The 284469-nt window shown below is 49.4% G+C and overlaps 4 protein-coding genes across 4 annotated transcripts in view; 3 read left to right on the top strand and 1 right to left on the bottom strand.

Annotated features, from left to right (window-relative positions):
* Window positions 1-92236: 92236 nt before the first annotated feature.
* Window positions 92237-160013, top strand: TOP1 (DNA topoisomerase I; the record flags this gene model as incomplete). The annotated part of the gene is made up of 21 exons (XM_082007384.1): window positions 92237-92269; window positions 92900-92924; window positions 121805-121907; window positions 133701-133827; window positions 134406-134464; window positions 137227-137322; window positions 138753-138828; window positions 139859-139956; window positions 144362-144477; window positions 147733-147854; window positions 149173-149295; window positions 150520-150707; window positions 151354-151498; window positions 152544-152687; window positions 153865-154050; window positions 155629-155697; window positions 156328-156442; window positions 157165-157292; window positions 158428-158522; window positions 159315-159464; window positions 159870-160013. The coding sequence occupies 21 exons, from the start codon at window positions 92237-92239 to the stop codon at window positions 159970-159972; spliced, it is 2301 nt and encodes a 766-aa protein (XP_081863510.1). The 3' UTR covers window positions 159973-160013.
* A 7878-nt stretch (window positions 160014-167891) lies between these two features.
* On the top strand, window positions 167892-216864 carry PLCG1 (phospholipase C gamma 1; the record flags this gene model as incomplete). Its single annotated transcript, XM_082007345.1, has 32 exons — window positions 167892-168093; window positions 190890-191042; window positions 191902-191995; window positions 192541-192588; window positions 197544-197628; window positions 198473-198556; window positions 198889-198911; window positions 200087-200159; window positions 201206-201307; window positions 202075-202193; window positions 203013-203098; window positions 203388-203508; window positions 203951-204119; window positions 204559-204681; window positions 205597-205698; window positions 205931-206118; window positions 206419-206619; window positions 207081-207200; window positions 207497-207677; window positions 208042-208119; window positions 208582-208685; window positions 208926-209022; window positions 209162-209231; window positions 209934-210091; window positions 210600-210696; window positions 211157-211381; window positions 212244-212392; window positions 214205-214319; window positions 214438-214599; window positions 214916-215004; window positions 215680-215867; window positions 216233-216864. 32 exons carry the CDS (start codon window positions 167892-167894, stop codon window positions 216273-216275), a joined length of 3849 nt encoding a protein of 1282 aa, XP_081863471.1. The 3' UTR covers window positions 216276-216864.
* Window positions 216865-224579: 7715 nt separating this feature from the next.
* ZHX3 (zinc fingers and homeoboxes 3) lies at window positions 224580-227444 on the bottom strand (the record flags this gene model as incomplete). Its single annotated transcript, XM_082007173.1, has 1 exon — window positions 224580-227444. One exon carries the CDS (start codon window positions 227442-227444, stop codon window positions 224580-224582), a length of 2865 nt encoding a protein of 954 aa, XP_081863299.1.
* A 50043-nt stretch (window positions 227445-277487) lies between these two features.
* LPIN3 (lipin 3) overlaps window positions 277488-284469 on the top strand; it is a gene marked incomplete at both ends in the record, with an annotated part of 8731 nt that continues 1749 nt past the window's right edge. Inside the window, 15 exons of the mRNA XM_082007172.1 lie at window positions 277488-277679; window positions 278018-278113; window positions 278902-279134; window positions 279358-279465; window positions 279775-279895; window positions 280066-280495; window positions 281349-281448; window positions 281560-281729; window positions 281812-281905; window positions 282125-282194; window positions 282760-282852; window positions 283315-283373; window positions 283645-283771; window positions 283999-284147; window positions 284310-284396. Coding sequence (XP_081863298.1) covers window positions 277488-277679; window positions 278018-278113; window positions 278902-279134; window positions 279358-279465; window positions 279775-279895; window positions 280066-280495; window positions 281349-281448; window positions 281560-281729; window positions 281812-281905; window positions 282125-282194; window positions 282760-282852; window positions 283315-283373; window positions 283645-283771; window positions 283999-284147; window positions 284310-284396 — 2129 coding nt within the window. The remainder of the gene's footprint in view (window positions 277680-278017; window positions 278114-278901; window positions 279135-279357; window positions 279466-279774; window positions 279896-280065; window positions 280496-281348; window positions 281449-281559; window positions 281730-281811; window positions 281906-282124; window positions 282195-282759; window positions 282853-283314; window positions 283374-283644; window positions 283772-283998; window positions 284148-284309; window positions 284397-284469) is intronic.

The raw sequence follows: 284469 nt of genomic DNA, 5'->3' as shown, positions 1-284469 counted from the left end.
TTGCAGCCACTTGACCGGAGATGCTGGTTGAAGCAGGACCGAGACGGGGAGGGGGAAGAGCTGAGGATCCTTTTGAGACCACCACCTGGGACTGGCAGCACTTCTACTAATGCACAGTGAACAGCTAAATCATACATTATTGATTTGTCAGACGTATTTGCATATAAATAAGCATGATCATTCATACAAACCTTAATGTTGTTGTTCTCCCTTTAGTGTTGTGATCACAGATGAATGACTCTAGTTAGACACAATTCAGGAAAGCTTGTACCACTGCAGCAAAGTAAGCTGCTGATTTAAAACTACATTTATTGGAGCATGTAAGTGTGACAGTCTACTGGTGAATTTGGGGATAATTAGTCTAAAAGACAAGATAAATGAATCCTGAAAGTGGTATTGTGATGAAGAAATGATCCCTCCATGCTAGTAAAGCTTTGATGCCAGAAATATTGTAAATGATAATTAACTGGGAAACACAGAGGAATTATATTTCAATTGTGTTTTCAAAAGGACTTAGAATTGTACAGACAAATTGATTGGGTTGTCCCCCTCCCCCAGCCCTGTGATTGTGAAAGATTGTCTAATTTACAACATGAACTATGAAGCATATGACAAATCGCTGGCTTGCTTTTATGCATCTTGTTTGTACGTTTCTCCCTGGTAGATATCTGCTTATTGTTTTTAAGCAAACCAAGACATGTATTTTTCAATTAGTCTCTCCCTAGGCCTAATCTAGACAGATCTGCAGGCCAGCACAACACACTGACCCATGAAAATTATATCTGCTGTATTAATTCATTAAGCATTGCAGGATCAAGCTGTAAGATCTCACTCCCTGATAACATCAGCAGCGTGAGCCGGGTTAGTCTGCATCCCTCCCCTGAAAAGAAAATATTATAGATTGTGCAATGCAGGGGAAACATTGCTTGCTAACACTTCATTTTAATTGTCCTAAATTAGAGCTGAAGACTTACAGAACTGTGCGTGACAGCCAATGAATACCAAATGAATTCATTAGGATCAACGCTGTTACAATGAATAACTAACGAATCTATAACAACGTCTATATCCTTTATGCCCCGGCCGCCGGCTGCAGCAGGGAACCCTGGAGGGAACTATCCTGACCCTTGGGTCGCTGCGGCCAGCACGCTTTGCCCCGAGCCTGCTTCTAATTGCAGCTCAGAGTGAAGCTGGGTGTCACCTGGACCGCTGCGGGTTAGGGGAATGGTGCAGGCAGAAGGAAAAGAGTATCAAAGCGGGCACTGCAGGTGAACCGCAGACGCAGGGCACGGCCGCCAACGCTGAGCTTTGGAAGACACTGCCTGGGCTCCATGGGGCCAGAGATGCAGCTTGAGCCACCTCCTGCCACTCGTTCCCGTCTCCAGAGGTGGGGGTCATCCCAGCGTTGCTGCTTCCTCTTGGTACCATCAGGCCTGAGATGGGCTAAAAAGCATCCAACACCACCCATAACTGGTGCATCAAGCTCAGCACGGGCACTGTGAGCCATCCCAGAGGCTGCAAGTGTCCCACAGTGGGACTGCCAAGGTCTTCTGTCTGTGCTCTGGGGCAGGGACTCCCTGGTGAACACAGAAAGGTGGTGTTAAAGAAGGGAAAAAGAGGAGAAACAGCTTCATCTGCACAGAGTTTGCACCTTGTATTCCGCTGGTGGGAGTCACCATAACTCATACAAGCTTCAATGAGTTGGGACTGCAAAAGAAGGGGAAAAAGGGGGCTTTTATGACTATGGAGAGGTTTTATATGGTATTGTCTTCCTTAATGGAAGATCTCAATTTTTTTGGGTGGATATTCAATGAAAGAAAATGCAAAAGACAATTAAGTTGCCTCAAACCACTGCAGATGTGTCAACTAAGGGAGCCTCAGAGCAGGAAGGCGTGAAGATCACCCTGCCAGAGAGCATCTCAGGACGCTGTGGCTGATACCAAACCATGACCAGGTTTCTACCAACAGGGAGGAGGAAAACCCTGTAGCAAAGAATTTCTGCTGATTGGATGTTCAAAGAAACAGACGGAGAACCAGGAGAACACTTCGTTCGCCATCACTATATCAATGCTGTTCATTCCCAAGTGATGCCAAATCCTTCCTCCTCTAGACTAGGTTCCTGTGGTTTTTTGTCCGGACCCAGTGCTTCGGGGCAGCAGCCTTAGGGGTGTAAGCTGGCAGGTGAGCTCTTGTTCAGGAAACCACTGCCTCCAGCCTTCTGCCCCATTCCCTAAATAATGGTGACTGTCCTCAAAAGGGAACGCATTTCTGACGCTTCTTTCCAACATACTGTCACCATCACTTTCCATGGAGGTACCAGAATTTCCACTGAAGCTGCATGGACTGCGAGGCAAATGTCCTCCTGCTTTGGAATGGAGCAAGATTGGGGCAAGGGGCGATTGCTTCTTAACTTCACCGCAAAGCTTTCTGAGCCAGCACATCTTGCTCAATGTATCCAAGCCATTTTCAGGTCTTGCAACAAAAAATCTGGGTTTAGTATGAAAAATTGTCCGGCTTTATAAGGAAGAGGCTATGGGAACCCCGAGGAAGGAGTGCCAGGCAGGAGACGAGGAAAGCTGGGAAAATCGAGGGACAAGGGGCAATTTTCTCCGAAATCTGGAATGCAGGAGCAGGGCCTCTGCCCTTGCTGATGTGCTTTTGGGAAATGTAGCTCATCCTGGAAAAAGAAAGCAAAAGCCTGGCATGTGCAGAAAGCCTCTCTGGTGTGCAGCCTCTGCCTTCGTTCAGGCTGTTTGCAAACTCTCTCTATGCTTATCATCATGTAATTGAAATAATGCATATTGACAGAGACTTGAAAACAACTGCTCAATTTTCCTCAAAATTCAATTAAACTTCGTTTATTCTGGGGATCGATCCAATTAAAAGGGGGGAAATTTCAGATGGTCCGAGCCTTACAATCCATCTTAACACACTGTGTCTATCACCGTGATGTAATAATTCCCCCAATCAATGCTTTAAAAGCATTTAGCAGTCTTGATAATGAACTTTTGTCAAAATAGCCTTACAAAGCAATAAATGAGAGCAGATTAATATGTAGTCATAAAGCTATGAATGGTTTAACGCTTTGAAAGGGTTCCTTCATAAATTAGACTTCTTTATTTATTTCTTTATCATAATCTCTCTCCGTGATACTATTGCCCAAGGTTTTGGTAGATAAGAACCTGGGTTTCCTGGGTGAGTTCCCTGTTAGGAGAGAACTGGATGGGTATGAACTGAAGGATATCATATCCCGGCCCAGTTTACTGACATTACAGACAATTCCCATGGCCACCATGGTCAAAACCAGAGTAGCTGTAACTAAACTTCTTGTCATAGCACTGACTTGCAGATCTTGAACAAAGGGATCTCTGTCTGAAGCTGCAGAAAGGCTGACTCCCACCCACTGCACTGGCCCCGTTAGACCGCCTTAGGACTGCCATCAGTGTGTGAAAGTCCTTTCACAACCGCTGCGGATTGAGAAACATGACACTGCAAGGGGGTTATGCAAGGGCTCTTAATTGTGGCACTTCTTTAGGAAATGCCCAGTTCAAATGTTTGTCTTTCCTGTTACTGATTTAAGATACTAAATCTTCTTCCTAATATCATGGTGGCTTTAGGCTGACCCCAGCAACTCCCATCCTACTTTATAACATCTGTGGATACCATGCGTTTCCCCTCACAGATAGAATTGGTTCTTGAATAGTTTTCTGCTTCTCGCATATCACTGTGCTCAGAAGAGTTACCCATCCCCCCTAAAGCACTCTCAATTTGCTTTTCACAACAAGGGGATTTTCTAAAACGTCTGCTACTTACTAGAAGAATCAAAATTAACAGAGACCCAGCTTAAAAATGGGAACCAGAGAGGGTACATTACTGCCCAAGATGGGAGCAGGGAAAATGCTTCTGCTCTAAAAGAGGTCATGATCTGCTTGTTCAGAAATGCAGATTTCCATTTCAATATTAAATTTAATTTTAAATGCTCTGGCTAAAGCTCCCTCCTGGTTAAGTCTAGTAGAGAGCAACCTGTGTGCAAGCCCCCGCTGCTGGAGACGGGCAGGTGGTTTCAAATAATCTTTTTTTATTCTTTCAAAGCGCCATGAGAAGTTGCCTGCAGTGTGTGGGTGGCGGTGGCGGGTGACAGCTCGCAGGAGACAGGCAGAGAGCGGCTTTGCCCATTCCTCCCTGGGCCCGTTCAGCACGTCGTTAACGCACGAGGCAAGCGGACGGCTCCTGGGAAGGCACCCGTGTCTTGCAGCCCTCCCGCTGCGCTGAGGGCTTCCCCATCCTGGGCTTCAGCATCCCCCTGGAGCTGCAAGCGCTCTGAGCCGCGGGCCCGCGGCAGGGACTCCAGGTGCCCGGGGTCTTCTCCAAATGTTTTCCCATCCACAGATAGGAAGCCTTAAATTTGCGTGCCCAAGAGCACCTCGCCTGGTTTCCGGGGGTGAAACCCTTCCACGTGCTGCGCGAGGGCGGTTCTCCACCTCCCACCCACGGGCGCCCGTCCCCGTGGCGGAGCACAGCCGTCCTTAAACAGCTCAGAGCAGCAGCCCGCTGTTTCTGACGACGCCAAACGGAGCGAGAAACACCGCTGCACTGAGTGGGAGCCCGCACCCACCTCTCTGACGCTGTCAGTCGAAGCGGTTTCGTACTATTAAACCTTGTGACTTGCTGGTTCCCGCAGGCTGGGTAGACGCCGAACCCGCACAACGCTGACTGGCAGACGTCTTGCCAGGGCTCAATAAATGTAAAGCACACCAGCACCGCATGAAAAACGTTACCTGTGAAAAACCTTTTAGCTCAGCAGAGATGGGAGTAAGTGGCAGCATTCCCTTTTTTGCAAACTTTCGGTGGAAACGTTACATTTGCAACGATATTAATTGCAGGAGAAACAGGCGTGCTCCTCGCCGTCTAATCCTTTAGGCGATGTTTTCCTGCGAGGGTAAGGAGCTGGGATGAGCAGCATGTTCCCCTCCCTCAGCAGTCTGCAAAGGAGGTGACCTGCGCAAATTGTTGCTTTCTGAAATGATACGAAGCTAATTGCATCCAGTGCCCTGCTTTTTGACTCGCCTTAGACAGCAGCTTTTCCTACTGCACCAGAAAAATACATGCCTTTTCCTCAGCGTGACCTGGAGTCACACAGATTCTTTCCAGAGCAGCTCCCGAGTACATGCCCAAAATTAATGTGGGGAAATTATAAAGCCAGGCAAGATCATGGAGCAGATACATGGCCCGTTGACCTGGATGGATCTGAAAAAAAAATCCTGCTATGCCCTTGCTATGTGCAGGGTTGACAATAATGAGTTATCTTATATTATTTCTGACCGCTCAAACCTACTGCTAAGCCATCAACGGAGAAAAACTACAAGCTAAACGTCTCCCAGGTTTATCCAGCCGGCTAAGGCAGCCGCTTTGCCCCCCAGTCTTCTTTTCTCTGCAGCCTGGATGTGCCGCATGTCATTCCCTTAAGACCTATTTCTCCTTAGGGTTTTCACCGGTTCATCTCCCACTTCCACTGGCCATGGCTGGGGGATCCAGCCGCCGGTGGACAGCGCTGCAGCAGCAAGTGGAGGGCTGGGGCCGCACTGATTTTTCCCCAGGGAAAGACTGGGCCCTTCCTTCCTTCACCTCTAAGAGTTTCCATTTCATGTTTTCATTTCCAGTGGCTTGGTGTTTTGGGGGTGGATAAGGGAGGACTAAAGTGTGTTTCAGGAGTAATCTATTCCTCAGCATTTGGTCCCTTGTGTCTCTTCTGCTGTTCCTTTGAAATAAAGGAATATTCAAACAAACAATAAGGAAAAAAAAGTGATTAAGTAATCCTACTACATCCCAGATAAACATATGTTAAAAAAAAAAAAATTCCAGGTGGAATCATTACAGTTTAAAATTAAACTTATTTTTTCTGAGTGTCACCAAAAAAAAACCCTAAAATACCTCTCTTCCCTGCCTGCCCCCTCCAAAAAAAAAGAGATCATTTTGATACTAAAGGTATTGCAGCAGCTTTAAGGGACTCACAGATCAAACATCATTTGGGAAATTTCAAAGGGTTGTTTCAACAGTATCACTTTCTACCATTCCCCACTCCGCATCCCGTCTTTCTATATTTTGGTTCCTGATGAAGTTTCAGCTGCTCCTGAAGTCAGTCCTTATGTTCTTGGCTATCAAAGAGCATTGCAACATCAACGTCAGAGTTAAACTAAAAAAAAAAAAAAAGAAAAACCTCTAAAAAAAAATCATCCCTTTCCCTTTGGAGATCAGAAAGTCAAATAAAAAGGATGCTGATTTGTGGAATAAAGGGTGGGATTCCCTGCTGAGACGATAGGAATCTTCTGACTTAACTGAGTTAAGATTTGAATACATTTGGCCCAGACAAGGGGAGAAAAAAAATCCATTAGTTTTGAGAAAAGCCTCACACAGTTTCAAAAGGAAATATGTTAATATTAAAATATTAAAAAAAAAAAAAAGGAAAGAAAAGATTTGTGTGTGTGTTTCAGAGGGCAGGAGTTTAATACTATCAGCTAGAAGCAAGGAGAGAAATTAAATTACATGACTAACACGAAGTCTTGTCTCCTGCTGTCATGACATGAAGGGGGAAACAAGAGTGTCCTCTAGCAGCGCTGCTGGGTCTGGGGACCCGTGGCCACCGGAGGACTTACCCCGGCCACTGCAACCTGCCCTGTCAGCCCTGTGGCACCGTTGGCCCCTCCACAGGTTAGAACTTATCCTTGCTTTGGCTCGGGGTTTGCTCCCGACCAGCCCCGGGGTCGTGAGCCTCCCCCCGAAGCCTGCCTCAGTTTCCCGCTCGCTGCAGCGAGCGCGGAGCGGCGTTCTCCCCTGTGCGTTAGCGGGACCCTCCGACCCCCGTGGGGAGTTCAGTCCCTCCCAACACAGCAACCGGATTTACACCAGCCTGACGCCAGACCGCCCGTCCTTCAGGATCCCAGTGGAGGTCAAGCGAGGAACCCAAACTACACTGATGCGATGTTTCATGAAGTAAAATTTGCCGATGGTCCGGACGCTCGTCCCTCCGGCATATGCCTGGTGAGGGCAACGCACTCGCTAAGTCCGAGGGGAGCTCCAGGACTGCTCTGCACCACAGGGCACTGCTGCCATTGCTGCCCAGGCAGCGGGGCAGGAGACCCCCACGGCCACCAGCCTCTCCTGGCTCCAAAAAAAGGCATTTTCCCACTCTGCAGCTGCCTGGAAGGGCGGACGGTAACTCGTGCTAGTTGTGGCTTCCTACCACTCAAAATGTCCCCTGCCCATCGCCAGCCCGGGAAAGACGTGGCGTATGCGCTGCGTCCCTCCTTCTCTTGCAGAGCGCGTTCCTGTTCCTCCATGCCTGAGCGATGCTGAGGCATGTGTGAGGGCTCACGAAAAAATAATCATAACGGCACGAGATTGCCCTCCGTAATGAGGCCCCGGGAAAAGCTGGTAGCTGGGGAGAGGTTCAGTCCGGCCACGGAGTGGCTGCAGGCTGTAATGCAGGGTTGTCATAAGAGCAGCTCAGTATTAAATCCTTTTGATGGTTCTCCTGCTGAGAGAAGAGATGATATCTCATCATTAATGGGGTTGAATTAATATAAATTAGCCGAACAGCTCCTCGCCGCTTCCGTTGAGGCAGAGAGAAGGGGTTTATTGGGGAGGCAAAAGCAACGATCCCTTTCACCTCACATTCACGCCACCATCCATAAAGATGCTGCTGACCTCGCAGTCCTGTCTCTCCGCCTCCCCTCCCCTGGCAGGACCGAGGCGATGTGAAATACAACGATTATGTGACATCCTGGGAACATGGGGACCCTCCACAGCACAGACCTCTGCTGACCTTTACACGAGTGACAGGTGACCTCTAAATCAGCCCGGGGGGGACCCGAGATTGCCAGGAGGGCTGGAGCGCCCACGGGCCCTGCGGCAGCAGCATCGCCAGCTCGAGGGTTGGGGCGAATCAGGCTGGGGAACAGGAGACACCTCTCTGGAGTCCCAGGCTGGGCTCTGAGGGCTATTTCATCCCTTCTCCACCGTGTATCCTCCTTCTCCTTCCATCTGACCTGTGCGTGTCATCCTTCCGCCCCGCTCACGCACAGACGGGGACAGCACTGAGTAATTTCTGCCCAGATTTCCAGATTTTTGCAAGGAGCACCGGAGAAACTGCCGTGAGCCGATTGCAAGAGAACTGCCAAACCCCTGACAAACAAAGGCTAAGAAAATATCAGCACAGAGTTTTGAAGGCAAGAAGGGTTATTTCTTTACTGAGCTGGCGACAATTATTTAAGAGCAAACCTAAACCTTAAAGCATGTTTCAGCAAGTGCTTGATGGTGGCAGAGTGTCTGTGCGTTGGGGTGAAATGGTTCCCTGTGTCAGAGCATATACCTGATTCATTTTTTTAAAGCTATAAAAGGCAGACAGGACAGACAATGTATATTATATTATGCATTTTTAAAAGCTACATTAAAAGAACATCACGAAGGTTGCAGAGCCAAGGACTCAGACAGAAGCTATGTCATGCCCAAGGCTGCCTGCCCAGGTTCATTTGGATCCCTCCTGCCTATGAATCACGACACAGCCTAACAGTACGTGTTCGGGTATTTTCTCCTTCTCCCCACGCTGGACATGGGATGGATGGCTCGTGCCACCTTACGGAGTGTTTGCTAGCCTCTTACTGTCTTATCGCTGTAGCCATGGGCTTGTTCAACCGGAGCCTGGCAGCAACACCTCAAGCCCGGCTGGCGCGCACGGCAGGTTTGTGCTAACTGCACGCCTTCACAGCCAGGAGCTCTCCACCGTGGAGGACGTGGCTGTTGGGCAAACACCACCGACGGCCCTGCGAGCAAAGGCCTGGGGCCGCGGTGCCCCCGGAGGGGAGCCCCGCCACGCGCCCTGCGCCGGTCTCTGGAGGCAGCGATACCAGCGGGTGCAAAACCGCCGGCACGGTAGGGGAGGAGGGAGTGTGCTGTTGCTGTCTGGCTTGAAGAAGGAGAAGAGAGAGAGAAAATTCAAATGAACTAATTTCTTGTTCTAAGACCTTTTCGCCCCTTTGCAGCTGCTTCTGGTACAAAGGCAGAACCTTATCTCCCTGCTGCACGGATCCAGCGCTACAAACAACTGCCTTGTTGTAATGCGCAGAATGCGTGGCATCTGACGGCAGCCTACACAGAGCTGGGACGTGAGCGGGAGGCACATTCCCTTCCATTTTCTGCCCAGCTTTTTTTTTTTCCCCCTTCTCTCTTCCTCCTCGAGCCTGCAGCTAGCTGGTTTGCTTTCGGCATCCTCCCCCTGCACCCTGCTGAACCGCATCCCCACGGTCCATTCAGGCAGCAGCGGTGGAAGGAGCCTCATCTTTCCCTCTGCTGAACCTCCTCTCATCACGTCCCGCGCACAGCCAGCAGCCTCTTCCACCTCTGACCACAGCGGGCACGAGCAGGGGCGTGTGGGCAGCAGGACGGACATCTCTTCCCCATCACGGGCCTCACACTCCAGGCAGCGTTAGGGAAGGGAGAAGACGACAAGGTTATAATCCATCCCAAAAAGCAGATGGTAATCGAAGATGCTGGCATTTGAGCTTAGACTCTGGAGTCCGATGCTAGCAGCTCAAATGTCCAGGCTTCTAGTACTATAAGGTGTCTCTAAGGCCCCTGTCATAATACCATTATCTTTACATTTTTTAATATGCTTATATTCAAGTTTTATTTCGAGATAGGAAACTGCTAGCTTGAAACAGAGGGGAACAGTATTGTCAACCGCAGATGTTCAAAGCAGAGAGTCTGACCCTAGAAGTATGCATTTCACCCGAAGACAAGACAGCTATTTTTCCTCTTCATTTTTTCAATCCACATTTTTGACCACTACCTATAATGTCCTATAAAAACTAGAGAAAACTGTATTCTCTAAGCAACTGTAGTACTTGTGTGTAGAAGAGGAGGAAAAAAGAGACTAGGCAAACACAGGAATATTGCCAAAGTCTTGCAGTCATGTGCAAGGCCTTAGAAGAAAGTTTGGAGGAAATAATAAGTTAATACTGGAGGTAAATGAGAAGTTCAGAGAAATTCAGCATGATTTTATGCTGCAGTAAGAAGGAGAATAAATGGGTTAAAACGTGAAAAATCATGGTCATGGATTCCAGGACTACTAATAGTGAGAGTTTCATGTTTAACCCCGCAGTTGTCCACAGAGGAGAGAGACCTGTACGCTCAAGCTGGCCATACTTGAGACATAAAACCCACAGAGTGACTAAGAGGAATTGCCGTTAGTGATAAGCAGGAATGAATGCCATTTTACTAAGCATTTCAAACCTCATCAGTCACTGCTATTCAAGAAGAGCAGCTGAAGCTGGGACACAAGAACAGAACTTTACTGGGATGCTGAGGGCCATCCAGAACTTTTCTAGCCAAACCTGAAGAGGCTGGTTTTCTTAACCAGGCAAGAAAAGAGCGTGAGAAGTGATACGATCATCCCCGGGTCTCTCTGCCCAGGCAGGAAAATAATTAGTTAAGTTGAACGGGAAAGCTGGCAAAGATCAACAGCATAGAAATTGGACATTAATACATTTAAGTGTGAAATGTAGAGCTGGCTTCTAGCCATTGGAGTAGGAATACTTTTGAGGGCCCTTCAAATGTAAATAGCGGAAGAGAGAAAACAAGCTGCTTGCGCTGAGTTTGGAGCCAAAAATCCTGTAATACTGGTGCTCAGGCAGAACATCAGCCCCCGTGGGACCAACAGTGCTGCAGGACACAGCACTGGCTAGAAAATACTGTGATCCGCCAGCACATACTCCAGAAATGCAATGGGATTCAAGGTCTCCACAGCTGCTGAAGGGGGAAGCACTCACCAGGAGACATCTGAGTAGATCCTTCTGAGGATCCTATTATTCTCCAGGGAATTAAGCTAGAGGTGATCTCCACCACGTCCACACAAACGTTTTTCAAGCTCCCACAATTTACAAGCTGGTGACACTAAAGCAGGTGGTGGGAGGTACTCATCTCCTCTAAGGGATGGGAGCATTTTCTGGAGTTCATGTATTGAGTGTGTTCATATATATTCCGTGAGTTTATGTATTCTTCAGTTTAGGTAGTTTGATAAAATTGTCTTTTTCCTTGCCAAAATCACACAGCTCCCACAAATACCTTTCATGCCACACAGGATTCTTTCTAAGTGCCCCAGATCTGGAGAGCGGGGGGAGACAGAGAGAGGGAGAAGGAGACAATCATAGCTCCAACCCACTCCTCCGCGTTGCAGAAGCAGGAATTTGCTCTCCAGCTGGAATGTGGCTGCTTAATAGGGCCACAGAAGCAAAGAGGCTGCATCTGTAATGTTTCTGTCAAAGCAAATGAGGTCATTAACGGACGAGTTCAGTGATGGAATTGTCTCTCGTAGTATTTATTATATGGTCCTTTTCCTGACACCTCCCACTGAGAGAATATTAAATATTTAATGCACACCAAGGCCCTGCTCATTTTTCATTCCCACTTCAGCATTTCAAGTCGGCTCCAATCTGCTGCTAGCTACAAAGTCGACTGGACAATGGACCATAATGAATTAACTCTTTGGAAGCCACCGTAGCATTTACAGAACTGCCGAAAGACTGGGTGCTTTATCATCTCTGACTCACGCGTGTGCTCTAGAATTCAATCCTCAATTCATTAAAACAAAGTAGGGGGAGGAGGGCGAGGGTGGAGAATTTGGGAAATAGGTTTCAGGAACCATAAATAAATAAATAAATAAAGGGGAGATGGAAATGTCAGCCTGCCAAGGTGACAGGGGTTTATTTATTCATTATTTCTAGAGCTGCCGTCTCCAAAAATTAGGGTATCCTGTGTAGCATAACAGTCTTCAAAATCCTGAGCATCACATCCAGAATGAACCACTGATCCTGGGGTAAAATTGAAGAAAACCTTTGAGAAGTAACTTAGAGTCCTGGTCATTTTCAAATCTAAAACAGACCACCAAGAAAAGCAGAGCGGGATGTGTCCCATGGTTTGGTACTTGCTTGTCATCTGGTCAAGCAAAGACAAAGTTGGTCCTGTCTGGTAGCTGAGATTTCCCAGGATGTCTACATAGTTTAAATGTCAACCTGAATGTCTAAACTTCCAACTGTGTCTTTGAAAATCCCTGCCAAAATGTTTAGTTAGATGGTGCTTCAAGAGGAGGCCTCTCTACCTAGGACATGCTCTTCTCCAGGTTTTCTCTAGATATTTCTGGTGGTTACAACACCTAGAACTCCTTCTTACTACCCCTTTGCCCAAAAAGGGAGAGTCTATGGACAAAACTGTGTAGATGTGATGGCTACAGGCTGCTGGAGGTACGGTTAGTGTATGGAAGGGACCACGAAGGTGGCATCTGTCATGGCTTCGGCTGTCCCATCTCCATTCCCTGTCAGTAGAAGGCATTTACAAGCAATGTTTTCCCAGGGCAATTACTACCTTTATTTACTGCTCCTTTTCCATCTTCCTACAGCATCAGCAGATCTGCAGAAACTATCATGCACGTGGTCCCAGGACTGTACCGGTCAGAGAAAGGCACAAAAATACAGTCAGGCTGTTTTCACCTACAAGGCAGAAATTTCAAGGAAATCTAACCATCATACACATTTACTTGAAAAAAGATCCACTGGCAAATTACTCCTGCTTTTAGACTTACAAGCTCCCATTTGCTTATCTGGTTAACACTATCTGTCACTTTTACTGAGATACCAGGAAATCTGATTCCCACTCATGGTGTGAAAGCAACCTGTATGCGCTTGACCTTTTTAATGTTTTGTAATTTGATTGGGTCGCTATTCCCATATTTCCTTGTCACCAGCCCTAGTAATCTGAGAGGCAGAAGTGGAAAAGACAGCCAGTAAAAATACAAGCAAACACAAGTGGGAATTAGTTGAGGCCTTGGGATGCCAAAATTACTCAAAGCTACATCCTCCCTGAGAGCGTGGCCAAAGCGCAGCTCAGCTCAATTGTATGGCCAGGGCTTGCCACAGTGATCTTACAGTGTTGCCCCACAGTCTTAATTCAAGGCTCAGATCCTGGATTCAGGTTGGAGCTCTTTGCTGGTGAGCTTTCAGAACTGTCATTTTTAATTTTTTTTTCCTGTTGCGCTGCCCAGAAAGCCACAGTATGAACACGGTTATATCAGTATAACCCCATATATCCTTTACGCTAGGGATTAAGCTCATAGGAAAGGTTATATTGCATATTGGTACCAGAATGTTAATACAGCAAACTGCAAATTACTGAGGTGCCTTAGGTCTGTTTTCTGACCATTCTGCCTCAAAACTTGGACTGCTTAAATTAATAAAACAAACTCGGACAGGAACAGGTACGTCAGTAAAACCACTTCCAGGCCGCTCTTGTTCTGCATCTACGAGGTCAGTTGTGCAGATGAAAGCTTGCACAAGTGCAAGGTCCTTCTGCAGAGACACTGCACTTTTCCATGTCGTTTCCCCATCTAATGAACGGAAATAGTGATGAGGGGAAAGTGTACCTTGGTACTTGAAGTCACAAATGTCAGGTTCCTAGGAGAGCAAAGTAAGTGCAGCAAGTTTATTCCTAAACTTTCTTCAAATTGTTTTCTACTGCCAGCCCCCCAAAAGTCAAATTCCCTGTGCGGCTTTATGCTGAATAAATCACAGCTCTCCACAATTAAAATTCTTTTAATTCCCGCACCAGGAATCCAGTGAAATGCCACACATTTTCTCATAAGCCCTTGTGGCACACAGGCATTTCTCTGCTTACGAACACCGGCGCTCGGGTCTGGGTCTGAGTTTAACAGCATCTCCTGCTGCTCCTCGCCGAGGAAAGACCATAACCAGTTGTTCGGTTTGGGCAGAGTGATCCCAGAAGCAGAAGCCCCTTTTTTTTTTGTGCTTCCTTTCAAAACATTTACCCCTACAGATCGATTGCAGCCCAGCGCAGAGTGCTGGTAAATACGCCCGCAGTAGCTGCAGCAGTTGGCGTTTTCAAATATTCATCTTTTCAAAGGATGGCTTTTTCTCCCCCAGCCCCTTAGCAGAGAGCTTTGCTCTTTCCTGCACTCAAATTGCCTGACATAGATATTCAGTTTTTGACTTAAAAGATCTCTTTTTCACTCCAGTGACTGTATACAGAGAGACAACAACGCAGAACCACCCCAAATTAGTGTACATTGTGGCAGCCATTCAGTTTATTTATTTATGTGGATCTGGCCATTTCTTTCTCCAGTCATTAATAAAGTGCAGTGGATTTGAAAGCGTACAGCTGAAAATGGCTCCTAACAGCAGCCTTCTGCTCGTGGAGCAGCTGCTTGGCTTCCAGTGGCTTGCACTCACCACTTGGAGTGAAAATAACCATTCTTCTTTTCTTCATTTCACCCCAAAATATCCTATTGATAAGAGATCAAACACAGGCACCAAATTTACGAGGAGCAGAAGGAAATATCCTCCGCCGTTAAGATAAAACCATTCCTTTGCCACTGGGCATTGCCATTCAAAACGAGGGCCAAAATTCAGCGAGAAGGCCAGCATCAATCCTCGTTGGGGTAACAAGAAGATTTGAGCCTTTTCCGATACAACGGAGCGAAACTTCAGTTGTTTGGGACACAGGATCGTCCTAGAGAAACAGGCAGCAGGATGAGTACGGCGAACAGCTTAGGCTGTAAGGGTTTAGTTCTGTTTTCATAAAGGACCTAGCAATATGGGGCCTCCAACCAAGGACTTAATGATCCTGAAACACGTTATTTTAATAATTGCTGTGTAATTGAGTCAGTATTCCACAAGGCGCATATCCAGAGCCACTTCTGCCCCGCACAGAGTATTGCATACAAACATGTCGGTTGATCCCTCTCTTATAACCCTCACATTCCATTTTTGGAGACCTTGATTACTCTTCAGTCCCGTTTTGGGTTCCTAACATCCAAACAACTTTTCCAGGGCTTACAGATACCTTGGGGTTTGCAGTATTGGATCTTTTCTCCGTTCTCTGCCAGTAATTAACTGTTTCAGTGACTGAACTTCCCAATCCATTTTGAAGCAATCTTTGCTGTCCCTGGAAACGTTGCTTGTATCCCAAGGAATTTCAGCTTAAAGGATTCTTGGAAATAGTAGGAAATATGGTGACTTTGGTCCCAAAACTTTACACGCTTGCAGTGCCTCTACGCTGATATTTTATTTTCCTGAAGTCAAAGGTGATGATCACTGTTGCCTTGTACAAGAGTACTTTTTTTAAAAAAAAACACCGCTGTATATGTCCGCATTTTGCGTTCAAGTCCTCTTTTGGAATAGTTTACAATTTAGGGGATATTTGACAGCGTCAGAGATCTGGCAGGGCAGATAAGCCGGGAGAAGGAGTAAAGACATGACAGCACTAACAGTGAACTAACGCAAAGATCAGAGTAATATCTGAGCTTTAAGTAAAGCACACTTCCCAGGACTAGGCAGAGAAATGGTTAGGGAATATTCACAGAATCACAGAATCACTAGGTTGGAAAGGACCTTCAAGATCATCAAGTCCAACCATTAATCCAGCGCCACCATGTGCCCTAAACCATGTCCTGAAGCGCCACATCCACACGTTTTTTATACACTTCCAGAGATGGCGACTCCACTACCTCCCTGGGCAGCCTGTTCCAATGCCTGACCACCCTCTCAGTGAAGAAATTTTTCCTAATATCCAATCTAAACCTCCCCTGGCACAACTTGAGGCCATTTCCTGCCATCCTATTGCTGGTTACTTGGGAGAAGAGACCAACACCCTCGTCGCCACAACCCCCTTTCAGGTAGTTGTAGAGAGCGATAAGGTCTCCCCTCAGCCTCCTCTTCTCCAGACTGAACAACCCCAGTTCCCTCAGCCGCTCCTCATAAGACTTGTGCTTCGTTGTCCTTCTCTGGACACGCTCCAGCACCTCAACGTCTTTCTTGTAGTGAGGGGCCCAAAACTGAACACAGGATTCGAGGTGCGGCCTCACCAGTGCCGAGTACAGGAGTACAATCACTTCCCTACTCCTGCTGGCCACACTATTTCTGATACAGGCCAGGATGCTGTTGGCCTTCTTGGCCACCTGGGCACACTGCCGAATTCATCAGATGTGTCTTTATAGGGATATTTCCCTTTATGTGGTAGAGTGCTCAAGGACTGGGATGCAAGGACTAATGTCTGGAGATGGGCATAGCCTATGCTACAAAAACCAGCACACTAATACTAGTCTGCACCTGCTGTGATTAAGCTTGGATGCAGACATGGTCCACGTTTGTTGATGACAGGTGGTCATCATAATTATTATATGGAGATATATATTATTATAATTATTATACGGAGAAGCTCCTCATGGACTGAGACCTCTGCCAGTTCAGCAGGACAGGACAGTGACCAGCCATCTAAAGGAGATCACATTAGACTGTGAGAGTGAAAAGCAGCTGGACACCCAAGTCCCACTGATAGTCAAAGGGTGCTGGGCATGGCCCCTGACTCTAAATCAGTCCTGCCACTGAAGGGCAGGGAAGCCACCAGTTCTCTTTCAAATCAGCAGAACATCTTTTCTCCTCTTTTCCCCCAACTCCTTTTTTGCCTTTTCTTTCCTCTCTGGCTCTTGAGCACTGATGCAAGAATTTCAAGCAACATCAACCCTGATGTAAGTCCATTTGATTTAGTGGCAGCTGGAGGCTATTCTTTGCCTGCCGTCATGCTGAATGGCAGATGCTATGAAGGTCCCGTTCCTGCCTCGACAAACCTGAAGTTAAAATAAAGGTGGTAGAGACCTTTAGACACAAGAGCAAGTCACTAGGGAGGAAGAACCTGGAAAGTTCCCCTTGAAATTAAACAGCAGGGGTACCAGCCACTTTCACCATGATCTGGATTACACTAAATAACAGCACTTTGGAGCTGAGAAAACTCAGTTCCATTTGAAGCATTTTAATTAAAGAGAAAGGATGTTTTGAAATGACAAATTAATTTGAGCTGAAAAGTCTAAATATTCATTTTGCGAAGATTGAAAAGAAACACTGAATGGTTAACATTATTTTTTTGATCCAAGCAGTTTACCCAAAATGGCAGCGTGGTGATCAAAAGTTCCTGAAAGGGCATAAACTTTGACCCAAATACAAAAGTTTGCACTTAAAGGTGAAAAGGAACATCCTTAAGTAAAGACAAGAAGGTTCCCAGTCAAAATACTACAGCTTATCTGCTAACAGGCTTGCTCCTTGAAACTTACTTTCACAGGTAACCTTATTCGTGACCAGCCCGTCTCTGCTCAGTGCTCATATAGCCATCTCCCAGTGTGTTTTGGCAGGATCAGTGCTGGAGTGATATGGATTTGTTACTAAGTATTGTTCCGGCTTTTTTCTACGTAAACCCGCGAAAAAGTGTGCAGGACTTTCATTTTCCTGGGTGTCTGCCACAGAGATATTTAACAAACAGGGACTGGGATGCTGCGATTTTCAGTCCTCTTTGAGGAACCGCAGTATTATCTCCGCTGAAGCAGTTGCTGCTGGAAGTTGGCTGCTCTTTCTATTTAATTTGGACAACACCAGGACAGCTGGTGTAAATGGTCATAACTCCACTCCAAACGTCAGATGGTGTTACGCTGGCTGAGGATCTGCTCCTACATCTGTTCTCTGGTTTCTCAGCATCTTACAGCGTTGCATGGAAAGGTGGAAAAGTACAGGACTTACCACGTGCGATAGAACATTGTAAAGTGGTTTGTGGCTGCTGAGGAGCTCTTCCATTGACTTCAGGGCTGTTGCCTCAACCTTTGATCAGCTATATCTCTTCTCAGCAAAGAGGGACTGGTGCATAGGTGGGGAAGGTGGCAGCTCATGTGCTGTCAGCCCCATGGGTCCACTTTGACCTCGCCTGAGTCAGGCCTAAGTTGCCATGGCTGTAAAAGAGTGATAAGACTATTTACTGCAAGGTGCATGAACACAGAAAGTGTCAAGGATCATCCTGATTAATGACCAGGTGATGTCAGAGGGGAAGGAGTTGTATATAATAAACCAGATCTCTTTCATGTAGGTTCACATGCTGCAACAAGCTGTAGGGTTACAAGCTGCGACCTTGCAACTTATCGAGAGCCTTTTTGTGATTTTTATGTGAATGAAAGGGAATGTTGAACTGTTGTGTTTGACAGAGCAGGTGCTGGGCCATTTGGTGACAGGGACATCACACATGTGGCAGGAGGCTGCTCAGGGGGATTTGGACACCCAACTCTGGTTCCCTCTGGAGTCAGGTGGAAAGAGAGCATCTTCCAGTGACCTAGAGAAGAAGCTTTGGGAGACTGAGCAACCAGCTCATCCTGGCTCAGTAAATGGAGGGTGGCTATAAGATGTGAGTAGGGTCAAACAGCATTTACAAAAATCCACTGTGGCCCAAATGCAAAGAAAGTGGGTTGTTACTGCTGGGACCCCAAGCTGGCACCCCAAGCTGGCACTGGCTCTGATGCAGCTCAGTTGGGCGCTTGCACTGTAAGGAGATTTGCGGTCTCGCTCTCTCCAGTCCTGGCAAGATGTCATCATAGAATGATAGAACCATAGATGTTTGTGTTGACTTTGGCTTGGTTTCCCCGCTGCTCGTGCTGCCATTTGCACCTGCACCAAGTGGAGGGAGAACCAGTGTTGTGATGCAGCAGCTTTTTCCATCCTCTCCAGTGAGGATGCGCAAAGCGTTTTGCAATTTCACCCACGCAAACCCAAAGCAGGACTGAAGACTAGGGAGAAATGAGGCTCCTGTTATTTGCACTGGCATGTAAAACTGGGTGTTACAGCATCAGAAAATAAAATCCTAGTCCTTACAGAGAACTGTGATATTAAATTCACGTACGAACTAAAACTGCTGCTTTCTGATCTTGGTTTTCCTGGTATAATGTCAATGATGTATAATTAATTTCAGGCAGAGCAGAGCGGGGTTCAACTGACCCTTTTCCTACCATCCACTCAGGGCATCCTGGTAACCTGTCACCCTCCGTGAAGTTACACTTCCTAAGAAGGCAGGCGATGGCAAGGTGGAGGATGGGACTGCACAGTGCCGGCTGTGCTGGGGACCTGACCCAGGGCTTCTCCAGGTTTGAAAACATCCTGTCAAAAGCTCAGTAGTAAGAGCACAGGCATCGTGGCTGCTCTTAGCAGAACAACACAGGGAAGCATTATGAGCTGGTAGGACTGTGGCACTTCGTTCTGGGCAAGCAAATCATTCTTATTTTATTTATTAGTGTAGTCCATTATTTTGTCCTAATGTTCTCCAGTTCATGTATTTTATGGTTCATTTTTATTTGCCTTTGTTTCTAATTGTGCTGTATGGCTTTTGGGGGTTGGGTTTCAGTTTGGGGGTGGAGTTTTATTTCTTTTTTCACAACAGTTTTAGCTGCCATTTCTACAGACACAATATCTGGGGTACTCTGTGGAAACCAGTCTTCAGACTTCAGACCAGCATCTGCTTCTGTCCAGGAAGTGTATTCAAGGGGATCAGCCTCCCACGGGACCTGTCCCAAAAAGAGCCTGGTGTAGTAGAAAAGGACCTGATGGTCAGCTAACTGTTGGAGATGCCACAAACCCATCTCCCCTGGAGAAGTCTTCTCACCTGCTGCTGTTGATAAGGGCTTTGCTTCTCCTCTGTGCAGATACAGCACCTAACGTGCAGCCTTTGTCCAGGACTGGGCTCTTGATCCTTCCAGCAATGCACAGTAAAGGTGCACCATAGATTACATGTGTCAATACTGTTAACCTGGCCAACTGCAGTCTGCAGTAATTACATTCTGCTAAAAGAGAGGCCTCTGAAAGCAGACTTGGAGTCCTCTTTGCATCCTACCTTGAACAATTATGTGCATTCCCATGTGCATAAACCAATGAGTGGCGGTGGACCTGCGCTGCAGTGCAGGGTAGGAATGAGAAGAGAGATTCTTCAGTGTTTACAGATCCTGTGGAAAAATAATATTTTTGAGTGTATCCTCTTCAGCTCAGTCCTTTCCTTAGTGCTTGCATGGTGTCTGGTACTTGTAGAATTGTAGCAAAGAACACCAAAGCTCTTGGGGTTTGTGCCAGCTGATGTCCATGTGGGCGATTAGACTAGATATAAGGAAAAAAAATTTCACAATGAGGGCAGCAAAACCCTGGCCCAGGTTGCCCAGAGAGGTGGTAGATGCCTCATCCCCAGAAACATTCCAGGTCAGGTTGGACGGGGCTCTGAGCAACTGATCTCGTTGAAGATGTCCCTGCTCACTGCAGGGGGTTGGACTAGATGGCCTTTAAAGGTCCCTTCCAACCCAAATTATTCTGTGATTCTACGATAGTTGTGCACCTGCATCCCAGTGTGCCAGGGGGCAGGGGAAGCTCTGATAGGAATAAGTTTTGCCCTTGAAAGACTTTGTTTCCTCTGGATTTTGCTGACTGGGATCTCCAGCTAAGGCTTTCCTCAAGTCAGAAGCATTTCTAAGAGCTCATATAAACACCTCAGATGCAAAAGTCGGTGTGAGCAGAGATTTCCCCCGCTGCAGTATTGCTCTCTCTCCCCAGCAGAACTGCTTGTCTTTACAAAATTTGCCAGGGGGGATGTGAGAGCAGCACTTTGTCAAAGCTTGCTCGAAACCAGCTAAACCCTCCAAATACATTGGAAGGGAGGAACAGACCCGCCCAGAGCATGAGCCCATGAGGATAAGGCTTACAGGAAGAAGCAGTATCTTTTATAAGTCCAACTGATATTATTGGAGAAAACTTTCAGGAGCACAACTGCTTCTTTTGTGCCTGAAAAGCCTGAAAATGTGAGGCTTTGGGCTATGAAACCAAACCTTATCTTTAGGGCAGGATCGGGCCCCTGAGCACCCTGCCATTCTCAAAGCTGGATGCACGATGTTGTTTCCTCATTTCCCTCCGGGGACTACTGTAACTAAGGGAACCATTTTGTTTTGCAGATTGAGAAGGGAATCAAATAGCTGAACCCTTAGTAAATGTGCAAACACAACTGGTTGTCTTTGATGATTTGTTAGTTTGGACCGGAGCCACGAGACCTGGGGACTGCAGTCCAAGTTCCTAGAGCTCCGACATCTGACAGGCAGAGCAGCAGATCAAAGTCAGGAGGAGTGAAGCTCGTTATCAGCTGGAGAGGCAGCCAGAGGGGTTTCCAGGTGGAATCTTCTTAAAATATCTCCTGCCCATTTCAAATCTGGCAATCTTGGCTGAACCTGAGTCACCTGCTTAATAAAAATTCCATGTTCCGTCCATAGAAATGCTTCCAGCACAATTAGATCAATTTCCTCTAAGTAGCAATAAATGTGTTTTCCTTTAAAAGGCCAACACAAGCACATTATCACAGCCCATAATCCCCATTCTCTCTATTAGCTCAAAGTACATCCTAAAGGCCAAGGGTCGCAGCTAAAGACTAATCAGTCTCATTAGCCTGTCTAATTTATCTTAACTAGAGGGACACAAACACACTAAAACTGTTAGGGAGACTTTTTGATCAGGATATGGGAGTCATTCATCAGGGTCCTGCAGCTTCCAGAGACAGGAACAAAGCCGTTCTCCGAGGATGCTCCGCACCAAGACGCACCCACGCAGGCAGGACGGGGCAGAAACCCTCCCGGAGACTCCTGCTGTCCAGGCAACATCCCAGCAGGACAGGGGAGGGATACGGAAAAGCATCTCCTCCTTGTTCTCCCCCACATGCCACCCAGCAGCTCAGCGCCGTCTTTGCTCAAGCTCCGCTTCGGCACTGCAGGCACTGGCTGGCTGGGGAAGGGTTTGAGTCCGTCTGGTTAAAGTTTAACCCTTCCCCAGCTGCGAGGGCCCTGTCAGCCACCACGGTGACTTGGGGACATCGGCTGCCCCTCCTTCTCCCACGTGCATCGCTCTCCTGCCAGCTCCCGGCACTCAGCACCTTCCCGGCCGCGTCGCCGAGCCGCTCTTGCGCCTTGGCGGGGGACGGCTTGCCCGCTCCCTGCTCCCCGGCTGGCAGATGGAGAAGGGGGACAGGGGACACGGTGCTCAAATCCATCTGGAAGCAGCATGAAAAAGGAAAAACGAAGCAAAATATGAACTTCTGTGGAAGTAGTTTTGTCTGTGGTTATCCGCATAGATGTTTTAGATGCTACCAGCCCAACAACAGAGCCCTGCTCCTGATCCTCACTCTTCACCGTTAGTGGGCAATGCAAATTCCCTCAAACACATTGCCCATAGTTATTGTCCAGGTGCCAGGCTTTAGTAGCCTAGGGCAACTAAGCAAGCCCTGAGGCTAGTTCCCAGCCCCAAGGCTCCAACGCACATTTTCATCCTCAGTGCTCCTGGCTGGGAGGAATTTCAGAATTTGCACTGCCAGCGCATCTTTGTTGGATATTAAAAGACAAGGAGGTTTTCTGCTAAGAAAAGATGGAAACATAGATTATTTAAGGAGTTTCAATAGGAGGAGGCTGGCCAGGCTCTAAATCAAAGTCACCTCTCGAGACTCTCCTGGGAGAAAGGAAAAGGTTATCCCTCAGGTTCCTATTTCTGTCTTAGAAATATGTGGCTCCAGAATAGTTGCATTTCCCATGACAATCAGCCCTAGAAAGGAAAACACTGCTATTACAGACCCTTTTCCTCATGCTCCTGTATCACACGTGTGTCCTTACCCTGCCCTCCCTGACGCTGCGACGTCAGAGCGCCTCGGGACGCAGCCGTGAGCTGTTTAAACTCGACCGAAGTCCAGCTGCCGTGCAAACCTCTCGTCACCCAGCCAAGGGGCTGGTGCCAAGGACGACGGTCACAGCAGAAACGCTCTTTGGGCACCCGTCTTCCTCCCTCTCCATTGGTTACCTGCCGTGCAAAGGCTACAGGCGCCGGTGGGCTTCCAGAGGCTGCCGAAGGGCTTGTGGGCTGGGATTTCAGCTGGAGGAGGGAAGTCCGAGGTGTATAACATCATATAAACAGCTTAAACTGGGAAGCTGCAATGACTCTGACAAGAGGATTTATAAAGTGTCACAGCAGTTTGTGTCACTCTGTCCCATTTTTTGTCATCCACTTTCTCACTTCCAAGATACTTGAATGGGAAATATTTAGGGGAAAATGAGCTTCGCTGTGCCTTTCACTGCCAGAAGCATGTGTGCCTTCATGCCGTGTTGCCCGTGCAGGCTAATTCGGGCAGAAGAGAGGGGAAGGGAGGGGAAGATGTGCTGAAGATCCTCAGTGTAGCTCCAATGCTGGAGCTATCTCTAGTTTGCTATTTCTTTAGTTCTGTTGGTGAATTGTCACAGATAGGACAAAACTGCAGTCAGGGCCACGTGCCTCAGCCCCCATGGGTAATTGCCCGCACTGCAAGCACAGGTACAAGAGTTCCTCATTCAAATAACCAGCTGAACAACCTTCTCCAGATTTATTTTCGGAGAAACTGTGGCCATCATAATTCCTGTGCACAGAAATTAAGTAGATAGATACTTTTTGTACAGGAAATATTGAGAATGTCAGTCTGTCCGGATTTTGAAACGTTCTAAATCACAGTTGCATTAAAGCTCCTGACATTGACTTTTTCAAGTGGGCTTAAACAGCGCATAGGACTTGGCACTTTTCCCACGGAGGGAAAGCCAACTCACTGATCTCAGGTACTCATGTAGCTACGTGCAACTTTGAAGGTGGTAAGAAACCCTCCTGTCTATCCCAGTTCATCAAAGCAATCGAGCACATGCTTAGTTTTAATCACAAACTTACAGCTGGTTAAAGCTAAGCACTAATGAATAGTGAGATTTGAGTGGCCACTTAAATCCATGTTTCAAACATTTATGGACATAGTGTCTGCTTTTTCTTTTCTTTCCCTTTTTGTTTTACTTAAGACTGTTGTGTGACACTACCCACATGTTTTTGACAAGAAAGACACAGGTCAGTCTTACTTAGGTGGTCAAGCTCTGTTGGGCAGGATACGACTCACCTAACATAGCTTGTCCAGGCTAGGCACCTTGTCTAAGTTGGTAGCCCCAGTTTCTTCTGTAATCAGGAGAGGAGATGGGCACCTCCAAAGGAGGATTCATCTTTTTTTGTTTGGGGCAAGCATCTTAAGGCAGATGAATCAGTTTTTGGAGATCCCTGCTTTTTTCCCAGGATAGCTGAGGAAGTCTAGACTGTAAGCTTGGATGAGTCACTTAACTTCTTGGCAGCAAAAACATTGCACCCTAGACATGTTTCAGGCCATAAGGTTAGGTGAGATGAATCCAGGTCTCGCTCTCAGAGCCACACAAGCCTCGCTGGGCAGTGAGTTATTACTGAGTTATTTCCTGAGAGCAAGGGTGGGAAATGCCCACTCTTGTTCCCAAGCTCTGTTCACAGCCATCTCCCACATCATTAAAGAAGATACAGGTATGGAGTTAGAAGAGAAGTGTACAGTCAGGTCCTTGTTTTCTCCACATGCAGAAACTTGCAGGGCCAGGTTCTCAGCTGAAGATCCTGCCCCCCAACTCTCAGGCATATTTGTTCTAGTGTTAATCAGAAGATGGGGTGGAAACACTTGTAATGTCCTGGCAATAGGGAGGAAGGCGACAAGTGGAGGAGATGGAGGGGAGGGAGGGATATTCATTTGTTGAGATGATGTAGTGACTCCTTCAAACAAAAAATTAATAATGATTAAAACAGTGCTTGAGACTGTCCATTTATACTTTAAAGGTGTATTATCTGAACCAAAGGGGTCCAGCACTCAGCACCTCTTCCTACTGATTACCAGCTAGCTTTCCATTTTCATATAACCTTGAAATACAATAAAGTCAATGTATGCACAAGGATTCTCTTTTTCTGATGGATTGAGTGATGTAAATTGAACTTTTTTTTTTCTTTTTGTCTTTCATCCTTTACCTAGAATCTATTTCTAAGTCCCATCCTACACCAATGAGAGGAGGCTCTCTGTCCACCCAGTATGCTTTGTGTTTCTGGTAGTCAGAGGTAAATCACAGAATCCTAGAATCAAATAGTTCGGGTTGGAAGGGACCTTTCAAGGCCATCTAGTCCAACCCCCCTGCCATGAGCAGGGACATCAACTAGACCAGGTTGCTCAGAGCCCCATCCAACCTGACCTGGAATGTTCCCAAGGGATGAGGCATCTACCACCTCTCTGGGCAACCAGGGCCAGGGTTTCACCACTCTCATGAAAATATTCTTCCTTATATCTAGTCTATCTATCTAGATATCTTCCACCCCACCTTCTGATTATCCTTATATCTAGTCTATCCTATATCTAGTCTATCTAGTCTATATCTAGTCTAAATCTATTGAATACAGGGAAAAAAAAAAAAGAAATCCCTCTTTCTTTCATTTTATCTGACTTGGTAGTTGGGAACATGCAAAACTCTCAACTCCTCCTATGAATGAAGATATTTTATAGCACCTAATTCCCACAGCAGCAGCTGATGGCTTTATTCTGCCTCCTCCTCCTCCTCATGGCACCCATGCTGTTCTTCCTCCAGCAGCACTGCAGCATTTCCTTTGCTGGAGATCACACTGGCTAGTTATTTTGCAATGCAGATAAACCCTCTTTGCATCATTTCCAGGGGAGAGAAACAGAATAGAAGATCCCCTTTTGGAAATCAGCTGCTGCTTTTTTACACACTGCCTTCCACTGTCACAAAAACATTGCACACCGTATCCTTCCATTCCAGATCTTATATCCAACAAGATTTTGCTGACTACATAACCTTCACTAACCTGAAATTCCTGAGTAGTCCCAGGAGCTCAATGCATCTTGGAATAAAATTTTTGTAATGTCATTTAAGGGTATTCCTAATCCAGAATTATTGAGGAGGCCTGGATCATGGGAATTGAGTTTGACACTTGACAAATACTTGGCTTTGTGTAAATGGACAGGCCACTGAAATAACTGCCTTTGGATGTCACATGAAGAGAAATTAATTCTTTATTAACTTCCGCAATGATAATCTAATAAACTCATTTGGTCTACTAGTTTCAGCACTTAAAGCGCTCAGTCGATTGGATGCAAATAGATTTTTTCTTCCCCTCTGGAACGGTGCCTCTGTGGTGCGCAGCGGGACATCGGTGTGAAAAGCCAGGCCTGGGGTGTTAGAGTATGGTGTGCATGTTCAGATCCTGCTGCTGCTTAGTGTGAGAGAGCCAGGCACAGCAGAAAGACAAATAGGGGCTAGAAAAACACTCTATTAGGAATGAAAGGGTTTTTTTATTAAAAATTGAAATTTTAGACAAATTTGCTTTGACTTGTATTCACATCCCTTTTCTTCTTACTCAGGTATTTTAAAATAATATACAAAGAACCAATATATTAGCTGTTTCCTTTTAGCATTATAGCACAAGACATTAGTCCCAGCCATATTAGGACTCTTTGCTGGATGCTGTACAAATACAAAGAAAGCTAGAGCTCTTGTCCTAAAATTTTAGTGGCAAATGCTAAAAATAGAAATGGAACTATGTGGACCAAGCAAGCCTCTAATTCTAGAAGCCAAGTGCGTCCAACAAGAAAATAAGACTGTAATATGTGACCTAAGTGTCAAATCAACCCAGCCATTGCCACTTAGAGGTTGAATTTCAAATGTCAAGCCACAAGCTGCTGTAGACTGACCAGGAACCATGCACAAAATAAACAAACAAAAAGGCTATACAACACCGAGCGAAACACGACCTCGCTCTGCCCATTTCAGAGCATGGACTTTCCCATCCGGAGAAGAGGGACGCTGGCTGATCAGTCCCACGCACTTTCTGTGTTGTATTTCTATACGCCTGATTCTGTTGACATAGACTTCAGTGTTCAAGGCTACTGCTTTGCCCATCAATGAGCTCATGCAACTGTGATCTCTTTCATACTGGTGTGAGCTGTGATCCGAATATCTATACAGCTTCACCGCTGCTTGTCCTACACCCACACAGCACACCCCCACCGGCAGTACAGCCCAACGGGAGCCGGCTTAAAAAGCCAAGGCAAGGCATGCTCCTTGCCAGTAGGCGTTTGTTACCCTGCCCGTTGGCACAGCACACAAAAAATGTTTCGTTTGCAAAAGCCAAATATTTATTAATATTTCCTAACCGAGTTCTTCCATAACAACATGAAAAACAGTGAAGTCCGAGTCCGTCAGGTCCATGTAAATATATGATTTGCCTAGGAATATATAAATATACGTATGCGTATTTACTTCCAGTCAGTGGCAATTATCCTAGGAAAGAGGTGCTGGAAACAGAGCGTGGGTTTTCTAGATTGCCTTAAGTGTCAGTATCCTCTCTGCTGCTCTCTTTTCAGATGCAGTGTGGGGTGGAGGACTTCTCCAGCACACTGTGACCTCCTCTCTGGCTTTGTTGCGGAGCTCCCAGGGAGGTCAGGGTCCATCACCAAATGGGCTGATCTCTCCCGGTTCTTACACAATTGAAGAAAAAACAGATTCAGGCTGATCCAGATTGCCCAGACAAGCTTACAGCTCTGAATCAGTCTCAGCAACGCTAATATCAGCTTTGCTCTCTGAATACTTCTGAGACCAAAGTAACCAGCTGCCTTTATTTTGGAATATCGTTCTCACTGGCAGTCTGATGCCCTGGAGGACCTGAGCCTTGCTGCCTACATAGCTTCATAAATGGGTTTTTGGCTTCTTTGTGAAAAAAAGTCTTCTTTTTAGATCTGCATTAGTGAGTGGTATGTTGGAGACGCTCCCCGGCCAGCCTCCCGGCTCTCTGCCCTCACTCCAATGTGCAGCTTTGCGTCCCAGTCTCTAGGTTCGTCCCCAACCTAATTAATAGGCGAATAATCCAGAAGAGATCACCAAAGGTCCTGCAGTCCTTTCCTCCGTGCCACACCATCAACCCTGCCTATGTTATTCTCAGCAGACATTTGTCTAGTCCAACACCTATGCTGCACGTGTGAACGCTCAGGAGGAATGCGCTGCAGCCCACAGGCTGGGCTTCAGTTTTGCTGATACCATGGGCGCTCTCAACACCCAAAAGCCAGACTCTGCTGCTGTCAGGGTGGGAAACGAGTGTCTGTGACACGCTCCGCCGCTTGCTGAGGTCCATCTTGCTGTAGCCTTAGCCAAGGTCTGTCTGTGAAAAGCAACTGTTATTTATAGGCCACTCTCCGCTTCCTCCTGATGCTGGATATGGAAGCAATAAAGAGGTAGGGACCATCCCCTTGATTACAGTGCGCTTTGGTATGTCTCTCCAGCAGCAGCGGATGGGGAGGGACACCTCAGATGCGAGATGAAAATCTGCTTCGCTCACTCGCAGACCTCCTCTTATCGCTCTCTGCCACAAAGATATTCTTAATACCACAAGAGCGTGGATGTTGGATCCTGAGGTCCTCAAAGACCAAGAATATCAAGCTGGCAGGTTGGGGGGTTTTGTCTGGGGTTTTATTTTGGGTTAGGGGAGGCTTTCCCTCCTACAGAAGGAACAGAAGGGTGATGTCTCCCACAGCTGTAGAGTTTGCTACTCGTTTCTCCTGGATGGACACCTGGTTTCAGGGACCATCTGCTGCTTTTTCCAAAGCTGCTGCCAGAAACATCTCTCCAGCTGAGAAGTAGGTGGGCGTCTCGGGTCAGCCTGCGGTGGTAAAGAGCCAGGCCGTGGCCCAAGCGCGGCCGTTAGCTGCAGTGGCATGTCTGGCTGCTGTGCAACAACACTGTCGTGTCCTTTCCTGGAGAACTGGGGGCTTGCCACCATTCTGGAGGAGGGGGGCATGGCCATGGGCTCCGGAGCACCCTCCGAACCAGGCTGGCACTGTGCTGCAGTGCAGATCTCCTGCTTTTGTCCACCAGGAGAGGAGGGTCTCAGAGAAAAAGAATTCCAGGCAGTGCGATACTTTCCAGAGCTCAGTTAATTTTTGTAACCCCCTAGAAAGCAGTTTAAGAGTATGAACCCCATGTTACCAAGTAAATCAGGGCGTAGGTGTAGCAACAGCTTAGCTTAACCTATCTAACGTGCCAGCGAGGGCGCGGGCTCACGACGCTGCCCGGAAAGCAGCATCGGCTTGCAGCCGGGACGACTGGGAACTGAAACCCTCTGGGTGGGAAGCGGTCTGAGGATTCCAGCTCGAGAGGCATCGGTCTGTCCCGCTGCCTCCCTGACCCCTGGGCATCCCGAGGAACCTGCTTTATTACTGGAACACTCTTGTTTTCACAAAGAGGAATGAGAATCAGAACGACGTTAAAATCAAGAGCAAAATTCTCTCACATTAGAAAAATAAACGGCTTCCGCCAGGCTCAGAGAACGCTCATTCATTACTGAGCCTTGTTTGCAAAGAAGTTTTAAGCAAGTGTTGGTAATAACAGGGCGCAACGGAAAATGGTAGTCCTGTATGGTTTTTATTGCATTAGTTCAGTTCTACTGGCACCACCTGCTTAATTTCACCTGTCTCCCACTGGTATCTCCTGGAGATTTCAGGACTACATCCCTACATCTATATTTGGGTATAATTTGAGTGTAATTTGATACGTAATTAGGGTAGAATAGAAGGCTGAGTATTTAACTACCCATACGTCTCTCTCCAATTTAAATAATTCCTAATATATCTAACTAGTTTGCCTCATACTGCACTGATGTGTATTGAACTGGGGATAATGAAATAAGAAATGTGAGGGGGAAAAATGTTATTTCAGAGTCGGAAGATCACCAATTAATGACATGAAAAGCCTAGTGGGAATATCGGTACACTTAATGCCCCTTCTGCTTCGAATATAATGCAGTCATAGTCTCTGGCGTGAGGGCCCTCAGAATAGTCTTTAGAATAACTTGTGTTTCTGTGAAGCCGTCTCAACAGGATCAAATGTCCTGCTGTTTTTGGACAGGACTTAAACATACAGAGGGTAAGAAATAAGATGAATTTCACCCTCAACTAGCTTCAGCCATGTCTTAGACACCGCATTTAAGAGAGGAAGAAATTGTCTTTTGCTGTTGGATCTCCTTCTTTCTCTCTCTTGTGTTTTTAACATTACTGGCTTAAAAAAGAAGCCTAAATTTGAAATGGTTAAAGTTAGGTGAGTTCAGCTCTTTGGTGCGTGACTATACATCCCTGACAACGGGGTGTACCATGTCACGGTCGGGGAATTGTTTAGCTGTCGAACGGGTGGTGGCTGGGGTTTATTCTGGTGAAACAGCACTGCTGGATTTCGTCCTGCAACGTGGGAAATACTTTAGCACATTCCTCTCTCTAACAATATAAATTGTCCCGCTCATGCTTAAACAGGGGCAGGTGCTGATGGATGCACAGGCAGGCAAGAAGTCAGATGTGGCTACTCATCTGAGATTTCAAAGTGTCATTCTATCTTCATGGCAGGGAGTGGGGGGAGTAAAATGGAAAACTCTGAAGTTTCTGGAAGGCAAGAAAAGTTTAATTTTTATAAGGATGGAAAGTTTTATTATGATATGGGTTGGCTTCTTTCACACAATGTAAAATATAGCCATTTAAGTGGCATAATTTTAGTATGTAAAATATTGAAAGCACAGTGCAATATATCCTAACACCAGCTGGTTATTGGAAAAAAAGTGGCTGTGGAAGTTGTTAACCATTCCACTGAAAATTTCAACAAAAACCACTCTTTGCAGTGGAATCCTTTAGTTTAGATGGATCATTACTCTCAGTGGAAAACTATATTTGGGGGAAAATTTCAGTCCACACAAGAGTATAGCAAAAAGCAGCCCATGCACAGGATCCGGCCAGCCTGGGCTCCCACCTGCCATGGACTGGTGGAGAACCAACGCTTTTCCCCACGACAAACCCTCGGGCAAAAGAATATCTCAGCTGAACACCCTTGGGGTACGTTTTTATGGGGTTTTTTGACTCAGCATAATCTCTCCTGTTCCTTCCAAATAATTTCTAGGGATGCCAATGGGACCTCTTGTCTATGGGAGCGCGCTGCCTCCTGCACCCCACCGCCGTGCTCGCTGCACCCTCCACTCCACCGCTGCCGGCCCCCCACACCACCAGTGGTGCACACCCCAAAATGTCGGGTCACCTCGCTGTCCCGCCGGGGAGCACTGCTCCACGACCTCCGGTACTTCTGGGGGGGTGGAATCCTCCGAGCTTGCTCCCATCGCATCACCGCGTTCCCGACGCGGCGCGGGCGCCCGCTGGCTCACACGCTCCCTCCCCCTCCCTTGTCAGGGTTTCCTTCTGTGCAGAACAGATGGGCACAAGCTGTTTGGGACCCGCCGCCCTTCCCTCCCCCAGACCCCGCGGAAAGATGCATCACCGGAGCAGGGAGCGATCCCCTCCCGGCCGCGGCACAACATCCTTTTCAGAGGGGCAGGTAAAAGTTTAACCAGGCTGTCTTTCAGCGGTGGAGGCAGAGCCGCCTTTCATAGCCGTGATAAATTGCTCCTGTCAAAACTACATGAATGCTCATATTGAAAAGCTCTTCTTTCTTTCTTTTTAACTTTCCTCCTCTCTCCAGTCACACGGCATCTCTCGGTTGTTAGCCAACATTTAATGCCCACTTAGTCAAAGGGCACTTCCACTCCTTCTCCTTGTCCTGTCCCCTGGGGCCGCTGGGGCTGAGCTGTCACAGAAATACTGACGGGGAAGAAAATAAAAAAAGACGGGGTGAGGAAGAAGCCCTTTAATGTTTTTAGGGGTTTTGATTTCATTTGGGTCCTTCTACCAGTAGCCCCTAACCAAAGCGATTGTAGGATGGAGAGGTGGACAGAGAGGTATCTTCCAAGGTAGTTTACAATTGTTGGTATGTTCTAAGTTAATAGATCAGTTAAATTTTGTGATATTTTCCAAAGGTGATAATGAATGCATAACACAAAACAATCCAACACACCTCCTCTCCAGCAGTTCAGAAGCAAGGCCAAGGCATGCCGGAGGTGTCCCGGGGAGGCAGAGCCTGCCCAGCTCTTAATACAGTCCTAAGACCCTTCCCCACATGTCAGCGGGTGCCTTCGCTCCACGGGTTCCCCAGAGCAGGAGCCACGGCTGGTGTCATCTGGGGAGAGAGCCTTGGCCATGGAATTCCTCCGATTCATCCAAAATTGCTTGTTTTTGTCAGCTTCCGGGCCCTGCTGCAGCGCTGCTCTGCTGGGGCTGGTCCGTGATAGCGATGGTCATGGAGCCCCTAAAACGGTCACCCTGCTCACAGAGGAACGGCGAGGGGAGGGTGGCCTGGTTGTCACCATGAAGAACCTGTGAACCAATTGTCTACGCTTGGCTTTGAGCCTGGTGGGAAGGATGGGTCTCGGGCGCTCGGCAAGCACCAAGTTGGCCCAGCCGAGGCTGGCCAGTCACTCAGCTACCCCAGGGTCGCACCCCCGGGGGAGGCGTTCGAGTCCGGAAAGTCGACCTGGACATCCACCCACAGCACCGTGCGCTTTTGCTGGTGCCATGTTTGCACGTGTTACAGCCACAAGCTCCTCTTCTCCTCCCCTACAAGCTTGCTGTAAGGAATGGGGGTGACCGGACACAGCACAGCTGTCCCCAGCTGTGCTGCTCTGATGCCCGTCCCCAGGCAAAGCCCACGGTCCGACGGGACCGTGACAGTCACAGCGCACCCGGCTCCCCGAGCGCTGTGTTTCACCCGACGCGGCTGCGGGAAATACCCAAACCCTGGCGTGCTGCAGCTCCCATTCTTTAACGTCTCCCCCTCCTCCGCGACGCCTAAGTGGTAAAAGCTACCCGCAACCTCAGCGCCAGACGTTCCACACGCATCTTCTAAGAAGAGATTTCAGACATATTCCCACACTCTGCTCTAATTCCTCCCCCTCACGTTTTTCTGTCCGTGCTGACATCTAGCCCAGCCCAGCACTCCCAACATACCCTCCGGACTGTGAATGTATATGCTGCTGCCCTGCTACGGCAATCAGCGACAGCAATACCCGGCGCGCGCGCGCACAGCTTTCCTGGGCGCATCTTCTCCGTGACAAGTATTTCTGCTACCGTCCTCGTAGCGACTTACAGTGTCACCACCCTTATCACTATCGGCCTGCCGTAGGGTTCAGCACTATCCACATCTCTATATGTATTTTGGGATATGAATACCATCAAGACGCTCTTGTTACCCCAGCTTACTTGCTCATTAACCCTCGCTATACCCCGATACACACAGCGTACATGCAATGAAAACTGCACAGCTCCAACTCTGTTCCCACTTACCTATATAATCCCAGATATTTTAATAAAGCTACGTGGGTGAAGAAGACCGGGATTTGCCCATACGTGCACTTTCATTCTAAAGGGCTGCGTTTCTTCTGACTGCAACAGTCACTGGAAAAGGTTTGCCCTCCGATGAGCAACAGAAAAGGGATGTTTAAAGAACAAACGGAGTAATCTCTGGAGGCTCCCGTTCAAGAATCACATCAGCACTGGCTGAAAGTCAGGCCTGATCCTTGCTCCAGTCGCTGCCATCGCTTTCCCCGGCTCTGGCAGTGGCCTGCTGACATTTCACAAATCGTTTTCTCTCTCCGTGCCTCAGTTTCCCCTGTCCGTCTACCGGGAAGGTTGCTGACGATCCTCCTTTGGAAAGAGCTTCTCAATCCACCATCAGGAGTGTTGTAGGGACTAAATACTCGTGATACCGGTTTAGCTGATGATGCGTGTGCTGGTCCCTGCTCGTGCAGAGCCTGGAGAGAGCCTGGAGGGCCTTTGCACTGCTTCAGCTTGCAAGGTTCAAGCCCAGCAGCTTTGCTGCCGTAGTCTCCTCTCCCCTCCATGTACCACTTCAAATCAGCCAAGTTGCACCACAGTTATCAGCTGGTTTTGACTGACTTCTTAAGTTAATTGTAATTTCACAGTGTAATATCAAGCATGATTAAAACAATTAGGTTTTCCACCCCCTTGCAATGCCTCCCTCCCTTCGCTTTCCCCTCTTCTCCTCCCTCCTTCCCCTGCCTCCCTTCACCCTGGAAGTTTTTAGATACGCTTCTGCACCACTGCAACAAATTGTATGGTAGGATCTGAAATTATTACCCTCTTAAATGCATTAAACTGTTCATAAAGCAATTTGCAATGCCAGTTACCAAACTACAGCGAGCCTCCCAGCCTGACACCTCCCAAATGCAGAAGGTTTCTTGGCAGCCGTATCCTGCTGCAATGCTCTCTCGCTCACTAGAGTCAACGCCTGAAACTTAGGAGAAATCAATGCAATTATAGATATGAAGGTCCAATTACTAAGAAATGTGATCAGTCTTTATCTCTGAGTCCCTTCAAGAAAATCAGGGAGGCCTTTTCTTTTTTCCCTTGTGAAGGGATCTGCAATACAATGCAAAAGGCTCTTTTAACAGAGGACCAAAAGAGAGGGACGTCTGTCACTCAGCCGGCCAATTCTGATGTTGCCTGATACTGATTTCCCTTTAATATTGGTGAGATTATTCCTGATTTACACCTCAGTGCGTCCACTGTGTCTGATAAAGTCAGTCTCCGTTGACACTGCTGTTGGGTTCCCAGCCCAGCACCCTGCATGTGGCCGCCTTCTCCCTTCCAGATTCCCTGGGATAATTTTTCCCGTTTGGGATTTTTTCACCCACTGCCGATCCCATCTGCTCCCCCTCTCACGGCCAGCTCGGTCACGGGGCTGAAGGCGATAGAGCAGGACACGGAGCTGCCTGGCTGCCCCCCATGAGCGTCCAGTGCTCATCCCCACAGGTGGGCTCGTGCCCCAACACGGAGAAGTGACTGGGCTCCTAAAGGGATTGAAACAGCCTTCCTAGGAAAATAATTTGCAACCCTTTCTGGGGCAGACTTCATCCTTGTTCCTGCCTAGCCGGAGTGGCCAGCCCCAGCGAACCCTCATTTTCCTGGTAAATACAGGCTGGTTTCGACACCCCCAGAGAAGGGTCTGCAGCCACCAGGTACGCGACGTGGGCAGAGCTGCTCGGTGGCAGTCACACGGCAATAGGGTGGTTATAACAGAGCTATCCCTCCACAGCACTGACTTCTGTACACGGGGGGATCAGTGCGAGGGACTTGCGTCCCTCTCTGCTTCGCCTTTATCCACCAGAGCAGGGTCCTGGTCAGGGCCAGGACATGACTCCAGTTATACAAGTAGAAATAAGTAACCGTCTGCATTCATCAAGAATACAATCCTTTATCTGTGTTAATCAGAAATAAATTAGGGAGAGAAAAAAACATATAAATTATCTAATAGTTAATTACTGAACTATATTGAGAAGTATATGTATACATAAAGTATAAAATCTCTTCCAGATTAACAAAATATCGGGGTTTATTCTAGAACTGCAGAACAGGAATTTGTTTGCCACCACAGCCAAGTGTGAAGAAGGCCATTTATCATACGCCTCATAGCACCTTGTTCGAGGATCCCAAAGCACTCGGCAAACATTGATAAATAGACCTCGATGCATTCCCAAAGGGAACCATTATCATCCTCATTTAGCAGTGCCAGGCAGGAGCCCAGGAGTCCCGATCTCCATTCCTGCCTACACAGCTCCAGTGTGATCCTCCCTCCTCTTCTGGAGAGCACCCATCCACTTGCCCAAACCGCTAGTTCGCAGCCAAAGGCTGTGGGAGGCAGCTAAGATTTGGGGACAGCAGGGCTATCATCTGGGCTGGCTTCAAGCTGTTCAGCAGCGTTGACCCTTCGCACCTTGATCCACGGGCTTGCCGCGCCGATGTCACCCAGCGCCGAGCACCGCAGGCGTGGCCAGGCTCCCCAGGAGGGCACCCAACGGAGGAGAAAATGATGGGAACATGGTCCTTGGATGCCCGTTGCCCTCTCTCTGCTCCTTCATCATAAATCCTTCATCTGCTTCCTTTAACAAGCAAGGAAGATCTCTTGTCCCTGTGCAACAAGATGAAGGCTGCACCGCAGCGTCGAGCCGCTTCCCCGCATCGCACGCGGGCGTTCGACGCCCTCCAGCTGCCGCGTTCAAGCGGGGGCCGTTACGTGTTCTTTGAACAAAATCCCTGCTGCGTTTTGCCCTGGGAAGAGGAGGGGGAGAGGACCGCGTGAAGCTGAACAGCGGGATGAAACGCGCCTCTGCGAGCGGGAGGCACCTCCGTGCCCGTGTGTTCGTGGGTGCCGACTGCGTCGTGGCGGGGACGGAGGCGGCCGGACGCGAGCTGCCTGTCAGCGCTGGCTGAGCACGTGTCCTCGCAGCCCAGAGCATGTGAAGAAATCCTGAGAATGCTCTCCACACACCAGGGCGCGGACTTAAAAGCCCTGAGAAGATAAATAATCACAATATATCTGAGGGGGATTTTATTTTTCTTCCAGATTCTGGACCCAGCTTTACATTTTCAAGGGTTTCCAACCACAGCAGCATCTATTTCCTTCTCCTACCTTTGATTTTCCCCTCGAATTTCATATGTATTTTCTTTTCTCGTCACACCACAAGAATTACAATAAGTAATTTGCTTATCGGGGGGTACAAAAATTGTGTTACTGTACAGACTGGTTTTGCAACGCTGAATGAGTGTTGCCTGTTAGGTGTGTAAATGTAGAGTTAATTCTGCTTTTCATGGCCTGCACTTTCTCTGTACTTGTTTATTCCACATTTTGTGTCTGCCCCAGGATGGATCAAACTGTTTAACCTTTGACTGCAAAGTCAAAAGAATGACTCACTTGGAAACTAAAATGTAAATAAATATAGGCATTGCTAAATAAATCAAACACTAATACGTTAAACCAAGGCTGATAAATATTCTGATTAAAATCATACTTAAATAAATAGGGTAAATCATCAGACAGTGGGTTTAAAATGCACATAAACCACACAGCGGTTATGAAATGCACATATCAGTGGGTTTAAAAGCACATATCATAATAAGTAAATGGTTTTAATCTTTGATTTTTCTTTACTATATAGAGTGAAACCTTTTCTGCTACAGTTGCTAAGTGAACCCCAGTACTACCCCAAATGCTGCAAAAGGAGACGAAAGATGGTTGATTTATTGGTAAATTAGAAAATCTTGTCTTGATTACATTGACTGAAAAATGCTCCAAACCTCTTAAACCTTAAACCTTTTCTGTACAGCACAGAAAAGTGGGGAGCTGGTAAATGATCTCCCTCTTTGCCAGTATTCCTGCCATAACTGTGGATGCCCGCAGAAAAAAGTCTCCTGTACAGGTACCTTCCCTTCTGGCACTAAATTACAAAGCGCTACCCCCAATTACGGTCTCTAAAACCATTAGCAGTTAAGAGAAAATAATCCCTGCAATTTGTGCAGCAATAAGTATTATGTACGACAGAGGAATATGCAAAAAGGAGCGTGGCAGCTCTGCCGGGAGGACGAGTCTCTCGGCTCAGGACTGCCACCTCCCTGCTCCTCGCAAAGTGGAGAACTGCTTCAAGCAATTATTTTTTTTTTTACTTATTTTCTATTTTCTTGCGCCTTGTCCTTACTAAACGATCTCGGCATAGCAAGCCTGTCTGCAAGGACTTGCATGCTAGCACATGTCATTTTTTTGGCTCCCCTGAAGGAAAAGGTGTTGTTTGCCTCCCACGTTGGATCAAGCCCTCTGGACCCGGTGTTTCCACATTCTTGATTGCCCTGCTGTGTGTGAATCGCATACCAACAAAGTAGTCCTTTAGATCACCTTCCTAGTTCAATTTTTTTTCCCCCACATGCTGATTGAAAAGCAAATTAAATACTTTTTCTACCACCAATTTCCTTTCTTCATGTACCTGCCTGCACTTATTATTTCTGGAGAATCTTATCAAACAAGCAACAGGTTCCTAAAGTGGTGGTTTGGCCCCTAGGTGATACGCTGGGCTGATAATTTATTAAGGGCTGGGCTGTTGGAGGAAGATTGCTCTGAAGTGCTTTGAGCTGAGCTCGCTGGGGGGGAAGCAATGGGGAGCATCCTCCCCTGCCAGCCCAGCCCCATGGTGCACCCAAACCAGGCATGGCTCGGAGGAGACACCTAAAGCTGCAGGGTCTTCTGTAATTCACCAGGAAGACTTTGACCTTCTTAGATTAGTTATTTAGCTCTCGTGCTTGTGACCCTGGGATTCTCCAAACAGCAGTTCCTGTTTAGTGTGTGTTCTCCCGGCAATGCAGCTCCCGTACAAAGCCGGTTCTGCGGTTCAGGCGTGCTTTCCTCACTCATCTCACACCGACCCTTTAGACGTCAAGAGATGAGGACTGAAACTGAAAAAACAGGGTCCTAAAATTCAACCTGGATCAGTCACGGAGTCATGCCAGTGATGTAAAGAGCTGGAGTAAAAAAAGGAGGACCTGTAGCTCCCTAAAAATTGCAAGGGGAAGCTCAGGTTTTAGGCGTATACTTGAATTTTATTGGAGTGGGATTTGACGTGTGTGTTCTGGTGCGATCCTGGATCAAAATGCACTCTTAAAAGGAGGCTTAAATAACTTACATTTACAGATCAACTCTTCCCTCACTGCCCTTCTACATGCAAAACGTGATGCAGCTTCCAAAATTGCAAAAGGTCTTTTGGGACTAAATCCCGAATCACACTGGTGTTCTTCCCAGGGAGGACATTGGGGTTTTGGCGTAAGAGCTTTGTTGAGTTTCCACGTCCCAAATCTTGCCTTTTCAAATACACACGAGCTGATACCAACTGGTATCTGCTCATATCAAGACAGAACTTCCTATAGGAGATCTTTTGTTTCATCTGCTACTACCAACCCATGAACAAAACATGATTCTTGAGCAGATCAATTCAGATAGTATAAAAATGGATTTCTTTTCACCAGCGCAGTTAGCTGGAAAGCTTTACATTCCCTATTGATGTTATCCAGATAAAATAGATTGCATTGCCTGTGCAATGTTATTGCCTCCCATCTGAAGCCAGTCACCCACGCCCTCCCTGAAGTTGAAAATAAAGTTTCCCCACCCTCCTCTTAGCCTCCAAACTTTGATCACAATCCCAGCAGATGCAAAATATTTGCAGTAAGAGGTGCCAGTGCTGTCAACTCACCACAGTAGCTCCCAGTCAAAATGTTTGCACGCACACTTCAGAGTATCATTTATCTTGAGGGATGTCAACTCCAAAAATGTTAGCGCGTGTCACTGTCAAAGCAAATGCCAGAAATTAGCTTTCTTTCATCTGAAAGAAGAATAATTAACTTTGCAACTGTTTCCAAAAGTGCTAATTAATGGGTTTCACCAACTTGACTTGTCAGGATACATCTTGATTGGAACAACAGCTTGCTCTTCCCCTTGAGGATTATAGCTCTTCTTTTGGACTCTTTTCCTCAACCGCCAATTTAGTGAGTTGCAGAAAGTGGATGTCATTTATAACACAAAAGTAAACATGCAAGAAAGGGAAAACCCCAGGGACAAGTTAACATTTATTAATTATTTGTGTACTTTTCTCTATTAGCAATAATATAAAAACAGTGTTCCATTTTGACAGAATAATCTTTAAACAAGATGGGATTTTGTTGGCTGTTTAGCTTCCTGAAAAGCCAGGACAAGTCTTCACTTGAGATGTCTCTGTCCGCGCGCATGGCTTGGGCTGGACTGGAGAATGGGAGCGGATCTCCCTCTCTCGCCTTGGAAGTCTCTCCCTCTGGACCTAAGTCCAGCACTGCCTGGGGATCCACTCCCCAATGCTCTGAGCAAACTCCGACTCCAGAGAGCACATTTTGAGCATTTAAATTCCTCCAGCAGTTTACACAATGTATTTTCTTCTCCCAGCTTTCTGCGAGGCGGTAGGTTGCCTGACTTTCAATACTGAGCTCCTTCCCTGTTAAGCCACGTCACTATTTGGATGCGTTCCCTCCTTCCGCCGGGATGGGCTCTGCACTTTGTCTTCCCGTGTTGAGATGAAAAGTAAAATGCCTGAGTGTGCCAACGGGATTCAGGTATCCCCATCCCACAGCAAGTCAGTGGGAGTCATATCACACTGCCTAAATCCCTGAGACCCTTTGAAAACCCACAAGCTTGGACGCATCTGACAGTTTAAGAGGCTGTGGCCTGGAGAACCAGTGAAGGTCATGGTCAGACTTTATATAAGCTGCCTGATGAAGTCTCAGACCCTTGTACGTGTTCCTGGAAATACAAAGTAAATCAGGAAATCAAGTGGAAAATCCAGGAGGTTATATACTAAAAATCCACAGTTCAATTATCATTATAATAAACCTTACACCAGAGGTCATTTACATTCATGGTAATTAGGGAGGAAGGTTATGGTTTGAGAATAACTGTATATCAGCTAAAGAAGAGTTTTATTGCGGGAAACTTGTCTCTACCACTGCTACCTAAATTGGTCGTGCCAGGCTGGCAAGCAAACCCAAATTGTGCTCACCTGGGAGGCAGAGAGCTCCTGCAGACACCCACCGCTCAGCAGCTGCGTCCAGTTCTCCAGCATGGCAGGAGGTCTGGGGACACCTGAGCTGGTCCCTGCCCCTTCCAGGTGGAGGAAGGACCGGGGTGACACATAAAGGAGTTAATGGAGTGGGGGGGGACTGGTTTGCTTTGGAGAGGTACTGCAGGAAGGATAGGTCTTCAGGAGAGGTACTGTGTTTGGGCTGTGCTCTGAAAGGCTGAATTTGTGCAAAAGCTGTGGTATCCTGTCTGGTTTCTCTCTGCGGTGAGCTGGGTTCTCCTTGTTGCCTGGAAGAAGAAAAAGGGTGGTCATGTTAGCTGCTCTCTTTCCCAGAGACTTGTGTGAGGCTTTTGTGGTCAAAGAAGGAAGTCTCCAGGCTTGTGTGTCCTCTGAGCTGGGACTTTGGGGGAGAGCTGGGAGGTCTGACTCAAGAAATGATCCCTGCCTTGTGTTTATGCAGGACTTGATGGTGGTGGCTCTTCTAAAACTTCATTGTGGGAGTGGTGGGGGGAATATAATCTGGGAGCCACAACTGAATTCAGTAAAGAATAACGGACCTCTTGCATGGGCTGGTGACCTTTCTATCTTGGTTTTTGCTGAGCTGTGCCTTATATTTGAACTCTGCTAGTAAAGGGTTAATAAATTGCTAACTATGGTTACAAGTGTGTTGGGACATAAGGGGCAGATGGTTATATGTGTTTAAAAGGACATCTAGGAGTAGATGTGGTGGCTACAAGCCATGTGTTAATGTTTTAAATTCTTGACAATTGATGGATTGATTTAAGTTTTAAGCAGTTTCATGTTTTTGAGCTGTTCATAAAGTCTCTGTTGATGTGTCTGTAGCCTGAGCAGAATTTTGCACTGGCTTCTCATAGTAATGAACCCCAGAAAAATTTCAGTCTGGCATTTTCACTGGGGGGTTGGAGGGGGAAAGAGAAGCTAACTTTGAGAGAGGAGGACAAACAGTGTCACAAGATAGGACTAACGCCCTGAAGGAAACCATTATAACAGTTAAACTAAGTCTTCCTGAAGCAACTTCACCTTCAGGGATGTCAACATTATTTACTAGATGTTTCTACTTAATTTGTTGCTATATTTACACTTACAGTAGAGGCTAAAATCCTGTGTCACTACATTTTTAAGTGGAGTCTATTTTTATCTATGGAGGATGGGAAGAATTTTGACATTTACTGGAAGGTATAGGGCTGTCATAGCTCTGGAAGAATAAATCTCTTGCTTACTTAATTTCATTTCTTGAACCTCACCTGTAGAGTCCAGTCAATCCACTAGACTAAATCTAGGACAACAAAACAATATTTAGGGTATAAATTTCTATTGGTTTCCTATTCCAAATGGCCTGTTAATCTAAGCAGATATGAGCATATTTGTGCTGGTTTCCCATTCACCTGGTGCTGAACATACAAGAATCTCTACAGAAGTTGGCCAAAACACTAGTAGGAAGAATACTTGCGTCATTGAAATGAGAAAGAAAAAAAAAAATACCTTTGTGCAGAACTTGGTACTGTCTTCAGATGCATGTTAGGGCTATTCCGGGTGTCATGGGAAGCCCTGCAAATGGCAGGGAGCTGGGCTTGGGTCTGGACTGGACCCTTCCTGAAGCCAAAGGAGTCCTTGAAGAAAGTCTGTGGTATTTTATTATGCATTTGTAAATATGAGGGGTGTTTTGTCGAGTCCCTGAGGTCTGATGGGAAGAGTAGCACAGAACATGTAAAACCTGGGTTGTACATGGACAAGTAGTACCTAAAATCGCCAGCATTGGCTCTGGCAAAGGATGCTGTCAGATGCTTTTTGTATTCCACTTAAAGAATTCAATGGGAGGGAGAAATCCTGAAGGTTTAAAAGGATGAGGGTGTTTAAAAGAAAGGGCGTCATGTTGCATTGCATCATTTCTGGATGCGTTTTATTGGGGGAAATGATAACTTTTCATGCAAATGTGGATTTAAGCCCTTGGCTGTAAGGCATGTGCTGGGGCTCCTTGCTGCTGGTGCCTCTAGGCAGGGTGGCTGAGCACAAGGGAGGTTGGGGCCCAGAATGATGAGTGGCTGGGGAAGGAAGGGACTTTTGCACAGTGGGCACTGAGACAGCAGCTTAAAGACTGGGGATTTGAGTGCGAAACTCCCTCTTTGCAGTCTAAGTCCCCACCTCGTCTGTGTACATGTTGGTATAATGTGACATGAAAAATCCTGTGTATGCTGGAAGCCCTTAAGCTCCACTTTATTCCACTTCAGGGCCCTCCCCCAAAATGGTTATGGCAGCACTTGGGAAAAAAATTAATGCTGTTTTCAGGCAGAGGCTTGGCCTCTCCAGCCAGCGTTAGCTGGTGAAGCTCCCCGGCAATGCTGTCCCTGCCAGGGTCCCCAGGAGCAGAGGGACACCAGTCCCGCTGGGTGCGGACTCGCTCCTGTGCGGCTGCCAACAGCTGAGGTGTTGAGCGTGGGCTTTGAGGGACTGGTATGCAGATGATGGCTTTTGTGTCTGTTTACTGGAGTGCATCTTGTAACCGGATTCCTCCCCAGTGCATATCCCCCTTCCCACCCCCCTACTGACAAGCCCTCTGCATTGGGCTCCTTTACTAAAAATTGGTTGGGAATGAAGGAGGGGGAGAAACTTTATTAGTGTTATACATTATTTTCCTTCTCTCCCTTCTCCCCCCTTCCCATCCTGCATGATGAATTGCCTGGTAGTGAGATGGTAGCTCCAGCCCAGGCACTTAGCAATCTCCTCCTGGTCCCTTGCACAGACAGATGGGACGGCCCATGTCTTGACCGTGATTGATTAGCTGGAGAAAGCCTGTTGAGTGGAGTTCCATGAAGATTGATGCTTTCTCCTTCTAACAGCATTTCCAAAAAGTTTCTATTACATTTTGATTATGTTTATAGAATCTCACTGGTCTCCAGGAAGATTCAATCTCTTTCCCCCTCTCCCCTCTGTGCAATGTGTGTAACTTCCCTCCTGTGCATATGCTGTTCATCCAGCTCTTACCTTTATTTTTTTAGGGGTGCCCTCAGAGGTCTCTTAGGACAGTTCCCTTCCCATGTCCCTTCTGTCCCCCCAGCAAAGGTACCTCCTTGCTAGTTGTTGCCCTCTGGCTTGTAGAGGCCACAGAGCAGGAGCTCCCCAGCACCAGATGTTGCCTGCCCATGTGTGGCCTCTAAAAGCTGCAGAGCAGGAGGAAGGAGAGTTATCTGTGATAACTTGGTGGAGAACTGAAACATGGGCCCACAGAGGGTGGTATGTGGATGAAGAAGCACTGTTTCCCCGTGCAAGAGGCTGTGGCTCCTACCTGCATCACTGTAGGAAGAGGATTTTGTTTTACAAGGGAGGCACAAGTCCTGTGCAGTGTGGGCTGGGGTTGCCCATCTAGGAAGGCTAATATAATTTCCAGTAGCTCCATAAAATGTGTAGATGTGTGATGATTCATAAGTAATAACTTCAGTATAGGGCTGAAAAATGTGCTCACTGCTGCAGAGAAGCAAAGATAAAGTTGGTCCCTGACATCAGATAAATCAACTTTAAAATGCTGGGCTCTCCAAAGTGTTAGAAAGGAACTTTTTCAGTTGGTTCCTAATTGTAGCAAATAATTGTGTTACCAAATCTCATTAAGAAACTGGCTCTCCTTGGTTTTCCCTTCTTATTTAATTAAACAGAGCACTGGGCTCTTGTGGAACAGAAGTCACAGGCGGCCACCTTGCTTCCACTGTGGTATCCTCTCAGAAGCGGAGCCGCTTCCCTTGTGCCACCTCAGCGGATGAGCAGGGGCTGCACGTCCTGAACAGTGGGAACAGTCCTACGAAACAGCCCCGGGGCTGCGTGGACTGAGCACAGCGCCTGCGGCGCTGGAATGGGAAACTGCCTGTGGCTGCTCGTCCGCTGCTGCCCACGGATGGAGGGGGACATAGCCTGGCATCTGCTTTCCTCCCTTAGCTGGGAGGTTGTGGGGCTGTGTCCCAAAACTTGGGATTTATGGGTGTGGTAAAGGGGAGCATCTACCAAGAGGCATCCAGGTGATGCTGTCGCCATCTTCACCCGACGGGGACCACCTTCCCCAACCGGCAGCGCGCGCGGCCCCAGGGCAGGTAAAGGTGTGCTGGCTGCGCCCTGCGTTAAGTGGTAGATGCAGGGAGGGAACGCCAAGCCAGCGCGCGCGGGCTGCGCCGCCGGCGCGCGGTCCGACCCGGGAGGTGGCAGTTGCTCACCACAGACCCGCGGAGGAGGGAGGGGTGCAGGGAGCTGGTGCTGTCTAGGGCTTTGCCAGCCTGTGTGGCTGCTGCGATGGCAGTAATTGCTAGCATGGGTATTTATTCATGTCTCAGTGTGCTTCTCGGTGCTGGCTGAGAACCATGAACTGTTTTACGCTTGAGGAAATGGAGGTCAAAGGAGTGATGAACATAGTTACTGAGGAGGCAGGTGAGAGGCGAAGGCAGGACCAGTGCTGTCACAGAAGAGCCTCCCTTCTCCAAATGCCTTTCCGCAGCCCCACAAGCTATGTGGCACCTTGATGGGTCAGCAGGACACTCTGGAGATTCTCTCCTTGTTCCAGTACTGTCCCTTTGCCAGGACACTGGTACAGCACTCTTGTTTCCACTCATCACCATTTGTCCATAGCGTTTTAGCTATATGCTCAACTTGTTGGCCTCAGGTTTAGTGTCACCGTACTTGTGCGTCCCTGGGTGTGTGGTGAGGTGGCAGCAATGCTGGGACAGTCTTGTCAAGGCAATACAGTGCTTGACTTGCAGCTTGGGTATTTTGCTTCTCAGTGGGGTCAGCTTGCCCCAGCTGAGCTTCATGCCGCTGAAGTGACCCTCTTCCCACAGGCTGGAGCTTGGCAACGCTGGCTCAGGTATTCCTCAGCTACTCGGCAGCATTGACGCAACCTGCATGGGTCTTTGTAGAGGTGATGTGGTACCCCCATCACTAGCAGGAGGCCGTAGGGCATGTGAAACTTCAGCTAGGCTACCTGCTGTGTGTCCCTGCATCACTGGGTATGTGCCCACAGCCTGTCTTCCTGATGGTGCAAATTGCTGCTATTGTAATTGTTAGTGCAAGCCATGTGAGGACTTCTGCTCTGATTTTTTTTTTTGTGCCCTGTCTCCTTGTGTAAAACCAGGCTGGGCAGGAAGCCCATGATTTGTGTGGGAGAGGCATGTGTATGGATTCCCCCTCCCTGTGCAGGAGATTGTGTGGTGCCCCGTGATGCAACCCTCACAAACCCCTGAGGTCTCTCCCTCCCCATTAGCTTGCCTGCCTGCCCTGCCACACCAGGCTATATTTTAAAATGCAGACCCCATTTTTTATTCATTTATTACAAATGCAAATTACAGATGAAAGCATCAACTACACAAACCATTACTCAGAGGAGCATCTTTCCAACTGCTGGACTTGGACTGAACAGCTTGTGGTTAATTTGCTATATAATCACTGCCTGCAACAGGAAAGCAAGTGCTTCAACTGTGCTAATATTATGAAAGGGGAAGTTAACCATAGAGATAAATTCTGAGGAGCCGCAGCTGGGATGAAAGAGGGAAATAAATGTAGCTGGAGTCCAGGCTTCAGGCTTGCAAAAGTGGCCGCTTGGATATTTAAAGGGATAAAAGATAAGAGTTCAGGTTAAACATGTGTGTTTTGAAGTTCCTTTTAGCCTGAATATATTTCCCCCAGAAGCAGAGAATCCCCGTGGCTCCCGTTGACCTGCGATTTGAGCAGCGCCCTGGGCTGCACGCAGGCATGCGAAGTGATAAACTGCCGGCACTGCCCCGACTTCTGGGTGGCTTCCCAGGGCAGCTGCCGTTTGCAGGGGCCGGCGCAGGCACCGTGGTACGAAGGAGATGAGCACGTGACAATTTTGCCGACAAAGACTTTCCTGGGGGAGGTCTTTCCCGTCGCTGGGGTTTGTAGTTTTGGCCTCTTGCACAAGAGCCAGGGAGACCATGTCCCTGGGCTGTTACGGTGTGTTTGCCCTTGCTGCACGGTGCTGTGGAAAGGGATCAGTGGTATCTCCAGAACCAACCTGTAGTATACAACAGGTCCACCTACCCCTGGCAGAAGAGATGCTGAACTCGCTAGGCCAGAGTGTCCTGCTGAAGAAGCCATATTGCCCTGGGACTGAGCGCGTTACCGTGTTGTGGCAGTGCTCTCTGCCCCATCAATGTGCCAACTTCACCAGAGCTGTTTGAAGACCCCATGCATGAGACTGAAATAATATTTAGAACTTCTCAAGTGCCCAAATCTCCTTACCCTTTCATTCCCATGCTTACAAATGTAATAGCAGTATCATGCTCGTGCTGTTTTGCAAAGTGCTCTAGGGATTAAAAAACGTTCCTGTAGGTTATCTTGGGACAAATCTAAAGTCTCGTCTAACTCTTTTCTCTGGAGGCTTATGAGAGGCAATAGCTGCTAGATTAGCGGAGATAAGGGACGTGTATAGGAGTGGGAGAGTGAATCAGCTCAAGAGGAGTGAGTTGGTTCTTATGAAGCAAGAGAGCTCCAGCTCCAGGAGCTCTGTAGATTCACATCCACCTCAGACACCTTTTCTGACTCTGGAATGTTTGAGTTGGGTTGTTTTTCACTCTTTCCCAGGCCTGGAACAAAATCCTGGGGTTGGAGGGAGGGCATGAAATGTCAGGGAACAATTTGTACCCAGGAGAGGCTAGCGGAGCCCTCTGAGCAGAGGGCTGAGGTTACTGCTACGGGGGGCAGCCGGAGCAGCAGCACCCCATGGCACAGGGGTGGTGGAGATGTTCTCAAGCCCTGGTTCAGCCCCACCACTATGAATAAATTGTGCTGACAGTGCAATATACTTGTCACTGGCAAGACCCTATCCTTGCCAGAAATTTGGCTAAGCAGCACCAGTAGACAGTGCCATTTAACTTCCCTGTGCTGGGAATTGGTTTTCATGGGACTTTCAGGCCATGAGGGCCTGTAGCAAAGGTATGCTGCTCAGTGCCGGTGGTGTTAGCCCCTGATAAACCGGGGTTGTGAATGACTGACCATAACAGGGATTTTTGGCTTTTCCAGAGCTGAATTTGATTCCTGAACCTTCTCTAATCTTAGGGATGTGTCCCTTGGTCTTCTGTCTTTAAAATGACAACAGTTTGTCTGGTCTTGAGATGTGCATTTCTCTTAAGCTGATGGGTAAAAGCATTTTGCTTGCCTCCTGGTTGTTTGCTATGGGACAGCAGTAACTCCCTGCTCTGACCACTGCGGCTCCAGAAGCTAATCATTAAACAGGCAGAAGGGAGATGCCCGGGGCGCATATGTAAAGAACAACAGGGCCAGAGGCCCTGCGTGGGCAGGGGAGTGGGAAGGAGGTGCTATTTAGGGAGAGGGGGAAGAGAAAGCGAGGGTGTCTGGACAATGGCGGGACTGTTGCATCAGTGCTGGCCTTGCAGTTTGACTCCCCAGTCAAAACAGATGAGCCATGAAGCTTTGTGCTCAGTCAGGAGAGGGTGCTAGGAGGGTGTATCACAGCAGAGATCATCAAGGCTCAGTCTAGCAAAGACCATCCCGAGACGTGTGTCATGGTTCATGGTGTACAGTAGCGATACCTGCTTGGGTTAGGTCCTGCCAGCTCAGCTTGACGCAGCAAAAATAGCAAGGGAAAGGCACTCCCACCCGTGGGTCACGAATGAAGCTGGTGTGCCCTGATAGCATCACTCCATGCAGAGAACAAGGATGGTGCGCGTTTCGTGAAGGGAGGATTTCTGCAATTGCTCAGTAGCCTGGTACTTAGAGCTACGGCTGGAGAGATCAGGGGTCGGATCCACCTCCCTCTGCTGAGCTCCCCGAGATCCCTGCAGGCTGCCATGGCTGCGAAACCCCCCGCGCTGGTGCCGGCTCACCGTGGGCATCTCTGTGCACGAGGAAGCCGGTGGGCAGCTGGTGTGACGTGACTGGCAAGCAGGGGCGAGAAGCCTAAAGCTGTCTGCTTGGGCAGCTCACCCCGAGACTTCGAGCCTGGAGACGGGCGTGAGGGGAGCGAGGCTCCGAGGAGGCGTCTGCGCGGGCGGCCGGCGGAGCAGCCATGCGTTAACGTCTGCCGCGAAGGGCCGCCCGCAGCGGCAACCGAGGGACTTCCCAGTGCCGCCGTCGGCAAACCGCAGCCTTTGCCCCGGCTGATCCCGGAACCCCCTGACGCGAGGGGAAGGGGAAAGAGCTTCAGACAAGGCGAAGCAGCTGAGAGAGGCTGCTACCAACGCCAGAGCCTCCCGAGCTGTCGGTGCGACTCGGGCACGCCAAGGCCGGCGGTCTGGTTGACGCAGTGTTTTCAGCGCTGGTTTTTGGGGTGCGGATCGCCAAGTGGTTTCAGAGACGCTTCAGTACAGAGCGAAGACGCGCTGGGCTACGCTTGCGGTATTGCAGCGTGGTATCTGCCTTCTCCAGCACGGGAAGCAAAAGCAGACACACTCAGAACACAGATCCCATGCTTGGAAAATGATCTAGAACTGCTTTTAAGCTTAAAGCTCCTTTTCCTTCTTTGTTTGTGGAGCTAAAACTCTTCAGAACAGCCTCAGAAAAAGGCTGCAAATACCATAAAGGCTGAGAAAGCCAGGAAGATGTGAAGAGAGGGATTGCTTTTTCAAAACTAGTCACTTCTGCAGTCTTGTAATGGGCAACTCCACAACCTGGGTGCATTGTATAGCAAGTTTTTGTTGGCTTTAAGTATTTATTTTGCCCTAGCCCTTCAGAGGTACTAATTTGCTTTGTCACTAGGCCCTTGATGAAAGCAGCTTGATACTTTAAAGTAAGCTGCCAAAACAGTCTTCCAGGAGAAGAAATGAGTTGTGGTTAGGACATAGCCTCTTTGTCTGCAACTCTTTAAGTAGCTGGGTGCTAGCACTAGAAAATAAGATAGTGTTCTAGTGAATAAGAGGAAATACAATAAGTCATTAAATAACTTGCTAATGTTTCAAAAGAGAAGGAAAGCCCTGTGTTGACAAGGCTCCTCCATCTTCCCACATAGCTAAGGTAAATTCACAATCAAGCTCCAGTCCACCATCAAAGGGGATGGGTTAATCAAGTGTCTATGTAAACAACCACATCCATGTAAGGGCCAATTTCTAAAAGCATTTCAAATTTCCTGGCATTTTTTTGCATGTAAAAATTGCTTTTACTGGTGTAGACAAAAGGCAGGGTTTAAGCTACGAACTGCTGAAGAAAAAATTGTGGACATAAATTGAGAAACTGCTTTTAGTACCTTTGCCCAAAGACTAAATGCTTCAGAGCAAAATCACAATAAGTGATTTAGAGAATAATCAATAACATTAAAATCAACTGGCAAAGAAAAGACCCTGCATCTATAATGTATTTTCTAGATATTATTAAATAATACATCACAAGCAAACTCCTGAGTGATGAACTTGGCAGCTGTTTGCAAATGGTGAGAAACCCAGGTACTATCCCTCCTCTGCTCTCCTCCTGAGGTGATTAGCACCCCTATGGAGTAAGTCTCCTTCCTTTTGGAAGATAGTTATCAGGTACACCCTAAAGGTGCTTTGATGCCAAAGGCACATCTTTTGGATGTGGCTGAGCCTTAAGGTCATGGTGGTCTGCTGGTAGACACACTCTACTCTTGAAGAGAGACAAAGTTTTTTTTTATCTAGTCTCAAATGGCTCTGCATGGATGTTTGGTGCCTCCTCATCACCCCTGCCCTGGGAAGGCTCAGCTGGCTATTGCAGGGCAATAAGGCTGCGCCCGAGAAAGAGGGGAGAGGGAAAGGCATATGTCTACTTATTCACTTTTATCTGGTTACACTTCACCTCTCAAAGAAAAGCCTTTGAATGTAGAATTCAGCAGTGACTTACAATTTCCTGGCTTTGTTTTAAAATGAAGTAAATTTTTTCTAGCCTAGAGATGTAACTGATCTTTTACCTTTTGTTGGGTTGTTTGTTAAAGGAAAGATAAAACATCCTGTCCATTGATCTGTCTTCACCCTGAATTTCACTGTTAGCAAGGAAGACAGGATTAGCTGTTGCAGAGCAATGCTTCCTATCCCAGCGGGTGTAACGTTTTTTCCAGGCACCACGCTGCTCTTGCAAAGCAATTTGTGAGATTTCAGCTAGACCTGGCAGTTCTGGTACCCCTTCAACCTGCAGTAACTAAACTGAGAGGGCCAGTCGTGCCCCCAGACACTGCATGTTGGAGGGTTGGCATGTGGGACACTGCCTTCCTACAAGGACTGGGCTGAGCCTGGTTGAACTCATCCCAGCTCAAGTCCTTAACCACAGTGGCAAGTTAAGAGGCTTCCAAATGCAATTAGACAAATGCATGGGAGAAAAAAGCCATGTCCATTAAACAAAATGATCCTTTCTGGCTCAGGGAGGAGTCCCTCAGCTGCAGAGCTGGAGTCTGGAAGGATTGCTAACTTTATATTCTTCTCTAAGCAACTTCTGCTTGCCACAGTTGGAAATGGGGTACTGGTGAAGTGGTAATTGGTTTAAACTGTTTTCATGTCCTCTTACAGCAGACTTTCAAACATTGGTGTTTGGAACTAGCAACCAAAAGGTGAGAGGCTCTGTAAATTATCATAAATAGCATCCAGCCTTACTCTGATAGACTCAAACAAATATTTTCATTCCATTTTTGAGCTGCATTAATAGTGTAGTTTGATTCTGGTAGATGCTTGTGTGGTTGAAATCCGGCTGACCAACTTGCTCAACCTTAATTGCAAGGGCTCCCTGCAATTCAGGCTCCCTTTCCAGCACACCTGGAGAGGAGTCAGCAGAATAGAGATGCTGGCAGAGGTGAGATGAAAGCCATGCTGTTTTAAAAGAAAGTAAAAATGTAAATAAGGAGGGGAAGCTACACACTGCCTTTCTTCCCTTTGCTTAACAGAGGAAAGTATGTGACTGTCCTGATGGGCTGTCAGGGTCCAGCCACTGCTGCTCTATTGAGAAATTATTGCATCTGCCCCTAAGACTGGATTGATTTGAAATAAACACCTAATTATGCATGATATCATCAGTATCTGATCTGAATAATCATTGCCCACTAGCCCACCCATTCCTGTCCTGATCTGACAGCTGCTATAAGATATACAGATATCTTGGATATACAGGCAGCAGCAAAAGCCCAAGACCCATTTCAGTTTCTGCACTTGAGGGTATCACAGTACCACCATCTTTTTTATGCTTAGAAACTGTGCAGTGATGTCACTGGACCCCTAAGCCTTAAGACTCTGGTTTACTGTTCATTTTAGCAGCTTTTTGCTACTTTCTTTTAGTTTTCAGTTTCTTGGTCTTTCACAGTAGAATCCGACACCAACACTAAACTCCATTGTAATGACAAATTCAGGTGATGAGTAAGATCCAAGATGACCTCCAGTAAAATAAAAGGGTGTCTTAGCCTACTGTCTCCTCCAGGGGTGTTAAGTGTGCTGGTGTTTCCCCTTGGGTACTACAGGGTTTCATCCATCCGAGCTCTTCCTTGGATGCCCACAGCAAGGATGGGAGGGGGCACAGTTTACAGAATGGGGTTGGATCCTTCTTATCCATCGACAGTCACAGCTATATTCTGCAAAAACAAAAGCACTGCAGGCACTTCTCTTGTATGCAAACTCATAGCAGAGGTTAGCTGGTAGCTGCAGGGGGAGCGAAACCAGCTGGTGCATACAGAATCACACACAGAATCACTAGGTTGGAAAGGACCTTCAAGATCATCAAATCCAATCATTAATGCAGCGCCACCATGTCCCCTAAACCATGTCCTGAAGTGCCACATCCACACGTTTTTTGAACACTTCCAGAGATGGTGACTCCACCACCTCCCTGGGCAGCCTGTTCCAATGCCTGACCACCCTCTCAGTGAAGAAATTTTTCCTAATATCCAATCTAAACCTCCCCTGGCGCAACTTGAGGCCATTTCCTCTTGTCCTATCGCTGGTTACTTGGGAGAAGAGGCCAACACCCTTGTCGCCACAACCCCCTTTCAGGTAGTTGTAGAGAGCGATAAGGTCTCCTCTCAGCCTCCTCTTCTCCAGACTAAACAACCCCAGTTCCCTCAGCCGCTCCTCATCAGACTTGTGCTCCAGACCCCTCACCAGCTTCGTTGCCCTTCTCTGGACACGCTCCAGCACCTCAACATCCTTCTTGTAGTGAGGGGCCCAAAACTGAACACAGGATTCGAGGTGCGGCCTCACCAGTGCCGAGTACAGGGGCACAATCACTTCCCTACTCCTGCTGGCCACACTATTTCTGATACAGGCCAGGAGGCTGTTGGCCTTCTTGGCCACCTGGGCACACTGCTGGCTCATATTCAGCCGGCTGTCAACCAGCACCCCCAGGTCCCTTTCTGCCGGGCAGCTCTCCAGCCACTCCTCCCCAAGCCTGTAGCGTTGCATGGGGTTGTTGTGGCCAAAGTGCAGGACCCTGCACTTGGCCTTATTAAACCTCATACAGTTGACCTCTGCCCATCGATCCAGCCTGTCCAGATCCCTCTGCAGAGCCCTCTTACCCTCCAGCAGATAAACACTCTCACCCAACTTGGTGTCATCTGCAAACTTACTGAGGGAGCACTCGATTCCCTCATCCAGATCATCTATAAAGATATTGAACAAGACCGGCCCCAGAACCGAGCCCTGGGGAACACCGCTTGTGACCGGTCGCCAGCCAGATTTAACGCCGTTCACCACAACTCTCTGGGCTCGGCTGTCCAGCCAGTTCCTCACCCAGCGAAGAGTAAACCTGTCTAAGCCACGAGCCGCCAGTTTCTCCAGGAGAATGCTGTGGGAGACACTGTCAAAGGCTTTACTAAAGTCCAGGTAGACAACATCCACAGCCTTTCCCTCATCCACTAGGCGGGTCACCTGGTCATAGAAGGAGATCAGGTTGGTCAAGCAGGACCTGCCTTTCATGAACCCATGCTGGCTGGGCCTGATCCCTTGGTTGTCCTGCAGACGCCCTGTGAGCACTCTCAAGACCAACCGCTCCATGATCTTCCCTGGTACTGAGGTCAGGCTGACAGGCCTGTAGTTCCCAGGATCCTCCTTCCAGCCTTTCTTGTAGATGGGTGTCACATTGGCAAGCCTCCAGTCTTCTGGGACCTCCCCTGTTAACCAGGACTGCTGATAAATGATGGAGAGCGTGCACCACTCTGACAGACCGTGTGTGTAGAGTAGACTGCATACTCACTCCTCAAAGTACTCATGGAGCAGAGGCTGAAGTGCTTCTCAGTGTAGTAACTCCAGCCCCTGGATTGCACAGTCCCATGCTTTGCACTGGGGGCCTGGTATTCAGCTCTGAATAAATTTGTGGCAAGAGACATGTTGGAGACTCTGAGAGCTGGTAAAATTTCTTTGGTGTCAAGTTTTAGATCATGCCCACAACTTGACTTGCCTCGTAGGAAAGGAATGACAATTGGTGGCTGTAGGTTAAGGACTTGCTAATAAGAGAACTGCTCTCCTGTGCTGGGACCATCCTGAAAGCTGCTTCATATGTGGTCGCTTTGGTTCTCTAATAATTCATAGAAAAAGATGGTTAAGTGGCAGCAGTAGCTCACAAGAGAGCAGATGGTGCCACCTGCATCATCAGATGTTTTATCACACTCTCTGTTTTATCCCACAAAAAGCATCTGGAAAGTAGAGGAGAGCGTGGGAGCTGGTGTAGGTTGTAAAGGTGTGAAAAATCACAGGTAGTAGCACTGCTTCCCTGCCAGGCTGCTGTTTTGTTCAGTGTCGGGTTGAGGAAGTACTTGTGCTTACAGGAAGGTCTGTGCCCACCTGCTCTTGAGACTGCAATGCTGCATTTGGGAAGCATAAGGCTTTAGAGCAAGCTGGCCATCCCTGATGGTGGCCAGGGATCATGATTCACAATAAACCTCCAGGTGGGTTAAGCTGAGTTGTCTGGATCACAAGCAAGACCCTGGATCCACCTTTGTCATGACCAGCCTGGTCACCACTTCCTAATCGTATCCCAAAGAATGTTTAAAGACCTGTGATGAAATCTGCCAAAAGGTCCAATTCCATCGTGCCCGTTCTGAACTCATCAGCAATTCTGATTTTTCTAGGCTAGTATTTGAGGTTTTTGAGAACTCCTTGTGAGCTATGCAAGGGATAGGTCTTGGGTCCAAAGGAGAAAGAGGGTTTATTCTCTCAGCATGTGCACCACAAGCCCAAAGAGCTATCTAGTCCAATCGGGCAGTTTTTTAACGTCCCTCCTATAAAAGACCTGTACCAGAGTCCATCAGCAGCAAGACAGATTTGAATGAATATTACAACATAATATCACATAACTGATGTGCTCAAGGGAGCACAGCTGATGGGGGGCAGAGATTTGCAGGATGCACGCAGGAAGACAAGCCAGCAGTGATAGTTCATACAGCAGAAATTGGAGCAGGGAGGGCGGTAGTGGGGTGTGCTGCTGGAGACGGGCTACCCGTGGCAATTTCCTTTCCTCAGCTTTATTTCAGCTCCTGCTCTTAATTTTGCTCCTCTTCCTTGGCAGTTCTGTCCATCCGTTCTCCTGTTGTCCTGGCAATCGCTTGGCGGTGATAACATTCAGATGTTAACAGAGCAGACGCTGTGGCAGACCGGTAGCTACATGGCAGTTGTTTATGTAGCGGTCAGCAAAGCCATTCACTGCTCCGGGTTAATATTTCAACAGGGCAGATGGACAGGAGGGTGGGATGGCAGGAGAGTGGGTGAGGAGGTTGACAGTTGTCAAGCACTAAGCCCAAGAGGAAGAGGAACGTGTGTGACTACAAAAGGAGAGGAAGCCCATTGTGTCTGAAACAAGATGGAAGATGCCACCCGACGAAGCTGGCTAACTGGTGATTAATTAGAGGCACGCTTTGAATTCCACGTCTAGTTTAGCATTAACAGCATTTCCGTGTCGTGTGGTGAGTCGTCTTGCTTGGTGGTTTCATTGTCTGGGCTTAGGTGGAAAAGGGAGGGGTTTTCTCACAAAACTTCTGGAATTGAGTGAACATGTGTAAATCTCAGCTTTCACCTGCGGCGAGAAATAAGGAAAGGAAAAATCACCAAAGGTGGAACAAGTTCAGCTGTGGAACTCATGAAGAGAAATAGAAAATGAGCTTGGAGCGTTTTGGAGGGGTACAGAGGAGACTTGTGGTTTTGCATACTCTGCTAGTTATATTGCATCGGTGTGTCTGGACTTTCTGAGCCCAGCCCAGACCCTGGCGGTGCCTGTGAGGTGTGTAGGCTGTATTCCAGGCATGTCTGCGGGTCTGTGGCTCTGTATTAGTGTTTATAGGAAGTCAATGAGATGGAACTCAATAGAGAAAAGGAAGACTTGAGAGTCACTGGAAGACAAATGTGAAGGCCTGGCACTCAATAACGTTACTGAATCATATCTTTTGTTGCTGTACATTTCTAGGTAGCAGGAATACAAGAATGGAGAACAGGTCTGTGTGTTTCAATAGGCTGTTCACCTTCCCCTTTGGCGAGAGGGGATGTTTTATTTATCTTTATAAAAAGATATCCATCTTCTGCTTGATATGAAATCAAGCAGCCCCATGAATCAGGGGGAAGGTGTCAATGGGGATGAAGACTGGACCGCTGAAGGTGGTGGAGGGAAAGGGGGACACCACCAACAAATTGTGTGAGCTCTGGAGAGCACAAGTGTGTGTGTGCACACACGTTTCTAACTGGGATGTTATTGCAGTGTCTAAAGGGTTGGTCCAGGCTGACATAACTAGCAGCTGTAGTCCATGGAGCAAAGGTACTCTGTCCGAATGGCTTGAGCATATGCCCATGGCAGGTACAGATCGGGGACAGTGCAGGCTGAGCTTCTAGCTGAATCTCTGGAACTTGCCCCATTTCTCCTGCCTTATGAAAAGGGCGATAAGATGGAGCTGCCTATGGTAACAGGTATTGGTTTTAGTAGCCAAAGACTTTGTCACATTGGAGATGGGCCTGTTCAGTCAGCTGCAAAGCTGCGCAAAATTCAGGTAGCTTAATTTTTTAAATAGGAAAATACAGTTCAGGTGGCTTCAGTTGCCAAAATAAGTTTGAATAAGTGCACTTTTGTTTCACTTGCAAAGCACAGGGACAGCTCTCCAACCTGGGATGGATTTCTGGAGGTGGCAGGAGTGCTTGAGCACAGTGGTCTTTCTGAATTTTCAAATAATTTTACTTGAAGTTGTCACCAGCCTCTCTTCCAGGCTCAGCTGCCTGTGCTCGCTCCACGGTCTCTGTTCAATTGGTGAGTAGATCGCCAGCCCATGCGAGATAAGGGAGGGCAAATCACAAGGTGTGGGAGGGAGGAAACTGGGCTCATCCCAGCCCAAGGATTTGGGAGGAAAATGTTGCTGTGGTGAGACCCCCCTGCAGTGCTGCGTCCAGCTCTGGAGCCCTTGGCACAGGAGAGACATGGACCTGCTGGAGCGGGGCCGGAGGAGGTCCCAGCAATGCTCCGAGGGCTGGAACAGCTCTGCTGGGAGGACAGGCTGGGAGAGCTGGGGGGGCTCAGCCTGGAGCAGGGAAGGCTCCGGGGAGACCTTCCTGCAGCTGCCAGGGCTGAGAGGGGCTTATAGGAAAGATGGGGACAGACTGTTTAGCAGGGCCTGTAGTGATAGAAAAAGGGGTCATGGTTTTAAACTGAAAGAGGGTAGATTTAGACTAAATATAAGGAAGAAAATTTTCACACTGAGGGTGGTGAAACCCTGGCCCAGGTTACCCAGAGAGGTGGGAGATGCCCCATCTCTGGAGACATCCCAGGTCAGGCTGGACGGGGCTCTGAGAACCTGCTCTGGTTGAAGATGTCCCTGGTCATGGTGGGGGGGGTTGGACTAGATGGCCTTTAAAGGTCCCTTCCAACCCAAACTATGATTCTAGGATATGGAAACATGTGAAATAGCAATACTAAAACATCTCCATTAATTGATAAATATAATTAAGAAGGGTACCACATTAGTATTAACTTACATGGTTAATTAACTGAAGTCATTAATTTATACTAATGCATAGTCTTACATTATAGCTTCCTAAACAGTACATTTTTGTATACTATTACTTTATAGATTAAGCAAACAGTTTTGAACGACAAAGTACCAATTCTCTTGGAACCAAATAGATGCAAGACAGAATAGATGACAGACAGGGCTCTAATACTTGAACTATATTCCTTTCTCAGTTTCACTAAACAACCTTTGTAACACGGGTTTGCTTGAAATACCTCTAGGAGAGGTTCAGATAAAGTAGATCTAGATTAACCCCTGAGGTTGGATATTGAATTTATGAGCATGAGTCAATGTGCAAATCCAGGGTCCTCATCCTGCCCTGTCCTGCACACAAAGCACTTTTCATCCTGTAGCCCCTCACTTGCCTGAATATGCAAGTACCCCGCTCTGCACTAGTGTGACAAGCGGCTATTTCTTAAAGGTGGATGTCTTCGGGCTGCCAAGTGTCATTTGTTACAGCATAAAGATGGATGTGCATTTTGCAGTGCTTCCTCCTCCCTTGCTATGGACAGTGGAGGACGGAGGTGATGGGCTGGCCCAGGTAGATTCCCAAGAGATGTCAGGACTTGGACATCTGGATGTCATAGCCCTGTGAGGAGGAGAACAGAGCACGTGGCTTACACCCTGAGGATCTGGGCTGCCCCATGCTGAGAGCTGAGGGATGTCCACTCTTAATACAGCAGCCTACTCCAATGGAGGATGCATGAGTGCTCTGGCCTCTTGCAGATGCTTTGAAGAACAAGAGCTTTGTGCTTGGGAAAGCCCAGACTGCAGCAATGAGTGAGCGCTCGCCCAACAGCTTCCTCCCACGTAGGCTGTGGCAGTTTGCCACCAAATTCCCAGACCAAGAAAATCTCTGCTGATTTCCCTCCTGCCAGAGGAAATACAAGCTGCGTTGCTGCTGGCTGCAGCCCAGCTCTCCCCCCACTCTGGAGCCCTCCTCTCCCCTGGCTTGCATGTGTGGGCATGTAGCCAGAACAGGATCAGTCCCACAGGGAGTGGGGTTTTGCTGAATTCTGCCTTTTATACAAAATGTGGTCATGGTCACACTGCAAGTTTGAATATGGTCTGGTTCAGACTGATGTGACTGAAGTCCCAGGGCATGAGGACTGGGTCCCATATTAGCACGGAGGCCGGAACACCAGCCCAAAGTCCTTGCTACAAGTCCTAGACCTACATCTCAATGGTCCAAAGGGATCTTCTCTGTGCACACCTCTGCTGCTAGGTGCTGAGCTGGCACGAATTACTATTTTGCTAATTGCTCTAAACTCCACTGCCTTGCTGCTTTCCACTGGCAACGCTTGGCCATGGCTTTTGCTGAAGCGGGGGACTCTTCTTGGAAGCTGGATAAAATCTGCAGGGAGACACCTGCCAATCTTCATACACAACATCTTTATTTTAATTTATTGGCAGCATTTAGAAAAATTGGCTCCTATGCAGCATCAGTTGGACTTCATTAAAATAATGAGAGCTAAGTTAGTAAAAACAAACCTGGCCAGTTGGCATCCTCAGACTTTTGTCAGGACTGATCTATGCTGGAAGATATAGATTTAGTCCATCTACAGTAATAAAGTCCCATGATCCCATGGTTAAAATGTCTTTTTCCCTGCTAGCTGGTGCAATTCATTAATTATATGACATTTCCACAATGATTTCTCCAGAAGATGACTCTGGATGCCAAGGTTTACATTACATTTTCAATTACTAAGATATCCATATGGTGACTCTGCAGTATGTACAACTGCTTAACATGCATCCAAGCCCTACTGCAATGCTAGCAGGGCTTGTGATGTGCTGGCAAATCCCTTTCTGGATACAGGGCTCTCACTGGGTTCCCACATGGGTTGTGGGATGGGGATGAGGTTGGCAATTAAGTGTTCCCTGTAGGAAAATTTGGGAGTTGAAGCACAAATCCTCCTGTCCTTTTGGGTAACCAAACTTTTTTAATAGCCTCTTGAGCTGTGAGGAGGAGTTTAACTTGGTGTTACAGCCCGCCAATGGTCTGAGAAACCAGCAGTATTACAGGTAGGATGTTAGACTAAGATGAAAAGGCTCAGCCCAGGTGTGGATTTCCCAGGCAGGCTCCAAGGACCTCGTCAAGGGTCTGAGCCCATTTCCCACTCCCTGCCGGGATATGCCTGTTCCCACTGTAACATCTCTTTTGTCCCAACACGCCTGTAGCAGCATCAGCCATGCAGACGCCCAAATGAGAAGAGGCTAAGCTGCAGGGTTAGGTGCTGCTATGGGCACAGAGCTGGGCAGAAGAGTTGCATGGTGCGGTGTTGGCCACGCTGGTATTCCTTCTCATCAGGGATGGTCCTACCCACACAGGATCAATTGCTGCTGCAGAAGCTGCTTAACTAACCACTGGTATGAAGGGTACAAGTTGCAATTCAAGTACTACTTGTTCTGAGGAAATGTATTGATTTGGACAGACCCCTTGGAGAAAACTTCATTCGTTGTTCTCGGGTGGTTTGCAGCAGTTTGATACTCAATCAGCACCCTATGAACCCTTGGTTCTCCCCAGCAGCTCCTGCCTGCCCCAGACACTGTGGTAATACAACTGGGCCCTGAAAGGAAAGCACAGATTTTCCTTTGATGGCTTTGGTCCTGCACTTTGGCCACAACAACCCCATGCAACGCTCCAGGCTTGGGGAGGAGTGGCTGGAGAGCAGCCCGGCGGAAAGGGACTTGGGGGTGCTGGTTGACAGCCGGCTGAACATGAGCCGGCAGTGTGCCCAGGTGGCCAAGAAGGCCAACAGCCTCCTGGCCTGTATCAGGAATAGTGTGGCCAGCAGGAGTAGGGAAGTGATCGTGCCTCTGTACTCGGCACTGGTGAGGCCGCACCTTGAATCCTGTGTTCAGTTTTGGGCCCCTCACTACAAGAAGGACGTTGAGGTGCTGGAGCGTGTCCAGAGAAGGGCAACGAAGCTGGTGAGGGGTCTGGAGCACAAGTCTGATGAGGAGCGGCTGAGGGAACTGGGGGTGTTCAGTCTGGAGAAGAGGAGGCTGAGGGGAGACTTTATCGCTCTCTACAACTACCTGAAAGGGGGTTGTGGCGACGAGGGTGTTGGCCTCTTCTCCCAAGTAACTAGCGATAGGACAAGAGGAAATGGCCTCAAGTTGCGCCAGGGGAGGTTTAGATTGGATATTAGGAAAAATTTCTTCACTGAGAGGGTGGTCAGGCATTGGAACAGGCTGCCCAGGGAGGTGGTGGAGTCACCATCTCTGGAAGTGTATAAAAAACGTGTGGATGTGGCACTTCAGGACAGGGTTTAGGGACCATGGTGGTGCTGGATTAATGGTTGGACTTGATGATCTTGAAGGTCCTTTCCAACCTAGTGATTCTGTGACACATTCCTGGGCGCTGATTCCTAGCCCTGTCAAACAGGAAAGTTGCAGGTTCATTTTTCCCGGGTCTGGACGGAAGATGTGTCCATGGCCCATCCCCTCGCTTATCCCAGGTGCAGGACTTCCCCGGCTGCAGCGATGCTCCTTGTGTCACTGGGAGTCAGGAGTCAATGCTGTCTGCACGGCTGCGCTCCGATTAGCTCTGCAATGCCTGTAACCTTAGAGTAGTAAACCAGTGGCTTATATATAGTTGAACAATTATATGTATTGTGACTAAATTTCCCCCTGAAGATCTCATTCACGATGTTAGAGTGAAAGGATCATAAAATGAATTAATAGCTGATTCACTGTATAATTTCCTAGTTCAATATACTTTAGTGTACCAGCTAAATGAGCCATACACAGCATTCAGCTCGGCCAGTTAACAGCTTTATCATTGAGATCTCAGGCTTAGAAATAAAAGCAATTCTTCTGAAGTAATTGCGTCTAATTAAAAGAAACATTTAAAAAGTGTAACCAAAAGGAATTCATTTCAAATGGAAAATTAATGCTGAAAAATAGCCCTGAGCTCTCTTGTCTTTGCTAATAGCTAAGCATTCTCAGAATAATTAAACTGTTTTGAAATGTTGATCCCTTTCCCTGTTAGAAATGATAGCCATGGCCCGGACACATTAGCAAATCCTTGGCATGGCCCCGGCTGGTGATGGGTGTGGGGCTTTGGGGGGGCAGGGGAGATAAGGGGCAGCTGCCTGCGTGGGAGGAGGGTTCCCACCCCGATGCTATGGCACCCTGCCGTGGAGCGGGGTCTTTGCAACTTCTTTTGAAGAAACAGGACTGCCCAGCTGAACTTGGCATGGCAGGGGTTGGGAGGCTCTGTTAGGTGCTGGGACTCCCCATAAAACAGAGGAATTAACTGAAAACGGGTCTCTTAAAGTGTGTGGGCTCTGATATTTGCTCACCTCTGCAGCACCCCAGTTAGCTGAAGCATCAGGGTGTGTTCCCAGGTGAAGCCTGTCCACTGCTTTTCTGTTACCTTTTTCATGAGCAAGAAGTGTGGCATGAACCTCCACCCCAAAAAAGTCCCACAGTAAATACCCAGGTTTACAGAATTCCTGGCTGGTGTTTGTGCTGCGGGTACGTGCCAGCCTGGCTGCTCTTGACGGAGTCTCACAATTCCTTCAGGTTCCGCATCTGCTTCTCCATCACTTGCTCCTCTCCTTTTACTCATGCTCGTTTTGGCAGGGAGCATTTCAAGCTGGGTGTGTAGTGAAAATCCCACTTGGTGCTGCCCTGCTTCCCTCTTCCCCTCCCTCCACCCAAGGATTTGCTTGCAGGTGTCGGAGCAAATTAAGCACATCCTGTGACATGGTGAGGATGAGCTCAAATCCCACACGTTGAGCAGGAGCTCTGGTTTTAATTCCCTGTGCTGAGCTAGGAGTGCTTCTCTGATTAATAGCCTGTGTCTGACTGCACCAGGAGACCCAAAGGGGTGGCTGTCGGTGTGGCAGGGATGTCTGATGCCTCAAAATAGCTGTTGTGGTGTTTCATTTGCGTGAATCGAATGGCTGGGTGCCACTGACATAAGGGAACTGCTATAGCTGGCGCTGCCAAAATAGAGGTCACCTGTAGTGGGCGAGGAGTTGCCAGCAGAGCTATAGGGCACGGGACTGGCCAGGCACTCTACAGCTGCTGCTGGGTGGTTTGTCAGGAAATGCAGCTTCCCCAAATGTGGATCTTCCTCCAGGATCTTTTTTCCTTAAAGTGGCTGTGAAGGCAGATAAAAGTTCTGACGATGCCAGTATCTGGTTTCAGCATCTTTACGTTAAAGCGTTTGATTCTCATATTGAAGCAACTTCCCATTGGGAAGCAGCCACTGACAAAATTGATTCCTTTTAAGTGTTAAAAAGACCAAAACCAAATACTTCTGACCCAAGTGACCTTTTTTTTTTGCTGGATGACCAGGACACAAGTTCTTTTGAGAATTCAACTTTATACTAGTTCAGGGAGAGAATTTGTTCTCTTAAATCCTTGTGGGATGGGAATGTAGTTTCTCATGCTGCTGCAAGTGGGAAGCCTGGGGAATCTTTGGGGGCTGTTGCTTATTCTTGCCAGTACCTACTGAATTTGCTTTTATTATGTTATTTGGTAACTATGACAGAACTGAGTATATCCCATCCAAGACTTTCTGTAAAACGTTCCCAGCAAATTCTGCAAATGTACAATAATGTGGTATGTAAATATACATTTATAGCATTGACCCTATGAAATAACCTGGGTGTCTGCTGGCTTGTTTCCCTTTCCACAACACTGTGCTCTTTCATGTGTTTCCTTGATGTTCCTCTTCAAATTGTAGTAAATCAAAGCTTCCTCCCTTTAATTTTGGAGGCAGAGTAGAAGGGTTTCATCTTAAGACAGGATTCTGTCTTGTGTGTTGTAGTGTGTGGTTTTGCTTACAAATTATACTGAAAGCATCACAACTTCTAAGGGAAAAGATAAAACTGATCCCTGGTCTCGGCAGCAGGTCAGTGAACGCCCTGCCCTGGCCAGCTTGCTCAAAATTGTGCCTCTTTTCTGGATGATCCAGAACTTTTTTTTTTTAATTCCTGAGTGTTTCTAATTGAGCTAACATTATTAGAAGGTTTAAAAAAAAAAAAACCTTTCCCAAATTCCCTTTGCGTTTCAGTAGCTCTTTAATATGCAAGGCAGCAAGAGATGAACTGGGTCTAATTACGAGTCCCTGGAGTAGCCAGTCAGAAAATGAATTGATGCCTTTTTCCTTATGAACAATGCATGTACCACAAATTAGAGGCGCCATCACCAGAGATTTAATTACAAAATATCATTACTTTCACACATCATTTCAGATTTGGCCTGATCAAATCAAAGTTGGGGGAGAGAGAGAGAGAAGGGGGGAGGCGGGTGAAGGGAAAAACTGCACCACTAGCAGGGTCATTCGTTCAGGGGTACTTGAATGCAGGAGGGAATTGGTGTTATTGAAGCTTCCCAAAAGGCAATTCTGCGGAGAAGCAGCGGCTGGGAGGAAATTCATTTCCTTTTCCAAGGGAGGCTCTAGGCAGTCAGCTGTCCGGGGGAAAACATGGAATGAACGTGGTGGCTGGGGCTGGGTGGGCTTTGCTGGGAGCTGCTGCCTGAAGACCATGGGCATGTCCAGCTCCATGGCAAATCTGACCCTGCTTGGGGAGCGGGGCATTTTTTTGTCATGAAAAGAGCATTTAGGCTGCTATCACTTAGCTTGAACCGGGCCTCCGCTGCCTCTGGCAGCGAAAGCAGTGTATGGAAAAATAAGGAACTAATCCCAAGATGTATCTAAGTGTACACCAGGCATATACAGCGTACATTACCTTGTGTTGTTCCTGACAAACTTCCCCCAAAAACACAGGCACTGAAGCTAGCTATTCATGCCAAAGTGCATGACGAATTTTGTCAAGAGGAATGACTGCCAAGGGAAGCCTGGAAACTCATTTTCTGTGGAGTTCAGCCTACTATTGCTGTTTAAAGGTCATGGTGGTTACCAAAAAAAGGGTCTGGTGTGTGCTGGGAGGGGGACTCGGCTGCTTTTGCTTCCCTGATCTCTGTTAACCCCTGAAGAATACAGGAGTAAGCAGCTCACCGTCTTATTGCTAGTAAGGTGGGTCCATCCCTGTCTGGGCATCTTCATAGCTTGTGGTGTTTTCTGAGCAGAAAAATTTGGAACAAACGCAGTCAAAAGCGGTCAGCGGTCCCCGCACTGCAAGTAAACTTTGAAAGCCTCCAAGCTGAGCATCCCAAGTGAGAGGTCCTCCCTTTTGGTCCATGCCCACTGAAAAGGAGTAGCATGGTTTGCAGCCTGGAGTGTGACTCCTGGCTTCAGGAAGGTTTCTGGGCTGGATGGCCCCATGCCAAAATGGAAAATCTGGTGAATATTCAGAAGTTGAATGGTTCCAGTGCTGTGTACTCGCCACAGCATGGATGGAAATGTCAGATATCGCAGTAAAAGAAAAAGTAACAGCCCCGTAGTGTCTAATGTGTCTCTGAGTGATGATTGTCATAGCAGACCAGAAATCCTCTCTTTCCACCCTGAGAAAAAAGTGAGGCTGTTTTCCTTGCAGACTGACACCTGCCTGGTGCTGATTTAAAGGTCTGGCTGTTGAATAGGGTCACTCATGCTGAGCTGATGCCATAAAGCCAGTCAGCAGCAAATGCGGGTGCTCGGCATGGGAGGGCAGAACGGCTGCTCAGCCCTGGGATGATTTACAGCCCCTGCATCCAGCCTAGGCCACGGGCTGTGATTATTTCTCAGCCAGACGCACAAGCCAATCGTTTCAAGAAGCTAAAATGCTCCTCAATTTATGAGGAAAATGACGGCTTATTGAATACATGATGTAGCGAGATGTAGTTTTACATTAACTTAAGAGGCATTTATGGGGCAATATTCATCTTCTCTGTATTATGGCAAGTATAATATGAGAGCATGCTATGTCATGGGTATATGAGACCTGACAGATATGATGTGCACAGAGGGGAGACCATGACGAAACAGAAAGGCAGGAAGAGCCAGAGGCACAGGCTGAATGGGGAAGGGGCAGGAGAACAGGCTGTTGTGAGAATGGGAGATCACACCCATGGTCTCCACCTGTGGAAGCTGAAGTTGCTCTGCTACCTCCATGGAGCCACATGGACACCCACCAGCTGAGGACATGATCCAGTGATAATGTCCCTGAAGATCCACTCATGACTGAAGGTCAAGCTCCACGTGCCACCCGCTCTTTGTAAGGGCTGCTCAGCTTTGATTTGTGGTTCAGCGGACAAGTGATCCAGGCCATGTAATGCACCTGCTAATTCTAGTAGATCATTGTACAGGTGGCAACGAGGGCCTGGACATTTTGCAGCAAATGAGCTGTGAATGTATGGGCATGTTATAAAGAGAAAAATGATTCCTTCTGATAATGTTCTACCTAACGGTTGGACTTTGCCATGCAAGTACATAGGCTGAAAAGGGTTGCGTGGTCTTACAGAGGAGGTAGCAGACTCCTTTGGGAAAGTGGCAGAAAGGCATGCGTATCACTGTTAGTTAGAAATAGCTGGATACTTGCAGAGCTCACTCCAGCTGGCAAACTGAGCAGCTTCTCTTCTCTCCTCTCTGCACATCTGACTCCTCCGGGCAACACAGGCCAAACTCTCTGGCTGCTCCAGAGTAAGGCTCCCGGTTTTAGCCTGACAAAATTGTAGCTGAAAGTAATTCCTAAGTGTTCCTAATTTCCCCTTCATTTAGCTGCAGGCAAAGTTTTGTGCTAGAAAGAGTTTGACTTGGTAACGGAGGTCAAACAGGTATCTAACTGGAGCTGTGAATTAAAGTCGTGCCCTTGGCGCAAGCCCTGCCCCTGTGGTGTCCTGTGCCAGGCACCCGGGGGGCTTTGGGCTGCCTCCTGGTCCCCCCCCTTACTGCACAGAAGCACAGGCGGTTGCAAGGCACGCGAGTCATTGGTGTGGCCAAATGCTGCGGTAAGTGACGCAGGGAAAGGCACTTTTCCCTGGTGCCAGGCTGGCAGGGCTGCGTACGCCTGCTCCTGCCCACCCAGGGGTGCTTGAGTTAGAGCTGGGCTGATGGCTCCTTGCAGAGCTGGGTCCAGGGGTTGCAGAGCAGGGCACCCACCTACTGGGCTCGCCTGTGGTGCAATCATCATGTAAATCACAACTGCAGGGGGGTCTTGATCTCTATAGATATTCCTCCCTGAGCAACATGTACAGGGAGGGGGGTTAAATTCTGTTCCTTTTTCCTCTGGTGTCATGAAAACACTAAGCAGAGCTCTGAGCCCTGCCTCAAGGAAACAATGGTTGACTTCAGAGTAGTAGCTAATCACCAAGAGAATGAAGAGCCACTGTGCCACTCCATTTCTGTACCTCTGATTTGGCTCCTTCCTCTGAGAGCTGCGTTGCTTCCCCTCCCCTGTGTCTGACCCGTCAGCTCCTTGGGAGGAAGAATTATTGTTCCCTTATAGCCGTTTTTGCACCTTATTAGATAAAACAGGTCAAAATGGCTAGGCTTTGAGTCAACCTGGGGTGGATACCTGGATGGATGGCAAGGACCGAACATCACGGCTCCCCAACTTCTCCCTTTTTCGAAGACTTTTAGCCAGCCTTTAGTAAGGCTTGTAGCTCTGACAGCGATGTTAGCAAAACTAAAATGAAAAGGTTATATGGTGGCTCTACTGTCCTTTCTTGATATCAGGTGGCACCAACAACCAAGAGCAATGCAAGGCTAGCTGGAGAAGGCTAGAGGAGCAGCCAGACACAGGGAGATGAGCTGAGGCAGCAGGAGATGCCTTGAGAGGTGTCTGGGTGTGGAGGAAAGGCTGCTGAAGAAGCCATGCTGAAGAGCCAGGAGAGCAGGATGGCATGTAACACCACTACATCGGAGAGAAATTAAAAGGATTGATTGATATCAATTATCAGGTACAATTTGTTGCTGCACAATTGACACATTAATCACCTCCCTGCTGCATTTCAGCATAGCAAGATTTTTGACCAATTTGAAAGGTTTACAGCAACAATATGATGCTGATTTATCTCTCCTTAATAAAAAAGTGATCAACTGAAACCTGCATCCATCATTCTGTTTATCACTCATGGTGATTTATTAACTAATTATACTTACAGTGGGTCTTTTTCTATAAGTATGGATAACAGAGTGATGCAGTGTCAGTGCAAGTCATAAATAATGCCACAGCACAGTATGTTTAATACTTAGTCCTAGGACCAGCCCATAACAAGATGCCTTGATTAAGGTAAGCAGACAGCTTCGTTTGTCAGGAATGGTACTGAAATTGCACATCGAGAACATGAGTCCATTTCTCATGTTTCCAGCACTGGACACTGCACAAATGTCTTGACCATGTAATTCAGACCTGGTAGAACACTCGCAGCTTGGCCATTTTTCACAGGCATTTGCAAATCCTCACTAGACCTCGTTGCACCCTGAGACTGAATAGTGGCGTGGTGTTTCAGAACCAAGGTCTACACAGCAAGAAGCTACAAATGCATGAAAAAGGGAATTTACTGAGGATTTTAAAACAGAGGTAAGGAGCTGACAAATAGGAACTTCTCCAGCCATCATAAAAGGAAAAAGGGTTTTTTGTTGTTGTTTAAGTGACAAGTTACTAAGCCCTTATATTGGTTTCATCCATCAAAAATACCTTTTACAACACTTGTAGGTTACAGTAATTGGCTAATACAGACTCCTAGGATTTCTATCTTGACAAAGAGATGTGGTCAGTTCCCTTGCCTCACGAGAGGAGGATGATGTGACTCTATTAAACAATTATATCTGGTAATCATGTAATCTCAAGGAGAAAGCAACTTCTCAAATGACATATCGGACAGCTCTGTGCTGTCTTTCCAGACTGTGCAGCTGAGGAGGTCTGTGTGATCCCTCTCCCTGCAGACAAGTGATGTCATGAAGCGTATCGCTGAGGTGATGGCACTGCCAGAGCCCCTCTGCAGCGACTGGACTGGCTGTGTATTTTGGGGTCTTTCCCTAAGAAATCCTGCAGAGCCCGCTTGCATTTTCACATTCATGTTGCAGAGCAATACAAGACACCAAGTGCACAGGGCTGCTCAGCTGTAATGATGGGTTTTCTCCTCCTAAAATCCGCTGGGAAGTACCCTTTGCAATTCTCAACCTAAACTCCTTGTGGTTCTGCTTGGAAAACAGCTATAAAAAGGGCAGGAGGGGCCTGTGTGGCTCCAACACTCTCCAAAGCACCGTGGCAGAGCCTGATGCTTTCTGTACTTGATGGTAGTGGTGCAGTGGGATGTCTTGCTCCCCTTTTCTCTTGCCTGTCATTATTCTCCCGCTGGAGCATCAAATCCGGTCTGACAGGCTGCAGCTCTCCCCAGCCTCAGTTCACCTTGCTAACTGAGGGAGATGCAGTCCATATTTTTTTTCCTTTATCGGTGAGGATTGGGTGAAGTGCCAATTGCTTCCTACAGCAGAAGGCCTGAGGGCACCAGAGAAGATAAGCCGGGCAGAGCCAGGGTGGCTCTGGGTGCAGGGGAGTCCCTCGCCCTGCTGCCTGTCACTGCAGTAGACAATCTACTCATAATCCAGTCTTCAAAGACTGAATCTACTCATAATCCAGTCTTCAACCTTTTGAGCTTAGACTAGCACCATCTTCTAACTTTTTCACTTTGTCTACCCAAAAATACATTTATAGAGTCCATTATTTCCCCTTCTGATCTCTTAGAGATCATATTTTTATTTATTAGGAACACTATTACATTACCTTGAAGTTTTTTTTTCCTTCTCTTTATCTGTCACTGGAGTAGATCTGTGGTGAATATCCTGGATCTCAACTCCATCTTTGTTTTATACAGGTATGCACCATATGAGATTCTTTTGGTATTGATTGACCTCTGATTAAGAGCCTCAGGTAAGTGCAGGATAAAATGGCTATTTTCCCATCACCCTGGTACCCTGCTCCCAGCCCTGCTGTTGACTTACCCAAGTCTCTCATTGCTCTTTGACTCAAGCTATTAGACGTAGCACAAATGTTCTTTGGGACAGTCTCTTACTCTGTATTTGAACAATGTCTGTGAGATCTCAAATTAAGCCTCTTTTTTTTTTTTTTTTTTCCAACCCCAATAGTATCTATCTGCTTTGTGGCTAGAGCTTGCCCAGTGAAATGCAGCCGCTTCTGGCACGAGCAACACGCTGCAACAGCACGCTGTATTACGGGAGGCCGAACAACAACACGATAACACCATCCTGCATTACAAGTGGGGAGGGAAGTGTGGCATGTAGGTGTGATTAGCACATTAAGGACAGGATGCATAACCAAGAGGGAACACTCAAAACAGCAGCAAATAATTGTTAAATTATTACACAATTATTAGCTCTTTAAAAGCAAGGCAGGAATGATGTGGGGAAAAAAAAATCTGTTTGAAAATGCTTTTGCAGGGCTGTGTGAGTAGGAGTGCAGCTGCAGAGACACTGCCAAAATCACCCAGCACCTCCCAGGGGAACAAACAGTGACAGATCCATAATTTATAGGGGGCAGCTGGCACCCAATAATTAGGGCATAATTTACACTTAGTGGGTTTTGAGGGTGGGAGGAGTGAGGCAGTTCTGTTTGTTCTCCTGTTCCTTCCCCAGGTGTCTGTCCCGCAGCTCCGAGGGGAGAGGATGTTCCTGCAGGCAAACCTGGCCTGACCCAGCATGGCAGGGCTCAGGGGAGGGTACATCCCCTCCCGCCTCCCTCAAGGGTGTGAGCCCATAATGACTATTTTGCAGTTTTTTCAGATGGAGAGGTCAGATTTTTCTGCTCCGATTCTTGGCACAGCTCTTCCCCTCTCGATGACTAAACCCCATCATCCCTCCTATGGCAGAGGCTCCGAGCATCCCCACAAGCCTGTACCACAACTCATCTCGCGCATCGTAACAGCCTGTCTCGGCGGCTTGAGCCCATCTGTGCCCTGCAAGGGCCTTGGTGCCTCGTACCCATCACCATCCTCAAGGCCTGGGGCAGCGGTAAAAATAATGTAATGCTTGTTCTGCCTTTTAGCCATAGATCTGCCTTGCAACCAAGCTGCAGGTCTCCTGCCTGCGTGGCTGCCCTTGCCCCTGCCCTGCCTGGGCTTCCAGGGTTCAGCGTTTGCCACCTTTGCTTTTCCAATTTACAGGCACATCTGGCCCTCAGGGCCACCTTTCAGGGACAGGACATGGCTGTGCTCTAGGTGCAGAGCCAAGCAAAGCCCATTTCCACTAAGGCACCCAGCTTGTCAGGCTCTGTAGGACACAAGGGAGATGCAAGGAGAAAAAGTCTTAATGTAACACAACAGGAGCTAAAGAAATCCTGAGAGTTTCAGGGCAGTTTCGGTGCCTTCCTGATGTGTATGAGGAGGGGGATCTACCTCGTAGGCTTTGCAGGAAAACTGTGCCCAAGCTGTCACAGTGAGGAAGAGCAGGAGGCCAGTATTTGTGCAGCACCTCATGGTTAAACTTAAACTATGTCTTTAGAGCTGATGTGTAAAGTAGGCTAATAGGACCTGCAGATACAAAATTGAGGGAAGGGGGATCCTCAGGACCTTAGCCAAAATGCAGCTCTAGTAGTTAGCTCTTCCCTCCTAAATTAGCCCTGTCCTGATGACACTGAATGAAAGCTTTGCTGCCTGCCCCATCCTGTGGAGTAACATCGCTGCAACATGTCAGCCAGCTCTGCTCTGGGGACCACGACGGTGGAGCTGTGAGATGGTGCCCCAGGCTGAGCACCCTGTGTTGGTTTGGGCAGCGGGGTGACAGCCACTAATGCTCAGTGGCAGGACAGGCAGGATCGTTCCCCACCAAAGGCCACCTTGGCCCTGCTGGGGCAGCAACAGCAAAGGAGTTAAATTTTATTTCCTCATAGGGAAGAGGCTTGCAACAGCGGCAGGAAAAAAATTACTTAGCTTCATCTTTCTTCCATTTTAGAAAAATTAATTTTTGAGAAACCTCCGCAGTTTCAGTATTTCTGGTCCCTAAATCAGGCAGTCTGACAGCCTGTCCAGGGCTATTTATTGGCTCCCTCGCAGGGAGCCATCTTCAGAGAGCCGGGGATTGATCTGAAGACCACGAGTGCCATCTTCTGGGAGTCTGCAGCTGTCCTGCCCTCTCCTTCCCCGCAGCCTCCCGTGGTTATGCCATAAATCTCGATTCCAGAGGAAAAAGCTTCGCTCCAATAAGCCTCACCCTGGGGTTTCCCACCAAAGCATCACCACCCGTTGGGGCAGCACGATGTTCCTTGCCTTCCTGGGGGGAAACTGAGGCAGAGACATGAAATAATGCAGCTTCTCTGCTCCCCCGGGGAAGTCTGGGATGTTACATGTTCTCTGAAATAGCCCAAGAGGCTCAGGATCAGGAGGTGCGGTTGTGCCCCAGGCTTGCTCTCAATTTGGAGCTCTTTTCTAGCATTAAGAAATCAACAGGAAGCTCCTTTCTCTTTTCTCTGCTAATTTTCTGTTAAGGGAAGATAATTTTCTTTTTGCACAAAGATTTAACTCTAGAATTGTGCACTTTAAGATACCCCTGGAGCATCACAAAGTCTGAACCAAATCCCAAGGGAGGGCAACACTGGAATTAAGCTGCTTAAACTAAAGGAATTGCCTGAGCTGGAGCATGGGGCTGTGAGGCTGCAGGCAGAGGGTGGTGAAAGCATCCCAGGGAAGCAGTTGGAGGCAATAACCTGGGGATAGTGCCCCTCTTGCAGAGGTTTACAAAAGCTTCGGTTTCTTTAAAAGCTTATCAAAGGTTTTTGCTGAGGTTTGATTCATGGTCATGGCAGGGGAGGGGGCAGATCTGCCTGTGCGTGCCCTGCCAGAGCCTGCAGTGGCACAGGGGGTGCGTGTGGGAAGCCAAAAAACTGGCCTTTTCAGGGAATTTGTTTGAATATTGTACAGTGGTTCCCACGGTTAAAGGTGGGGCAAACGCGTGCCTGGTGCTACGAAGGCTGTGTGGGAAGAGTGGACGTGGGTGGGTGTCGGAATGCCGAAAAATACTGCCCCTCTCTATGGCAGGCCCCACAGGAGTGCGCGGTTCAGTCTGCGAAGCGGGGTGCGGAGCACGCGGCAGCGCGCAGCCGACGTGGCACCGTGCGGTACGCGCAGCAGGCTGTACAGCGCGGTGCAGGCCTTACGGCAGGACGCGGCCCGCGCAGCAGCACGCGGTGCCCCGCGGTGCGTAGGTGCCCGGGGAGGCGGTCGATGCCCCATCCCTGGAAACCCCGGTCAGGCTGGACGGGGCTCCGAGCGCCCTGATCCGGTTGGCGATGTCCCTGCTCGCTGCAGGGGGTGGGCCAGATGGCCTGAAAGGTCCCTCTCCCCCCACCCCCCGAGGTTCTATGGTTCCGTGAGCGCGCACCCGCACGGCCAATGCCACAAGATGGAGCTCGGAGCTCTCGCTCCTGCTTTCCCCGCAGGCCAGCGCTGCCGGGGCTTTCTCCCGTGCCCCTCCCGTGCCAGCCGAGAGACTCGAGTGGAGAGTCCCGGCCGTGGCATGACCTCGCTGTCTGGGTGTCACAGAATCACTAAGGTTGGAAAGCACCTTCGAGATCATCAACCCAACACCACCGTGCCCACTAAACCATGTCCCGAAGCACCACATCCACATGTTTTTTGAACACTTCCAGTGATGGTGACTCCACCACCTCCCTGGGCAGCCTGTTCCAATGCTTGACCACTCTCTCGGTGAAGAAATTTTTCCTAATATCCAATCTAAACCAACTTGAGGCCGTTTCCTCTCGTCTTCTCACCAGTTACTTCACAAAAGAGACCAACACCCACCTGCAATGGCTCCCACTGCGGCCCAGAGAAGGGTGACTCCAGCCTGTGCTGGTCCGTAGGGTGATAGTGCCTCAGCAAGGGCCTCTGCCACAGCCCACCATGTAATGGCACCCATCCTGGCACATCCCAGCTCTGCCACCCTTCGTTTCAGGTGCCCTCAGTGTCTGGGGAGATGCGGTCGCATGGATGCAGCTCTGCAGACTGGCACAGCCCTTGTGCTGTCGTACCACTGACGGGTCTAGTTTGGGTCTCCTCTATTGCCAGCAGCCCTGCTACAAGCTTGGGGGTATCTCCACATCTTCATGCAGCAGCTAAATCCCTTCATTCTGTGGCTGCAACGGGGTTAGAAACTGATTCACCACCTTGCTACAAGCACAAACCCAGTGGATCTGAAGGAATCTGAGTGAAAACAAGGCTGGATAAGTTCTCTGGAGGTTGTGTCACTCATCCTCCCCAGCAGCAGGGTCAGCGCTCTGCTCTGTAATCCTGCCAACCCGTTACCCAACCTGATAGCGAAGCCCCACCACCACCCCAGCAGTGCTATTCCCAAGCTTCCCTCAGCATCAGTTCTGTCACTTCGCTGGCTTTATCAGTAGGATAAATCTTTGGACTGTGTAGATCCATCAGGTCTCGGTGTTGGAGTAAGAGGGCAGGCAGCTGGATAGTGAAAGGTGGAGGTGGGGAGTGGTGGAGCCCCACACTAAGCATGTCCCGGAGCACCCACCCACTACTCCAGCACAAATGAAGTGGGAAGTTGTAGCCCAAATTGGTTTTGTTTTTTTTCTTTTCCTCAGGTAGAAAGTTAAAGAGTTTCCCTTGGCAGAGAGTTGGTCAGTATTGGGCTCTGGTGCTGAAAGGGACTGGAGGTAGAACACTCAAGCTCAGCTCATCTTGCTGGCCTCCTGAGCAGCTGATTTAAGCCATGTTTGAAAAACAAAGTATTCATAGTCAAAGCAGAGCAGCTCTGCTCTGCAAGCAGGGCATTTCAGACTGAACTGTGGTGTATTTTTGACTGATGTGCACATGATGACGGGGCAGCTCATGGCTACAGAGGATGGGTCTGGGGGATTCATGCTGGATGGCTTGAGCGGATCCTAGGGCACTGATTTTCAAGGAAATAGCAAGTCCTAGGTGTTCAAAGTCCCTCATAGCAGATTTCAATATCTGACTTCATTAAACTCTGCAAATATCTTATGTGATGAAAATTCATGATTTTTAAAGCTAAATCTCACCTCCCTTAACATCCATGCTTACGTCTTTGCTGCGCAGGGGGAAATCACATGGAAAAAATCCTGCTAAATGTGCCTGTATTACTGCCGACACTTGATCCGAACAACAGCTGAACTTCAGGTGGGTTTGGAGTGAAACCAGAGTCCCCATCCAGTCTGTGCTGGAGAACAGGGGAAATGGCACTTACCAAATTCGGTCCACTTGTAGCCCAAGCCCAGATTAACCGAACACTGGAAGTAGGCAGTTCTCTCTGCGAAATGATGACTCAAGTGATGTCTGCAAGGGAGCTCAGATAAAATTTGGTGAGGTTTTCAGCAGAATGATTGCCGCCAATAACACCATAGGCAAGATTTCAGAACAAAGGCTTTTTCTCATGAGTTAGCAAAAGTAATGCTAGCTATTCACGATTTATGCCTCCCTCATAAATTACATTTAAAGACGAGGATTCTGTGTCATCAGAAAAGATACTTTTTATTTTATATAGCATCTTTAACACACTTAAGGAGAATGATAGTCTTGTCAGGGTCCTGGGGTGATAGGGAGGATATTTTTTTTTTTTCCCAGAAGGGTTTCAGCCTGTGAAGTTGGGAGAGGGGGGTTACAGCAGAGTCACCAGCTGACAGATTTAGGGAAGGAGGCAGAGATCAAAGTGAGGGGCACGGTGCAAAGCAATCATGCATGTGCAGAAAGAGGCTCCCATGGGAAAGCCATGGCAGATCTGGCCCCTGGAGGTGTCAGGTCCCACATGTAGATCAAAAGCTCCTTCCATGGTGTCCATGCTTTCCTCTGCTCCCTGCCCAGCCCTGCTCATCCACCTATAGCTGAGAAGAGCTCCAGGGTTCAAGCTGTTTGGGTACCCGTGGCTGTATCACCATGGGATTGTCACATTGGCGCTGACAGGTTCCGCCAACGTGAATCGTCCAAATCTGGTGTTGGGTCATCCAGGACTCTGGCCCATCTCTGCTGTGGCTCTTTGAGTGCTCCATCTCTTGGGTCACTGGGTTGTGTAAGAGCAGCACCTTCTGTGGGTCTATGGGTTGTTAAAACTGTTCAGTGACAAGGTGCGTCCTAGCAGTTCAGAAATTGGGAAGCAATAGGCCAGGCGTGTTTAAAAATGGGAGTGCTCTTTCACGCTGCAATGCCAGCCTCACACTGCAACCACTGGGATTCTGTACCAAGGTAGCCCAAGCCTTTTTCTTCCCCAAAGTTTCTAAGATGCCTTGAAAAAGTGAAGAATTCATTGAATAAAGCTGTATCCATTTAACAGCTATATTTTCCTCCCATTCCTCTCAGATTTTGTCCTGATGAGCTAGCATGTGGCTCATGCTAACCAGGGGGGTTGGTCACGGGCTACTGTTCCCTCAGCAGGTGTAGCCATGACTTTTGCGTGATGGTGCCTCCCAAGGCTGGGGCAAGGAGCATCCCCCCCGATCGCTGCCTTTCACGCCGCAGCCTGCAGGGAAGCGGCCGGGACGGGCAGGGAAGTAGTGCCGGGGAACGCGTGGGTGCAGGTCACCCCACAGTTTCCCTGGGACACCCCAGGCAGCAGACTGGTGTCCCCCTCTCTCCTGTGGCCCCTTCCCTCCTCCCGAGGAGCTGAAGCTCCCCTCCCGCGCGCTGCTTCGCCTCCCTCCAGCGGAGGAGAGGGCAGTCCCGCTGCAGCCAGAGTCCCGACAGCTCTACATCTGCCTTCCCAAAAGAGCTTTTGCAAGCCAGATTTGCAGAGGGGAGAACGGCGTATTGGGTCATCTCCATGGGAACGTCGTGGGAAGATTGATATGTGCCCCGAGAGGCGGGTGCAGTTATTAGCATGTTCCAGATCCTTTCCTGCAGCCTTCCCCTCCGCCCTTGCTGAGCAGGAAGAAATGGAGGGTTTTCAAGGAGGAAAGAATACGAACATCTGACCCAAAAGCACCACCACAGCTCCCAGCCCTTCCCGGCAGCATGTCTCCATTCCCTGCCGAGAGCAAGGGCTTGTCACGGCAGAGCTGCGAGAGCTCCCGCAGCCACCACAGCCGGAGGGAGCCGAGTCTGTTTGCCCAGGAGAGGACAACCGTGCTGACGTGGTGAGATGGTGCCGGCCACGGAGCGGTGCCGCTTGGCGAGGCGTGGCGGAGGAGAGCAGCTGGAGCGGTTCTTTGTCTGGTGGTCACAACCGCTTGGTGCAATCGGTGTCTTCTCCTCTGCTTGCTGCACCACCAGCCCACGTCTTTCCACGTGGCGGCACCATCCGAGACAGCAAGGTGAACTCCAGGTCGGGTTGGTGAGCTGAGCACAGATCTGAGCACCCAAATCTTTCTGGTGCAGCAGTAACCTGGAGGGTCAGAGGAGGCCAGCTCATCTCCACGTGCCTCAGTTTCCTCCCAAAAGCTCTGTTCTTCCAGGCCAGCACTGAGGGCTGCCAAGAGCCCTCACATATGCTAACTATTTTCAAGAGTGATGGTGGGCTGAAGACAAGCCCTCCAGTCTTGCTGGAGCCAAGAATGAGAGTCCAGATGGTGCATGACCTGACCAAGCCCCCTGTGATCTTCCATTTGTTATTCTCCTAAAAAGCACATTGCCTTGGGAAAAACCCAAGGGTTCGTTTCCAGGACCCAGACTCTTTTCGTGTGTAATAAGAACCGCACCTACGCTGGCCGCACACGCTGCTCACATGAGGCCCCCTTTCTGCTGCAGTAAGGTTTTTTGGGTGCGGGGGAGCTGGTGAGGTCTCCTAGAAAACCAGGCTTTAGCTCAGCATTCAGCTCCTGTGGGGCACGGCTGCAATTATCCTCCTGTCCCATGTCTGCAGAGCACCTAAGAAGAGCAAGTCCCAGCTCTGATGGTCCTCCAGTGGGTGTTACTCCAAAATTACTAGCAACAAGAATATTTTTAAAATAGAAACCTCTGGTCTGGTCTATGTAGTAATTAATCATTAATAAATCATAACACTCAGGAGGAACTTGAATGTTGTACAGCTGATTTTAAGAGCTCGTCTAAGTGGACCTGAGTGCAGAAGTGGATCTGTACCGTGTTCCTCAGGTGGAGGGTGTCTGCTTCCATCCCACCCTCACTAATTTCTGCCGGGCAGTGCATTTTGGATGGTCAGGCTCCGCGGGGCAGATCAGTCTCGGTATCTGTGCGTGCAGCACTGTCACAACTGGAAAAGATCAAGGCGCGCATTTGCAATCGTAACAATAATAATAATGTCCCCAGAGTGGCTTTTCAAATGCAAATGAACAGAATAAATATATCAGTTCCTGTTATAACTTTGTTGCTGCTGTAACTGAGTCCAAGTGCAGACCTGAAGCTGTCCCCTCCGCCTGCCTGGCAGCAGAGCTGCAATTCTCAGTTTATTTTCATTCCCGGCCCGACAAGGACTTGGCCCCGAGCTGAGAAACAAGGCGAGGAGCTGGGGCTGCAGAGCCGGTCTCACATTTGCAGAAGCACTTACCAGATGCTAACCTGGCATGCAAAGCGAAGGATGACAGCAGCTATGAATGGTGATTAATAATTAACCCACCACCCTGCGAGCTCAGCAGAGCCCCGGAACCCACCCTGGCCGGGCACTGGCTCCGCTCCCGGGGCTTCAGCTCCCGGGGCTTCAGCTCCCAGGGCTCCGCCAGGCGCGACGCACTCCCTCCCCTCCTGCTGCCGCCAGCGCCGGGGTGGGAAACGCTTGTGGCACAGACCCGGCAGGAAAGATTCCTTGTGGTTTTCATTTCAGTCAGTCTTAGCAGTCATCCTTCGTCTGCAATACCCGATTGCATCCCCTCTCTCCCTGCGTTAAGAGATGTAGCTGCCTTGCCTTCCCTTCAAAGATGCAACAGCGCTGGGCGCTTGCTGGTGTGTTCTGTTGCCCTTGCACAAATGCACATAGATATATGTAACTACCGAGGGCATCTTTTTGTCTGAAATTACAGTACCATTCGGTTTTAATTCTTTAGTTAGAAACTTTGTGTGCGGTTTGTGTGTCCTTGGAAGGGAGAGGGATCGGGGCGCAGTGATTTGAGCTGGTTTGAGCCCAGAGCCGTGGGGCTGCCTTCATCCTCTACGTGAGGCACCCCCCCAGGCACAGCCCCACTCCTTGGGGACATGGTGAGTTTTCTGGAAATTCAGAAGCGTGTCTGCTAATCAGTTTATTAATTGCAAAAATAAGCCCTTGATATTTATCACTCCATGTCAGAGCTTGGCTAGCTGCGGGAGAAATTGGCAGCCAGGGAGCATAGGCAGAATTTATGGTCACAGGGCACGTGGAGGTGTAGCACTTATTTGGGCCATGCTCCCAGTAACTTTTAAACCAAGACAGAGCTCTTAATCTGAGGACACGTTTATTTTCTGCAGCAAAGAGATTGTTTGAGAATGAAACTGATTATTTAAAAAAACAAAGAGAAAGAAAAAGGAATTGAAACTGCATAGGCTATTTTCAGACACCAAGATGAATGAAACGTAAAAAAATAAAATAGGTTGCAAGGTTTGAATTCTAAAAAAGGTTTGTCTGAAAGCATGAAAATCCAAGCAGGTGCTTTCAGCTCCAAGCACTGACAAGGGCAGGCTTTTCTGCTGGCAAATAGTGGAAGATTTCACCAGGCATGCACGGAACAGTGCAAATCTGCTCATCCGCAGGGCTCTAATTATCAGAGGAGACCTGTGACACATATGCATTCACTGCTTTGCTGTTGCTCCTTATTCCTGGCTCCTAAAGCTGGAGGCTGCTGGTGGAGCTGCTAGGAGGGCAGATCAGACCTGCAACCCCACTGCAAAAGGCTGCAGCAGAGACCAGCGGAAAAAGAGGTGATGCATCAAGTGGGAGAAGGCGATCTGCAGCTCAGCCCTGTGCCCCCACACACACCACCATCGCAGTCTTCCAGCCTCTCGCTAGTCCTCGTGACTTCTGCTATCGTTTACCTCCACGTGAAGAAGGGAGGGATGATCAGGACAAGGTGCAACTGGGGCTACGAGGAAAGAGCCTCGCCAGCGTAATAAAACCTGGAGACTTTTACTCTCCAGGACTCTCACACTGGTTCAGGACAGGAAGCCACACACAGTAATTTGGAAATGAATCTGAGCTGCCCATTTCAAGGTGTTCCCCTGAAAATTCTCTTTCTACCACATAGTGCCACCGCAGGAGGAGCGTGGGCAGAGGACTGGGAGGGCAGGACCTGCTGGGTGCTCTGTCCCTGGTGCACATCACTCGCAGCTGACCCGGCTTCTGGTGGCATCTATAGCGAGAAGGAGCTGCTCCGGCACCGGTGAAGGAAGAGCAGCACTTACCCGATGGCAGCTGGGCAGAGCTGGGCTCAGCCGCCTCCGTCTCCACCCCACCTGCCCTTTGGCAAGCGATGAGCTTGCTGAGAGACGAGGATGGCTCGTGTCCTCAGCTGGGAGACACAAGGCTGCAGCCCAGCAGCGGACTCAGCATTTGACCTACGCTGCAACAACTGACCACGCGCAAACCCGCGTGTGCTCGTTGCCTTTCCCCGGGGTGGTTCACACGGTGGCAGGTTAATCATCCGCTGGGCGCCCAAGGGGAAGTGAAGGCAGCTCTGCCGCAGCGAGGGACAGCTCGGTTTCAGAGAGAGGGCAGAAAAACTTTCAGAATGATGAAGTTGGTGAGAGCTGAGCTGGCTCTGCACTGAGGGCCCTGCACCGCCTGGGCAGACGGGCGGTGGTAAGCCAGAGCCCAGAGATTCAGTGCTGAGCTCCAGCTGTTCAGCCCTGAGAGCGCGGGCAGAGGCGTCTCCCCGCAGAGCCGCTCTCCATACCGTGCTTCTGAGCGCATCTGCTGGGACTTATGCAATCCAGATGTTTGCACGGGGCTGTTTCTATCTATAACCCGCCTTGCACCTGGCAGTGGATTGCAGGCATCAGGCAGCAGCGCTAGGACCCGGAAAAGCCCCTTCCAGCACAAAGCCCATGCTAGTAGAAGACTGGAGGCCCCAAAGGTCACGGCGCAGAGATTTCCAACCGGCTGCACTTGTATTTGGGGCACCTCCTGCCTTTGTTGGTGACTGTGACCATCAGTTGCTCCCAGGGCCAGGTCCCGGCCCAGTGCCTGGCCATGGGCGTCCCCCGTCCCCGCCTAAGGACAGGGGTGCGATGGGACAGTGGTACCATAAAAATGCAGCACCTGCCCTCTCTGGTTGATGCTCCCTTGCTGGGACACGTGCGATTCATTCTCGTGGAATTATCCTGGTCGAAGCAGGAATAGACTGAACAAAAAAGGGGCAAAAGCACCTTTTTGCCCACAGATTTGGGTTTGTGCTCAGGGACCAACAGAGATCCTTTTCTGGCTGAAGCTGCAAACACTTCCCAGAGCCCTGCCCCTCTGCTCTCTTGCTCGTGGCAATTGGGATTGGTGCTATTCAGCTGCATTATATTTAAATTACCTATCAAGCAATTGCAGTGCATGGTCCTAAGCAATACAACCACATCTGACTGCCCCAGGGGTGCCTGTGTCGGCCTGTATGTGCTGAGGGTAGGAATGCTTTCTGCCCTGGTGACTATACAGACACACAAACAGGGCAGCTGGGGCTCTTAGAGGCTTTGCTAAAGTTTATTAGCTTTTATAACGGTCGCAAGAATAATTGGATCTCAGATGCACACCTGCAATTTGGTACAAAGGAGGGAAAAAAAAAAAAAATGAGGCCAGATGAGGTGTAAATCAGGAGCAACTCCAGAGCTGCTGGTGCGGTTTGAGCAGAGCAGGGTGAGCCGGAGCGGCAGAGTGCAGCGAGTCCTGGTGACATGGCGGGGTTTGGGAAGGGGCCTGGAGTACGTCCCTGATGCAGTCTCGCAGTCTCGGCGGGGAAGGGGATGACGCCGAGATGCTGGGGAGCACCCAGGAGCGGTACCTGCCCCGGTCGCTCCGTTCACGTGTTGCGGGTGTCACACCGCCGTCATGGCGTGCTTAAATAGGCCCACTGAGGCAGGAAGGGCACTGCGTGATGGCCGTGGGCACCGGCAGCGCTTGCCCCACTGTCTGCCCTGACCCCATAAGCAGCCACAAGCCGGCTGCCAAGCTGGCAGCTGCTCGTCTCTACCTGCTGCCTGCGCCAGCCGGGACCCTCTCGCCTTGCTCAGCGCCCGTCCCCAGACTGCCCCGTGTCAGCACTAGGGCTTCTTCCTCTGAAGCACTTCAAAGGGACCAGCATCACCCCCTTCCATTTTGCAGATGGGGAAGCTGAGGCCTGGAGGAGCCGCCCCAAGCAGGCAAGTGGCCGGAAGAGCCGGCAGTCGCCGGGGCTTTGTCCCGTGTGCTGGCATAAGGGGTTTTTCCTGACCCCACTCCCTGCTGTCAGCCCCCCTGCCGGGCCTGCTCTGGGGGGAGCAGGGGAGAGGGGCCGTCAGGGAGTGCTGAGCCCCACCATGGGCTGTGCGAGCAGCACCTGGCTGGGAGCTTTCAACCAGCAAGGGTCCTCTTCCCCCGGCTCCTTCCACACACTCGTGCTCTCCACCCCGGCTCCATCGCAACAAGGCGGCCCCTGTTCCCTGCTTGCCCCCGGCCCCCGCCCGGCCCACAGTGCTGGCGTTACAAACGAGACGGTGACAGCGGGCCCCGCCAGCCCCGGGGCCCTGCCGCTGTCAGGAGCGGCACGTGGCGGGGAAGACGGGGCTTTGGGGTGCACAGCCTGCACCCCGCAGAGGGCATGGTGCCATGTTCCCCTCCCAGCCTCTTCCCACGCCCGTGCCCGCTCGCTGGGGACTATTTTGGATTATAAATGACGAGCTGCCTGTGCCAGGCTGCCAGCTGGCATGGCTGCGCGGGAAACAGCTCCCGAGTCCTCACATCCTGGCGCAGCAGCAAAGCCCACGTTGATGCCACCTCCCTCCGCTACGCTGGAAGCTCAGGCCATCGGAGGGCTTCCCTGGGAGAGAGGCAGCCCCACGGCAGCGCTGGGTCCTCGGGCAGGCGGGCAATGCGAACGGCTGGCCTGCAGCCCACCTGCATCGCCACGTTCAGCACTTTTGTGTTTTCGCTACTCGTTAATGCAATGCAGCTGAAGGATGGTTGATTTCAGCCCGCTTCATGCAAAATGAAGATACAGAGTCGGCAAAGCACTCGGCAGCGTCATGTGCTCGAGGCACACCATGGAAAACCATCAGTGACAGCCCGTTTGTTGCTCAATGCCTTCTGTGCCCAGAGCTCTGCCTGTACCCCGGGGAAAACCCTCCCAGCACCTCTCTGAGCCAGGTCAGGGCTCATCGGCATCCAGGCACTGAACTCTCTTCTGCTTCAAATGTTCTCTGCTGGAGTTGATGCCCAGCACCCACAAGCTCCCAAGAGCCAGGATTTCACCCTGTGCTTCTAGGTCATGGTGTTCCCTTCAGCTGAGCAGCCGCTCTGGTCTCATCTGTCCCCTTCCCTCTGCATGCGCAGCTTTGGGACCCTGCTCTGGAGCCCTGTGAACCATAATGAACCTTTCTTTCTGGTGTCAAGCAGCTTTGGATCAAGCATCATGTCAGTAGCTGGCCAGGATATTTGTGTTTATTTCTTCTGCATCTAGATTGCTCTAAGAGTGGTCATCAAAAATCTGTTTCCAGGACTGCAGGGGCTGTGGCCTTTGCGGGCAGCACGGATGGAAATCACTGCTCCTCGGCATTCGGTGACTCTGCAGCCCCGTCTCCAGCTCTGCTCCTTCCTCCTGCATCCAGGAGGTCTTGGAAAAGGAAAGTGGGATGGGTAGCAGCCAGAGATAGGCTCTGCTCGGGGGTGAGGAAGGAGTTGGTCCCACCCAGTTGGGTCTCGCTTGCCTTGGTGCCTGGAAGCAGACAGCAGTTGCCATGCATCTCCATCCTCTCCTGAACCTTTATTTCTTCTCGTATCTCCCCTACAATCTCTCTCTTGGCACCGCCGGTAGCTCCTCTTAGAGCCACAGCCCCATGGCCACTCACAGAAGGGTCCGTGGGCTTGCAGGGCCTCTCACGTGTCCCTGGAGGAAAACGTGTGTCCCCAGCCCATGGCTGCAGAAACTCAGGGAGACCAAAGGCTGGACAAAAATGCTCTTGCTGTCTTCTTGCACCAGCTTCAGCCTCCAAAGAGACACTTTTCCATGGGGCCCTTGTTATTTCTATTTATTTTTTAAGACTGCTTCATGTCCATGCGGTTGGGCTGTAGTATGAGCTATTTTTTGCTGCCAGTCAGCTTTCATATAAACACAAGGGCTACACTAGCTGTACGAAAAGATGTTTAAACCTGTATCTCAAACCTTCTACTTAGAGCTGGCTAAGCCTCTCTCTAGCACTTCATCTGCACACCCTTACTTTATTAGAGTTAATATTAACACATCTCCATGCTAAATTCAGAGGCACACAATGCTGTTGAAAGCCTTAGGAAGTCACCTGCTCTCTGTGATCTTGCGGCTACACGGAAGAAACCCTCAGACACACCAAGAGAGGCTTCCTGATTTGAGAGCAGAAGCACCGATCCTGCACCCAGCTGCCTGCGCCTGTGCCCAGACCTGCTGCGCACCCGGCTTCCCAAGCAGGCACCGGGGTCTGCTTGCGCAGACCTGCTTGCAGATAATGGGAACAGTAGCAAAAAATAAGCATCCTCATCAGCACTGGGCTGCAGGCATTAGATTAAGTTAAACATCGATTTAGCTAGCTGGTTACCCCCGTTTCTGTGCTACCTCCACAGCATCTGAGCTCTCTAAAGCCAGCATGATTTTTGTCTGTTTACCTCTCTATATACAGATGTAGATGGTACTGACCCAAGACTAGATCTGTTGGACATCCTTTTGCTAGTTGTGGTCTGTGCTGTTCTGCCTTGCTCCATCTTGCACAACCAGACGTGCATACTGTTGGTGATTGGGGTCCAAAGGTTACCACTGTAAGAAGTTTCTCCCACCACATTTTCTTGGCCATCTTGACACAGCGGGGGACTGCACCTTCCCTCCTCACAGCTTATCAGCCCCATTCTCTAGTTTGGTCCAGAAAAAGATCTGTGCTAAAGGGAAAAAAAAAAAATTCCTTTAACACTTATTATTATTATTATTATTATTATTATTATTATTAAAGTCATCAGTTTGTTTCTCTGACCTAAAGATGTACTTCCCTAGTTTAAGCCTCCCTTAGCATGGAGGTGTGCTTATATAAGGTCTAATCGTTGATCTAATTAAATTGATTTGCTACTGTGTTAAATCAGTGCAGCTATATTGAGCAGACCAGGTCTAAGTTTTTATTCCACCTCATCATAAAAAATGATAATAAAAAGCACCTTCAAGACATCAGTGCTAAGAATTCAAACAGAAAGTTACATTTATTATGTTAAATCCAGTCCTATTATTTCTGGGATGTGGATTTTTGATGTGGCTATGAAATCCTTGGCATTGGCAATATTCATCTCACATTTCTCTACAGGACATGCAAATATTTATTAATGTTCCAGAAGGGTCTAAGGGGTTTACAAATCTAAAGCCCATTGAAGGTGACAACTGTCTTTTACAAAGAAAAAAAAGCAAGCCAAAAAAACTCTCATTATTTTTAAAATCAGTTTCACCATTTCTTTTATTCACTATTCAAGATTGATTATTGTTTCCTTATAAAGTATCTTCATTACTTCCTCCCTGTCAAAATTACTTTAAAGTAGTTATTTCCACTTGAGGTTTTGGTGGATTTCCTGATCAGGGGTTCACGCTTAGGCTTTCGTAGCTCTTACAATACTAACATTGCAAGTTATTTTAGGAAAGATTTATGTTCCAGCTAAGACCATGATAAATTTAAAACCAGCGAGACAGACATTTTTATACAGAGCTATCTAATTTGATAAAATGTACAAATTTGGTCAGATTCACTCCAAGAGTGGCCCTTTAAACTCTGATTTACAGAGTCAATTAATAAGCTGAAATAGCAGCTTGTTGGATTTTCAGAGCCAGCAGCCTTAGCTGGATAGCAGGACAGTTACTAAGCTTAGACCCAAGCGTCTTCCCAAAACCTCTCCAGCCTAACGTGACGCTGCCTGTGGCCATTGCATCTCACTGCCACGTCGCACTCGCGATTGGCACCCATGGGTGCAAGTGCTGCTGGCTCAAGGGTTTGCTCTGCGGGGTGAACAGTGGCAGTCCTGCCCTAAACAAACAACCCTGGCACGCTCCGCGCTCACTTCTGCCAACGGTTTGCTGCGTCTTGATGTTAAGCCAAGGATTTGCACACAGGCTGGACCTGGGCACGGTCCGATGGGCCGCTCCTGGACTGTGAAGGGGTACCAAGGTCTAACCCACCTCCAGGGAAAGGGTGGCCTGTAGCAGACCCAGCTCCCTCTGCTCCGTAATGGCAACCATTAATCAGGCTGATGAGCTCAGACCTGAAAACGCCCTCACTCCTTTGAACCATTCTCACCTGATTAGCAGGGGATCCCACACCTGCATTTCTCAGCCCATCACCCACACTGGTAGGGAGGAACTATGAGCCTTATTTGCCAGATAAAGAGTTGAGGCACAGCGACACTCAATGCCAGACAACATGCAGTGGACTGTCCCCAGGGTAGGGCTAGTAGTGAGGGTTTGTAATCCCGAAAGCAGGGCCTGTCTCCATCTCAACTTTACCATAAAATGTCAACTTGCAAAAGATCTCCGGGCGTATTTTCCTCTTGCACCCCACCAGAGCCTGGAAAGAGCCACAGAAGAGGACAGGCACTATGTCTGCCTTTTGAGATCCCAAGCGGCAGAAACCCTTGGAGCCGCTGCTGGGAGCTGAGGCACCCGGTAAGAGCCACCGGCGCTGGCATGGTGATCCAAGAAGAGCAGCCTATGCTGAAGGGGGTGCAGGATGGGACCCCCAAACAGCCTGGTGCACCCAGCAAGGTGCAAGCACTTTCATGGCAGTCCCTGCTGGCCCATCCACCACTGCCGTGTGAAAGCAGCAATTTGGCAAGCGCAGCCATGGCTGCGAGCATCAGCTAAGAGTAAGTCTGTGCCAGAGCAGGAACCGAGCAGCCCCTGAAGCCCTGGGAGCACAGGGCTTTCCTCCCTCCCTGGGAAGCAACGCCTGATGGCATGGGACCGCTGTAGCTAATAAAGCCATTAATAGGGCCACATATCACCTCCTGCCTGAGGCGCGAGCTATTCACGTCTCATTCAGGCTTTAAAGCCTGAATGCACCCACGTTTGGTCAAACTCCCCACCAGCCTGCAAGGCAAGCTAGCAGAGGGACAGTCTGAGGGCTCTCTTCCACTGAGTTTTTTCTAGATTAAGCTGAATTTAGACTACTTCAAAGCCCTGGGGCTAAAACGGGTCTTTGGCATGAGTCTTGGGGTAGGAGGGCAGAGACACTCTGGCACGTTGGTAGGTGTGAAACTGTACTGAGAGCCTCTGCTGAATTTTCTTGCCACCAACTTGAGCAAAGTTTTTAAAGACTCTGTTTCAAAAGTGTTCTCAGGTTTAGCAGGGGCGGTCTCCGGGATACGTCTGGCCCGGTTCTCGGAGTGATGAGTATCAGAGCTCCCATGGATTTTGGATGGGTTTAGGCTGCTCAGATCTCCTGGAGTTGGGCCCAGCATTCTTCATGTGGCGCAACTCCAGAAATGGAAGCACTCCAAGTGAGCAGTTTCTTTCCCAAAATGGGGATTCTTCTTTCCTTTGGATGGAAAACACTACAGACAGGGGAAATATTATCTCATTGTACTGTGAAGGGGAACCATTTATTAGCTGTGGGTACCAAATTTAACTCTGGCTATTTTTTTAATAGCGGTTCTGATATGAATAGAAGTGTTTGGACCTTTTCCTTGCAATGTCAGGAATCTGCATCACAGAATTGTGCTACTATGTGAGAAATAGCAACTACAGAAGAAAAAAGAAGTGAAACAAGCTAGCCTAAATTCATGAGAAATTCATTCCAGGGGCAAAGATTATATGAAATGGCTCCTTCTCTCAGTTATATTTGCAACACATTAACGCTCAAAAAGAGCCATCTTATTGCCTCTTACACTTGCCACGTTATGCAAGGGTGGCTTTTCTCGTGAGCTCTGGGGCTCCCGAAGCACCCATGCTCGGCTGCTGGGAGCCCGCGTGATGGGGTAATCTCCAAATGCAAGGCACTGCTCCACACAGTAAAACTAGGAGAACAGGCTGAAGCAAGGTCCTGCTTATGGGTTTCTCGTTGCTTTCTCAAGAAGGAGAGTTACTTTTACTTGCTGGGAGTGGGGAGGCAATGTGGCCTAATGGAATATGCCCGACTGCGTTCAGCATTGGGCAATGGTCATACAGCAGCCACAAACCATTACAGCAGATGTGTGTGTGTTTGTGTTTCCATGAGAAAATGCAGTCACATACTCTTTAGGTTGTGATCCAATGTTCTTCTTTCTAGTATACCAATCTTTCTCCCACTCCTGGCTCCCTTAACCATGGCAAATGAGGACATAATATTAAGTTCAATTGATATCAGCTATTGTTTTCTAACTAATAACTTCCCAGGACTTCTGCAAGCTTCGCCCATCTCAGGTGAAACTTGGTAATTAAGACTGACCTTTGAAAGCTCCCACTTACGATGGTATCTGCTGGTTCTGCTTAATTCGGTCCCCTGTCTTACATATAAAATTGTGAATAATTGCTGCAGTTTATTAAAGTGGAAAATAAAGAGCTTTCAAAGCACTGAGATAATTTAGCTTCCAAACAACTGACAATACATAATAGATATGAGTTTTTTGAGCATGTTATACTAATGAAAAATGAGAGGGGAGTCATTTTCTATTTTCTATAGTTTCCTATTTTGTGCAAGTGTCACGTTGTTCTAGTGACAGCAGGTTTACAGGATTACACTGATTGGGAATCCTGTGCATCAGGCAGGTCTCTCTGGCTGTGAAAAATCATAAACTAGCATTTAAGTATCCAAACCATAGTTTTTGTAAATGAGCTAAGACACAAGAATCATGACAGGCTTTTAAAAATAAGATTTTTGGGTTTAAGTCTGTTTTGTAACTGGTCTTGTTTCCTCTTCGTTAGCAGAATGCACTTGTTTCATATTCAGAAGTCTTTTTTTTTTAATATATGTTTTTCCTAAAGCATAAATACTAGAAATTTTCTGCTGCCTCTAACAAAATTAGAGATTCTTATGGAATAACATCAAGGAAAACAAACCAAGTGAACTTGGATATGTGGGATTGCTAATAAAATTGGATGAGTTGGCATGGTTGTGTTCCTCCTCCTGCACTCTGAAAGAAGGTCAAAGACCTAAGCTTTTGATATCGTAATCAAAAATATCAAGATATGGATGTATTTAATTACTGAATGTTTCACTTTCAAACCTGAAATGTATCATATAATAAAGCTGAATATAAAAGAGGATTAACTGAAGGAACACAATGTAGATGGCTTCACATGAGGCTAAAAGCAAGGCAATGGCTTGGAAAGAGGGCTACAGAGGGTTTAAGGGATTGGGTGTATAGGTTTCATGTCCTGTGTTGGTCCTAGAGCCTCACTTTTGTGTTTACCTTCAGCTTCTTAGGCCTGGAACAGCACAGCCTTGTTTTGTCCTGTGCACCATGACTCCATGGAGGCCATGCTGGCTCTGCTGCCTAGGGAAGGCAAAAGTCCTGCTTTTGCTGCATGGAGCAGTGTCCAAACTTCGGGGTTACCTTTGACAAAGCCTTTGCAGAGACCCCTGAGAGACACCAGTCCAACTGCTGCATGAGGGTGGCAGGTCTGTGGAAGTTGTTGCCTTGCTGCACTCTCTGCTCCAGCGTCTAGAAAGAAGCAGCGCACATTTGGAGGCCAAAGCCACCCTGTGGGCACAGCGCAGCCACAAGCCTGGTCTGGCAAGGGGATTTCCCATAGTTACAGCTCTTGTCCACGCACAAGAGCAGGGACCCAAGCTGGAGCAAGGTGTAGGATCCCATCCTGACACAGGACTGCAAAGCTGGTCAGGAAAAAGGCACCCACCTCCCTCTCGCAAAACAGGCACCCTGAGCACAGCAAGAAGCCCTGAGTACACCAAATAAATCAAATCTCACGATTCACCATGATCAAGAATTGGAGAGGCTTCCTACAGGTTTTATATCTAAGAACGATTTATGATTTAATTTAAACATGTAGTTTCCAGCCGTTTCTTTTTGCAAGCAATCACCTAGGCTACATTAACCTGATGGTGATGTACTGCAGTCCCACAGAGCCCTGAGAGACAGCAGCACTCAGAGGTGTGAACTTCTTCCATTTATCTTGTTGGGGTGTGCACAGCCTTGCCAGGGAAGCAGGTCCAAGCGTGTTAACCACTTCACTACCAGCCTCTGCTGTTGAAAGGAATGATTGTACAGCAGTGTGTCCTCTATGGGCCTTTCCATTCCTTTGGTAGAGCCTCCCCAGCAACAAAGGATGCAAGCCTGGAAGGGGATGAGGGAGGTGCAGCTCCTGGAGTGTGATGGTGCAGGTTATAGGTTTGGAGGGGGTTCTGTGAGATCAGATGGGGTTTTTTATCATACAGCTTGTTGCAACAGATGTGACCACACAGGTTTTACAGTTTAATATGCTTTTGAACAAGTTATATACCTCCCTGCCTCTTGGTATCTAAGAGCGGAGCAGAGGCTCCTTGCAGGCTCCACTCAGGCCCCAAGCTAACCCTATGGGAGACCAGAGACAAAAAGCAGCAGATGGGAACTGATCCTTGGGAGACACTTCTGCCTGGTTTGGGTACGGATGTCTCAGCCGGAAGTTTTCTTCATCATACAAGTAGTATTCCATGGCAGTGGCACAAGGTTTTGCCTGTCACTCACGGATCTGGCACTGCTGACATGGGAGTGGTCATTATTAGGACCTGAGCTAACAAACTGGGCAGCTCCCTTTACATTCAGAGCTCTCCCACCTGGCTCTCAGCAGATTCTTGCAGGCAGTGCAGCAGTGAGCCTCTCATGTGCCAATTTGGAGGCTCCCTTTTGCAACCAGACGTGCACTTGCAAAGTCCTCTGAAGATGGCAGCTGCTAGAAGAGGTAGTGATCCTTTCCTCTGAACGGGGCTGGCTGCAGCTGCAGCGTGGCGGGCGTTGCAGCAAGTCCCTCTTTTGTGGCAGTGCACAGTCACCTGAGCAAAGCAGAAATACATTAAGATTTAACGTGAAATTACTGCTTCAAAAGAAAGGGCTTTTAGGAATTTCTACTGCTGAAAGCTGGAGGTGCCAGACTGCTCCCAGGCTGTCCCACGTAAGCAGACACAGCCTCTGCACCCCTGGATGGCAGCGAGGAGGAGCTCAAACCCAGAGCAAAGCCCACTTTCATCTCATTCTTCTGAGCTAGGGGCAAACACCTCTTCCAACAGGAGACGTGTCTGAAACAGTCTTTTCATTATGTTTATATTTAAAAACCTAACAGTGACTAAAGCAGTTTGCATAATAAGCAGCTCTAAAGCCAGAAATATTTATTTGCCTGCTCTCAGTAAAAAAAAGGAAGTCCTCAGATCCTCTTCTGAAGTCTGTAAGAAAGTGACAGAGTTTTCCCTTTACAGGATATAAATATGCAGTGCAAATAGGTGGCTCCTGTCACTGCTTACATTTTGATGTGTCTCTTCAGATAGCCTGGCAGTGCCAGATTATTTTAGTGTCAAATCAAAGCTCTGGTTGTGTAAAGCTGAGGAAAGGTACAGTCTGTGTTGCAGCAAAGGATGGAAGCTCCAAGAAGAAGACTGGAAGCAGTCCTGTGAGACATGTACCAGCCATGCATACTAAACCCGCCATTTAGTACGCGGAAAAGAAAACCCCTTTAGTAGAGCTGCTGCAGAACCGGAATAAATGTCTTTAGGTTTGAGTTCGGGCAGGATGGTGTTTTTCTAGGGAGATATGTGATTCATTCTCACATTAGCTAAAAGAAAATAAAGCTTTTGTTTCCTTTTTGCCCTCTGTTTCCTTGTGAGAGAAAAAAATTAAAGGGCCTGTTTATGCTGGAAGAAAAATTTTGCTGGCTGATCCCTTTTTAAAGCAGAAAGCTCTTACTTGCAATGCACCATTGCTGTCCTTGACTTTATCAAGCCAAGTCGGCCCAAACCTGCCTGATCTGTGTTCCTCCTTAGCATCACTCTTATATGGATGCAGGGCAGTTGTACGGCGCCTAGCACAATGCCATCTCTGCATGGTTACTGTGGCCTCTGCGTTTCAGCCTGATACAGTTGCATAGACAAGTAATGAGAGGGCAGTCACACGCTCGGACTCTCTGCAGGTCAGATGCACACACGAAGCTCGGCTCCTTTCCTGCTAAAGGGAACCGACAGCTGCATCATTTTGAAATGCTCGAAATCAAACTGCACATCAGCCTATTTGTGCTCTGTAGGAGCATGACTCAGCTGAGCTTGCAGAGTTCCTCCTGTGGACAGCCGGCCTAAGAGGAAGGCCTGTCAGGCTCTAAGCCCTCCAGCAGCCCATCTGGAGGGAAGATGCAACCCAGGTGCAGTCGCTCAGCCTGGACACCACCATTCGTGTTTCCACGCACAGCAGCCCTGCCTGACATTGACCAGGATGCCATAACCAGTTTCCAGGTGCTGTGAGGAGACATCCTGCACCGATTCACAGCTAAACCTTGCCCAGGGATGGGAGGCAGGCCTGCCAGGCCCCAGCCAGGCCCAGGGCATGCCCCGAGGGTCCCCAAGGAAACCCAACAGCCTGTTCCTTTAGCAGGGGCCTCGCAGGGTTCTCACGATGTAGCTGAGCCGGTTATCACGGGGATCCGGGCGGGACACACGCCGACACGACTACCCGCCCCGCCACCCCTCCCGCCATCAGGGCGCCGCCATGCTCCCCTGTCACCGCGGGGGTGGGGCCTGCGCGGTGAGGGGCGGGGCTCAATACGCAAATACAGCCGGCTGACTACAGGCGTGGGATGTGGCGCATGCGCACTACGCGCCCAGTGGGGCACAGTTTCTTGCACAATGCACCGGATTCCTTCAGCGGTGGGGAGGGGAAGCGACGGGGCGGGGTCGAGCATGTAAAGGAGGGCCGGCTTTTGCTACGCGATTGGAGAAGAGGAAGGAAGAGGCGGAACCGGATATGTAAAAAGCGAGGCGGCGCAGGGCGCACGAGAGGGGGGTGAGCGGGTCGCTTGCGTTCGGGGGTAACGCACGGGCGGGGCGTGGTCCGTATGCAAATCCCGCCGGCTCGCGCGCGAGGGGGCGTGGCTCGGGTGCAAATACATGAAGTACTCTTTCCCAACTCCCGCCCCAATGTTCTGCCTAACACCGCCTTGGCCCCGCCCCGCCGGTAAAAGGCGCCGCGCCTGCGCAGTGCGCCGAAACGAGGACTTAGTCTGTTACACAACTGCTGTGGAGCCAGGGGCTGCGCTCTCCGTCGCGTCCCGGCTCCGCGCGTCCCCGGCGGCTCGGCTCTCCTCTCCTCCTGCTCCGCTCCATTAGGCTTCTCGCGCCCTCCGGCATGAGCGGGGACCAACTGCACAACGATTCCCAGGTGAGTGCCCCTTCACCGCCCGCAGGGCCCGCTCCCGGGGGACCCCGGCCCCTCGCCACCGAGGCCGCAGGGTCCTTACTTCCCCTTAGGGCCGGCCCTGGGGACCCGGCTGACCCCCCCTTCATTCTCAGTGAGGAGACGTGCTCTGCTGCTGCCCCCTGCCAGCGCCCGCGCGGGGTAGCCCACGCGTCTGGGGAGAGCCCTGTCAACCCGGCCTGTCCCCCCACGTCGTGCTGGGGCGTCCCATCCACCGCCCCCCTCCCTCGCCCCGGGATTCGTTTCTGCCCATATGGGGGGCGGTGGGGGAGAGGGGACTCGTGTGTGACCCCCTGCCTGGGAGAAGGGGAGGGGGGCGGCTGGCCGCCTTCCCCTGGCTCGCTCCCCTCGGCGGGGGGGTGTCACCCCAGGAGCTGTGTGGGGCCGGGGGACGGCTCACCCTGACCCCCCCATCCACCCCCCGCCACGGAGGGCACCTTTGCATCGCGCTGGTCATTTCTCAGTTGGTATTTAATTTCCCTAAAAATGAGAATGACCGGGAGGGGGGGAATCCAGCGCGCCCCTTCCCCCCCAAAAAAAATCCCCCGGCGGGACGGCGTTTTCACGGTCTCTCCCTGTCTCCTTTCCCCGCAGATCGAGGCAGATTTCCGAGCGAACGGTGAGTCTGGCCCCGGCGCGCCCCTCGCCGCGCCGGCCGCGCACAGACATGGCGTCCCAGAGACTAAGTCCCGGCTCCGCGCTCACCGGCCCCATTGTTCCCATCGAGCTGCCAAAAGCGCCCCTTTCCCGGCGGCCGCGCCCCGCCCCGACCCCCGCTTCCCCAAGTGGGGGCACCGGAGGCCCCCGATCCGAGCCCATCGGCTCTCCCAGAGTCCCCTTTGGGCCCCGATTCCTCCCTGGAAAGTCGCCTTGTCGACGGTCGGGACTTAGTCTCTGCGCCATTTTCTTTTTCTCCTCTCTTCTGTGTGGCTTTCTCTCCTTCTCCTCCTCCCCGAGCTGCCGGAGAGGAGCCTTCTGCAGAGGCACCGGCCGGCCATCCCCGGCCCCCAGCCCCTTCTCAACGGAGGGGAAAGCAAAGTTTTTAACTAAAATAAATCCCCGAGCCGTTTTTTATCGCAGCCTTCCTCCCCCCACTGCTCCCCGTCTCTGTTCCTTTCAGGGAATCCCTCCCTTCCCCTAAAATGAAAGGTGATTGCAACATGTTGCTCCTTAAAAGAATCTGCTGCATCCATTTTAAGATCAGTCTTATTTCTTTCCTTGTTGTTTAATTGATGTGACTTTACCTTGTTGGGTCGGGCTTTTTAATTAAAATAAAAGCCCACATTAAAAAAAAAAACAAAAAACCACAACAGTGTTTTTTCCAGAAAGGTAGACAGCATCACTTCAGAAAGTTTGCAAGCTAACTGTTCATTTTATTCAGAAACATTATACAAGTCCTGTAATTTTATATATATATATGTTTATATATGAATATATACACATATATGTCTATATATATTTTTGCATATACACACATATAATATTATCTTTTCTAATCAGCCTTATGGCCACTAACTTTCTGATTGTTTATTCATTTTTCTAGGAAGCAAGCTAATTGCAATCCCCCCCCAAGTTGGTAGGTGTCATGTTGAAGGGCTTAAGCAGGGTGGAGGGGAGTTGAGGACGCACAACCTACCTTTGTGTGTATGTGTTCTTGTCACTCTTTGGGATGTGTAAGGCACTCTGAGTTCTCCTCTGACTGGTGAGGTGGTAGAGGACAAAAAATATGGTTGAAGATACCTACTTGACTTCTACTGATTTTTCGCATGCTTTTCTGGATGATGTCCATGTGCCTGGTTGCTTTGTAGGCTACTGCGTGTAAATATTTACAAATCTACGTTTGCCTGCACCTTTCTTTCTGTCAGTTCATTAGAATGTGATTATGCATGTGCACTAGGAGCAGGCAGTAGCAAATAGGCAGTTTTTGAACTTCTATTTCCATTTTGAATCTATAGTAGGGCTCTCTGAATAATTCTTAAAGGAGAAAAGGGTGCAGTGGATTTCCCAAGAAGCACAGGAGTAACTATTGAAGCAACTTAGACGTAAGTGTGTATTTGAATACTGGTAGCCTTCGTATGCTTAAAGATGGTCTTTATTTAGGGAAAAGTACTCCCTGGTAAGCTTTCATTATGTACCCATTTACATAGGGGAAATTATGCATATTTGACCTTTCTACTCCAGCTTCCAGTGAACCTCTTGGAGGGATTTTCTCCTCCATTGTGACCAGGTGCTGTTTTATTCTTTTAGAGTTTTAGGCGTTCAGCACTTAAAACTCCTCCAGTTTTTATTTCTACTGTGTGTTGGAGGAATTCAATACAGAAATTCAAAGAAAAACACCTTAAAAAATGGAAAATGGAAGATGGAAAGATGGAAAAACTGAATTCCTGGTAAACGAAGCATACCCAACAAATTCATACCAGTGTAGGTATCGGCACCCTTTTTCTCCTATTGTAATTATTTTGTGGCAGTCATGTAACATCATTGTGACTGATCAGAGGCCCCTAAAACCCCAAATCCTTTTCAGTGCTGAAAGGTGCGTGTAACCCTGTTAGTCTTGATAGGGAAATAATGCTGAATAGAGACTGTCCTCTCTGACCTTGTGACCACGACTGATCTTCCTGAAAACCTGTCACCTCTGCTTGCTCTGAGTCGTGTTTCCTCTACACGGGAGTTCTTTGCACTTCTGTGTCGGAAACTGTCATGCGCGGATCGTGGTGAAGCTCTGGCTCTTATATTCATGTTTTGATCCTATTTAGTGGCAAAGATTAGGAGCGGGTGGTAGGAATCTCAAGTACTTTTTCTTTTTTTTCCCCCCAGATGTTTAGAATTGGTTTGTACCTTGATTATTGTTAGGCAGCACTTAACAGTAGAGCCAGCGTCTCCTTTTAGTCTGCCTTTCCTCTTTACATTTGGAGGAAGGGAAGTTCGTCTGGGGGCTGGTACTGACTCATTCTAAATGTTCAATGTACCCGCAGTAAACGTTTTTATTAATAAAGAATGTTTTGGGTGATTTCTGGGCAGTGTATCAGTAATAGAGCGGCTTAAGCACCTTGAAGCTTCCTGTTGTTACTAATGTTCATATCTAGGTCAATGGACATCCTACCTCAGGTGGTGAACATGCAAGTTGTTGCAGCTGAAGTAAGGTGGGTGGGGGTGGATCTGCTAGCCTATTGCAGGTCGCCAAGGAGCACCCAGGTTGTAGCTGAGAACTTGGATCTGATTACACACCCGCTTCATTGATAGCAGGGTAGTGGTAGGTATGAGAGGATGCCAGCAGTAAATATGTGTTCCTGGCTATTTCTTGTCATTAAATAGCCGGATCACTCTAAGCAAGAGTGTCCTGGGCAAATTCCAGCTTGGGTAATTGCATTCCATCTCAATATCCAGATTCTCCCTCTTGTTTAATTTGGCCATAGTGGGTGTGTTTTTCACCTTAACTGTATTTTTAGTGTCAGTACACACTCCAGAGAATGTTCTGTGTTCAGTCCTAGCAGCGCCTGTTTCCAAACCATCCTGAGAACAATGTTGTGCTGAAGCAGCGAGCCTTTTTCGCAAATAAAGTCCTCGCACTGTTCGGCTTTGTAGAAGGGAAATGGTAGTCTAAGACTGTCATTTCCAAGTACAGCTTGGTCATTGAAAATGACCCCTTCTTCACAGATGTGAATGTTCAGTCACAGCTATGTACTCAGGGAGGGAATCATTCTGATTTTTTTTTTTTTTCCTCCTCACTTGGTAAAATTGCAGATCACTTCAGATGCAAAATCTGTTTGGATTCTATTGCGTTTTGCCTTTAAGAGCTTTATTATGAAGGTTGGATATAATAACATCTTGCTACTGAGGGCAATGTTGAGACTAAAAGCAATTTATCTTGACTTTCGGTTCTCCCATTGTGTTTGCAGAGTGCAGTAGATAAAAATTACTTTTGTAATCAAATTGTATTTCAAAGCTACTAAATTCCACTAACAGCTGTTAGTGTCTTGGCTGTTCATCAGCCTGTGATCAGAACTTCTGTAAAATCCAGAACTGTTCTGTGTAGAAAGTGAAGATGTCACCTTAAGCAGTGTTTTTTTTCTTCTGGTTGACTTGACCAATAATGATAATTTGAGGCCAGGATCACTGCAGTAACCATTACAGTATATTAACAGGAGTCAAGTGTGAATTAGATTGTCCAGTATTGTAGAGGTGGCTTCTGGAAGTCAAAACACCAGTGAAGGAGGGGCTTTGGTTTAACAGTGAATTGTTTGGGGGGGAAAAAAGAAGCCCTTGCTGCTGCAGCATCTTATCAGAAACTGGCAGGTTTTATTATGTTGGCCTGAGCGCTCGTATGGCACCTCTGTATATCGGGGTGAAGATATGAAGGGGAATGAGCAAGAGGGAAATTTAAATTAAATAGTAAGAATGCTGAATGTAAATGGTGGGAGTGAGTTAAATGCTAACTAAATTTAACATTCAGTTAAATGAAAAAGCAACATAATAGACATCCTTAAGGTCTTTTGATGGTTGTGAAATGGTCTGTTGGAGACCAGATTCGTTCTTCCTTGCTGCTGCTTTGTTGGTGCCTTCTGGATGGGTGAGAGTTTCTGAAGGAGAGCAGGGCTACTGCAGAGCATAGTGCTCTGTGTACCTTTGCGCTGCTGCTAGAGCCACTGTACTACACAAGTTAGGAAGCTTGAAGGTAAACTCTTGTGCTCTATCTGTGTCTTGTGCACATCAGGGAGAAACTGTCTTTTAAGTTCCCTGGGAGCATGATGTCACCAGTGCGTTTAAATGTCAAATGTTTGGCAAGGGATGTAAAATACAAAAGGTAGTTAACAGTATTTAGATGCAGATTGATATCTCCGCTGCAAATTTCCTTTCCCTTTTTTGTGATACATGGAGACATGAATCCTGAAGAATGTAATTTGTTCCTTCCAACAGAAGCCTTGAGTCACTCCCTGCCTTCACTTCCAGACTGTAGTGCTGGGTGATGAGCCTGCATTGTAAGAAGTGCTGCCCACAGCCTCAGAACAATACTTGGGGTAGTTTTAAGTCTGAAACCACTTAGCTTTTTTCTTTTAGAAGTATTTAATGTCAGACCCTAATCTCTGCAAAATTTCTTATTTTTGTTTTTGCATTGATTTTCAGTATGTTCACAGCAATATTGCAAGGCTTGTAGAATATAACAGTGTAGCTTTACTATAGGAATCTCCACATTGTTACAAGTGAGGGTGCTCTGAGGTAAATTGATAATTTCCGACACCTCTCAGAAATGCAGACTCAGAAATGTAAATAAATGTGTTGTTGGTAAGCTGCTCTTAAATATCATGTGCTATGTAAAAAGTTCTTTCCCAGCAGTAGCCTCAGCAGGGCTTTACTAAAGACCTTGAGGTCTGTTGTGTTAATTGTTCTGACACATTCAGCATTCAGGTTAAAACTTAATGGGTGTCTTGTGGGAGTAGGGAGTTGAATGCATTTCTGTTAGCTGTGGCCAACTTTTGTTTTTGTTAAAACTCAGCAGAATTACCTAAATGTGCTAGAAGATGTGTTTTGGGGGTTAATGGCCTGTGTGCTTCCTACTTCTAGCAGATTTTCTTAAGATGTTTTTCCTTTTACTACAGTGTTAAGCGATATCTGTTATTAACGTGCTATCAGGGTTACTTTGTTTACTTTGTAAAACATGACAAATTTTTAACCAGGGGACCAATGTAAAAGTGTGGCTTCACCTAAATTAGGCGCACAGCTCATAAACATGATTGAACACAAATTCAGATTTAATTTCATTTACAACTGTGACTTCAGATATTTGTTGGACAGTTCACTGAATTCCAACCTCCCGAGTTGCACTGTCAGCAGAAACTGCAATAATATGTAATTATAGCAAGTACTTAACATCTCATTGACTCAGATTCCTCTGTTAATGATTTCACTGGATTCCTGTTAAAGTAATACCTGCTGAAATAGCACAAGCCACTGCCCTATTAGAGAGGGGCTCCGGGTCAGATTCTTACCGGTGTTGTAAATTGCTGTAGCTCCGCGAAAATCAGCGGAGCTCTGACAGTTTATCTGCTTTTTTGTTATTGGACTGCAGGGACGGGCTTTAATGATACAGTGGCTATTTAAGAGAAAGGGAATGTAACATAAGAAATCAGTGCAGATTTTTCCTGTGGCTTTTCACGATAGGATAGTTTCTCTTTCAAGTCTGCTTGAGCTCGTTCTGCTAATATAATTTCTCATATCCATGTAAGACATGCAGTCATTCAGAAATATTTATTGGCTTATTAAATTGAATTGCCTTTGCAGCTGCTAGTTTTATAGAAACTGCTCCAAGTTTTATGGAAAACCTCACACTTCAAAACATGGGAGCAAACTACTATTTAGCATTATGTATTCTGCTCCTGCCTGCAGTTTTGAAGGACTGTGTCTTAGGTTTCCAAATCTGAGAGAGGGTATTTGTTGTAGTAATCAGTGTTTATTACCTTGCTTTTTGGGGGCTGTTTCATTTGACTGAGACAGCAACATATGACAAATATGCTCAGCCATACCTTCTCCCTGCATGATTATGTGTTCTGAGTTGTTTAGCACTGTCAGGGTTTAAATGTGTATCATCATTAGATTTCAAAATGCTTCCTCCCATTAAGGCAACAGGAGAAGGGTATGGACTTGTTGCTGTTTCAGCAGAGTTTGCTGTTGACCTGCTCTTGTGAAAGAACAGCTAGAAAATGAGTTTAAAACCTTGTTCTCAGCTACAGTAGGATTATTTCTTTTAAACAGTATTCCCAGTTACTGCTCTCCTTACTCTGCTGTTAACTGTCTGCGCTAGGGAGCTCCCACTGCATGTGCCTCTGGTGGCTTCGACTGTCTGTCGCTGGCTGAACATTGGAATTAATACCGTATTGAAGTGCTGCTCTGGGCAGAGCAGAGAGCCTTTTCTACTGCAGGCTCCTGCTATCGCATAGTTCAGCTGAACAAGTTGTAGTAGCGGTTTCCCGGTGTGTATGGGACTAGAGTATTTTTAGCACAGCATTTGTTCGAAATGTCCTGGCTGACATAAATACTAAGTAGTTCCAGTGGATTTAATCAGATTTATAGATAGAAATATTTTCGTCTTGAATGCTTGCTTTTTAAACTAATGATCATAAAGAGTGAACTGCAGTAATACCTTCTGGTATCACAGTGAGAGTTAGGACATTTGGAAGGTGACATGAAAAGAAAGGGTGAAGTTAATTCTGTATTTTTGTGACCTGCGAGATATAAAGAGCTGAGGGAAGACGGACAGTGGTTCAAATACAAATTGCCTCACAAAGTTCTAGTGAGTGTTATCACAAAGTGCTAGTGATGTTTGCCATCATCTCAAGGCCTGTTTGTCCACTAGAAAAACATTCTGTGAAAAAGAAGACTTGACCAGACAGCTCTCGTGAATACTACATTTGATACTGTTGCTTCACCCTGGGGAGGTTTCCTTCCTTGGTAGCTGTTACTTAAATCTCAATAGCTTCAGGAGAAGATAGTCGCAGGAGTAGTTCAGTTTAGACAATTACCTTGTACTGACAGCTGCTGTGTCTTTCTAAACTGCCAGTTCCCAACGCGGAGTCACAAGGATAGGCAGCATCGAGCATGCTTTCCTCCTGTTTTGGAAAGCTTTGGAGATGGGGGCTGGAAATGTCTGAAATGCGTATCTTGATGGGATGGGGGCAGTGCAGGCTCAAATATGGGAGGTGTAGCAAGAAAGTTAGTGTAGGTGCTTGTCATTCAGCCTCAGCAGACAATACCTCATCAAGAAAAACAACCTGTGTCTCCAATAATCCCTTTCTAAGTTTGAAGATGGTAACTTCTGAAATTGAGATGATTGCAGGGTAAAGGAGGACAGCATCAGGCCATTGGGAAGCCGATTTGTTAGAAGGCTCCTGTTAGTGTTAGAGCCAAAAGTTGCTTCCCACAAAGCTTCTGACTGGTAGATCTTTTTGGATTCCTGATTGATATTTTTGACATGAATGTATTTGTTCATGTTCACAAGCTTACCATATGCTTTGTGCAGTTGTTAGCTGTGTGGGTGTGCATTTACATATTTTTGTCTTGTACCTTCGTCAGAGAAGGGTTTTTGTAGGAGTGTTATCAAGACAATGGCTTCCTTCTCTAGCAGTATTGCACAGTGCTGAGCTTCATGGTGCCCCCCAAAAGAGGAAGACTTGCCCCTTCATAATTCTGCGCAAGATAGATGGTTTGCCTGTTAAAGACAGATGGACATTCATGGAATTCAGTGCTGCAGCAGAGTGATTCTGCAGCTGGCTGTATCTTTCCATGACTGAAGAGAGATTGATTTCTGCCTCAGGAAAGCTTGGAGTGTACTTGTAGCTTCACTAAAATATTTTGATCAGTCTATGTGCCTCATCTTCAGCTAGGTCATATCTGTATCCATTAAAGACATGCTCCGTGGTGAGGATATACTAGCTAAGCATCTGTTAATGTCTCAGCAGCAGCAGTATACAGCGGACGTAGTCTCTTACAGATACGCAGTATTAAGCAGATAGTACAACTTTATTTCTGGGAACAAGAATCTTACATTCTCAATGAAGGCATAGTTCTGGTTCTTCAAAAAGTCCCCTTTTCTCCCATAGTGCTATTTTTTTCAATGGTTTTCTAAAAATAAGACCCTGGTGACCTTTTCTACTTAATGCTTACTTTGATATCCTAATCATTGATTTGCACAGTCTTAGTAATTTTTGCAGTAAGCATCTGGGACCTCAGTAGTAGAGCATTTTGCTGTGTTAGGGAATAAATGATAGGAACAAATGAGATAGGAGGTCTCGTGTTCAATGTGGATAAGACTGTATACAGCCTATCCCATCTGAAACCCGCTGGGCTAATGCGTGAGCACTGTTTGGCTGCTCTGGAATGAGTTTCACCAAATGCTGTGTAATTGCTGAAGTGTTGGGCTCACTCCACTACTCAGTGGATGGGGTTGGAAGTTGTCTTGTTTCTGTCCAAATGTCTGTCAGTTTGGTGCAGCTAGAAGATGTGTGGCAGTGTCTAAATGGAATAATTTTAAGAATTTTTTTAAAAGATTTTTTTTAGAGATTGACCAGAGACGTGACTTCATGGTAAAACATCAAGAAAATAATAGGAATGGAGCAATACCCAAGTACAGATAGCTTTTTAATTTTTCCTGGCATTTGTCACTTGCTCTGATGTATTGCCTAGCACTGCTTCTGACTCATGAGAACATGAACTTGTAGAGTGTTATCCAGGACCTTTTTTCTTCCTTTATTTGCCACTTTTCTTCTGTACACCTTTTCAGTTTGAACAACAATGTGGTAGTTTTCCCTTTGTATATAACATGGAAGAGATGACCAGTGTTTTGGGGCCAGGGCAACGTACTTTAGTTGAACTTCTTATTGATGGCAATGTATTGCTGCTTGAGGGTTATATTCAGTATTTGAACAAGGGCCAGACTTGTCAAAACAGCTGCTCGTCTTCCTCTGAGGTTGCAGTTTCTTGTTTTGGAGAGGTAGCCTAAAAAGACCTTTTAGGGGAGAAGGTGAGGGAAGAGTGGGCTCTCGCTTTCTGTGTGTTTTCCCCTTTGAAACAGGGTAAGTGTCTGTTGCAGATTTTTAAGTATCTGAAGATAGAGTTGAGAAACATGGGGTGGTCTTCCAACTGAAATGCAGAGATTTCTGGAGTTAGAGTAGCACAACTAAGAAGCTTCTGTTCTTGTGGACTGCAAGCAGAGTTTTTGGAGGAGAAAAGTATCAGTTGGTGGATGGGACACCCGGTTGCATAGCTTGTGACATGAGGTGGTTTGGACACCTGATAACTAGGTAGGAGGGCTGTCTTCCTTCATCTGCTCCGCAGTGGATGCAAGTCAGAGGTGAGTACTTTCTATCCTTACAGAGATAAGAACTGCCAACTTACTTAGCTACTCATTCCAGCTTCTGGTTTTGTGTGATGCTGTCTTGCCAGCTATCAGCAGACTCTGTATGGCTTGGTCAGGCTGTGTGAAGATGAAGGGTTGAATATGAAGAGAGACTCTCTTGAAGCTGAAGGCAGGAAGCACTGGGGAGGGACGTTCTGTTACACATGGACTCTATGCCTGGGATTAAGGTCCTTTGTGCTATACATTGTTATCCTGTCCTTTGGCCATACTGTTTGAATAGGAAACACAGTGGGAGAAGAGGGAGTACTATGCTGTTCTCAGAGGTGGAGAAACAAGAACAGAGTGGGAGTGATTTCTTCCAGTGCAGAAATAGATGTCTGGCTGGGACTAAGATTCAGTTCCAAATTTTTTTTTAATTTTTAATTCTCTCTCCAGCTGGGGACTGAGGTGGCTAGCAAAGGGCAGTACAAAAGAGGCAGCTTCTGCAGTTTTAGCACGTGTTTTAATTTTTTCTAAGATGCAAAACTCATGTCAGGAGCTAAAGCCTGCATTTTTTTCTGCGGTACTAAGGTATTTCACAGATAGTAAAATGTTGCATGCCGGGTTTTGCAATTAGTGAAATGACTGGATTTAGTGTAGAGAGATCAGTGGTTTCCTGGTCTGTGTGTGGGATTCCAGTACCAAGTACTTTACAGGTGAGTGTCTTGCACCATACATGCCACCTTGGTCTGAATGTCTCCTAACTGTGCCTTGAGCAATAGGAAGAGAATATTATGCCTTCTGCCAGTTTGTGAGTGCTAGCAAGTGTGTGAGTAAGATCAATTATTGGGGAGATAAAACAGCTAGGATGGGCGGGTACCAGTTTAAACTTGCCTAAGAAAGTACACTTACAAGTTAGACGAGCGCTCTCCATTTTAATCTAGCCTTTTGGGAAGCTGGAAGCAGGAGCTCTTTGGAGATCCATGTGAGGATATGGTTCGTTGCAACACAAGCAGCGTGTACAAAATGGAGGGATGGAGTAGTACTAGTGACGTACTCTGAGGTTTGTACTCTAGAGTTAATGACCACCAGATGGGGAATAAAAAGCTGCCTGCTCTTCTTCTGAGGACAGAGAATGTCACTGAGGCTGTTAAAATGTACTGTGTCTGTTGTAATGCTACTTGTGCACAGGAAACCCCTTTATGTGTGGATCAGAGTAAGCTTTCCTTACCGGTCTTTCCTCCCAATACTTAGCTTTTAGTGTTGGTTTTGACTGAAGATTAGGTGCAACAGTGCACCTCAGGCATGAGGAGCAAAAAGTCTTGAGTGCTTTCTGGTAGTAGAAAAAGTAAGGTGCAAGTTGCGTTCCAGTACACAAGTGCGTAAATTAACAGATCCAGATGCAGTAGGTTCAGGTGACCACAATACAGTGCAAGGGATGAACTCTTAACAGCAGTGACCTTAATTAACTTTTGCAGTGTTGCACAATCTTCTTGTACATGTCATCTTGATACATCTTTTTAGTAAAGAAACACTGGTGCGAGTCAGAATCAGGATGTCAGTGCCGTTAACACTAATATTTGCGAGTTGTCATACCGGAGCTGTGTAGGTGTTTGGGTTACTTTGTCTTGCTCCAGCAGATTAGAACATCTCGCCAGATGTCCAGGATGCCTTTGGATGTGAATGTGGATAACATGCATTCTTCAAGAGCCTTTTTCACTTTTGCTTTCTTAAATCCTCCAGTGTTCTTCCTATTCCAAAACCAGGAAGCCTCTCAGAGGAGCTAGCATCTTGACCGAGTCATAATATCATAGCTGTCTATGTCACCTGCACTTTATTGGGGAAGCACAGGCAAGCTGTCCTTGAAATACCTGGTTTTTTGAGTAGATACAGTCTTATAATTTAAAATATGCTGCACTCTGGAGTTTGATAGCTGTCATAAACAATGTTTTTCTTTTGTCATCAAGTAGGCTTATTCAGCATCACTTGTATCCAAAGGAAGCTTCTTTCTAGGTTTTAGACTGTTCTAATTGTCTGGCTATAAAGAGGAAAGTACAGCTTGGCACTTGATGCTCTGTACTTGGCTTCTTTAATTGTCTGCAAGACTCTCTGTGAGAGCCCAACACAGTGTGGTTTTATTTGCCCCAGTCCGTAGCTTGTCTTGCAGTGGATGGAGACTGCAACTAGCAATAAGCTGGCTATCCCAGGAATTTAATCCTTAAATTGAATCTTAGGCAAAAGGCAGAAGCACTTGAATTGATGAGTCCATCAGTTGTTTCATAAAGGAAGGTATAAAGCTGTCATTCTTCAGCTTTTTCAAGCATTGCCTTCTGTGTCCAACATGTTTGCCCCTTCCCTCCTGTCCAGCCCTGTTGCTGAGACTCTCGTCCAGTGATGCATAATCTTCAGTTTACGGTTTCGCTATCCGTCACTGTCAAAGCGTGAGCTTGTCTGTGTAGAGGAAAAAGTGATTTTATTGTCGAACCATAGCCTGAGTTAAAATACTCTGGTTTTCTCTATGAGCAGGCTTCTCTTACAGCACTCATGCAGTGCAATGTTTGCCTCTTTCAGGAATCTAATGGATTTTTCTTCAAAGCTGCCGGTGTCACCTTTGCACGCCAACTGAACCTGTTCTGCATGCAATTTAGCAGTCGGGTTACATTTGGTGTTGACAGCAGGCATGGCTCGTTCAGAAGGGGTACTGGATCTAGGAACTGATCTGTGCTGGGCTTTGCCCATCGCTCGTCAGTGTACTTGGTTAGTAAGAGAAACTATGCTAACACCCTGGCCACGTTTCCGAAGGATGGGGAGGTTTATGAGGTCTTGGTGTACTGAAGCTAAAGTGTGTATTCTTAAACAGATTCCCTTATACAGAATGAAGCTGTGGAGCATTGTTTTGTGAAATGAGTCCCCTGTAGCTGTATTTCACAAGAACATGAAACTCTTCAAAACAGATGAGTGTCTCATTTATTAACAGCAGAATTAGTTTGTTTTTAATTTGAGTTCTTGGTTGTTTCTCCCTTTTTGTAAAGACCCCACCCACCCAGTTACAGGAGCCTCAGACTCTAATCCAAACTGAGAAACCTTGAATCCCAAAAGGAACATGTTAGTGTGTACTTCAAGGAGTTGTCTTTGCATAACATCCGTGTGTTTGTGTTTTGGGAGGGCCATGGAGCTGGGGAAAGGAACACTTCTCAGTTTCATTTTTATAAAGAAGTCCTAGGGAAGAAGTCTACTGACTTGCAGATGGCAAATATTTACTTTTTGAATGGAGTGGTAATAAATATGCTATTTGATTTTTTTTTTTTTTTCCCCCTAAGCTGAATTTTTATAGTCTTTTTGTGTGTATTAATTGTTTAATCTCAGCAGAGCTGTGGAATCAGTCTTTGTCAATCAGCTCTGTAGGAGAACAGAGTAAAAGAAACCCTCACTTTGATTTTTTTTTTTTTTTCCCCCCCCAGTACTGGAGAAAGTATTTGAAAAAAATGTAGTACATGGACTACAAACAAGTGTACTGGTGACTTTTATCATAGTTGCTTCAGAGACTGGAAAGGTAAGCTTTCCACTAGTTTTCAGTTCAGACAAGATTGGTATTCAGAGAGCTTTCTTCTAAGCATCCATGAACTGTTTGAAGGCTTAAAAATGCATACAAATTGGTGTCATTTCTAGGTTTCACATTTATTTCCATGTTCTGAAGTCTGTGTCATTTGCTCAGCCAGTGTCACTTTCTCAGTTCTTCATCTCATAAGCTATTTCTTAAATCTTGACTGCCTCCTCCTCATCACTATCAGGTATCCAAATAGTGTATTATTAGGCAGTGTGGTTGGTGCTTCCCTAACCACAGGTATGTGATTTCCCAAATCCTGTGATCTGAATGGGTTTATTTACATACAGAAATAATTCAGACCAAATTACTTGAGGAGATTGTAGATTTGTACACTCTAAAAAGGCATCAGTACAGAAGCAGGTTGTCAAGCATCTTTGTACACCCAGAATCAAATGTCGTTTCCTCCCTGTTGGTCACTACAGTTTTCCCTTGCACTTAATCAAACCAGAATTACTCTTGTTATGTCAGATGTGTATGTAGTTCATAAAGCAACTTCACATGCACTCCTTGATGGAACAAATGCTGGACTTGACATTAACTGCACACTTTTCACTGTAGTGAAGTTAGATTTTTCTGAGCATGTGGTGCTAGCAGACAAGATTCCAGTACTTGTCTGGAAGTGTAGTGAGACTGTAGTGGCAGAAAGTGTCTTGTTTTATGTTTTAATCTCAAGGTAACTGGTACTTTAAAGTCTCTTGTTGGGAAAACCTGTGTTGAACCGTTTTTTCTGGTTGTAGATCCATCTTCAGCAGAGACCACTGAACTGTTTCACCTTTTAGAGATGCAAACAAATGTCCTTAGGAAACCAGCTTGAACTTACATTGTCTCCAAGAAATTTGGGTTATTTATTACACCATCACTAGAAGAGAAATGTTACTATTACAAGCTGTTACTTAACTTTCAATTTTCAATTTTCAATTACCTCTTTTTCCAGGAGCATCTTGATCTGTCCATGCAGCTTCTTAGTTTTGTGAATGGCATGTGAAGTTGAATATCCCATGTCATTAACTGATTTCCAGAATAGGCTATTCCTATTAATTTTTTACTATGGTATTAGGGCTACTCATCATGTAGTTTTCGCACTTACAGGCTTAGTACTACCACAGTCATTAATAAAAGCATAAGACTCCAGTGTTTCAGTATCTGTGCCTTTTTATATCTGATGGTATCAAGTAAAAGGTGATCACAGGTCGCAGTTGTGATCACAGGAGAGAGAGGCTTTTCTGGTCTGCTAGGGACTGGAGTACAGGAAGGAAGATAATTGCTAGTTGTAAACCAGATCAAAGTTCAAAAATAAATTGGTACACTTCAGAACTTGCAAAATAATGTCGCTGAAGTGCATGCAAACTCAAACAGGATAAATGTATTCAAGGATTATAGTTTAAAAAAAACGCTGGAGTTGCTGTACTCTTTTGGGTAAAGCAGAGCTTTGAAGAGTGTGAGTGTTGCTCCCTGCTGCTGGGTACCTGGATGGCCCTTGCACTCCCAGAAGTGGTTTTGTCTAGCACAGGCTTCAAATCTTGGAAGAGGCGGGTGGGAGGGAACAGCACAGCTGCTGCTCTGGGCTGTTTGCATAGGAGCAAACTGCTAAATCAGCTGGAGTGGCTGCAGCTTTCAAGGTGGTATTAGTCCTTCATGTAAAATTCATAATAAATTTTAACAGATGTACTGATTTAATTTTGACTCTAGTAAGAATCCTAATAACTTTTTGAAAAATTATCTCAACATATATAAAACTGGCAGCCAAGAAACTATTAAAAATAGTTTTTCCTAGCCTTATAGTTGAATCATTCAAGAATAAATTATGAGATTGTAAATAGTCTTAGATGTTCCTCTTGGTTCCCTTGCCTATTTCTGCTGTCAAATAATCAAGTGGAAAGAAATCCTTCTTAATTTTCCCATTGGAATACCCCTGAAAATAAGCTATATAACTTGTTTTTCTCATTTTGGGTTATATTACAGAGGAATAACCAAGTCTTGAATCCCTATGGTTGCTTCTGTAGTGCTCATAGTTTTTTGAGCATGTTTCTAACCCTCTCACCAACCAACCTCTTAGAATACTGAAATAATATTAGGTTGCATGTCCAAAAAACTTGAAAAGTAGAGTGTGTTCTGTTGCAGTAGTTGTAAAGCAGAACCTCTGATATGGTGCAAGTCATTAGTTAAGCACTTGGTTAAGCAGTGATAAACGGACTTTTGATGACTCTCTGCACTTGCAGCATATTTCTTTCAGTTTAAACAGCTCATTTAGTGACTGTGATAGTGGAAGCCATTTGAAAGCTTAAAAAAGAAAGCTAATTTTTCACACCTAGTTGTATCTGCATAGGTAAAGAAAGGACTACTCTTAAAATTGAGGAACAAGGTAACCAGAAGCAGTTGGTTCAGCTGAATTTTCAAGGATTATGCTTGCTTTCTTTTAGTAGACTTTAGATGTGGAACAAATTAAGTAAATGTTTCTCTCCCCTTTGTAAGTCTCATTCAAGGCAGATGTGAGTTTTGCATAAGGTGGAATCTGAAAATGTTGGCCATGCATTTAATAAAATTCTGACTTCCATCCAAAGATGCAAGCCATTTGTTTAAAAAACAAACAAACAAAACCCAACAAAAACCCTCACCACACTGATAATATATTGTGTGGAGCTTTTTTTAATTGAAAAAGTTAGGAGTTTATTATGCATAATAAAGTAACCACAGCATGTTATTCTACATTAACAGGTTACATTTTATATTCCGGTATCTGTATTGGGGTGATTTAACAGTTGCCAGCTAGTAAGACTTGACCTAAATTTAACAAAATAAACAGATTACAGGTGCATAACGAGGTTAAGATCAGTGACTTAAGTAACATTTTGTGTCTACTGATGTAAATTGAGGACTTCAGTGGAATTTGTTGCGCCGTATCTAGGAGCTGTACTTCCTAGTCATTTAAGTATTGCAATCATCGCCTTATTTTAAAACTCACTTGAAAAGTTACTGTGACGTACACTGCTGTGGTGATGCTTCGTTCTACATCCTCTGTCCCCCCCTTTCAGAAGACACAGGAGTACAGTTGGAAGTGCAGAAATCTCAACTGTCATCGAACATTTACCTTTTGTTTACTTTCTTGTGTGTTTTAGCTGGAATCAAGTTTCTTCTTGTATGCTAATTGCAGTAATGTCCCCTTAAGGCAAGGGAACTTCTTTTCCCTCCCTTGTCTTGAGAGTGGGACTTGTGGCAAAGCTGACTGGTGAGAAGATGCTTGCAGACAACCGCTGGAATTAGCCTGGTGTAGGTGAGTGATCACTGAACTCTACCTCAATGGGAACAGAGGTGAGATCAGGCTGTATCCGTCCAGTGCAGCCCTATACTTGAAAGAAATGACTGTACATAGATTAAAAAAAAAAAACCACCCAGATGGAATCAGTGTGGGAGTTGCTCCTGCAGTGAGGAACCAGCTTGAGTAGGATAAAAATAATATAAATGCCTGGTCTTCTGAAACAAACTTTTTAAAGACTTTGGACATACATCCCCCATCAGTTCAGCTTGGTAGGCATGATATTAAACAAGTAGTAGGAGAATCATCTGACTCCAGCACGTGAAACAGTGGTACTGTTTGGCAGAGGTGATTTAAAGCTTGTTGCAACCACTTTTCTGTCCTGCAGACTCAATTTATACACTAATACTGAGGATTGCAGAGGCTTTATGTTGCTCCCAAGGGTGCTGCCTCTTCAAGTCTTTCCTCCCTACAGCAAGCAGGAGACCAGCACTGGCCAAAGCCACATCATGCTGTCAAGGGATGGTTAATAAAAGGCTTTGAACAGATGCCATTAGAGCCTCTCCTCTGAGGACGCTGAGCACAGCTTGTACCACTCCCATGTGTATAAACTGTGTGTGATCCTGACTGCTGACAGGAGGCTAGTCATCGGCTGCTGCAAGAGAAGCATTTCAATGCAGCTGCTTTTTTTTTTATCTTCTGTAAAATTTTTGCTTGGGGGGAGCCCTTGTTTTGGGTCAAACCCAGGATAGTCAAACATGCCAACCCTGTCCTCATGTGGTGTTGGTGCCAATACAGGCTCTGTGTGAGCTACTGTTGAGACTTCCCTCTTGCGCTGAGGATGTGTCAGGATTTCAGGGAGTCTTTACAAACTTCTTTTTAGTGAATCCAAAAATGCTAGTGACTTACACAGCCAGCAAGTGAAAATAGTTTTCTAGATGACATCATTGCAGTGTAATTATTCCTGACAACACAGCAGGTTTCCTGATGGCTAGTGCAGTTTTTAGAACTGAAACTTTTCTTCTTATTCTCCAAAATAATATCAATTTTTAAATATAGCTGAAATTTTTCTTATCTCCTCTAAGGACTAGGAATTATAGTTGTTTGCCCTTATTTTCTCCTGATTACCTGTCTTGAAAGTTTGCATGCAGTAAGCAGCTGTTGACTTTGCATCACAAATTGTGGTGTTTGCACCTTTCTAATGATGGTATAAAGAGCAGTTGGAGGCGGGAAAACCTTCTGCTAGGGGCACTGACTCAGTCTATGGATGGAGTACAGTACATGAAGTTCTCTGCAGTGTGAATGTGTCACAGATTGCACCAAAAGATTTTCTTTGCACTTGACCCAGTCTATTGAAGTAACTCTCAAAGCTGTTCCCTGGGCAGTTCTTTGTCAAAAATCTCCAGAAGGTGATTCAGCCCACCTCCCTGTGATGGCAATGCAGGCAGGAGCACAGTCACTCCTTGCTTAAGGTCTGGGCTTGATTCTTATGCTACAATTGAGTATTAGTTGGGTTTCTCCGAGCTAAGAAGCAACCAAAGAGTCTTTGGTATAAGTGGGCTTGATGGCTGAGCAAAAGTGAGTGTTTCGGTTCACTCTGGCTGGCACATCCTTCATGAGAGGGGATTGATGAAGAGCAATGTGTTGTCCCGAAAATTCTGCAGCTCCAATTGCTAGCCAAGAACTCCTTAAGGAAAAGGATTCCTGCAAACCAGAAAAATGAGGATTATGTGGACCATTTTGCTTTAGATTGTGTTGAAGTAAGGGACAGGTTATCTTCTGCAGTCCCCGATAGCTCTGAAGTCTAAACATGACTGTAAATATTGCAGTTCCCGTGCTGTAGCAAACACTTTGGAGAACCAGGGCAGAAGGCGAGCAGAGGCGGGAGTGCCTCTGGTTCTTGCTCCTGAGTGACTGGCGAGCGACCCTGGGCAGTTCTTTCTGTCTCAGGAGCAGTGCGTACATCCCTCGGTGGGGTGCGTACATCCCTCCCTTTGTCTCTTCCCGAGAGAAGATTGTGTGTGACAGCACCGCGTGACGGTTTCTGTGCTAAGCCTTGGATCTGTGCTAAAGGTTGGTTGCTTTCTAACTCTGAAAATAGGATTAGTCCCCCTTGCATTATCTATTTGAATGCCCTTAAATTTTACCTTCTTTCATAATTTTAAACTAGCTTTACACTCCTGGATGCTGGACTGGTTTGTGAACAATTGTCCAAGCTTTCTCAGCGAGTCTGTCCTTCCTGCTGTGCTGGTTATGTTAATACTGCATTTCGCACAATGGGGAGGAAACGAGTGTGAATGTGGAAAAGTCTGAGATGAGATGCTCCAGTAAAACTTGTTTGGTATTAGTGAATCTAAAAAAAATCCACAGGGAACCTACCTGTATCTACTTTTTTTTTAATGCAAAATTTTTTCCCTGAGCCAACTGGTGACTGCTGTTTCCCCTCAGCCACATTCACGTTATATACCCATAAGTCCTCCAGGGTCTCAGTCCTGTATATATGTGTATTAGCAATTTGGAATACAGATTCAGTTGCAATGAGCGTGAGGCTTTTGAAACCTGAGCGCGAAGTTTCAATGAAGTTCAAGGTTGTTGTGGCTGTCCTTTGTTTGCTATTACCTTTTGCATCTGATTGTGATACTCATCTACAGGCAAAGTTGGCTCAGAAAGGGTCATTGTCTGCTACAGTTGACTACTTTTCACTTTTCTATCTGTTTGGACCCCTTCACTGGCTGTGGAAGGTAATTCTGGGCTAGTTTGAGGTGGGAAGAAGAGGAATAAATGCTTACTGAAAGCAAGGCAGTTGTTGGACATGACAACAGCTGGGGTGAAGCGGGCATATACCATACAAACTTGCACATGGCTTTATTTCTTGAGTGTCCTGGAGCTTTCCTGAGTCCCCCAGTGCTTACTGCATGAATTTTTCCCTAGATCCTGCTCTCAGCCTCATCCTAGCCTCCTGATATGCAGAGATGTGATGGGCCATGGCTTTTGAAACTTGAGGCAAAAGTGTATCTTCAGTTTTGCTGCTTCTTTAAAGATGTACATGCAGTGTGTAGCTTTTTTTATTTATGTGGGTGCAAACTCACAAAGCAACAGGGAAAAATTGCTCAAACTATTTCTACCCCAGTAGGGGAAGGGAAGAGTGTTAGTTTGCAAGGTACTCAGATTCTGAATGGAGGAGGCTGTGGACAGTAAGTCTGTCTGCTCATGAAAGAGTGTAGCTTTATAAGAATAACTATCACTAGGGACAAGAATGGGGTTGCTCTTACCTTGTTTCCCTGAGAGACTACTCTGGACTTCCCTCTCTTCCATGCCAGCACAGCAGCATTTTAAGGTGTACAGTGATGCTGATCATTTCCCTGAAGTTTTAACTTGCTGTTCTGTTCTATTCTGCTTTGTTTGTGGAAACATTACTAAAGGATTTCAATCTCTGACTCTTACTTATACAATTACAGGAGAATGTTTTACATCTTGGGAATCCCTGGAAACACATGTTTCTGTTCACATTGAACATTTTTGGTTTTGAATGCAAATAATGGATTGAAACTTCATTGTTGCCTCTCTGTTGGGAGCCCTTTGGCATGTGTAAGAAGCAGCTATTAATTTAGCCTTTCTGTACTGATCAAACATGTATTTTAATGCTTTATAAGGCTTCCTCAGTCTTGTCCCTTGTGTAATACCATCTACTGCAATTCTGCTTGCAGTGATTTTATGCATTTGTTACACAGCAACTAAGATCTGCTGCAGAATAAGCGTATGTGAACGTGCCACCTCTTTCAGAAGAGGCGGTGTGAAAAGGCACTGGAAGGTCATGAAACTTGCTGCTGCTGTCTACGCTGTTGTTGTTTTGCTGCAAAATGCTTGCAGTGTAGCAGTTTCTTAAAGTCAGCATGCCTTTATACCACGTAGCTATCTCAATTACCTAAGCATTAATTACCCACAGAGTATTAGGTACTTCCCCCAGCAGATGTAAAATGAGGTTCACAGAAAAAAAATTATTAATCCAGTGTGGCTGAAAAAAATTTGAAGGAAGACTCAAAACATGTGTGCTAAAGAGTATCTGTCCTTCTCTTTCTGAATGGGCTCCTGCAGCATGTCTTGCTTAGCTACCCAGCTTCTGCAGGTTGGTTTAGATTGATGAAATGCCAGCAATGACATTTGCTTCAGGTTAACTTCGTGTCCCAGAGGCTTGTCACACAAGATAGGAGTGATCAATCTGTGGGCTTTTTTCTGGCCTCCTTAACCTATCCGTGATCAGCGTTTAAAGTTTGGGATGGATAAATGAGTGTACAGCTTAGCTTGCAGACTTGTCCCTGTGCCTGCCATGCTCTCTAAATGTTAGCAGTTCTGTCACATTGTTTACCTCTCTTCCTTAGATTGAAGTTGCCCTGGGGTTTCGGTGGAGCAGAAGGTGCGTTGATCTTGTTTTGCAAACTTTGTGTCTTTAAAAAGCTGTGTAAGATCCTTGCTTGCATAATAAAACTTTGCTGGAGAGTGAGTGGAACTTCTCAAGATGTTGGTAGGAGCTATTCTAAAGGACAGAGAATGGCTGGAGACAATTCTTTTCTCTGTCTATCTGTATTCCCCCATCAAGATGCATCACCAAGTCATTTCACACGTTTCTTCCTTTCCTTCTGTGCAACAGCAAGGAATACAGGCCCTTCACATTAACAAAGAATGCAGGAACTAAGGGGTCCGTCTTGTTCTGAAGACAAGTTTCCCAGCACAGTCCTTTTAAGGAAAAAGACATAATATCTGTCTATCCCTGTAGTATCTTTTGCCTCAAGTAACTGCTGAAGTGTGGAGAGGGGTTGTAAGGTCATTGGTTTTACTCTGTTTCTATGAAAAGTACTATGTTTTCAAGCTCTGGCAGAATTGGATACCATGTGGTGTGGTCAGTTCTGCTCAGCCCAGGAGTTTTGTCTCGGAGTAACTATAGCCTGGAAAATAGTTTGGCTCAAATCTATTCAATGATGATATACTTCTTCACTTGAACCCTTAGAAAAAGGAAGAATGCACTCTGGTGGAGTCTTACATTTAGTAATAAAGTTCCTGCCTTAGAAAGGATAAACTGTTTGGTTATTCTGCCCTTTTCATGAAGCTTTCATGCCTTTTGTTTTGTTTGTTGGGTTTTGGGTTTTTTTGGTTTTCTTTTTTTTTTTTTTCTTCCTTTGTATGATTGGAAAACAGACTGAGGATCTGAAGCTTTACAACCAAGAAGCTGCTTTGTGTGTTCTCTTGGTGCTTAGTCAAAATCAATTTAGTTGTTTTACAGTAAACTATAAAACTCAGATTTTATTCGGGTTTATGGAGGAAAATAGTGAGCACTGTCGAAGCATCAGCCTCCCTGAATTGGAGCACCTGACCCAGTGATACACCTGAAGTGAAATAAGTTTGTGTGATAGCACAATAGTTGTACTTCATTTGAATTTGACTTCAAGAAGGATTTTAAGGATTTAGAAATAGCTTTCTGTGGTGGTGTTGATTGTGGAGATGTCTTTCAACACTCACACATGGTTGCATGTCAGGTTGCTTTTGAAAGGTCTATCTGTGCCATTAAGTATGGCACTCTGAGGAAGCAGAATCCCAGCAGTCTGGTTTCAGTATCCTTGTAGCTTCTTTCCTTTCTGGACACCTACTGAAAACACAGGTCCTGCTTCTTTTATTAAATGCTTAGCTTATAGGGGACTCAAATAATGATCTCAGTGTTTCAGTCACTCATTTCAGATTCCAAATGTTTTGCAGTCAGCTATTGGAGAAATAAAACAGCACAGCAAACAGACCTGCAATAGCTTTCCAGGGTAAATGTTTTATGTGTATTCTGTAGTTGTGTAAATAGGGCCATTAGGCCAGTAAGTGACATATCCAGTTCACATGGGAAGTTTATTTTAGATGATGGTTTTCTGCTCTAGTGTATCATCCACAATACCATCATCTCTCTCTGAACAGTGCCTTGAACAACACACACAACAAGTGTGTTGTTCTGCTTTTGACACTTCCGATTGCAGAAGTTTTCCAGTTTCTGTGTCTTTCATACCTACAGTTCTGTTTTCTTCCAGTCTGCCCTGTGTTGTCTCAGATACCTGGATGCAGTTCTGTTCTCTGTCTAGTAGCTTTTCCTCCCCCTTTTCTGGGCTACAGCAATGGCAGTCCATTTAAACAAACTCTAGAAACACTGTGTAATCAATTACTGGAACACCATGGTCATACTGTGACTTCCTCCAACTGGAATACAAGTATTTCAGAAAAGTTTAAACCTCTTCCACACTGGTTAGGTGGGATTATTGTACATGGCTTTAAAATTGTTGAATCAAAACATGCAAAGTCAGATGACTAGTCCAAAGTCATAACTTGTCTAAAAGTGAGGATCCTGATCCCCATACCTCAAACCATGCCACCATATGTTTGCTCTTCTGAGCCATATGGGGTCTGCAAATGGTCTTTTTCCTCTCTGCATAGCAGTTGCTTTCTCAGGCGAACAGTTTATAAGTTGACCAGAACCTCACAGAGCAACCTTAAACAGTGGGATCACCATTACCTATTTAGGTGATCCCCTCACTATTCATGTTAAAGATCTTGGGTAATGAGTAAATGTTAGTCTTTCTACTTGTTGATATCTATATATTGTAAAAGTTAGTGCAACACTAAATCATTTTCATCAGATGCCTGAGGCAAAGTACATGTTCTTTGCCAGGAATATGAAGAGTATTTTAGACACCTTGAACTACATTCACATGTTTGAGCGTCTGTAGCCCTTCTTGGCATCATTTCAGCAACTGAACCTTGATAATTTTAATAGTCGTCTTTTTATACCCAACATATAAGAAATTAAAACTCTAAAAGTAATATGATTTGGCATAATAAATGGTAGCAAATGATAAAACTTGAGTAACTTGAAAGTAAGAGGCCTTCTTCTGATAATCTGCAGTTTTAAGGTTATTTTTGAGGAGAGCCTGTGGGGGAAGAGAAAAATCAGTAAAACTGTTTCATTTAGGTCATTCAAGAGTCCTTTTGCTTTGCTTTTGCATCACAACATGTGAGAATGAAATCAGACTAAACAGTAAAAAGGCTGCAGTTGTGGAGTAAATGGTCTAACATGGAGGGGTGTTTCAGCTGAGAAGGGACTAACCATTTCTCAAGTGACAGGAAGGCTCATGAGAAGCTTTTTAACTTGACCAGCTTTTGAACCTAATCCAGTGTTACTGCCTTACCTCCCTTTCAGATGCATAATTTAACAGTGGAACTGGAGAAGTCTTTTTTAAGACTTTCTTCTCCTTTCCAGAGGAGAGGCTGAACAGACCCTGCTAGTTTCATCATACGTGTCCTCCACGCTGATAGTAAAGGGCTTCTTGCTCATGCTTCAGGTTCAGGATGGCTGAATGTACCAGTAATAGAGAGCACTGTACTCAGACCAATGATCCTGAAAAAGTCTTGAGAGCTTGTGTGCTTCTCTTGTAACAAATAAGTAATATTGAGGTATTGGACTTAATGTGGGGCAGAAATTTCAGCCACTTGTCTGTAGCAAAAGTGTTATTGGAGTAACAAGAAGTTAAAAACGTTTTTCTTTGTTGGTAATGTGATGAATTTTTCACGCTCTATCTTCAGATTTGGGCACAGATTCAGTTCCAAGAATCAGGTAAGCTTACATCGCCTTTCAGGACATCAGTGTAGAGAAGCGTTGAGATGAGGCTTTGAATGGATAAGATACCAGCATACATACCAGTTGAGGTATTTCTAGGCTAACGAGAGGAAAAGCAATTGGAGTGTTGCTGGAACCAGAAGGAAAACACAAAAAGTCCTTATCCCCAGAACCTAGTAAAGCCTTTCAAAAGAACAAAGACTGCTGGCAGAAACCTTTCTGTAAGCAGGTTAATGAGCTATTCAAATTGTGCCCGCAAAAACTTATAGCAAGGTGAACTGAAAGACAGCAAGTATGGAAGGCTGACGGATTTATCTGGAAAAGCTACTGTTGACCAGAAATTTGGGTTACCAGGTGTTAATTTGCCAGCTACCTCACTTAATTTAGGAGAAATGAGGAGGACCAGATTGTTGCTCACACCTTTATTTTTAAAAAACAAAAAAAGATTCTAATGCAAAATGATGAAAATGGGATAAAATGAAAGTGAGATAAAAGCGGGTAGTGGGAGTGGAATAAAATGGCATCTATAGCATCCTGTATCATGTTCCAGTGGTACTCCCTCAGATAATTGATAGCTGTACTGATTGGACATACAAGAACTTGTGAACCTCTCTGATTTCAGTATTTTATTAGAAAAGTTGCTGTCAAAACTGAAATACTAATGTAGGAAGTAGACCTACTTCCCTTGATTGGGATATTTAAGTAATCAGGGGGTGGGTGTGCAGAGAAGGGTATTCAGAAGTGTTTTAAAAGCAGAAGAATTTTTCTCATGAATTAGGACAGTATAGTCCCACATAATTGCTTTGTTGCCAGACTAATCTGTTAAGCCAGGCTTTGTTGTCGTTAGGGAAGGAGACCCGTGCCTTTGCTGTCTGTTGGTATTCTTCCCCTCCAGGTGGCAACTGCCTGCCGGAGAAGGGCCTTCTACTTCATCTCTGTTCTTGTCATGCTGTAGTTGGAGATGCCTAACCTTTTACAGCTCTGTTCCTGGATAAAGAGTAAAACTGCACTGTTCCAGTAATACGTATATACAAGTATTGCAAATAGGGTTATGACTCAGCCTTTCCCCAGAGACTTAGCGGTGGAACGAGGGGAGGGGGGGGCAGAACAAAACAGAGCTAAAGACCAAAAGTGCTTAGAATTTCCCATCCTTAAATTGGGCGTCCTTGTAATTAAACAGAGTTGAAAGATGAATCAACGTACAAAAATGCAGAGCCGCTCATGATTGTTGGAGGTACAGGGAGAATGGCAGGAATAGTATGGGGACTGTCTTTTGGAGACATACCAGGCTCAGCATTAACAGGCAGAGGTCCAGTGCCAGAGACATCAAGCTTTCTAGAACAGAAGAGATGCCAAAAGCTCTGTTTGGGTTAGAGGATACTGAAGGGAGAGCCTATAGGGTAATGGATTCTTGCCCAGTAAGCATAACCCCTGTCCCCACTGTAAGCTTGATGCTGGAGAGAGACTTTTCAATATCTGAAAACTTTAAATACACACGAGTTTTGGGGGCTTTGAACTTTGCTCACAGTAGACCGTGGATTTTGCTAATACTCTTGGAGAAGGAATAGTATTTATCTCCTTGTTTAGTGTTAGAGAAACCAGACATACTTAATGGAAGACATAAAAGGCAGGAAATAAATCTGAATGTGTGATAATGTCTGACCTCATTCTGTAGCTCATGTGAGGCTGGACCTAGTCAACTGCTAATCAGCTGCAAGCTGGGAGAGAGTTACTGGAGGCTGGAAGATTCTTCTAGGAATCAATATGCTAAATATATCAAAGAAGAGATATTGCAGACAGGAACACTTCTGTTGATTGCTTCTGTGTTGATGTTTGGTGCGAGGTGGCCCACTGTGTCTTAAAGTTTTCGGTCATCTATTGCCTATGTAGGGCAGTTGGAGGTGAGGCTGTCTTGGTTTCTGTCAAGTGGGTATGTAAACTGGAGTGAAATGGCTAAACTTGTTTCCTATCAGCCACCAAATAACCATCAACTTGGATTCCTACATAAAGCCAGTCTGGAACAATGCATTTTTGTGTGATATGCCAAAAAAAAAGAGTTCTGTCTTTTTTAATGACCCAGTCTCCTGAACTTCATCCAGCTCTACCCTCCAGAAGGAAGAGAAAGAAAAAAAAAAAAAAGAGATCAAGAGCTAATGCCTTCTGAAGACATGCGTACGTCAGCTCAAGACTATTTAATAAACTCATTTTAAGTCTTCATTCTTAACCTCCCTCATGGCATTGTGTCAGAAAGCAACACCATTGAGTCTGAATACTAGGACAATATTCCAGGCTAATTTAATTCTTAGGAGACGTGTCTGGGAGGTAGTATAATTGCCTCCATGGAAGTACTGAAGTGTTGTCCAGTTTGAGAGGTGAGGTATCTATCCAGCCTTGACTGCATTTAGGTGAAAGCTCTCCGGCCAGTTTTTCTCTTCTGCCTTCAAGACCGTGTGCACAACCTCCTATTCCCCAGCCGCTTTGGCCTGCCTTTTAGCCAGAATACCTCTGTGAAAGACCTTCCTGCTAGGAATCCTTTGGTAGACAGCAAAGGAAAGCCGAGTGGTGACAAATACTACCAAGCAGAGCTAGTTTAACTGGTCAGGCACATTTTTTGCTTCTGTACCAGGCTTTAATTGTCTGAGAATACCAAATCATTGTAAGCAGCGCAGAGGATTGAGGAAATAGATGTCTGACTCCAGCATTTCCAGGGTATAGCCCTGGAACTACTTTTCAAGAGCAAATATTAATTTCAACTGGAAAGCACGAGTCAGCCGGAAGGGAATCTGGTGATAAAGGTAAAAGACTGTTACATTTTTATTTTTAATGAAAAATAATCTTCTGCTTCTAAGCTCTAAAGATAATAGCATTGAGCTCAGTTACACATGTTTTCCATTGGTTGGTAGAAAAAAAATGACCCTATGTTGGTATGTGCCTCCTTAAAAAGCGAGTATGTTGTAGAATGAGTGTACATAGTTCTATATATAGCATCATGATGGTTTTTCTAGCAATTTACCTATTCATCAAGTGTAAATAGATGACTGTTCGCTTCAGCTGGTGCTTTAGGAATCAGTGAGTAAACTCTCTGCGGAATAAAACCCAGGCAGTTTGCAAACAGCCCGAGCTTCCAGCTACTGGCTGAACTGAAGCATTGTAAGTGTGAGATGCACTGCGAAAACATTTTTGCCAGTGAAACGTGTTGTCCTGGTGGGAAGAAGGGTACCAAGAAATTGCTTCTTGGCAGTTCAGAGAGTGTGGGTGTCCGGTCCCCACGCAGTTTGCCAGAGATGCCTGCAAGCTCTGCCTGCTGTGAAATAGATTTTGCTGTTTAGGTCTTAGGTGTTTTATGCTGTAACACCAAATGTTCCACATAACATGCCATGTGCCTGTATATGAAAATAGAGGAAAGTAAATCTGGTGCTTTAAATGGATATACTGTACACACCGAAGCACTGGGAAGTGTCGCCAAGTTCAGGAGGATCGAGGAAAGATGCAGGAGGCAAGTTGGAGGCTTTCATGTGTTGGTTTATATTGTCTTACTGCAGGTGCCTGAAAACAATACCTGAAGTTATCGAAAGCAATAGGTTAATTAATAAATAAAAATATTCTGTGGAAATGTGACTGTGGGTATGTTTCCACTAAAACCAGTTGAACCTTCTGAGATTGTAAGAGCTGGTGTCAGTTAAGGAGAAAAATGAATTTGTGGTGAAAGACTTGGAGTCAGGAGGATGAAGCTTGTTCCTGGCTTTGCAATGCATTCCCCATGTGACTCAAAGTCATAAAATCCTTCTGTTGCAGTTTCCTATTCTTAGTGCGGGGTTAGTAGCCCTTTTAGAGGCACGCTAACATCTTCGTGATTAATTAAGAATTAATACCTTACATCCAAGATCTCTGGTGGAAATCCTGGCGCTGTGATCTGAAAACAGTTGCCAAAGTCAGCACAGCCTTTTAGGTATCCTGGGGAGCATACTTAATTTTAGTCTCTTTGAGAAGCATGTTTAAAAAAAAAAAAAAGGCAAAAACCCCAAACAACAACAAAAGAAAACCAAAAAAAACCGCACCAAAAAAACCCCCACCAAAAAACCTGAGGGGAGTCTCTGGGCATGCACACATTCTTCCCAACATTACAGTGACCTTGACTGCAAATGAATAGTGCCTTTTGAGATGGGTTTGAGGTGCTAGTTCAAACTCAGCTCCTTTTTGATCTACTTACAAAGAACATTTAAGGACCTAAAGATGGTAGTGAGTTTATTTACAACTCAACTATCTTGTTTTTTTTCTGTGCCGGATCTATTTCCTCGGTGCTTTAAAGGACTTTATTGTACAGTACAGTTTGTCACTGAGGATGGGAAATGTCACTTGGAGTAGAAATTGATACCGATAAAATGACTGTGTTAGGTTTATTCGAGCGCCATCTCACATTTTTGACGCTGTCACTTAATTTGGACCAGTCCTAACCTGTGTAGGTGGGTTACCACCAGCACATACTCATTACAGCTGTCATCTTGGATTTTCTTGGTGGGGCTGTTACCAGAGGGAGGTTAAGTGTCTCCTGCAGAAGAGAAGTATGAGGAGAGAATTCCTAGCCCTCTTTTTCTTTTCAACCTTTCTTTTCTTTCCTCATTATTCCCCCTTTCCCTTGCTGTGTGCCTGTCATGTCATGCACTGTTGGGGATAAGAATAAGATGATTTTGGTGGGGGGGACGGGCTGGTTTGTCTAGACTAGATACTTGTGGAAGTAGCAATCTAAATTCAATGATCCAGCAGACCTAACACTTCAAATTTAGGCTCTGTTCCTGTATTATAATCTATTTGACATGAAATACAGGCGTAGGAACCTAGGTTTCTCATCTGGCAAATAAGATTCAACTTGCTATAGCCATACTTACCTATATATTAATAAGAAGGGTTGCATTTCTTCAGGGTCTGTAAAGCATTTAAAGGTCATTGAACTAAAGACCATATAAATGCAGCTGTTGCCAAGAGGAATTAACTTGTGCTGCAGGAACAATGAATCCATTTAGGACCTCTGAAACTAAGATTTTTTGTTACAAATTTTGAATCACAGAAAATACTGGTATGGGGTGGGGAAAAATGCAGAGGTTCATGAGGGAGGCGTGGAGTTTTCTCCCAACTTAATTTTTTAATTTTTTTTGCCTCTCTGCTTGCAGATTCTCACAAACACAAAGATAAACACAAAGACCGAGAACACCGGCACAAAGAGCACAAGAAGGACAAGGAAAAAGACCGGGAAAAGTCCAAGCACAGTAATAGGTGAGGAAAAAGCTGATGAAGTCCTCATAGGCTAAAACACTGTTGCACATGCAGTCTTACAAGAATTACTCTGATAATATATGAGGACGGAATTGCTACATTTTGAGTGTGGTTTATATGAGTGTAGGTGCCTTAAGTCTAACTTCTGTCATTGCATGCATTTCCACGTGGGTAGCTGAAGTAGTGTATCTTGCAAATGTGAGCCAATACTAATGTCTAAAAGATTATTGTAGCTTAGTGTTATTAAAGGCATTGAAAACTAGTTTAACCCCACCTTCATGAAGATTGGTCAGTTTTGTTCATAATCTTTTTTGTGTGTGGTTCCAATTGTTTGTCAGAAATTCTCTTGAATTGAATTCTCTTGAGTGTTGGTATAAACCCCACTGTTTTAGTATAGATGAACCTGATGTGACTACTCAGCCTCCTAATAATTAGAAGCATCTGGAAAAGTGATTCCCTAGAATGATGGTGATGCCCTTGGCCTGCTACCGCAATGGCTGAGTATCTCAATGCTCTGAGGCAGTGTTATGAACTTCTGCTGAGTTAGGTGATGAATTTGAAAGGATTGCATGCTGTTTTGTCTAATGTGATTGGTACAGTACGCTGCCACTGTATGGGAAAGGTGTTCCGTGCCAGTCACCTGCTGTATCATCCACACTGAACATAAACACTTATTTACGCTGTGATGACCTGTAGGACTTGAGGTGGTGGTGCATTCCACAGTCCAGTTGATACCCTAGTCCAGGCTGTGAACTGCAAGAACCAGGATGTGCAGGTCAGTCCGTGGTGATGTGGTATGATGGAGCACAGGGCAAGTATGTCACACCCAGGATGTTACTCAGAAAAGCTTTCTTAATTAATAAGTCCTGACACGCAAGTGCCGCAGAGCCTGCATTGATGATGAAACCTGCAAAAAAACAGTCCCTGGAGGGTAAGTTTCTGTGGTGACACTTGCTGAATTGGCAGATAGTGTTTATGCTATGGCCAAGCAAGTGTTATTAACTAATTGCTGTACAACTGTGATACCACAATCTAAAAAGGAATAAAAAAAGTTTGTGTTAAGAATGATTTCTATTAAAAAGCATGGAAAGGAGGAAGGAGTCTGCTGAGCAGTGGATTTGTTTTATTGGGGTCACACTTGGAGTTTTCTGTGACCTTTTGAGAAGTTACACAACCTTACTGTTCCATAATACATGTCGTCGGGTTTTTTTATGTAAACTGTTGGTGGGGAATGGGGGGGAATCTAGGACAAATAACTTGCAGCATTTACTGCCTTCCTCAGCAAAGATGCAATGCTTTGGGCACGTTGTTTGCACTCTTTTTTGCTCACATATCTTTATTGCCTTGATTTCCGATTTTCATTTTTCTGATCTTCAAGCATACACCCCAAAATTGACTCTCACATTTCCGATGTTCATTGTTTCACTTGAAAAACCATTCTCCTGCAATCTTAGCAAAGTACATCCTTTTGTAAGGAGTAATGTAAGCACTATCTTTAAATTTCCAGAATCTATTAATGATTTGACCTTATTTGTGTGGGAGTCAGCATATTTTTTAACTGGAAGAAGTAATTTCAGCATATAGCTGGAAGCTGCATGCTACTAATTGTGTAAACAATAAATACCAGAACAGTGGCAAGGAGATAAGAATGGCTAATGTGGTTTGTGAGGTGTAGCTTATGAGAGGATATGTAATCCTGCTTTACCTTCCTCTCTACAGTGTTGCCTTGAAATCCCTGTGAGAAAGGCGGCATGTTTTCTAGGCACTGTGCCTAAAGCTTCCACTCGCTTTCATTTATCTATTAAGTGTTCATTTGTCCTGTGAGCACAATATGCTGCATCTTTGAGGCCAATAATAGGGTACACCTGTGTGGATGGCATGACGGAGTGCCTGCACGTGCAGGGGTTTTGTTCAAGATGTGTTTTGGGGAAAGATCGCGTAATATTGCTTTTCCCCTCAGGCCCCTGCACAAGGTGGGACTTCACTTCCCCAGGCTGAGTGCACAGCTCGCAAGTGTTTTCTGTAGTGTGTTTTCTGCCTTTCAAAACTGCCACCTTAAAAATGAATGTATTCTAGTGCTAAATCGTGAGATCCGGCCCTGAAGATGATGCTCGGGGAAGATCACGTATGTGGACAGGCGTGCGGTGCTCCAGCTGGATTGCTCCTGAAGGGGTGCCCTAAAATGTTCACTGCCCTGTTCATGCTCAGTCATGTGCAGGGTACGTGGCTCCTTGCTGTGTGAAGCCAGCTGACTTTTAAGACAAACCTTTCAGAAATAACGCGCCTCATAATTGAAACTTAAGCATTTATTCCCCAAATCCTTTGATTCAGCTGTCATTCACGTAATTCCATAAATGTAAGTTGTGTCTGTGAGGATTAGGTTTAGGTGACTATTGCCTTGTGAAGGAGGTAGCCTGGCAGCTTACAACAGTGAAGGTGGAGGAAGATCTGTGGGGAGTGTGGAATTGCTTAGAAGGGAGCTGCTGGAAGGACCTGAATGGAGCACGTGCTTGTGGCCAGATGACTGCCAAGTGTTCACGTGGAAGGTGTGAATCCAAGGATGGCAGAGGCCAGACTGGTGAGTTACGGGACAGGGCGAGGCAGGACTGAAGCAAGCTCAGTTTCAGTTTGGGCTCCATTACTACAGTCACTGTACTGAAATAATTTCCTGGACAGAGCCAAGATGAACAGAGAAGCCTGAATTTTAGGATGGCCTGTGTGACTGTCCAGTGTCCATCACTATTGTACTGCTGAGCAGATGGGTTGCACTGGGGAGGAGGCATTTGATCACTTTAATCCATTTTTAATAGCTTCTAATTTTTCCAGCAGTGGGAGGAGAGGAAATTGCTTTGTGGGGAAATACTGGAGAATTGTCCTCTTTCAAAAGGACTCTTAGCTGTGATATAACAAGACCCAAAGCAAAATTGTTCTTGGGAGAAGAGTGAGGGCTCTATGATTGCCTATGCTTCATTAGTTTCGAAAATCTTGGCTGAGGCCTTTGTGATAAAGCCATCCAAAGGGCTGGTTGTAGATCCAGTTTATTTTGGTACTTGGTTGTCATGACTGTCACTGCTGAAAACGATTCCTCATGCAGATGTGTATACGCAAATGGGAGAAGTGCATTGTTGACTGCACTTACTAAACAAGTATAGTATTTTTTCAACCCATTTACTGCTTAGGCAAAGGGTTTTCTTCATGCTGAGTAAATGTCCATCTTCCCTGGTGTCGGCCAGCTGTGCCCGCAAGCTAACTGAAAGGTGTTGCATTTTTAGATTTTTAGCAAATGGGTTCAAAACCCATGTAAACCCTTGGCTTGGAAGGTTTTCAGACAGGTTAGAAAATTCTGTTTCCAAGTTTTTCAGGTGTGTAGCTAGGAAAAGTTTTTCTCAGTGATACACTTGGCATTGGTTTTGGGGAAAAAAAATCACATGGTGGTGCATCAGTTTTCATGAGGATCTCTCTGTAGCACGAGTTTCTTTCAAAAAGCAGTTACTTTCTCACCCATTGTTCAAATGGTACCTTCACTTTGAAGGGGCACCTTAAGTGTGTTTATTTTTTGGCTAATATCTGCTAGGTAGCATAGTGCTGACAGCAACTGGTCATCAGCAAGATTGCAACGCTTGTCTTTTTGTAAAAGAAAATTGCTCTTCAAGTGCAACAGCTCTTTTAAGCCCTTTGCAGCAAGATAAGTGGTGAATCTCTATATGGTGGTGGTGGTGGGGGTGTGTTTGTGGTCACTCCCTGTCTCTTTACAACTTGTTGTAAAGACACTACTGGATCAAAGGTCTTGTTTTTATAAACAAAGGTGATGAAGTGCCCCTTCCAAAACCCAGCCCTGCAGCAGTGCCATGTTACTGTCCCTCCACTGTGACCTTCCAGCACCTCTTGTCTGCAACAAAAACATCAGCCTGAACCCAACCGCAGGGGACTGCAGCAGACCTCTGAGAGCCTCTGCCCTGCTGAGGATTGTGACAGCCATTTTGATAGGGGATATTTCTTCACAGAAGAATTTTGAAGGAAAAAAAATCTGCCTGTTTATACTGAAATTTCTCCTTTGACAATGAAAAACAATGAAAAATAGCCATTTACTCTGTTAGAAATGAAACAAAAGATTTCCAAGGTAACAAGAATGTGGGATTTTCCAGTGTTTTTTACCTATATGGGGAATTTTTAAAGCACTTGGTAAAAGCCTGACACCTGTTGCTAAAATTGAAAATTAATCATTTAGAAAAGTTTCTTAGATTAATAGAATTGCATGTAAAACTTAAGAAATTGCATTCTGTACTTAAGAAAAGCTGCTGTGTTACTGCGAGAGATGTGCTGGATCTTTGATAATTCTCAAAGAGATTGAACGGTGCTTGAGCAGAAATCCAAGCCGTTGTTGTCGGTGAGACTTGTGTTTGTACCTCCATGGCGTTTTAAACAGAGTGTGTGAAGAGGAGCCTAATTGCATTCTGAGAAGTACAGTACTGCGTTGGACGTTGTACATCGTTAAGAGCATTGTCTGGTGGTGTTTGAAGCAGATCAGTTTTATGTCTGTCTGTAATAGTTGGACAATTTCATTTCCTGCCCTGTACTTAAAAAAGGCTTTTAAAATAAAACCTGCATCTAGAAGGCAGAAGAACTCCAGTGCAGGAGAATAAATGTTTCCTGTATCCAGACTCTGAAGGATCTAAACTGCCAAGATAAGTCTCAGAAATACCTAAAATAGATAATTTTGATTTCATATGGCAGAAGTGTGTGGAGTGGTATGTAGAACTTAATTTTGCTTCTCGCTTTCTTCCTCTCCCACTCACAAGATGACACTTCTGTATCTTAACCACTCATTTACAGCTGTAGTAAACTGGGAGAGAACATTTGCATGCCTCAGATTTTCTCCATCACCCCTCAAGGAAAGAAAATGCAAAGCCCACTTAAGAAAAAAATCTCTATCAAAGAATAAATCCACATCATTATCAAGCAATCTCTATCAAGGAAAGTGTTTTCTTTGTTCCTTTTCTCAGCTCTGTATGTACCGATCCCCAAAAGAAAATCTAATATACACCCATTAAATATAAACGTCAGTGGTTAAAAAATAAACTGAAACAAATCTGATGTGGCAAGAGGTTTCTGATCTGTGGGAGACAAGCATTTCAAACAAGTAGACCATGTAAAATAATGAAATAATGGGGCCTTTGAAGCCAAGACTTGTTAGAGATTGGTTTAGAAGCATTTGCAGTAGCAAGTGACTTTCTGCTGGGTGTCTTGGGCTTTGTGCATGGAGTGTGGGCTGCCAGTAGACTGAAGAGTGCAGAAATGGCTGTGACAGGGAATGGTAGTAAAGACACTGCTTTTGCAGCACGGATCCGTGTTGTCAATGTGACAAGCATCTGAGCTGCGGGAAGAAAAATCTTGTCAGATTGCATATTTCCTCCGTTTACTAAATCTCTTGTGATCACAGCTTGAGATGAACAGAAGCGTGGAACTCATAAGGGATTTATAGACCTGATCTTTGCTGGCAGCTTCTAAGTTTTATGGTTTTGCTAGGAAAAACACAGATTCCAGGCATTTGCTAGTCATGAATGAAGAGAAATTTCAGTTCAGACTCCTTGCACACCTCCCCTGATTTATTATGTGATCCTGAACTGCTAAGAATTGTGTGCACTGGGAGCAGGAAGAGGCAGGGATATCTGACGCAGGGGAAAAAAGCGATTTTAAAAAAACATTTCAGCACCACCTCTTCCTTAGCATGAGTGGTTTTGTTTTTATTCCCCATTTGAGTGCACAGTTCACCTTGATTGGCTTTCTAATGTGACACTGCCTTCCAGTAGTAAAAATTTTTGCTTTTCATTTAGTAGTACACCTGATTCTTACACATCTATACAAAGCGCATGCTAACTCTGATCCTCATCTCAATGTGCGAATATTATTCTGCTTTCTAATATTTTTATCAGCTGTTGATTAGTCCAGCTTTTTTATCTTGTTCCTCTTGCTGAAGAAGAAGAGGATCAAGCAATCTATTATCTGTGAAAACTGGTGAAAAGACTCCTTTCAACTCTGGGAAAAATGGTTTCAGGGTTTTTTATTGTATTGCTGAAATCCCAACAGAACCATTGGGGTTCACATGTTCATTCCCTGTAATACCATATGATGACCCTCTAACAGTGAGCATAAAATACTGCAAACCAGCTGAAAACTTGTCCTTTGCTGGTTTGCCTCGTGTTTCTGAAATTCTCCCTGCAGAGTCAGCCTTTCCTTGGTATGCATTATTCTGAATATGATCACAGTTTTCCATTAATATTGTATTACGTCAAATGAGGCACGAGCTGCGTAACCTATGCTCTGTCCCTATTGTGTTTTTAGATGTCACGAAAAAACCGCAGCTCCCTGTTATTTCACGCTTCAGTTGCATTGTAGCAGCTCCCGAGTAGGCAAGCAAAGCTCCGCTTGCAGCAGGCTCTGGTGCTTGCTAGTAGCAGATTCCCAGTCACGAGCTAATTACAGCTGAGAAAATGAGAGAGAGGAAATAAGAGACACTTTATCTAAAGCATCCCTCGCAGCTTGTGGTTTTGAAGCTGGGATGGAAAGGGCCTGGGAAGGGATTATTAACGTACATAAATGGCACCTGAAGAATGCGGTGTTAAATTACTGCAAAGCTGTTGTAGTTTGAAGAAGGAAGCTGTGATCTGCACATCTGCCATTCTTTGGAAACACTTTCCACTTGTGACTCTCCCATGTGATCGTAGCCTGAGCAGCTGCTGCCAGGTGCCTGTTCTCCCTCCCTCTCCCTCTCCTCGCCTCCTGCAGGCATCCTCACTGGGAAATACAGCCATACTTTCAAGGGAAACGGCTGCTTCTGTTGCACTTGCTGCTTCGTGCGCTTCAGCCTGAGCTCTCCAAGGCCTTCACGTGTCCTTGTTCACACTAAAACGCTAAACGAAAGGCAGTAAGCAAGCCAGCAGAAAGGTTGTAGTGCTTTAGGAGATGCTTTTCTACTCATCTGGCCTTTTTCTGAGCTAAGCCAGAACCATGATACGTCTCTAGATGCTGGAATCCCTGGTTCTGCCTACAGAGGCAGCTCAAATTTGCTCTGAGGCACCTTCAGAGGTGTAGTGGTTCAACTGTAATGGTCTAGGTGAAAAGGAAGATCTTACTTTGCCAGCAAAGCTGGATATTTCTAAAACAGATTGTGAACAACTGTTTTATGATCCAGTGGTCCTCTTTTCAAGCTAACTTGCACTGAAGCTTCCCTCTATCTTACGGGGGTTTTGGTGTCCTACTTCAGTGACTTCAAGCTGGCTTGTTGGCAGAGGGGTGTGTGCAGCAAAGGCGACGAAGGATTCACAGTGGTCCGAGACATGAATTCAGGATAAAATTTTCTGAGTGTATGCGGTCTTGAGACCTTTTTGTTTGGTTGTGTTTGGTTTCTTTAAAGAAAGGTGATTCTTCCCCCTCCAGTTTTGAATCGGCTGGGAAGATAGATTTCTGATCTCTTAAATTGTTCCCAGTCCTTCCTAATAATAGCTTTGGGGGTTGTCTGGAAATAGCTTTCTGATAGAAGGCTAAAACCTCTTCTTCAGGGTAAGGATGGCATCCTGTTGCCTTCTCTTTTCTTTTGAGATTAGTGTGGTGGTTAAATTGCGTTCCCCTGGAGGCTCACATAAGTATCTTAGCCAAATGAAAGACCAAAGCTGCTCAGCTTGCTGACTGAAGTTAATATCTGTGCAACTTGCTTTGCTTTTTGAGAAAAAAAAAAAAGTCTTTCTTCTCAGGATTGTTGCTCGAGGCCTTTGTTATCAGTGCATTTCCAAATGAGCTTTTCTGAGAGATGCAGATTTCAGGCCCTCCTAGGAACAAGGGGCACATGCATTCATCGTTGCACATGTCAGAAACTTTTGGACTGAGTTGTTGAAGTCAGAGCTGTGGTCCAGTGTCTAGATACACGTAGGGCTGACAAGCAGCCTGCTTACAAACGAGGGAAAGAAATTGATGCTCTTTTTTTTAGATTGGAGCAAGTAGCACATTGTCGTGGTTTAGCCCCAGCCGGCAGCTAAGCCCCACGCAGCCGCTCACTTACGCCACCCTCCCCCAGTGGGACAGGGGAGAGAATTGGCAAAAAACTCGTGTGTTGAGATAAAAACAGTTTAATAGGACAGCAAGAGAGAAGGAAGCAACAATGGTAACAACAATAATAATACCAACAAAGGAATGTGCAAGAGCAAGTGATGCCCAATACAGCGATTGCTCACCACCCGGTTCTATTCTAATGCAGCTATTCCCACTCCCCAGCTAACTCCAGTTTATGTACTGGGCATGACGTTATATGGTATGGAATATCCCTCCAGCCAGCCCGGGTCAGCTGTCCCGGCTGTGTCCCCTCCCAGCTCCCCGTGCACCCCCAGCCTGCTTGCTGGCAGCCCAGCACGAGAAGCTGGACTGTCCTTGACTGCTCAGCAACAGCTCACGACATCAGCACGTTATCAACATTTTCTCATCCCAGATCCAAAACACAGCCTCACACTAGCTTCTGTGAAGAAAACCAACTCTATCCTGGCTGAAACCAGGACACACATGAAATCAGATTTTTATCTGGGGAATTTCTTCTAGTCACACGCATAGCAGGAGCAGCAGCAAGCAGGACCTCAGGGCCTAGCCGCCAATACTGTGTTCAAAACTCGTATGTTTTGAATGTGAAGCTGCAGAGTGAAACTGGAGACAGTTTCCTTGGGTTGTCTGAGCCCACATTGCTTTGGTGAGAAATCTTATAGCTCGCTGCAGAGCAAAGGGCAAGGATGGTCTTATGATAAAAAACAAAAAAAACCCAGCAACTAAGACTGAGTCAGGAATCCAGACTTTTTGAGTCTGACTCCGATGCTGAAAAATCTTAGCTTTAGATAGATTGCATAACAGCTTTTCAATGGTGGCCACTTACTCTCAAGAGGGATGTCTTTTGAGCTTCTACTTAAGCAAGTCTAAGTTTTTAGCACTTTTTTTATTCCAGCCATATAGTCTGTAAGCATTCAACACACACAAAATTGTCACTGCTTCTCTAGGCCAATGGGATTTTCTCACTCTTTCAGTCTTAGCTTTGCAGATGTAGATTGTCATCTATTAGTTTGCTTTTAGTCATGTTTTGTGTACATCCCAGGGCTCTACCAGTCACGTATTGAAAGCTAGTGCTTTTGCCGGCTAGTGAGAATGAGTATGGTGCTTTTGAAAGCTTAAACTTTTTTTTTTTTTTTTTTTTGCTATTCCAAACTCCCAAACAACAGACACTGTCATGAGCTTTACCTTCAAGAACTAACTCCATTGATTGCGGTGTGTACCATGCTTTGAAGAAGCAAATTGTTATCTGAGTGAAACATGTTATTTCAGGTAGGATTTAAATACCAAATAAGAACAAGAAAGAGTCAGAAAATAGACACAAGTAGACTTGCAGAGAACAAAGTGGGTCTGAGCCTTGCGTGTTTGTTCATTATGGTTTTTCCTGTATGATAATATACCTTTGTCATTGTAAAACTTAGATCTTTGGCAAATGAGGTACCTAGCATACAGATAACAGTACAAGATACCAAGTCAGAATTTCTAGACCTTCCTGAGTTTAACAATGATTAATAACATGTGTGGGGTTTGTGCTTTCAGATGGTCAATGAATCTAGTTGGAGCAAAGAAACATGAAATAGGTGTTTTGAGTCTGAGATACTAATGAATAAACAGGGTACAGAAACTGGCATGTCAGTTCTGAGCAAGAGTAGCAGGCATCTCGTGGATTTCTGAGATCCAGTGTCAGGATGTTCTGTGTGTGTACTTGCATGTCCTGATCACACAGTGTACATAACACGATCTGCTTGGGTAAGAATAGTCTGCAGTTGTTGAATCTTACTCACAAGCAACATGTGGTGCTGTGTGTCTTTTAGAAGAATTTCTAGAGTGCCAGTTGCCTTTTAATGTTTAGATACTCCTTTACAGTTTTATATGTAGTGTAAACTGGTTGCTAGAGAGTTAAACTTTCTAGTGATCTCTTTTAATGTGACACATTATGTGAATATAGTGATTTCCTTCAGAGATGGATTTTCATGCTTTAGCTGCTTGGGCCGTGGAAGGCTGGTGTGTTTGCTCCTCTCAGCTTGAATAATTTAGATCTTTTGTGGGTTCAGGTCCAATCATGGTAGTGTTACATGAGGCTCCGAAATTCTCCACGTTGGACTTTACTCTGCAGTTCTACAGCTCGGTGTGGGTTGACATATTTGTGACTGTGGTTGCCTTCCTTTTAATCACGTGCAAACTTTATGGGAGCTGGTTAATGTGCTCCTTGCTTTCTGTAGCTATCAAACATCCAACACTTTTGCAGTCTGGTTTTTATGATAGAAAGAAAACTTGAAACATATATGGTTTTTAAAAACCATGCTCTTACCTGGCGTTCCAGGCTTGCTGTTTTTCAGGGCCATGTTCCCCCAGATCACTTTGAACTTGCACTTGAGTGTTGAAATAACTCTAATAAGAAAACTGCCTATTTCTAGTAAAGTTTTGTATTGCGTTGCGTAGTCTAAGGAGGAGCAGAGTGCGTCCCAGAGAGCAGTAGTGGTGGGAGATAAGTGTTGAGGAAGGAGGAGCATGAACTGCCAGCATGAGAAAGGCAGCTTGCTTGGTGCCCAACTGTGCCCAGTAGAAGAACGCCAGATTTCCACCATGCCTTTAGCTTGCTTAAGCCTAGCGTGGCCTCAGGGAATCCATACAACTTACACGTGTATTGAAGGCCTGTTGAATTGACAGGCTTGCTGCTTGGCTTTCCACATCAGTGCTACTAATCCTCATAACCAGTTCTTGCCGATTCTATTGTGAGTCTCCTGAGAGCGTTTCCTCACTTTCTGGCTCCAAGGGTCAAGTCATTCCATGAGAAAACTCATTTTCATTTGAAAACAGCAATGTGTCTTTCTGCTTGATAAGAAAAAACTTGAAAATGTGATCCAAATTTACCCAAATGTCTGAGAAATCAGAATAAAAAAAGGTTGATTTTCTTCTCCTTGGGGGCATTTTTTCCTCTGTTCTGACTAAAGAATTTGGGATATTAAACTCTCAATACTGTTATCCATAGCACCAGGCTGTGATTAGTAGCAGACCAGACTGTTGTGTGGAAACACCGTTGGTGAGTTCCCGTCTCGAGTGGCAGGGTTGTCTCAGCCGAGCAGAGCTGGGCTGACCATGGTGGTGAGGCACAGTTGATGAAACAGCTCCAACTGAGGACTGCAGCATTATTCGTGCCTTTTCTGTTTGACTTTGCATAAACACAAGGACATCGCATATCCTGTTTGCTCTGGTTTTCCCATCTGTTTGGGAATAATAGAGATCAGCGGTTTTCTCTTTAAGTTCCAGAGATGAGAGCTGCTACAATGACAAACTGTTGTCTGAGCAAAAGCTGACATGGGCACTGATGGGACTGGCAGCTCTATTCCAGTGAACTTTTACGTGGATTAGGAAAAAGTGGAAAAGCAGAGAGGCAGTGGGAATTCAGCCTAAAGTGATGAGCTTTAAGTGTAGCAGCTGTGGATTTCCTCAGCAGTCCAGGCTGACAGGGGTTTTCCTGAAGTGGAGCGTTCAGCGGCTGTGGTTTTGTGGTATGTTCCCCTCCTGTTCCTCTTCCTCCCGAGGAGAACGGATGACATGTGACAGGAGATTCTGGTGGATCTTCCTGTTAAGGTGATCCCTGTTTTTTGTAGGGTTTGTAATCATCAAAACCTGTGACTGCTGGAAGTTGTCTGTATTAGTCAAATCTCCTCATGTTCCCCTCTGCAAACATACTCTTTTGTCTTTCAGTGAGCACAAAGATTCCTCGGAAAAGAAACACAAAGACAAGGAGAAAACCAAACACAAAGATGGCAGCTCAGAGAAACATAAAGACAAACATAAAGATAAAGACAAGGAGAAGAGAAAGGAAGAGAAGGTAGGTGTCTCCTGCGGGAGAGACAAGAGGCTATTTCTGATTTATACTACCGGATGGTACAAACTCAATGGGTTAAATGTGGCCTGTACTTCCAAGTTTTTATCAACCTGGAGAGAATTATCCCAGCGCTAATCCAGAGACCTGGTTTATGGAGTGCTAGATACAAACTTGTGAGAGCTTTATCTGCAGGTATTGTGAATGGAAAGAGTTCCACAGTGGAGCTGTATTCAGTGGCTCCATGTTTTTTTTTCCCTGCTACTTTTCATTTTGCCAAGCCTAGATTCAGAGACGAGGGAGAAAAATGTGTTCGATCACGTTCGTTCCCTACAAGAACAAAATACACACTTAACTCCAGTCTACTGAAGAAATTGGAGGGCCAGAAAATACTGAATTGACTAAGACTTACAGAAAATGTTGCCTTTTTGATGTGTCATGTAGGTCACTAAAGGGGATGAAGGTATCGTCACAGCGCCCTTTGGTTCCTTCTGCAAGTTAAATATCCTGCCTGTGTTGCATGTTGGAAAAACGTAAGGTGCTCTGGGCAGTGCTAATCAGCTCCTACATTTTATGTTTTTCAGATGAAATCCTCTTCTGGTGATACAAAAATAAAGAAGGAAAAGGAAAATGGTTTCTCCAGGTAAGAAATCAGGCTTATGATCTGAAAAAAGTAGCAGTTTGACTTTTAGGTGCTCAATGTTTGACTCCTCTCACTTGGTCTTGGGAAAAAATTGGAACGCTTTTGACCCATTCAGGCGATACGTTCTTCTCAATTATGGGAATTGGTAATTGATCTACTTAGTAACTTGAGACGGGAACTGGTATCTGCCTGCACATGCTGGGTTTGTCCAAGTATTAAATAGTTTAATTCTGCCAGGGACAGATTTAACTATGCAAACATCGGTAGCTGGAGTTGAAAGAATCTCTCTTGTAAAATTGGTATTTGAACACTGCAGGCAGTCTTCTGGAGACAGGGCCTTGTAAAGACAGTCCAGATTGCTTCCGAGCGTCTCTTCTGTGACTATAGCCTAAAGCCTTTGCAGTGACGAGTAAGGAGGGTTCTTGGGTAAAATCAGAAGCACCTTCAGAAAATGCTTAGATGTCCTACTCTGCTCAATTCCAGCTAATAACAGAGCCTCCTGGACTGAGGTGGTGTATCTGTCATCACTTAAGTAGTCTTACTAAAAACCCGAAGTGAGCAATTGATAGAAGAGTACTTTTTCTTAGTAGTTGACCGACTAAGATCTCTTGTGACTTGTTTAAATCCAGCCATTGGTATTTTTTAAGGCGATAAACGTGTTCCACTGACTTACTGCAAGGCCGTGGTATGGTGGATGCATATGTTCATATCTGTTGGTCAAGAAAAACTTTCAATCATGTGTCCAGTTTTATGAATCCGCTTCAGAAAAAAAAACAACCTTCCAGTCTCACCATGTTCTGAGGATGCAGAGAGGTTGGGAGAAGACACCTGCCTCATCCATGCCTGTTATGTTATTCTTTGCGTACTTTGAATGTGCCCTCTTGACATGAGTTCCTCCATCTGTTTCATTTTCTTACTCCTATTTAAAAATGCAAACGAAGTAGTTCTGCTTGGCGCAGGGAAGAGGCGCCCTCTCCAGGCCCTTTTGGGGATACTCTGGAAATAGAAACCAATGACATTTAGGTGTTTCGTGATGTAGGAGACAGTTAATAACAACCCTTTCTAGCCTCTGCTATCCAGCAGAATTGCATGCATGTGCTAGTCTCAGCAGGGATGTCGGGTATTCTCATATCAAGGTAACTGGGTCCTCTCTAGGTCCGAGAACACTTTTTTGTGTGTTTGAGTAAAGCCTGGAGGAGCCATCACAATTGTGCTTTCTTCAGGGCCAAAAGCTGCCTAAGAGTAAAGTAATTATTTTCTTTTTTCCTGCTGAAATATTGTTTTAAAAATTCACCAGAGAAAAATGTCCTTGCTCAGATGGTTTTGATTTTCTTCCTTAAGACTTGGTACGATGAGCATGTTTAGTCTTGGAAACAATGCAAGTCGATGATCAGCTTGGTCATACAGCTTCTTTCTTTTAATATAATCACACTTTCTTTCCCGCTATTACAAAATGTTGCAAAATATTTCAGTGTTAAAGTAGACTAGATAAAATTCCTAGCAAGTTAATAAACAGTAGTTCTCGATTTCTGCCTGGAAGGGAGAATAAATTAAGTGGGACAAATACCTCTTTTTCCATAGATGTTTTGCAACTAAGTGCTGCAGACTTGTGTCTTAGTTAATCATAGGCGATGCCACAGAAATGGCTTCTTATAGCAGCACGTATCTGTTTCCCCTGAGTTGCATCTGCCAGCGCTGCAGTGGCTTTACAGCTGTGAAAGAGCAAACTGCCTTGTTTTGCTTCATGGACACATTACCAGCTAAAATAAGACTCCAGAAAGTCTCTTGCTGACTGTGATCTACAGAGCAGAATGCTGCATATTTTTTTTTTTTGTCCCACTCCATCCAATTGCAAAATCCGCCTGTTGACTTGGAAACTGAGTCAATTTGATACAGAAATTGCTGATTGACTATGAATAGGGAAGTCCAAGATGGCACTGTTACTTTTTCTGCCTGAGTGGAGCAGTGCTAAGTGCTTCAAAATGTAATTTTGGACTCTTTCAGACATCTTTTTCTTTATGAAGATAAGTGAAATGCTTCTGTGAAATCTAGAAATAATGAATTTGTTTAAAGGGATGGTCTCTCTTGCATTCATACTCTATTTTTTTGTTCTCACTGGTGTCCTGGGACATTATGGCTGAAAACGTTGAGCCTAACTTCTTATTTGTGGTCTGTTGAAAGGGACGGGATTCTTTGCTTCCCGCAGTTTGGGCAGTGAGAAGAAACTGATCAGTTTAACTTTGCCAAATCTTTGTTTCCTTTTCTGGTTTTCACATGCCTCAATATTTAGTTGGCAAAAGATTCAGGAAAATAGCTTTCAAATCTTTGTTTAGTTAATAATCTTTTTCTCTCTTACCAGACTCAGGATATTGAATTGAAACTAAATAATGCCCGCTATTTGACTGCACGCATGCATGCATTTCAGTTTTGTTTTAAGTATATTCGAAAGTAGTGGATGCTACAGTTGTTTTTACTCAAAACCTCAAAGAAACACAGTGAAATCTAAGCAGTTGAAATTGATCTTGATATTGCTTGAGAAAAGGCAAATACATAGACTCTCAATGACTCTCTCCTATCTCTATGTGTGGCTATTCAGAGAATGACACACCTCAGGTCTTTGGGGTCTTAAGATGACAACACATTCCAGGACTGGAAGACAAGCCCATTTTGCAGATGATCATTTCTTAAAACTGAGTTGTTGCTGGTTTCCAAGAAACTTCCCCTTTGAAGTTAGAACCACCTTTCTTTGCTTCTTGTTGTAGTCCACCACGTATTAAAGATGAACCAGATGATGATGGATTTTATGCGTCTCCTAAAGAGGACTCCAAACCCCTGAAGAGACCTCGAGAAGATGATGAGTAAGTGGAATGGGTGCTGATGGCGTGGATGTTTGCCTTTTAGTTTTATAAAGATAACAGTGAGGAAGCAGGTGGGATTTCAGGTCATCAGCACAGACTTGTTCAGATGAGTGACTGGAGGTCTGAGACCAGACTCTTTGTGCTGTTATAAGTGGTCAAACATTGGAACAGGCTGCCCAAGGGAGGTAGTGGAGTCACCATCACTGGAAGTGTTCAAAAAACGTGTAGACGTGGCACTTCGGGACATGGTTTAGTGGGCATGGTGGTGTTGAGTTGATGGTTCGACTTGATCTTAAAGGTCTTTTCCAACCTTTATGATTCTAAGTTCTCTGAGCAGGGCAAGAATATTATTTGTGGCGTCCAAGGCAAAATACTATTACCTGCTTCTGCAGATGGTGCTGTGAAATGTTGCAGTGCTAGTAAATAAAAAAGAAAAAACTCATAAGTAGAGAAAAGACACCAATGAAGATCGTGAAACATAAATCTAAGCAATTGAGGTATTAATGCTAGCAAAGTGGCTGCAGTGGTTTCTGTTGGGTGAGGAAATGACTGCACAAGAGGAAGAAAATGCATTGTCAGCCTGTTTCAGGGTGGGGGGGAGGTTCGCCTAGAGTCTAAATATGTTGTGGCTTATGCTGAGGGTTTTTGTCTCTAAATCAAAAGAAAAATACACATGATGTTTGCTTGATATAGTAACCTACCCAGTAAAATAAAAGCCCAGTTACATCACACTGTGATCTGTCACCATCTATGTGCATCCAGCTCTTTAGATAGTGTGATCTTATTAGCAGTCTGGAGTTGAAGGGTTCCAAGGGCTTAACCATAGTGGCATTCTGTCCCTATGTGGTATTTCTCAGTTTCCAAGAGACATGGGTGTGACATCTTTTCTTTTGTGTAATCATTTTCTGCCTTCTGTTAAGTTTTTTTCACCTCCCATCTCATGTCTGTGATGGAAAGATTAAGAATTTGCCAGTAGTCAATTTTGCTATTGTTTGAACTAGTGGGGGATGCCAAAAGTGAGCCTTGTGGGCAGATCCCAGACTGATGACTGGAAAGGAGTGGGGGGTAGAACATGCCACTAAGCTTTTGCCTATTTATCCCATCCCGTGTAATCTCTGGGTGGCTACTAATGCTTTTGAATCAATTCTTCATGAAGGAAGATTTTTGATTCTGCAGTCTGAAACTTGTGGAGAAGAGGTATTCACAGTAACAGCTTATGGTTTTTAGGGTTTTGTAGGCTGTTTTGCTGGATAGGGATTATTCAGTCTCCCGAAAGGTTGGGGCATAAAATTATATTCTTTAGAAATCAAACACACCAGAGATATGGTGAACTTGTGTGCATAAACTTTGTTTATGTATGACTTCTCTTTGGGGTTTTTTTGTACTGGAAAGTTGATTATTTTCATCAGCTAGTCTTTTTGTTCTCACAGTGCTGAGTACAAACCCAAGAAAATCAAAACAGAAGACATCAAGAAAGCAAAGAAAAGGAAACAAGAGGAGGAAGAGGTAATGTGAAAGACGAATGTATTTCTACGATCAAGAAGAGCAAGGCTGACAATTTGGTGTTATGTAGAGCAGGGGGAATCTGATTCAAGGGTGAGGAGGCAGGGGCCAATCTGGGGCAAAGCTGCATGTAGTAGATCCTCATCTATGGTGCAGGTTTAACTTACCTGAGCCATAATGTATAAGAAGTCAGGAAAACTTTCTCTCCTGCTCTTAAAACAGCAAATGGAGAAGATCCCTCCAGAACATGAACTTCCAGCCTGTTCCAGGCAATTCATAGTCCTTCTGTTAAGTGGCTCGCAGAGGGTAAAAGAGCCCTTACAACAACATCTGGTAATTGCACAGATGATGTAGCACAGTTCAGAAGCAGGGGAGGTGAAACCAAGATTCGCTGCTAGAAAGTCACTTAAAGCTTTTAGATGGAGCCTACGGTGGAAATTTCTTTGGAGAGGGACTTTTCAAAGAGAGGTTAGCCATAATTTGAGACTAATGAACTACGCTCTGCATCTAGCAAAGATACCCTTGTGAGGCACGTGTTGCAAGCACCTCCTGGCAACGTGGTTAATTCTTCCCTTCAATGAAAGAGTCTCTGTAGTGAGCATATACCAGTACGTTCCCAAAAGCTGCCTCACAGTGGTGTAGGTGTGCTCTATAGTGTTTGCCAGACTAGATACACTAGTGCAGGCCAAAGAGGGTGTTTCTATAACTAAGCAATCATGTTACAATGGCCCAGACTTGCTGCTTATCAGGGGAGGCAGAATAACTGGCTTTGTGTGCCCCTCGCATGTCCCAAACGTAAAGTAAAAGAATTTGGCTTAAAACATAAGTGGGACCATAATAAGTGGGACCATAAGCAGACTTTGACTTAATAGGATGATTGAAGAGCGTTTTTATGTCATGAGGCCATGGGAATTCAGTTGTTTGTGATGGAACTTATATACCCCAAGAGACAATCTTTTAGTTTTAAAACATCTTTTCAGCGTGGGGGGGATGTACAGTAGGTTGTTCTAACAAATTCTTACTCATTTTGCAGGACAGCAAAGCAAAGAAAGCTAAGAGCAAAGATAAGAAAGTCCCTGAAGCAGACAAGAGAAAGAAGCCGAAAAAAGAAGAGGAGCAAAAATGGAAATGGTAACTATATATCAATGATGTAGGCTACCCTCTGCACCTGGACTTCCCCTGTTACCTCTCATGCGGAGTAAGCACATCTGGCTTTCTCTTTTGTTGATTCGTGAAGATTTGTTCTGAATAATCGGCTTACTTTCTGGTAAGCTCTAAATAAATATCCAATTCAGTACGTTCATCTTCTGAAGTAGAAGTGAAATACGGTTTTTTTGGTATACCTAAAACAAGAAATAAGGGTTTGCGGGGCCGGGGTGGGGTGGGGGGGTGTTGGTTGTGGGGGTTTTTCCTATCTGTAGAATGTAGAGGCTACCTATAATGATCAGATACCAGAAGTCTTGTGCCCAGAACCTGCTCCTTGCTGAGGCTCTTCAGAGCAATATGAAAACTTGTAGGCTTGGCGGTATCAGCAGGAATATATAAATATGTGCAGATATATTAACTAGTATTCTGGTAGATCTTATCTGTGTTATTCAGAGGTTGCAACATGAGTGGATGTCCACCTTTTTATTCTAGCTGCATGTCAACTGTGTGCCTCTTAAAACTGCTCCTGCCTCTGGCACAGAAATGAAGGTTGATCAAGTGACCAGTTAAGCTTGGGCTTTTTGGAAAAATGAATTTTGAAAATAAGTTTTGAATAGAAAGCACTTTCTTGCCCAGGATCCCGCAGTAACGTCGCTGAGCAACTGAAGTTGTGCTTTCACTGACTCTTAAATATTTTTAGAACCTTTTTAAAATAAATCTGAACTTTGTGGTTCATTTGGAAGAGAGGCCTGTGCTGCATCAATAGTGCTCTGTGTAAGACTTACCGGATTTTTTTTAACTATCTGCAGTAATTGAAACTATTGTTATTGATAGATTTGAGGAGCTATTACTTGTGCGTGTTTAAGTTTGGGCCTTAGTACTTCTCTCAGTTTAATGCATATGTAGTTTTCAAAGGCATGTGTGTTTTCTACAGTCATGCAATCTCCTGTAATCTATTTTATGAGCTTTTGGGGATGTTTCCATGAACGTTTTCTTTTCTCAGATCATTTGGCTATTTTTAATACATCTGTAGTGTTTGGGAATGCTTCTGCAATCTTCTTGAATCCTTTCAGATTCTTTTACCTCTTTATTATGACTCTTACTGATTCATCTTTAAAAAGAAAAATTCTTCTGTAGTGTTTCTAAGTCTTTGCATGTTTTCTCTTTGATTGTCACAGCTTCCTCAGAACATCACCACTTGTGTATTTTTTTCATACTTGTATAACCTCTTAGAAATCTGATTTTCAGGTCCTTCCCCCGAACCATCCTGATTTTTTTTTTCCCCCCGAGCAACCCACTTTTTTCTTGATCCCTTTGACAGCATATTTTTAATGTGCTTTGACATTGAGAAACTACAGGGATGTGAAGCAATAGGAAGCTACAGGTCTCCTTAAGCCTTAACAATCTATTGTCTTTTTGGCTTTGTCTCAGCTACCCTTGCTGGTTCTGTCTTAACTTAATATTCTGTTATCACAGCTCCCTCTTACTGTAGTCTGTATCCTTCAGCAGCAAACCTTTACTGGAAAGCCGTACTCTTCTCTCCTTGCCTGCCTTGGCAGCACAATCCCAGGTAGCTGTGTTAAGTTCTGCGATTTGTGCTTACTGCTGAGGAAAACTGCCTTTGAAAGCATGTTTTGCAAAATTTGGCAGTAGGTAACTGCATCCTTCTGCTGATGTTCCTGTTGTCCATCTGCAGCTTATAGCGTGTCTTTGCTGGACAGGGTTTCATTTGCACTTCAATTCTGCCTCTTACAGGCATTTTATGTTCTATCTGAGTCAATTTTCTGAACGTCTGATATTTTTTTTGGCTGCTTCCTCAAGTGCTTGCTGCCTTGAGCATTTTCATCCTCATTTATGTGAATACTTGACGCTAGACATTCCCAAGGCATTGGCCTCGTTCATCACCATGTGGAGCTCTTTTAGAGGTCATTTTCACACCCTGTCAGCGTGTGAAGAATATGTGATCCAGAAGTACACCTTATGAGCACTTCTCCCACCTTGTGTTATAGCAAGTTCATTTCCTTGAAATAACATATCCCTGAGGTATATTCTGGCTTTTTCCTAAGAATCTTTTCTATTTTCATTCCACTTAGAAAAAACCCTCGCCAACTCTACCTTCCTGAGCCACCCTGTCATTCTTAGATGGGTTTGATATGGGATTTAACTGAGGAACCTGTATTACTAATTAGCACAGTTTCTGCTAAAATCAGTAAGGCAGCTTTCCTAATAAGCAGCATTCTTCTTGCTCCCACAAAATCATTTGTGGAACTTTGCTTTAGGACCAAGGAGCTACCTTGCGCAGTGTTACAGGAGTGCCTTTTTTGTTTTAAAACCAAAGGAGGATGAAAAATTGGCTAACCTCAGGAGTCTCAATTTTACCTTTTATGTTAACGCTTATGTACAAGGTTTAGGAAGGTGGAGGTGGAATTGGGAATGGTTTGTGATCTTTTTGTGGCAAACTTTGTGGTATCTTTGGGCTTAGAAACCACCCCATGGATCCCATGCTTCCGTGTAGCCCTCCCAAAAGGTACAATGTGCTTCAGCTATCTATCTACTGCCTTTTTAGTACTCCTTTTGCATGCATCCTTTATAAAAGAACAGGAATGGGTAGAGGAACAGAATTTCACTTCAGATAAACACCAGAGTGATAAAAAGCCACGTCTGAAAAGCAAGAATGACAAACATATCCTGTGAAGTAGTAGCTACTGTGAATGATCCCCTCATTTTTTTCTTACAGAATAAAAATTCTCACTGTCAGGCTGGGAGGAGAGGCAAATGGCTTAGATTTATTTGTCTGGGAGGAGCTTCTGGGTAGAAGAACCTAGGCCTATGTTTGACAAAATATTTAGATTTCTAGCAGCTAATTAATTTAAAAACAATCATTAGAAATGTAAATATTTGGGATCTAGACTTCAAATGTCAATATTAGTTTCTTATATCAACATAATTTACCCCAGCCTTCTTCCCAGCCAAGGACTGAAATCTGACATGCAGGTTTTGTACCAATAACTGGGACTGTGTGCTTTGCTGTTAACGATGTTACTGTGCTTCTCGTGAGGAAAAGGCAGGCCTAGTGCTGCCGTCAAAGAAGGCGCCTTTCTACCTAAAGCAAAGCACTGTGTCCCATACAATTGTTGTTGTTCCTAAATTGATGTACCAGGCACCAGTGATGAAGCATTTTGAGTGTCTTCTGGCAGAAGCGCTTTTCTCTGCACAGTGCTTATCTTCTGCATGGTGACCCTGTTATCTCAGGGGGGATGAGGTGATCTGTATTTGTGCATCACAGTTCCCGAGAAGCACGCACCACATGCGCGTCTTTTCTCAGCTGCTCTTGCACCCAGAATGGGACTGCTCCGTAGGGCTGACGCTAGAGGGGAGCTTAAAGTTTTTTATTGTCATGGCTGCTCAACAAAGTTGTCTGGGCAATTCAAAGACTGAGTGCTGTGACAGGTTAATGGTCTTCCAGCTGATTAATCACTAAGGTGAAATTGGCTTTCTCAGCAGGGAATCCTATGCCAGCAGCATGTAGCAGTGATGTGCTGGTAATCATGAAAGCAGCATATTGGGGAGGAGTGTGGAGTCAGTGGCTTGGGCACAAGGTACTGGGAACTGGGGGAGGATACTGGCCTGGCGGGATCCCTTTTCTCTGTAGATGAATTGCTGACCCTGTGAGTTTTTTCAGTTGGCGTGTGGGATCGGTGGCGCCTACCTTGCTGTGTTGTGATAAGTAACGCATTATTTGCACACCACTTTTATAGAGGAGCTTTAAAGCAAGTTTTCAATTTTCCTGTGCTACTCTGTTTTTCTTTAAGTATGATTTTCTTACCCAAAGAATTGGAATGAATTTAAAATGACAGAGCAGGTTTTTGTCTTTCTTGTCCAAGCAGGTTTGTTCTCATTTAGGTCGTAAATGAACATCTGTTTCTTTATCTCTGCCCTTAATGGCATACTTGCCCACATCTGAAAGCAGCTGCATAATATACTACAATTGTTTGGCTTTACTGAGCAGGCATCCTGGACCTGATGTTAGATCACAGCTGACTCTAATTTGGCATGATCCTAGCTGCTTTACAAGACTGAATTCTTCATTTTCTTAAGTTCTAAGCTTTTTCAGCTGTGTGATTTTGTGAAAGGAGCAGCAAGTGGGAGGTGAGGACTATGGTGTCATTAGACAACCTGTGACGCAAGGTGTTCTGTTCATGGCCATGGCTGTCTTTTTTTTTTTAAAGGAAAATAAATGGTTACAGTGCAGTCAATATTTATACTTGGTCTGTGCCTGGCAAAGCAATGATTGCATGCTGATTTTCTTTAGCATACTCTTATACCCACGTAGTGATGAAATGAAGATTAGGAGCTTAAAACTGTATCGGTTCATATTTCTTTCTTGAAGGTGGGAAGAAGAGCGCTACCCTGAAGGCATTAAATGGAAGTTCCTAGAACACAAAGGTCCTGTATTTGCTCCACCATATGAACCTCTGCCTGAAAATGTCAAGTTTTATTATGATGGTGAGTTAATCTGTGTTTCCACTTGTTGGGAAGAGAAATAAACATTCTCAGGATATTGTGATGTTCTTCCGGGGACTGAAGGGATGAGGAGGAGGTTTTGTTTTAGTGGTTAGCTTAAAAGAAGTTCCTCAACGGCTAAGTGAAGGAAGGAACAGCCTGCTGAATTCTGCTAACTGAGTTGACATGGAGATGAACTTGTTCTCACTCTGTCATTGCGGTAAATCTCTCAGGCTCCTTAACAGAATGAGTGTGTCTTATGCCTGAGAGTAGCAGCGAATAACCAGCAGAGTACATAATTGTAGCTACTTCGTCACTGGTCACCTTTAGGCTTGCTCCATTTTCTTTAACCTTATGGATTTCAATTTCCATCATCTGTGATGAAATTCATGATCATTTGGTGGCATGAGCGGAATAAAAGACAACTGAATTTTGATACAGATGGTTAGGATCTTGTAGGAATGCATGAGATGACCCCGTTCTCAAGGACACAGCCCTGTGGTGTAAGTCATAGTCCCACTCACTAACCGTTGTGTGTGATAGAACTAATTGATGTGGGATTCTAATATGCTGGGCTGGCTGGTTGTTAGAGGCTCATGTGGAAGGGATTATATGATAGGATGCCTGCTGGAGACTTGACCTGTGTGTTTCCTTTTAGTTCTTGTGATTGTTAAATGAAGGATCAAATTAACCTAGGATTGAATTAAGTGGGAGGCATTTGAATGGATGAAAACATAATTTTTGGTGAAAGGGACATCTGCGCATGGAACTCTTCCATGTGCTGTTTTCATGTGACATGACACAGAGTTTTTAAATACTGAGAAAGAGGTGGCATTCATTTTCAGCAGCAATGTAGTGAAATGAACACATTGCATCCTATTAAAGGCTATACCCAAGCAAGTAGCACAGTGATTGGGGATGTCTACAGACTTCTTTCTTAGGGTTTGATAAACACTTGATACAAAGTTGGAAATTTTTTTCCTCTCTTGAAGAATGTATTACACCTGTCCTGCTGTCTAGAGAAGGGGAGGGGCAAATGGCACTGTAGCTATCCCTTCGGTGCAGGCAGCGATAAGCTCGTCTTCTATCTAGCCATCTATTTCATGAAACTTCTAGGAAGTGCAGGGATTTTTGCAACCTCTGTCTCTGTCATGGCAGTGATTCATCATTAGGCTCAATTACGGGGTGGGCAAGGGGGTCTGGCAAATAAAGCCATCACGTAAGTCTTCCTTGAGAAACTAGGCAAAAACATCAGATGTCTGATTTACACAGCAGCTGCTGAGAGCCGCTGTCTGTGCTCACAATGCATTGTCTAATTTCAAGATTATCCTAGGATGATTTGTGGAGTCCAATAATTACGCCGTGGCTGGCCAGCCAGCTGCCAGGCTGCAGGCTCTCACTGGAGGAATCTGTCCCTTGCCTAGTGATTGCATTGCAGTGAGACTGCCTGTTTTCATCTAACATAATGACTGCTGGACCTATTGTTAGTGCTTCCAATACCAGACTCGGTGAAGGAGCTTGAAATGACAAAACCATCTTTTAGGGCTTGACTATGTGTTTGAGTGGCTGTGGGTTAACAAGCTACTACTCATACCCTAGAGGTGTCTTGAACTTGCATGTTTTTTCTGAGGATGGGGCAGGGTAGGAGAGTAGATGGTGGCAGTTGTGCTTCAGTTTCTTCTGCTCATTACATTCCCTGGTTGCTCTCTGTTTTTCAATTTTTAAGTCAGGTGACTAATGTTCACGGATCTTTTCCAGCCTTGTCACTGACAGCCTTTTCAAACCTTTGTAAAAAAGAGAAAATTGAGTGCAATGGAATATATTCTAAAGTAATTAGATAAAGGTGACTGAGCCTTCAGCAATTTGGGAAAAATATCGGTCATTTTAGCCCCATAATGTGTTACTAACTTGGTAGCCTCTTTTAAGCTAGACTTGCAGCCTGGAAAAACCGTTTCCCTTGCTGTCTCTCCCTTCCCCCATTTCCTGTTATAAGCAAACAAATGCTGTATTTTAGGTTGCAGCTTAAACATTGGCAGACTTGCTGTTGGTTTAATTTAATTGTGGAATATTCTCAGATCATGGGGAGGACCTTTTGCTAAGTCCTGTTTTACGAGGGTTTATAGATCTTAAGGCTTTATAGATGACTCCCATGGTTTAATTGTGGAGATGATGCAACTTTTAAAAACATGCAGTAAATCAAAAGCGTGGGGGTTTTTTCCCAAGAGCATAGAATCAACAGTAGTGTTTTTTGTATTGACTTTTGTGCAGTAAAATGGTTGTTAAAAAAGCCACAGGTGTTGACTGTCTGTCACCCCACTGGGACTTTAAATATTTCTTGCAACTAGCTGGAGATGTGAGCTGAATGCAAAACCCTTCACAGGGATCACTGCCACCCTGTGTTGTCAGGAATGCAATCTGACCAAAAAGACGCTCGGTAGGAATGTTAGATGTTGAATCCAGAGCTTCGATGTTGCAGCAGCCTCTTTTCCCTTTTGTTTTAAAGTCCTCCTTTGCAGCAATTTCACTTTGTACTGCAGTCTTGCAGCTAAGCTGAAATGTGACCTCTCCATTCACTGAAAGCTCAGTCTTTCTTAAAAATGACTAGCTTTTGAGCCTGATTCGGAGACACAGGAGTGCATTCCCACAGCAAAGGGAACAGTTAGCAGAATCCTGACACGTTTCCCTGCAATGAAGAGGAATTAAATATTTGGCATCGCTTTACAGTCTATTTGTGGTGTATACATAGGAAGGGCTCTTCCTGGCTAGAAATAGCTAAAGGCTAGAAGGGGTGTTCCAAAGCAGAGTACCTCTGTGGGTAGAAGAGGAATACAGAGACTGTATTTCCCATAAGTCCGAGTGCCGGAACATGAAATTTAATAAAATCCCTTGCCTCTTCCACTGCAAACAGCAGTATCTCCCCAGGAGCATACATACCACTGGGGTGTCTCAGCGTAGGGTTTCCTGCAGGAGGCCTTTTCCCCTTCCTGCCCTGCGTCTCTCAGACCTGTCTCATCAGATTGCTATTGCTTTTTTTAATGTTTAGATTCCAGAAGAAACATTTTGAAAAATGTTTATGATGAAAGTGAAGCAATTGTGCTTCTCTGTTTCCTTTATTCATCCAATTTACTGTACTTTGTAACATTTTTCAGAAAAACTCTGTGGTAAAAATACAGTGTCCTTTAAGGTAGTTACTGTGGCCTCTTTCTGGCTTCAATTCCTGTTTACCATTTTCTTTAAAAAGAAAACCTTTCTTTGTAGGTAAAGTCATGAAGCTGAGCACCAAAGCAGAAGAAGTTGCCACATTCTTTGCAAAAATGCTTGATCATGAGTACACTACAAAGGAGATCTTCAGGAAAAACTTTTTCAAAGACTGGAGAAAGGTATGCATGTAGTCCTGGGCTGGAATGACTGCAGGCATGGCTGGTGTCTCCTCAGCACTGGGCAGTGGAAAGAGGCTACTGTTACATGCACAGGAAAGTTTGCTTAAGGCAACTAAAAGCTGCCTCAGATTGTAGCTGTGAAATTTCCAGTTTATCCTGTAGTTCCACCAGGAAGGACCCTATCACAAATAGCTTTCTAAACCAACAAATTCAGACTTCTCCCAACCAGATTTGCCCATTACAGCATGATAGGGTATAGCTGATCTGACTGTTTGTCGTGGTTTAGCCCCAGTTGGCAACGAAGCCCCACGCAGCCGCTCGCTCACTCCCCTGCGGTGGGACGGGGAAGAGAATCGGAAGAGTAAAAGTGAGGAAACTCATGGTTTGAGATAAAGACAGTTTAATAGAGAAAGCAAAAGCCGCGCATGCAAGCAGAGCAAAACAAGGGATTCATTCACCACTCCCCATGGGCAGGCAGGGGTTCAGCCAGCCCCAGGGAAGCAGGGCTGCATCATGCATAACGGTTTCTTGGGAAGACAGATGCCATCACTCCGAATGTCCCTCCACCCCTTCCTTCTTCTTCATACCAGCTTTATATACTGAGCATGATGTCATATGGTATGGAATATCCTTCCGGCCAGCCCAGGTCAGCTGTCCTGGCTGTGTCCCCTCCCAGCTCCCCGTGCACCCCCAGCCTTCTTACTGGCAGCCCAGCATGAGAAGCTGGACTGTCCTTGACTGCTTAGCAACAGCTCATGACATCAGCACGTTATCAACATTTTCTCATCCCATATACAATACATAGCCTCACACTAGCTTCTGTGAAGAATACCACCTCTAACCCAGCTGAAACCAGGACACTGTTACATACCTTGTTGAAGAGACAGCTTTATATTAGAAAGAAACCCCTTCCAAAGACCTAAACTCAGAACTTTGCCTCAGTCAACTTATCAGCCATAAGATCAAACCTTTAGACCAGTTGATGCAGTTTTTCTAAATGGATTACTGGAATTTTCTCCCTATCCCTCAACAGTCCCAGACACTGTTTTGTGTGAGAGCACTTTGGGAGGTGGTACAGCATTGCCAGCTCTCACAGAGATCAGGCTGCTGGAAGGCCAGTGCTCCATATGCTCTGCTGCTTGTCCGTTTCTCTTTGAGCTGCTGGAGTGAGCATGTGCAAGAATTTGGGGATTCTTGGGGGTTTATTGTGACAGCCTGTCTGTTGTTCCTGTTTAAACTGCCTGGGGTAGGGTAAGCTCTGCTATGCATGAAAACTTATTACATATGAAAACTTAAGGCGCTACTTTCTTTCTGCAAGGAAATGACTTCTGAAGAGAAGAGCACTATCACCAGCCTCAGCAAGTGTGACTTCACCCACATGAGCCAGTATTTCAAAGCTCAGTCAGAAGCTAGGAAACAGATGTCCAAGGAGGAGAAACAGGTACCAAAGGGAATACTAGAAGACTTCTTGATCCTTAGCTGGCTTGTAAACATCTTTACTGTGCAGCTCAGGTAGGGCAAAGTAGGGCAGTGGATACTCAGTTAAGGATAGCTTTTCATTTTAGAGGCTCCTTGGATTTGGAGGGCAAAATTTGGGATGGTGGAAGGGATGCAGCAATGACATTAGAGAATAAAATAAGAGAACAAATCTTAAATATCAGGTAATATAGTTTTCTGAATAAAAATGAACTTTATTTTCCAGTAGCATGGCTACAGTGGCTTGTGGGAAGAGAATTAAATAGTTTTTAGATGACTGAGACTTACTGCAATGGAAGTTGGAAACTTTCCCCAAGTTCTCAATTAATCTTTGGGTGAGGGTCCTGGTAGCTTGGGAGTGTGGCCTTTGGGGTCAGAAGAGTCCCACCAAAAGAGAGAGCCCATGTCTTACTGCTGTTCCCATTTGATAAATGTGCGTGAGCCCTTCTCAGTTTCCCTCCATGGTAGCTATTACAATGCAGCAAAAGTGGCTTTTTCTGTTAGTTTCTTAGCTGGCGCACCAGTGCTGTCTATGGGTCAGATGTTTTATTTTGGGCTGCAGTGTTTCTATTTTTCCTTCCATGTAATTAGAGTTCAAGCACAGAAGTATGCAGTGAAATCTCAGCACATTTTTACTTGGGAGACTGTGTTCTACTTATGAGACCATTTGGTGACACTGGCTTGACATGTGGCAGACTGGAGACATTCCTCTGCCTGCTTTCCAATGCTGAGTTCAAACACAGAAGTCTGGGGTTTTATACATAAACAACAAGATGTAAAGCTCAGTGGATGTCAAATGGTAAATATAGACTATAAAGCAGCAGTACTCTGCTTGGGCTGCCCTTGTAGCTGTGGTACGTGGATAGAGGTAAATGCCTCTGTTGGGGCAAAATTGTAGCTGTCTTCACCAGCCCTAATGTTTCCCTCAAATACAAGTTTGAAAGAGATTTTTCAAACATTCTTTCCTTTTTTCTGGTTTGTGTGCTGCTTGCACTTTATGGATGCTTTTCTGGACGGTCTGCCGCTCCTGTGTGTTGATACAGCACTTGACATGATGGGAATCTGGTTTTGAGTTGGATCTTCAGCATTAGTGTGGTGCAAATACCAAAATTTTTTTAAGTCTTGGCATTTAGAGAGATGTGTGTGGTGCTGGGTATACCATATCATCTTTGCTTTTGGCTTTTTCCAGAAAATCAAAGATGAGAATGAGCGGCTATTGAAGGAATATGGTTACTGCGTGATGGACAACCACAAGGAGAGGATTGCCAACTTTAAGATTGAACCCCCAGGTCTCTTCCGAGGTCGTGGGAACCATCCCAAAATGGGCATGTTGAAGAGACGCATCATGCCAGAAGACATCATCATTAACTGCAGCAAGTGAGCACTGGGTGCTTCACACCTTGGCTTTGCTTTCTAGATAGAATAGCTTCTTTTTTAAAATCCTGTATAGGTTCATATCAAGCATGTAGAAATATGCATGCTGCTTATCTTATTCTTACATGGATAAGAAACTCAGTCATACAAGCAAAGACTGAACAAGGCTATCATGGGCTTCATGAAGAACTTTGTCAACATATTTTCTTCCTCATGCCTACAGCCTACATGTGCTTAAATAGTCTTTCCTGCAAGTATTGCCAGAAATTAATTTTCTTCTAGGTAGATTGCCCTACTTTGTCTTCCTTGATGTCGAAGGTTAAGGTTTGGTAGGCTTCTCTTCAGTCTTGTCCTGATAAGTGTCCACACTATTGCAGTGTCCACAAATCAGAGCTGGTCCTAGCAATGTGTGTTCCCATCTATAGTGTATTCTTTAGCAGAAACATATTGATAGTAGTTACATTTCTGATCTCTGACTGTTCACTTTGATTCACTTGATTTCCCACTTGTGGAAATACGTATGCTTTCTTTGTTTGATGGTATTCATTACTATCTACTGTATATATATATACTGTATTCATTACTATCTACTACTACTGTGGAAGTCTCTTTAAATAGTTTTTATTTGCTCTTTTGTAATTTTCTGCAGGGATTCCAAGATCCCCCCTCCTCCACCAGGACACAAATGGAAGGAGGTCCGGCATGATAACAAGGTTACCTGGCTGGTGTCATGGACTGAGAACATCCAAGGCTCTATCAAATACATCATGTTGAACCCTAGCTCAAGAATTAAGGTAAAGATCTAGTTAAAAAAAGAATATCTTACTGGTCACGTATCCAAGAGGCAAATGTAGCTGTTGGCTAGGAGAGTGATAGGAAGTCAGGCTGTCTTGCGATTTCATCCTATACTGAAAAACATAGGAAAGTTTCTGTGCTTCTGTTCCCCTTGAAACAAAATAATACAATTGCTGCACAGGACAGCAGATGAAATGCATCATTGTGTCATTCCTAGTAGGAATTCTTTACTCTGTATAAACCTAAAAGGAATCAATTTATCCAAGAACAGACTTGCTCTGGTGGATATTTTACCCACTTTTGCCCCAGCTTCCCCTGCCTGATCACGTAGTGAAGTTCTAACCATGGGTTGCTTAATTAGTCAATTGTAAAATTAAAACCATGGCCAGGCTACTGGCTGAGCAGGCTGATAAGGAGCTCGTGACTGTAGGAAAACAAACCCTGCTGTGAGAACAAATAACCAGTCAACAGATCAAGTCCATTAAAGCAATGATAAACCTGTTGAAAGATAAGTAGCCTTCAGTTTTGGGGATAGGATTTAAGCTCTTCTCACGAAGTCTTTTTTTAAGAGATTTTTTTTCCTGGATTGGAGACAAAGAGGTTTGTCCCACAAGTATAGGGAAATATCTCTTTCCTTGTGAATTCATGCCCTCTTTTTGCCATGGTTTGAATATATAATAATGATGATGAACTATTGATGTTGCTTTTATGTTACACGGGTGTTCTGATTTCACAGCTGAAGGAACATTAAGTGTCATCTGAATAAAGCAGGGGAAACCATTTATATGTTGAGAAGCATGGAAGACATAATGTCTTTTGTGTCTTTATAGTTGCTTCTGTGGAAGTGTTTAATATTGTGGAAATATGAATTACCTACAGCTGCATGGCACCATAGTTTGAAGCTGAGCTGTTCAGCAGCAAAATCTCAGTGCTTTTGTAGAGAGACTATTTGCCACGCACAGACTTGCAAAGCCTTGAAATGCAGATTAGAACCGGTCCTCTCCTTGCTTTCTGATGCTGACTCTGTCCCAACTTTCTCTGCAGGGTGAGAAGGACTGGCAGAAGTACGAGACAGCTCGAAGGTTGAAGAAGTGCGTAGATAAAATCCGAAATCAATATCGAGAAGACTGGAAATCCAAAGAGATGAAAGTACGGCAGAGGGCTGTGGCACTGTACTTCATTGATAAAGTAAGGCTTGTTCCCCAGCACACTCCTCTTACCTTTCCTGTCTTTTTGGGAATACTCAGAAATGCTGTGTGTCTGTTCCTAGGGCAGAATTGAGCCCTGTTACTGAGGTATCCTGAGACTTCCTGGTGGGCAGGCTTGTGTCTCCTTTTCCTTCCCATTACCTGGAATCCACAGCAATAAACTATTGTACTGAACATGGCTATTTCAGGCAGCATTGTTTTAGTTCAGGCAAAATTCGCAGCCTGGTTTCAGAATCACCCAGTTGGATTACTGGGAAGTTTGTGTGGACCTTTTGTCTCCAGCTGTTACAGTTTTCCTGCTGGCAATTTCAGCTGGTTAGTCACCTCTTTAGTTTGAGGTCAGATTTGTGAGGTTTCATAATTATGCTAAGCTTTTCACCACAGCGTAAAGAAAACTGCAGTTGTATTGATGCATTTAAAGCTACTTACAACCAGTTCCCAGAGAGCTGTTGCCCTGGTAGTGTATGGTGTCTTGACCAACTAAATTAACAGGTTTTGTTCAAAATGGCTTGATGTAAAACCAGGGAACTTTGATTTGAATAATTGTGGTTTCACATGAACACAGAAGGTTTTTCTACAAAAATTAGAAATTAGTTTAGGCAGTAGTGTTAAAACACATTTTTAATGCATCCGAATGTGTAGCTTTTTGATTATTTATATAACCCAAAGTGTCCTATATGCGTTTCAAAGTTACTTATTTAGCGTTCAGTGAAGAGGTCGGATCATAAAGATGAACAGCTGAACTTTATGACTTTGTATCAGGTTGAGTTCACATGAAAGTCAGTTTTATGTTTTTAAAAAATATAATATGTTTTGAAATAGATTTCAATGTCAGAACTGTCTTACAGTTTGAGTTACTTAATGAGCAACAGTTGGTAAAACATCTTGCTTTAAACTTCTCTTAAAAAAATTAAGGTATTCTGGTAGATTGCTAGATTTGTGGCTTTAGTGTAGGGTTATTTAAAACAGATTAAAAGAGAGCTTAATATTGTTTAATAAAAACATTTGTAAGTGTCAATTTTAGTCACTCAAATGCGTTTTCTTCCTTTATCTCTCTGACACTGCTGATTCTAGGCCAATGTCTGAAAGTGTCCAGCGTCTGTACATTACTGGGTTGGTTTGAAATGCTTACCTCTCTTGTCTTGATATAAATGTAGCTTGCCCTGAGAGCTGGTAATGAAAAAGAAGAAGGAGAGACAGCTGACACCGTGGGCTGCTGCTCTCTGAGAGTAGAACATATCAAGCTGCACCCTGAACTGGACGGCCAGGAATACGTGGTTGAGTTCGACTTCCTTGGAAAAGACTCCATCCGATACTACAACAAAGTCCCTGTTGAGAAGAGGGTAAGGCATCTTCACAAACACATACACAGATGGAATTGCAGAAAAATGTGGTCAGCACAGTTTTGGTGGCAATAACAAGGTACTTCGTCACCAATCAGACACCTAGCCAGAAAATAAGTCAGTTAATGTTCTTCCCTTTTTATTGGCAGTGCCGTGGAAGATAAGGGTGCTGGTGGTGTGACATAACCCAGCAGATGAGATACTTAAACATCTTACTGCTCTTCCCTGTGGTCTTGATGTCAAGAGTTGGCATAAACATAATTGTAACAGCTATGTTAGATGAGTTTCTTGGGTCTCATTCTGGTCAGCAAGAGTTGGTTTTGTCGCCTGTAGATGGTAGAGCTCTAGGCCCATATGACAAGTAATAGCATAAAAGGTTCTGAAATACATTGCTGGACGACCCTGTTAGAGCAGCAGTTTGACTTGGGCTTTCATGATACTAGCTTCTCTGTCACAGTGGTTTTTGTTCATGTGGGAGCTGAGCCTGCACTGAGGTAGGTCTTGATCTTTGATGCTCTAGGGCATACAGAGTAGGTGCACTGCTACTTCTGGCCTATGAACCTGGGTATCTACCAACGAAGACTTCTTTCCTAGGCAATGTTAATTCATTTATTTCTTTTCATCCACCGTTTTCAAATCTGGTGTGATCTTGACCTCATTCCAGAATAAATCCCCATCCAGCAGTGTGAAGCTGGAGGGTACTAGCCAAAAAGACTTTTGTGGGCATAACAGCTTTGCATCTGGCCCACAGCTCTGCAGTCAGCACAGTATGTTAGATACTGCATGTATAATACTGCAATGACAATCGGCAGTAAATGTTGGGCTCTTTGGGAGCAAAACAACTGAAAAGAACCAAGCTATGGCTGCTATAGAAATGACTATGTGCTGGAATTCTTACTTGTTTAAAGAAGAATACATTTTTTCTGTTTAAATGTATTGGTGCTGGTATATCTTGGTGTCTTTTCAGTGCTTACAATAGGGAATTGATTATTGTGGAACTAGAAATCTTTGTGTGTTAGGTATAGAAGAAGAATGTGTGTTGTTGAGAAGCTGGGAACTGGGGATTTGGAGCACGCAGAGCTGGGATTTATGGTCTCTTTTATAATCAAAGATGCTTTGATTATTCTCCCTTCCCCAGTAAGACTTGTTTGGGATGGAACTGCATAAAACATTTAATGCAGCAGTGGGGTTGGGTTTTGGTAGTTTCACTCCATGGGAGATGGCTCGGGGATCTCTTTGGCTGGAGTGATGATGGAGAGTAAGGGAAAGGTGGTAGTTTGGGGGTCTCTTTCCGTTAGGCAGCTAAGCCAGAGCAGAATCAGGTCTTCTGCAATCTTGATCTAAAGGATGAGGATAAAGGGCATAAAGGTTCAGGGCTCCTGTTGCTGGGAAGGAACCTTCAACACAAGCACGGTATTGAGATATGTCTTTGCCTTCTGGGAAGTGACATCCAGCATTGTCACTGTTGCCTGAAAACAGTTTAAGTGGCTCCCTGGCAGTGTTGCTTCTTCATGTATTACTGCTATCCAGTGCTGTCTGGTCTGTGTGCCTGAAGTTACTGGTTTTCTTTTCCTGCAGGTGTTTAAGAATCTTCAGCTGTTCATGGAGAACAAGCAGCCTGAAGATGACCTCTTTGACCGCCTCAATGTAAGCACGTAGTTAATGGTGAGGGGTACTGGTAGAGCTCCCTCTGCACCAGGCAGTAACAACCGCTCTGTTCCAGAAGCGGTTTCAGTGGCTATTTTTTTCCAGAGCTGGCCTGAGCAGCCTGAAAGTAGTGAAAGTCTGTCTCAATCCAGTGTCTGTATTGTCCACTGTGCCCACAGGTTCCTGAAGCAATGGACTTTGGTCCTGGTGAGCCTGGCTGGCTCTGACTTGGGGAGGTTTTTTTCAGAGTTCAGAGAAGATGATTGTGTGAGGTGACAGATTTTCAGATGCCATCCCCATCTGCACATTTGGCTATGGGAGCACTGTGGTGGTTCAGGCACCTTCCCTGGGATGGGACAGGCACACTTCTACCTGTTGGGAACCAAAACCTCCACACTGAAGAAAAGTTTTTTGGCCACTTGTGGTACTTGATACCAATCTAATATTTGTTGGTTCTTTGTTCATTTTTCCTGTGGTTTCAGTAATGTTGTGGCCATTCTGTGTGGTCAGGTCTGAGTATACTAAGCTTCAGCCATGAGCTGCATGTCTTCGTCAGCAGTGTGTCCAGAGATTTCACAAACGCTGCAGTCAATTCTAGTGCTAACTGTCATCTTCTTTCTGCTTCCTTAGACCAGTATCTTAAATAAACATCTTCAAGATCTTATGGAGGGACTGACAGCCAAGGTATTCCGTACTTACAATGCCTCCATCACGCTACAGCAGCAGCTCAAGGAGCTCACTAATCGTAAGTCTTGTCCTTGAAACTGAGGGGAACAGATCTTATCCTGCAGTACAGACCTGCCTTCCTTGGCTGGGCCACAAGTCTTATATCTGTATACCACTTCCTCGTTGCAGTTCTCCCAGTGTAAATGTCAGACAGATGAGGTTTGACCAAAAATCTGCTGCCAGTCTTTTGGGGTAGTTGGGCAGGGCAGAGCTGACTTGTGAGCATACCAAGGTGCACCTGCTAGTTTATGCCTGTCCTTTACCAAATCTCTTATTTGCTTTCTATTAATTCTGAAATGCTGCAGGTGGCAGACTAAGGCAGATGCCTCTGTAGCAGCCCCGTGTTTCTTGTCTGCTCATTCACAATTTCTCTGTTGAGCACTGGTAGCTTGCACTTTAACAACTTTACAAAGTGGGCATGTTGGATCTGTGAAGCCCAACAGTGTATTGAGCGGTGTGGTCCTGATGCCGTCTGCTCTGAGCATGGATGTGCTTCCCATCTCTTGAATGGCAAATGGTGTTTGTTGCTATTGAAGAAACCATCCCAGAAAGAGTTTAGGGCCCAGGGTGGGTGTGATCGGGTTCTCATGACTGTAACTAGAGTACAGTGTTGAGACTGACCCATCAGAGGGGAAGGTCAGTTCTGCAGCGACTGTGAGCTTGCGGAGTCCGGGAGGACACTGGCTGGGGCTGCACAGCCCTGGAGAACCCACTTGTTCACCACTTTCTTGTACTTTGCAGCGGACGACAACATCCCAGCAAAGATCCTTTCTTATAACCGTGCCAACAGAGCGGTTGCCATTTTGTGTAACCACCAGAGGGCTCCGCCGAAGACCTTTGAGAAGTCCATGATGAACCTGCAGAGCAAGGTACCCCCACCCTTGCCCAGTTCTTGGGTTGGGGCAGGGCTCCACATGCTGCATCTCGGGAGTCAACGTTTCCTTTCACTTGGGGTGAAATGGAAGCAGAGCCTGCTTTTCCCTGTCAGGAGCTGGTTAGTGCTGCGTCAGAGATGGGCCTGCTCGGAGAGAAGGACTCCAGAAGCAGAGTAGTGAGCTGAAAAGGGATACCTTTCAGTCTATCATCTTTTACTTGTAAAGACCAAGACCAGACCCGTTTTATCTGCCCTTCATCCAATAGCATCCATTCTGCTGCCATCAAATTTCAGAGCAGTCTCTAGCTCTGATTTGTGTCCCCTAAAGAGCCCAGAGTGGGCATCTACCCCTGTTGCATGAATCCTAGGCCACTGTCAGTGCAGGCTGTGTACATGGTACATTATGCCCCTCTGACTTGACCTCTTCCTTTGCAGATTGTTTCTGGTGAAGGCCATGAGGTCCAAAGGGGTTAGGTCTGTTCCTGGTCTGGCTTTAGAATAACCTTCACAATAAGAGCTTCTGGTTTGGCACTGCAGTGTCCCCTGCTTCTGTAACACCTAACATGGCTGCCTTCACCCTAGATCTTTAGAGCTTGGGGGATGTTTAAGGGGAATGGTTGAACAGGGGCTGCAAAATGCTAAATCTCCCTGAATCCTAAACTTACTGGAGAAGAACTGCCTGAAGCCGTAACAGCTTTCAGCCTGTAGAATTTGGGGCAAGAACTGATTCATGCAGAGGGAACAGGGATCATCCTTCCATGTTACCATCAGGGAGTTGGTACTGGCTGGATGCAGAGGAGACAGACAAGCTGCCTGGAGGGGGCTGTTGGCCAGTCCCAGGCCAAGCCAATTCCTTTGCCTGCTTGGTTGTAGCTGTGTGAGAGCTCCCAGCACCACCTTGTCTTTGGAATGAGTGAGGCCCTATTTTCTGATGGGAACATTTCACCACACTAGGCTTTACAGAAAACTGAAAGGCCAGTGGCCTAATTGTTCTGCAAAAGTGGGTCTGAGCACTGGTAGATTCTGAACATGGTCACAAAGTCACTCCCTGGGTCATGCTGCCCGGGGGTGACTGCCACAGTTTTTAGCAGCTTGTTCACAGTGCTGCCATCTGGTTTTGCCTCTCCTAGATCGATGCCAAGAAGGAGCAGTTAGCTGATGCCAGGAGAGAACTGAAAAGCGCCAAAGCTGATGCCAAGGTCCGGAGGGATGAGAAGTCTAAAAAGTAAGGCTGGTGTTTCTGGGCTGTGCAATGCTCCCAGTACTTAGCTCCAGATGGGTCCTTCACCCTGTATTCTGTTTCCTCAGACTGTGATCTGGGAAGATTTCCTCATGCTTTATTGTCCCCTCTTTATTCTATGCATGAAGAAATAGCCTTCAAGTTGAGGACCATAGGGTGACCTGCCACTGCAGTTCCAGATGTGGTCACTAGCATTAGTCTCCACTATGTCTCTTAGTTGTCTAAGCTGAGCACCAGCCAGTGCTCAACCACCCTGCTGCCCAGGACCAAGCAGAGCAAATGGATCCAGTGTGCAGCATTGCCATCTTAGTGGGGAGCCAGGAGTTACACAATTGCACATGCAGTTCCCTGGGTTCTGTTCTGCTCTGTTGGAAGCCCACAGTGCAAGATGATGTACTTGGACTCTGTGTGGGCTCTGCAGAATAGCCACAGGGGTGCTGAGTTAAGGGAGCTCTGAAAGCAGAATCACAGCATGACTATTACAGAGGGATAGATGGGCTGGTTTTAAAGTGGGCGTAGCATCAGTACAGTTCAGGCTGTTGCCTCCAACCCTTTAAAACAAAACTGCTTAAGATTTCTGCTCTGCCTCTTTGAAAATGTCAGTTCTTAATGGCATGTACTGAGTGTTTTGTGTCACCATCTGTGCTGACATAGCTGCCCTTTGTGGCTGGTGGCATTGCTTACCTTGAGCAGAATCCCTTTGGGTTCCCACAGTGCTGCCATCTCAAGCCTAGAAGGGCATTAGGAATAAAATGCTTTGATTCTTTCCCACCCCAGGTCAGTGGAGAGCAAAAAGAAAGCAGTGCAGAGGATTGAGGAGCAACTGATGAAGCTGGAGGTTCAGGCTACAGATAGGGAGGAGAACAAGCAGATTGCATTGGGCACCTCCAAACTCAACTATCTGGATCCCAGGATCTCTGTTGCTTGGTAAGCATCTGCCTGTGGTGTGCGGGAAGGAGCCCACCCCTTCACTTCTGTCTTGTCCCCCCAGTTAGCAGACAAGGGCTGTGGCTGAGAGCAGTGCCCCTGTGCTGCCAGAGATGTGTCTCTGTGGCGTTCCCTTCCATCTTCAGGTGGTTTCGGGAAGTTACAAAGGAGTCTCTTGAGGCAAGTGTAACATGCCAGGCAAAGCCAGCACCGCGCTGGGAGGTGATGGGTCAGGGAACCTGCAGGGTCGCACACCGGGAGGCTGGTCGTGCTCAGCTGAGTGCCGTGTCCTGTAAAGGAGCAGAGCTGGGACGGTGCCGGGGGAGAGCGAGGTGGTTCTGCCATGCAGCGGGGGCTTGAGTGCCTGTGCTGTGTTGACTCTTAACAGCGTCTCCTCTTCTGCAGGTGTAAGAAGTGGGGAATTCCTATAGAGAAGATTTATAACAAAACCCAGCGAGAGAAATTTGCCTGGGCTATCGACATGGCAGAGGAAGATTATGAGTTTTAACCTGTTTTTAATGAGCTGAATTTTATGGGGGGAAAAAAAAAAGGGGGACTAGCCTGGTTTTTAGGGAGATTGATAAACTGTGAGCCTTACTTGTCCTTGGATGCTGGGGAATGGGGAGGAAAGGGGCAAGTGAGCATCAGATAAAACAGCCAACATCTTGCAGAAAGCATAACCTGGAAATATCCTAAAGGAGCTGAGCCAGTTGTCCTATGGACAACTTATTTAAAAATGTTTCAGAGATCCAAATTCTAGCTGTCTGGTTTGTGTGGTTTTTCTCTTGAGGCAGGGCAAGTGGATGGGGGATTTGTCAACCTTCCGCCAGGCAAATTCACCATCACACTGAGAGCGTGGGAATCTTTAGCTACTGTATACAAAATCCAATTATATTGGTGCGTTTTTACAGTTAGGGTTTTGCAATAACTTCTATATTTTAATAGAAAATGGACTCCTTAACCCCTGCCCTTCCCCTCCCACTCCCACCCCATTTCAGAATTTAACAAATAAAACAAAATTTAAGAAACCCAACGCACCTGTTACAGCTGTCACTATAGTCATGGAAATACCCAAATCTTTTTTAATTTGTCACTTGAAACAGTCGTGGCATTGGAACATGAATTACAAATATCCACCACATTTGTTCAGAGCAAAGCATGATGGGAAACCAGCCTCCTGACTTGAGTGTTCCTTTTTTAAATGTGAATTTTTATTTCTTTTAATTATTTTAAAATATTTAAACAGATTTGGGGTTTTTTTTCTTGATCTTAAAGATCATGTAGATTTGGGGAGTGGGTGGGGGGATGGGGCCGTGTGATGGGGAGATGCGTGTGGAATTTGAGGACAAGTGAAATTGGCAACAAGTGACATTCACATCACCCTTTGTTCTGAACATGCTCTGTACACTTCAAGAATATCTACTTTTTAGGTTTGTCAGACTGTTTTACCTTTACCCCCTTTTTTTCTAAGCCCCACTCCCCTCTTTTACTTGAAAGATTTTATTGTGTAAAAAGAAGTTTCACAGGTCAATAAATTTCGAGGGAAATGAGCATCGGTCCAAAAAGGAAAATAATCAAGATTTTAGGGCTTTTATTTTTTTCTTTTGTAATTGTGTAAAAAAAATTTAAAAAATTAAAAAGCAGAATTTTAATGTGAAACCTTTTTTTGCTATAATCATTAGTTTTAGAGGCATTGTTAGCGTAGTGTGTGTGCGAAGACCATTTCCTGCAGCCTTTCCTCAACAAGTATCTTCTATTTTTATCATGAATTCCCTTTTAATCAACTGTAGGTTATTTAAAATAAATTCCTACAACTTAACTGAGTGTTGGTGTCTCTGTGTTCTTTCACTTCAGGCCCCTGGCCGTGAGGTCCCCTCTGATGGGGAGGGGTCTGGTACCACATTGTTCCTGCAGCTGCCGTACAGCGGGGATGCTCGAGCCTTTCTCATTTGAACAGGGCTGCCCAGAGGACGCTGAGGCCATGGCAGGGGCCGGGTGGGTCAGGGTTGACCCAGCGGTTGTGTCTTTGTTAGGGGTGAGTTGAGAGGATGTGGGTTCATAATGATGCCAGGGATCTGAAACGAAGTACCTGGCTGTGGCTGGCTTTTGGGAGGGATAACGCTTTCCACAGCTGCTGATGTTGCCCGGTTGTTTTGAGTAACTGTCACCGCTGCTCGCTTGTGTTGAGTCGTGGTGGCTCTGTGGTAGGTGGGTATGGTCTCGTAGCCAGACCCTCAGTGGGTGAAGGAGCTGGTCCTACAGCATCACAGCGTGGGGTGTTTTTGGAGCCCTGGCTGGGGGCACAAAGCTGAGCAGGCTGTCCCGCCAGCCTGCGACCCTGCTGCTTGCTCAGGAGCTCACGTTAATGCTGGGGCTTGAGATGGTCCATCAGCTCGCCTGGTTCCCGGATCCCTCATCTGTGCTCCCTGCATGGCCGTGTGCTTGTCCGGGTTGGGTTGTGCCCCTCCAGGGGAAACTGCCTCCAACAGAATGTGCTGAAACATCAGCAGCCCGACCCTCCAAGCTCTTTGGGCGCAGAGCTGCCCAGTCCCAAGCCCAGCAGGAATTGCCTGAAGGTATTTTGTTGCCTTTTCACAAGCAGCTGCTTGGTGCCTGTTGGAGCCCTGCTCATGTGCAGCCTGCCCTCACCCCGAGGCCTGGCTGCAGACACCGGTTGAGGATCCCTTCTGGGCCTCGTGGGCTGGCATTTGTGAGCTGGTGGGGACACAGGGAACGTGGCTTTGCATTTGTCTTTCCAAGCAGCCTTGGAAGTGGAGGCCGTTGCTTTAGGGAACTGGGAAGTGACCTGAGGCAGCAAGAGTGAGGGGCACAGCCAGGCTGAGCTCTGGCAGGCAGGAGGGCGAGATGGTGCTTCTTTGGGCCCGGGTGGCTCCTGTGGCAAGTGGTTTTCGGCCTCCTTGGAAGAAGCTGCCTTTGTGGAGAGCCAGGACACGCTGCATCCGAGTGCACCAGGAAGCACGGAGAGGGACATGGTGAGTGTTTGTGTTTCCCTTTACTCCGTGTTGCTGACAGGAACGTTCTCTGCATCGATCTTCTGTGCCCGGGTTGCAGTGTGCGCCCGGGAGCCTGGAAGACTTCCCCCGTGCCCCCGCTCCGGCCCAAAGCTGGTTAATGGCAGGCCGGTGCTCGAGCCAGTGCAGCGAGGGCGGCTGTGGAGGAGAGGGGAGCTGCAGGGCTGTGAGCGGGGCTGGGGCTGCGTGCGGAGGGGGCTGCGTGGAAGCCGGGCTGCTCCTGGCTGCCCGAGCACTGCTGAGGGCAGGGGTTGAGAGCAGGGGCTGTATCCCCTGTGCCGTACAAGCTTGGGATCCTCGGCTCCTGCTGGAGAGAGGATGGATGCCGAGAGCTGGCCATGCCCACAGCTGGCAGAGGGGAGTCCTGTGTTCAGCCTGGGAAGGCTGTGGCCTGTCCCTGCCTTGCTCTGCTCCTTCCTGCTTTACCCCTGCCTGTCCGGCGGCCACGCTGTCTTTCCATGCGAGTGCACCTCGGCATCGGTTTGCTTTGCCTCCCACAGGCGCCTGCTCCCGGGAAGCCCCTGCCCGGTGCAGCGGAGAGCAAGAGCAGCGGGATGTGGCGAGGCCCAAGCTGCTCTTCCCTGTGTGGTTTCTCTGCTGCCTTTTATTAGCCCGCAGCCCTCCGCAGGGAGGAGGACGGAGTGAGGGCAGCACGCTCTCCTTCCCCTCATGGCGGGGAGGGCAGGAGGCTGGGCCGGGACACGGGCAACGAGGCTGAGGGACGCGTCCATCTCCCTGGCACTGGAAAGCAGCCCAGGGCTCGGTGTCCTCGGGGAGCCTGGAGCAGACACAGGCCCTGGCTTCTCCACAAGCACCTCCCCAGGCACCCCGATGTGGGTGCGGTGCTTTCTGGGCCCCCAGACCCCACGCGGGTGGCTGCGGGGTCAGGCTCAGCCAGCCGCAGGAGCAGCCGTCTCGGCAGCTGGCCCCAAGCGGGGCTTCCTCCCCACCGCCTGCCGCCATGTTTCCAGGCGCTTTGTTGCGGCTGCAAGAACTCACAGTTTGGCAGGAGTTAACGTTTACTCTCTGGGGCCTTTCCAAGGTGCAGCGGAGAAAAAGCCAATGGAGAGGGAAAGGGGCTCATTGTGCTCCTGACCTGCCCGTGCCTGGAACAATGCAGCCCATAAAAATACCCTTTCTATTTATACAGCCCTCCCTCCCCACGTTCTGACCTGGCCGTATTAAATTCCCATACCCTACGCTGCTGAGCAGGAAAACGTGCTTCTCCCCGTGCCCCGTTGAATGCAGCGGGGAGGGATGTGCTCCTGCAGAGGGGCATCCCCCACCCCAGCATCGCTGCCGGCAGATTCGCCTTCTCCACGGGCATGGCGGGGTGCCCATGGCCAGGCTGAGGAGTTAGTCTGTATTTTTGCCTGTGGCACAGCAGGGTCAGGACCACACATCCCGCACTTTCAATGGAGAATTCCCAGATCCCGTTGACTCACTGTGCGAACAGAGAAATGGCCACGAAACGTGCCACATTCCGTTTTTCATCCCAGCCCTGCAGCGCCGGGTCCTCGCCTGCCCCAGTGCCACCACCCCAGTTCGGCTTTCCTGCTCTGTAGTAGGGATTATGCTTGACAGTGAGGGAAACTGAGGCAGTAGTGATGTGACCAGCGGAGGGGGCAAAATTTAGGTTGAAACTGGATCTTACACGGCACGAGCCTGCAGACAGGGCCCGACGGCCAAGGGGAGGCTGCAAAACCCTGCTGGATGCAGCCCCATCCCCCTTGAAGTCTTACAGGATTCAGGGGTTGGAAATTGAAACCAGGTGAATTTAGGATATAAAAAAAAGTGTGCTAGGAACAGCGGGGAGCGGGGACAGGGAACCTGGAGCTGCAGCGGGTTTCCGATCAGGTGCCGGTTCGTAATCCAGAGGGATCTTGCGATCCCCCTTGGAAGGGGCAGGAGGATGCAGGGTGGGGAGGCAGCACTGCCTGCCGGCACAGCGTCACCCCAGCTCCCCGGTGAGTGCGCCGCACGCAGCAGGCACCGCGCCAGCATCCGCAGCAGCTCTGCGGCCCCGGGCAGGTCTGCTTTCCATCCCCGGTCAAAAATTGCCTTGTGCTGCTCTGTGTCTGCTAACACCACCCCGGAGTGGGAGGTAGCTCAGCACCGCGTTCCCTGGGGGTTTTCCAGATCCTGCTCGCTGCAGGGCTGAGGGAAGCTCTTCACTGATGGTGGTTTTCTCAGTCTGTGGGCTGGTTTCTCATTTACCCAGAACAGATGGGAACAACTAAATAACCTGGAGTGGTGCATCTCTCCTTTGGCATCCCTGTACTGCTCCCTTGGATGAGCATCTAGATGGATGATGATAGGCTACATAGAAGGAAGAAATTTTTTACACTGAGGGTGGTGAAACCCTGGCCCAGGTTGCCCAGAGAGGTGGGAGATGCCCCATCCCTGGAGACATCCCGGGTCAGGTTGGACGGGGCTCTGAGAACCTGCTCTGGTTGAAGATGTCCCTGGTCATGGCAGGGGGGTTGGACTTTAAAGATCCCTTCCAACCCAAAGATTCTATGATTCTATGATCGGGCACCTCCTCTAGATGCACGGTCCCCAAGGGCAAGAGAGAGACACTGGTGTCAGAGGGATGCTGGTCTGCAGGGACCCCCCAGGCTCACCCATGGGGTGGCCTCAGGGTTTTGCTTTCCTGGGTTTTGCTCCTCAGGCCTTGAGCCCAAGGCCAGGTCTGTCCTTAAGCTGGAGGTCACCTGGCCATTAGCCAGCTGCTAATCCTCCGGGGCAGAGGATGCAGCTGCTCTATGAATCCCGCAGGATAGCGGGGGTCGGCACCCCAAGCTTCGGGACTATGGGGGCCCCGCAGGTGCTGCAGCCAGCGTGGCGGGGAAGACCCCTTCTCCCAGAGGTGTTGGCAAGGGGACGTTTGCAGAGCCCACCCCCTCCGCAGCCATATGATGAACATGATCCATGGAATTTCTTCAAAAGCAAAACATGTCTGACCCACTGCGGACCAAAGGCCGGTGCAGGAGTCGGGACCACTGAACGAGGCTGGCAGGCAGCAGACGGACAAAAGCAGTTTCGCATGCTGTCAAATTAAGCTGTGGAATTCCTTGGTGTGCAGTATCACGGACACAGAGAGTTAATGCAAGGATAAAAAGTGATTAGTCAAACTCAGAGAAAAAAAAATATCCATCGCAGACACCTCATTGCCACCTCCGCGTGCCGGCCACCCAGGGGTCTGGGGCTGGGGAAACGCCGTGATGGGTCCCATCAGCGTGAACAGGCGGTGTTTGGGAGTGAGGCAGTTACCTTTTTGTTTCTTCGATGGCCACACTCCCTTCTCAGGTTTTGCCCTCAAAAACAAGGGTGTGCCCATAATGCTCAGCTATTTTAAGACCACTGGGAGCCGGCTGCTTCCTGCCGGTCCGAGCGAGGCCATTACACAAGCAAGGAGCCTCTTTCCCCGGTGGGAGTGGGGCAGAGGGTCCCATGCCGATGGCTGCGGGCTCAACCCAGCCGCCTCGCAGCTCCCGCCCGCAGCCCTGCCTTTGCTGAGCAGGTCCCCAGTGTCCTGCCACCCCTTACGGTGCTGTCGTACGCTGGTCATTTTTATAAGGGCAGGCTTAGGTCCTTATCCCAGTGCGTTTGTCCTGCCTGTCTTTTTAATGTCCAGACATTGGGTAGGACCCCAAACAACCAAGGACCTCGTAGGACTGCTTGTGTGTGTGTGCACACGTGTGTGTGCACATGTGTGTGTGCACGTGTGCTCATGCATGTCCCTTTGAGGGCGGGTGGAACAGTGGGACAGAGGGAGCTGCTCGCAGTTGGGGTGCACTCGGTGCTGAGCCCCCTCCAGACCCACCCATCAGCTGGAGGGTGAGATAAGGGCTGCTCGGCTGCATGGTGCCTTGCCGTGGGCCTGCAAACAACGTGTGTGTGTGTATGGGCATGTATATACTGTATACATACATATATACATATACGTATGTATTTTTATATAGGGGTGCATCCCCTCCAACCTGTCCCTTTCACCGCTCTCCTGCAGCGGGGCCGTGCTCACGCGTGGGCAGGCCAGCTCCTGGCCAGTGTCGCCTGCCAGAGTGGGCGATGCACCCACCGCCGCACCTTGGTGTTTGCACTGGACCGGGGACACCGTCCCCAGCCCAGGGCAGCCTGACCACCCAGCCTGCCTGGGGTGCCCGATGGGGAGGAGGGCACAGGGAGGAAGGTCAGCAGCACAGAAAGGGAAATCGAAGGCTGTAACTGTGTCAATGGAGCAAACAACCCTGACGCTTCCCAATGCTTATCCCCTCGCTAACCCCACTTTCGTGTGGCCTCCCACCAGGGCTGGAGCTGGAGTGGGGCTGGAGAGCCTCCCGCGACCCCCAGCTCCCTACACATCCCCCAGGGACAGGATGCTGCCGGCCACCCTGTGAACCCTGTCCCACTTCGGCACGAGCCCGGCCGTGATTTATGGGAAAGAAGCTGCAGCAGCCGCAGGCTGGGGGCCGGCGAGGAGCCATGCTTGGGGCCAGCGGCAGCCAGGCGGAGGGGACTGTCCCCAGGAAAAGCCATCCTGCGGGGCCTGTCCCAGCGCAGCAGGGCTGGGGATGTCCCAGGCAGGGCAGGGAGAGGACAGCAGCTCCTGGGGGCTGCTGCCAGCCTGGCCCATGCCCTGCTCGCCCTGCATCCCTGCATGTGCTCGCACAGCCCCCACGGCGGACATGAGGGGCGACAGGGAGGTGGTGGGAGGCTCGGGGGGCTGAGCCCCTCAGCCCCATGGCTGTGCACCAGCGTGGTGGCCCGTAGGATGTAGTGCTGGGGGATGCAGCGCCCCTGGGACCCCACATGTGCCATGCCAGGACCCCACGCAAGCTCGGCAGTGGGGTGCCAGGGCCCCATAGTGTCCTGTGCTGTGGGGTGTGTGGCACATCAGGCACCTATGCGTGCTGTGCACGTGTGGTGCGCGGTACACCCGGTGCCCCAGGCGTGCTGTGGGGTATGTAGCACTGGGACCCCACGCGAGCTGTGGGATGCAGGCCGCACCAGCCCCCACAGCGCTGCACCGCGCGAGGGGTCCGCTCCACGCACCCCCCGTGCGTGCCGCGCCGCGGGGGTCCGCGCTGTCGCCCCGAGTCCCACAGTCGGCTGAGCGCGGGGTGCGCGACCCTCCCGATGGCCCCAGGCGCGCCGTGCGGGGGCGGGGGGGGCGTGCGGACCCCCGTGGGCCCCGCGTGGGCCCCAGGCGCACCCGTCCCGCCGCGCGGGGCCGGGCCCCGCCCCTTTCCCGTCCCTTCCTTCCCTCCTCCTTCCTCGCTCCTCCTCCTCCTCCTCCCCCCTCCACCCCCCCGCCTCCCCGCGGCCGGCGCGGGGTGTGGGGCGTGGGGCGCGGCGCTCCGGGCGCTCCCGCTCCCCTTTGTTCGCGGCGCTGATGGCGGCCGGGCCGGGCGGCGGCCCCGGGGCGCCCAGCGAGGCGGAGGCAGCGCACCTCTGCCGCAGCCTGGAGGTGGGCACCGTCATGACCCTCTTCTACTCCAAAAAGTCTCAGCGACCCGAGAGGAAAACTTTCCAGGTGAAGCTGGAGACGCGGCAGGTCACCTGGAGCCGCGGCTCCGAGAAGATGGAGGGAGCCGGTGAGTGCGGGGGCGCGGGGACGGGAGGGCGAGGGCCCCGGCTCCCTCGGGGCGATGGGCCCCGGCGGGGGCCGTCCCGCGGAGCCGCCGTTCGCCGGTTCGGAAAGCTGCGTGAGGCTCGGTGGGGAGGAGGAAAGGGGAGGGGGGGAACCGACCCAAAACACCCAACCCAAAGCGAAGCCCCAGCCTCCCTGTGCCAGGCATCTCCCGGCGCAGCCGCTCGGGGTGGCTGGGAAGGGGCGCGGGGCCCGGTGTCCCCGCCCGGGCCCGGTACCGCCACGGCCGCCCTCGGCGCCGCCCCCCGCCCTCGGCGCCCCCCGCCCGGCATCGCGCTGCCCCGGGGCCGGCTCGGCGCCTTTCGCCCGGCCGGTGCCACGGCTGACAGCGCCCAAAAGGCGTGAGGAGCCTCAGAAGGAGGCAGGATTAGTTTTGAGCCCTCTTGGGGTTGCGTCTCGGAGAAACAGACGAAGCGGAAAGGGCAAAAAAGCAGAAAAAACAACCCGAAGCGTTGTAATGTAATTCCCTCCTCTTCTCCCCTTCGGGACCATGGCGCCGGCCGAGGTGGAGCGTGGTCAGCGTAGGGCCGGGTCCTGCAAGCCCTCCCCGCAGCGGTGGGTGCCGTTACGGGCAGAGCAGCCCGCCGGCTTCAGTCTCCTGCCCGTGATGTGGACCTCCGGCACGAGGAGGGCCAGGGAAAAGATGCGTAAGAAATGTGAGCGTGAAACCACAGAGATGGGTGGGACAGGGGAGAGAGTAGGGTGGCCCCGCACTGGGAGACTTTTAACCTTGGCGCTGGTTTCTTGGGTTACTGCTGTTTCTCTTAAATTACCTTTTCTCTTAAATTACCTCGCACTAGCGCGAGCACAGCGTCTCTGCTGCTGGAGGCGAGGAAGAGGGGACGCGCATGAAGGTGATGTGACGTAAGTCCTGGCGCTGGCCTTGGCGCGGCGGCGCGTAAGCGCTGGCCTTCCCCGCGTTGAGGGATGCGACTGGGGCGCAGCAAGGACGTGGAGGGGTCGGCATCTCTCCTGGCAAATGCTGCTGGCCCAAGGTGGAAAGGTTGGATGCTGTTGGTATTGCCGGAGGGCTCGGGTGAAGCGTTCTTCACCTGAGGTGGAGATGATGGTCATGGCTCTGTGGCAGGACCCCAAAATGCTGGTGCTTCCAGTTTGGGGCATTGGTTTGCCTTAAAACCCTTGGAGTCCTCTAGCTTCTGCCCAGCGGCATCTCCAGGCAGAGCTGGAAGGAGCCTTGGGCTCCATTAGCATCACTGGGGTGGGCAGCTCCCCTCTGCCTTTCCCAGAGTGGCCTCAAGGAACTTTCAGGCAGCAGGAAAGGGAGGAGAGTGGGGCGCGCTGTTGGCCCTAGGTTTAAACTAAGGCAAGTTCTTAAACTAAGGCAAGGCACCTGGTTTGTTTTGCTGGTGAGGTGCTGGTTTCTGGCAGCGTCTGCAGACCATGTGGGTCCATGGCCCATGGAGGTCCCCACTGATGTCTGCATGGGTGATCGGTCCTGTGGGCAGACCTAAGCATGCGCTGCAGTCCTTGTAAATCTGGGACCTTAACTTCAGTGAAATTTAGAGAACTTTAAGTTCTGTACCAAAACTGTGGTGGTTACAAGGATGATAATGTGGCTGTAAGGACTTCTTGTGCTGTGCAGACAACCAAGAGCAGATCAGTAAAAGCAGAGCATGGATTAAAAAATTAACAAAATTCACAGGTTTCTAGCAAAAGAAAAAGAGGAGTTGGTGAACACAGGACAGCCAGTTCCCTCACATCCCTTTAAATGTCACAGTGGAAAATTACTTGGGGGCTCTGCTGCACCTCAGGCGAGTTGGCTGGCTGGTGGCCGTGGGCTCTGGGTTCCCTGGCATGTTCCTCCCAAAGCAAGCGACTTTCCCACAGTGCCTGCAGCCCTCCCAGGAGGCAAGATGGGCCATGCGAGAGGGACAGGTCATTAGCCTGAAGAGCTGACATTTCTTCAGCCCCCATGGCCTCCTCTCTTGCACCTGAGCATCTCACCCTGTCCTCAGTCCCCTGCTCTGGTGTCACCCAGCACCCTGCGCAGCACCCATCCTCTCGCTCCTCTTCCTTCACAGGGCTGAGAAGTAGAGCTTTGCTTTAACACTTCCTGGACAGAAGCGTGGGAGCTCCAGGTGGAAATATCGGCTTGTGTACACAAATAGCAATTGTGTATCTAGACAGGCGAGGCAAAGCCGTGCGATCGATGGCCAACAATACTAGATTGTTGGCCAGCTTCCCTATTTTTAGTTGGATGCTCTTTCTGAGTGGAAAAAGGATGCCTGGGAAAACCCAGGTGTGTAACAGCTTCACTTCATGTGGCACATACACTGATGTTTTCCCCTCCTGGCTCACCCCACCTTGAAGTCCAGCCTTTACTGGCTCGGTGTTCACGTGGCCGTGGTGGGAACCAGAGGACGAAGTCATCTGGAGTCAAGCTAATGACTTTAGTGCAGGATGGTTTTAACTGCAAGCAATGACTGGCACAGTTCTCCCTGTGAAGAAAAGCTGTGCCGGGCTGAGAGCAGGAGGTTGGGGCTGGCAGGAAACTTGGGGTTTGCTTTTTGTGGAGGTACTGCTTTGGTCCTAACTTGCAATATGAGTGAGGCCACGAGCAGAAGAGAGTGGTCAGCTGTCGGGAGGTTGAGATGTTCCGTCACATGGAACAGCATCTCCACCAGACAATGTCTGGGGGTCTACAGGTCAAAGGCTGCTCTGTTCATGGGCCGGTAATGAATGTTCTTGTGTTTCTTGAGATATGGAGGCCAGAAAGGAGCTTCAGACCAAGACCCCTGGACAAAAGTTAGTTATAAGTAGGAACGATCCTTGGTTTTTAACCATTTCAGAACAGGTGAGTATCTGCAGTATATCACTACGGAGGCCTTGGACTCAGGGTGCATCTATGTAGATGTCTGTGTCTTGGGAGAGGTATCTCTCTCTGTGAATAAGAGATTCAGCACGGAGGATCTGTGCTCCTTTCTCTGCACCTGGCGGGTTTTGCAGAAACGAGATGGTGTCTGTCCCAAGGAGGGGTGGGCAGTGCTGGGGGACCTGGCTCCTTTCCTGACGCTGTTGGAAAGAGCAGAGCCCCCGTTGCTGCAGCTCGGGAGGCCTCCTGCTGCGTGGCAGGCAGTGCACGGGAGGACAGAAGGTCAGTTGGCTCGCCTCCAGGCAGCCTCAGGCATGTGGGCTAAAGCTACAGCGTGCTGGGAGGAGAGGGCTTCTGGGCACAGTCAGAGTCATCGTTCCTTGGCGTGGTGCTGCTCATTTCAGAGCTTTGACACCACTGTGGGTGGTGGTGTGGAGCTGCTGCCACTCCAGGGTCTGTGCGTGCTTGTCTGTCGGTGCTTATGATGTCTCCTGAACTCTGGCTGGTTGCGATACTGAATTAGTTGTTTGCCTTCACCTTCACGAAAGCTACGTTTTGGTGGTGCTTGGCTTTCTGGTGCGTGCTGACCCCGAGCTTCCCAGGAAGCAGAGCCTGAGCAGGCTTCAGGTCACCCACCGCTGGAGAGGAGCACGCCTGGAGGAGGGTCCAGGGAAACCTTTGTCTCTTTGGTGCCGCACCGGTGGTGCGCTGTCGGTCTGACTGAATGGGTGCGTGGCTGCCAGCTCTGCTGGCCACCCTGCTGGTGCTTGGAGCTGATGGGACATCTTTTATTTCATTGCTGACTGAAGCGAGTGGGATCTGAGCTGGCCTCTGGAAGAAGCTTTTGGCACGTAAGGACAAAGCCTTTAGTGCTGAACAGCCTCTCTTAACAGCAGTGAGATTGGACCGGAGGGATGCTGACCGGGGAGTAGCTTGTGTTTGACAGCTTGGGTGGCATCACCACACACGCTATAGATGTCCAGGCAACCAGCCAGCTTTGTGGGCCACCATCAAACTGCCCAGCCTTGCCTTCCTCCCACCCGCGAGGTGCTGGGGTTGTGGTACCTTGGTGCTGAGAGGAGGGGGAAGCCCTTGCTGGTGTGACAGCCCTCTTCTCCGTCCCCTTGCTTTGTGACCCTCGTGTAGCCCTTTGTGAGCGTTGCGTGAAGGGTGACCTTGTGTGTGGTCAGCGCGCGTGTCCCCCTCGCCTCCTCGCCGGGTCAGCTGAGTGCCCAGGTGAAGAACCTCTTCTGTTGGAAAGGACCCACCTCCTGCTCCTGGTTAAGCTCCTCAGCTCTGGTCTCGCTGAGCAGCACCAGCGGAGGAACGGGGCGGAGGGGGCAGGCGTGGCTGCGCGGGAAGCCTTCTGCTTGGGAAAGCGGTCACCTCCTTCTGTACTTTTTCAAAACTTAAACTGGTCAAAATGCAATCCTGGTTTGTGGAAAAAAACCAAAAAAAACCCCACCACAGTAATTTGTTTCAGTTAATACTTGTTTTTATCCAAAAGGGCTTCAGCCAGCTCTAATTACCAATGCACTGCGTTCTTGCTAATCAACTCTGCAGAGGGCCTGGCTGTTACGACGGGAAGAGCTCTAATAATTTTCTATTCTTTCTGTTAATCACCCAAAGCAAAGTAGAGCTAATCCTCGAGTCAGTTGTCTTTTATGCATTTTTTTTTTTAAACTTCCTGTGTTACGTAATTCTTTTTTAATATAAAAGGGTCTTGCATTCGTAGCTTCACATGCTGGGGGGTTACAGGCCAGCTTCTAATTGATCTGTTTGCCTTGAAACACGTCAGAAAATTCAGAGTTTGCTCAGAGAGCGAGCTGAAAATTTGGAGCAGATGTTTGTTTTATAGGGGAGAGGGGGGAGAAACCACCCTGAAAAAACCCTGGTTGCATTCTTGCTTTCAGTGAAATGAGCTCAGTCCCGTGGAGGTGGAGAAAAGCTGTTGCCTGTGTAAAAGAAAAGGCAGGAACTGTAAAATATTAATACAAAGTGACTCTGAAGGGTGGCTCGTACTCACCTCATCCTTTCCAACCACCTGCCTCTTTCGTTAGTCCATCGAGGCACAGCTTTTTTTTTTTTTTCATTTTATGTTTTTGAGGCCATCTGAAGAAGCTGAGGGGCTTGGAGCTCTTGAGAAGCGAGCAAACCAGAAACAGCTTTCAAGGATAAACTAACTTCAGGGTCGGATCGTCTTGGGGTGCAGGATGGCTCCTGCACCGGCGGGTCCCCCTCCTGCTCCACTGCCCCGTGGCTGCAGCATGCGGCCCCTTGCCGTGGGCAGGGGCTGGGAAGGGGGGGAGCTCGCTCCTGAGGTGCCTCGAGCAGGAGGTGCAGAAATTGTGGGTGTAGGAAGGGGAGAGCACGGCTTGTGACTGTCGCAATGGTGAAAGTTTCCCCTGCTGAAGCTCCGCCGTGGGAGTTTCTTCAGTGAAGGAGGTTTTTTGTGTCGTTACCAGTCCCCTTCCTGCTTACCGGTATATATGTGTTGAACTGGGGGAAACGAATGAGCTCTACTCTGCCTTCCCCTCCCAGCTGAAACGGCCTCTTTCCCTCGCTTTACGTCCCTTTGTCATCTCCTTTCTCTTCGTGGTAGTGTCTTCAGGAGGAACAGGGTAGATGTCCCCTACTCATGCAGTAGTAAGGCACATCACAAATTACCTCCTCCCTTGGCGCCTCAAAAGCTTCTCTGCAACCTCGAGAACAGCTAGCGGTCAGCCAGCTGGGAGACCTGTGCCCCACTGCGGTACCTGCACCCACGTTGTCCATCCATCTGGTTCCTTCGTTTGCCGTTCAGCCATGTGGAAGGTGTTGGCTTATGGGTTTTAAGCTCACTAATTAAAAAGTGCTGGCGAGGTTTAGCGTAGTGTCGGACTGATTACTTCTCAGCTATACCAACGGCCTGAGCGCTCCGGGGTTTTTCAGGGCAGAAGCAATGCAGCTTGGCTTTCTCCCTGCCCGCTCCGAAGGCAGGCAGCCGTGTTGGCTGGACACCATGTGTGGTGAGAGGAGCATCTGAGTAAGCTGGATCTGAACATCTGGCTCTGCAGAGGAGCACCTCACGTGCTTGGTGCCATCACCTCCCATCTCCAGGGGCAGTTTTGTCGCATGATTTCATACAGGGCTTTTCACAGGCCCCATCTCCGAGTTGAGCCAGCAGCGACCCAACCCAATCTGTGGCCTTTTTACTGCTCTTTGTTTTAGCTCCCTTGCCTGCACAGTGGGGGTACTCTTCTTATCGGCGAAGCGTTTGCTCAGCTCCGTTATCTAATCATGGTGGTGTGCACTGCAAGCATCCCGAAGACGTGCTGGCTGTTAGCGATGTTCACCCTGTCCCTGCGCGAGCAGGCGTGTGACCTCCTGCATATCTTGCAGATTACAGATGGAGGAGAAAAGGCTTGCCTGCAGTCTCAGCAGGAGACTGGGGGTCAGTTGGTGCTAAAGTCCCTGTCCCTGAGCCGTGATAAGGTTCCTGTCCCCAAGCGTTGCATGTGGTAGAGCAGGCTTGACCACCGAGTTGCCGAGGGGCACAGCCTTTGTTTAGTTTTTGTGGTCCTGGGAACTTGGGCACTGCTCTTTGGTTGGGACCTTCCCCTCCAGAGAGTGCTGGGACTGTTGTGTCCCCTGGGAAGTGACCCAAGTGACACCGCTGCACCGTGATGGACAGTCTGGCTGGGGTGTAAACTTTTGCCAATGCTTGGGATGGAGCAGGAGCTCTGTGAGTACAAGCATGCAGCTGAGACTGTCTTACAGTTTTGCCTACATCACACAAGCTTCTGCTTGTGTCCTGCCCCGACCAGCTGCAGCAGCTCAGCCCGTGGATGGCAACTTGTGAGGTTGCTGGAAGTGAAGCGTGTTTGATTGCGTGTCCATCTCCTCTGTCTCTGCCAAAGTGGGATCCTGCTGGGATCGGTGTTGGAAACCGTTGGTGCTGAGCATCTCATCCAGGCCATGTAACTCGCTGGCAGGAGCTGTGAGACTTCTTCCAGATCAGCCCGTCGTGGAGCATGGTGATTGCCAGTCCTGCACGGCTGTAGCCACACGGCAGGACTACAGCTAGTGGGCTGTAGCTCCGTAGATGAAGAGCCCAACAGCAATAGTCTCTGCTTAATGGCAGGTCAACCAAAAGCTGGGCTGGTGGTTTGGGTTCAGAGGTATGTGCCAGTGCTTCTCAGAGCTGGGTGGCCTGGCTGGGGCTGCAGCGAGCCCCTTGTGCTTCATTCCCGTTGCTGAACTGTTGCAGGTCCGGTCAGGCCCACTGTAAAGCACGTGAGGGAGGAGGTGTGCGGGGAGTCCAGGAAGAGCTTGCAGCATGTGGCGAGGAGGTGCGGGGCTTCGAGCGCAAAAACCCCGTGCAGCTCTGAGTTTAAACCATCGGCTGAACCTTATTGTACAATAAAAGGAAATGTCTGAAGTCGGTGGAGAAGATTCTTCCCCCTCCCCGCCCCCAGTGTTCTCTGAGGTTTAAGGGCAGTTGAAATCAGTGAGTCTTAAATTTTAAAGGCTTTACAATGCTTTTGAAAAGTTACACCCCACGTTTCTCCCTCTTCCCCTTGGCCAAACAAGCTTGGTGGAAGAAGACGATGTTGAAATAGAGCAACTGGAAGGATACCTACCTAGACAAAGATAAAAGAAGAAAGGTTCGTGCGTCAAACAGATACGTGCAGCTGTATGGAGAGAATGATTTGGTGTCTGACAGCCAGGGATGCTCACAGAAACCTGCGACTGTCCCAGCGAACGCCCACCTGCAAGCCTGGTCGGCTCGCTTGGTGTTCGCTGCGGCTGCCGCTCTCCTGCCCGTATCGCGTATGAGATCAGTTTAATATCTAGCACATCCTCTGCGCAGTGACTGTATCCTGCCGTGCACGGGGGTGGGTGGGTGATCTCATGGCTTTTCCTCCTCTCCGACGTCCCTGCTCATCTGTTCCGCCGAGCGTGGTTTCTCTACCGGAGGTGTCACATCAGGCAGCGGCGGGAGGGTGTCTCCTCGGCCAGGGAGAGCCCTCGGGAGGGGACACAGTGACAACAGCCGCTCCCAAAGGGACCCTGCAGTCCCGGAGAAAGCTTTCCTTCGAAATGGTTTTAATCTTTAAATTTTGAGGATTTGTTATTGATGTTGCACAAAGAGCTGTTTTTCATGGAAAAATGCCGCTTTTTTCAAGCTTTTTGACATTGATTCAAATGAGAAACTTCCTCATTTCTGAGAATTTTCTGCCTTTCTGAAGATTCCCCAGCATTTGGAGCTGCAGGCAGGGCCGTCTGCTTCTGCCCGACGGCTGTGCCGGGCTCATCCCTCCTGTCCCAGCTCTCCTTATCTCTGGGCGCCTTGCCACCTCTTGATACGTCCCCGTCACTTATCGAATACTTGCGTATATCAGATGGTGGGAGGACACGTGATCGTGCTCATGTGGAGCACCCAAAAAGCTCCAGGGCTGGAGTCTCCAGCAGAAGCTGGCAGCTTGAAATCTGTAGAAGTCAGCAGAGCTTTACGAAGCCCATACTCTGAAAAGTCTCTGTGATTTCCAAATAGCTTTTCAGCGCCATCTCTGCTGCCTGTGTGGTCTGATGACTCCTCAGCCCAATTTGGAGCTGGGGGTCCTGAGTTGAGCTAGCTGGAGAGCTGTGGAAAGCCTTCCGGAGTCAGGAACGGACTTCTCCCTTGCTTTCCTCTGCAGCTCCTACCTTCTATTTGCAAAAACTTGTGGTTCTGAGGTTTGGGTCAATCGTCTCTTCTCGTGCAGTTAATACGGTGCCCCGAAGCACGCCTGGCCGCCCACAGGCAGGCCAGCTCACATCGTTGTCTTAAAGATTATCCTGGGGAAGGTCGTGGTCCAGCACGTGAGCTTCGACCAACAGGATGCTTTGCTGAGCTGGCTTTGTCCTCTGGCCTTGAGGATGAAATGGCTAACAGCCACGGCAGAAGGAGCAGGACTGTGCTTTACGGGGTTGTTTTTTCTTTCCAACCTGTTACAAACTCACTTATTCTTACCTTTTCTTGGAACGTAACTTTTTTTTTTTTTACCACTGTGACACCTGAAATTATCACGCGCAGAGCCGTGCTGGCTCGTGTTTGCAGCACAGCCTCTCTGCTCACCACTGGCCTTTGTCCGTACAGGGGTGCGTGCAGGGAGGCTGCCTCCCCACCCGTGGCCAAGGGGGGAGCAACCCACGGGGTGAATTGTCCTCCGGGACTGACGTTTCCTTGGTTTGCCTTTTCCCGCTAACGTCAAAACCCATCACCCAGGAGCTGGATGCCTGATAACCCTGCTGCGGTCCATCCCGCTGCGCTGCTGGGATCGTGGTGCCCGGAGGGACGGGCGCGGGAGGGCCGCTGCGCTCCCGGTGGCACGCGGCGATGCTGTGGCTGCTCCGCTGCCTCCTGACACCGTGAGCCGCTCCAACGCGGCGGTGTGCTGCTCTCCATCTCTGCTGGAGGTCCCTCCCGTCACTCTGTGGTGTGCTTGCTCCTCTCCTCCTGGGCTTGCGCTGTGCAGGGCCCCGTCCTGCTCCGTTTGAGCATCTATCCGCACTAGGGCAGGGCCGGCCGGGGCTGGAAATCGTCACCGAGAGGGGACGTCAAGGAAGGCTGTCGCGGCAGGCTGTGCCCCGCGGGGACGCTGGGTTAGAGCAGCTGCTTGAGAGTCTTTTTCCTGTTTACTTGCTCCCAGAAGTGCCGGGTGATGTGGTGATTAAAGGACATCCCCCTCCTGCGCTGCCTGTGCCGGTGCGTGTCCTTCATCCCTCCTCCTCACCCTCTCGGGGGCGGGGGGGGGTGTCTCCACACGTGCGGTCCCATAAGCCAGGTCAGATAACTGGGGTGGCAGTGGGTGGGGGCTCGGCCATGTTGGGAGCACGGGATGTCCAAGAGGACTTTAACCCCCTTGGCACCCTGCCCTGTAAATCTGCACCCCATAAATCTGCTCTCCAGCTGGTGCAGAGGTGGGGCGGGGGGGTGGCTCAGTTTGTTTGCCGAGCGTTCGGGCACAGCCTGACATGGTCCTTCTCGGCACGAGCGAAGAGCAAGGCTCTCGTGCTCCTGGGCTGTGTCAGAGCAGAAGCAGGGAGCCCGCTGCCTCGTCACTCTGAGCTGCCATGCTCGGGTACTTCTGCCAGCACCTGTCCCTCCAGCTCTCGTTCTTCTGGCCAGGATCCCAGGGTATTTTGGATGCCCTCTCTCCTTCAAGCCTGCAGTCCTTGTCCTGCTAATCCTTGCTAGCTCACGACCCTTCTCAACTTCAGAGGACTAAAAACCCGTCCTGGGTCCCAGAGCAGACCCCGAGCGGTGCTGGGCTCCCCAGGCTTGCTGGGCAGTCAGCTCTGCTGGGGCACAAGTCGGCTCTATGTCCCAGCAAAGCAGCAGAAATTGTTTTATCTTTTTTTTTCTCTTCTTTAGTGTCTCGTGTGTGATTTAATGCCTTATGTCAGCCTGCTCTCAAGGTCTTGCTGCTGATTGGAGTATGGTCCTCATAATCTCCAGCAGCTCAGGCTCTGGGTCATGTTATGAAAAGGCCTAGAGACGACGGCATGAAATTTTGGAGCATTGGCACATCAGGCTTGGTATGAACATGAAGCAGGTTGGCGTGTGAACAAGTGGAGGTCTCCGGTTCTGGGGACCAAATAAATTGCAGGTGAGGTCATTAAGAAAAAAAACAAGCCCAAGAGGTAGTGAAGCCTGGTGTGAAGACCATCACCAAGAGCTCCTGCTTCTCCCACGTAAACTGAAGATAATGTCTCCTGCCAGGGCAGTGTGTGACTTAGATAGTATCTGCTCAGTGCCTGGAGATCTTCAGTTGGATGGTCCTGTAACAAGACATCACTGACTGGTTATCAAGCATACTCTTACCTTGGTGTTGGAAGGTGAAGCCAGCACCATCAGCGGTCCCATTGTGGTTAGTGCAGATAGAGCAAAACTGGTGAAAAGGAGATGAATTTTTTTTCCATTTTTAAACACTCTGGGAGAGAGCAGGTTTGATTTCACCAGCAGCCACTGTGGTAACTCTGCCTCTTTCTCTGATTCACGGCATGGTGGGTAGAAGAGACTTGTGCAGAGAGTCCAAGGAGGAGGAGGTGCCTCAGCTACTCCCTGCGTTATCGGTGGAGACAGTACAGCCCTCTGGGGCCTCTCCCACAGATAATGGCACACAGGGAGATCTAGGGGAGGGGACACATCTGCAAATCACATCTGTGCTGTAGTGAATACTCAGCCCTTGCTGACTCAAAGCAGCTTTTGAGTTGAGCATGGTGGAGGAAGAAGTCAGGCTGTTGTGGTGACCTCGAATGGCTCAGCAGCAGATGGGATCTTTACCTTATTCTCTTCCCAACTTTACCCTGCCGCTGAAGAGCTCAAGCCCTGGTAGGGACAGGAAGGAGCCATCTCCCTGCTGTCCGTTGAATGTCCTGGCCAGCAGTCATCTTTGCTGTTGAAGTGCTGTCACGGAAGCTCGATTGCATCGTCTGGTGAGATGGATGAAAACTGAGTCACGGCATCTGAACATCACTGGCATTTGCTGCCGGTGTGACAAATCTTTTCTGTCCTTCAGTTTTCACTCCTCGCCTTTGTGCCCTGCCCTGGGGACAGTGTGTGGTTACTCTTATCTCTGCTTTGTGGTGCAGCATGACTCCCCCGGGCATGAAAGAGTCAAGAAGGGACCTATGTTGGGTGCAAAAATCCCCTAAGAGCTCCAAGGAGAGCTTGCTGCTGTTGGACGCCCAGGTCCCCAGATATACCTCTGCCAGGGCTTCCTCGTTGGCCCTGCCAAGCTCCCGGCTGTCATGCTGTGAGCTGTGCCTTTGACGGCTTTGTGCACTCGGGAACCCCCAGATTGCCTTGCCTGCCCTTCTTTCCTGCTTGTTTTTTGCCAGCCTGCTTGGTCCGCATCCCCTTCCCCTCCCAGGCAGCGCTGGAGGTGGGTGGGAGTCCTCCAGCTGGCTGAGAGTCTGGGGATGCCCGCGACCCTGTAAACTCAAGGAGAGGGATGGGGGGACATTGCACAGAAGTGCTCCTTATCGGACCCTTCGAGGGGGGACACCTGCCCAGGGAGCAGCTCCCTTGAGCACCTCACCCCCTTCCGTGCCGAGACGCAGTGCTGCGTCGCGCGCCCCATCGATCCATCCCTGCCCTCGGCGGTACCTCTCAGATCTCCTTACCGCTGCGCGTCCGGCCGGGAGGGAGGGAGAGCGGGAGAGGCAGGCGGGAGGAGCTGTGCTTGTGGACCTTCGGCTTCCCCCACCCTCCCGCCGTTTTGTTGTGCTCCTGTAAGGTCATTACGTTTCTCACCCAGGCAGGGCTGAGGGGGATGGAGCCCTCGATGCCACGCAGGGAAAAGGTCACCTTGGGGGTGGCTTTTGGAGCCATCCCTAGACAGACCGTCTGTCCAGAAGCACCGGTGCCGAGCTTCCCCTTTCCATTTGAGTCAGTGGAAGCTTGTGCTTCTCAGACCAGGCTGATGACTGAAGGGTGGCTCTGCAGGCTGCCACCAGCCTTATTTCATCTGGGGAAGGGACACGGACTTCTTCAGAGCAGTGTCTGTGCAAGTGCAAACTGGGGCTTACCCTACCTGGAGTAGCTCCGCTTGTGTTTGCGGTGGAAACATGTTCCCATGTCCTGCACGGTGAAGGTGCAACTAGTCCAGCGCTCTTGTGGGTGCCAGCGTTACACGTGGGAGTGGATACAGCCGGCAGCCCCGGATGCCCAGCACAATCCAGAAATCCTGGTACAAACCCCCATGACTCTCCATGCAGACAAAATTTCCATGGAAGACAAGAGGGAGCCCTGAAGCATCCCAGGAGGGGGATTGCTGGGGCCCTCGCCTGGTGTTTGCCATCTAGCTGCCCATCTGCTTCAGCTCCCCACTGCTGCCCTCACAGGGCTATGCTGGAGGGACAGGGTTGCTGGTGTCCAGCAAGAGGGAAGTTCGTGCTTCCCAGACCCAGCGCTGAGCCGGGTGAATTCTGCACCACGAACTGTGACTCTGCTTTCATACTTTGCAGACTCTTCATGTTGCTTGGGCTTCACTCCTCATAGTGGCTGTCCTAAAATTGGGTGCCTGCACCCTGCTGTAGACAGATAAGATAACCTGTAAGAGAGAGCCCAAGCTGCAGAGTGTTGGATGGTGGGAGCGTATCTGGAGGAAGATATCAAAGGCGTTCGCCCTGTTCTTCGCTCTTTCCACAGTGTTCCCCGCTGGCCGCCCCAGAGATGCGGTATGGGCCAGGTCTGTGCTCTCCAGTAGCCGTGGAAGAGATGTGTCTCCCAAGAAGTTTGTTCCCACCTACCTTGGCAGGGCTGGAGTGAAGTGCTCATCCCTCCTTGGACTGCAAAGGGAGCCCCAGTGACCAGCTCACATGGGATGTCCTGGGGGAGACTGGGAGAGCCAGCGGGAGCGTAGCATCCTGTACGAGAAGTTAATCTGATCAGGCAAGGAGAGCCTGGCTGTGGGACTGGGGCAACGCTTGTTTTTTGCATCCCGCAAGCCCCGCCACGTGCCCTGCAAACACCCCTGCCAAAGGCTGCGCCAGCAGCAAGACAGCCTGAGGGGAGAGAACAGCCGGGAGAGCGGAGAGCCGGTGTCTCTGGGGGTGTGTGGAGGTGAGCCCTGTAATAACCCTGCTAATTAACTGCTGGCCATTAGCTGACATTGGGTAGGAGACATCCCCAACGCATCCTGCCCGCTTCCTCCCTCTCGCTGCTGGAGAGGCGTTGGCTGCAGGTGCTTGGAGGCAGGGCTGCTCATGGGACCTGGAAGGATTTCGGGACTGGGGGGGCTTCTGGTCCTTCTTCAGGGGCTTGGGCTGTGACTGCAACAAGTGGCCGTGTCTCGGGATCGGTGTCCTGCCTCTGCTCCTTCACATTATTTGCTGTTGCGGTTTCTTGTCCGGCTCTGGGATGCGCATGCCGGCGTGCCGTTTGTAGCAGGTGCTCTGGGCTATGCTCTCTCCGTCCCCAGGGCTCCAGGGGTGCAACCGAGGGGTCTGTGCAGCGGAGGCTGGGGAAGGAGCTGCAGTGCTTCGCCCAAGGTGATGCAGCCCGCCGGGGGTGGAGATGGGTTATGGGTCCGATGTCACTTTGTCCGCTGCGCTGGGGCCAGGCGGTGGTGACGGACGCGGTGGCGGGGCCGGCAGGGAGGTGGCTCAGGCCAGGTGGGTCTGAGCGTGAAGTTGTCCCTGGAAGGCTGAGACCAGTAGAGTGGAAACCGCCAGCCTTTCCGTCCTGGGGCTGTGAGCCGAGGCTGTGAGCCAGCAGCACCCTGCTTTGCTCACTTAGGCGATCAGCTTTGGTTTTTTAACTCGTTTTTTTTTTTTGCAGCTGAGAGTAAGCGGGAGAGATGTGCTGACGACACAGGATAGCAGCTGCCAGCCCACAGCCACCTCTGCTTCTAGCATTGGGAGGATGTTCGTGAGCTTTTGAAGGCCACCTGCGTGTGGCTAAAGCTGGTGGAGCAGCAAGGTCTGGGTCAGCCTGGGGAGAGGTCAACAGTGCCCTGTAGGAACAGGGTGATGTCTGCGCAGGACCTTTGTTTCCCTGCCCCAGCCCGTAACGTGGGTGCGTGGGATGGAGGAGGGAAGGGCGGTTCCTCACATCCTCTCCTCCAACCCGCAGAGCGACGCAGCTGCGTAGCATCTCCTAATCTCCCTGCGCATCTCCTCTAGTTTCCTCTGCAGTTGATAAGGATTTTAGGGGGGACAGGGGAGGGAGGGACTGGAGCTCAGAAGCTGCAGGACATGTGGTCCAGGGGTGCAGCGGTGGCAGCGGCAGCCGGAGGCGCGGGCAGGAAGCGCTGGTGCCCGCAGAGCAGCCGGCGCGTCCCTGCGTGCCCCGCGTGGGCTGCGTGGCGCACGCTGCCGGCGCCTGGGCAGAGGTGCCGGCTCCCAGGGCGGTGTTTAAGCTCTCTGCCAAATCCTCCTGCTCCACGCTGATTGACAGAGATTGTTGAGAGGTGAGCCAGGATCTGAGTCAGGATCCAGGCTAGTCCCAGCCATCCTGGCTAACTGGGAGCTCCCTGTTGTCCCATTGAGCTGTTTTTTTCCCCAGCATCTTCTCTCCTCAGGTGCTCTCTCCATGGACGTTGCTGCTTCTGGGGGTAGAGCTAATGTGACAGTTGCTTCATAGCAAAATGCAGTGACTCGGAGCAAAAATTGCTCTTTGCTGATGCGAGTAGCGGGTGAGATGAAGGAACTTGCTGGAGCAACATGAGACACAGCTGAGCTGAGTCTGGAGGGGAATGTAGCTTTACCTGCATCTTCTCCTGAGGCAGGAGAGGCACCTGCATGTTGCAGCAACAAGAGCAGTGGGACGCAGTGGTCCTCTGAGGGTAGCTGTGTCCCTCCCTGGGACAGTAGTGGCGGTGAGAGAGCTTTTAACTGAGAGAGCTTTTAACTGGGGTTTTGGTGCCTCGCTAAAAGGGCAACATGGCCATTTTTAGCTCATAGAGGATGAGGGATTTGCTGGGGCACAGGGTGCTGCTGGTTTGGTGTTTATGTTGGCCTCCACAGATGCCTCAGCCTCCTGCCCTCCTAAAAATTAGTAAGGTCAAATTAGAGGCCTCAGCTGGTTTCTTGTTGTCCTGTCTGGATAAGCCACCTCTTAATGGCATGGGGTTGTCCTTCAGAAACCGGATAGCTGATGCACGGCAAGGCTGATGGCAGGCGCAGCAGCGAGTGCGGCCGGGAGGAGGATGCAGTAACCCCATCGCTGCGTCTCTGTGCAGAGACGTTTAATTCACAATTACACTGTCTGCCTTAGTCTCCTCTACTAAGGGAAGGTTGTGGGCTGGAGTGGCTGAGCTATCGTCACTCTGAAAACCTGTGTTACGCGCAGCTCTTCCCTCTGAAATACGTTTCTAATTGGTCGGGGTTACGGCTTTGCTTAAGTGCGGGACCCCACTTTCAGTGTTCATTATGGGCGCAACATGCGTTTCATTAAGAGCCACCTGAATTTTTGTAGTGCAGCCAAATTCAAGCTCAGATAGTCACTGTCTGCCGGATTCCTCCAGCAGCCCTGGTGGACGCGGGGATGGGGCCGTGCGGGGCCAAAAACGGGGCTCGCCCGGAGCTTTGCGGGCAGAAGGGTCTTGATAAACAGCGAAGGGCAGGCGACAGGGCTGCAGACTGCGAGGTGCTGAAGGCTCTGGCCCCCGTCCAGCAAAGCACTTAGTGCACGCTTGACCGTTCCCCTGAAATCACAGGAGATTTTTTTTTTTTATTTTTGGTTGTTGTGTGGGTTGTTTTTTTTTTTTTTCCTCTGAGCGGTGTTTGGTTGCAGTCAGCAAATCTGAAGCATTGAGCCGGTGTGGAGCAGCCCTGGGCTGGGCAGGGTAGCTCGCGGGGTGATAAACCAGCCGGTGAAGCCCGGCACAAGAATCCTCCTCCAGACTCCTGCAGCTCCTAACATGTACTGCTGGCCTGATGATCCATTTCAGGGGGCTTCCATTGAAATACTAAGAGGGAGATGGCTCTACTTTATTCTCCGTGCTGTTGCATAATAGATTTCTCTGATTTTTACCTGCATGTACAGACAGGTCGTGTCGTTTTTTCCTCTTTCTCCCTCAGCAGCCTTTCCCTGGGGCCTGACCGCCCAGTGCCCCTTCCAGTGATGGGAAGCCTAGGGCTGACCACAGGGGGGTTCTCAGTGGGATCCGCAATGTTAAATAGCTGGAAGATTTTTTTTTAAACTCTCTCTCTTTGCCAGAGTGAGTAGCCTGGAGGCTTTTCTGCTGCCCCGGGGCAGGATCAGTCCACTGAGCTCAAGCTGGGCTGGAAGTGACCGTGTGGCTGTCACTGCACTGTTTGTCCCCCGGGAGACATGAGCGATGCTTGTCAAGGGGGTGGCTGTTTTCTTGGAGGCTGTCCCTGATAAATCCATTCTGGAATGTAATCTGGACTAAACCCTCTGTCTGTCAGCTTTTCTTTTCTTTTTTTTTTCTTTTTTTTTTTTTTTATTTAATCAGTTTTACAACTTTCAAAAAATCCTCCGGAGGTGGAGATTTTGCAACGCTCAGAGCCGGTTGCAGGGTGTCCTTATCCTTACACATTACAACACCCTGTCCATCAGCGGTTAAACCAGGCTTGGACAAAGTCTCAGTTTTAAATGACTTTAAGGGTGGATATGGTTTTCATGTAACCAGAGGGTAATTTCATTTTGTGTTTTTTACTGTCTTAAATGGTGTGGGAGGTGGATCAGGGGTCAGCTTTTTCTTTCTGATGCAACCCACTGCTGCTGAAGGCAAGGCTCTTTGCCCACAAATGTGACCATGTCCTTCTTTCTTTTAAGTGCTGGAGGCAAGTGGGGGGCCAGGACTTCCTGCTGGGGGGAGGTTTGGGAGGCTGTGAAGCGCAAGACCTGTTTGCATGGCCCTGGGACAGCTCAGTGTACAACGTGGAACCGTGCGAGGAGCCGAGAGCATCTCTGGGCTGGATGGGCTTTGCTGCCTCCTTCCCAGAGCCTCTCCTGGCTGCTGCCTGCACTCCTGGCTGCTGCCTGCACTCCTGGCTGCTGCCTGCACGCCTGCCTGGGAGGGCTGGAGGATGGCCAGCGTGCTCTAGGCTTCCCAGCTCATCCGCTGCTCGTCTGTCCCTGCTTGCTGCTGGTCCCTGCTCTGAGACGTCTCAGCCCTGCCAGACTGCAGCGGGGTTTTACATTCCAGCAGAGAGCTTCCCTCTACCTCTGCCATCGCTTTAGCACCAAGTTCTTCCTCCTCCTGCTGTTGCCTGTGGGGCATGAAGACCAGTTTCTGCCTTCTGCAGTGACTGCTGCCTTCTACAGCACGGCCTGGGAGAGAGTGGCTCAGGGAGGAGATGTGGCTGACCCTGGTGATGGGGTACTTTCCTTGGAAGGATTCGTCCTGGATTACCTGCCGCTTCTTCCTCCGCCCAGGCATGCCTATGACCTGCAGTGCTGGGGCCCCACCAGATGCTCATGCCCTAGTCTTTGGCCACACCCCTGGTAGGTCTTTTCCCAGCAAGGACCCGCGGTGGGACTCGTGGGCTGCTGTCATGGAGCCCATGCCACCACTCCCCTGGGGAGCTTGCTGGTGCTCAGGCTGCTGGAGCACTGGTTAGGTGTCATTTCCAGCACGCGCTCTGCAGTTCTCCATTCATTGCACTCGTGGAGAGCCTCTGCTGCGCTTCCAGCTCACCTCCGCTTGTCTGCCCTCTCCCTTTTAATTTCCACTCCCTGCTCAAGGCTGGCTGCCTGCCTGTCCTTGGGGGTCCGGGCTCCCCCCCACAACCCTCCCTGCGGGGTTGCAAAGCTGCAGGGCTCTGCCTGGGTAAACACCAGCGCTGGCGAGCGGATCCAAGTGCGTGGGATCAGCAGCCAGCGGCACTTGCCGCAGCAGCCGCGGTGGGAGCAGGCTGGGGGGGCGAGTAAATAAGACAAAGGTGGCCCCAGCCTGGGAGGGCAGGGGGGCTGCCGCGGGCGCTGGGCTCCCCCTTCGCTGGCAGGAGGGCGGCTGGGGTGTGCGGAGGCGGCTGCGTTTGACTTGGGGCTCGTGCGAGCTGTGGTGGAAATAGTTACGGGTTGGAGTTCGGTTTATTGCCTGGAATAATGTGCCTGGCCGTGGTGGCGGTGAGGACAGAGGAGTTAGTGCGGGCCAGGGGAGGGCAAAGGGAGCTGGGGCTCCCAGGCTCTGCCTGCACTGCCTGCAGGGCTGCCAGCTGGTTGCAGGCTTGCCTGCAGTGTGTCTGCCGGTAGCACAGCTGAGGTTGAGCAGTGCTCAGCACCGGCTGCTGCAAAGCCCACCCGGAGCAGGATTTGCACCGCTCGGCAGCGGGCCCTGGCTGGTGCTGTGCAAAGCTGGCGTTACCCTCAGGAGCTGGCAGCAACTCGCAGAGCTGACACGAGCAAAGTCAACTAGAGAAAACCCCAGCAGGACCCGGGGTATCGCAAGATGTCTTCACCTCTCCTTCCCCCATGCGCGGTGGCTCCCGGTCCTGCGCTGGCAGAGGGGTGCTGGAGGGAGGACTTGGGGTGGGACGGAGGCAGGGGCTGGTGCAGGGCAGCACCGTTTTGGCGCTTGCTTGGTCGGGATGGTGGCATTTGTGCTTGCTGTGCTTCCTGCTGAGAGCAGTTTCCTTCCACGCTGCATGGGAGCCAGGAAGGTGCTTGAGTCAGTAGAGGCAGTGGGGTTCGAGAGGCTGCTCTGCGGCAAGAAGAGGGCTGCACAAACCAAACCCTAAACGGCCTTCTTCCCGGCACACGCAGGCATGTTTGGGAGGATGAGAGAGATGAGCAAGCAGCTGCAAGCGTGCGTGGGCCGGAGGTTTTTACCCCGCTCCCTCCGGGTGCACGGTCCTCGCAGAGGCTGCCCTTCGCCCTAGGAATTCCCCACGAGCGTCTGTCTTCGATAAGCACCTCGCTTGCTCCGGGGCTCTCTCCATTGCGTGGATTTTAGGTATGCAGTTTGTAACGATAGCTCTGTCTTCTGACTCACTTACTAACCCACCGGTGCTCCGTGCAGCGAGAGGTGAGTGCAGGGCATAGTTAGTGCGCTGCGGCGTCCCGAAGCGGAGGTGAGACGCTTGCAGCGTGATGCAAAGGAAGGCCGTTAATATTTTGGCACCTTCCTTCAGTAGTTACTGCCTGGTAAACTACCATGAAAACCCAGCTGCCGGTTCTTTCCCCCTGCGTTGGTCAAGGCTTGCATCCTTCAAAGACAGGATTAGTCTGCAGCCCTGCTGTGCATGTCCTGAATGCAAAGACCTTAACACCTTAACGGTGATACAGTTTTTTAAGGGCTAAAACAACGTGCTGTGTGCCTAAGGATGTGAGCACATGGGCAGGTTCCAGCAGGGTATGCTAACGTTTGAACTTCCAGCCAGCTCATTTCCAAAGGCTAGGTGATGCCTTAAAAAGTCACACCCTTGCTTATTTTAGGGAGCTTGTCCATCCGCCCTTTGCAGCCCTAAGGAACTGGGTCTTTCTGTGCTCTTGTCCCGAGTTGCTGAGCTTTAGGGGGTTGTTGCAGCGGTTGGTCTGGCTACGTCCTGTGTCAGGCAACGCTGCCATCATTTCCAGATGCACACCCACGGTGCTGCACGGCGTATCCTGCCAAGAGAGGATCCCACGTTCCTGGTGTGGCTTTAATAACAAGTCTCCTCAAAGCCAGGCCCATGTCTGACTTGCTGCGGTGTTCGCGTGGAGTGAGCGTCTTCTCTCGCGATGCGGTTCGGTGCTGTTGGCCGCTGCTGCGGGTGATGAGAAGGTCACATTTCTGTCTAGTTTCAAACTGCAGCAAATTGAAATGAAAGGCGAGTCGATTCACAGCGAGCGCAGTAAGTGGAGTTTAATTGGGATGAATTACACGCCAGGTTTGCAGTAATCTCCATCCCACACTGCTCAGAAGCATCATCTGCTTTGGAAACGTGACTCAGAAATGTTGTTACTCGATTCCCCTGAGCATTTAAGAAACTACTTTTCCAGGAAGCAAAGATTCTTGGGTTTTGGGTTTTGGTATTTTGTTGTGGTTTTTTTTTCTTGTTGCTGTTGTTTTCTCTTTGTTTTATGGCAGTGAGAGTCCTTTCCCAGAATTTCCTCTGGGGAGGGAGCCTGCGAGATGTTCCCTTACCAGCATCTCTTCAGCTCCTTCTCCTTGCTTGGTGTTTAATGCTCCGGCACGCTCACAGCTGCCCTTTGCAGAGCAGCACAGCTCCGAGGTAGCTGGTTGGATTTATCTGCTCCTCTTCGCTAGCCACAGCTGGAGCTGCCCGGATGATGTTGTAGCTGCACCATGGGATTCAGCAGCCATGTGTGCAGCCAGGCAGCCCCACGGCTGGATTTGCCGTGCCATTCGCTGGGTCAACTGTCATCACCCTGGGCTGTCTCTTATGGTCACACTGCTGCCTTGTGCTCGGTCACCTTTGGGTTCGCCCACCAGGGAGGGCTCCTGCCCTATAACCTAAGGAATATCTGCAGGACAGCGTTGTCCCCGTGTCCCAGAAGCCTGACATGATGGCGGTGCTGCTGCCCTGCCCTTGCCATCATCTGGTGGGGGTCTCATTTGACCATGGCTTAGTTGCTTGCAGTTCATCTTGCCTTCTTCAGCCATTCCCTGGAAGAAGCACATTGACATTATGGATGTGCATGGGGATCATAAACATAAGCAGAGCTCCCTGGAGTCACCAGCCCCAGCCCTGGCCAGGGTAACACGCTGTCCAGCTGAATTACCAGCTTTGTGACCCAGGACCCTGCCATCTCCCACCTGACAAGAGATGCAACTTTCTGAGCTTTCCTCTGCAATCTGGGCTTGCCTCCGGACGATAACCTTCACTTCCGCAGGTTCAAAAAGAAGCCAGGATTGTTTAAATAAAGTCTGTGGGTCTCATTTTATGTGCATGTACAAAACTGTGAGAGGTGGGAGCCCTGAGCTGTTAACCCACCTCCCTCGGCTCTAGTTCTGACCAGCACCTTGCATATGTTCAGGTAGCTGATACCAGACCTCCCTGGTGGTGTCTGCAATTCAGATAATCTCTGGAGATTTGTCTGTTTCCATGCTTTTTCTAATGTTTTCTCTCTGGAAGGTGCTTGGCAGTAGGTTGGGGAGGGGGATTCTGCCTGGAAGCATGGCGGGGCCGCAGGCAGTCGAATCTGCTCCAGAGCTGTGGCAGATCCACCACAACTGGATCTCCAGAGGTTGGGCTTGGTTGGTCCTTGCACTGTGCTTTCTTCTGTGACCTTCTGAACATGACCCAGAGGTGATAAGCGTTTCATCCCTCTTTGGCTAGGGGAGGCTGGAGTTTTCGTGGTGAAGACGGTGTATGTATGAAGGCAGGGACTGCCCTGGGCATCCTGGTAGCACTCAGAGGAGCTGGGAGGATGCTAACGGGGTAAGGGGGGGATGCCAGAAACTGCAGGCATAATTTAGGGTGAAAGTCGGGAGCGGGGAGGCAGGGGCACCACTGAATTGCTTAAACCAGGAATCAACTCAAGTTTCAGTATCTAACTTGAATTTGGAGAGGAGTGGATCTTAAATTTGTGGTGTTTGTAAGACGCAGTGGCTGCAAACGGGATTCCATCCAGCTGGGCAGGCGGCTGCGCCCTCAGAGGGTTCACCTCTGTAGAATGGTTTGCTTTAAAAAAAAAAAAAAGAAAAAAGATGAAACAAAAATACAGTTTGCAGGTGTATGTGGGGTGGAGGAAGAGGAAAGCGTGAGGTGTGAAGCTAAAGGGGGAAGGAGGTTGCAGTAGCCCTGCTCTCTGCTTGTGGGGCCTCGGGCTCGCCGCACGTGAGACATCCAGCCGTTCTTGGGGGACACAGAGGTAGATGGGGGTGGTGACTGGGGAGGCTTCCGAGGGAACCGGCGAGAAGGGGCTGTGCTTGCAGGCTTGTGTGCGTGCACAACCACGTATGCACAGCAAGGAAGATGTGCAAGATAAGTGGTGAGATCTCTGTGCTGCTTTGAAAGGTTGAGGAGCAATCTGGGGCTCTTGAAGGGCTTATGTAAGGTGAGAGGTCTGGGCAACTTCTCCAGGAGGACCGGGGCACCTGCAGCTGTGCTGCGCTAGAGCTGTGGGTGCGGGTCACCTCGTCAGCCCATGCCATGACGGGGACGCTGCTGTGATGGCTCAAGTGTTGCCTGAATGCAGTAAGTCCTTCTACAAGGCACCATCCCCAGTACCTGCCCACTGTCCTCAGAGCTCTGGCAGCGCTCTGCCTGGGCCGGGGCAGCCACTCCATCCTTGCTTTCAAGCACAGCCAGGGACACATGGTTCCTGGGGCTGAGCTTTTCGGAGCCTGGTACCCTGGTGCCGTAGGCATGCCTGGGTCTGCCACCATGTGACAGGTGGTAATCCAGCTCTTCAGATCACTAAAGCTGCTTTATCCATGCCCTTCCTTCTCCTTCATCTTCATGGGAATTTCAAGCTATTCAGTGAACTCCCCTTTTGTTTCCCCTTTCTCTCTTAGTGGATATTCGTGAAATCAAAGAGATTCGTCCAGGAAAAAATTCACGTGACTTTGACCGGTACCAGGAGGATCCATGTTTCCGACCAGACCAGTCTCACTGCTTTGTTGTCCTCTACGGCACAGAATTCAGGCTGAAGACCCTGAGCTTGCAAGGTAAAGCACTCGCGGCCCTGGGGCTGTGCCATGGTTGGGCAGACCCAGATTTCTGATGCATCCTCCCACAAGTGAGCTGGAACATACTCCTGGGCAGATGTTCTTTTCACCACCCCAAGGGGGTGTCTTTGGAAGAAGGTGACACCAGTTCCCTGAAGGGTACACATTCAACCCCTAGTTAAGTCAGTTAATTCACCCAGTAAACCCAAAAGTTGGGTGAACTGAAGCCCCTAGTTCAAATATGTGCTTGAAATCAAGTGGCTTATCTCAGCTTGGCATGTTGGCGTTCATCACCTGCGTTGTGGTAACCGGCCCCACGTGTGAAGTAGTAAAATCTCCGTTGCTTCTGCTTTGCACTTCTGAGTGAGAAAACGCTGCCAGCTGCTGCTGGTGGGAAACGGTAACTCACAAAGCCCTGGTACCTCTGAGGTGGTGGTCTCAGCTTTCCTCAACACCTCGTCCTCTGACTTAAGCTGGACTTGGAGCAGCCAGCGTTATGCTTTGCTTTTGAAAGAGGAGAGGTTTACGCTGTTGAGTTTCATCCTGTTCGGGTGGAGGACAGGCTTGTAATAGCACGTGATATGATATCATCACATCGCTGCAGTTCAGCTGACGGGTGATATCAGCCCTATGTGATGTGCAGGGGCGAGGGGTCCAGCCAGCCGCGTACATCCTGAGGGAGGCAAGCAGGAGCTCGGCGAGGAGAGGAGCCAGCCAGAGCATCTGCACAGGAGGGAGCTCGGAAGGGGGATGAAGGAAGGAACGGGGATTTAAGATGCTGGGGATGGCCTCCAGAGGTTTGGGACGGTGACCAGCTTCTATGTCCCTTCCTCCCATTTCTCCTGTGCACTCTCCACAGCCACTTCCGAGGATGAGGTCAACATGTGGATCAAGGGGCTGAACTGGCTGGTGGCAGACACTCTAAGGGCTGCCACCCCGCTGCAGATTGAAAGGTGAGGAACTTGTCCTTGTCCTGCACTTGTTTTCTTTTTTTCCCTTTTCTGTCCTTTTTGACAGAAAAAGGTGACCAACAGTGACAACATCTCATTCCCCCTCTGAGCCACGCTGACCTGGCACTCCTGTCTCTGCACTTGAGAGGCTTCAATCCCGTTGACCCGCTGTGCTACACCATCTGTGGCCAGAGTTTGATCTCACGTTGCATGCAGGGAGAAGGAGCTTTACCACGAAACAGATGCTTTTATGTGTGTGCAGCCTGTATTCACCTGTAGCAATTCAGCGTAGAGGCATGTAGACAAGAATACCTTTGATTTTTGGCTTACCTGTGGAGTCACTTTCAAGCAGAGACAGTTTTAAAGGGGAGCAGGTTGCCTGCATGAAAATAGGGTAGGCTGCCTCTGGAAGGGGAGCGGAGCCAAGCTCGCTGGTGGGAGCAATCTCAAGGCATCGAGCATCTTCCAGAAAGAGCAGCGAACCAAAAACTGGCTTCTTGTTGTGGAGCTGGGGCTAAGTGTGTGCGTGTTTGTGCCTTTCTGTTTAGGTGGCTCCGGAAGCAGTTCTACTCGCTGGATCGCAACCGGGAAGACAGGTAAGAAGAGAGGAAACGCTCAGTTGCACAGACTTGCACGTTCACAGAAGGGTCTGAGCTGGAAGTGTTTACCCCAGCCTTTACTTTGGATTTTTTGTTGGGTTCTTTAGGTTTTGAATTTTCCTTTCCAGGGAACCTTAATTCAAGTCCCAGCACTTCCCTGGCTGATTTCCACTGAATTAAAAAAGCATTATAAAAATTGTCTTGTTTCCCTGACCTGTTTCCCAGCTGTTTAGACCCAGTAACTCCTTGAGAGCCCGTAGCTGTGAAACACCTTCACGCCCAGCTGGCGTCACCCAAAGTAGCAGCCACCAAAGAGTGAACAGGCAGCTCTGGCCACCCCGTCAGGGTTGAACTGGGTTGTGTTTGTTGCTCTCCACCCTGTTGTGGTTTTTTTTTTATTATTCTCCTTCTCTGAGGTTTGTGAGGCTATGGATCATCCAACTGCTTGGCTTCTAGGCTGATGGGCTGCAGCAGGGCCACTGGTTTTGGGGTTCTTGGGTGAATGCTTAGTGATGTCCTGGCAGGTGAAATATCATGCTTGGACTCATCATGAGGAAATAAGGGAGGGGAATTGGGTCACAATCCATCATGAGGAGGGAAGGGAAGGGAAATTTCCTCTCTTGAGGAGGCGAGTTCCACCAAGCTCTGCTTTCTGCTGCTGTAACCTGCTTTCCCTGGCCACACGCCAGCTGTCAGTGTCCCCTTCCCAACGTGCTGTGATTTGCCTCCTTCCGTTCCTGGGACATGCTTTTGCCCCGTGACGTTAACTGAGCCTGTTAACCTTTCGCCATTGACTTCCACGTTAATCTGCTCCCCTGGGGTCGGGGAATTCCTCCAGCCCTGCTCCGGAGAGGGTGGTGCTGGAGGCATCGCTCACACATCAGCTTGTGCCCCCCGGCTGTGCTGGAGCACCTGGGTCCCATCAGCCCCGTTTATGCCCAGGGCTCACTGCAGGGCACCGGGCAGATCTTGGGGCTCCACAGCATCCTCCACTTGGTCCTTGCGGATGTCATTGATCTCACTCCACTGCCGATTTCCGCGTCTCACCCTGAGCACCGGAGTCCTCCTTGTCCTTGCCGCAAGCTTCTGCCAAGAAACTCGCCCTGCGAGCCCGGATGGCTGTGCCAGGGGCGCGCCGCTGGGGAGCCAGGGGTGGCCGCGGTCCGACAGGTCGATCCCGTGGATCGTCAGGCGAAAATCACAGCTCCGTACTCATCAGAAGAAGCGAGCGGGTCCTCTCGTCCCGCTTTGGTCCCTGCTGCTGAGTCCCTGCCTGCCAGCCGCAGCGTGCTGCCCACGATAGCCAGGACAGGCAGGCGGTCCCGCTGTTGGGCAGCCGGGGGTTAAATTCAACCTGTCTACATTTTGGAGCCGAGCAGAGTGTGCTGCACCGGGGAAATCCCGCTGCACTGGACGTTTTTGCCTGTGCAGTGATTTATATCGTGGCGTGGCGAAGAGCGCTGTTGGGTGCACGGGGGATTTTGCGGTGGAGGGATGAGTCCTTGCAGAGGCAGAAAGGGAAGGAGAGGCGCCTTTAACCTGTTGCAGCTGCTCTGCATGTGCCACACACCTTTCAAAACCAGGCTTGGTTTTATACGCAGTGTACTGGTTTTTGGTGGTGACCGGCCGTAATAATTCAGCAATGGATAGCACCGAGGCAGGTGCTGGGCTGGCTGCGTGGGGGTTTTGGAGCATGAATGCAGGAGAAATGGAAAAAATTGGTCCTTTTTCTCATCTGGTTATACAGTAAAACTGATGAAATGGCATCCTGACAGGACAGAAGAGATTGCATGTGTAGATTCGTCTGCCTGAGGCACGGTCAGCAGAGCTGAAAGCCAGCCTGTTGCATCTCTCCTGTTGTTTTTCTTAACATCATTTTTCTATTAGCATTTAGCATTAAGGCAGCAAAATAAAATATATTCCTTATGTGTCAACCAAGGGGAGAGGTTTCAGTGCAAACAGCTTAATTGAAACAGCTGCTCTTCCAGCCCAGGCAGCGAAAGGAGCAAAATGGAAATAGAGGGGGAATACGGAAAGACTTTTGGGTCTCCCCATTTCACAAGCATCCATATGTTTTCTGCAAAGAGGCAGCAGTTATGGGACGTATACACCTTTTGGATGAAATCTTCACCCTTATGATGCGTTTCAGCATTAACTTTGGTCTTACTGGACTCTTTGCTTTTGCTTCTGAGCCTGGAAATGGGTTTGAAAAGGGAACTGTGAGTTGTGTGTTTTTTTTTTAAAAACACTTCTCATGCAAACCAGCAATATCCTTGGTCCTTTCCAGAACGGGCAGGTTTTTGGCAGCTGAAGAAACCATTTCTAGCGTTCGTGTACCCCGCGCTTGCCCCGTGCCCCAGCCTCCTGCGCCAGAGCCCTTTCCTTTCCGCCTTCTCCCGGCTGGGTGCCTGTGCATACCTTCCAGCATGTCGGCAGATGTTGGCTGTTTTCACTGGCTGCTGGGCCTTTGGGTATTTGTTTTTCCAAGGGAGGTTAGGTGGAAAGAGGAGGATAACAGGATGCTGGGGTTTTTTTCCTAACTGCTGCGGAGGAGACTGTTTCACCTCTGGCTAGGAGAGCTGCCTGTGGCTGGGAGCAGAGTTAACAGCGCTGGGGCGGGGGAATGTTTTCATCCCCTTGGAAGGGGCTGGATCTGTCCTTTGGCCTGTTTGTCATGAAACCTTAAAAAACTTCTGTAGAAGGAATTAGTTTATTTATTTGATTTTTACTTTCTAGTCTCAAAATAGTACCAAGCTGTTTATCCAAGGTCTCCAACACTTTAACATTATTAATAACAAACAGTAAAGAAAATCCTTCCATACTGCTTCCTCCTACCGAAGCAGAGTGGGAAATGCTGGTCACAGCTGTTACAGGGTTTGCTCTCGCCTCTCCCGGTGCCATCACGTCCACGAGCAGCGCCATGGTCCAACACCTCCCTGTGAAACAGCCCAGCATCCCCAGAGCTGGGCGCTGGCTCCGCTGGGTCTCCGGCTCCACGCCTACTGCTGGTGCTGCTGCTCAGCCCCTCCTGCCCCTCCCAGAGCTCCCTGGTGGTCTCGGCCTCGCAGTGAGGGGGCATGGCTACTGGGGGGCCCCGGGGGCTCTGGGTGTCCCGTCGAGGGTCCCACGAGAGCTGCTGCATGCTGTGGTCCTTGACGCGTGAGGGCGTCTCTCACGAGCCACCGTAGCGCTCCTGGCTCGCTCCCCCCCACATCACCCCCTTTCCCTGTCACCCAGGTCCCCGTAGCTGGGACCCCCCTGCCCTGGGGGTTACACAGCACCCTGCACGTGGCTGTGGATGCTGGGTGCATTGGAGAAGGGAAAGGGCAGGCTCCCCTCCCCAAAACGCTCACCTTTATCCCCCGGGGCAACTTCTCCTGCCGGGGGAGGTGGAGGCACAGGGGGGTGATACCAAAGCTGCTGCTCCTGCCGAGAGTGTCTTGCTGGCTCTGTAGCTCGTACACCTGGGAGGGAACGGGAGGCTGGTGCCATTTGCCAGGTTTTCTTTTTCTTTTCCCCCCTGTCCTGCCAGTGAGTGGGAGGATGCTGCCTGCACGGTCCTCGGCCAGACGGGTGCTGGCCTTGGGCACGGCATGGGAGCTGGGCCAGGCCCTGCTCCGGCCGTGTGTGCGTCCCAGTCCCTGTGGCTCTGAGCCCAGAAACAAGGGCTCTCTGTGTCCCGCCGGCTGCGGAGGCCCTTGTCTCTGCAGCGCCTGACACCAGCCGGCTTCCCCCTCTCCTTGGGGCTCCCTCCATCCCTCCTGCTTTCTGTGTCGTTCGTGTGTCATCTTTCCAAAGAAAAGCGTCAAAGAGATGCGGTTCACTCTGCTCCACCCCATCACTGCAGATGACAGCGTCTGCCTGGGTTAAAACCCCTGGACATGACATCTTCCCTGTCATGTTTACTAGCACCCCAATGCCGTGAGCATTCCCAGGGTCAGACCTGCCCTATGCTCTGCGGGATGAGGGAGCATCCTGCAGGGTCCTGGGCTCCCACTTGCTCAGTGGGGGGCAAAAGCAGCATCTGTGATTGCTGGGGTGGACTCAGAGGACTTGCTTTTAAGGCAGGAGCTGCCAGAAGATGATTGCACGCAGACCTCTCGGCTTCTTAAATCCTGCAGATGGGAGACATTCACTTTTTTCTCGCTGCAGGGCTGTTGCCCCATGGGGGAGCAACGCCGGAGCAGGCAGGGGTGTCCCAGGGCTCCTTCCTGGGAGAGTCGGGGAGTCTGGGTGCCGGATCCTGCTCAGGGTTGGCGCCAGAGCCCTCCCGTGTCCGGGAACCGGCACGTTTGGTGCAAAGGACTCGGGGGGAGGACAGGACAGCCACACTGGCTGCCCAGTGCCACTGTGTGCAGCAGTGGCTGGGGAGTGCCGCTGGGCGCGACGTGGCGGTGCTGTGCCTGTGGCTAGACGCTGCAAACGGCTCTTTTTTTTTTCTCTCTTTAGGATAAAATTAGCTGGGTCCAAACCACTTGCAAAGCCTGCTCTCCCCCAGCTCCCTCTGCAGGCCAGGGAGTGGGTTTTGGAAGGGATTTGGTCACGCAGCATCCATGCTGGGGCACAGATATTTGAAAAATACTTCTCCCCAGTTGTTCCCGTAAAGCACTAGGCACTGCGTGGCCATTGCGGCATCGGCTCAAGTCGGATGAGAAGGCTGGGACTCACCCTGCGGTGCTGGGAGCTTGCAGGAGCGGTGTGTTTGCAGTTCCCATTGGGAGGCAAGTGCCTCTCCCCGCTCCCCACGTGCGGCATGCACGCAGAGTTCATCGGAGTGGAAAACATTCTGTTCTGCCTTTGGTCCCAGCCCCGGCGTCCTTCTGGGGACGTGCATCCGTCCTGGTGTGTCACGGCTGCTGCCCCTTTGGGCATGTGGTGTCCCGCTCCCAGGGTGAGACCCCTCCACCCCAGAGCTCCTGAACATGTTTCCCCTCTCTCCCCTGCCGAGCCAGGATCTCCGCCAAGGATCTGAAGAACATGCTTTCTCAGGTCAACTACCGGGTCCCCAACATGAGGTTTCTACGGGAGAGACTCACGGTGAGTGTGTGACCCCTCCGCTCCCCTCGTTCGCGCCGGGGACCCTCGGCAGCCTATTCCCTGCCTTCGAGCAAAGCCCGGTGGTTTAACTCCCACAGCGTGTTTGCATACTGCAGAGGCTCCCAGCCTTTCCCGGGAAGGCCCCCGCCCACGGCGGCGACTGAAGAGGCGCCAGCTCCCACTGGGTGCCGCACCCTGGCCCGTTTGTGGCCAGCACCCTCTCTTCGCCCCACCCCGCCTCCCCCGCTCCCCACATGGCTCCTGGCTCTGCTCTAGGGCTTTGCCCTGCTGGGGCAGAGTGCAGGAGGACAGGCAGCGAGGCCAGCTGGTCCTGCATCCCGGGTCCTGCATCCCACTGCCACCGGGTGACAGGCGGCCAGCCCTGCCAGCGTCGCTGCAGACCCGGGAACGAAGGGTCATCTCCTGGTGTCCAGCCATTTCCACCAGCACTGAACTCCAAGGCCAAAGAGCCTCCAAAGGAGAGCCCACGCTTTGGGTCTTGCAGTTTCCAGACGCTTCAGATGCTCTCTGCGAACAGAAATTAAAATGTTCCTTTTGTAACTATTCAAGTAGAGGATAATGCTTTTTAACCAGCACTGTGATGCCTTTATGTGGGCGACCTTGGGGAATTGGGTAACTCGGTTTAGGACGTGCCTGTGTCCTGGGCACTTTGGGGTCCCGCTGGCCCCAGCAGAGGGGCAAAGGTAGGAGGCAAGGTCTGGCCAGGTTTTGGCCTCTTCATCATCCTTTCCCCTCAGGAATCCTGGTGGGAGGAGATGCTCCTCAGGCCATGCAGAGTTGCCTGTGGCCCGTGTAAAACCTCTGTTGTTTTTTTTTGCCACAGGACGTGGAGCAGAGGAACGGGGATATCACGTACGGGCAGTTTGCACAGCTCTACCGCAGCTTGATGTTCAGCGCCCAGAAAATGGTAAGAGCTGAGTTCTCCAGTGCCAGGAAGGGGAGGGAGAGACCAGATTTGTTATTGCCTTTTTAATCCTGCTGCCCTCAGCTAATAGCTCTTGTCTCCTACCTCTGGGCCAGGGATGACAGGGAGCAAAGAAGTTACTGCTTTAGGCTGGTTAGCACGGTGCTGCTTGGGCTGCTGGGCACGGGGGAGGCGGTGTGTGAGCAGAGGCTCTAGGAAATCAGAGCTGCACAGTGCTGGTGCGCCGACCCCGTTCCCTTCTTGATCAATTTTTGCTTTCACGTACGTTGGTGAGAGTGAGTGCGAACCTAATGCTTGTGCTTCTTCTTTTGCAGATGGATGTTCCGTTCCTAGAAAGGTGGATAATTCTCTGTGTTTGCTGGGGAAAGGGCTGTTTTCTTCTGCTCCATAACATGCTTTGGTGCCTGCAGCAGCATGTCAGGGAGGAGGAATGCTGCACGCCTCTTGCTTGCCACCGTGCTGCTTGCGTTTTCACACTCTGCATAAGCATCTTTGCTGTAGGCACTTCAGCTCGGGTCAGTAAGAGCTCTCTTCCTCCCAGACATCCCACTGAGATCCAGCTCAGGTCAGCTGCCGCCAAAAACGGTCAGTTGGTTTATGTGAAATACTCAGACCTTGAGCCATCTCCCAGAGGTTCTCCTTGTGGTTGGTGCTGGCTGGCCACAGCGCCAGGACTGTGCAGGCTGTGCGCCGTGCACTCCCCTCTGGCTCCTCTCCGGGCAGTGCCTGTGGTGCCACTGCCAACCGTGCCCTTCCCAGCCCTCTGTGCATCTCGGCCGTGGTAAAAAGGGCTTGAATTTAGACAGGGAAGTTAAAGAGTGAAAAACTTGTTAACTTGTCCAGTTAACATGGATTCCATAGAAAAGCGAGGTGGCAGGGACCTCAGTAGACCATCTGGTTCATCCCTCTGCCCAGGGCAGCCAGCACTGCCCAGTCCATTTCTGGGGTTTTTGGCGTTAGTCCCCAGCACAGCCCTTGGCTGTCCATTGCAGCTTGGTACGTTCGTGGACAAGTCTTTTGAGATAACCAGCTACAGATGATTCCCTGCTTCATTCCTTGCCCTGCTTCCTTGAGTCCATGTGGATACCTGTAGCTCTGTCCTGTCTACAATCACCCCTTGCCTGCCCTGTGCCTATTTAGTTCTTTTCACTCTTGTACAAGCCAGACCCTCCATATTTTTTTTTCTACAAATCAGTCCCTCTGGTGATTTTTGCTGCCCTTCACCAGTGTTTCATGTTGTCATACCCTTGGCAGTGTGAATCCTGGACTGCTCCTGGAGTAGTCCCTGGCTCTGAGATGTGGACGTATAGTCTCAGCCACTCTGTGTTTGCTGTCATGCCCTCCTCATATCTCTCTGCTCATCCAGCTCTGCTCTTGCAGCGCTCCTTGCTTGGGGCACATCTTGCTTGCATGTGCCATGGTGGTTGCGGATGGCATCTCACATGATGCTGGCAACAGTTCGTTGTGATGTGCTGCATGAGTGACCAAAACTTCTCTCTCTTTGCTTTTCAGGGGTGGCGAAAGGTCTGAGCACTTCAGGGTGTCACTGCTGGAGTTGCAGAAGTTCCTGCTGGAGTACCAGAGGGTGAGCTTGACACAGGCCCAGGGGAGGGACGAGGGGGTAGGCACCAGTATCAGTAGGGATCCAGTGCTCCAAGGGTAGCCTTGGTATGGAGCTGGGATGATTTGGTCATGGGGTGCTCTGCCTCGCACGGCCATAACCTGAGCGCATCCTTCGTGGACCAGGTGATGCAGGGGCAGCACTGGTGAGGGGAGACCTGGCTGCAGCCAGGCACCCTGGTCAGAAAAGGGACCAAGAGCAGAAGATCTGACAGGACTGGAGGTCCCAGGAGGGAGGAACTGGTCAGTGGAGGTTTGCCCAGTCCCTGTGACCTCAGCTGGTACCAAAGGCTTGCAGCAGCTGAAGTGTCATGGTCCATCCTGTCTGCTCATGAGGTCTCAGGAGCAGCCGTTCCCTTCAATTGCTGACTTTTCCATTTGGAATGGAAGTATTGGGTCATTCAGCAAGCACACCATGTGCGTTCTGAGAGGCACGCAGGCACGAGCAGCGCGTTTGCTGTCTGCGCAGACCCTTTATTCCGACTCTTGTTGGGCTCCTGTCTTGTTGCTGGTCTCCTCCAGGAGGACAGGGGTGGCTCACGAAAGCGCTGCCATGCCTCATGTGAGAGCATGGTGCCTCCTGCTTTGCACTGTCCTCCCTGTCTCCCACCGCCACCTCCCTGCCCATGGTCTGCAGCGAGCAGAGAGTTAACCAGCAAAGAGATGCAGCCGTTTCGATGGCCTAATGAAAGACAGCCAGGGAGAGAGGAGCAAAAGGAAGCCGAGTTGGCTTCTGCTGCCAAAGGAGGAGGGATGGCAGATGTGTGCAAACGAGCTATCGGAGAGAAAAATGCATGGCACTGAGAAAATGAAGACCACTTAGAAAGGGCAGATTTCTGCAGTTGAGTGCTATGCGGCATTTGTGCTGACAGTTGAATTCCTGGCAGAGATGGTCTTGTGTTAAAAACTGCCTCCTTAATGGTTAAAGCTTCTAGTCGGATGAGCTGCACGTGGTTTTGAATAATACTTTCTGAAACGGTTTCTTTTTTATGTCTCTCTTGGGGTTTGCAGGAGCTCTGGGCTGCAGATACCCTTCAGGTACAGGAATTCATGTTCAACTTTCTGAGAGACCCTTTGAGGGAGATTGATGAGCCTTATTTCTCCCTGGATGAAGTAAGAAACCTTGAATGCTAGCATGTATGGAGTGGCGTGGAGTAGGGTGTGACATCCCCAGTGCGGTGTGCGCTGTGGTGTGACAGCTCTACTGTCTGTGTCTTCACTGCGGGGTGGCAGTGCTTGAAGGGTCACAGCCGCTGTAAGCTGCATTGCTGTATGAGATGAACGTGGTGGGTCACCATGTTGCACAAGAGCTGGTTGGTGAAGAGAATGACTTCTGGGCTCTCTTCGTGTGCCGAATGTGCGCAGCTGGAAGTGCTCACCAGGCAGTCCATTTGGACGAGGAAAGGGGCTGCATTTGGCTTAATGTCCCTTTGCGGTATGTAAGGATCTTTTCAAAGCAAGGAGAGCTGAAAACAAAAGAATAAAAACAACTGGAGATGACAGTGTCGCTGGCACTCTGGACTGACTCCCACACAAAGGTCCCTTGACCCACATGGCCTTAGTGAGCTATTGCCTGCCATGTGAGCTGCAAAATAAAATGCAGAGCAGTTAATTTGTCTCCACCTGGGTCAAAGGATTTGTACACGGATATCTGGCACAGCTCAGAGGATAGGTGGGAATGCCTAAGCTGTGGTTACTCGAGCACGCTGGGTCAGGTAGCTTGCGTGCTGTCTCGGTTGCCTCTGGTCGGTCTGTGCTGAGCTTAGAAAATAGCTACCTGCTTGGTATTTGCTGACACAGTGGGTGAGGTGTGTGTGAAGCTAAACTACAGCATCCGGCTCCTCCGCATCATTAACACGCTTCTGTTTCTTTCTGAGCAGTTTCTCACCTTCCTGTTTTCCAAAGAGAACAGCATCTGGAACTCGCAGCTGGACATGGTGTGTCTGGAGAACATGAACAACCCCCTCTCCCATTACTGGATCTCCTCCTCACACAACACGTAAGGACTAGGGGATGGCTCTCTTCACCCGTCCGCTTCCAGCATCCTCTTCCCCTGTGCCAGGGTGGGATTCTCCTGATTTTGCCTGATCCCAGTGATGGGTTAAATAGACTTTTCCAAACTGGGGTCAGTACATCAGAGACCTTCCTCTTGGTGCCCCAATCCTCCCTCCATTGTTTAACCATCAACGTTTTGCTCAGACGTTATCAGCAACACACATCTATACAGACTGTGCTTTCAGGTCCTGGGCTGTCACTCTGGTGATTTTGTACCATTAGCAATGTCATCTTCCACAGCCTCCAAGGACAGATGTGATAAAAACCTGGCAGGCTGAAATTGGCCATTTTCCTTCTCTGCTGCTAGAAGAATCTTGCAGGAATCGCTTTCTTTGCAGACAGGTTCTGTCTGCGCTCCCTGTTCATGGGACGCAGTGGCAGCACCTCAGCCCAGATTTAAAGGACGGAGAGCCTAAGCCAGCTGAGCAGCATAGAGGGCAGGCAGCGAGCTCTTGTCTGCCTGCAAGAGCTGGTCTAACCCTGCTCTCGGGCCGCTTCTGCCTGGTACAAGGGGCTCTTTGTGGCACCAATGCTCTTCGAGACTTATCTCAAGAGCCAGCAGCAAGGCTGGACCTCAGAGTAGTGCTTGCAGCCCCTTGCAGCAGGGGCAGAGTTGAACCCCTCAGTTGGGGAAGATGGCAGGTCTGAAGGAACGTCGCTCCTGCCATTCCTTACATCGCAGAGGCAGGTCCGTGATGTCCCAGCAGACATCGGTGCCCACAGTGAGCGTGTTGCTTTGCTGATGTCTTCTCTCACATGAAAGGTACCTGACGGGGGATCAGTTCTCGAGCGAGTCCTCGTTGGAGGCGTACGCCCGCTGCTTGCGCATGGGATGCCGCTGTATCGAGTGTGAGTACCCAGAGCCAGCACTTCTGTCTCTGTCATCGCGATAGCTTGCGGTGGTTGGGGAGGGCTTTGTCTGGAAGGCAGGGCTGAAGGTTGACGTGCTGACAGGGCTGAGGTCGTTTGCTTTGTGAGACTGGGTGGTACGTGCCCAAGCTTTTGGTTCCCCAGAAAGATCTGGACTTTGTTACCATCCGAGGCGGTTCCCAGCAGTACTTAGTTCAGTCCGTCTCATGTCCGTGTCCTGCCTATATTCCAGCCTTTGGGCTAAGTTTCCCCCATGGGTGTCTTTCAGTGGATTGCTGGGATGGTCCCGATGGCATGCCCGTCATCTACCATGGACACACCTTAACCACCAAGATCAAGTTCTCTGATGTCTTGGTCACTATCAAGGAGCATGCCTTTGTCACCTCCGAGTAAGTACAGCAGGGACCTGGACTTCAGCTAGCAGAGCTGCCAGGAAGGCAAAGAGAGGGTAGAGCCAAGGCTGTAGCATAGTGAAGTCCACCTTTATCCAGAGATCCAGGACAAGACCATGCACCTGGGGTTTGGTGGGAGGAACGCATGTCATTGTATCTCCCAGCCAAAGGGAGATTTCTCTGAGAAAAAAGCTGTGGGAGAGAAGGCTTTGGGTAAACCCCAGCAGTTTGCCAGAGATTCTCCACTCTAAGAATTGCCAGCAGCAGTGGGGACACTTTGCTGTGGGGTGGTTACACTGAATGCACAAGAAAGCACAGATCGTTGTTGGTGCAAACTGCTCTTTGAAGGCACAGAGGCCAGGTTTTGAAATGGAGCGCAGAAGGCATTGGTTCCATCCAGACACCATGCTGGTTCTGACAGCTCTTTTCCTTCTCCCAGTTTCCCCGTCATTCTGTCCATTGAGGACCACTGCAGCATTGCTCAGCAGAGGAACATGGCTCAGAATTTCAAGAAGGTCTTTGGGGACATGCTGTTGACCAAACCAGTAGATATTTCTGCTGATGGCCTTCCATCTCCAAACCAGCTCAAGAGGAAGATTCTCATCAAGGTGAACTCCTTTCTCCAGCAAAGTTCCAGAGAACAGGGTCAGATGGGGTGAGGGTGTGGGACCAAGGGCAGCTACTTACCTCTGGAAGGGTAAGTTGGCAGTGCAGGCTTGAAAGTGGAGATCTGATGCTGAAAACAATTGGAGACGAAGAGCTCTCTTGCTTCAGAGGAGCTGCTGGGAAATAAGCTTAGCAGCTGGGTGCTGCCTTTCTTGAGAGCTTTGGGGATGTTGGTATTTCTGCTGCAGGAGTCATCTCTGGGAAGAAAGGGTGGGTCTTTACTGCCATTTGATAACCTCTGTGGGTTTTACCTTGGTCCTTTTGGTCTGGAGGAACCCACTGCAGCAGACTGGAGTTTTAGGGTTGTTCACCAGGAAATCCATGCTGCTTTTTGGGTGCCTGCTCCCCTCAAGGTGCCTGACCCGCTCTCTCATCCCACAGCACAAGAAGCTGGCAGAGGGCAGTGCTTACGAGGAGTTACCCACGTCCGTAATGTATTCAGAGAATGACATCAGCAACTCCATCAAGAACGGAATCCTCTACCTGGAAGACCCCATCAATCACGTACGTCTCGTTTTGCCACTGTCACCCTGTCACCCGGGCTGTGTACGTGGCAGGGTAACTCCGTAAGGCACTGTGTGGTGCCGGAAGGAAGGGCTGTGGTGCAAAGGATCTAAGAGACCGTTGGTCTGTCCTGTTTCTCAGGAGTCTCCGAAGGCTGGGGGAGTTTTTATGCTGGCTCTCTCCTGTGCTCTTCCCTAGGCATCTCCTGTTAGAGGCAGAAGGCTGAGCTAGAGGGAGCTCTGGGCTGATGCACTGCAGCTGCTCTTGTGTAATCCGTATAGCCTGTTGTCTGTTGCTGCAGTAAGTTCTAGTGGTGGCCTGCATTTCTAGACCTGCCTGCCTCCTACCAAGTGCCTACACACTTAACCCGCCTAAACGAGCATTCTGCTTTGTAAAGCGCCGAGCGTTCATTTTACCGTGTGCGTTTACTTATACACAGTTCACTTCTTCAGCTGCTTTGCTTTGCTGAGGATCTCTGAGGCAAAGTCACATGCGAATGAAACAGGTTTTTGGAAAATAGGAGAGTGCAATGGGAAAGCTGCATAACCATCTCGGATAGCCCCCGTGCTGAATCCATGCAGAGTGTTTCCTTTTTGCATTGATTTGCTCTTCATTTGGTCATCTCTCTTTAATACGTGCTGTGGTGTTTGCAGCGTGACCCGCAGTCACTTTGTATGTAAGACCTATCACGTGCTGTTTTTTTGCTGCTGATAAATCTGTGCTTCGTATCTGGGGGATGTCTTGGAAGCTCCTGTGACTCCACTGAAATCAGTGTTGCTGGTGACTATCCTTCGCAAACCTGATCACCCCTCACTGCTTGTGCTGATAAGGAAGAGATGATCCCATGGGTGGGTGGTGGGACAGCTTGGAGCTTCCTCAGGCGGGTCTCTTTGCCCAGAGTTTGTTTCCTTGCAGGAGTGGAACCCGCATTACTTTGTCCTGACCAGCAGCAAGATCTATTACTCTGGGGAGACAACCAGTGACCAAGGAAACGAGGATGAGGAAGAGCAAAAGGAGGTGAGGGCTCCCTTGTGTGACAGTGGGTTGTTCCCCTAGAGAAGGGACTTGACTGCCCAAGGGGTGAGCATCTCCACTGCCAGCTGACTTCAGGGGGAGATCCTGTGGTGGGAAGGGTGGGAGCCGCTTCAGAAACTCCCCGGTCCTGGTTGGAAGACCCCTGAGCAGAGCAGACTCCGGCACCACGAGCCTGCCCTCAGTAACCCAAGGCGGTGGGTTTTCCCCCTGCCAGGTGAGCAACAGCACCGAGCTTCACTCTGCGGAGAAGTGGTTTCATGGCAAGCTGGGAGCGGGACGCGATGGGCGGCACATCGCGGAGCGGCTGCTGACGGAGTACTGCATCGAGACGGGGGCCCCTGATGGCTCCTTCCTCGTCAGAGAGAGCGAGACCTTTGTTGGAGACTACACCCTCTCCTTCTGGTGAGGGCCATAGGCACCAGCCCACTGCTCGCTGTCACTCCTGGGGTAGCCTTCATCTTGACACCATCTTCGGTGGTGGGGTCCCATTCCCCAGTGGTCTGCAGTCAGGTTTCTCCCCTTTTTCTGTGCCCCAGGATGATGTCAACACACTGTCCCAGTGCAGAAGTGTCGAGTCCCTTGGGACCCATGCATGATGGGTCTCCTGTGGGGCAGGAATGCCATGTCCAGGCTGGAGCTGTGCCCGAGGCAGATGCAAAATCTCCACAGACAACCCTGGTTTACCCCCTCCCTCTTCCACAGGCGCAACGGGAAAGTGCAGCACTGCCGCATCCACTCACGGCAGGATGCTGGCAGCCCCAAGTTCTTCCTGACGGACAACCTGGTGTTCGACAGCCTCTACGACCTCATCACCCACTACCAGGAGGTGCCGCTGAGGTGTAATGAGTTTGAGATGAGGCTGACAGAGCCAGTGCCGCAGACCAATGCCCATGAGAGCAAAGAGTGAGTGTGTGTTTGGGGAGAATGGGTCATGTCCTCTGGGCAGCTGGGACCCCATGGGAAACTCTCCCAGGTCTCTCTGCAGTCATTCCTTCTGCTGGGGCTCTCTGGTCCCCACTTGCTCCCCACGGGGCTCTCTGTCGGAGCAGCTGTGCTGGCCGGCTTCGTTGTTGATGCAGCTGGTTGTCTTGAGAGCTCAGTGGAAAGAAAGGAGGTACTGGGCTTGGTTGGGATGCCCTCACCCATGCTGCCTGTCACCAAACGGCTCTGTTCCTGCCTGTCCCACAGCAAGGAGAAGACAGCCCTGTTGCAGTGTTACACATCTGATGATCTCTGCTCCCTGTCCTCCTTTTGAGGATTCAGGCAGCCTTTTGTGGGCTGGAGGGGAAACCGTGTGGCATGGCAGAGGTGTGGGACGAGCTGGATGTACAGACCTGTGCACAGTGATGTGTCTTTCCTGAAAGGTGGTACCACGCCAACCTCACCCGGGCCCAAGCCGAGCACATGCTGATGAGGGTGCCACGCGACGGAGCCTTCCTGGTGCGCAAGAGGAGCGAGCCCAGCTCCTACGCCATCTCCTTCCGGTGCGTCCCTGGGAGAGGGGTGGTGGGCTGGGGTGTTGCAGTCTGTGAAAGAGCAGGAGGGGGGCCATGAGCCTGATGTGAGCTCCCAGAGCTCTTGCTGCTCCTGGATGACCCTGGATAAGCCCCACAGCCCCTTGAGAGCCTTTGGGACCCCGCTCGTCCTCCCATCTCCTGATGGGAGATGGCTGTGCTCAGCAGCCAGCCTGGGGGCACCTTTTGCTTGGGTGTCTTTATTTTGGCAGAGACCCTCTCTTGCCAGGTGCCAAGTGGCTTCTCTCTATCTTTCCACCTGCCAGGGCGGAAGGGAAGATCAAACACTGCCGAGTGCAGCAGGAGGGCCAGACCGTGCTGCTCGGCAACTCCGAGTTCGAGAGCCTCGTGGACTTGATCAGCTACTATGAAAAGCACCCGCTGTACCGCAAGATGAAGCTGAGGTACCCCATCAACGAGGAGACGCTGGAGAAGATAGGGACAGCGGTGAGTATGGGTGGCCATTGGAAGAGCTAAGCCAAAGGATGATGAACGGGTCTGTTTTGAGCTGGTGCCTTGGAGTGGTGTTGTGTGTCAGCTCTGTGCTTCACAGTCCACAGCTTTGTGCTTCGCAGTCCATGCTCTTGGGGCTTCATGCCCTGTTGGAAACCCTTATTGGCTTGGGTGAGATTTATTGCTGCCCCCCTGACCCAGGTCAGCAGGGCGTGTGGGCTTGGGCATCTGTTTGCTGTGTGCAGCAGCATCTTTGGTCTTGTGCCTTCCCTGGGGCGTTCTCCCTACCGCCCCCAAGGGAGGGGACCTGTTCTCCTGCAGAGACACAGTTGTCACCACTGGCCCTTTGCTTCGACAGGAGCCAGACTACGGAGCCCTTTACGAGGGACGCCACCCCGGGTTCTACGTGGAAGCCAACCCCATGCCCACCTTCAAGGTATGTTCTCTCTGCTTGGCGTGAAACAACCTGCAGGGCCTGAGGGTTTAGCAAGTGTCTCTTTATTTTCCAAGAGCTGTATTATTTTGCACACTCATTTCTAGACCATGCAGGAAGACGTGCTCTAGGCTGAGCCCGCAGGTTCCCAGGCTGGGCTGCCTCTTGTTCTGAACTCTCCAGACTAAACCCATCAGTGGCTCCAGCCCCAAGAAAAGTGCCAGTGCGGGGCCATACCAGACTTGTGACCTCTGGTGTGGCATAAATGGGGGCCTTGATTTGTTCTGCAGGGGTCACTGGGGTCTGGCAGCCTCTGACAGCAGGGTTGGATGCTGCCTGCACATGACGTGGCTCACAGCCCCCCCAGCAAACACGTCTGCAGTGGGACGTGATGTCTCATCCTGTGGGCTTGTTGTCCATGTGACCACTCGCTGCCTGGCCTCACGGGACCCTTCCTCATTGCAGTGCGCAGTCAAAGCCCTGTTCGACTACAAGGCACAGCGGGAGGACGAGCTCACCTTCACCAAAAATGCCATCATCCAGAATGTGGAGAAACAGGAAGGAGGCTGGTGAGTTGGTCCTGAGCCTCCTTTTTCCCTCAGGGACACAGTCAAACCTTGGTGTCACCATCCGTACAAAGGTGTGCCCCCTCTAGGGCTGGGTCTGTTTGGGGTTTGCCCACAAGCTGCACAGCCCCAAAGCCTCGTGACCCCAAAAGCAGATGATGGAAGAGCTGCCTGTTGCCCGTGACCCCCAGTCAGGATGCTCTGGGATCCCAGGATGGTTGCTGACTCTTCCCTCTCTTCTAGGTGGAGAGGAGACTATGGCGGCAAGAAGCAGCTGTGGTTCCCTTCCAACTATGTAGAGGAAATTACTGGTCCCAACAGCCTGGAGCCGGAGCGAGAGGTGAGCTTGTGCCTGAGCGGAGCAAGGAGGGGTGGTGGGGAGGAGTGCAAGTGCGCAGCCCCCGCGCTCGGCCACGCTGCCCAGCGCCGTGCCCAGCACTGTGCCCAGCACCATCCTGCCTGTGCTTCATTCCCAGCAGCAGCTGGATGAGAACAGCCCCCTGGGAGACCTGCTCGGAGGTGTCCTGGACGTGCCCTCCTGCCAGATCGGTGAGTGCTAAGGAGGGATGAAGGAGTGGGGGGTGTTACAGCTGTTGGCAGGTCTTTTGGGCCAAAGGGCTTTGGTCTCCATCTGTCTCTAGGCAGCCCTGTGCCTACCGTGAGAGAGTGTGTGTCTACAGTGTGTGCTTGCCGTGTGGTGACACACTCTGCTGCTGCTCCCAGCACAGAGGGTGCCTCGGGGTTTAGGGCTCAGGCGTGTCCCTGCAGCTGGAGTACAGCCGAGTGCCACCGGGGGTCCTGCCAAGGAGCTGCTCCAGCACACCTTGAGCCTGCTCTCAGGGGGCAGCCGCCCCATGGGCAAGGGAGCTCGGACCGATTTTGTAGGCTCCTCCGTATCTGTGAGGATTTGTCCTCCCTCGCATACGTGGCGTCCAGCCTCCCTACCAGGCTGCCGCGGGCCCTGGGGCTCCAGGGCACTGGCCAAGCTGGGTCCGGGCTGCAGCTCTCTGCTGTCCCTTGGCTCCCCAGAGTCCAGAGGACGTTGTGCTCCAGGTGGCTGTTCCCACCTGGGCACTTCAGGGCCCAGAGTGAAGAAGATGCAGGAATGGGAGGAAGAGGGCATTACAAGAGTCCCGGGACAGCCGTGAGAGTCCCTCCGTGTCTGTCCTCTCCCTTCCTCCCTCTGTGGTCTGAAGGCCTTGGCTCAGCATCTGCTTGTGACCTTGCCCTCTGCTCCCTCTCCCCACACAGCCATCCGCCCCGAGGGGAAGAACAACCGCCTCTTCGTCTTCTCCATTAGCATGGCCTCGGTGTCACGCTTGTCCCTTGATGTGGCAGCCGATACGCATGAGGACTTGCTGGACTGGGTGAAGAAGATCCGGGAGGCAGCCCAGACGGCTGACGCACGGGTGAGTCTGGAGAGCCCAGGGGACACATCTCCCTGCCAAGTCCTGGATTTTCCAGGAGATGAGGAGCAGGTGGAGGCTGGTGGAGGTGGTGGTGAGGTGGCAGCCTGCGATGACTGGCAGAGCAGTTACAAAGCCAGAGTAATCTTTGACAGTATAGCAAGGGGTGGTGGCCACACATTGTGGCTTGAGAGGTACAGGCTGGACATCTGGGAAGATTGATCCATCAAGAGGACCTCGGGAGGTGGGGGATCTCCCATTTGTGGAGGGTGGCAAGGCTCAGATACAAGGCCACAGCTGCCCTGCACTGGTACCGGTGCCAGTCCTGCTCCAGGCAGGAGGTAGGACTCACCAAGGGCCCTTCCTATAGGTGCTTTTGTGGTGTCCCCCCATGCAGACCCAGCACAAGGGTCTGTGGCCAGCACTGCTGTTGACCGCAGTTGGTGAGCTGGGTTTTCCAATGCTGCTGCTCCCACCTGGCCCTGACACCTCTCTCTCCCTTTCTTGGCAGCTCTCCGAAGGGAAGATGATGGAGAGGAGGAAGAAGATAGCCCTGGAGCTTTCGGAGCTGGTGGTCTATTGCCGACCTGTGCCCTTCGATGAAGAGAGTGAGCATCTGCTGGTCTGGTGGCCACCGCAGGCAGTCACCGTGGCATTACAGACCCCACGGTGTGCCCTGAGGTGCTGTTTGGGCTAGATCTCAGCAGAGGGCAGGTGTCCAAAGCAAACTGGAACCAGTTTACATTGGAGCTCTGGAAATGTCCTTCTCCAGAGGGTGGAAGTTCCCTTCCCCCATCCCTCTGCTGCTGGGATCTGTCACCATCCAGAGCAGCTGCTGACGGAGTGAGGCTGTGAAGCATCACACCCCATCACCGAGAGCGGTTCCGATGCTTTCAGCCATTGGGGTTGGGCACCCAGCAAACGCCCACCAGGGCAGAGCAGGATCTGCACAACCTGATGGTGGCTGAGCAAAGGGAGGAGAGGATGGTGTTAGGAAGGGGCCCAGGGTGGTTGATGTGTCTGGAAAGGCAATGTGCTCCTGGCTTACATTGTGCTGTCTCCTCCCAGAGATCGGCACAGAGAGGGCCTGTTACCGAGACATGTCTTCCTTCCCCGAGACCAAGGCGGAAAAGTACGTCAACAAGATCAAAGGCAAGAAGTTCCTGCAGTACAACCGCCTGCAGCTCTCTCGCATCTACCCCAAGGGCCAGCGCCTTGACTCCTCCAACTACGACCCCCTGCCCATGTGGATCTGCGGCAGTCAGCTGGTAGCGCTCAACTTCCAGACCCCAGGTGAGGGCAGCGGGCAGGGAAGGTGGGCAGGCTCCCAGGGCACCCTGTGCCTCCTCCCAGCCAGCTGCCTGCAGCCCTGCTAACCCGCTACTGGCACACGGTGGGTCTAGGAGGGGGTCTGCAGTCTCTGTGCCGGGTGCAGGGAGCGGGACCTGGCGTTCATGTCCAGGCACGTGGCTGCCGCAGCAGGGATGTGCTCCGGAGGGCTGGATTGACCTGGGCTTAGCCAGGGGCTTGTGGTGCCATGAGAACAGGTGAAACGGAGAGGAAGCAGGGGGTTCCTCCAAGGTCCCTGGCAGCAGGCAGAGTGGGCAGGGGGTGTACCAAAGGGGACAGTGCAGCCCCAGCCCTGGGACGCCAGCTGGCTGCAGGGTCCGAGTCAAGCTCACTGTTCTGCTCACATTTCCCAGCTTCCACTCCTGCTCCTGCCATGCAGTCCAGCCATCCCCTTTCGCTGGCTTTTGCCAAACCCTGCTGTGAGCCTGTTCAGCTCACCAACCCACCAGAAAACTACCTCCTCTTTTTTCCTGCTGGCTTTTTCATTCCTTTTGTGAATTCAAGTATTTCACAGGGCGGTTTGGCAAATGCCAGAGCCAGCACAAGGAAAGCTGAAAGGAGAGGGAGGAAAAGAAGGGGGTGACCCATGAAGCACTGGTTAGTTGGGCAGATCGTGCATGAGAAAGTCACCCCATGGCCCCTGCACGTACACAGGCCGCAGGCGCCATGGCACACGAGGCATTGCCAAGGGATGGGCCAGGTCCCCTTGCAAAGGGCTTCGCACGAGGCACCGATACCCCAGGTGATCAGGCTTGTGGAAGGGGCACAGGGCCTCCTCCCTCCATCTCCTGCCTGTGCTCTGCAGACAAGCCCATGCAGATGAACCAGGCCTTGTTCATGTCCAGCGGCCAGTGTGGGTACGTCTTGCAACCAACCAACATGCGGGATGACATCTTTGACCCCTTCGACAAGAGCACGCTGCGGGGGACTGAGCCGCTCTCCATCTCCATTGAGGTCAGTCCCTCATCCCAGCGTGGGGTCAGATCTAGGCAGTTATACCGAGCTTGGGGTGAGATAACGTTTTTTCCGAGTTCCTGGCCTCTGTCTACAGATGCTCCTCACCAAACTCCTCAGCTCCTGCTTAAGAGCTGTCCTGCAGTGCAGGCTTGGGGAGACCCATGGGTGCTGCTGAGGGAAGTGCCACCAACCTCCCTGGGCGCCTGGAGAGGAGTAGCAGGAGCATCCCTGGGTGGTCCCCCCGGGACCCTCTCCCGCCCAGGCCCAGTGCCGGCAGGTGGCATCCACGAGCCGCAGAGGTGGCATCCCTGTCCCTGGAGCTTGGCCGGGACTGCCCGAGCACAGGATGGCTCTCAGCGGGGTAACACAAGAGCTGCGCCGTGTCCCCTCCTTGTCACCGAGATGCTCCAGGCTCAACATCACCGACCTTGCTGTGTCCCCTCAGGAAGATGCTCGAGGTCGGAGCAGGCTGCGTCAGAGCCCATTTCTGTGTTGCACTGCTGGTGATAAGAGGGTGGGGGGCTGCTGGTGGGGGGTCCCGGAGGACTGCAGGTGCTTGTTGATCTTTTTCTTCACGGATGGCGGGACTGGGGCTGGGCTGTTCACATGTCACCTCACGGAGCCGCATGGCAGAAGCTCTGCAGGGCAATGGGACAGCTCGCCAGACAAAACTCCTGGAGGGATGGCAAGGCCATGGCTGTGCCAAACCCTATGGCTCTCATGCTTGGACCGGTGGCTGTCCGATGAGCCTGTACAGGCATCCCAAGGGGTCGCGGAGCCGAGCTGACTATGTGTGGGCCGGCAGCATCCTCTGCAAGTCCCTCCGTCTCAGCCAGGTTTCTGGCAACATGCACAAACTGCAGCTCCTCTGAGGCCACCTCTGTTTCGGAGTGTTCCCACCTGAGAGCCATTGCCTGGCTCAGGCGGGACACCTCATCACGTCCCATCTGCACCATCAACCCCATGTCCACTGTCTCCCTAAAAATTCCCGTCTATTTTCCAAACTCCTTCTGCATCCTGGGATGCAGCTGCAACCAGCAGGTGCCAAGAGTTGCTGTGCCGTAGCCTGTCACCGTCTCCTTTAAGAGACAGGCTCAGCCGTTTGTCCGCTGGCAAAACTGCCCAATGTCCCCACCAAGGCCAGCTTTCACGGATGGAGAAGCCGTCTCGAGCCCAGCATGACTCAAAGCACATGATCCAGCATTGGCAGCACATCCTTCCCCTGCAACAGCAGCGTGCCGACAGCACGCTGGAGCGACATATGGCCCCTGGCAAGAGGGAGGGGGGATTTCTTTCTCCTGCAAGGAAGCAGGTTGTCGCTGGAGTTGAGCACAGACTGTGCTGTGAACAGGAGGCAGAGCAGCAGCAGAGAGCAGGTCCTTTCCGTCCTCAAGCCAAGGCAAGAGGGCCGAGACGTTTCGGCAGAGAAAGGGGGTGTCCAGCATAGCTCCAGGCAGGGGAAGGCAGCGCGGCTTGGCAGCCCAGCTGCAGCTTGGCAGGCCCGAGGGGGATGCTGTGGCCCAGGCCTGGCTGTGCAGGCAGTGGACAGGAACCTGGGGCAGTTCAGCTGCCTTTTTTTATCCCTTACAGGTCAAACTGGTGGTCGGTAACACCATAGCAGCTTCCAGGGGTGGGAGCTGTTTTTCTCCAAGGGGCAGGCTGCGCTGGGCTGGCTGTCGGTGTCTCTTCTCTCTCCAATTAGTAGAGCCAGGGTGATTTATTTGGAAAGAAAATGTCTTCATATGCCAACACGTTTTTTTTTTTCCTTTGCTCCTTTCTCTTACCAAGTCTCTCCTGCTCTCTGCCCAGGTCCTGGGGGCCCGGCACCTTCCCAAAAATGGAAGGGGAATCGTTTGTCCTTTCGTGGAGGTGGAGGTGTCTGGGGCCGAGTATGACAACGCCAAGCAGAAAACTGAGATTGTGGGTGAGTGGGTTAGCGAAGGGAAGAGAGAGGGAGGTGCCGCCACCCCTGACCGTGGGGTGAGCCGTGGGGCACAGGGCTCGGTGGGGGCTGCCTGTTGACAGCAATGTTTTCTGACTAGCGGACAACGGCCTGAACCCTCTCTGGACCCCGAAGCAGTTCCACTTTCAGGTCAGCAACCCCGACTTTGCCTTCCTCCGCTTCGTGGTGTATGAGGAGGACATGTTCAGCGACGAGAACTTCCTGGCTCAGGCCACCTTCCTGGTGAAAGGCTTGAAGACGGGTAAAGCACTGGGGGAAGTGTGTGTGGGGGTGTCATGGTGGTCCTCCCCAGTTTGCTAATTGCATCATTAGCCAGGGAGATGCAGAGTTTCATGGGAGGACGCTGTCAGTCACCAGGCTGGCGCAGTCCCTCCTGTCCCCAGGACAGGTCACATCCCCAGCCAGGTAAAGGAAGGAAGAAGCCATTTGCTGACATGCCCTGCGGCCGACTGCCACTTGAGGGGAGCTGGGGGGGTTGGAGAAAACCCCCTTGAGTTCTGTGCTGGGGGCTGACACTGCCCATGCCACGAGTGACGCCGGGGCTGTCTCTGCCGCAGGCTTCCGAGCCGTACCCCTGAAGAACAACTACAGCGAGAACCTGGAGCTGGCTTCCCTGCTCGTCAAGATAGACATTTTCCCTAGCAAGGTAAGGCTGGGTCACACACAAGGCGACTGTGCCGCAGGGCTGAGGAGCAAAGGCAGCGAGCCCTGCCTGGCCCGCCGGGTGCTGCCCGCCATCCTGCTCCGCTCGCCTCCGTGGCGGCACGGCTCTGCGCTGCCGGCAGGTCAGTGCAGCGAAGCTCAGCGTTGCCTGGCCTGAGCACATGTGGGATGTCTTGAGTTTCCCGTGCTGCTCTGTAGTGATGCACAGAGGGATGCTGGTGGGATGGCAAGCACTGGGCTTGCCTCCTGCAGTGAGCCGGGGCATTTCAGGCAGGGTCCTGCCTGGGCTGCATTTGACTTGCCTGGTTATCCCTTCAGCAAAAGCTGAAGGAGACAGATTTGCTCCGTCCCAGTTCCTGTCTGCACTCCAGGGAAGTTACAGCTCAGTATCACGGAGCCTGTGTGGCCCGGGGCCGTCGTGTTGGCATAAGCAGAGGGCAGAGCTCTTTCAGGGACAGATGCTTCTTTTATTTCTTCATTTAGAATGATGTTGGAGGGAGCCAGCAATGTTTGTTAAAGACAGAGCAGCTGCACATTGCAAACCCTGAGACCCTGCTTGTAGGGCAGGCAGGGCACTGAACCAGGACTGCCTTTACTGCAGGACATACACTTTGAAATCCCACACCCTTTACGACTGTGGGTTTTTTCCTGATCCAAGCAGGAGAATGGCGAAATAAACCTCTTCAGTGCTTCAGCTCTACGGGAACGAGCAGGGGATGCTTCCAATCAGCTGCTGGCGAGCAGAGGCAGAGAGGGGTCCTTCGAGTCGCGGTACCAGCAGCCCTTTGAGGACTTCCGTGTGTCACAGGAGCAGCTGGCTGACCACTTCGAGAGCCGGGAGCGGAGGTATGCCAGTGCTCCTTCAGCTCTTCCCAGCATGAGACTCCCCCAAGCATTTGGCCTCCTTGGCACAGGCTGATAAACGTAGCCTCCGCTCACCCAGAGCAGAGCTGCAGCCTTGGTTGCTTTGTGGAAACCCTAAATTTCAGCATGACAGTTGTGTCACGCCTGGGGGAGTCACCCCTTTGGGGTCTGTGGGAGTAGGGTGGGACAAGGAGCTGCCACCCCACAGCCGGGGGACGTGCTTTTCCCTTTCCCCTGGCACGGGGGACGGGCCGAGCCCCCGCTTTCCTCCCGCGGGGCAGCTTTTGGCACCTTGGTCATCCCTGGGCCAGCCTCAGCCGTGTCCCCCTCTCTGTGCCCCGCTGCAGGGTACTGCGGAGGACCCGCGTCAACGGGGACAACCGGCTGTAGCCCATCTCAGCGGGCGAAAGCACCTCCAGTGCTTGTGAATCTCACGGCACGCTGTGAACTGGTTTCTATGGAAACGGCACTGCTATGGCCTACTTTCAGGCAGCTTTTCCAGTTTCTCTGCTGAAGGGTGTTCCAGTGGAGAACTAAAAAAAAAAAAAAGAGAATATTGGAAAAAAAAAACCCCACCACCAAACCCCTAACCAACCCCAAACACCCACCAACCTTCACTATCACGCCCTTAACAAAGCGCATCGGTGCGTACCGCCTGCCAGCCGCCGAGGTGAGAGACAAAACTGTCTATAATCACAAGGAAAGAGACCCAAAAAAACCCCACCCAGCGCTCTGCCGTCGCTGCTCTGCCTGTATTCCCGGAGATGCCGCTCCTGCGCAGCCACCGGAGGCCCTTTGCCGTACCCGTTCCCAGCACGCCGGGCCGGGGGGACTTGGGCGACCGAGGCAGCACGTACCTCTGTCCTGGCGGCATCGCATCTACCTACCTGTATAGCCACTGCCTTTGGGTCCAGTAGTGAAACTCTACGGTTACAAGGCCGCTCTAGCTTTAAACGACAATAAAAGTGTCAGTATTACGTGCGTGGTGGCTCGGGTGTCTGGTGGTTTGCCCCCTGCTGCAGCAGCACCGGTGCTGCATCGAGGAGCTGGGGTACAGCCCTGCCTGGGGCGCCGCGCTGCTCCCACCTTCCTCCTGCCTTTAGGGAGTTGGCAGCTACTGGGGGTAGAAATAACCAGGAGCAGCCCCTTTGTTCACTCGAAAGGGTAAAAGAATGTGCTACAGCTGACCATACTTTTCTGAACCGGACTGGGGACTAGGAGGGCTCCTGGGCTGTCTGGGCTCCAGCACGCTGCCGGCTCACTTGCTGGTGGCCTTGCCCCGCAGGTAAGTTGTCGTGCTTTTAAAATGAAGGTGAGGGGTGCGACAGCATTCCCTGCTCCTGGACAAGCAACCAGCAGCTCTCACCATCGCCCAGCGTGAGCACCGGGCATAGGGCAGCCCTGCACCCCACAGCCCACGGGCTTCCCCAAACCTGAGTGCAATCACCACTCGACTCGCGGTCATCTTTTACGCTCTTTATTTAGGAACAACCAAAAATGTCTGGTTTCATTTCAACAAACTGTACAAGCAAGCTCTTCCCCTTGCCCACCCTCACATCCACATATACAAAAGGAAGGGAAACTTGCCGTTCACTTCTCAGAAGTGGCATTGTTGCTACAGGGAGTTTTTGCCCTCAGAATAAGAGCAGGTAAAGTCCATAGCAGGTACAAGCTACCCTAGCCCTAGTAATAGCCACAGCCCACAATCACAGGCAGCTTCACTTTTTTTTTTCTCTTTAAAACCTTTACCAAAAGTAAAAACTATTTCCTGTCTCACACGATTGCCACGGTGACCATCTAAAATTGTGGTCTTAAAAAAAAAAAAAAACAAACACAATAATAACCCCACTGGACCCCCCCACACCTCCCCGGTACAAAGACTGTTTACACAGCAGAGCCCTTGCTCTGCTCCTTAGCCGCACGGCCACCCTTATGAAAGGTCCCGTTGCAGCTACAATTACATTTTCCTTTGGATAAATCCAAGCAAAAATTCCAGGTCATTCAGCACCAGCATGATTTCTAAATAACAATAATTAAAAAAAAAAAAAAAAGAGACCCCATTAGGCTGACTTCGTGGTCTGCTGAGAAACAAAGTGATCAACACGCTGTTCCCAAAGTCTCTCTTTAGTGCAATGTTAGTATGTGCAAGGGGAATCACAGCCACGTACCCATAACACCACCAGGAGCCAGATGGGGCAGAGAGAAAGTGCAATTTTAGCAAGAAGTTTTCTATGTCATGGATTCCTAACCCAACTTTCACTAGCACCAGTAAGCAAGAGTCCTCCTAACGCCACCCTCCATCAGTACAGGGAAAAAGTGGCTTTAACTGTGCCATCAAAATATGGCCAATGTCAGCCAACAGAGTCCTCTCTACTGGAACAGGCAATAACAAAATAATTAAAAATGTTAAAAAAAAAAAAAAATCACTGCTTAGGTAACAGAGCTTCCTCACTCTGCCTTAAAGTTTTGCAATGCCAATCCAGCATTGCTGGCAGGGACCACTGCCAGTGAAACATACAGCAGAAACTAAATTCGTAAAAAAAAAAAAAAAAAAAAGGTACAGCTTGCAAATGTTTCATCTCCCTCTCCATTTGTAGTGTTGCTTCATCTTACCCTGATGGTTTTGTGATCAACTGAGAAATTACAACAGAGGTTACTGCAGTGAGCTGAATCACATCAGGCTGATGATTGATTTGAAAAGAGCAAAGTCAAAATTATCTTGGCAACAGGAGAGAGAAGTTTACAAGCATTTTAAATACTATCAACTTGACAGGAAGGTGCAGCGTCATGTTAACTTTCTAATTTGTGCCTAAGTGCTGAAAATCATCTTTCTCTTCCGATTCCCAGTGACCCAGCTTCCAAACATCACCTTCCGATCAGGTTGGCTCTGTAATGTCTCTAAGAGGGGGGCTGCAGGGAAGACACAATACACCACTTCTACCTATGACCGAAAACTGTTGCTTTTCATAAAGAAAAAAAAGAAGAATACCCCAAACCCTAAATGGAAAACTGGCCTTCTGCATCCTCCTCTTCCTCTTGAACAGACAGGGGACACCTAACAAAAATTAACCAAGCAGGTATCTCGCAGCTCCAGCTTCTGCGTGCACGTCGGCCGGGCAGGTTAAGGATCTGCGTTACCTGTGGGCTGACTATGGTGTTTCTCATCCCAGAGAAAGCTGGTGGCTCCTCGTGGTGAGCGACACAAGCCCCTGGCAGGGAGAGGACAGGCAGCGGCACTACCTGCGGCTGGAGCGCTGCGGGTGTACGCCGACTGCTGCATGCCACACATCGAAGCAAGCACTCGTGCCCGTTCCTCTTGCCATGGCTGCGGGCTTGATGTGCAGCAGCGCTCAGCTCTCAGGCAAGTGGAAATAGAAGCCTGTAAATCATGTTTAGTGTTCTGCTAAAAAAAAAAAAAAAAAAAGAAAAAAAGAATGATATCCAGGATGCTAATTCAGGAGCTGAAAAATAAGCCACCCAAATGAAACAGAGCCACGTTTACAAATCTCACGGCAGGGCCTGCTGGTTAATGAGTAAAGTAACTCTGTTCCTTGCATGAGGAGAACCAGCAGCCCTTGACATGAGCGAGCCGGGTACACCACCAGTCAGGGGTTTGGGTTATTAAGCAATTGGATTGTGCCCTTAATCTAAGCAGCCTCAGAGACGTAAGTAACGAGATTCACGTGGATTAAAAATGACGGTTACTACTGTGCCTGTCAAGCCCAAGCTCACACACAGAGGATGGAGGTGAAGAATTTAATTTCCCTTCCTTACTGATGCTGGCTACGTGACCTCTCTCTTAGACCTCTCCTTTCAAGTCAAGATGGTCATCTTTGATTAGATGATGATAAATATTCACACACTGTGTAGAACTGTGGTGATGCTTCCTCTTAACACCAGAAGAGCTGCTGCTGGGACGGTCAAGCCACCTCTCAATTTTTCATTTCGGTTTCAGATGCAAACACATTTCTAATGTCCTGCACCAAAAGCCGAGTATTTGGAGATGACACCTGCTTCTCCTCAGCTTCAAGAACGATGCAATAGGGAAACAGAGGACCACAGAGCTAAACCCTCAAAAATCTTTAGCTTATACTTTAATGGAGATTTCAAGTCAACTAAAAATGCAGATAACAAGGAATGTAGGAGTTAGAAAGGGAACTTGGTTACTTTTTGATTTTTTTTTGCCTCTAAATCTTACCCTCCCCACGCAATGGGGCTTGCCAGCCCCGTCACCGCGTCCAAGGGGAGTCTGCATGGAACCACTTTTTAAAATTCCTCCGACCCAAAAGAAAGAAAACTCCTGCTGTGCTTGTATGAATGCATGGAGACAAAGCTCAAAAACCTCAGCAGCTTCCAACCCTCAAGGCTGGTTTTTCTGTGTACACCGGGAAATTCTCCCTCTAACTCACAAGACTTCTTTTTTCAATTTTTCTGGAAAACTGGCCAAATACAATCCAAGTGCAAAAAATTTCAGCTAGTGCATGGAAAAATGGTTCAAAGGGACCAGTTCATACCATAGTCCTTAAGCATTTCTGTAGATGGAGCGGGGAACACTCTTCCAATTAGCCATAGGCCTTTTAGTGTACACCAAAAATCCCACAGAAAATCACCTTGAATGGGCAAACTACACTTCCAACATATTTATATAGCAAGTAGTTAGTATAAATGTACATTTTGAATGTACACCTTAATGCAATAAAGAATCAATGGCATATCTGAACTGTATATATGTGTACTTAAATAAACCTGCATGTACATAGACGCTAGAGAGTAAATGACCTACCTGTATTTGTTCTCTGAAGGTAACACCGTACATACACCCATGCTCGCAGACTCCCAGACCTGCTACCTCCGACTCTAGGACCACCCAGATTCTCCCGTCACCTGTGACATTGCGGGGTGCACGGGATTGCACCCATGGGGGTGAAGCCCTGGGGCTCTGGCTGTCTTCGTAGCGCGGCCACCCCTGCCCTCCCGCAGGAGAGGCGCAGGGATGCTGCCCAGCTGAGCCGACATGAGGCCGAGGTGGGGCGGCTGCCGGTTATGCCTCCAACCACGGCATGAGCAGCCATAGCGCTTCTAAAGAGAGAGACATTCAGGGAGCCTGGTGTCAGCAGGGTGCTCCAGGTCGACACCACCTCTGCTTGCAGCATTCTGGGGAGGGTTCGTCTGACTGCTGAGGGCTGCGGTGCGGGTGTCTGCATCTAAGCGCGTCGCCCCGGCTCTCTTTAGCGTGCAGGTCATCTCCTCCCGAAGCAGATGCTGGCGCTTGGCCGCGGGGGTTACACCGTACGCCGGGGCGCTACGCGAGCGCAGGCGCAGACACCTACCATGTAGGCACGTACCGCCGGGAGAGAAAGCCTCCTCTCTCTTGCAAAGAAAGCACTGAGCAGATAAAACCCCTCCTAGCAGTTGAGCAAGGCAGCCTCTTAAAAGAAGGGACGAAGAAAGAATGGGAAAAGCAAGGGCCATTAAAGGTAGAAATAGGACACCATCTTTGGAAGAGGTTCTGAAAGAGCTTTTTTGTTTTTAAACCAGATTTTTTTGTAAATCTCTGGATCCGATCCTTTGGGGCTTGCATACCCACCCTCCTAATAAATATCATTTACCACCAACAATAATGTCTCCCACATTAAAAAGCTCTCACTAAATAAAAACCTTCTACTGAAAAAGCTTGGCTAAGTTAGCTTGGCAAAAATAAGGAGCTACGACTACTCTCCATAAATACATCAGCGGATAAACACCAAAAACTATTTAAGTTAAAGGACAATGTTGGCTCCAAAATAAACCAGGAATGAACCGGCCATGAATTAATTCAAACTAGAAATTTAAATAAAGTTTCTAACCATTCAAAGGCAGTAAAGTTCTGGAATAGCCTTCCAAGAGCAAAAGTGAAGGCAAGACATGGAACCAATTTTGAGCTGGGATTTGATTAGCTTGTGACAGAATGGTCTGACACAGCATTTGGCTTGGACTATTCAGCTCAAGAGTTTCCCCTCTAGACCTTGTTTTCTATTAGAAAAGAATATTAAAAAAAATCTTCAAGTAGTTGCATCACACAGCAACCACCCAAGACAACATGGGCATGTTAGAAATGTACAGGTACTGGGAAGCAGGAAGGTTAACTGGGAAATTTATTTTGCTGTTTTGCCAGAACTATTGCAGATGAACTGGGGAAAAAAATTAAGGGGGGGGAAAAAAAAAAAAAGAAAAAAAGACTGAAGCAAACACTTGAAATTACCAGCGCTGCTGCAGAAGGATCTGTCGTGTAGGGCTGCAGGAGGGAAACTTCCTGATTGCCGAAGAGCTGCTGCCTCCCCGATCCCTTGGAGACAACAATGACTTAAACCACTCACAGCAATGCTGTGTATTCTCTGCGTTTGTTCTCTGAAGAACAGCTTGTTCTCTCTGAACAATGAAAAGGATTCCAGGTCAGGATGGAAAAATTATTATGTGCTAGTTCTCAGCGATTAAAGGGAGACTTGGGAGATTTAATAGCCTGCTACAGTCAGTCTCCAAGAGTGCAGGGGAAAATATTCTAGCCAGCAAGGGACAAACGACAGCAAATTCCATCTTATCTCCTGGGTTGTCTGGGTCTGGGAACCTGCTACTTGTTGGAGAGTATGCAATGCTAAATCTAACCTCATCCATAGGGATGAAAATCTCAGTCAACTCCCAATGGACTTTAATGCAAGACTGCCAGTTTTCTTCTCAGATACCTTTCCTTTCCTAACACACACATACAAGTGTGCCTGCAAAGCCCTTCATCGCCAGGGCTTAAGGACCAGAAAGGGCGGAGAGGATATATGCAGCCATGCCAACCTTTAGAGAACAAACACCTTAACAGACAGATTAAAAAAAAAAAAAAAAAAAAAAGAGAAAAAAAGTACTGTGCCAGGATAGTCCATATCTAAGCAACGACCTTGTTTACACAATGTCTGAGATTCGTTATGCTTGTATAGGCAGCTGTAGGCATTGGTATATGGATATGAAATCTGAAAGTCTGTCCACCGGAAAGCAAACAAGAGCATCCTATTTCCTGGGTGTGAGCTGAGCCCCCGCCAGCTCTCAGCCGTCTTGGCTGGGCCACCGAGAGCTCCACACTAAGTGCCCAGCTTTTGCACGTGCACTCTCTCGTGTGCTGTGCTCAAAGGTCTCCGTTACGGCAGTGCTTTATCACCATGTCCTGCTCCTTGAGGTTCGGATCAGACCGGCTCATAGGTTTCTTAAAGACCAAAAATTTCTTCTCAAGGTTAAGAGCGGATCCTCTGGGGCTGGTGGTTTGAGTTCAGTCTGTTTCTGAAAAAAGAACAGAAGCGTCAGAGATGCTCCAGCTAGCCACAGGGGCATGCTGGGTGGGGAGGAAGGGGTGCAGGAGTGCCTCAGGATGGGCAAAATTGGGAGCCTTGATGGAGTCAGCTAAAGTGAAAGGCCAACCCCATTCAGAGGGGCCAGGAAACCCAGAATCCTCGTGGGAGTGGAGCTGGGCTTTGGCCAGCAGCAGGGCTAAGGAGGGACACAGCCCATGGCGGTCCAAAGTCGTGCACCCTCGCTGAGCACCTCCTGCCTCTGCATCACAAGGGGTGACTGGACTGGCTTGCTCTGGGTGGCATAAAGCCACGCTCAGAGGGTGCTGGCCAGGGCAGGGCCATCGCCCTGGCACGGACACAAAAGCTGACCCATCACCCCTCCCCAAACCGCTCCCACTGCAACACCTCCCCAGCCCGCTCCTGCGGCCGTTAACCGCTCCCCGGCAACGCACATCCAGACCTCTCAGCTGCGAGAAGGGCAGGGCCCAGCTCAAACCCACACTCCATCTCCTCTGCATTAGACAGGGGAGGGGAGCAATGAATTTTAGTGGATTTTTTTTTTTTTTTTTTTAAAGGCCTGCAGCCATGGCAGAGGTGTGTGCGAGGCTCCAAAGAAAAGCAGTGGGGCTGGAGAAGATCCCAGCTGCCCAGCATGCCGGCAAGGGGCTGCATGCGTGGAGCAGGCGTGGGGCTGCGCGGCCCGCAGCAGGACAGGACAAGCGCTCGGCCATCCCCATCTGGTGGGAACCCCGCCAGGGAGGAAACGGCCCCCAGCTGCACTTCTGAAGAGCCTACGGAGGGCTTGGAAATCACCTCTCCTCTCCTCCACACGCGCGTGCACAACACACGCGCCTTGCAAAAGCGAGTCCTGGAGGGGTAGGACCAGCAGCTGTAAACACCAGCCCTCCATGTCCTCTCCTTCCTTGCAGCCTCCATCTTCGCCACCCGAGCCTTGCCCCGCGCCAGACAAGGATGCTCACATCTGGGGAGCTGGCAGGGGGAGAGGGAAGGGAGGAGGCTCTTGCCTGCGCAGCCAGGCACGGCTTACGGCTGCTGCCCAAGGCCCAGGGGAGGCATGGAGGGCATCGGTGGCATGGGACACAGCAGCCAGGCCCCTTCCTTCCCAAATACCCATGCCCTTCGTAAAAAAACCTCAAGGGCCACCTTCCCCTGGGGCAGATAAAGGGACCAGACACTCCCGCTAGCTTTACGCTTAAAATGAAGCCAGGATTTGGCTTCAGAGTGGAGCCAGCACCCAGTGACCAAGGCAGGCAGGGGCGGGCGGGGGGGCAGGTAGCGGCACTCACGGCATCTCGCTGGTCCCCCATCTTTCCTGCTTCCTCCATTAAATCCCAAACAGCAAGACCGGACACTCAACCCTTCCCTAAAGCCTCAGTGGGAAACGCTCAGTGCCCCGTGCTCGCCCGAACCCTCCCTCGGAGCCAGCCCTGCCCGAGGCGGGGGCCTTACCGAGCCGCGCGGTGGGCGGGGGGCCGGGGGTGTCGGGGGTCCCGGCACTGCCTTCCTGGCCGCCCGGCTCCCACGACTCGCTGCTCTCCGACACCTCCGAGCCGGCTTCACACGGCCCTTTCCGGCTTCCCGCCGCCTCGCCGGCACAGGCCTCCTCGGGGCCGGTGCCCCTGCCCTCCTCCTCCGCCTTCAGCGCAAACCACACCTTCAGCTGCTGGGCGCTGAGGCGGGCGCGCTCGCAGAGGCCGGGCAGGTCCTCCTCCCGCAGCCCCTTGTGCTTCTCGTAGTAGTCCTCCAGCACCTCGCGGCCGGCGGGGCTGACCTCCACCAGCCCCGGGGGGAAAACCCCCCGCCTGTAGTTCTCATACCACTTCAGCTGCCCGTTCTTGTAGCCGTACCGGCTGTCCCCGAACCAGCGAATGACCTCGGCCCGCGGCAGGCCCGTCTGGGAAACGATGGCGTCGTATTCCTGGTTCGTGGGCCGCTGGGTCTGCACGAACATTTGCTTCAGCAGATGCCGCTGCTGGGCCGTTTTTTTAAAGTTCAGTTTGGTTTTCGGAGGGGTGGGCGGCCGGCTGGAGCTGCCGTCCCCTTTCTCGTTTGCACCTGCCCCCGGTAACTCACTTTTGCCATTGGACTCGGTCACTCGGAGGTTTTTCAGGTTGATTTTGATGGGACTCACTTTCCGCTCTGCTGAGTTCAGGTTGTTGCCGGAGGCATCGACTGAGCCGTTTTCGCTCGCGGCCCTCAGCTCATCCAAGTCGTCCTCCCCTACTCCGCCACCATTTTCTGCCGCCGCCTCCTCCTCCTGCCGAGCCGCCTCCTCCACTTTCTTATTCTCCTCCGCCACCTTCTTCTTCCTCCTCTCCGAGAACCAGCTATCAATTTCCCTCCGCGTCATCTTCGTCTCCCCCCTCAGGCGGTTCACCTCTTCCTCTGCAGGAAGGGGATTTTGGGCGAAACTGCTCTCCAGGGCCTTCAGCTGCTCCGGTGCCCGCTCTTTGTACTTGGTTGGCGTGAAGTCGGGTGCCTGGTGCCATGACTGCCGCCGCGGTGGGTGGTGAGGGGCCGGCGTGGCTGCCGCCGCCGTGGGACTCAGCTCGGCTCCCCTGAGCGAGACGTCGAAGGCTATTTCGGGAAGGGAATCGAGAGCGCTGTCTCCAGGGAAGACGGCCCGACCGCCTCTCACGTTCCTGTAGTGATACCTCCTATCGCTGAACCATTTTCGAATCTCCTTGGTGGAAAGGCCCGTGATTTTTGTCAGCCGCTCGACTTCAGCCTGGCCAGGGAACTGGTTTCTGCAGAAGCTGCCTTTCAAGGCCGAGAGCTGCTCGTGGGACTTCTTGTTTTTGTAGACGTTGGGATCCAGGAAGGTCTGCGAGGAGATGGCCGGGCAGGCGGTGAGCAGTGACTGGGCGCTGTTGACCACCTTCACCCCCGTCGTGTTGCTGGAGCTCACCGTGCCGTGCTGTGCCGCCGGCTGCGGCTTGGGTACGGAAGTCACTGCCAAGGTGAAGGAGGAGCTGGTGCCCTTCAAGCCATTTGCCATGACGGGCTGCGTGACCAGCAGCCCGCCCGTCCCCTCCGGCTGCCCCACCACATGGCCCGGTAAAGTCGCCTGAATAAGATGGGGGACGCTCCCGGGGTTTGCAACCAGCGGCGTGTTCAAAACTGTGATGGTGGGTTGTGGCACGGACTGAATAACAGTGTTGAACATCTTCTTCCTGGCATCTTCAATCTCCTCCGGTGACCAGCTGATGCCCTGCTTCAACCTCTGGGCAGTGAACCAGATCTTCAGCTGCTCTTCTGGGTACTTTGTCACCACAGTCAAGTAGCAGAGCTCAGCTTTTGTAGGGTAGGGGAACTTGTGGAAAGAGTTTTTGAGGAAGCTGTTGGAGTCCATGGCGGCGTTGTACGTTGGAATGCTGCTCAGGGGGATCATCACCTTGGGAAGGGACTTGGACGTAGGTAGCTGCTGATGCAACGGGGGTTGCTGCTGCAGTGACACAAGTTGTGCAACACCCGCCTGCAGAACAGGCACATTTCCAATGATGGAGCCATTCACCATATGAGATGATTTTGTCGAACTTGCAGTGGGCTGGCTGACCGGCACGGAGCCGTTTGGGAATGAATGCTCTCCATCTTTCACCTCCGACTCACTGCCCAACTGACTTGACGCATTCTCCTTCAGTGTATGGATTTTTTTGGCCTCAGGTTTACCTTTCATTATCTTCATAATGGGGGTTTTGGTAATGATAATTTCAGACTGGCCATCCACCCCTTCTTCAGGAACCTCTCCCGGAAGGTCATGGCTGCTGGCAGCCTCACAGAGACTTTGCTCCACAGAGGTATGATTGTCCTGCTTAGCCACCCTCCAGATGAAGCTCGTTTCACCAGCATGCGACTCTGCATTGTGGTGCGAGAGCCCTTCATGGCTATTTGCCAGAAAGTTGCATGCAACACACGCAAACGCAGGGTCTTTGCTAAAGTCTGAGTGCTCGGAGTCCAAGTGCCCAAAGAAGTGATGAACGTCTTGAGATCCAAAGTCGCATGACTTGCAGATGTAAGTGTCGCTATCAGCGATACCGCGGTGCCCGTTAGACAAAGCTCCATTATTACTGTTACTGGCACCAGCGTCGCTAGCTGCTGGCCCTTCTGCAGGGGCATCTTGTTGCGTTCCTTCATGACCACCTTCTACAGCGTCCAATTCAGTCTCCTGAAGCACCAGTGTTTTTACTGGTATCATGCAAGGAGTTGTGGATTTTCTTTTGCTAGCCATCACTACAATTGATCCAGATGATTATTTTTCTTTCACTTAAATGAAATTTAAATTTAAAAAGCGCTATTGCAAGTGCTCTGTGGTCAAGATTCCAGCAAATTCATGATGTCCCAAGGAGTTGTTGTCAAATGTTGACAAATGTTCATATTTGCCACTGAACCTGAGGACAAGGAGAGGGAGGAGGGGTTAGTTCCCTTGGCATTAGACAAAGCACAACTGTGCTGGTATTTAACTGTTTCACTCAATAAATAATTTTCAGCCTCTTTCACTGGAAAAATCTAACTTGACCTTGGATTTACTGTCTTTTCACACATACAACCTGTGAATTACCTGTTTAAATCCAAACACACAAACATGCCTCTTACAGCCTGCATCTGTAATTCTCATTTGAGGAGGAAAACCACAGAAATTTCCCCTCACCCTGCCCTGCCAAGACTCGTCACCGCTGTTTCGGCAGGGAGAGCGGCGCCTGGGCTCCCTGCGCGCCCGGGCTCCCAGCTCAGCAGCACGCAGGAGGCGATACCAGGCAGGGTCACCCTGGGAAAGCTGCTTTCCATCAGAAAAACCTGACAAAAAAATCAACACGTTCGCCACAGAACGTTTCGATTTCTTCAAAATCGGCATTTTCCAACCATTCTGGTGGGAAGTTTCTCGCCAGCTCAAAGCACCGTGCCTGTGCCAAGGGCCTCTGCCCGCAGAGACGCCCGGAGCTCCGCTGCAGCGAGCAAGGAGGCTGCAGCCAGAGCCACGTATTTTAGCCTTCCTCCCTCAGCAAGTCCGCAAAGCATTTGAGAGATTCCCTCCCCAGCCCATGCACAGTTCATTACTGATTTAACAGCATCCGTTGAGTCTTCGACTGGAGCTGCAAGAGAAGGTAAGGCCTCAAAACTCAAGGGCAGCATCACACACGTGCTCCTGGCTCCTCGCCTTCCCCTCCCGCTATCTTTGCAGCTTTCAGCATTCACACAGCGCAGTGGATTGGGGGTGTTTCCTAAGAAAGTGTAATTCCTCTGCAACACAAGCCCATTTTTCTGGGCTTAGGGTGACCAGAGATCTGCCACATTTAAAAAAATAAAAATTTAAAAAAAAAAAAAAATTTTTTTATCTCCTCCCCAGCTCCCCTCCCCGAAGCTAAAGCAGCTCCCGAGCTGCACCAGCCTGTGTCAGGCCAGGGCATTAGCCACAACCTTATTCGTGACCTGATGTAGTTTTGCCATCTGCACAGCGGGTGCTCGGTGCCTGCGATCTTGGCCCGAGGGCAGCAAAGCTGCCCGCTGTAGCTGGCACCAGGGGTCACTTGCCTGGTGAGGGTCCTGATGACAGGGAAGATGGCACATCTCTGCCTTAACCCCTACGCCAACCTCTTCTACAGCAACTCTCCTTTTTTTCTTTTAAACGCAGGGATAAAACGGTATTTTTCCAGATTGCGAGGTCACTTGGAAGCATATGGACGCACTGATTCACGTTACAAAGACTGTGCCAGGTTTTCCTAGGATTTACAGGAACAGTGATGGAGCTTTATAAAAACACTCATAAAAACTTCAGCTTAAAAAAAGACCAACTTACCATCCTACTAGATGACTCAGAGAGGTAACTCCTATCAGTTACAGCAGTTGTGCACCAGTAGCTTTCTCGTATCAGATATTCTGAGCTGATCTCATGCACCGAGAAATGCAGATTGAGCAAATGACTTTGTGGTGCTTATGCAATACCTCCTCTGCTTATTTTTGTCGATAGCTTTTAGAACAGAGGAATGAAAGGTCCTAATGCAAAAAAACAAAACAAAACAAAAAATCAAATGCAGGAAGTACGATTTGACCTAACTTCATTAGAATTTTTTTTTTAAATCGTTCTGGAAAAAATGATGTCAGCTTTCAAACAGGAGAGCCTGGATGGCCGACTCTGGCCTCAGCAACTCTCAGGCACCATTTAAAAGGCTGATGGGAAAACGTAACTTCCCGTTAATGTGGGTTGATCTGAGATTACAAAACAGTCCTGTAAACAGTGTTAGTCATCACCAAACTTGGCATCAGGAAAAACTGTTTGCTATGCTAAAGTTTCATGAAAAGCTAGAAATTATAACTTCAAAAAAAATCTATAAATAAAAAAAGGTATGAAAGCTGTGATCTGGATTCAACGGTGCCAACTGCACGCTCTCAATACCTGTTTTATGCCACTCTCATCCCACCTTTTCGTGGTTAGTCTTTCCCCCTGCAGAGGGCCAGAAAGTTATTCATTAGCATTAGCAAGTCGAATACTTGGATGACTATGAATGGGCTTTGCTATTCAGCAGGGAACAGCATCCATTTGCCACCAATCCCAAGATCCTCATTTTTGATGCTAAGTTAAATATTACACAACCGAGCAGGCTGCGATGACCTTTCCAAGGCGAGTCAATTAGGAAAAAAACAATAAGACCAGCCTGAAGGCTACAAAATATAGCTTTAAAGGCTGAAAGGAGTTTTGTGTCAGGGAAGCGACAGTAAAAGTGAATTCTTATTTAATTTTATTCTGCAGCTCTACCACAGGTCAGGGAGAAACTGCTGGGCCCTCTGCAAGCTTTTTCATTTCCAGGAAACTCCTGATAGAGATCCAGTTCCACAGGCTCTGTCATGGAGACGGCTCGAGTCCCAGAGGGATCTTACCTTCTGTTTATGGAGTCGCCAGATATCAAAAAGATGATTTTTCTCTGTCAAGAGAGTAAACTTGATATAGAGCAACAGAGATACACAAAGACCCCCACTGTGCCACATTACAGAGTGCCTCTCCTGAGCACGCCGTCGCTATTATTTTGGGTCAACGTGAACAGCCTGACCCACCTACAGAGAACCTAAAAGCTCTGCATTTCATTTACCAGCACATTTGCATCAAGCCCCGTGCTCTCTCCAACAACTTGCGTTAAAAATGCAATCAAAGCAGCCCCAGCCGCCAGAGCTCTCCTGCTGGGGCTCCAATATTAATGCCACCTGAGAACACAGATTGCAAATGTAGCTGGAAGTGAATCACAGTGCCAATTTACTGAGAGAAAAAAAAAATTAATCAAGTGTACTGTTTGTCCGTTTCATTTCCATGGAATAGTTGCATAACCACATGTTTGGAGCATGTTTTATTCACTGCTCACCTTCTGGAATGCACTAATACTTTAATACACCACTAATATATAACAGAATGGATAATTCACCGATTTCTCCATCATTAAAGTAAGCGAGGCTGTTTTAATGGGTAGGGTAAATTAATGGCAGAAAAATGAATCAATTAAAAACCAGCCTTACAACAGAGCTCCGTATACCACCGCTGCAAATGTCTCAGACCAATCTGTACAGCCGTATGTGAAGAACTTAATTTCCTATGTATTATTTCATGATGAACGGGAGCAGACAGACATTAGCTGAATGCTACCTGGCAGACAGCAGGACAAAGGGATTGTCCTTAAATTCATGATTCCTGTTTAATTTATACCTGCTAATTTAAGAGCGAGGTAGCACAATAAGCAGGTCAAATGACCTGTGGACCTAAACTCGCCACTGCTGTTGGAAATTTGAGGGAAAACTGACTTAAAGCAGAGTCAAACTGATTCGGTCCCAGTGACGCTCCCAGAGAAACTAATGCTGGCAGGAAAGGCATCCCAAAGGCGCCTTCGGCCTGGCACATGGCTGGGGGTATGTTTCTCTTGTACCTAAAGCACCAGGAACCAACCCTGGGGCTGATGCATGTTCGCTCGCACGACAGCGAGACAACTGCGCGCGCCCCACTCCTGCGACAGGGCCAAGCAGCCCGACACTTGCACCAGGCAGGCACAAACCCCGGCGAACGGCTTGGGTTGGGTCATGGTTCCCCATCCTCAACGTACAGCTGCCATTCCTTGTCTACACAGCTCCCAACTTAAAACGGTTTAAAAAGATCACCAAGAGAAACATCTGCTCCACTGGTAGATATGGTTTGACGCTGTTGTCACCACGTTGTGGCTACAGGGACAGCCAGGCTAGTGGCCACCCATTCGTTTCTGAAGGGCTGCGGCTCAGAAGAGGCGAGCCCTGCGCCCCGAGCCAGCAGCGAGGGAAGGGGAAGCCGCAGGCTGAGCACGCTCCGGCATTGCCCGGGTCTGCCCATTTCTCCTCCGTGCAGGACACCCACGCAGGCCACATGCCCACGACCCACCTTCAGCTGACAAACAAGTACAAGGAGCACCGTGAGACGTGCTAGCCCTAGCAATTCAGAAGATAATACTAGAGGAGGAAGATGGAAACTGTGAAATTCGGGATCCCAACCTATGAAAACAACGCAGCATTTCTGCTAGAGACAGCCCAAAACCCCACAATGGTGCTTTGAGCAGTCCGTTCCTGCAATGCTTCCCATACGAGCTCTCCTTCCCGCCCAGCACAGGAGCCTTCCCGTCCCCATCGGCGGTGGTGGTGTCCATTAGTGTCCACCACCATTAGTGGTGTCCAGGTAGACACCACTAACCTTCTGCAGAGCAGCTTTGCCTCCACTGAGGAAGGCAATGCTGAGACCGGTCAAAGTGAGCTTAGCAATTTCAGAAAATTTACTTCTGCAGAGATTAACAAAGGGAGGTTTCGAAATCTGCACTGCTGAGTATGAACTTTCAGCTTTTTCCAGCTTGGCTGGATATAACTGGTTTGGTTTTAAATGTTTCAGTGAATTAATGAGTTAGGTTGTTAATGCAAAACATTCATTCCGCACAGTGCCAAGGTCCCCAGTTAGAAGATTAATTTTTGTGACCTTTTGCAAACCTCGCCTAGAAACAACCACCAGAAAACCCACCAGGCAGCACCACCGGCTAGCCAGCGCATGGCCGGGCACAGCAGCTCTGCTCCCACCGCCCGGGCACGGGGACGACGGGACAGTCGTCCTCCAGCCCAGCCATCTCCCGGGTGCCCAGTGCTCACACTGGGGACGAGGCTCCACACGGACGCGTAGGATGGCTATGCACTCTACTGAGGGGTCTGGTGTTTGATGCAGCTCTGCTGAAGAGCAAATGCTCAGTTAAAAATAAATTAAATTAAAAAAAAAAATCAACACCAAAATAGAAGTAAAATAACAGTTTTCTCAACACTTTCGGTGCCTGCTAGGCAGGCAGACACACTCCCCAGGTCAGAGACAAAGTTGATCTTTCCGTCTCATAGGAAGCCAAGGACAATATTGGCACTTTAAATAATAGCAGTTTGTTTTTAAGCTGAAACTCTGCAAGCCCTGGCTGATAGCATAATATGGGGTGGAAAAGGGGGGAAAAAAAAACTCCGAGGAAAAAAAAGTTGACGTTTGAGAGTTTTTGTCACTCCTCTTCAGGCTCTACCTCCAGCCAGGCCCAGAAGACGAACATCCGTCTTTGGGCAGTCCACAGATGACTTCCCAACATCCCCACCAGTGATTAGCAAGTAAAAGCCAGTAAATAAATGATCCCTGTGGCCAGCAGCAATGGGTAGGTGCTCCCCGCAGCACCCAGATCCAAGAGCTGATCCGCCTTCCCCTTCCCACCGTCAAGCATCCCAGAGGGAAATGCCACCGTGTTTCGCAGCGGGTCCCTCCCAGTAGGACAGACACCCGTCTGCTCTGGATGGTGCTGGGTGCCAGCTCAGTGGCCTGGGACTGGGTGCATTTACCTGGGTGCTGGGGAGGAACACGGCAGGTCCACATAGCAGTGAGCACAGGCGTATGTGGGGCACAGCTCCGCGGCCGACCCTGTTGCCAGCCATGGCAAGTCCTGGGACTCTTTCGCTTCAGGTGGGCATTAACATTTGCTCTGCATTTGCAGTCCGTTCATGAGAAGCCATGTAGGTGTCCACCAGTTGTGTTAGTTATCCGACTTATTGCCAAAACGTGCCCAGTGTGGGCTGGCAGGAGGGAGGAAGGCTGGAGGCTCCTGCACTCTCCGGACCCAGCTGAGAAGGGGCAAAATCTCGTTCCCCAGCCAAAGGCTGCCCCATGCCAGCTCTCACCCGTGTTTCATCTCCACAGTCTTGGAGTCACAGGCTGTGGTTACAACAAAAGCGTAACGAAGCACAGGCAGAGGGCATGCAGCAGCATCACCAACAGCCTCGGAGGACACAGTCCCCTGCCAGGAACAGGGCAGCTACCTCTCATCCACCCTGGGGACAAGCTATGTGGAGGGACACGCTCCGGCAACTCGGCAAAGACCTCTCCAGGCTACAATCCCGTGGTTCAGTACGGACAGACACAGTTCGAGTGAAGAGCCCATCTCTCCAGAGCAAACCTCAACTTCCCAGGTGCAGACGGGACCTCTCTCTTAGCTGTGCCAGCATGGCTCTCTAACGGCACGTAAAAGGCAAGATTTGGCAGGGCTGAGCTCCTCTGTTCCCGGTCTGGGCTGTGCATCCCGGCTAGCTGGGACGCAGCATCCTCCCTGGGTAACTTTGCAAAGCCTGCTGCTGGAGGGGAAGTCACAGGATGGTCTCCAGCAGCCTAAAAACACTGGCACCAAGAGCATCGTGCCGGCTCCCGGCAAGCGGTGCACAACTCCACGCCATGCCCTTGCCTAGGGCTGGCACCTGTAGAGTGTCTGCCACCCAGAGCCTGGTCCACAACCCATACCGAGGTCGTGACACACTTAATTCTTTTGGGGCTTAAGCTTGTACAGGACTGCAAGTTCCCATGAATAAACAGTTAATGAGATTTTCCCCTCCAGAGCAGATCGCTACCGTGCTAGCACTGCAGGCACTCAGAATTCAGGTGCTCTCAACAGTAACAAGGAAAGCAACCAGCGATAAAATAACCACAACCCAAGAGAAGCCACACAGGCAAGAAAAGCCTCTTCGCATCTTATTATTTTGCACTGCAAAAATGTACAAACACACGCACAAATTTCAGCAGTTTTGAGCTTCAAACAGCATCACATAGTCAACAATTGTACTAAGAAACAATTTCTCTTTATGTCGAGTGGTCAGGGTGCTTTGTAGCTTAAGCCTGGCTTTGAAAACGCGGGTACAGTCTAAAGGCAGTGGAAGCCGGCTGGCCAAACAATCGTATTCATTCTCCATTACTTGGCAGGCCTAGAGTAGAAAAGCGTCTTTTCCATTTAGGCTAGTTAAACAGAGCTATTCATTAAAATTTTGCCCTTCTACAAGCTGCTGTACTTCTCCATTTAAAACCTGCCTTTAAGAGAAGGCCTTCCTCCTCTGCCCCGCAACGCTCCCCGTCGCCCTGTTTCAAGTCATCACCCATTTACGAGCTGTGTTTTCGGATTGTTCTCGCGCTTCCGTAACAGCAGCAACTCGCCTTTGCCGTCGTTACCTGGGTAGAGGCTGGCTTGCTGCCTTAGCACGCGGGGACTAACGGTAATTATCTCTGCTTTTTTTTCAAACGAGCACAAAACTGAGCGAGGTGGAAGGCTAGAAAGGGGCGGCTGAAACAGAACGCGATTAGAGTATAAAAATAGGTCACTAGGATAATATAACCTTTAGACTATTGGCAATGTGCCCCCCTTAGAGACAAGCCTGCGTGCTATATTTCAGGAGAATGTCAGGAATAAAAAAAAAAAACCACAACACACATCAAAACAAAACCACTGATCATCCCTCTGAGCTCTGCGTGCTTCTGTTTGAACATCACTAACATTAATTCACTCCTTTTCCTCTGCCCTCATCCATTTGATTGAGCACAAAATAAATCTTACGCAACCATACCGTTAACATCGTCCAAAAAAATAATACTCTCTTTTGGCATAGGGGCTTCATTACAGATTTGCTCCGAGTTACACTACCTTAGCAGGGTTCACAGTCCCAGCATCCCAGAGACCCACCTCCATAGCTTCAATCCTCACATTTTGTCCATGTTGCAAAACATTCCTGGCGTTCCCCCAAAGGAAAAGGTCCAGCAGACGGATAATCATCTCTTGACAGAGCCAGCTCCGAGGTTAACGCTACTAGCAGAGGACACCAGATAGCATTAATGGAGCTTCAAGAAGTCCCTCAGCTCATCAGTATCTGGGTCTCCCATCACCTCGCACTCAGCTGGTGAGCACCAGCGGTGCGGTTTGTGCCTGAACAGGACAGTATGAGAATATCAGTCATGTTTATAAACGCACAGGAGCTCCCATCGCAGCCCCTGGTGCTTTCTCTAGGAGGTTTGCCTTTTGCTTGCATGGTCAAGGATATGCTTGTGATTGCACCTCGATCACAGGCACCTCAGACGGTCCCATGCAGGTCAGTAATATTCTGCCCCACGTGGTGGGGCAGACGTGGCTACATGCCTTGCGACCCCAGGCTTAGAGCTTAGCATCAAGCATCACCATTTAGGGAGGGCAAGACGGGCTTTGGCAGATGCAGTTCTTTGGAATACATGTGAAAAGGGGTAGGTTACACCGAAAATACGCTTCTTTTATTGTCTGAAATTGCTGAACTGGCTCCAAGCCAAAAAACTATCGGGGAAGCTTGGAGTAAAGACTCCTGCTTCCCAAAGCAAAATAAGAACCAGAGTTAGATCTTGGTCCATGTTAAATTTCTGACAAGGACACTCGAGTCTTTTAAATTGGCAGGAAACGCTCGGCCAAGCTGGTGAGGACTTCACAGCCGATGGCATCAGCGCACACCAAGCGCAGAAGCCCACCGTGCTGGCCACGCTGCTCCAGCCTGCCCAGCCCCAAGGAGTCATCCGGGGGGGAAACCTCCGCTCCCGTGTTTCTGAAGCACTTCTGCTCACCGCCTCACTTCCAGGTTTGCATACCCACCTCCATACGGGCGACCCTATTCAGGGGCCATCACCCCAAATTCAGCAACCACAGCTCTAGATGCTAGCAGCAAATTTATTGTTAAAAGAAAACCAGTGTCAGCTTTTATACCAGCACCGAAACGATCCCGCTGCACAACCACAAACCCAAAAGCCTGCTAGAGGGTCACACTGTTTTCTCACTGAGCATCCAAGTCCCTTGTGCAACAAAGAAACGCTGGAGACAGGCTGATCACCAGCTACTGAGCTGCCATGTACGGAACGGACCCACAGCAATTCCAGGGAAATAAAGAGTGTCCAGAGCTTTAAAATGAGATGTGGGTGGGAAGGACTAAACCGAGCTACTAAATAGTACCAGACAGCAAGCGTAGGGCGCTGGAGCTGATCATCTGCAGCACAGACTGAAGACTGTCACAGTGCTGCACCCCTTCCCAGCTGAGCATTTTTGGATTACTTCATCCACCGTGCCCTTTTGCAATATGCTAGCTTCGAACGCTGCGTTACATTCTGGCTCAGCATCAGCTCCCATTCCCCCACTTACAGTTGCTATAACCAAAAAGACAACTGCAAAATACTTCGGCTGAAAGTAAGGAAACGGGGTTTGGCAGGTCGGGATCATGGATTAGTTTTTTTTCTCCCGCATGGATCGTGCTTCAGAGTTGTCCTTTCAGACCTTGAGCGCAGCCGATGGCTTTTGCAGCTTATTGAGTCCACTGGTTTATGGCAATGTTTTTCTGCTCACTGAACTGGCTCATTCTTTTAGCAGAACAAACTGTTCCACGTTGAGGCAGGAGTTGGCTGTGTTTTAACAAAGGATTTTTCCCTTCTGACAGTGTTTTGCAAAAGACCCAAAAAAAGGAGATTGGAGCCAAGTTACAAAAGGTCAGGAGAGGCGAGTCAAGCACTGGGTGTAGTTCCTGTATGTCACAGCCAGTCAAGGAAATGGGTGGGGAGACAAGGAATGGCATTTCAAGCTGCAATAATATGTACAAAGTGATATTAATGAGGAATGGGCTTTTGAATGAGGATGGCAAGTATGCAAGCACTATAATTTTTGCTTTACAAGAGCAGGCTCGTTAGGTAGGCTGAGGTCTCCGCAATCATTTATCCGTGTGAAGTACGCATTTGAGAGAGTTCAAGTAGCACTAGTAGCAAGAAAAGGCAGTCTTATTTACTTCTCCTCCCCAAGCTGATTTCAAGGAGCTACCGTACTCTGATCTCCCATCAGCCAAATGAATATTCAAAAGGCTTTTGCCAAGCAAACGCCAGTCAATCACCAGCACAAAGCTGGGGGAAAGAAATACTGGGCTGAGACACCTGTGTGGGACTGGCACCTTGTCCCCTGCCACTCTGCTCTAGCATCCCAGCCATTTTCAATGCGGGGCAAAGTACTCCTGCAGAGGCTGCTCCGCCTGCTCCCTTCCCTGCCAGGCAGCAGGACAACACCGCTAGAGCGGAGGTGCTGCATGGAGGATGAGCATCCAACTAGCGACGGTGCTATGGGTGGGGAAGGACCCCGGCACTGTGGTCCCAGCAACACAGCCCTTCCTAAGGAGTTGACGACAGATCTTCCCTCTCCTAGAGGCTGGGACCACAAATGTTTTTGGCATTGGATGGACAGGTTTCAGGTGAGGCTTCTACTCCCTCAGCAGCAGGCAAGGCCAGGGTCTTTCTGTGCTATGCACGGGGCACGGACAAACCAAGAGGACCAACTCTGGCCTTGCAGATATTGGGAGGAGGGGAGCCAAGGGGATCTGCAACAGTTGACAGTATGTCATGCCTAATACTCCAGCTTTTCCAGGCCTCGGAGGATCCCTGAATAGAAAGAAACCACCCATCGCTGGAACACAGCCACTTTTGTGGCTGGAAGGGGCAGATGTTCAACCCCATACAACAATGCAACACAACAGTTAAGACTGTAAGTGAAGAATGCTTCATCCACTTAAAACTGAAGAGGGAAACTAGGGACACCATCTAATTCTAGAACTACCATTTGGTCCTGATGCTTAGGGTTCACATACCTACTCTGCAAGAGTGGCACAGGGTTTTCTTCCATTGCCTTAAATAGACAATACCCTGGCCTAAAGCATTGAACCACAAGAACTTCAGAAGCATATGGTCATATTGGCAAGTGTTCAGCTCCTTCAGCTGGATCACAATTTTCCAAAAAAGTCCAGCGGCTTTTTAGTACCTACATAAGTGACAGCCTTCCGGAAGTTCCCACTTCCCAATAGGTCCTGCTGGCACAGAGCAGGGCAGACCATTAAGAGAGGTCAGCATCCTAACAGCCAAATCCTTTGCTGAGATACGCCTGATGAGAAGACGAGCTTCAGAAGTCCTCCTCACCGCAGCTAACGTTAGGTTAGCTCCATCACTCAGTTGTCAAGAAGAGCAGGCATGGAGAACTACGTCGTCCCTACCACCAAACCCTCATTCACTCATCCCCAAGAGCTCACGGGGGACAACCTTCTCCCTTTCTCTGAAATACTCACCATCTCCTTTAGGACTGACAGTAAGAGAAAAATTGATTTGGGATTTAATTTGAGATCTCTGTGGGCAAGATCCAGGAGTCCAAATTGTGTACCTGCCAGCCAGATACAATCCTTGTCATCTGCTCTTTGGTTTGAAAACTGTATTTGTTCAAAACCGTTTGTTAAGCCACCCTGGGCAGGACGCAGAGATACAGAACAAAGTTCAAGGGTTATTTGTGAGATGAACCATGCTTGTCAGGACTCTTCTCTTTCTCCAGCTGTTTAGTGACACTTGGAATGGATTGTCCTTACTGGAGAGTCAATTATTTTTTTTTAGTTGAAAATTCACCATCCTGTGTAGGTCAGCTGTGAGCTGAAAGCATCCCAGTTATTTACTGCTGGAAGCTAAAGGAATTTCCTTACTCTCAGAAGACAGACATTTAAAATCAGTTTCAAGTACAGTTGTGATAAACAAATCGTGTTCTCCTCCTCTCCTGGTTTTTATGTTTGTTTTTTTACATAGTGCCTGCTGGTCTAACCAACCTTTGCCTCAGTTGCCCTCTGCAACTCCTCGTTTAAAAATTCATTCACAAGGATGCAGGGGAACCATAGACGTCTTCTGAGAAAAATCAGCAAAGCCAGATCCCTGCTTTCTGAGCTCTCCCTTCGACACTCGATTCCCCAGGGACCGCAATTTTTGAACGCCATTAAAAAAAAAAAATCAAAACCACCAAGTATTTGGGTTTTTTCCCCTTCCTGCGAAGGGCAGAAGGTTGGGAGTTGCGTCACTACCTTCCTACGGGGGACACAGGACCAGGACTTCAGCTCTCTGCTGACGGCCAGCCGGTGGAGTCTCTTGCTGGCTGGAGACAAGCTCACCAGCCCCCTCCACCTACCCTACTCAATAGCTGGGGGCTGGAAAGTCCTTTCAGCAGGCTGATGAGGGCGACAAGAGGTGTTTTAAAACAGTATGATGGCCCAAGTAAAGGGGTTTGGGTTTTGGACTGAGGTGTCCTACAAGCTTTTATTCAAAATATTGATGTACTCACTAATTTGTGGATCACAAGACCTTGCTACAAGGAGATTCATTTAAAGAATTCAGGCATGCTGTGAGAATTGCTCCCTTGCCATGCGTTAGCGTGCATACCCATGAACTGCCAGCAATTACTAAGCCTCCACTCCGTATTCAAAGCGCTATACAATGGAGTTTGTTATTTTTAAGCCTTTCAAACATCAATGTAGCAAACTTAAGAGCACCGTTTGGAAGATTAAGATACGAACACCACCATATTATTCAATTTAGCTCCAACGCTGAGCACTTATTTCTGTAAAGAGTCAGAGCTAATACTACGTTTCCAACTGCCAACAGAGACAAATACTTACGGCTTTAAGTCAAATTGCACCATGGTCTTGTAAACCAAATTTAGGAAATAACAAGGAAATTACTATCATGATGCAAATACTGCCCAATTACTGCCAAGCCATACCAAACCTATCTTCAGGTCTTGGCCATAGGCTTCAAAAATAACACCGGTAGAAATTACAACCTGAGGAAACCCCCTCTTTCTTGTGCATGCAGCCAGGTGTGAAGTTACTAGTATCTTTAACAGCTGTATTAGGTGAGTTTTCTAAATATTTTGTATGTTCATACAAGTGCAAAGAGGCTTGCTACCACTTCACTGCCCCAGCTCATCACCTGCTTAGGACAGTCCCGCAGAGGAGAGCAGCAGCTCCGGGTTTTGACAGCAATGTGCCAACCCCAAGGGCTCCTGCTACGTGTATTTGGGTCTTGCTCCCATGTTCTCAGCCCACGTGGTAGACACCTCGGTCCCGTCCCCACGAGCGGGTGCTGGCTTACCTCGAAAGAATGACACCACTTGCTTTTCCAAAGAGCTCCGTGCAGACTCCTCTGCAGAATTAAGGCCACTGCTGAGCCGCATTACTGGCTCGGCTCCCCTGTGTCCTATTTTGAGGCCTTTTTGGGTGCCATAGAAACACATAACAACTCAACTGGGAGGGACCGCTGGAGGACATCTGGGCCAAGCCCCCACTCCCAGCAAAGAGCTTCCATCAATTCTTCACCAAGCAGGCGAAGCTGCCTATCTGTACCAAGCTCTTGTTTCCTACAAACTTCTGCTGCGTGGATACAGAACAGCTTCCCGGCCACTTGTGTGATTTACAGAGACCATTGAGTAATACTTCTTTCAAAAATCCAGCTGAATTACTCAAAAAAAAAAAAAAACAAACCCCAAAACCACCCACCAAAAAAAAAACCAAACCAAAAAACTAAACCATAAACATAGATGGGTCCCAGGACTTTTTGGCCTTTCCTGTGACAACAGCAGATAGAGTTTACCGATAGCTGCTCTATTTGCCCAAATCAGACATGCAGACAGGTAACATAAAGGGGAGCAATGGGAGAAAACAGGGAAAGGTTTGCTGCCCGTTTTCTATCATTATGTTGCTTAAAGGAGAGCTGACTGCTGCATTTTGCCTTCTTGAAATCATCCCACCCTTCGCAAACAATTGTGTGAGTTAGACGAGACTGGGTGCAGGACTAGCAGGATGGGAACAACATCCTTCCATGGGAATAAGGGAATGACCAAGGAATGAAATGAAATGAGAGTCAATTAAAAAAAATAAAAATCAGCTTGCCTATTTGAAGGCTCTCATTTCATCACAGCTTGACCTTTGGAGAAAAGCTGTCTTTCAGCAATCTAAAATTTCCCAGCCCTTCAACTGAACATGGAAAAGTTCTCACTGCAAAGTATACCATGGATAACAGAAATATTCCTGATTTACACCACCAAAAGCATCATGGCGTATGTTATAACCTCAGAGAAACAGAAATCAAAACTTCCTTTTCCTTTTTCAGAAAGAAATGAAGGGTGGTCTCATTACACCAGTCTAAAACATTCATCATCATCAGGGTGCAATGGCACATATACATTATTAACTCCGTTTAACCTAACTAAGAAAACAGCAGGACAAACTAAACTGCAGGAGGAGTCAGCGCAGGGGACAATAATGTAAAAATAATGTTTATGCCGTGTCAGCAGGCAGCCTGCAAATACAGGAATGGGGATGACCAGCTGGCCCAGGGGCTTGGTAGTGGCATGATGGAGCCTTTCATTTCTAGGGCAGCAGTCCAAATAGTAGTCACGTTTGCAGAACTTGGTCTTCCAGACACCTGCTTTCTTCCTTGGGCTGGGAGAGAGCAGACTTGGAAGCATCTTAATGATATTGCACAAAAATGACTGCGTGTCACACTGGATAAAGCTCAGGACAGCAGGAACTCTCTCCGTACACAAGCCCATCATCACCTGCTGGCAAAAGATTAAGCAAATAGATGTCTACAGAGTCAGAGGAGCAAGGGCAAGAAGTGTTCAGAGTCTGCAGGACTTGTCCCCAGTCAAGTCAGACAAGGTAGCTTTGCAGTGAAACCCCACAAGGGTAATGCTCTTAAGATCAATCAAACGAATCCTTGCATCAAGCTGCTTACCCAAGTGGCCAGGATCAGGCACAGCAGCTGAGCAAGAGGCTTCATTAAGTGAACTTTCCCCGGATTAATGCTGTAAAACTGTACGTACCTTCCAGTGACAGCTGGGAAAGTGGTTTGCGGCGCTGTCCAAAACACTGAAGAGCTAGACTGCCATTCCTTTTGAGGTTCTTCTAGACCGCCTGCTTTCATGTCAAAAGGACTCAGCAATCACTAGGGGCAGCACCCAAAATTCAGGGCCAGCTGCTCCTGTTCATACCCTTCATCCTCTCCCCCCTTCTAAAATCAGGCACAAGTCTCACCACCACCTGGCAAGTGCTGGTGGGTGGTGAAATGCTGCTAGCAAAGAAGATACCCTCACCTTTTAGCTTATACAAGTTGCCATCTTGGGCAAGGACTGCAGCTCCCCGCCAGCCAAGCCGGGCTCATAGGAGGATATTCAAGTTACAGTGAGCAACTCACCACTTGCCATCCCCCAGAGCGTACAGGTGTTCTGAAATTGTTCACCAGGGATCATCTACGTTAAGAAATTGCTGCTAGTCTCCTCCTCGTTGCCTGGTGTCTTTTCCTCATCCCTCCCTTCCTCTGCCAGCAGTTATTTCCATGGCATTTTAGATTCTCCCCAAGCGATGCTTGCTGAGCCTCTCCCCAGAGCATTTCCTTTTAGGATCCTCCAGGAGACAACTCTGAGGCCCTCAGAAGTCACATGTCCGCGTGATCTTCCATACACACCCCCCAGTCTGGAGCTCACCCTCCCCAATGCACAAAACAGCTTGAACGATTAGAAGACCCACAACTTAAGGAAAAGTCTACGGCCTTAAATGTGCGTTGTCCCAGTGTGAGATTCACACAAACCACACAAGGGGAAAAGAAGAACATTAGACAAGACAAGTGCCTGAAGATACCACATCCCCTATACCAACAAATTGATTTCTCCCCTTTTACCAGGGTCAGGCCTGCTGTTCAAGACACAGCTTTACTGCGGGAGGGTTCCCAGCTATGGGCAGAGTCTAAGGGAAGAGCTGACGGACCTACCTGAAGTCCGATGCTTACAACCCCCTGACCCAGAAGCAGCTCCAGCCTGTTACCCCACTGCGGACGGCCCGCACTGCCAGCTGCCAGCCTCGCAGCATCCCACCCGGCACGTCATTAAGTAACTCAAGATACCTCAAAGAGGAAAGGGCTTGGGGTTTTGGTTTTTGGGAAGGGCAGAATGGAGATGAAGGCAAAACTTCTGTCCAAAAGGGATGGATTTTCCCCAACTGCTGGGCCATGCCTCTTGCACAGGTGATAAAAACTTCATAGGACAAATATTCACACCAAAGATGAAAGAGCTGGTCACAATTTACATTCTGCTGCTAAGTTGCTGTGGTGTGCTTCTCAACAGCCTGCACAAGCCATTGTACCCAACTAGATAACTGGAGAGAAATACAGATATCTGTATTTTCATTATCTCTGGAGAGTCAGAGCATTTTTACCCACCCACAAACACCACGAAGCCTGATTTTCTGCCGCGTCTCAAAGCCGCTCTTTTCCGTCTACTCAACCACAGCACCCCACACCGGCTGGAGCTCCATCGCTGCCGGAGGTGCTGACACAGGGCAGGGGTCCCAGGCCAGCGGCTATCCCGGATCCACCCCGGCCCACCACGCTCTAGCAGAGGGAAGAGGGGCTGCGTGCCATCAGGACAACGGAGGTTCAGCATCACTCCTCTGCAGCCCCAAGGTAAGTCTGCACGCTGTAGCGGGGAGCAGCTCCACGTGCCAGCATCTTTATTCACAAAACCATCACCTCTCCCAAGCATCCACCCAGATTTAAAACAGAAAGGCAGCAGGAGCAAACACAGAAGAATACATTAAATGAAAACTTCATGCCAAGGCCAAAGGAGCACCTGAAACCCGTCCTACCCAAACTGGCCATCGATTTAAAGCTAAAGGAAAAACTGAAGGTGATGCTAAGGAAGGCTTCACTCCTCAAAGAGCTATCACCTTGCTAGTGCACGTCTGCAGTTATTCAGGGAGCCCCAGGATCTCACAGAGCAAGAGCTCTGGGCACCTATAAACCCATTTAAATGGATCATCCTGTTGTGTTTTCCCCAGGAGAACAGAAGAAAGGCCCAGGAGATGGTCACCCTTTCTACTCCATCCAGGCTCTTCAGACACCGGCTATGGAAACGGGCATGGCCTGCCTTCCCACCGCCACAGCTCCTGGCTGGAAGGGAAATGCTGTCACGAGCGTGTTACAGAAAGGGAAATGAGGCGCAGAGCAATTTTAAATAACTCGCCCAACGTCACAGGAAACATACAGCAAAGCAAGTAACTGAACCCAGGACCTAGTTATTTATCAGCGATCATCCTTTTAAAGGGTCACCTTTAGTCAGAAACCCTCCCAGTTTGCATACAAGAGATTATACTGAATTATATCAGCACAGAGAATTATTACGAGTTTTCCTTCCAGCCCAACACACTCAAAGGGTTGTTTTGAAAACAAAATAAAACTTGCAGCATGTTCGGTGTGCTGGAACAGACAACTCCCTGAGTGCTGCAGACAGCTGAGCCACCAAGGTGCTTGTAAGGCTCAAGCTGGGAGATAAGGAGGTGTTTCTCCTCCGCAGTTAATCATGGTGTTTTGAAGGGTGGCCTCCAGTGAGTATGAGCTTCCCGCTTCCCGAGTTCCACCTTGGATTTGCATCTTCATTCATAAATACCTCTGGACGAAACAGAATATCGCAGCCTTAGTACTGCGCCAAACATCAAAAAGCCTTTCCCTGCACATAAGGCCTCTCCTCAAACCTGGTGTGCCATCAGTTTGCACTGCTACAAAACCAACCAAATGCACTTTATCCATGCTTTCGTGGGCCGCGGGCACACTACTTTGCCCTCCTAAAGAAAAACTGCCTACAGTGTCTCTCCGCATACCCCAGTCCATTCACAGAAACTAGAAATGGGTCTTGCTGGAGCTCTCCATACCCTCAGGGTATCCTCACCAGGCATGGGTGAAGGCATCTCAGTGGCATCCAGGCTGGCTGCTCCTGCAAGTCTGCGGTGTCGGGATGGCCACTGTTGGGAGCCCCGGCAGTACCACCTCCCCACATACCCCAATGCCTTCCTGGGGGCAGCTCGCCTCGCTCACAGAGCCCAGAGGAACAGCAGAGCCCAGGCTGCAGCATCACTGTTGATCCCCACCATGGGGAGAGCCCACGCACATGCCAACAGGAACAGCAAGACCCAAACTCTTCCGATAAATAGATGCAATTTTAAATACAGCAGACAATCAAATCACGTCTGTGGATATCTACAGTGCCCAGATAATCCTCAGTTGATGACAAATAGCAAAAGTGTTGGGCGATAGGTTTGGAAAGGGCCACGCAGGTCGGGATTTGCCTTTCACGCAATACGAGGTGGGCTGCAGAGCCGGGGGGAGTCAAACCACTGTGGGTCTAGCCAAGAAGTTTATGCAGCATTTAAGCATCCAGTGGTCTCATCTTTCTGTGTACAAGCAATTTAGTTTGTCACACTGATGCTGTATACATGTCCTGAGCAGACAGGTCAGTAAGAAATAAGAGTAGGAAGGGAGGGATGAGGGGAAGGGATGCAAGGGCATCAGGAAAACAGTGTCTGAGCTGTGAGTTGGGGAAACTTTACAGTTACACCTACTGACTGGGGAGATATGAAAATGAAAACAGGTAGACCACTGCAGTCAGATCCCAGAACAGTTTCACAGCTCCACACCCTCCACGCTCAGAGCCACCTGCTCGGGGAACGATGAACATTATTCGGTGCTGACCCACAACCATCACCTTCCTAAGGAGCACCAAACTCCATTGGCTCAGCAGAAAGAGAGAAGAAACGGGGGGGGGGGGGGGGGAAGAGATAACTTGGCCTCCACTAAGACACTGTTACAGAAAAAAAACCAAAACCCAAGCACTACCAAATTAGAGAGATAAAGGACAATTCTGCTTTGCAAAGCCTTCGAGTGGGGAATTCTTTAAGTTCTGCTGCAGATTTGCAGGTGAACATTTGCTCTCAAGAAAAATTTCTCTCTCAGAGTGGGGAAATTATATATTTAATTTCCCTATCTCCTCTTTACTGACAGAGCAGAGGCAGCTGCTCAGTGGAATAGCTGATCACAGTCATATGAGTGTGATAAACCCGCCGCAGCCCTTTCTTGCTTTAAGGCTACTCACCAGAAGCCCTTGCTGTCACTCCACAACACCTGACCATAAACCCCGGTGAGGAGCATGTTCAGTGCTGTAGCTGGGAGTAGAGATTTCATCCAGTTTTGTGAAAGCACCACACACCTTTCACACCATGGATCCTGTCTTCAGTACAGCCACGCCGTCTGGCCGGGATGAACCCTCAGCCCTCTGCAAGAACCAGCTCAGCAGAAGCACCTCCAGTAGGTTATTAGCAACAAGACCAAACTAGCAGCCGTGGGCCTCCACATCCATGGGCCCTAAACACAGGGTTGAAGAGGCGTGACATCAACTATGTCAAAAATTTGCTTGCTTTGAAATCCTACTCTTGCTTATTTATGTTACAGGAGCACCCAGAGGCCTCAGCCAAGCCAACATCTGCCCTACAAAGCTCAGGCTGGAGAAGTGCATTTGCACGTGTAATGGCCACCTCCACCTACAGCTTCGTGGCCAGTCACAAGTAGCTCATAGTTTTACAGTAGAAATAAATAACAGCCAGGATTTGAGGAGAGGAGGTGCAGCAGCGGGGCGGGAGAGCTCCTGCACAAGTGCTGGGAGCCAAGACATTATGGCCACTGGTGTCCCTGGGGCTTTTCTAGTGCTCCCATAGCAGAGCTAAGCTCTGCCTCCCAGCAGCCAAAACACCCTGATGAAAACACTGTGCACAGAGCAGGACCGCGCTCTGCAAACCCCGGCAAGGATGTAGAAAAGGTTGTTGACCTGTGTTTAGGTCAACAGGTCTAAGACTGATCTGTAGGAAGGATGAAATCAAGAGGTAAAAATAACTACTTTCCAACAAACCAGTGACATACCAAGCTCTTAATCCTTAACGGACTATTTACAGGCCAAGCACATTCCTTGCTGCTCTTACCTTCATCTGTAAGGTCCGAGTCAACAATGGCTTTGGAGGAGCCTGTTTGAAGGCAACAGGCAGCCCAGGGAACAGCCGAGCCCGAGAACTGGGATTTGCAGGAGGGGAAGGAAGGGAAGTCAAATAATTGAAGGGACAACTAAGCACCGCTCACTAGATTTTGCTCCACAACCCAAGTGCTGAAAGTTGAAAACTCAAAACATTTCCTCTCTGAATGCATTAAATTCCCATTTTCTTATTTCAAAGTCTTCTACTTGCTTCAGCAGCCAGATATGCACTTCCCAAATGCACTGCTAGGAATAGGGTGTTGTAAACAAAGTTTTACAAAAAAGGAAGGTTAACACACAACATATTTTTCCCATTACTTCAATACATCCTGCAAGCTCTGCAAGCTTGGTAAAGAAAGAGTCTATTTAAAAATCTAGGGTGGGGAAGAATTAGCTCACCAAAACCATAAACAGATTTGCTTTGCACTTTCAGTCCAAGAGAAAAACAAGACAGGCTATGTGCATATTGATGCACACAATAGCACAATCATTTTAAAAACAAACGAATTGGGAGGGAGAGGATACCAGAGGAGGGTGGGGGGAAAGAAGGAGCGGAGAGAAAGGGGCCAAGACCTAGAGCAGACATCCCGAGTTTGGTTCTTAAAGCTCCCTAAGAAAATATTGGAAAGCCGCCGCGTGCCAACGCAGGACCACGAGCACGCAGCGAGGATGACACATGTTGCTACAACGCCACGATCTGTCTCTGGGTGCAAGCCCTCGAGTAATAAACGACATTATTTTCTGCAGATGTAACACAAAGGATTCCTTCCCACTTACCCAGTGACCTTCCACACCAAGCATCCCAATACATTACCATACCATCTTTCAGTGGCAAATACCAAGGGATATAAAATTGAATTCCCTTCTCCCTACTCTTCCTCCCAAGAGGCCCCGACTCTGTTTACCAAGTCAGAGTGAAGCTACAAAAGCTTTCCCCTCTTCCTCCTGCCAAATTCTCCATCTGTAATGGTAAGACAACCCAGAGAGCAACAACGTTTGCTGCAGTTACAGGATTAGTGCCAGAAGGTATTTGAGAACCCACCTAGTGTGCAATGAATCGAGGTAGCTTCAAGGAGGACAGCTCTCAGGAGGCTGAGGGTGCACGTGGATCCCAGCACATCACGTGCTGCAGCAGGGTCCGTTAGTTTATTCCTACCAGTTTAACAGACTGGAATTAGCCTGCAAAACTGGAAGTGTGTCAGGAAGGCTACAGCAAACAGCATCAGTCCCCAGTTGTACTCCCAAGGCTGATTATTTAATAAAGTCTAGAAAAAAGCAGTCTCCAGGCATGCCACAAGCTGGATAGAACTCACTCTAGGGTTTGAAAATCCCCATTTCCATGGGGACACTGCTATTTATCACACAGCCATGAAATGGGTGAATGAATTCCCCGCCAGTCTGCCCACGAAGGCTTAACCATACAGCTTCATTCCTTACAAACAAAATGGCTTTGCTCTGGTACAAGACCCAATTTCTTCTTCAAAAATCTGGAACGGCATAAAGCATAATGGAAAACCCGAGTATTATTCCCAAGCACATTTCTTCCACCTGCAGAAGCCAAGGGGAAAACGCATCGCTCTCCTGACCCCTCAACCACAACACAACAGGTGAACATTTCTTCAGTTATATGGATTCTTAGGGGTGGGGAAAATAAATCAGTGGTCTAGCACAAAGACAGAACAGCACCAGCCAGGAGAAGAGTACAAACACGTGGGACATCTAGAACAGCCTTCATAGGAGAATCCTGCAATGCGCCCAATTTCTCTGCCCGAGCTACACGAGACAGAAGGGTGCACGGTGCGCACTGCACACGGAGCCCGAGGTGGCAGCGGCGACCTACCAGCACGACGGACCTCGGCCTTGGCCTGTCGTTCTCCAGTTCCTCCTCCGCGCTCGCACGCATGTTTAAGGTGCCTGCAGTTGCTTCAGCTGCGCCGGGATTCAGGGCTGGAAGAGAAGATGTTGCACCAAAAATTACTGCTGCACCTCCAAATGAGAAGGTGACCCTCGGTTAGCAAAGGATGAAAGCAAAAATAAAGTGCTGATCAGCTTAAGGTGCCCCCCAGCTCATACCATCCACCCAACCGCGCTCCACAGTACATCCTCACTGAAGCATCCCAAAACACACATCTTTGATTTTACTTTTTTTTTCCCAGTCAGTTAGCACAGACATCCTTTATCGGAAGTTAACCAAGTTCACCGAATTCATCGCCAAGCACCCAACTGTGCTGCTCTCGACCCAGCAGAAGTAAAAACCTCCCGGCTGTGTCGTGCTGGAAGGCAGGGACCCTGCTCCCCGGCTTGCGGCCGCCACTCGTGGGCTCGGTTCGTTAACAGGACTGGAAACCTCAGCGGCTGAGAACAGATTTAAAGAAGCAATCACAGCACCCTGACCCATACCGCGGCAGCCTGCCGCTATATATAACCTCCAGCTTTGCTTTTAGCTGTGGGCTTCCTCTCTGCCCTCCATTTTCCTCTGCTGCCGTCCAGTCCCCGTTCCCTCATCCCGGGAGAAGCAGCAGAGCCAGCCCGATGGATTTCATAATTTCTAAACTTAACCATCTAAAGGGATAACCAGCCAAGTGAATTTCTGGGATTAAGTTCAGACCGGGGGAGAAAACAGCATACTGAAAAACAGTCACCCTGGAAAAAGGTGAGCCAGAGCTCGTAACAAGGATGAAAAATAGGAAAATTATGTTGTGATTCCTGAGTAAAGGAAAATTTCGGCTCGTCCTGCCGGAGTGCGGCCAGCAACAGGTTCTCCTCCCCCAGCAACACGTCCCAAGCGTCTCTGTGCGTCAGCCAGCGTGTGCTCAGGCTGCAGTTCCCCCCAAAGCCCCGCTGGTCTGCTGCGCAGGTGGGATCCTGCTGACCATACCCTGTGCTCACAACCAGCGAGTTTCTTCGATCAAAATAAGTAAGTAAATAAGCGGCATGGAGAGATTTAACCAAATAACTAGCACAGATGCATTACAACTTGGGAAGGTGCTCCCCGACCCCATCCAAAATCCTGCAGACAAAAAGCATCCATTCTGGCTGTAACCGCACAGACCGAACCCTAGCAGGAGCTAAAAAAGAAAAGAAAATTTTTAAAAAGGCAAAGCAATTGGACAAGTGTTGAAGGACGTACGAAGGTTTTCCCCTCGCTAAGCACTCAGGTGTCCAGACACTCCCTGCTGCAGAGCCACGCTTGGACAGAGCTTCCCCCAGTCCCCCGGTGCTGGCTGCTGTATGTTATTTGCTATATGTTATGTGCTGTATATTATTTTCCCAATTTAATTCACAAGAAATGCAAAGCGAGCACAAAACGGGAGGAAAATTCAACCCCCAGTCTGGCAAATCACAAGAGTACAGAGAACAAGAAAAAAAATACTTTAAATGCCTGCTAGATGCCACAGCTTTTTCTTTTTTCCTTGCTTCTCTTTTTTTTTTTTCTTCCTTAAAATGAAGGGAAGGCTTATTCTGAACCAATTAGGTTTCAACACACTTGGAAAGATCCCAGTGTTGAATGCTGGGACCTTGACATAACAGGTGACAACCTTTTCTATGCCAGAAAAAGTTTAACATATAATAAGAAACAAATATTAGACTGCTGATGGAGTGGGTTTTTATTCCAGCAATTTGTGTAAATGTCCTGTAACGACTTGCACAATACTACCATCTCCCAAATGAAGTGATAACAGCACGGTCCCGGCTGCTTATCTCCACTCCTCCTTCAATAACATTACCGCTCCTCTCACTTTATTATATGAGCTCTCTCTGCTATGGTAGGTTTAATATCATTCACATGCTCATTTAGGGATTCAACATACGCCTAAGACTTTAACAAACAAGATTTCATGATCCTTGGAGTACCTAAATTAAGAAGAGTGACCTTGATCACAGCAGTCTGAGTGGCTTCACATTTCCTGAAATTAAAGGTGGTTTAAATAGAAACTTCAGCTGGAAAAAATGCGAGTTTCCAAAAACCCTGTTCTGAAATACGGAGCAAAAACCCTGCAAATCTGGCACTGCGACCCACTAGTACCCTGGCAGCTCCTCTTTGAATTGCCTGAAGTTGCTGCTTCAAGTAAAATAATACAGGAGAGAGTGGGGCAAGGGGGCAGGGGTTGGGGTTTCCTCCGAGCAGCACATGCAAACAGTTCAGCCGCTTGTCACTGCAACAGCAACAAGGAGGACCAAGGCATGCTTCTTCTCCTAACTTCTTCCAGATATTAAAATCCCAGCATCTGATAGCCACAATACACTCAGGTCCTTCTGTCGCAGGGACTTCCACTGCCTGCCAGAGCCACTGATCATCATCACCATCCCACTGCCATCCTTTCCAAGCCTTACGGTTTCCTCAGGCTCGACCAAGCGGCTCCAAAACTGCAAACAGTTGAGAAGAATGGAGAATAAATTCTCCAAATATCAGACTTGACACAGAGAATAAGTCATCCTCACATACCTGGGGGTTTAAAACTGTAACACCTGAACCAGCTGGACCCGCTCATGAAAAGGGAGGGAGAAACACCAGCCTCCCAGCAGCATCCCTGTGTAGGGATCCACTGAGGGTCTATACATTAAAAAGTCAAAACGGCTGCAAAGCCTCAGGAATAGAGATTATTCCGTTTTCCTTTCACCTGGCAACCCCATCTCAGATTTATTTATTTTTTTGACGGCTGTTAGCTCCCTTATTGCTCTCTTTTGGTTTTCTGTTTTTGTTTTTGATGCAGCTGGAAAGGGAACAAGGCTGTCCCAGAACAAAGCCGCCTCGCAGATCAAAGCCCGGGTCAACTGATACTCACACAAGCAGACAAGGCAGCCCCACGCCGGGCTCTCAGCACTCTGCCCTGCCGGAGGTCGGGCTGAGGAAGAGCAAAATGATACGGAAAAAGACAAAGCCCCCCTCTAAAAGGGATGCTTTGGGGGATGCTTCACCTTTCGCTGCTGTTCCCAGGACTGGGAAATGGCTCAGCTGCACAGGCACTTTGCGAGACCCCAGCTTTGGCAGAGATGGGCACCTTCCTGTGGTCCACGGGACCTTCTGCCCCAAAAACCAAGAACATGGCAAGGTTTCCTCACCGTGCTGCTCCGTATCCCAACACCCACAATAAAACAAGTCTTTCAGTTCCCTTCAATAAGCGTCGCAGTCCAGTTCGCAACAGTTATGATTTCGCAGCTCTCACAGATGGTCTTGAACTTGATTAAGGATGGTTCTTGTGTCTAGCAAAGAGCAAAAAGCTCATTTATACCTTGAGACCTGAGTTGATTTGTGTGGAGCTAACAAAAAAGGTGATGTGCAGTGATGCACAGTTGCAGCCAAGGAAGAACTAACTCTCTTACCTGGCCTGAGATTCTGCACCACGTTTGTGAATCAGTAGCTCAGATCTGCTCCCTGCTCTTGCCTAGAAAACGGTCGTTCCCTACAGAAAAAGAGGGAAGTTGGCGTCAGACTGGCATCTTTGGTAAGACTCTTGGAGGAAGGAGTACGCAGAGGACGCTGCAGAGCGCGGTCCTGAGCTGCAAAGGATGCGCGCGGAGGAAACGCTTCTCAGCCACGTGGGACCTGCAGAGACAGCCCAGCAGAGACCGGCCGTGCAGGCTCCGCTGTGTGTGGGACGCTGTTTTAAAAAGGTTCCCGTGCCCAAGGTACAATTAAAGGACTGACGAGTTACCATTTAGGATCTCTAAAGTGGCTGTTTCTGTTCCTCCAGTATTTACGCAAAGCTGGGAACTTGTCTTTACTGATATTTCTTTAAAGAGAAATAGCTATATTAAAGGCAACATCACTCATGCCCCCTCTCTGTCTCTTCCAACTCGAGTGAACCAGTGTCCTGGAAAGGCTGCATCATCGAGAGAGGCAAGTCATACAATTTAATGTCCATAACATTCAATTTTAGAATCAAAGAGCATAAAATATTTCTAGCCAACACCTGCTTTAGTAGAGAGGCATGCAAACTTATATTATCTTTAGTCACTTCAGTCTTTTTAAGTGTCTGAAAATTTAAGCCCCAGAACATCATTTGTCATCTCTTGCTTATTTTAGACTGAAAACAACCCTTTCTAGCCTCACGACTCCATGCCAGTGCTGTAGGGAGCACAGGAAAGCATTGAGACAACTCCCATTTGCAGGAGAATAAACTGCACCTTCATCACGTCAGAATGACCATTAAGAAATATCAGAAAGATATTTCCAAGCCATTTTCATCTTCCAACAACTGATGCTCCACAAGCTCTTCAGACCATCAAACCCAGTTGTCACTTTTACAGAAAGTATCGCCCAATATTTAATCTGGACTTTTTTCTCTCCAATTTTAGGACCGCAATCTCTTGCCCTATCCACTGCAAATGCGGAAAGCAAACTCCACCTTCCCTTTCAGGCACCCAAAGATACATTTCTTCCCTCCTTCTGCTCTTAACCTAGAGCCAAACAACTCAGGTTTGCTGAAACCAGTGGTTTCTAGACCTCCAGTCAATCTCGTTACAACTCTCTGGACTTCCTCTAGCCAACTTCTTCTCCCCTGCCAGAACCAGGAGAGGACACCTTCCCCCAGCCTTCTGCACTACACCCCCATCTACTCCAGGATGTTTCTTTTCAGCTAAGGAGAGATGAGTTTCATGCCCAAACTCCAAGAATTTACAAGCAGATAGAGACATGGTCCAATTCACATCTGCCCAAGTCACGTTTTCCATCGCAAAGAGAAGGAAATAAGGAATATTCTCGTTAAGCTCAAAATTCCTATTGCGGAGTTTTAAAAATTTTAAATTCTATTCAGGTTGGATTTTTTTTTAAAAAAAAAGGTATATACAGCATCGAGCATGAAAGCTCGGCAAACGATAGCTTCTCACTCCAAGAAAAGGAAACAACCGAGCAGACTCCCACTCTCATTTTCATTTCACTGCCCACACGGATGCTCTGAGGATCACAGGGGACACAAATATCAAAATTTTACTATCTATTATTTGAGGGCAGAAATCATCACTTTGTTACATGTTTTATACAAGGCCTAATGGGGCTCTGATCATCTGTGTGATTATCCAGCTCGGCTGAACCAGAAGAGCACTGGTTTCCCTTTCGTCCAAAAATCTCCAGCCTACAGCGTCCCGCAGGACGTGGGAAGCTGCAGCTCTGTGCCTGCACTGCCTGGAGGGCTTGGCACCGTTAGCTCCAGCTCCTGCTGTGACCTGGGATATTCTGGGATGGGGAACTCTGTCAGCCCCCTGGGATCTGCTTTCCATGCCGAATAACGTATCTGAACAGTCAATATATTCAATAACATCTGAACAGTTCCTCTGCCCTTATCGCCAGGCTATTCCAGCTGCAATTACTGGTCCCGTTCCCAAATGGTTTGTGGGAGCAAGGGGACAAAAAAAGCAAAACCAAGTTTTTTCAAAAAAAAATTCCATTTGACCAAGAAGTCCCCCTGACCACGCTGGGACAGTCAGCACTGCTCTTAACTCTGGTATAAAGGAACCTGGGGGCCACTAGTGACAATAGTATTATAATACATTATTATTATTAATATGAGAGACCTCATTGCTCAGCTTCCACATGCAGCTTGGCTAAAGCCAAAGGATCCTATTTTTTTTTGGTGCACAGACCTTGAAAACTCCCCAGGTAGCAAAGAAAAACCACATTGGCAGTTTTTACACTGTCCACAACATCTTTTTAAGGTGATTTGTCATTTAAACTGTCAGCTCAAAATCTAATCATTTTAAAAAATGAATAAAATATTATGTATTACATTCACAGGCTGCAACCACTGCCAGATTCCTCTGTCAATTTTTACGGGATCATAATCACATTCCTCTTTCAGTGTTTCATTCTCTTGCTTCTGTGCCAAAGAGATGGGAAAGAGAGTAAATGGCTACTTAAGAACAGTGACAATCCAAACCAAAGCTGAAAATGGAGCAGAGTGCCACGCTCCCCCTCCCCGGGGGGATGCTGAGCAAGAGCATCCTTAGGTGTTGGCTGTAACGCAGCAGCCAAAAACGCTTTCAGACACCAGTGTAATTTTAAAGCAGGTTCCCCCCGTGAAAAATCCTTTTTTTAAAAAGAAAAGCATTTTTAACAGTGAGGCAAACATGTGGGAGGACAAACTTTATGTTTCTGCAATTGTGAAACACCTGGCTCTTGCAGAGACCAGAAACAGCGCAACTCAACAGTGGACACAAAGGGAAGGTCAACAAGACCCAGGGTGGATCCAGGAGCTGAGCGCACCACAGCCCCCTCCCGGAGGCTACACATCCTCCCTTACTGCTCCGAAACCCGCTGCCTTGTCTCCTCTACTTGAGGTGGAACAGATGAACGGACCCATCTTTGGTCCTCCCGGTTTGCTCTTCCCACTACAAATGAGCCTTGTCTGAGCAAACCGACAGTCAGGGCCCAATCCCAGCTCCTGCAGGGACCTGGCTAGGGCTCAGCCTGGGGACAGTTACACAAAACAAGGATTTCAGCATTTCCTAGTTGGAATTAAAATGTCTTTTTTTCCTTTTTCTTCCCCAAAAAATGCCTGGAGCACAACAGTGCTGGTTTTTACAAAGAGGACAAACCAAATCGTCTAGAAATGGAAGCAAAACCTTATTTGCCCAAATTAATGGGCAAATTTTACAACATGAAAACAAGAAAAATGGTGGGCTTGGGGTTTCTTCCCCCCTGCAATGGGCACTTTTTTTTTTTGCAGGACAGTGCTCCTTTATAAAAGCATTCTTCTGAAAGCACTTCTCTCATGAAGCTCCCCCTCCAACAGCTACTGTTACAAATCTGCGATAAAAGACGTATTCAGCAGGGTTTGGCACACAAATATTCCAAACTGGTGCTGCCAAATCCTCGCAATTTTATCACAGGCTTCAAAATATTTGGAGAAAGAAAAGATGCTCTTGCTGGGAGCATCAGCTAGGAAAAGCTTCAGCTCTTGGGGTCGTAAGAACCTCAGATTTCATCTGGGAGAAAAAGAAGAAAGGTAGGTAAGTGTCTAGGCAGGATTCTGGAGGAAAACTCTCAAGCAGGAATGCAAATGTGATCCAGGTTTTCAAGGATTGATGGACAAGTAGAAGGAACCTTTGATGGATTATCACGTGGTTTGATCCAGCTTCAGGATTTTGCAGAACCTCACTGGTGACTTCAAAATATTTTGGGGGCGGGGAGGGGAACCACACTGTGAACTTCAGCCGTGGAAGCATCCTCAGAACAAAGTCTTTGCAAGTGCTGGGTTGGAAAAGACCTTTAAGGTCATCAAGTCCAACCATCAACCCAACACCATCACCCTAAACCATGTCCTGAAGTGCCACGTCCACATGTTTTTTGAACACTTCCAGTGATGGTGACTCCACCACCTCCCTGGGCAGCCTGTTCCAAACCAACCCGGGCAAAAAAAAAAAAAAAAAGGGGGTGGGGGGGAAGGAAGAGCAGAGCAAGCCCCCCCCCACCTTCTCCCTATCCCTTAGCCAGACTTCTCCAAGAGCTTCTGTGCCAGCAGAAAGCCATCCGCTGTTATCCCGAACCACCCGATCAGATCGGCTGTCTCACAAACCTCTAATTTAAGTTTGCAAGAGAAACAGAAATGGAAGTAAGACCCCACGCTGACTCAGTGGCGCAGCGAGGCAGGTTCACCAGCGCCTGGGGGGTCTGCAGGTCCTGACGGAGGAGGACAAGTCCCCGTAGCACGGACGGAGAGCTTTGTGGTTTCTGTGGAAGAGGGGCTGAGCCCGCCACACAACAAGCGTGTAACATCTATAGGGTCTCTTTGCAGGACCGTATGCACACACACCCAACGGCAAGCACAGCTCTTCTGTCCTGCTGCTCTTCCCTTCCGTGCCAGAAACAAACCACAGTCAAACCGGACCCGGCATCCACAGCGCGAGGGAAAAGAAACATCTCAGCAATGAATAGATTTCAGCTGGAATCTCCCAGGAGATGGTACTAAAATGAAGGAGGGAAGAAATAAATTAAATGGAGGAGAAAAGAATCAGCTTGCCAGTATCAGCCATGCCAACTTCTAAAATTGTCAGTCAAGCCCCGAATGCCACGGCACCAGCTTGCGGTCTGGGATACTGGGAAATAAGCAGGCTAACACGGGGTGGTGAGAGGTGGGCATCTCCCTACCCCTCCCTGCCCAAAGATTCCCATTTTCCAGCTTTGGGATCTTTTTTTTTTTCTTCAAAAAGCTGAGATTTTCATTGAAGTCCCTGGTTCTGAGTGCTGGGCTTTAATGCGAATCTCAGACATCAGGAGATAGCGATGGAGCTGGCCACAAGACGAACCCTTTTCCAGTCAGCTCAGTTGGGGTCTGGATTCGGGAACCCACACCGATGCATTCAGGAAGTATTTCCCAAAATGCAGAGTTTAACCCCAAAATTGTATCATGCGGTAGCAAGCACAACTCTATAATATTCTATAAATACATCACTAGGTGCCACGCTCACCAGGTCCGGCTCTGAATCTGGTTCACCCATCAGTTGTAGAAAATATAAATATTCTCCCTGGTTTTCCAGGTTGATCCAGAGAACCTATGGAGTCACTAAGCTATAATTAGAGGTTTGTTACAAAAGGTGTTTGGGATGCTTGTCAGCACTAAAGGAGGCTCTGTATTTAAGGTACCCTTAACAGACGTAGCGGCAGTGGGCTGGTTTTTTGGCTTTCATAAAAAAAAAAAAAGGCAACTTGTTTACTCACCTCAACTGACTTTTCTTGGTCTCTGCTTTGCAAGAGTATTTTCAGCCTCTAACATGATTAATGGCATTTTAAAAAGGCAAAAAGAAAAAGCCATCAGCGAGGTAGTTTAAAAGATACATTTTTATCCATAGCTCATAATGTGATTACCAGCTAAATCTTGCTTTTCACAAAAAAAAAAAAAAATTTAATCGGGTACAGGACGTGCACATTCACTCATTCGTTATTGTAGGATTGTTGACATTAGCTTTTATTTTTAGAAAAACATGAAGTGTGGAGGGGAAATGAAACAATGCGATACTTCTTTGAGACCATCTCTAACATCAGGAAAATATGCAAAGAAAATACCGTAGCGATCGGCTTGCATACCTTCCCACAGAGCGCCGGGCATGAATTTATAAAATAACAAATACTGTTTCAAAGCACTTGGACTAGCCTGACTTTTTTTTTTTTTTTTTTTTTTAAATAACATCTGACACCGTCACCATATCCTGAGCCTTCAGGAGGGAGAGGACCCAGGCGCCACACACCAGGGATGCTCGCTGGGACCTGGTCTCCCCGCTGGCTGTCACATCACGGGGTGACCCCAGGCAGCTCTCAGTCCCACGCCGAAAACGGGGGCACATCGGATCACCGGCTTGATGCCAGAGTGAGCATTTCACACCGCAGGCACCTCCAACTGCCCTAATCCTGCAAATACCTTCACAAAAAGGTTGCTCCATCAAACACCCTGGGACCTCTCGCCTTTGCAGCGCAGTGGGGTACGCTCGTATGCAACGCTCGTAAGGCCAGGGTTTCAGCAGACCATCCCTCGTATTTCTAAATAAAATATTTTTAGGCCTACAGAGCACTGAGCTATCTCACAACTTAGCAAATGTTGCTAAAATTAAGTTTAAACGGGAAAGAAAAGAGCATCTCTAAAGCGATGCTCTGGTTCAACACCCGGTAGCAGCATCACCTTGTGCTTTGCTGTTGGAAAGTAAGACCTGAGGGTGAGGTGGCCACGGCCAGGAGATGACTGGGGCTGCTCTAGGAGGGGAAAAACCTCATTAGGAGATAAAATCATCTTTTCTAATACTGGAAGTGAATTCGGGTGCCAAGTTGCCAAGTACAGCTCTGCAGAGGTGACCTTTCCTGGTGCTGTCTGGACATGGCATCACGGAGATACCGAGGCAGAGAGGGGATTTCTCCGACAACCACCTTTGGGGCAGAACCGGCCAAAAAAAGCAGCAGAGGAAGGCAGGGCAGAAAACAGCCGCAGACCCCTGTGGTAAGAGGGTGCCCAGCTCCTGGATGGTCTGAAATTGCCCCTTCCCCAATGCTGACTTCCATCCGTCCCTTCAAAGCCCCACAGCCAATACTCGGGAGCTGGATGGATGCACGGTAAACACAGAAACAAGTTTCACTATTAATGGCCTCCAGTGGACTTATTTTTGCATCCTGCAGCAAAGCACCACTGCAAGGAAATGTTTTATTCTTCTAATGGCTATTTACTGTCACACAACTACGTAAAATTATGGATATTTGACTTACAATTTCTATTTCCCTCCCTCAAAAAAAAAAAAAATCAACTGAAATGAGCTTCTCAGTTGCAAAATTAGCAATACTTTGTATCTGAAATTCAGCGTCAAGAACCTCCGTCATCTCTTTTTTATAATCACATGGAGAACAGCTACACTGCACATACCATTTTTGCTACATTGAGCTTGAGGAAAATTTAAGACTTCCTCCCCACCCTGTCTTCTTTTTAATGGGAGATGTGATTATTGAAATTAATTCGGAAAATAGTCAGCATTCACCAATCAGCTCAGCTGTTTGGGTTTTCTTCATCTGCTGGTTACATGCTAATTATTGTACTGGTGGAATTATTTCCCATTCACATTTGGAATTTACAGCACAGTAGGGAATTGATTAAATTAGAAGAAAAATACCAAAAAAGAAAAAAAAAAGAAATCAATGACATTTTAAATTCAACACTTTTTTTTTTTTTTTTCCTTTTGAGTCTCATGCCTACAAGGACCTGACAAACTCAACCCCAGCAGAACAGATGCACAAGGCAGCGCTTCCGAGCGTTAAAAGGCGGAACAGCAACAACATCTCCAGAGCAGACACTGGAAGGCAGAGCAAGCCGTCCGTGTTCATCAATATCTCCGTTGTTCACACCGTCCTCCGCTGCCTCACACCACCCGTACCCTCTTCCACTTGGCCGACATTTGTAATTAAGAAGGAAAACCTCCCCACGTGTGGGAAATAAGCCCCCATTTCCAAGCCCCGGACTCCAGCAATGCTGAAACACCCCTGCTGAGGTAGGAACAGGGGCTTGCCTGAACAGGGAGCACAGGTAGCGACGGCAGATGTGCCCCACGATGGCCCCTGCCCCATCAGCAGCTCTGATGGACTTGGGAGGCTTCATCCTCACCCCAGAAGAGCGGGAGGGACAGAGCAACACGCATCCACAATACCCACCGGCAAGGACTGGCTTCTCCAGCTATCAGGTCTACCAGCTAAGCACAGGTCCCTGATGGAAACCCTCTTTTGAACGTACCCTGCAGAAAGATCCCTAATTTTGCTACATGAATCTCAAATACTATTTTCCACCTCATTTAACCTGGGCAAGCACGTGTGTTGGTGCATCAGTATTGCCAACAGCAGGGCTTTGAGCACACAAAGGGCTTCGTGTTTGCCTTGCAGCTCTGTTTATGGGGGTCTACCCCGAAAGCAAGGGCTCCGTCGCACCCCCACCCTCTCAGTTCCAACTGGCCTGTTGAAAACTACAGTTAAAAAAAAGGAAAAAGAAAAAAGAAACCTATCCTAGATAGCAGAGAAGACCAGAGTAGGAGCATGAAGACTTTAAAGTTGCTCTAAATAAGCCAGTCTCCTCCTAAAGCAGCGGCCTTCCTTTCCTCCTGCTCCCCACCCGCTGCCGGGCACCCACAGGCTGCTCTCAGGCCTCCCCGAAGGTGACAAGAAAAGCAAATGTCTTGCAAGACTGAAGGGAACCAACAGCACCCCGGAAAACACGCAGGTGTCCCCGGAGCAGAAAAGACTGAAAAATCACATCTAAGGAACAGCCACGACGAAGCAGCGGCAGGGACGGGCAGTGAGGCCCGGCAGGGCACCGGCGTCGCTCGTGGGGAGGCTTATTTTGCCACCCTCTTTTGCGGTCAGAGGCACTGAGGGCACCCCCAGAGCCCCCACCTCAGCCCGGGTGACCCCGGCTGGGCAGGACAGCCAGCTGCCTTCGGCTGCCCCCGGCGCAGGCAGGAGTTTCGGCTCAGGCAGCCCCGGCTCGGGGGGTCACCGGGCCGCTGGTGCCCAGGCCCCCCCGGGCAGGGAGGCTGGAGGAGCCCAGCTCCAGGCTGGGTGCTGGGGAGAGCATCGCCCGAGAAGCAGGGTCCCCGCGGAGATGCGGGCACCTGCCTGGGGAACCCGCTGACCTCCTACGGGCAGGGGGTGGTGGAGCCGGCACCCTTACATTGAGGCAGAGCGGGGCCGGGGGCTTGCTGCAATCCAGACGTGCAGGTCGGCAAGAAGAGGACGCCAGCGAAATTAGGAGAGCGTGGAGTAGCGAATGGAGCTCGGGAAAGGGTTAGGTCCAGGTGGACACGGCAACGACTGTTCACCGGACAGGGTTTTTGCGCAAGTAACCTCCAGTGCACTGGCTCCAGAGATGTCTCCTCCAAAGCACCTTCATTTCTAGCGCTTTTATAAGTGCTACCGTGACTGCCAGGGACAAATTTCCAACCCCCAGAAACAGTGCCGGCACGTCGCAGAGCAAACATGGCTCAGCACCGCAAACCCAGGCCGGGGGAGCTGGATACCACCACGCCACTGGGACAGATATCAACGATGGAGGGGGAAAAAGCTAAAAGCAAAGGACTTGCAAAACTGCAGCGGTTGCTACATCACCCTCGGTCTCCGTCTTTCCTACCTGTAAAGCAACATGAAAATGCCAGACAGGGGAGCGGGGAATGCAGGTTGGCATTGAAGACGTCCACAGCACTTCACGGTGCACATACGACCGGCGGAGCGGAGCCTAACAGGTAGATTATGGTCTTAATGGAATATTCACATTCATCTGTTTGCTCCGAGTCCAGACCACAAGTCTGCCTTCCCTCTGCTAGGGTGGCTGAGGGGTTTTGTGCCCGGGTTTTTGGTTTTAAATTAGCTCTGCCTCTGTAAAACAGAGACAATCCCCTTGTCTTAATATTTTCTGACAAGGAGATGATTCCTAGGAAAGAAAGAGCAAGCAGGATACATTTCAGAAGAGGAGTCTGCTTTTACATCCTGTTTAACAAACCAAAGCACAACACACAACAGGGCGCTTCAGGGTGACTTGTGAATGACCACCTACACCTAATGACCACACGCAAGAGCAAATCAACCTTAATGCAAAGCGTAAACACACCTGTCTTGCCAGGGCTGTGAAAAAACGCGTGTCAAGAAGCCTCACAGGTGTCACATCCAACCCATCAAGGTCTCCAAAGGCACTGAGCACCATGCTCGAGATGTTGGTTTAGAGGTGACCCCCTCTACAAGGTCAGCCAGAGCCAGACAGCCGACACAGGCTGCAAGAGAAAGCCCAGCGCATCAGCTAGCGTGGGAGGCTGAAATGGTCCTTGTGCTGTTGGTGCCCCAAGGGAGGACCTGGAGCCACCAGGAAGGTCTCCAGCCATTGAAACCTGCTCTCTGCACAGGCATGAGGAGACTGCAATATGGTTGGATCCTTAACGCAGGGACTCAAGACCTCAGTTCATTAAATATGCTACACATCAAAAAGCATGCAAGAGAATCCCGTCTCAAATGTCCTCTTACACAAAGTATACTCCAAGTACTCCAGCGCACTACAGCAAAGACTGTTGCTACTCTTACACTGAGACATTTGGAGATGAAGAGCTACAGGATCAAGTATCCAAGACCTCAAGCCTAATTTTGGTCCTCTTGAACTAAACTCTTTACCATTTTAAGAGCAGAGAAGTCTCAATCCCTCTTTGAAGACAAACAGATACTGACTGATTCCGATTACTTGGGGAAGAGAGAAGAACGAGCTCCATCAGACAGCAGCGCACAAGCTTTTGGTGGTAACCACACTCTCCACCTGCAGGACAACCCACCCACTGGACTTACTTTCCAGAGGGACTCCCACGGCTGGGGCTGCAGGAGGGGGGAAAAAAAATACCAGCATGACCATTTTGTTAAGATTCGCTGTATTCTGGGAGTTTTGTTTTTAAATTGATTTAGGCTGACCTGAACTCGTCCAGAGGACAAAAAACATCACCCCAGCTTTCTGATAAGCACCTGGATATAAAGAAAAAAGTGTCACAGCTTCTGATTTACAGCACTGCAATTGTGGAGCATGAGTCCACAGGAGATGCACAGACTTCCAGATGGAAAGAAAGACCAACAGGACTGATTACATAGAAGTATTAATGGCTGTCTCTACACCACTGGAAAAAAGCACTGTATATGCTTAAAAAGAAGCAAAGTAGAGAAAAATAAAATGACTACCCATTCAAGTATTTGTGCAATACTGGCATGACACCTTAGGGCAGTAAATATTTGCTTGACCTATTTCCAAAAAAGAAGTTTTTATAAGTTCCATGAAAACCTCTTTATTTATCGAAGCACGAGAGCAGAACACACGCGAGCATCCCGCACGCCAAGCCCGGCTCCAGGAGCGACGAGCTCCCTTCTTAACCTTCTCACCGGAGTAAACCCAGCCGCTTTATACCAGTAGGACAAAAAAGCCTGAAAACAACAGCAAGACACCTAATTCAGGAGAGGAAGAGTTAAAAGATACCGACACGAATAGGAGCGAGTGGCCTCGCTGGAAGCCCCTTTCAACCGGTTAATCCACCTCTTGCCTCAGTGAAATTTTAAGCGCTCGCGATTTAAACCTGTCCCACCCAGTCTCTTTATTAAGGAGACTGCTGGCCAAATGCCAGGGCTCATTCCCCACCCTATTCCTGACGTGGACCTCTCAAGCATCTCTGTATTAAAAGAAAAAAAAAAAAACCAAACCAAAAGGCTCTTCCCCTTCCCCGTGAGCAGCCCAGCGGCACTGCAGGCAGGGAAGCCCCATCACCCAGACTGAATTTCTGAGAGTTACTGGGCAGGAGCGTTTGGGTGGAGCTATAATGGAAACTTTTTGCAACCTTAACACCATGCTATTTTATTTCTTCCCCCCGCCCCATGCAAGTGGGGCCTGGCTGGAACAGCTTGCCTTCAGCAGGAGGAACATCACAAAAGCCATCTCTGCAACTGAACACACAGTTTAGAAGGCTCACTCTCCAATTTTTCTATTCCTAAAGAAAAATGAAGTAGGAATACAGAGTGGAGAGCGTGCGGATAAAGGGACGTTTAACTGAACTCCCTTTTTATCATGCATGTAGAAAAAGGAGAGGGCACCCTGCCACCGCATCCCTCTGAAAGGGGAGAGGAAAGAGAAACCACGAAGTCTTTGAAACGCATGAGAACATCCTCCACGCAGAGATGGGCCATGGCTGCAAAGGCTGTGACCGCGCCTGGCGACGACCCCACCGCTTCGGCGCTGCTCCTGTGCCGCGTGCCATCACCAGCCCCTCTAACTCCACCACAGCCCCCACCCGGCCTGGGCTTCTCCAGAGGCTTCACACAAGCTCACTCCCTTTGCGTTGTAAGCACTGTTATTTAGGACGTTTGTCCAGAAGAAAAGAGAGAAACCAAACAAACAAAGAAGGGGAGAAGTCGCAGACTTTTTTTTTTTCTTTTTAATTAGAAACATCACCCCTCTCCTACTTGACAAAGCAGAAACGCCATCGCAGTTGCAAGAGGGAGAGATGCTGCAGAGCTTCGCCGCCGCGACCTGACACCAAGCACCAGCAAGCAGGATCTTCTCCAAATGAGCCTCCGCAGCAGGACTAGACTCATTGCACCTCCAACAGGTGCCTACGTTACAAACATAGTCATCCGGGGCTCCTGTTCCGTTACCGCAGAGAGCGGGGCACCTCGGGGGTGACTCCGAATCATCTGTAGGACGATCATGGTGGGGGGAACCTGGGCCTGGCCCTGGGCACCTGCTCCCCCAAGCAAATCCCCCTATTTCAGGGCCTGCCAGCTCCCTGCAAGAACAAGGGTGACAATAACTGACACCAACAGTGTGCAAACCTCTCCAGGGGATCAATCTCCCTCGTGCTTTTTTACATGCAAATCAGGTGGAAAAGACAGAAAGAAAAAAAAATTACCAGGAGATGGGGAGCAAGGGACCCACGGCAGCAAAGCGGGCAGCAACAAGCTGGGGGGCTGAGCGGAACGGCGGCATGGGGGGAGACATCCGCTCCCACCTTTTGTTTGCACAGATTTCCACAGACCCCGATTGATTTGTTTCTGCTCCCAACAGTTTTCTGGGGGAGCTAACACCCTGCCTGCGTTCGGCAGGGAGCAGGCAGCCCGGTCCCCGGAGGGGATGAACACCAGCGGGTCTTCCAGGGCTCGCTGCTGCCCAAGATACGGCCCCGCGTTCGGACACGGCGACGCACCTACGTGACAGCCTCGCGCGGAGCAGCGGGCTCCTCGTGCCCGCTAACCCGGAGGAGGCTCCCGAGCCACTGCCGTGCCCCGCAAACGATGCTGCCTCCGGACGCATCCCACCGCACGAGCAGGGGAAGGCTTGACAAGGGACGGAGGCAGACCCATGTCCCCGGGTTGTGCCGTAAACCCAAGTTGTAGATAATTCCAGGAGCTACGAGATGAGCTGCTTTTACGTAGTAACACCATAGTAACCGAGGCAGATGATAAAGCTTGCGTACCCAAGGGCACCACATTTTTGGAGGGGAGGAAGAAGAGGTCTAAATAGAAGGTAAACCTTCCCACGGAGCGAGGGGACGCATTTGTATAGGGGAGAAGGGGAGCCACACTGCTGTTCAAATCTCCCCCCGCTGACAACCCAGATGGCTCTTAATACCAGCCCAGCTCACCTGCTCCAGGCTTCCCCACGCCGGGATGCGGCACTGCCTGCACTGGCCCTCGCCTTTCCTCGACAAAAGCCAGCAGCCCCCATGGGGTTGGTTTTGCTTGGCTTTGCAACAAGGATTTTATTGATAGAGATGTGCTCCCACGAGTGACTTTGGGGCTTCAAGTTACTACGGCTTTCTTACGGTAGCAAGAATTGTGGAGGCTCAGAAAAACCTATGCCAAACCCCAATCCATCTATAATGTAATTAATGCAAGCTACAGATTAGGTTGTATCTGAAGCAAAATGCAATCCAACAGCCTCCTCTTTCTCACTCCCAAAGGTGGGTCAGGGCTCCAAAACTGTGTGGGCAGCCATGTGCTGCAAGTTCCTGGGATGAACTAAGAGAAAACAATAAACGGACCAAACGCTCTGCTCCCCTTCTCAGCTACGCAACGCAAGTTGTAAAATACATCAAGGTCACGGACCCAACCTAGTAAATACAAGTTATCATTAAATTGCTGTTTTATTCTACAGTAAATAAAATGCTTCTGATCTTCTGTTTTGTTTTTTTTTTTTCCCTCCTCCTCATCTCTTAAAGGAAAATTAGTTTAGAATAAGCTGTTCCAGATAACGAAGTAAACTTCTGGCTTCCTATCCGTGGAGAATCATTTCTTAGGACACCGCAATCCTCGGTTGGGGACTGCAGCCCGAGTAGGTGCTCAGGGAGCAGAACCTTCCCTGCCTGGCCAGAGCCACTCTCCGTGCTGGGTGGAGGGGAAAGCCCACGACCGGGCAGAGCCGGCTCCCTCAGGGGAGCAGAAACGAGAAAACACAGCTCAAGAATGGCTCGTATATAGTTTTTTCCAGGTACATCAGCTGGCCTAACGAGACGCATCACCTACATCACCTACCTCTCCCCCAAAAGTTTCCCATCTCGTAACCAGAATAGAAGAGGACCCCTTGGAAAAACCTTGAGTTTTGAGAGCACAGACTAAGCGTGGCCTGAACCAGAGGAGAGTTTAAAGCCCTGAGCATCAGCTGCGTAGTCGTTTCTCAGACACACCAGCCATCCCAGCAAAAGGCAATGCCTAATGGGCGCGTGCCCGCTCTCTGCCTTGGACCGACATCCCCCTTACCGGAACGTCTCCACTCTCCAAATCCACTGCTCGGAGCGGAGAGGCCTCAGGCTGCTGGCACCTGGCCACACGCCCGGCTGCCACCACCAGAGCCCTGATTAGGAGCTGGCATAGCCCAGGCAGGACTTTACCCTGGCAGCCCAAGGGTGCAAGGTTAAACCACCAGCCCCGGCCTGGCAAGGAAAGGACCAAACAGGGAAATTAGGACTGAGTGAACTGGGGTTTAGTCCCAGCTCTGCCACAGATTTCCTAGGCAGCCTCAGGCATGTCACTTAGCAGCGGTTCAGTTTTCCTACCTGTGAGAAGAGGGAGATGCCGTCTGCTCGCATCCCGGTTTGTCCCAAGGACGGGCACCTTAAACCCGGCACCGCTGCAACACCAGGAGCCACAAAAAACCCCACCCGTGAGCAATCCTTCCCTAAACCCCGGCTGTGACACGAGTGGGGTCTGCTGCCCCTCAGTCCTCAGAGCAAGCGGCCAGTGAGGGCTGGAGAAAAGGACTTTTCTTCCTCTACAGACCCAGACTAAAGAAAAAAAACAAACCCAGACCGCCCCGAGGAGGAGGCAGCCGGGTCCCGGGCAGCCCCACGCAGCTGGGCGCTCACGCAGAGCTCCCATAGCGGCAGGGCCGGCCGGCAAATTTTAAACTTAATTTTTTCTAATTTAAATTCTAATTGCCGGCGAGCCGATCGCCGCAAAGGGCAGCGCAGCCCGCCAGCTCCCCGGCCCACGGCAGGGCTGGGCGTACCGGGCCGGCGGCGGGCGGGCGGCCACGCGTATCCCGACCCCTGGGTGGACGCCCGACAAGGGGAGGGCGGCGTGGGAGCGCCTCTCCCCCCCCGCACCTGCCCGGGCTCCGCGGTGCCGGGGGCAGGTCCCGCGGGACGGGGGCAGTGGGTGCGGGCGGCACCGCGGCGGCGAGGCGAGGCGAGGGGCGCGGGACCCTCCCGGCCGCGCCGGGCGCTCGGAACTCACCCGCGGCAGGTCCCCGGGCCGCCGTGGCGGCTCGGCGCGGCGCGGTGCGGTGCGGTCCGGCGGAGGCCCCGGCCCCGGCGGCGAGCGCGGGGCGGGCGGCGCGGCGGGGCGGACGGGCGGGCGCCGCCGAGCCCAGGCATCGGCGGGGGGCGGGGGGAGCGCGGGGCGGGCGGGCGCGACACACACCGGCATTAGCCGGGCTCCATCGCCGGGGCGGGGCGGTGACGTCACCGGAGCCAGACCGCGGGCGGCGCGCGCGCGCTTGCGCGCGGCTCCGGCTGGCGGCGGGGCGGTGCGCGCGGGGTGGCGGCACCGGCGGCAGGCAGCGGGGGGGGGCGGGGAGCGGTGCAGCGCCCACGGCGGGGGGTGCGCGGGGAGCGTCTGCAGCGGGACTGTTCACTGCCGCGGGCGGCGAGCGGCCGCACCGGGAGCGTGCGGTGGGTGCACGCACCGGGGCGGGCGTGTGCGTGCACAGGAGAGGTCAGCAGGTGCGTGCCCTGGAGCGTCTGCCAGGCACCCGAGTGTTCGTGGGGTGGCGCGTGCCGGGGGTGCGAGCGGGGTGCACGCACCGAAAGTGGGGAGGATGACCACGAGTGTGCAGCGAACGGCGTGAGGGGGCGGTAGGCACCGGGGCCCTGCTCCCGCCGCCGCGGCGCAGCCCCGCTGAGCGCCTTGCCCCGAGGCCAAGCGGGTGGCTCCTGCCGGATCAGGGAGCTGAAGCGGCCCGGCAGAGCCTGGCCGGGGGCGCGGAGCGGCCGCGTGCCCTGCTCTCGGCACGCTGCGCTCACGCGTGGGGCTGCGGGAAGGGCGCTGGAGCAGGCGCGTGCCGCACGGGCACAGCGTGTCCGTGAGCACCAAGCAGAGCGCGCCGGACCGTGGGCGTGTCCCGCGTGGGCAGCTCTGCACCTTGTGCCAGCGCCGGCGGAGCCTGGCACCGGCGGTTCGGCGGGTGCCCCTTGCCGCGCCCGGCCTTTGGCTCCCCACGGGCCGGTGGGTGCAGGGCGGAGGCTGCTGCGGGCCGAGGGCTCGGGGGTCCGGCCGCGGGGTGAGCAGCTCTGGGCTCTGCTGCGCTCCCCGGGCTGGAGAGCTGTTCTTGGGGTGGCCAAACCGTTGCACCCCAAGGGCTTTGGCAGCATGTGAGGATAGCACACTGCGAGCAGGGAGCAGGTCGGGGATCGAACCGAGCAACCAACTATTTTTTAAAAAAAGCCTGGCTTTGGAAGCAGCGTCCGTCTTGAAACAAGACACCAGCTTGGGACAAAAGATAAAAGATTTTCCAGCTGCCTAAATGTGCACGTCATTCCGCTTTTCCTGGGTTTGGAATCAACGGTCAGACTCTGCCCACGGTTACGTTGATGTAAATATGATGTCACTTTATCTAAAGTTGTTGGCTTTAAAGTGTGGGACCTGGCTGGATTGTCAGCGACTCAGACAGAGAGGCTAAGGGCTCAGACTTCATTTTTCAGGACCATTTAGTGCTCAGGGCTATCGGCACTCCCGGTTTTGGAGAGTGGCTGGGTTTCTCTGCGAGCCCTGGCTCTCGGAGCCAGGCAACGGTGTGGGAATTGCAGCTTTCTGGTTTTTCTTTTTAAGTAAGCTAGAACCCTTTGTGTTTACAGAAGAAATGTGAACTTTTAACAGGTCAGAAACTCGGAGCCAAATCGGCAGAGCATGTTTATAAACCAGAACGGATGGTTTTTGACCGGTCCTGCGGCCGGAATTCAGCTTTCTCAATGCTTGTGATTGGCAGCTGAGGATGGTATTCCCTCCTCTCCAGGCGAAATGATTTTCCCACCCACCCCATCACATGCCAGGCCACTCTGACCTGATCTTTCTGGGAAAGGGAAAGAAAAAAAACCACCACCCCAACACCACTGTTTTCCTGGCTCCAGGGCCGGCACTCAGAGCAGCTGGACCTCCAGGAATTGTGCCCATCTCCGAGGGAGCAGGACACCTGAGCCCTGCTCGTGGCTTTCAGGGATGGGAATTTCAGCCCATCCAGCTGTGCTGACTCGGTGTTTCTGCCTCTCATCTCATCCTGTTTCGCTGAATCACCCCTTTCACAAGCCTCTGGAGCTCTTTGTTGATCCGGGGAAGGAAGCGGGAGCCAGCTGAGAGGGGCAGGAAGCTCTGCCAGCCTTCCCCGCGCTGCCCATGCTCTTAAAAGGCTGCTTCTCTCTGCCGGGAGAAGGGGAAAGCCCTTCCATATCCCCGCCTGGGCGGGGATTCCCTGGAGGGAGGCAGTGGAGGGGTGTCAGGGACGACAGCCCCGCCAGCAGCAGGGAGATGCTCCAGGGAGCTGCCTGGTGCAGGGAACTTGGACCTGCTGGGCTGATTGACAGCTGTCAGCCCCACGTCACCCAGCCCAATCAACTCAATGGCTCTGGCCATCTCTCACCCGGCATTTGGTGCTTGCAGCGTCCTGCTCAGTGGCTGCAAGGGGTGCACGGCATTCAGGAAAGACCGTCTTTGCTTTTTATGTCACGGCCTTGAACTTTGCTGGCATCGGGGCAGGCCCAGGGAGAACTGGGCCAGGCTAGTGGACATCAGAAGATCGTGCCCCAGAGCAGCGAGGTCCCGGAGCCTCCATCCAGCGTGGGAAAGGCAGCTGGAGAACCCCCTGGCCCAGGGGTGCGAGAGGATTTGGATGCTGCAGTAAGTGGCTTGGCAGGGTGGGCTTCCAGCCGACAAACAGTACTGATGTCCCTGGCTACTAGCTGAGCCCCATGACTGCTCCTGTCCCAGCCCCAGCTTCACTTGTCTGCGCAGCAAAGTGAGACCCTTTCTGTCAACTCCGTTCCCCTCTTGTCCGGGAGAGCTTCTAGCTCCTCTGCAGTGTCTCTGATGCGCTGAGCTGTGTCAGGTCTCAGCCAGTATGGAGGCAGGCAGGTTGGCCGACTTCCCAGGTCTCTCTTGAAGCTGGATCATCCGTCCTCCCTCCAGATACTTTTGCCCCAGGCCCATGCAGAAGCAGGCAGCAAGGCAGGGGCATCCACAGAGAAGTGTCCCGAGGGACTGGCAGGCTGCTCAAAGATGAGCCTAAGCAGCTGGGAAAATCCTGGAGAAACAACGCGCTGACCGAGGGAGGTGGCAAAAGCCCCCTCAACCCCCACCTCGGAGGCAGCGGGAGAATTGGCTGTGGCCTGGCTCGTCTGCAGCAGCTGTCGAAATACAAAGGGGGAAAAACAAGCCCGTCTTTGACACGGCTTGTCCCCTCTCCCACCCTGTGACTGAAGACACGACTTGTTTTTCTGGGACAGAGGAAAATTTAGGAGTCTCCCAGGCAGCGAGTGCCTGGGGTGCTCCCAAGTGCCAAGTAGAATTCTTCTGGAGAGGCGCTGGAAACGCCGGGATCGTGGCTTCCGGCACTGCCGGCCGGCGGAGGCACGGCACAGCCTGCGAGGCAGCGCCGAGGGGCTGGAGCGCGGCCGGCTGTGCCGCTTCCCGGTGCGGGGTGAAGGCTGCGGTCCGAGACGGCTGGGGAGTGCCAGGGATGCAGGACGAAAGCTGCCAAGATGGATGCGGGTGTGAGCTTTTTGGAATGCAGGGAGCTGAAAATACTGCGTCTCGGTTGACTAATAAAAAAAGCCGCCTTGTTTTGCAAAGGCTCATTGCAAACATCTGCCCCTTGCGGAGTTCCCAAAAGGGGGAATAAACCTTTCCCTGTTGGAGCAGCTCCTGGGGGGAGGATGCACAGAGAAATTGGGGTGCTCAGGGTTACAAGCCCAGGGAGTGATGGATCTGCAGGGCTCACCTTCCAAAAAAAGGGGGGGAGGGAGAGGGGGTATGAAAAGCAGCTAACAGGAACCAAGAATAAATGTATGGCTCTGCAAAAAATTACCATGGCAATTAAAAGTGCTTTAAGCTTTTTGGGAGGAGAAAGAAGAGGTAAGTAAAACGCCCCAGAGCTGGATCGCAGGGTAGCACGGAGGGAGGCACAGGGCTCGCCCACAGCTGGGGATCGGCTGCAGGGGCCTGGGGATGAGCAGAGCCCGGAGCGTCGGGAGCCGGGCTTAAGGGCCAGCGGGGAAAACGAGCTGAGCAAGGAGCCTCGGAGGTAAGTGATGGGGGAAGCTCCTTCTGCAGGGTGCCCGAGTGCCAAGCGCTCGCCCCCGTGTCCAGAGGGTGAGGGCACGGAGCCACAGCAAGGCTGAGCTGCCTGCGTGCTCCTGCCGGCTTTGCTTTCCTTCTCTGTGCTCACCTGAGGATGCGTTCAGCTGGGTAAGGAAGAAATGGTGTCCTCTGCTGAAATGTCCTCTCTGGCATTTTTGACCAGGTACCAGGTATCAGCAGCCCAGATTTGTCCTTACTTTTGTGTCCCAGGCCTGGGGAGTGTGTTTCAGCCCCAGGGTTTGCTCCAGGAACCGAGCACTCGTCTAAGATGCTGTGACAAGGATAAAGCACCTGAGATGTCCCATCCCGAGGTGTCTAGGATGAGGGTACAGTGGGCTCCTAACCCACTGGGCGTGAGTGCCTGGTGACCTGTGGGGTTTGGTGATAGTCCCTGCCCCCGGATCCCCACGAGCCCCACTGGGGTCAGCAGCCGGTGGTGCCTGGTGCCAGCCCACCCTCCTTGGCGACCGCAGCCGCGCCTGGCCACGCACAATAGCTGGTCTCAGTCCAGTTTCACTGAGGGGTAGAGCTCTTAGAAGTACTACGCTGCTGGAAAACAGACTTCCTTCCTTAGCTGATTTGTCACAGCCTTTAGGAAAGCTCCCGTGTTGGATCTGGGACCTCGTGTCCGGGCTGTGCTTGGTGCTGTACAGGCACGGGGGATCTCCATGCCTCCCACTGCCATCATCCTTACCAGTATGGCCCAGCTGAGGAAACTGAGGCACAGGGAGGTAACAGGGCTTGCCTGGGAACGAGCTGTGGCATTTCTGCAGACCAGCGCCTCAGCTGTGAGCAACCTGGGTGGTTTGGACCCTTCTCCTCAGGGACTAAAGGTCCTGAGCAGCCACCCTCCAGCTTTGGCACTTCCCTGCTCTCATGAAGCAATGTCAGCTCCACGAGCGATGGGTGGGAGAGCCCTGCACGCACGCCAGCAGAGGAGCCTTTGTCCCCAGAGTGCCACCAGCCCTTGTGCGGAGCAGGAGCTACAGCCACTCGGTCCAGGTCGCTCCAGAGCTGGGCACAGAGGGTGCTGGGGAATCGCCTTCGCCGCGGGTCGGGTGGTCACGGGGCAGAGCCCACACCAGCCACGTCCCTGCCCTTGGGGGGTCATAGTCAGTGGGAGCCAATGCACTTTTCTGGGGGCACAAAGAAGACCCCACTGCCTCAGTTTCTCACCTGAGTCCACCTGGCTATTCCTGCACCGCTTCCCCACTGCCATCAGGCCCATTGAGATCTGGAGAGTTTTCTTAAAGCTTCTGCTTTTTTGTGCCTTTCTTTCAACTCCTGCTCTCTTTCCTCTCATCCCACTGGAGATAATGCAGGGCAGAGGAGCCATGCAGGTGGCCAGTGGGCTTGGCCACCCACTCCCTCCCTTTATGCCTGGTTAAGGCTTCACTGTGGGCTTTGGTGGTGCCTCTCTAAAATGGTGCTTGGTGCTGCTTTGTGTCCCAAAGTTTTCCTAAGGGTGGGGGGAGGCAAAAAAAAAACCCCACAAAAAAAACCCAAACCAAAAAGGCATAAAGCCACAATGATGGAGTGGAGAGGTGACATGGGGCTGCCGGGGGGCAGGGTACCTGCACCCTGGGACTTTGCGGTGCAGGGGAAGGGCAGGGAGGGCTGGAGGCTGGGAGAGGGCGAGGGAAAGCCACCAGCCTGTGGTGACTGGTCTGCGGAGCCCCCGGGGCTGCACCCAGGAGCGCCGAGGGTGGGTGCAGGCCAGGCTCCCTGTGGTGTATGGCATGGCACAGCAGCAGCCTTGGAGGATTCTGCAGGAGGGTGGGTGACGTTAGCTGTGTCCCAGCCAGCACTGCCCTGGGAGAAAACGCTGCCTTCCCCTGCTCGCCCAGGCTGGCTTCTGCAAGAGGCCCTGGTGTCCCAGTCTGGTCCCAGTCCCAGGTTACCCAATGAAATAAACTCACCTGAGTTCACTCTTCCAAAGTTTGCAGTTATTGAGGGGTAGCTAAAATTATCCCTCAGAATCCCCAAAAACCTTGGATTCTGGTGAAGCCTCATTCCTCAATACAAGCACCACACACCAGCACCTTCCACATTCCTCCCAGTCCAAACCTGGCCAAGGTGCACCCAACCTTACAACCAGGAGCAATTAAGTGAGCAACACAGCAATTATCTCCCTACCCACTTCGTGGTCCTCATCCATATGACCCTATAGCAATCCCTATAGCCCTATGGAGAAGGGAGAAATTAGCACCTGGCACAGGCTGCCTAGCAAGATACTTCTCACCCTGGACTGTCCTCAGCCCGGCCCCAGCTGTGTGAAGATGCTCTCCAGCCATTGCAACGCAGCTTTTAAAGGGCAGATCTCTGCCGGAGCTGTGCACTCAGCCTCTGCGAGCACCTTTTCCAGAGGGCTCAGTCTCCCCTGGGGTCCCGAGAGCTGGGGCTTTGTATAGCTTGTGCCCTGAGGGGTTAAACGCTGGGAGAACTGGGCTGGAAAATGAAAGGACTGTCTGTGGAAATTCCAGGCTGGTGGGTCAGTGGGCTGTGGGATGGAGAAGGAGGGAGGAAGGAGGTCCATCAATGCAAGGCAGCTGGCAGCTCTGCCCGGAGCTGCTCGAGCGAGTGAGCTGGTTGTAATGAGAGACATGAGCTGGTTGCAATGAGACCCAGCTGCTCCACGCAGGTGTGAGGTGCCTCCCCAGATCCACCCTCTGGCCTCCCAGGAGCCCTCATAGGCTCAGTGGGAGCCATGGTGTGGGGACTGGGTGCTGCATGGGAGCTGGGGCCCTCCCCTTGGCTCAGGTGAGAGGAAGGAAGCAGTAGGCAGAGGAGGAGCTGAGGGTGAGTGAGCGTTACGGCTGGCAGAGAGAAGCTCCTGGGGTTTCTGGGCTGGTTGCCCCAAAGTTGAGGAGGTGCTGAGGTTCGGCAGCTGCCCAGGTAATGGGGGAGTCCCTGGGCAGTTTGCGGTGTGTGATGGATGGGGAGGGTGCGCTGGTGTGGTGCCTGGAGCAGAGCAGGCTGGTGTTAGCACAATAGCTGGCTTATCTGGGGAGGCTTTTTAGCTGGAGGGGTGGATGTAAGCTGTGTTGTGTCCATGGGGGAGAACTGCTCCCTTTGCCTTCCGCAAGAGCTGCGTGGCGAAGGCCTGCGACCCTGCTGTTTCTGGGGTGGAGGGGTGGGGATGCCCTGTTCCTCTGTAGGGCTTATTTGTTCAGTGTGGCTGGGTGTCCTTGGGGTGGCTCGAAAACCCTTTCTCCTACCCTGTACCCACGTATTAATGTCTCTCCAGAGTGCACTTGTCCTTCATCTCCCTAATGGACCTGCTCCATCCATGGCAGGGCTGAGAGCTGTGAGACCTCTGGCCCTCTTCTCTCTGTTCCCTGCCTGTCCCCCGCTGTCCTGGGTGGAAACCCACGGGGAGTTACACTCGCTGAGCCGAAAACTGTACCAGAGCCGTCCCTTCCCCGCTGCCCTGAGCTCTGCGGCTGCGCGGGTCCCCAGCAACCTGCGGGCAGATGCCTGGGGAGGGGGCACGAAGCCCCGTGGGGGGACGCTGGCCCTGCGGAGGGGACGTGGCCGTGGCGCTCGGTGTTTCGCTGGGTGGCTGCAGCACTGTGTTAAGCCCTTGCACCCCGTGTTCACTGTGAAGGTGCTGCTCAGTGTGGGGCTGCTTCTGGGGACTCCTTCCAAACCCCACGGGCTGTACAGGTTTATCTGCCCCAAATTTTCCCCATGCGCTTTTCAGGTGTGTCTCAATGTACACCCCAACCAGGAGCCCGTCGGCGCTGCCCTGGGAGCATCGGGGCCAGCCTGGTTGTTCCTCCTCTCTGAAAATCCCCCCTCTGCAGCGAGGAGCTCGCTCCTGTGTGCTGCCAGGCCCCGCAGCGCAGCGGGGAAGGCAGCTGGAGGGCTGCCCGCGATGGCAGCAGTGCCCAGGAAAGCTGGGCTCAGCAGGGTGGGGGGGGTGGGGGGGGTGGGGGGGGCCCCCGTGACCCTGGCCCTGCTCGCAGCAGAGCTGAGGGAGGCACCGAAGCTTCGGGAGCCAGCTAGCGCTTCCCTGCCGTCCCCCCCGGGGAGGATCTGCGCTTTGGGCTTATTCCTGGCTGTCGGGGAGAGGCGGGGGGGAACGGCACATGGAGCGGGGACTGCATCTCCGCACGCGGACCGCCTTCCCGGAGGGATGTCTGGGAACGGGACGAGGCTGAGCTTGTGCAAAACGGATGGGAAAGGCTGGGTGCCTGCTGGGGCAGAGGGCTCGTCGGGTGGCACCTGCCTGTCCTCGTCCCTGTGGGTAAGGAACCGACTCTCACCGGCCACCCCTCGGGTTGGGTTTGCGCTGGGGGCTGTGCTGAGAGCACCCGGGGACACCGTGCCATCGGCTGATCGTGCTACCGGCACAAGAGGTTTCCTTTAGTTCACCCATGGTCCTTCTGAAGTGGTCATCCTGTGTCCTCATCCCCTCCTTGGGGCAAGGTGGGGTGCAGAGCTGGCAGCTCGGGAAGCCGGGCTCGGCCTCTGCGGTTCCCAGCCTCCAGGGTGATGCACTGACACCAAGACCGTTGTCCTGCCGATGCCGAGTGCTGAGCAAATGGAGCAAGGGGTTCCTCTGGCCCCAGGGCTGGGATCAACACCCAGCACCCCAACACAGAGCTGCAAGAAAATACTCCAGGGATTTCAATGCATGGACCAGGAGGCAGCTGGCAGTGGTGGCCTGCAGGAAGAGGGGGCTGCATGAGAGCTGTTTGGAGCCTGTGTGGCTGGAGGCTTGACCATGCTGTGAGCCCCAGCATGGACCACGCGAATCTCTAGCTTTGCAGCCATGCCTCTCCTCCAGCACGGCGCAGGGGAATTGTCTCTGCTCGGGGAGGGAGCAGCTGGAGGATGTGAGCAGGCAAGGGGATGAGCAGGATGCAGGCAAGGCTTTCCTTCCATGTGTTCCCACTAATGGAAACCAGGAGCTGTGCAACCTCAGAGTGCAGCAGTGCCCTGTGAAAGCAGCATTGCAGAACTGTCTGGGTGTCCTCCAGGCAGTGCGGCCCCTTCGCTGGGATTCCCTGGGAAGATGGATGCCGGTGGCAGGGGCCAAGGCATGGAGATGACAGAGTTCTGGCTTCAACAAGGGCTGTGTCTGGCCTAGGTGGGATGCCTTCGCCCCCAAGTGGGAAGCATTAGGTTTGGACTTTGTTCCAAGTGAGTATGTGGTATATGCAGCAGCTCCCCGGACTTCCCGCCTCTCTGCCCTGAGTTTTGGTTTTATTTTCTTAAGGACAGTGCAGGGCAGGAGGTCTCCTGCCAACCAAATTCTTGTTTGAATGGGATGTCGACAGCTTGATTGCAAAGTGTTGATGTGAGGTAGTATTTGCCCTCCCAAGGGGCAAATGTGATGGTGCATCCCAGTGGCAGAGGTCTGTCTCCCATTGCATTTAGCTGCTGGAGCCCTTTTTCCCCACCTGAGTCTATTCCTGTCTCTCCCTTGCAGTCTCAAACAATGAACTACGTGGGGCAGCTTGCTGAGACCGTCTTCGTCACGGTGAAGGAGCTGTACCGGGGTCTCAACCCCGCCACCCTGACGGGCTGCATCGATGTGGTCGTGGTGAGGCAGCCCGATAACTCCTTCCAGTGCTCCCCATTTCACGTGCGCTTTGGGAAGCTGGGCGTGCTGCGCTCCAGGGAGAAGGTGGTGAGTGGTGCCTGCCCTGGGACTGTGCTTCCTCTCTGGTGTCTCCAGAGCTAGGATCTTCCATAACTTGTGGGTTATGGAACTTTGTTTGAGGGGAATGGGAGCCCTGCTGAAAGGGGTGCTTGGCAACCTTTGGAGGGGATGTACCAAATGGAATCCATCCTCTTCCCGGGAGGACTGTGCTTCCCAGGAAGATTGGGAGCGGTCCCTTGCCTCAAAGGCTGGGTGGCTGTCAGTGCTGTGAGCACCCTGACCCGTCCCCTCCCTGGGGACGTGCCTTCCTGCACACTGATGGCTGAGTGGGTTCAGATGGACAGGCTGCTTCTGTCCCTTGCCAGGTTGACATTGAAATCAATGGGGAGCCTGTGGACCTGCACATGAAGCTGGGAGACAATGGGGAGGCCTTCTTCGTCCAGGAGTCGGAGGAAAATGAGGTTTGTGAGGAAGAGGTGCTGCTGGTCTGTGTCCTGCTTGTGACCACCTGGAAGTGCAGGCTTGAGGTGGAAGGACCAGGTTTGGACTTCTCTTCACCCCTAGGGTGACTCCATTTCCCCTTCTGATGTTTTGTGTATCTGGAAAGGTTCCTACTCAAAGGACCTTGTAACCAGTGTGGAAGATCTGGACAGTGGAGCACCCTGAGGGAGCATTAGACCAAATATCTGCACCCCAGCCTGTCCTCCCTCCCTGGGCATGGCTGCTGGCCAGCCAGGCAGATATCTCAGAGCTTGGCCTCTTAGGGGATCTTGTGACAGCGATGAGAGTGAGCCAGATGCTGTGGCAGGCTGCCCGCTCTACTGGGAAGCGGGATGAGACTAGCTGTGGCTTCCAGAAGCCTTGGCAGCTCTCTCCCAGTCGGACTTGTGGTTGCTGCTAGCTTGGGCTGACTTTGAGAGCAGGGAGAGGGCCTTAGAGCTGAATCCCATTTGCAGCCATTGTAATTCTGGTCTCGTGGTGCCATCTCCTGCCTGCCTCTCCTTGTCTGAGTTAAAGATGTCTTTAGCTTGTGGCTGGATAACTCTGTGTTTGTGTTTTGGCGTTGTTTTACTCACGTGTTGCACGTATAAAACCTTTCCTTTTGGGCCAAGCCACAAAACCACCCCCAAGCTGAGGGCTCAGCTGTGTTGGTTGTGCTGGTGGCATATGTTGAATAGACAAGAGCCATGAACTGCCAGGCTGGAAAAGAGGGTGCTGGAACTGATGGGCTCTTCCATCCCTGCTGCAGGGCAGCATCCCCTCCCGCCTCTGCACGTCCCCCATCCCCAGGGAGGAGAGCCCGGAGGATGCTGCTCAGCCCTCTCATGGGCAGGAGGCCTCTGCTGAAGCAACCCTGCGCAAGAGGAGGCGACGCAGGAGGAAGCCCAAGCGGAAGGAGGCATCAGACTCTGAGATGGAAGGCTGCGAGGAGACCAAAAGCGAGATGTCCATGGAGGAGCCATGCAAGCTGCCAGCCCCCAGGTGAGTAGCTTGGTCCAGACGGGGTGGTGTGGTGGGTCAAGCCTGTAGGTTCGCTTGATGATGCCCAGTACTACTGAAATGTGGGGATAGTGTTTCCAGCTGGACCCCAGCCTCTTGTGGAGTAGAAAGCCAGTGGAAATGGTGAAGTTGGGTATTGCCAGCTTTCCAGGTGAGGAGGTTGGTGCCTGAGAGTAGCATAACTGACCTCTTTCCTCCTTTGCAGTGATTCAGGACATTTCTTCTTTGCTGATATCCCCAGGGAAGAAACCGGGTCGCTGCAGTCCCCAGAGATGCACCCTTACTCTGACGGGGAGCTGGCTGCTGTGGACAGGTAATGGGCAGAGCCAAGGTGATCTGCTCGGCCTTGAGAGCAGGGGACGTGCCTTGTGGCTGGGAAGGTGGTAAGGAGAAGGGATCTGGGGGTGTCAGGAGAGGAGGGTTTTCCTGGCCTGATGTGGTGTGGCTGGAGGAAAGCTCGGAGAAAATGAGGGACACTTCTGACCATGGTTGCAGATGCAAGAAGCCTGTGTGCACAGGGTTCTCCTGCCTCTGCTGCTGAGCTGCTTCTGGACAGGCAGTGGCACACCTTCTGGACAACTGTAGGGTAGATGAGGGCCAACATTCCCTTCTCTTCTTGTAGCCCCACCCTGAGCCATCCATCTTCTCCCAAAAGTGACTCTGAGCTGGAGATCAGGCCACAGGAGAGTTTTGGTCTAGGGGCTGAATCCCATGTGCAGTGGACCTGGGGAAGGCTCCCTCAGGTGAGTCCCTGATCTTGCTCTTCTATAGCAGCTGGTGGGAAGGGGATATCTGAAAGGCCTGCAGAAAGCGTAGGAGGCTGTAGCCAGGCAGCCTTAGAGGACTTGTCCTCTTCTGCCTGATGATTTGGGCAACTTCCTGTCCTCAAACCTGTTCTTCTGCTTTCTTTGAGGTGAATAAATCAGAACGAGTTGAACCAGCCAAGTCTACAACGACCTTTGCTACTGCAGCAACTACTGTCTCTGCGACACTGGTCCCAGTGGATAAGGCAACTCATCTTGTTGCTACCTCTGAAGGTTTGGGAGGAGGCCCAAGCACAGCGGGACATCAGGGTGCACCTTGTTCCTCTGCCATGTCTGTTGTTGAGCCACCGCCTACACCCTGGGATGGGAATGGCCTCCCCAGGCTGAAAGACATCCCCAGTGCTGTGGGGGCAGAGAACTTGTTGGAGGCCACCTCAGCCCCACAAGAGAAACAGGAGGGAGGCGGTAGTGTTATGCCAGAAGTTCAGCCGGATGTGGAGCCCTTTGAGGGAGCCGCTGCTCTGAGGCAGGTGGGCTTGGAGGGCCCTGAGCCCCAGCCGGAAAGCCAGAGGACACAAGGTGAGTGGGTGACTGCTGCTGGAAGCAGTGTTTGAGCCTGGAGATGTGTCTGACTTGGATGAGGGGTTGGGTTGTTCATTCAGTTAACTCCTTCGTGACTGCCCTGAGTGCCCAAGGTGTGACATGTTTGCTTTGCCCTCTCGATGTGCTACCAGCTCCTTTCCTTTGAAGAGACATTCCTCAGGTTTCCTCCTCTCAGTGACCACCCAGCTCCCCAGGGAGGCTTTCTTGCCTTACATTTCCCGAAATCCACCCTTGGATGTCTCTGCTTCTGCATGCTTAGAAGATTTCTCAGCAGCGTAGACCATTCGTTAACTTGAAGTGTCTGGCAGCACCTGGCTTGACTTGTGTCTTCACCCTGAGCATGCCAAGCCAGGTGGAAAATTGCACAGAGCAAAGCATGTGTATGTCTCTTGACAGTGTATTTGAAGACTCTTGTGTTACCTGTCCTAACCAACTTTGCTCTCCCAGCCAGCATAAATTCAGAACAAAGTTGTCTCCCTGAAGAAGAGATGCTTGGGATTCCTCATTGTACAAAGAGGGAGATCACAAAATGTTATCTTGCATGGTGCTAACTTCAAGTGGTGCCTTTAGATTGTCATAGCAGAACGTAGGCAGGACTTTGGCCTGTCCTTTGTGTCGTCTTGGCAAGTGGTCTTATGCCAGTGCAGGTATCTTGAGGAACTTCTGTTGCCATTGATTTAAAGCAGCTTTTCAAGCAGGAAAAGAGATGCCCTCTTTAGATCATATACAAATATAATAGAGGAAAATGCTGTTGGCGCTCTTGACTAGATGCTGAGATGGTTGGGAAGGTGATTCAGCTAAGCTCTCTCCCTTCTGTCTGTACATTGAGGATCCATCAAAAGACACCCTCACTTGGGTCCCAGTGACGTTTACCTGGAAGACCTCTCCAACCTGGATGAGGAGCAGGTGGCGCTCTATTTCCCCAGAAGGTATGGGTTGCCCCAGCTGGCCAAGCTCAGACCTTCTTGAGCGGCTCCCTTACAGCAAAGGGTGGAGACATGTCTAAAACTATTGCCTGATGTTGCCACTCTTGCTGGTAGTGACGCGGAGCAGAGTTCAAAGCCTGTGGCAGACTCCACCACCCCTCTGTGTGTCCAGCTGCCGCCTGACTTGCGTGCCGACAGCCCCATGGACTCCGACTCGGATGTGGTGCCCGCAATCGCCCTGTCGCTGTGCGGAGGCCTGGCGGGCAGCAGGCAGATCTCCCGCGGTAGGTAGGAGGGGAGGGGGAATCTGCTGTCCTGAAATCCATTATGTACACCAGCGGCATGACACAGCCTCTGTCCCACCAGAGAAGTTCATGGAGCACATGGTCTCCTACGAGCAGTTTGCTGAGAATCCGGGACTCATCGATGACCCGAACCTGGTGATACTGATCAATAAAAAGTGAGTGGTCTGCTCATCCTGCTGCTTTATCCCGAGATGACCAGTGTGGCCCCTTTATCCCTACAGAAACACTCCTGTAGGAGTATGACTCCATCCCAGACAATGGTTATACCACAGTAGCTGCGGGAGGGGACCTTTGGGCCATGGTGCAGGATGGTGATCTGGAAACAGCCCTCTCTCCAGGATTGCTAATGTTCCCATCCCTCTTGCTTCTTCTAGGTATTACAATTGGGCAGTGGCTGCTCCGATGGTCCTGTCCCTGCAGGCTTTTCAGAGGAACATTCCTGAGGTCAGTGGCACAACACATTTACTGGCCGTGCTTCTTGGCAGGGCTTGCAGTCCCACTGTACTCTTCAAGAGGCCAAGTTGCCCGTCTAGGGTTGTGGCAGTCTGGGGCAGAGCTGAACATCCCTCCAGCCCACAAACCCTGAGGTCTGTCCTTTCCCCAAGAGGTACCTCAGGGTGGCTTTTTAATACCTGGAGAGCAGAGACTTCCTTATCAAAAATCTCCTCTTCTGATCGTTGTATCTCTGCAAGGCTGGCCAGAGCCAGGGGCCCTGGTGGTCTGGAGGATTTGGGACTTCATGAGCCTGCTCCAGGGTTCTGTGGATCTGGCTGGGATTGCATGGAATAAAGCATCCAGATCTCTTTTCTTCAAGCTGCATGAAGGGAACAAATCATTGTACCCTTTACCCCAAAACCATTTTGGCTCACAATGTGGCAGGAGTCACACATCTTATACTGTGACTTTGCAAAGGAAACCCTGCCTGTATAAGGGTCTCTTTAGCCTGTTGGCAAGCTGAGCCTCCCTGGGCTGAGGACTGACTTCATCCCATGTTCTGCCATGTTCACAGAGCACCATCAACCGACTGGTGAAGGAGAAGATGCCCAAGAAAGGCAGTAGGTGGTGGTTCTCCTGGAGGAGGAGAGAATTCCCAGCAGAGGAGGTGATTGCAGTGGTGGCTGTGACAACTGTGTCCCCAGGGCACAGGCGTCATTCTGGTGGCTGGCAGGGGTTGCAGGTAGGAGAGCAGCAGCATCCTGGGGATGGCAAGAATTATGACAATGGCCAGAGGGACCTGGTGGCAAGTTGACTTTTGAAGGCTGTTGCCATCCCCTCAGGTCTGTTAATGCCTGAGCAGCGTTACTAATAACTGGTAATGTGGTAATACAGTAAAAGCGGACCTTGTGCCCCTCATGCCGCAGCCCAGGCACCATGTGTGCTTGCTGGTCTCCCTGCCCCATCACAACACCAGGTTGTGGTCCCTCCTCCATGGGGCACAATCCTCATGAAGGTGGGGGGTGTGCATTGCCACCTCTTTTCTGGTATCCAAGAGGCAGAAAAGCAAAGCAGCCCCTGCTCCTGCCCTTGGCACTGAGGTGCTGATGACACCACTCTCTGCCTGCAGCAGTCGAGGCCGGGGAAAGCCAACGTGGGGACACTACAGCATGACTCTGCTCAGCAGGGGTGAGTGCTTCCCTCCCAGCCTGCCTCTAGGAGTCTGTGCATGCTCTTGAGCTCTTCTCCTCCTATATGACCAGTTATTCCCAAGTTTACCTAATGTATGAGGGCAGAAAGCTCTGTTAAAGCTCTGGCTGACCTCAGTCCAGCCAAGCACCTCTGTGGCTGTTTTCTGGTGGGTTGGTTGTCCTGGGTCCCCTCCAGATATCCCCTGGTGCTCATGGGGAAAGCTGTGGTGTGCAGAGTAGAGCCAGCGTGCTCTTCCTGCCTTGTGTAGGGAGGAGGAGGTGTCATTCAGTGACGATGAGCCCCTGCACCCTGAGGACGTGTTAGCAGTGGATGCCCCTGCACAGAAATCTCAGCCAACCTACAAGAAATCGCTGCGACTCTCCTCTGAACAAATTGTATGTACTTCACTCCTCCTTCACTGTCTGCTTGTGTGCATAGGGGCGAGACAACCCTTAAACAGGGATCTCTCTATGCCTGACCTCATGGTTCTATAGGGCATCTAAGTATTTTGCCCTGGGTGGCCACGCTGTAGAGGCTTGGGGTCTCTGGTCTGGCCTGTGGCAAGCCTTGGACTGGTATGAATTGGTACTGGTGTACCACTCCTGTTCCCCCTCTACCACAGGAAAGGCTGAATCTGCAGGATGGCCCCAACGAGGTGGCATTCAGTGTGACAACTCAGTACCAGGGCACGTGTCGCTGTGAGGCCACCATCTACCTGTGGAACTGGGATGACAAGGTGGTGATCTCGGACATCGATGGCACTATCACCAAGTAAAGGGCCTTTCACCCACCCCATAATGCTGCTCCCCCTGCCCCGTTAGGGGAAAAAGTCCTTTCAAGGCTTGCATAAGCAGCCAGAAGAGACCACAAACCACATCGTCTTCTGGATACCTGCCAGGCTGGGTCAGCTAACCTGGTCTCCTTTCCTTCTAGGTCTGATGCTCTTGGGCACATCTTGCCACATCTGGGAAAAGACTGGACTCATCATGGGATTGCTAAGCTCTTCCACAAAATCCACCTGTAGGTATTGGATCAACTGAGGCCAAGGGGAAGTGGGAGGATGATGGAGGAGAAAATGAGTGGGAGCCAGTCA

This window comes from Phaethon aethereus (assembly GCF_964289735.1).
Source record: "Phaethon aethereus genome assembly, chromosome: 16".
Classification (NCBI taxonomy): domain Eukaryota; kingdom Metazoa; phylum Chordata; class Aves; order Phaethontiformes; family Phaethontidae; genus Phaethon; species Phaethon aethereus.
This window is presented reverse-complemented; position numbering and strand designations above follow the sequence as displayed.